Raw genomic sequence first — 288,358 nt, forward strand, 5'->3', positions numbered from 1 at the left:
TAGCCTTGCTACTTACAAATGTAAGGCTCCTTGGGTTGTCTCATATCCTAATAGTTGGGTATAGTAATCAAAAAGTGCTCCCATGCCTAGACCTATGGCATAGAAACACCTATTTGCATGCTCTTCTTCTCTTCATATACCACCTCATGCATCTCATGATACATGTGGGCCAACATACACTAACCCCATCCAAAATACGTTGGTTGCTCCAACATCCTCTATAGCATTTGACCCCAACCACACTCCAATCTATGCTAGCCTTTGTTAGACATCAAAAATTAACATAGGAACACTCCCAAGTACATTTCTAATATGTGTTTATCACCATAGAGCTCAATCAACTCCTCCCAAGGAATGGCTCTACCCATAATGATCTTGTTCTATAAGATGGACCTTAGTGACAATATATCAAGTCTCAACTAAATGTCATACTCTATTTGAGGTCCATGAAATTGGATCTAGAGTATCCTATAGATGTCCTTTGGTATGATGATCATCTCTCCTAATGGAAAATGGGAGGTGTTCATCTCTTAATGAAAATGCTCAAGTATTGTCAACAATCTATGATTCACCTGCAGATCAGGGCTATCACATAGACACGATAAACTAAGAGTGTTAATATCTGCCCACTCAACAACATCTAGGTGCCTAATCAATGCTCCTATGGCTGGGTAATGTGACCTGAAAGAAATGTGTGGAAACACAACTTGAAAACAACATAACCTGATCAGTATCTACCATGTAAAATTCCATACTACTCCTAATGCACCACAACATACTACATACATGCAACAATAATCAACAACGATGTGATATGATGATTAAAAAATCATGTTTTTGATAAACTACTCATGTAAACAATGCCAGAATCTTGTGCAAGCTTTCACATTCTCGCACAAGGATGTAGATTCTTGCGTGAAGGAAGGACTTCCTCGTACGATGAAACACACTGAATAATACAAGAAAATGATGTTATGCGAGAAAAATTTTCATTACAAGTGAAAAAATGACCAAATTTAGGGTCTTTCACGTGAGAGATAGGTACCTCCCATGTGAGGAAACCCTACACCATGTGAGAAAGTGCCCTAGTGGCACTTCCTCGCATGAAGTTTCTTGGTGGCTCATGTAAAAATTTCAATATAAGGGAGGATTTTTTACTACTCATTGGAGGACCATAGTTTGTCGGCTAATTGTGTTGCCTAGAATGCTCGAAATGATGACTCTACACTAGGACCACCATTTTCACCTTAGAGCTCTTTTCTTCCCAAAAGACAAAATGCATAAATAATTTGCAAATGACCTTTTGGGCCCTTATATAGGTTTTGACCTAATTTTTTCAAAGTGCTCTGATTGAAGTGAAAATTACCTCGTTAGCTAATTTGGCTACTCTAACTCATTTTTAGGATCAAATTCAAAATCTGACACACTTAAATAGCTTTAAAATATGCTTTAAAATTTTGGGACTAACGTGATTGAACACTTGTGCAGTTCTATTTGCTGATACTTTGTGACTTTGAGAATATTTTCAATTTATACATCACTTCAACTTTTTCAAAAAAAATTAAAAGTCAACTCTAGTAAACTCTAATCAACCTTGGTCAATTCTAGTCAACCAAACCTTCAAAAGATTTCATATCAATTTCATTCTAATGTGTCATCTTTCAACTTTGCTCCCGAGGGGGCAGGATGATGATTACATCATTCAACATCTTTGAATCTTTAAAATATGACTTCAAATATAAATATAATGTCTTATTTGCTAGGGGTATCTCATCACTTGGGGCATCTTTGTTTGCCCTATTTTGCATCATATGCTATTCATTTGATCAATCTTATAATAGTCCTTGTCATAGTTTTATGGACAAGTGTTGGGGCATTCTAACCCTCACTCTTGAGGATTAAGCCTCATTCTGAGGATAATTCTACCATTCATGATTAAATCTTGTTAACTTTTTTATGGACCAATATTTAGGTGTTCTATCTAGACTCTAGAGAATTAAACTTTGTTCTAGAGATAACTTAAACTCTTGCTTTCAATTGCTATTTAATGGATAGGTGTCAGGGAAATCTAACCTTGACTCCTAAGGATTATGCCTCATTCTGGGGATAATCCAATGAATCATGATTAATCTAATGGATAGGTATTGAGGCAATCTAACCTTGACTCCTAAGAATTGAATCTTGTTCTAGGAACAATTCTGTGAAGTTTGATAATCTTTGTTCTTTCATATCAGTAATTAGGTGTCCATTCTAGATTATCTAAGGCTAAGCTTCATTCTAGAGATAACCTTGAAAATCTTATCAATTGGTCTCAATGTCATCAATCTTAGAACCAATCTCATCTCTTAGTCTATATTTTCAGACTTCTACTTTCTTTGAATCAATGTGTCACTCACACCTTTATTCAAAGAGGGGCAAATGTAATAACCTTAAATTGGCACATTGGTATTTTGAACCAATTTTGATTTATCAATATTACTTAAAGTCCTATTATACTAGGCAATTATGATTTTGATAATCTCTACTCGACCTAAGTGTCAAATGTAGAAAATCATTAATTTGTATTAATCACTTACTTTACTTAATTCCTAGATATTAATTGAATTACCTAAATTAAACCTCTTAGTTGAATTAATTTAATTATATGTCCTAAGTAATTAAATTAAATTAAATCTACCCCTTTAGCTAATACACATAAAGAAGGAATTAAAATACTTTGGTTTAATTAAATATATGTCATGGTTATTAAAACTAATTATTTATCTAATTAGAATATCTAATTATGATCACATGTTTGAATGGATCAATATCCTTTCCTATTTCATCTCACGTGAAAAAGGAATTAATAATATTGGTATTCTAGACCAATATTGATTTATCAATATTACTTAAAGTCCTATTGTACTAGGCAATTATGATTTTGATAATCTCTGCTCGATCTAAGTGCAAATCCAGAAAATCATTAATTTGTATTAATCACTTACTTTACTTAATTCCTACATATTAAGTGAATTAGCTAAATTAAACCTCTTAATTGAATTAATTTAATTATAAGTCCTAAGCACTTTAATTAAATTAAATCTACCCCTTCAGCTAATACACATAAAGAAGGAACTAAAATATTTTGGTTTTATTAAATATATGCCATGGTTATTGAAAATAATTATTTATTTAATTAGAATATCTAATTATGATCACATGTTTGAATGGATCAATATCCTTTCCTATTTCATCTCACATGAAAAAGGAATTAATAATATTGATTAATTCAAAATATATCCTCATAATTGTTGAAACTAACTAATTAATTAATTATAAAATCTAATTATGAGCACATATTTGAATGGATCATTGTTATCTCCTATTTCATCTCCTTCAACTCCATCAAAAATGGAGGACTCAATCTTATCTTCAATCAGGACCGTACACTCAATTTGATCTTGATTTTTGATTAAATTCCAAAATTCTATATAAGAAACCTTCAACCTCTCATTTTCAAGGATGCACATGAATAGTATTGAATTAATGCTAATTTGATTACTCAAGTGCCTTGCATTTGAATTTGCTCTTGCTTACATATGCTCATCATTTAGAATAAAATGCATTCATCTAGTTATTACTTTCAATTGTTATTAGATTAGTTTCAATTTAATTTAGATTAATCTAATATATTTGCATTCAAATATCATAAAAAATATAGAATAGTTTGTATTTGCATTCTTCAAAATCCTTCATTCTAGTTTGGTCTAGTTGTTGATCTCTCTATCCTGAGAATGTATAGCAAAACCCCATCTAGTTAGAAGGCAATAAATTTCTTTTTTTAGTCATACTAAATGGATAATCCCATATTCATTTCAAGATGTTTCTAACATATAATGATCATGTTGAAGTGTGTGTGGATTTAGAGGCCCATAATTAACACTCACAAAAGACATGCCTAAAATCATGTAAAGTTAACATCACCCAAAAAAATTGAAGTTGTTTATATAGGAAAATGAAAGTAATATTACTAAAATTCCACATGTTCTACTAGAAAGAAATCTCACCAAATTTTGCAAGAAAAGCCTTGACACATGGAGAAAGTTTCAGAGATTCAATAACCCCACCCTAAGATAGTCCATCACCATGACGTACATGAGATAATATAATATGAAGAAGACCTCATCCAACATTTATCCTCTAAAGGAGGAGCTATGTTGTAACTAGAAGTTAGGGGACACCTAATTTTAAAGAGTTTTCTCTTGCCATGAATCCCCAAGCTTAATTTCCTGGTGAATTTTCTAAGCAGGCAAATAAAAAGATCACTTAGAAACATCAATTGTGCCAATGATAAATTAGAAATTTCAAAACCAAAAATTAGTTTTAATAGAAATTAATTTGATGGCCATATGATATATCAAATTTTGCATGATTACTAAGGTGGGAAATTATTGTAAAAGAGAGCTTTGAAAACTTTAGTCCCCGGCCTAGAGGATAGGAACTAATAACACCATTTGGATGATGGTTGGAGACATGCATCCCACATATAGCTTCTACATTCTCTAATGGCCCATCTTATATCATTTTTTTTGCATTGCCACCTCTCTCCTCTGCTAGTTGAAAGATTAAGACAATAGTTCCCTAAAACATCCAATAGAATAGTTATAAACAGATAAGCTCATGAACAGCATTCAACATGAAATATTAAAACTAAATTTGGGTTAAACTAAGGGTAGGTTTCATTAGGACAATGCAATTCCACGAACAATCTCAGCATCATGAGAGAATAAGTTTATCCCAGATATGTAAATAATAATTAGATCTAGAAAATCTGTAAATTTGGCCAAAATATGATCCATTTAAGAAGTAAGAATATTTAAGTGAAAGAGAAAAAGTGAGAATATTAGACTAGCAGACTAGACTAGTATGTTTATTCATTAATAGATGTAAAGTTATGAATTGCTAGGTAGAGGTATAGAGTGTACTAGAAACCTATAATAATTGTTATTGTCGATATTGTGATATCTTTTTAGCACCCAATTTTATTGTAATCGCTAAAGACTATTTTCACACTAACTCCAATTATGTTATATATGCATAAGATCAAGAGAATTTCTTTTACAAAAGAATAAAAATATATAGGTAATTTTATAGTTTTTTTAAAATATAACAAGGAAATTTAGAACAAAAAATTAAATAAATGGAAGACATTTTATCAAGTTTTCCCATCTGAAGTTGATGGTTTAGTCTGGTCATGTGCATCAATTCAAACACTTGCATCCTCAATTTTTCAGCCCTAAAAAAAATATTATAAAGCTTGCAGAGAAATGTAATGGAATCTGAGGTAACCTTTGATATCTTATAGATCATGACAATTTCAGAGGAAAACTTAAATACAACATGCTACATTTGACATGCAATGTGCAAAACAAAGATATGGCTAAGATAAAATATTGTTCATTGGAGAAACATAAAAATTTAAATTAAGAAAAAAAAAGTATACTTGATGGTTTCTATCAATGAGTGTTGGCATGGTTAATATGATTGTTGGCATATCATTTAGATTGCTCATAGTAACTAGAAAAGTTATTCTGCACACAATCCATGACAACGATTAAGGACAAAATGAGTTGCATAAATGATCTAGAAATAACATACTTACATATTTCTACCATGGGTAATTACTTGTGGATTCCTTTACACTAATAGTCTTAATTGTACATTAAAGGGCATTGTGGACAAAAGTATGCAGCAAGTGGCTTTAAAATTTGTCCACAAATTACATAGCTAGAGGTGATTTTCTATTATATTTCTAATCTTGAACAATCATTATAAACATAATATATTTCACTCTATTTGTGTAGATGTTTTCTATTGTTAAGCCAATCCAAGATTGAACTCAATTGTAGAGCTAATTCAAGAATACAATTTAACTTAAAGAATCATTACTATAGAATTTTACTTGGAGATGCTTGCCCTAAACTAGGAGGTCACATTTAGAAGACTATTCTAAATGTGGATGCATAACTAATGGATGTGGACTACTAAACAAACACCAACACAACCAAGGCACATGCACAACTAAATAAATGTTACCATGTGCATTATTTGTTGTTGGAAATGTTTTTTTCATCCAAATTTTGTTATATTAAAAAGGAAAAGACCACTGACTAAAATGTCACTAAAATTCACAAAAGAGGAAATTTTAGGTAGAAGTTAATGTAAAGTAATCGTATTTTTTAGAGAATAGGTTAAATTTCTTCTACACGATGTATGAGTAGGAAGTAATAGACAAAGGTGAAGTGAAAACCATAGTCTCCTACCTTAATGACAGGGACTAACAATGGGGAGTGAACAACTTTTAAGATAAATTCAATCATCAAATGTAGTGTCTTGAGAAAAAAGGGAAGATACATTTTTAAGATTCAATATAAAGATGTGTGGTTACTAACTCTCCAATAATATATATATATATATATATATATATTTGTACTATCTACTTATTATTAGAATAGATAATTCAAAGGGCTTCCAGGCATAATTTCACAGGGATGAATCAGATGATATAACGTAGATGCAATTTTAGAAGTGCACAAAATGAAATGAAAAGAGTAAGTGCACATAACCATTTAAATTTATTGAAAGGGAGTCATAAATTAAACTTTTTTTGTCTTCACAACTATCATGGAAAACATACAAAAGGTGTTGCATACTTGTGGGTTCATGCTTTCAAATTGAAAAGTAAACATCCATGTTTGTTGGAAATAAAGTAACCACTTTTCTCACTTCAAAGCTTTGGATAGAATCATTGCTCTTGCCTGGAGTGATAAAATTTAAAAAATACTCATTGCCAAAGTTCCCCTCTTCTTCTTTAAAACTCTCAATACGCAGAGTACTTGCTCCCATCTTTGTCTATTAACTATTCACTAGTTTTGATCATTTGTGTCTATTTTTATTTATTTGATGTGGTCCTCTAGGCATGTGAGGATCATTTGCAAACTTCTCTTCAAATACCTTTCAATCTAATTGTAATGAATTGGTTATAACGTATTATTATAATTGTTCATAGTTGTCTCTTCATAACAAGATGATTTTTTTTTCCTTTTATAAGAATCTTGTTTCTTTATTTCTATAAAATAGTGAGTTTTAGCTTGACTATTATATTTTCAAAATAGGAGGAAATTTTTTTTGGTCAGTTATAGTCAATTTTGATAAAAGCTTTGAACCAAAAAGGCCACAAGTATAAGGGAGCTCATCCCCTTAAAACCAACACCCTCGAACCCGTTAGTATGGAATTCTAGTAGAGACACTGAGCCTGAAGGACATAGAAGACATACACCCAATATCAAACTGGCACAATGTTTATGAGCACTCCAAGACCAATGAGGGTTTGACAATTGGATCAAAGTAAACATTGTTATCTTCCTCTTCTTCTGCAAGGTATAGCGCATTCCTTGGTCAATGATTCCTTCTAACTCTCACGATTGTAATGTTGAAAGATGACTCCTTTTGACTCCCGTCACAAGCATACACTAAGTACAATTCCTATGAGGTTCAAACCAATAATTATGTTGAACAATGAAACCTTTTGGCTCTCATGCCCAACATAGACCTTCTCACTTGATTACACTACTCTTGGTTCAAACATTGAACCTCCCTATTACAAAGGCCTATGAGCTCATGCTCAAAGAGGAGGGATTCTTACTTGAATTTGATTCATTTAATACAAATGATAATTTCCTTTAGTAGAATTTCTTTCTTTCTTTATACTATTAAATTATTACTAATTAAAAGAAGTCATATGTAATAGAATTCAAACAAGTAAAAATGTTTACTTTATAATTAAAGTATAGGTCTCTTAATCTAAATATAGAAAGGGGTAATAATTTAATGACTATTAATATTAAAAAAAGTCTAGTAATTTGTATTTATTTATTTATTTATTAATAAATTAATAATTTTGTCAAATAAAACAAATCAAAATAGTTATTTAAATTTATCTCATGATTATTAATTAGATTACTACTATGATTCCCAAAGTAATAAACTTATTTTTCAATTATACAATTTAAATAATATATTGAATTATCATAAATTCTACATGTAAATGTATGTTAGAACTACTTGAAAATAAGGAGACTTCACTAACCCGCATTGTTTCTCATCAAGATACTTACAATGATTGCTCCTAAGAGAGTTAGAGCCTTAGGGGCACTACACAAGCCACTTCTTATATCAATGGCACCAAACGGGTTCCACACATATTTCAATTAACTTTGCAGCCTCTTCCTTGTCCTGGGAAAAAAGGAAAGCCCGTGCATAGAAAAGAGATGAGATATCTAGGTTTGTTCTTGTGTAGAAGTCCTTAAACATAAATTACTTGCCTAACACTCACTCAGTAAAACTCACAAGTTAATCTTCTTGAATATGAAAAACCTAACCTAAGTGGCATGACATGACTTCACTACTAAAACCCATAGTTTATTTCTTCTTAGTAGTTGATAGATAAAAGTTTGTCTCCATTTTCTCATTAATCCTTGAACCATCTCACTATGGAAAGATGACATATGGAAAAAAATGCAATTTAACTCTTTCCTTTCTCTAGAAAGTTTGCCAATCCCCTACATCATCATAATTGGCACCCACACTAATTGAATTATTCTCACTATCTGTATAGCCTCAATACATGCCAAAGGGAAGGACAACAACTGCCAACTTGCCACTTCACTTCTCCATCATTGCAATGTCCTTTCATTTGTTTGATTAACTTGGTAGTTTTTAATATCGAATAGATTAATATTTGTAAAGTCCTCAACCATCTTTATTTCTCACCAATACTAACACCAATGTTGGTCATTTTGTTTGTCAACCTATTCCCTCCCTTTCAATTATATGACCCAAAAAATCTCTCAAATCCATCTAGCAATCTTCAGATCCTTGTAATGTATTTCTCTAGAGTCCAAGCCTCCATTTTGCCCTTAATTATACCATTGATCATAATTTGTGAGTCGCCAAGTATATATCTACTTTACTTCCATGTTTCTTTGTAATGTTGAGATAAAATATTACTTTACACCTAGAACAAATACATTATTGTCTGCATCCAAAATTTCACAACTAGTCCCACACCGACCTGGGTTGCCTTAAAAAGCCCTATCAAAATGAACTCTAATCCAACCTTATTCCATATTCTTCTCTTGCTCCCTACATTTCCCCTCTAAGGGAAAAGGACTAGCCCTTGGAAGCCCATGAAAGGGCCTAATTTTTTTTATCATTTATCAACATACACATTGAATGATTACGATGTTATTCCAAAATAACAAAAGGGTATTATCTAGGTCATATTCATTTTGTTAATAATAATCAAATCACATCACTCATCCAAACCAAACACAATAAATAGTAACATTAGGATATATTATACCAATAGGTTATTAGCACAAAGAACAATAGTTATTTTAGACTAAGTAATATTTAGAGTCCTACTCATAAAATATATTATCACGCACAATCTTACAATATCTCATCTTCTTGGTTGAGATATATTTTAGACATACATTTCTCAATTTTACTTGGATTATAAGACATAAAATTTAGATCTAAGTACTTAGAATAAATTGTACCTTCAAGATAACCCTAGTGCTCTAATTACATCCCTTAGTACTCTAAATTGCATATTAGGGTTAGATGGGCATTATAGATCCTTATTGTTGTCAAGACAGGGAATGCTAACAAAATAATAAATATTGCAAAAGGAAAAATTACATAACAATGTTACTTATAAAATATTATTCCTTATCAAGAAAAGATGAATCTTGTATGCGCTGGTTGTCACCTCACTCAGTTTCCATATGGCTCCTATAGTCTGATCCTTCCACTTTCAATAGCTACTCTTTGTGTGTCCTCTATCATTGTAGCTCCTCCTATAGATAACATTAAACTATTAAACATCACATACCAAGGAAAAAACTAAGCTTGGAAAAAGTAAATCAACTTTGACTATATAACACTTTTGGTATAGGAGTCAATTGTTAGTGTGTTATAATTATTAACAAGCCAAAACTTACCATTAGGTTATTTCTATTCACTATTCAAAAAATATATCAAATTAAACCTCAATATGATTTCACTAAGGACATGATGAGGTAAAAGAGCTCTTTTGTAAGATTAAGTATTGACAACTTAGCTTTCTATAAATACCATGATGCAACCCTGCATACGTCATCACTACCATGCTCTTTCATTTCCTTAGTGCCCAAACAAGATCATGATTAGTGATTCTTAACATTTTAAAATGAATGTGAAGGGGATATTTGTTGGATAATGTTGTCCTTGATGTCACACAAATGTCATATCAGTCATTAGTCTCAAATTCACCAAGCTCAGACAGTCTGCAATGCAATCTACAGTGCCAACCGAGCTCACTCGGTCATCGAAGGAAATGAGGAAGACAGTGTTAACCAAGCTAACTTGGTCAACAAAGGAAAGGTGAAAGACAGTGATCACCAAGCTCACTCGGTCAACGAAGGAAATGTGGAAGTCAGTGTTAACCGAGCTTCACTCGGTCTCTAAAGGGTAGTTTCCACCAAGCTCACTCGATCATCAAAGGAATCATGGAGAAGTCAGTGTTAACCAAACTTCACTCGGTCTCCAAAGCATAGTTTCCACCGAGCTCACTCGGTTATCTCAAGAAACTCAGTACTTACTGAGTTCTCTCGGCGATTGAAGGATTGTCACAAAGTTCATTGTATTCACCGAGCTTAGTCAGTTAACATAGGAATTATTTTTTTGAACAAAGTTTACCGTGCGGGTCGGCCAGTATAAGGATTTGCAAATTAATTACTTCTAGCCGACTGTTGTAATTGTTTGTTTAGTCAGTGATTCAAGCCGACTTAAATAATCTAAAAGGTATATATGGTCATTCCAGTTATGAAGTGAAAGTGTGATTGTGAAAAAGAAGTTATGAATGCGAATTATAGTATGAAATGATAAGGCGAATGTTGAGCAAAGTCTGATGAAGGATCAGATGTGTTGAAGGAGCTATAAAGTTGTAATTGATCAGTGAGGATCCAGCCAAGCATAACAGAGATCTGTAATCAACAAAGATAAGTTGTACTTTATGTCAGGTCACTTCATTGTTGCTTTCTAACCATTGTAACAGTGAATTCAAAATCTCTTAACAGAGTTGGTTTAACAGGCATTCAATAAATCCTCTAACAAGGTGACAGTTTAGTTGAATTGTTCTAAAGACCTCTAGCAAGGCCACTCCTAACAGGGTGACTAAATCCTTTAACAGGGTCACACCTAACAGTGTGTTTTTGTAACCTTTAACAGGGTTGGCTCCTAACAGGGCTCACTTCAGAAGAGTGAAAAACTGTATCTAGTTACATTGGTAGTTTTTCCCATATTGGGTTTCCACATTAAATCTGGTGTCTCTTGTGTTCTTAATTGCTAAATTGCTTTGTGCATGATAACATATCAGTTCTTAATATTTGTCATTTGCTGCATTATCAAGTTTTGACATTTCATATTAATTAGATTAAGGAGATATTCAGACATCTTAGGGACTGTGAAAGTTTTGGAGTAACTAATTCACCCCCTCCCCCTTTCAGTTACTCTATTCTCATTTCCAACAATTGGTATCAGAGCTTTTGGTGCTTGCAAGAAGAGATTTCAAGGATCTAAGCCAAAGATCAAGATGTCTTACAAAAGAGAAATTCCAAAACTCAACAGAGATAACTTCTCCACATGGTAAGGATTGATGAGACTTCATCTGGCTATTGTTGGTGATACTGGACTAAAATAACTTGAAGAAAAATATGAAGAACCTCCTGGCACATTGTTTGTCAATGACATTGCTGAAAAGAAGACTCACAACAATATGATGATAGACATAGCATCTGCTCTAAGTTATGAAGAATTTGATGACATTAATGATTGCAAAACTGCCTTTGAGATGTGGAACAAGCTAAAAGAGATCTATAGAGGAGATGATAATGTGAGAAGAGCAAAAGCAAAAAGTCTAAGAGGACAATTTGATCAAATGAGGATGAGAGAGGATGAAAACATTGCAAAGTATGTTGAAAGAGTTAAAGCATGTGTGGGTGCAATCAGAGCATCTGGAGGTGATATCAAAGGAGAAACAGTTATAAGAAAAGTTCTTAGAACCTTGCTTCCCCTGTATGCAATCAGAGTTTCTGCAATTCAGGAAAGAAGGTGTGAAGCAAATCATCAAATAAATCTTGAGGCCATAGTCGGAAGACTAACTGCATTTGAACTAGATAACTTTGACAACTATGTTCCAGCCTCCAAGAACATTGAATCAGCATTTCAAGCCAAGCTCTCACTCAACGAGAAAAACAAAAAGGAGAAGGAATCTCAGTCAGAAAGTGAAAATGAATCAAGCCAAAGTTCAGACAGTGACCTCAAAGTGATTGAAGCTCTGCTAGCAAAGAAATATTCTAGAGGCAGAGGAAAATACAAAGGTAAAGTTCCTCTAATCTGTTTTTCTTGTGAAGAAATTGGTCATATTGCAGCAAGGTGTCCAAACAAGAAAAACCATGATGAAAAGAAATGGAATGGCAAGAAAGACTTCAAATCATCCAAGAACAAAGGTAAGAAATCATGCTTCATGGCTGAAAATTCTAAAGATTATGATAATAGTGAGGATGAAATTGTTTATATTGCCGTTAAAGATGATTCTGATAGTGATGAGGAAGATAAAATGACACTTGTTTCTCATATAAGTAAGAATGATACATGGATTATAGACAGTGGTTGCTCACATCATATGACTGGTGATAAAACTAAGTTTGATCAGTTTGAAGACTATGATGTTGGCAGTGTAAGGTTTGGTAATAATGAACCTTGTTTCATAAAAGAAAGAGGAAGAATCTGTCTAACCAAAGAACTTGTATGTAATAATGCCTATTGGGTTGAAGGTCTTAAACATAATTTGCTAAGTGTGGCACAGTTACTCAATACTGGATTCAAGGTGGAATTCATGCATGGAAAGGCAAGACTGTTGAATGAGCAAGGAAAGTTGATAGGATCTGGCACCCAAACTAAAGGTAACTTGTTTTATCTAGAACTTGGTGAATGCTCATGTTTTATTGCTCAAATTGAAGAAAGTTGGTTATGGCATAAAAGGTTGTGTCATGTCAATTTTGATAATATGGTAAAAATAAGAAAATTCAAGAAAGTGAGAGGCATTCTTAACATTAAGAAACCTGAGGTTGGTCTATGCAAGAATTGTTAGATTGGTAAAATGGGAAAGACTAGTTTTAAAAGTAAGAACTATGAGTCTGAAGATATATTAGAAATTGTGCATACTGATTTATGTGGACCCATTGGAATAGAAAGCTATACTGGAGAAAAATTTTTCATTCTTTTTGTTGATGACTACTCAAGAATGATGATTTTCATGTATCTAAGGAATAAATTAGAAGCATTTGAGAAATTCAAATGGTATTTAGCAAGAGTAGAAAAAGAAACAGGAAAAAGACTAAAATGCTTAAGGTCAGATAGAGGTGGTGAATTCATCTCACATGAATTCAACAACTTCTGCATTGAAAAAGGTATTAAAAGACAGGTCTCAGCACCAGGAACTCCTGAACAAAATGGAATAGTTGAAAGAAGAAATAGATCCATCATGGATTGTGCAAGAACCCTGATGATAGAAAAGAAGGTTGCTATCAAATACTGGAAGGAAGCCATCAACACTGCAGTTCATACCTTAAACCGAGTACAGTTGAAGAAGGACTCATTCAAAACTCCCTATGAATTATGGTATGGCTACAAACCCAATGTAAGTTATCTAAAAGTATTTGGAAGCAAATGTTATATTTTGAAAGAATCTAGAAAAGGAAAATTTGATGTAAAAGGTGATGAAGGAATATTTTTAGGATATTCTTGCAAAAGCAAAGCATATAGATGTTTAAATCTATCCACTCACAAAGTTATAGAAAGTGCACAGGTGAAAGTTGATGAGTTTGCAGACAAATCTGAAAAAGAAAGCAAAAAGGCACCGAAAGATTACAAAATATTTGTTTACATTGAACCGGATACTATACCAAGCATACTATTCACTCAAGAATCCTCAACTCCCGAGTCATCAGTAATCGAGTTACAAAAAGTTCAAACCGAGCCACAGCAAAATTTATACATTACCGAGCAAGTATCTACCGAGTCTGAAGCGCTTGAGCTAATTCTTACTGAGCCAAAACAACCGGAACATGAAATTGAAGCACAAGGAGATAGAAATTAAACTCATTCAAGAGGCAAAGAACCTATATTAGCTAAATATGTTAGAAGACATCATGCACCAGATCAGATCATTGGAGACAAGTTTGAAGGAACCTTGACAAGAAACAAGCTGAAAAATACTTGTTTACTTGCTGATTTTGAACCTAGAAGCATTAAAGATGCATTGACAATTGATAGTTGGATTGAGGCAATGAACGAGGAAATAGAACAGATAGAGAAGAACAAGACATGGACTCTTGTACCCAGGCCTAAAAATAAGAATGTAATTGGAACCAAGTGGGTATTCAGAAACAAGTTGACCGAAGATGGTAAGGTATCCAGAAACAAAGCCAGATTGGTATGCAAAGGATACTCTCAAGAAGAAGGCATATATTATGGAGAAACCTTTGCTCCTGTTGCAAGATTGGAAGGAGTCAAAACCTTACTTGCATATGCTGCTCACAAAGGATTTAGAGTTTATCAGATGGATGTCAAGTCAGAATTCCTCAATGGAATACTGGATGAAGAGGTTTACATTGAACAACCTGAAGGTTTTGTTGATCCAAATAAAAAGGACATGGTCTGCAAATTACACAAGGCATTGTATGGCCTGAAACAAGCCCCTAGAGCATGGTATGAAAGATTGCATGACTATCTTATTCAGATTGGTTTTCAAAGAACTAATGATAATAGTAGCTTGTATATAAAGGAAGGACCAGATAATAAGATTGTCTTGGCAGAAATATTTGTAGATGATACTATTTTCACAAGGCATGATGATCTTTGCAAAGAATTTTCAGAACAAATGAACAAGGAATTTGAAATGTCTATGTTTTGTGAAATAAAATTCTTTGTTGGTCTTCAAATTCAACAAAATAAGAATGGCATCTACATCACTCTATCAAAATACATCAAGGAGATATTGAAAAAGTTTGGTATGGAGGATTGTAAACCTATTGAAACTCCTATGTGTACTATATTGAAACTTACCTAAGATGATGAATCCAAAGAGGTAGATCAAACATTGTATAGATCTATGATTGGAAAATTGCAATACGTAGTTCATACCAGGCCAGATATTGCCCTTGCAGTTGGTATTGTTGCAAGATTTTCAGCAAAGCCAAGAGAAACTCACCTGATGGCAATCAAAAGAATAATGAGATATTTGAAAGGAACTAAAGATTATGGATTATGGTACAAATTTGGAGGTAATTTGGATTTGAAAGTGTTTACTGATGCTGATTGGGCAGGAAACCTTGATGACAGAAAAAGCACAAGTGGAGGAGCATTCTTTCTTGGAAAAAGATTGGTTTCTTGGACAAGCAAAAAGCAGAATTGTACATCCCAATCTACAGCAGAGGCAGAGTATGTTGCTGCAGCAGTAAACTGTTCAAATATTGTTTGGTTTAAACAGTTATTGCAAGGAATGAAGATGGAGATCAATGAACCAGTTGTCATGTTCTGTGACAATACTAGTGTAATCAACATATCTAAGAATCTAGTGATGCATTCCAAGACCAAGCATATTGCAATAAAATATCATTTTGTCAGAGAATTGGTGCAAGACAAGGAGATCAGATTGGAATATGTCCATACAAAGGAACAAATTGTTGACATATTCACAAAACCTTTACCTAAGGATGCATTTTTGTATCTCAGAGGTAAGTTAGGGGTCATTCCCCTATCAAAAGTCCACTAAAAATGAGTTCTAGTGATGCATCAACGCATACAAGATTGAAGATCTATCTGTTGATGCAGCTTAATCATAAATTATTGCATATGAATCAGTACTAAAGGTACACTACAATTCACTTAACTTTTGTTGTCTTTGGCATGTGTTGTCAAAGAGGGAGAGATTTACTGTCATATCCTTATGAAATTTGTGAGATTTGAAAAGTTTTCCATGAAGTCCCTTAACAGAGGGAGATTATTGAAAGAGGGAGAAGTCTGTTATCTTGTGTGGACTTGTTTTCAAATTTTCATTCTGTTATGACATGTTGTGTTGCCATCAATGCCAAAGAGGGAGATTGTTGGATAATGTTGTCCTTGATGTCACACAAATGTCATATCAGTCATTAGTCTCAAATTCACCAAGCTCAGACAGTCTGCAATGTAATCTACAGTGCCAACCGAGCTCACTTGGTCATTGAAGGAAATGAGGAAGACAGTGTTAACCGAGCTAACTCGATCAACAAAGGAAAGGTGAAAGACAGTGACCACCGAGCTCACTCGGTCAACGAAGGAAATGTGGAAGTCAGTGTTAACCGAGCTTCACTCGGTCTCTAAAGGGTAGTTTCCACCAAGCTCACTCGATCATCAAAGGAATCATGGAGAAGTCAGTGTTAACCAAACTTCACTCGGTCTCCAAAGCATAGTTTCCACCGAGCTCACTCGGTTATCTCAAGAAACTCAGTACTTACTGAGTTCTCTCGGCGATTGAAGGATTGTCACAAAGTTCACTGTATTCACCGAGCTTAGTCAGTTAACATAGGAATTATTTTTTTGAACAAAGTTTACCGTGCGGGTCGGCCAGTATAAGGATTTGCAAATTAATTACTTCTAGCCGACTGTTGTAATTGTTTGTTTAGTCAGTGATTCAAGCCGACTTAAATAATCTAAAAGGTATATATGGTCATTCCAGTTATGAAGTGAAAGTGTGATTGTGAAAAAGAAGTTATGAATGCGAATTATAGTATGAAATGATAAGGTGAATGTTGAGCAAAGTCTGATGAAGGATCAGATGTGTTGAAGGAGCTATAAAGTTGCAATTGATCAGTGAGGATCCAGCCAAGCATAACAGAGATCTGTAATCAACAAAGATAAGTTGTACTTTATGTCAGGTCACTTCATTGTTGCTTTCTAACCATTGTAACAGTGAATTCAAAATCTCTTAACAGAGTTGGTTTAACAGGCATTCAATAAATCCTCTAACAAGGTGACAGTTTAGTTGAATTGTTCTAAAGACCTCTAGCAAGGCCACTCCTAACAGGGTGACTGAATCCTTTAATAGGGTCACACCTAACAATGTGTTTTTGTAACCTTTAATAGGGTTGGCTCCTAACAGGGCTCACTTTAGAAGAGTGAAAAACTGTATCTAGTTACATTGGTGGTTTTTCCCATATTGGGTTTCCAGATTAAATCTGGTGTCTCTTGTGTTCTTAATTGCTAAATTGCTTTGTGCATGATAACATATCAGTTCTTAATATTTGTCATTTGTTGCATTATCAAGTTTCGACATTTCATATTAATCAGATCAAGGAGATATTCAGACATCTTAGGGACTGTGAAAGTTTTGGAGTAACTGATTCACCCCCTCCCCCTCTCAGTTACTCTATTCTCATTTCCAACAATATTACATTGCATTTATCCTATTCAACATAAATTATGAAAATTTAGACTTGAAGTCACACTATTCTCTAGCTTCCACCAAGATCTGCTCCCCCTCTTATGCCAATAAAATTTTTAGGATATTATCAAATATAGAAATATATTATCAATAAGAGATAATAGTGAGTGCTACAATATAAAATGAGATTAATAGCCAAACTATATTGAGATACAAATTAGAGGTATACAAATAGGTAGAAAGAAGGCAACTAACCTCCAATAAGTATGAAAGAGGAAACAAAAGCAATATGCTATAAGACTTTGTTAACCAATTAGAATCCTCACTTCTAAAATAGGTCAAATAGAATCAACACCTCTCTATGACTCCCAAATGATGATGACTTGTGTGAACAAGTGTCAAATGATCATGGATGACTATTTAGGCTTAATAAGCCTAAGTGTAATAAATTAAATACATGCACTAAAAACTCCTTTAAGCATAAATTAGGATATAAAGATAAAAAAATGGGTCATGGATATTATCCTAGTGAAGTAACTATGGACACCAAAAACTATTATAAATAAAGAAAGACGAAAAAAATGTAGTGTGAAAAAAAATCCTCCAAAAAAATAATTTATGCAAATGCACCATGCAAAGAAAACAACAATGTAGAAGTGACAAAGAATAAGAAGAGAATCGTGGTAATCCCCCAAGGAAACACAATGTATAATATGTTCTATCTATAAAAGAGAAAGTAGGGAAGATTATATTACCTCTACCTAGAATATATGAAGTCATGAGCACCGTGTACTACTAGTAGATAATTGATAGTTGACACTAAAGAGTATCTATGAATGTTCTAAAAACATTCTCCCTTTGAGAAGAAATAATACCATTAATATGTACAAGATAACTTCTCACTTTGAATAGGAATACATATGAAGCATATGAATGTCTTTAAATACTACACATAACCCAAAGAGTGAAATATTGCTAGTGATGCCTTTGAATGATGCTAAGATATATCCAACAAAATACTAATGTGTCATGGATCGTGTATGATGAAATATTTTATAATAGGAATCTTGAATCTATGATCATGTCTAGACTGATGTTAATATGACAATATCAAAGATGCGGATAGTTGAGTTGGATATCACAATTCATGAATATTTGAACTTTTTTTTACAACAGGTGTTGATTTATGCAAGGTAAAAGTAATTCCCAAATATGGAAATGGCGATTCAACTTGATTGAAGTCATCACCAAATAAAGGATGAATATCTTTAATATTATCATCTAGCTACAAGAAGAGATTCTAAAAACATAGATGTCATGCTTAATAGTTATGCATCCCATGTGGTAGATCTTGTATGAAAATAATGAATACCTAATGCAAAGAATACGCGGAGCTCATTAATGAGTAAACAACAGATTCAAATGTAGCAACAAACAATGGTGTCCCACTAGATGGCCATGTGATACTTGATTATGTTTTTATACGAGTCTGAGAATCATGTAAGATAATAACATGATTAAGATGGATTTTTTCTATTTCCTTATATTTTAAAAACTTACACATTCTTTAGTTGTATGCCTATAATTTCCATAATGTCCACATTTTATTTTCCATTTATTAGGAAGATTCTACAAAATACTTGAATGAAAGGGATTATTTGTGAGAGATGTGATCTCTTGAACCAATAAGATAGAAACATATTAAAATTTCTCCCTTAATTATATGGCTCCCTTCCTAATTTGAAACTTATAAGGAGTGCATGCCAACTATTCTAAAGAGACACAAATGGTAATTAATAAATTGAGTGTTAAATTTTGCTCTTTTGAAATTTAAAACTTATTAAAATTTAAAAAAATTATCCTTTCCTAAATTGAATCCTCCTTGAAGAACAATTAAGAGAATGATAGTCAAACGAAGCAATAATTTTATCTATATGTATATTATTTTCATAGTCCAAAAGAAAATTAGAGTATGACAATAGGGTAGAAAAAATTGGAATTAAATAAAGCAAATTTGTACACTAGAAACTATAAATTATATTCAATGGAGCATAGCAAATTTGATACAAAGCGTTGTTAAGGGAGGCTAGTGTATTTACAAGATTTATGCAACCTCTCAAAAATTCTACATATAGTTGTATGCCAAAGAAAATTTGGAATTTTGTACAATAAATGTCCATTTACCAATACTACAGATAAACATTATTCTAGCACCCCGAACTTCCCCACTCCCGCTCACCATAATGTTTATTTGGAGAAGATAGTAACCTCCTTGAGTTGCAAAATATTTTTTAGTTTGACCAATTTGACAATAGATAATGCTTTTGTTAATATGTCAACACCTTTATCTTTTATTCTACAAATTGCCACTCCATTATTCAACTTTCAACTACATCTCGAACAAAATGATAATGCACTTCTATATGCTAAAACATTTCATGACATACAAGATTTTTTAAAACTTAACAGTCCTTTAATTTTCACAAATATTATTGTTGGAGAATCTTGTAGATGGTGTATTTCTTCAAGTAATTGAATAAGCTTGGATGCTTCTTGAGATGCCTTTGATGAACCAATATGTTAGGCCTCTGTAGATCAAAGTGATATCATTGATTTTTTATTGCCAGTCTAATAAATTGGCCCTAATCCAACATGAAAGATGTACCCTCAAGTTGATTTTCTATCATCATTATCACTTGCATAATTAGAATAGAGTAGGTTGTACACAATATTTGTACTAAATGTCAAGACAATAAGTACCCTTATTGTATCTTAATATTCTTTTTGCTTCCTTCAAATTTTCAATGTGTGGATTTTCCATGTAGCTAGATGCAATGCTAACTACATATGTGATGTTTGGTCTAGTGATAGTAAGATACAAATGATTAACAATAAGTTCTGTTTATACATTTTCATCCATACTTTTTTAGTATAGGTAGAACTTAGTTTTAATCCTATTTCAAATGATTTAGTATATTGTGGTCTACAATCACTCCTATTATATGTTTTCAATGTATCAAGAGGACACATTTTTTGAGAAAGCACAATTCTTCCTTCTTCTTGTCATACTTGCATTCCTAAATAATAGTGAATTAACTCTAGATTAGTTATTTCAAAATATTTTTTCAGTTGATCCTTGGTTATTTCAACATTATGTGTGTGATTTATTGTAATAATGAAATCATTCATATACAATAGAATAATACCAAACCTATCATCACTATGTTTTGCATAAACGTATGGATATGTTGTGATTCTTTTGAATCATGTATGTATAAAGTATTCATTTATTCTAGAGTACCATAGTTTTAAGTCTTTCTTAAGACCATATAATGATATTTTTAATCTACACTCGAAGTTTTCATTTCCAACTTTAATAACAAATCGTTGTATGTAAATTTTGACTTTTAAACCATCGTGAAAAAATGCAACTTTTATGTTTATTTGATTTTTTTTTGCAAATAAAGAATTTATTATATGAATGGACATCATTTTAGAATCTAGAGCAAAGATTTCATTATATTCTATGCCTTATATTTTTGAGAAATTCTTAGCCACTAACCCTTCCTTGTGTTTTTCAATAACTCCATTGGATGTAAAATTTTCCTATAGATCCACCTATAATCAACCACATTTTTTCCTTATGGAAATTTTGTTAACTCCCATGTTCTATTTCCCATCAAAAGTTTGTACTCCTCTTGCATGGCTTCTTCCCATTATTCCACTTGTGTTCCTTCTCCTCCATCAGAAAATCTCTTAAATTGATTTTGATTATTAGTATAAGTAGAATTATGTTCTTCAATAAAAATTGGAAAGTAAGATAACATAGGAGGATTACCACTCTTGATATCTTCATCAAGCATACATTTATTTTGATATGAATTTTGTTTGAATTAGGAATGTATAACCTATATCCTTTGGAATCCTCACTATACCCAACCATTATACACTTCTCAATCTTTATTTCATTTTTTTTCCTCATTTCATTAGGAATGTGGTTACATGCATTACAACTGTTGGTCTGATTTTTCACAGTATAGAAAAATTCTGAAAATTTGGGTGAAAAATCATTTAAGTCTTTGAATTAACCAGATTAGGGTTTTCATTCCTCATATTTTTCAATTTTTAGGTTACCCTAGTTGTGCCCTATTTCATGTGTTGTCTTTTCCTTTTAAATTCTCAAGGTTTGTCTGTCGGCTCAACCATTAAAATACCCTAAGTGTGAAAAACCCTAGGTTTCCTTTCAAATTTTTGAAAAGGATTTGTAAAGTGCTTAAAATTCATCCTTTACAATCTTACGGTTTAGGGTTTCACGTAAGAGTGGAATACATTATTCCTTTTGTTTATGTGGTCACGTTTCATAATGTAGCATAACAATGTAAAGGATTTCATGTTCTACAAGGATACACTTTTGTTTTTTGTAGTAGCAGAATGTTTTGTCCAGAGGGTTCCTGATCATACGAATGGTCTTAAAGTGAAGAAGCATAAAGATCTATTGTGCTTTGAAAGATCTTATTACGAAGTTACGAGTAAACAGTTTGAGTGAAGGGGTGGAGAGGTATTGAGTTATGATTTATGCATATATGTTTCAATGGATAGCGTAAGGTCGTAATACCTAGCATGGCGTAAAGGATGTTTTGAAAGAATGCAGGAAAGATTTTACGATTCTACAGGTAAAAGGATTCCATAAGGACGAAGGTAAAGTTCAAACGTGTTTATGTGCATACGCTCCTTGGGCTTGCGAGAAATCATAAAGCTATGTTTTAGCAATGATAGTGTCGAGTGTGACCTGTTGAGTTGTCAGATGGGCCCTGGTACAAGCGAATCTAATGAAGACACGTCATCCATGTCAGATGGGCCTAGCCCGCGTGGCATACAACTTAAGTTCTAAATTATGCATGTGCACAAAATCAATGGCAATGTTATTTTCTCATTTTAAAGATTAGATCTGGGTCATTGATAGGTGGAAAAGGAAGTTTTGTCATTACACCACAAGGTAAGCGTATGAACGAAGAGCTATTTCATCCTTTCATCATGGTTACGAGTTCAATCTCAACGTATAAGCGTAAATTGATAAATAAGGGAAATAAAGGAAAGGGTTTTATGCTTCTACGAGAAGGGGTAAACGTAGGAGTGGGCTATCATTTCAAAAGGCTCTTTGAGCATACGAGGTAAAGGTAACCCGTAAAGGCATAAAGGAGAAATAAAAGAAAGCTAAAAGATATTTCGATGCTACAGGTGAAGCTAAAAGGGTATGATCGGAAGATGAATTTTGAAGTCTTATGGTGTCCCAGGTAATGAAGTGAGTGGAGCTACATAGAAGAAATTTTTAGGGTTTTCGCTGATACATGTACGTATGAGCGTAAAGGGTAAAAAGAAAGTCTTAATTAAGGGTTTTTTAACGCTCATACAAGGAGTGGTTAAATCGTAACAACGAAGGTGTCGGTTGAGAAGGTTTGAGATCTTACGATGTAAAGGGTTGCATAAAGGCATAAAAGGATTTCAGTGTAGTATTTAAAAGGCCTTAACACTCTTACGCTTGGGATGTTTTAAGGCATCACCAGAGGAATGTGATTGCTTGCCAAAGGTGTTTTCGAGGTTACGAAGATTGAAGGTTTGACTCAGTGTAAGAACAAGAGACCATAATTTGAAAGAAAGCAGCCGATGTGTCATGACAGGTAAGCAGGAAAGACAAAATTGCCATAGCCAAGTAAAATAGAGCTTTGGAAGTACAACATAATCAAATTTTGCAGCTGATATACCTTGATGACAACTTGCATGAATGGTTTTAAAGCTCATGCATGCTAAATTTATTTAAAAAGATGGTAGATGCATGATTAAAACATCAAGGGTTCAATCAAATAATAAAATATTTGCCACTTTGAAGAATTCATTTTCTATTCCATTCTGAAACTTATCAATTGCAGAGTTTTGTGTATCTTGTGTAAAGAGTCACGAGCATACTTACGGAGAAAATGGTGGACAAAGAAGTTGAAGAGATGCATGAAGAAGAAGTCAAAGTCGAAGACGAGGGTGACGATGTTGTAGAGGTCACACCTGAAGGAAAAAGGAAAAAAATTGCTGCTAAGACTGAGAAGAAGACAAGGATCAGGAAACCAAATAAGCATGCTGAGGATTGGTTGAAAATTCTCCCAAGATCATTGAATGCAATTTCTACAAATGACCATATTTTTTGAGACCCAGATGTTTTTGTTCGAGATGTTGAATGCCCTAGAGTGACTGGTTATGATCTTTTTATGTACTTTTATCATAATAGAATAGAAAATGTGCTAGTGTGTAACCCATGGAACAAAAACATGGCAAAATTGATATTTCTAGAAGTATTCATTGATGTTGATTTGTTGAAGGCCCTAATAAATTCCTACAATCCAATAACCAGGACATTCAATAGGCATAATGGGAGTTTATTATGCACATTGGACACAACCTCTTTTGTTGAAGCCTTTGGATTAATAGGACAAATGGATGTACCTATTGACATTGCAGATTTGCAGGGAAAGTTTGATAGGAATAAAACCTACTTTGTGAATAATGTTATGCTGCCACATATTCCTTAGAGGGTAAAAAAGGCAGGGTTACTTCCAAAAAAGGTGGGGGATTTTCTACCTTTGAGTAGGTTTAGGAATTATTTCAAAAACACAGTGTATGGGTTGCACAAAGTGATGGGAAGTGATGGCATAGAGGATCGTGTGTATGGTTCTCTTTTTCTAATGGAATGTGATATACAGGACCCTTTCCACCATAAGGAGTATGATTATGTAACCTTCATCATTGACAGTATGCACATGTAGATTTGTGATGCAAAGAAGGGAGAGATGAAAGACCTCAAGTTCCACCATTATTCACTATTGATGCACCTTATCCTATATAACAACATTGGATACATCAGTGGGGACTTCATTGATCAAACTTCTGATGAATTTGGTGAGTTATTTGTGCAACTCTAGACTCGTATTTGGCATAAGGATTTCTATTATTCAAATGCCCTTGTGTTCTTTAATTTGTTTAGTTCTGCTATCATGAGGCAATTAGATCATACTTTCTTTAGGGCACCAAATGTTTTAAAGACTTTGCTTAGGCCCTCATTCTTAGATGAAAAAACCAAATTAGATCATAACTAGGGGAGTATCTTTTTGTTTAAGGAGTGCACTTTAATCAGAGTGTTTGCATGCCCACAACCTCCTCATCTTCTGCTTAAATATTTACCCCCTAGATTGGCCATTATTGAATTCTTCTGGCAATTTTTATTGATGAATAAAGAAATGATCCCTCCCTCTTTGCACAAGCCTACTTTTGTTTGTAGAACCTTTAAAGTAGGAGATTTTGAAATAGGCAAGAATGCATTTGAGGAATTAAGTGAATATTTAGGCCAATACAAATTTGCTACTAGGCCCTATAGGATGTATGGCCTTGACAATTACATTACCAATGAGGTCAAGGCCATTAGGGGATACATTTTGCCTCCAAGAATGCCAATCCGTGTAGAGGACTTGATTGCCAACATAGTAGCAACAGGGGAGGTTGATGAGTTATTGAGGAAATATGAGGAGACAAGGAGAGTAGAGGAGGCTTTGAAGAGGACCAACCCATATTTTAAGGGTTTCCATATAGAGATTCAATATCCTAATAACTTGAGAAGAATGGTGGATAATTTTGACTACATTATGTCACAAATACCGCATGAGCCAAAGGGAGAGGAAGCCATTGTAAATAGAGAATCCCCTGAGCTAGATACACAATTAGAGATTGAGTTAGAAGAGGAGCAACCATCAACTTCAACTTGGGTGCCAAAAGGAAATAAGAGACAAAAGAAAATGCACATCCAAGAAAAGGTGGTAAGCAGAGCCCTACAAGTAATGTCAGGGAGTAGTGAGTATTTTGCTAATATTAGGCAAAATTATTTGCACCAAAGGGCTACAGAAGCAGGGAAGGCCTCTGCTGATCTCCAAGTTGCAGCATCAAGATTGGATGACAGGCTCATTCAATCTGAAAAGTTCATGGAAGACGATGATTTCATTAAATCATCGGAGTTTAAAAGTTTTCTTTATAAAATCAAACAAAATGAGCTCACTTTGAGTCTCATGCCAGGAGAGGATCCAGAGAAGAATAAGGAATTAGTTGAAAAACTATTGGCTTATGATCTTGAGAGTGAAACAATGACCACTGCAAAAGCTAGGGAGTTGGTACATAGGAGTGGTATGATTCTAATACCACATTGGGATATTGAGAGGGCCTTTATTTTGGATCAAATGAGAAGACAAGACAAGGCCATCAGTTATGAAGCCACTAGCAGTGAGGGTTTTAAAAGATGTTCAGGTTTTAATATAGACACAAAAAATCTAGCGGTATGGAGTGTAGCCCCTGACACTAAGAAGCCCAAAATGATGGATATAGAGGAGACTGCGCAGGGCAATATAATTGTGTGGACATTGGAGAGCACTAGTGGGAAAGAGATTTCTAGTTTGGTTAAACACTTTTCTCTCATGAATGAGGAAAAGGTTGATGAAATTGAGGATAAGCTAAATGCAATGTGCAATAAGTGCCTTGACATTAGAAAAATGTATGAAGAAGAACTCAAAATGAGCCATGTACAGAAGTAGAGAATCGAAGAGTTGGAGGAGAAAATTAAAAATCTGGAAACAAAAATAATATCCCTCAAAGAACAACTCAAGATAGTAGCAGAGGCAGAACATGCACATAGGCAAGAGGAAGAAAGAAAGCACACTGTAGAAGCAGAGGCCCAAACAGAAGAAATACCTATAGGGGTGACAGTGCCAGTGCCTGTGGTCAGTTTGGAGTCAAGAATTTCTCAATCTTATAGTGCCACCAAGAAAGATGTTTTGATGAATGTATTAAACCATAGAATAAGAACTTTGAAAAGGATATCTCAAGATGCTTATAATGCATTCACAAATCTATAGTCTGTAGAACAGGTATGTAAGGATGCAATTGGATGGCTTGAGCCAATTTTTCAACAATGGGGGCTATATATGCAATTCTTTGACAGACTGATACCCTTGTTAGCCAAGAAGCCAGATCTCCCAGATAAAGTTATTACTATGAATGAGGGTATAGATAAGGTGAAATATTTATTGCAAATTTTCACAGGGAAGCTGGCAGTAATTCAAAGTAAAATGAAAGTACTAACAAGTGGTTTTTATTCTTTAATTCTTTTTGTTATTAATCCAGATGACAAACTAAAAGATTTCAATGAATGGTCTAGTTCTTTTGATCATATTGTAGACTTGCCATAGGTGGCATCAATCTTCGTGGATGATATTGATGAATGTGCTTTCAATGAACTAATTGATACCTTATTCAAGGTTGAAATTGAAATGAATAGGTTTTCCATATAAGGAAGGGTAATTACTGATGCCAAGTGGTAGAAAAATGTTAGTGAACTAACAACAGTCAGGGAATGTCCACCAAAAGAGAAATATTTGTCTGGGAAGCAATCGCAGAAATCAAAGCTTTACCAACAAGGAGCAATTAGAGAAAAAGACAAAGTTAAAGATTTTATGCTCCAGCTATCATCTGTGATTATTTTTATTGTTTCTTTTTGAGTTAAGGTGTCAGGATATTTTTGTAAAGGGGTAGTATATTCATTGTTGTAAAACGACACCTATTAATCACATTTGCCCTTTGCTTGTTGCAACTCATGCCTATATAAGTGAGTTTTCAAGGCAATGTGAGGGTCCAAATTTTGTATAATTTTGAGTCTTTTGAGAGAATACAATCGGTCCAATAGTGTGTAGTTGTTTTGAGCTTATTTTCCAAATGTACTTTCTGATGATATATTGAAATCTATTGGTCATTGTATTAGTCATCTAAAAGGATAATACAAAAGGGTATTTGCACTATATCTGTGTCATCAATTTCTATCTCCATTTTATGTGTTTATCTACTTTGAAGTCATTTAAATAAGGTTTAAATTGACTGAATGCAATCTGGATGGGTTGTATACCGATTTCATTGTTGCTTTTAATTCAAGGAATTATAGAAATGCTTTAGTAAATTAGTAGGGTTTCTGAATTTATGAAAACGATACTTCATAAGAATGGGAATGGATGATTACAATTGATTAATTCATTTACAAGTTATTTGAATTAGATCTCTCACCAATAGTCAATTTTATGCCCAATGGATAAGGCACTGGTCTCATAAGTTAGAAGTGAACAAGGATGAATTCTACTGTTGCATATCAAACCAATTATAAAATCAAAATAATTTTTCATTCCATTTTGTTCAAAGTTATAAATGCTAGTCAATACTTGTTTATATCTATTCTCTGAGTCTTAGGTAGCTGCTATTTCTAGGAATATTTGTAAATCATAGGAGAATTATGACCAAATCTGCTAATAAGGGATGCATACAAGTTTGAGAACATTAAAGGAAATGAAGTAAATTGCTCATGTGTTAGTGGGTAATAGATGAGAATCAGAATGAAACTAAAAGAATCTTTACACAATAGTTTGCATTAGAATCATCCATAGGTATACCCACCTTGGTTTAGCAGAGCCAAAAGAGTAGGAAACCATCCTTTGTTTTTGTTGAAGTTGGGTCATAGTGGTTCATTCATGTAATTGCTATTAGGAATTGGCTAACCCTTAGATTGTATGAGTATTTTCATTGTGATATTGAGCATTTCGTTGTTCAATAGTTTGAAACACCAACAACACCCAAAAATTCTAAAATCATACGCTGCAAAATCTCTTCCACCCTATGGATCTTCTAGTGTTACATTTAAAATTGTATTAGTAGGTGTTCTATTCAAAATATTTACAACAATGTAAATTGCTTCATCCCAAAATTTGGCTTCCATATTTCTATAGTGAAGCATAAATTTGGTCATTTCTATTATAGTTATATTTTTTCTATTGTAGTTACAAGAGAAACTTTATTTTTTCTTTACACCATTCTCTTTACAAAAATCTTGAAAGGATTTACTCATATGGTCATTCCATCTATCTATTATTGTTTTTAATAAGAAAATAGGTTTTCAAGGGCCCTTGAAACCCTATACAAAGAGATCTTAAAGATAAGATATTAAGCCCATTAGGCAAAACATGACAAAAAAGGATAGAGCCAGCAACTGAACAAAAGCCAACTAAAAAAGGACAACACAATGACCACTAACAAAAAACACAAAAGAAATAGAGAGAAAATGACACCAGATGGGGATCAATAGATTTTATTTAACATCTTTGCAACTTGCTCCTCTAGTTGGTCCATCTTCTCTATAGCATCCTTGATTCAGAAGATATCAGAAGAAGTCACTACAACCAGTTTCTATGTATTTTCTTTGGTCCTCCTCCTAGTCCCTTCCATACTTTAAATAGTACCACCTTGATCCTTAGGAATAGTAACAATGACCTTCTCCTTAGGAGTACTCTCTAGCTTATTGATGAGAATCTTAACATGCTCGTTGGAGAAATTGATAATTCTATAACTTTAATCAACAATGCTTTTCAAAGACTTATCTATGTTATTTACCTTATTGTCTAGCTCCAACCCTTGGCCTCCAACCTGTAGAAGGCAACTATATCAATCAAAGAGCTCAACTATACATTACTATATATAAATAAATAAATATATATATATATATATATATATATATATATATATATATATATATATATATATATATATATATATATATATATATATATATATATATATATATATATATATATATATATATATATATATATATATATATATATATATATATATATATATATTTGCATGCAGGTGATTTTTGGGAGTTGTGGGGTTAAGCTTTCATCAACTTCAACAAGTTGATTATTATGACAAATCAAGTGCTATTAATGTTGCAAAGAATTTGGTACAAAAATAAAGGGCAACACATATAATAATCAAGTATCATTTCTCGAGGGACAAAGTGAATGAGAAGAAAGTCATATTAGACTATGTGACTAACGAAGAGGATATTGTATATATTTTCATGAAGCCTTTGTTGAAGGATTATTTGAGTATCTCTGAGCTAAACTTGGATTCATATCCCCTTCTAGTCAAATTTAAGATGCTTGACGTGACATCAATCTAGTGCAGAATACGAAAATTATTTCTTTGGATTGGTATGTTGGGAACTTCTCCTTAAGGGGAGAAGGTCCTATACGGTTCAATAATGCAAAAATATTTAGTCAACCTTTTGACTCTAATTTAGAGTTGTCATGTCCTTCACCCCTTTTCTATCAATTTCAAAGGAAGTGAGACAATTGTGAAATGTGTGTGTGTGTGTGTGTGTGTGTGTGTGTGTGTGTGTGTGTGTGTGTGTGTGTGTGTGTGTGTGTGTGTGTGTGTGTGTGTGTGTGTGTGTGTGTGTGTGTGTGTGTGTGTGTGTGTGTGTGTGTGCATGCGTGCGTGCGTGCGTGCGTGCGTGCGTGTGTGTGTGTGTGTGTGTGAGACACACACATATCCCTTCTTCCTCTTGTGCTCTTAAAACATGATGTACCACTCTCTATTCATAACTATTATCCTTTGATGAATTCTCTATTTTTCCAGTTGTAGAGTCAACAAAATTATTAGCTCTTACTTATGAATAGTGGTCTTTTGCAATTTCTTTTTGGCCAAAAACAACTTATAATAGTTGTCAAGTGATCCTTAAATTACTCTCACAAAAATTTGAAGTTTGATCTACACAAAGATCATAGTCACAAGACTCTTGTGACTACCTGTCCATATATATCTATACTTATTGGCCAACCTGCCCGTTTGTAAGTCTACTGCTAGACCTAAAACCTTGTGTGCTCCTACCGTATCTTTTTGTTCTTCTCTAATGCATGTCATATTGTATGCAAAATTTATTTTATATTGTCACATAAATTATGACTAGGTTGCATATATTCCACATTTCCCACTTCTTCTACATTCTATAATCTTGACCAGTATGTTAGTGTAGTGGTAGTTTCACTTGCAACACTTTATGACTTCTTGTTAACCAATTGCTAATAAATAACAACACAATATTCTAATTCAATGTTTGAGTTCACTACTCACCACTTTATTGGTTGACATACCTTAGTCCAACTCAAAGAAACACGTTTCAAAAAGTTTTATTGGAGATAATGATGCAGGAGCATCCTAGGCTTGCTTGTAATCCTGGATGCTTGGAGGGATTTTGGTCAAGTGTTGAGGAGCATCTAGTTGGATTTTGGTGGAGTTATTTTTGTATGGTTAGGGATGTGTTGGAGACACATTGGGGAACCTTTCCTTTTGATTGCACAGAGATTGGATGGATTGAGTTGAAGTTTGAACTATTTCTACCTTGTTGTTGTAACTATGTTTTTCTAGTTTTTGGATGCTTGTTGCAGAGTGTATAACTAATTATCCCTAATGAATCAGAGGTTGTGCACTTTAGGGATTGAAAAGGGCCTAGATTAATTCCTTGTGTCAAGAGCTCAAGTCCTAATTCATTATAGGTTGAGAGATATGGAAATTCTCCTAGACAACTTATTATGTATGACTTTCAGGATGAATGCACATTTTTCCTTGGGGAATCAACCTTTGCGCATTTAAGGGGTTATAGAGGGCCTAGATTTCTACCTATAGTTTGAAGCATGAGTTCTAATTCAATTGTATCTAGGAGATATCACAATTTTAGTCAGATATCAATTTCTGGACATTTAAATGCTATTGCAGGCCAACTTGTGGCATTTAATTTATGTATTTGTATTTAATTTGTGTTCTAGGCTAACTTGTGGCTTAGATTGGTATAAATAGGGGTCTTTTGGAGTCTTTTAGTCATTATTGAGTTGGGATGGAATGAAGAATAGATGCAAATTTTTAGAGCTAAAGTTGTGGCTTAGGAACTAGAGAATCTCTTTGTGGACTTGCGGGTACAAGTGTGGATTCTTCTTGGTGTTCTTATCTAGTTGTGTATCTAGACTAGCTGAAATTGGTTGTAAGTTCGATCTTGTAGAATTGATTTTGTAATTTTATATCTATATTTGGCCCTAACCTAGAAGGCCTTACAACTAGGCATATTGCATGTAATTAGTTATATCTATGAATAGAGAGTTGTGATTTGGTATCAGATCTTGCATTATTGTTTCTTGTTGTTGTGTTTCCACTGTGTGGTTATATTGCGGGGGGCTAAGACATTTCCTTTGGGGATTCTCCTACCTTACACTACGTTAGGTGGTATAAGAGTGAAGGTTGTTCCTAAGTGTGTAGATAGATCATCAAAGCTGAGGTAGTTTGCTTCAGGACTTGGGTTGAAGAAGGTTGATCTTGTGGTTGATTGATCTTCTGGATTGGTGGATTTTTTGCTTAGGGTTTGCTAAAATTTTGGAAGATGCCTCCAAGAAGATTTGACCCTAGGGTAATTGATGATCTTAGTGATGTTGTAGAAGAACGGATCTCAAAGAAGATGAGAGCAAAGTTCAAATTTGAGATTGCATTGATGAAGAGTGACGTGATTGCTGAAATTGTAAGTGCTTTAGGTGGTGTACCTAGACATGTGGATACTGAAGGAAGTTATGAGGAAGTTGTTAAAGACTTTGAAGCTATTAGATCTAGTAGTGGTGCTAGAACTAATCATATGGAGAGACCTATGGGAAATAGGGTTGGTCAGTTTGCTCGACCTAGATCTCAGTTGAAGTTGAAGCATAAGATGGAGGTTTCTAATTTTTCAGGTACTTTGAATCCTGAAGACTTGATTGATTGGATTGGTGAATTGTAAGGCTGCTTTGAGCTTGAGGATATTAAGGATCCACTCAGAGTAAGGCCACCACAAACTAAATTAAAGGGACATATTGCTCTTTGGTGGAAAGAACTAAAAAGAGATAGAGAAGAGGAATTTGAGATGAAGATTTCTAGATGGAGATTGATGGTGACCAAACTAAAAGCTAAGTTCATTCTTGTTGATTATGAACTTGAGTTGTTTAAGAGGTTGCAGAATCTAAAGCAGAAGGATATGACTGTGAAAGATTATACAAAGGAGTTCTACAAGTTGACTATTCAATCTGAGCATAGAGAATTGTCAAAAGAGAAGGTAGCTCCATATATTAATGGTTTGAGATTTAATATTTAGGATGAGGTTGGATGTTGAACATTTCTTTAGTTGAGGATGCTTATCAATATGCTTTGAGAGCAGAGGAGAAGCTAAAGAGGAAGGATCAAGGTAGTTCTGAGGGAAGGAGAAGCAGGATAGTTTGGCACAAGCTAAACCAAAAATAAAAGGTGAATCAAAACCTGTTGAACAAAAAAGAAGGATAGGTGGAGGTGGGTTCAAAGGTAATTGTTTCAAGTGTGGTCAAGAAGAGCATAGATCTTTTGAATGTCCAATTGGGAGGACAATTGTTGTTGTGAATGAGGTTGCAGTCCAAGATAGTTAGCCTAAGCAAGGAGAGAGTTTGTTGGCTCAACAAGTACTAATTGGTGAGAGGAAATTGGATTCTTGTCAAAGGACTAGTTTTTTCAGGACTTTTTGTAAGTCTAGTGGCAAAATCTACAAGGTTATTGTGGATGGTGGTAGTATGGATAACCTTGTTGATGAAGAGATGATTTAGAAACTTGGTTTGAAGAGAATGAGACATCCTTATCCTTATAGGATTGGCTAGTTGAAAGGTGAGCATGCTTTAGAAGTGAGGGAGCAATGCCTTATTGATTTCTAGATTGGCCTGTATAAGGATTAGGTGTTGTGTGATATTGCGGATATGAACAGTTGTCATGTGTTACTTGGAAGACCTTGGCAGTATGATTGCAAAGCTGTGCATGATTGTGTTAGGAATGTGTTTACTATTGAGAAAGGTGGTAGGAAGTTTTTCCTAATTCCTTTATAGAATGAAGAGCTTGGTAGGAGGAACCTGAGTATTGGTAGTTGAGTTGAGTTGGTAGATTTTGAGAAGGTTGGGGATCAACATGGAAAGCAGACCTATGGAACACCTATGGTGGATGTGAAGAAGAAGAAGAAAAACAAGGGAAAGAGTGTGGAAGTTGAAGACCTGGAGGATGTGTACGTGAAAAACCAGTTTGGGATTTATGTGTTGAATCCTAGAAGTTGTTCTTCCAGTTACTAGAACATCTTTTCAAACCCAGGGTATCTGATGCAAGAGCATCCTAGGCTTGTCTGCAATCCTACATGTTTGGAGGGATTTTAGTCAAGTGTTGAGTAGCATTGAGCTTGGATTTTGGTGGAGTTATGTTTGCATGGTTAGGGATGTGTTGGAGACATATTAGGGAACCTTTCCTCATGATTGCATAGAGATTGGATGGATTGAGTTGATGTTTGAACTATTTTTACCTTGCTGCTGGAACTGTGTTTTTTTAGTTTCTAGGTGCCTATTGCAGAGCATATAACTAATTATCCTTAATGAATAAGAGGTTGTGCACTTCATGGATTGAAGAGGGCCTATGTTACTTCCTTGTGTCAAGAGCACAAGTTGTAATTCATTATAGGTTGGGAGATATGGCAATTCTCCTAGACAGCCTATTGTGTGTGACTTTAGGGATGGATGCACACTTTTCCTTGGGGAATCAACCTTTGTGCATTTAAGAGGTTGTAGAGGACCTAGATTTCTACCTACAGTTCGAAGCACAATTTATAATTCAATCAGAGCTAGCAAATATTGTGATTTTAGTCGGATATCGATTTTTAGACATTTAATTGTTGTTGCAGGCTAACTTGTGGCATTTAATTTATGTATTTGTATTTAATTTGTGTCCTGGGCCAACTTCCAGCTTAGATTGGTATAAGTAGGGGTCTTGTGGAGTCTTTTAGTCATTATTGAGTTGGGATGGAATGAATAATAGATGTGAATTTGAAGAGCTTTAGTTGCAACTTAGGAACTGAGTATCTCTCGGTGGACCTGTAGGTACAAGTGTGGATTCTTCTTGGTGTTCTTATCTAGTTTGGTATCTGGACTAGCTGATGGTTGTAATTTGGTCTTGTTGGATCTTGTAGAACTAATTTTATAATTTGCTATTTGTATTTGGCCCTAACCCGAAAGGCCTTATAGCTGGGCATATTGCATGTAATCAGTTATATCTATGAATAAAGAGTTGTGATTTGGTATCAGATCTTACATTATTGTTTCTTGTTGTTGTGTTTCCATTGTGTGGTTATATTGTTGGGGGCTAGGATATCTCCTTTGGGGATTCTCCTGCCTTGTGTTGCATCAGATAAGTAATTCATTTAGTTGTGTAACCACTTAACAAAGTTCTTTATTGAAAGAAGTATGAAAAGGCATCGTATGAGCTATGTCATGGAAGAGAACCCACAATGAAATATTTCAAGATTTGTGGAAGCATATGCTACTATAGACACCTAAAAACCTTTAGAAAATAAAGTATTTTTATTTTCTGAAAAATTTCTGATGACATCATCATTAATTAATTAATTTATTTATTTATTTTTATGCCATTTAATCCCTTTATCTTAATTAAAAATATTTAATTAAGGAATCCCTCCCAAAAATGTTTAAACATTATTTCCTTATTTATTAATTATTTAATTAATAAATTGACCAAAAAACCCAAAATAAATAAAAATTTTATTTTTTGCCCAAAACTTGGCCAATTTCCTTAAGACCACTAACCTCTTCCAAAATCTTCTAATCCTTCTTTGATTTTGATTAAAGGCTAATCCCATCATTTCCTACCCCTAATCCCAACTCAAAATATTTAATTAAGATTAAATATTAATCCTCATGTTTATTAAAAAAGTTTTAATAAATATCTCCTCAACCTAAACCCTTGAAATAAATAAAACTTTATTTATTTCCTAAAAATCTAATTTATCCTCATCCTAAGAAGTTCTAGACTCTTCTAGAAAGTCTTCATCCTCATCCTAGGAAATTCTAGACTATTCTAGAAAGTCTTTATCCTCATCCAAAGTCTAGACTCTTCTAGAAGATGTCTTTAAACCTAATCCTAATCCCCTCCTAACCTTGTCACATTCCCTAAACATGGGTTAAGACTTACTAACCCAAGCCAAAGTTAACAAATATCTCCTTCACCCACCCTCATTAAATGCCATCCACTTGCCTATCCCTAAGCTAATCCTAAACCATCCTAATCCATCCTCTAATCATTTGCACAATCCTAAGCAAGCTTAAAACCTTCCTAATCAAGCCCAAGTCGAAATTCCTCTCATCTCCTTCAAAATATCCCAGCCATAAAACTTTATGAAGCCCACTAGGCCATAAATGACTCTTTCAAGCCCTTTTATTGCTCTTACAAGCCATTATGAGGGTCTTTATGAAGATTTTATCCCTTGAGCCTCCTTTGTTGACTCATCCTTCCCCTTTCCTCCATCCTCTCACCCTGTGACATGTGTCACTCCTTGATTGGCTGTAAGGAAGCACAATCCATGTGCTCTCCTCTCATGCAATTTGAGCCCTCTATTAGCTTTTTCTCATCCTTGCATCTTAGCCCTCAATCCCTCAAGCCTCTTGCCTATAAATTAGATCCTTCCCCTTTGCAAAATAACACAATCCATGAAGTAAAGTCATAATGCCATTTTAAGAAGCTATTTTACATCAAAACCATACACTCACACCCAAATTCCAACTCCATTTGAAGCCCTTTTTGAAGCATAAGCTTGAGCATACATCCTATCTATTTAGACAAAGCCACTCAACAAGAGAGCTTCTTATTGAGAGAGCCCATTAATGGCTCATATAGCTCATCTTAGTCTATCTTGAAGTTTATGAATTTTGTTTAGTTTGTAGAAGCTTTATTTAAATTTGGTTTCTATTAGCATACTAACATTGCTCATATACAGCTACAGCTAGAGAGATTGTGACAACCTTAGAAATTTGATAACAGAGATGATGAATGCATATTTTGGGATGTCCTATAAAGTTAAATACATATTGGTGCTATAGTAAGAGATTGAATAAGATTTTTGAAAGTGTGAATGTGAAGGTTAATGATGATTTTCAAATAAATCTCAAGTAACGCCTTGAATATGAATATGATATAGAGGACAAGAGAAAATAAGACACAAAAGAATAAGAAGAGATAAGGAGGGATCTAAGATCCCAAGGTTTGTATAGAGAAATCATTCATAAAATTTAGATTATTACTACTAAGAATAAAGATATCATTGTCAAAATATTTAGGAAAGGAAGGATGATGGGGGGAGGTGAATAAATATCTTCTAAAACTTTATACTTTTTAAAATGTGATTAGCCATTAATAATTTATCCACTTAATAAACATGCACATACATTACTTCAATATTGAAATGAAAGTAAATGTAACTAATCTACTTCAATATATACATTTAAACATAAATTAGATCACCATAACACATGACATAGTGATTTGGTCATGTAGAAACCCTATGTTAAAGGGAAAACTATGGTGGGGATGGTACCCACAAATCCTTCACTATAGCAGTAAGAGGTTGCCTTGTTAGGGCTACAATATTGTGTCACCTTTGTTGACTTACTCTGTTAGGAGTAATACAATCAACTCTTTAAAGATCTACCTTTCTCAAGGATTTTACAACACAATTACAATGTGTATACTCTATTAAGTGATTTACAAATAGACTGTCAAGTCTACCCTATTAAAGGGTTTAACTTCTAAAATGATAAGAAAATAATAGTGAATTTAATCTACATATTTGCAACTTACTTTGTCATTTAGATTCCTTTTGTAGTTCAATGATGTATCACCTTTAGAGACTGATGTGTCAAATCCTTTCTTATGCTACTTAAAAATTTGATTTGTAGTGTAATTACCTTCTCAATCCTATAATGTATCCCTCTCATAATTTCATAATAGTAGTAACAACTTCTTCAGCAACAATATCATAGCAACAACAACATTAAGTTTTTCCTTACAGGTCCTTAAATACATATCTTTTGCCTCTTTCAATCCTTAACCTATTTAGAGTTTAGGAATCATCTAAAATATGTTAGTTTGAAATCAATGATCTAGAATCATCCACAACTCTTCATGTTCTTTATTTTCTTTTATTTCACTGGGCTCCATTTTCTCTAGGAATCATAAAGAATCAAATTACTTTTTGCAATAAATTTGACGAAACACTTTCTTCAATCCATGTAAACACAATTTCTTACTTGGTGGAATTGTTGCACATAGGGTTTTGTGCCTTTCCAAATATTTATGTGCTTCTTGCATAACTCAATGTATAGTCTTCTCATGCTCAATGGTTATGTTGTCACTCGGTATCTTCATGACTCGGTTAAACTTGGATTGCCCAGTGACATTTATGCTCAATGTGTATAGAGTTGGTCAATGTATACTTTTCTGGGATGTAACTACTTCATGCTTATACTTTTATCTTCTCTTAACTTAAGCAATATACATCATTGTTCAATAACAATGTTCACCAACCAATATTTTCTACTTCCATCAACTACCTTTTGACACTAATTACAATGTGAATGTTTCTAGGAGTAACAATCATAACAAGAAGTAGAGAAACACAAGATGTTCAAGTTTTATTATGTTTCATTTTAGGAATTGAACGTAAATTTATGGAAGAGACATGTAATGATAAAAAATTGGTAGGAGATATTAGAGAATAATCTGATCACATAGAGAAGAATCAGACTTATGAACATGTACACATACCAACTGACAAGAATGTGATTGGTATGAAATGAGTTTTCTAAAACAAGCTAGATGAAAATGGAAAGGAAACGAAGAATAAGGTGAGATTAGTCTCCAAGGACTATACTTTAATTGAAGGTATTGACTTTGATGAAACTTATTTACTGATTCCTCTATTGGAGGCCATCTAAATATTCTCAGCATTTTCAACATTTACAAGTTTCAAGGTTTATCAAATGGATATTAAGTCAACATTCTTGTATGGAGAACTACAAGAAGAAGTTTACATTGATCAATCAAAGGGATTTAGGTTTGGAGAGGATCTATACGTTGTGTGTAGATTGAAGAAAGAGTTATACAAAATAAAGCACACACCAAGGGCTTGTCATGGCAGATTAGATAAGTATATGATCGAACAAGGATTTTAGAAGGGATTTATTGATAATAATGTGTATTATAGAATTTCTCTAGATCAAATCTTAATTATTGTGGTTTATGTTGATGACAAAATTTTTAGAGGAAAATATGACTTGTGTGAAATTTTTCTAGAGGAGGATCCTGAATAGTTCGAGATGTCTATGATTCGTGAGTTGAATTTATTCCTTGGATTGCATGTAACTCATAATAGTAAATGAATTTTCATTTTGTAGTCTAAGTATATTGTAGAATTGTTGAAGAAGATTGGTTTGGAGAAATTTAAACTGATATGTACTCCTATTTTTATTGGATGTAAGTTGACTAAGGAATATGATTTTCCAAAAGCTGATGAAAGTAAGTAAAAATCAATGATTGGTGGACTATAATATTTGATTACTATTAGACTAGATATCATCCTTATAATATGCTTAGTAGCAAGATTTCAACAAGAATTGAAAGAGACACATGTTATGGCAGTAACTTAGAGGATTTTTAGATATTTGAGGGGTACAAAAGAGTTTCAACTATGCTAGCTAAAAGGTTTAGATTTTCTGTCAACTAATGTCGATGTTGATTAGGTTTGATGTCTTGATAACCAACCAAGTACTAGTGGCGGAGCTTATTTTATTGGCTCTCAGTTGGTTGGTTAGTCAAGAAAGAAGCAACATTAAATTGGGTACATTTTATTATTCATTAGAAACCCCTAATTATATTAGATGAGAAATTGTTGTTCATTCAAAACTCATTTTTAGACTAATTGAGATATTGTTCAATTAAAACCCTTAATAAGGGTAAATGAAAAACTATTATTCATATTTAACCCCCTTAATCTACCAATTCAAAAGAAATAATAAATTAAAAATTACAGTCCATGACATGGTAAAAGAAGTTATCCTATAATGACAATAGATTAGACTCCAAATTTTGGCATGCAACAACAAATTAACATTGAAAAATTGTATACACAGAAAACACATAATTGTATTACTAGGAAGGTTCATGTCGAGTTTACCAAATGTGGATTAGGAAAATAAAGAGAAACAGTATTCAAAACTTGATTAGCCAACCACAAAAGCCATATTCAAATCCTAAACTTACCAATTAAGACTATCAAAATGAAAAGAAAAATCAATAACAAATTATAAACTAGTTCAAACACTCATTTGATGATGTCTCATTGCTTGTCTTTCTCCCCTAATTTTGATTTGTTCCTCTTTATGTAGACAAGTGTACAAATGTAGCCATAAAGCAAGGATAAATTTGACAACATACAAATGAGGATACTAGAAATTATGCTTACAAAAAATGTGAGAAAATAACTTAATTTATCAACTCCCAAATCAAAATCGATGCATAGAATCAAAGCAAACAAATAGACAAGATTGCACAAAAGGACCAATCAAAGGAATGTGAAAGGATAAGTGGAGAAGTAGGGCTAAAGGTCAATAAGAAAAGCCAAGTAATAAAACCTCCTCACCAATTCCCTCAAAAAATCCCCAATGACATTTAAATATTTCCTAGTTAAATGTGTCAAAAGACATAAATAAATAAGTTTTAGTTATGCCTAGAGGGAATATGTTATGACATAGGGGAATTACTTAATTGATTAATCCTCTAGGCTCAAAACTAAGGACTATGATTAAATAATTGTCAAAAATATTTAACTAAACAAGCAACAAGAGACAAAATGCAGTGAAATGACCAAAAATAGATGACAAGATGACATTAATAAAGAATTGATCCAAACAATAAAAACAATTTGAAATTGACCCCAAAATGACTAATGGCGCAAACAACGACTAGATAGACAAACTAAAAAGCAAAGTCAGAAGCATTTACTATTTTAGATGTTTACAACTCTCAATGACTATTGACACAAAAGAGAGATAATCAACATATAGAACATAGATCGCCAAGACCATACACTATATCTCCCATTTTCATATACCCATAATTGACACACACAAATGATAAAATACATATTGCACTAAACAATAAGAAAATAATCAAGTGCATATTTTATTATCTTGAAATAACTAACTATTCTAGTATAATATTACTCAATTGCTAATATATTGTTATACAAACCAATCAATCATTTAATCAAGAAAGACCCATTTCATAATATATTGTTATACAAACCAATCAATCATTTAATCAAAAAAGACCCATTTTGTAAGTTCTTTTGCTCAAATGTATCAATCTACTTCACATAAATTATAATTGCTTTAGTTTATAAAACTAACTACAAATATAGCTTAAATGTCAATAATTGTCAAACTTGAGGAGGACTAATGATAAAGGGTACCATATTTCCCCCTTCTCACCACAAGCATATTTTTCAAAAAGTTTATAAGCTTGCTAACCGTCCAAAGACATTTAAAGTAAGGAGGTCCCATAGGCATATAATGCTAACCCACCGCACGTATAATTTATAACGTCGATTAAGGTGCCATGGTAGAAGAAAATGCCGCAAAACACAAATTACACCGTTATTCGCAAAGAATAAAGTGACATGGTGGATAAAAATAACTTTGAAGTCATTTGCCAACCCACGTTAAGTCGTACACGTCGATTTCCATTCCAGTTTAAATTAGTAAATAAATAAAATAAAAAATATAGGAAAAAACTAGACCGGCGACAATTTTACTTTCCATTCAGAAGCCACGATATAAAAGGGTTTACGCCATTGCTAAGCCTCGTTCAGACCAGCACGACAGTTTCTGCAAAGCGAAGTAAAAGACATATACGACGTAAGCTCTGCACCAAAGATCTTGCCGACATTTTTCTAATAACTTGTAATAATCTCTCTCGACTTCATGTCCTTTATTGCGGGTTTGTTTTTGGAAAATGTAAGTCATTTTTTCTCACGTTTTACCCGTTGTATGGCTGGAAAACTATCTATGATCAAATTTAGAGATGCTTCTATGTCTATATCTGCAATTATTATTTTGCATTGTTTCCCTGTTTATAATTTGTAGGACCTTATTCATTAGCGGCGTTCCTGCTGAGGTAAATTTTGCGTGAAATGTTCTTCTGTTTTTGTTAAATTTGCATATGGTTTTAGTTAGGGCTTTAATTTTTATGTAAAGCAGTTTTTTATATAATAAACATTACTTGGAGTCATAGTTCGTCGCGGTAAAGTTTTCTATTCTCTTTGCATCAGTTGCAGCTCCCTTTAGGCGAACTTAATGTGAAATGATGTTTTTCCTATTCATCTAAGTTTGTACTGGACGTGTAAATAGAGGTAGGGTTTTTACGCCGAGAGGCGTCTTTAGTCACATTTAGGAGGTGAACAGAGCGTGGTCATAAATTCCAAAGTTTTCGGACCATTCAATATCTATTCTGGCAGGTTTTTGCTTTAAAACTGCGAGAAGTCGTAACATTCCAATACGCATTATTACTTGCGTTCGCTATAACATTTGAAGAAAAATCATACATTTTGCTGCAGCTGACTAAAGGAAGGCGGCTTGTTTCAGATGTTAATACACATTAACAACTGAAAATTTTTTAGGGCTCTTTCATAGCTTTTACAAATGAGTATGGTTTGTCTTTTTTTATTGCAGTACAATTTCGGTGTTTGCTTGGGGTGTTTCTTTGAGCATTTGCTTGTTTTTGTAGGGTTAGGGTACAGAGACTTGTAATCTCCTCTTTTAATTATCAATGCTAGGTGAGGTTTACATAATTGACATTTGATCATCTGGTTTGAGACAAAATTGGTGGCAGTTTGCAAAATAAGCTTAGTCAACTATTACTAAGTTTTGTTTTTTGGACCCATGTCTTCTATTTTTCTTCAGCTTGTTGAGTTGATCTTATGTTTGAGTTGCGTGCTACTATACTTAACATACATCAGAATGAAGATGTCTTCTATTTTTCTTCAGCTTGTTGAGTTGATCTTATGTTTGAGTTGCACATTACTATACTTCACATACATCAGAATGAAGATTATGATATTACAAAATAAGAAAATGCTTCGAGGTGATGGTGTAAGCTCTGTGATGGATCTTGCATATTCAGTAGATACTTTATGTTGAGTTTTTAGTGGATTTCACAGAGTGAGATCTTATTCTCTGTGAAATTCTCGTTAAGTTTTTATTCTTAATTTGCTGTTCTTTTACCAGTGTTTGAGTTGTGATACTGAGTGTGGTTGCTTTTGGATATGAAAATAATTAGTTTGTTTTCTATTAGTTTTTCTATCAGGTAATGCTTTTGATTTTTGTAAGCTGAATTTGTTTAATTATATGCTAGTGGACCTGTATTTGATTCATGTTATTTTGTGTGTGATTGCTTTTGGATTTGCAAATACTTGATTTCTATTCAATTAGTTTTGACATAGTCTTTTCACATGATTGTTGTGTTTTCTTTGAATCCTAGGTGAGAAACATGTCAGGAACTCATGCAATGGAGTTACTGCGGTCCCATTTATTAAGAGTCAGGATCCCAGAAGCTTCTAATCGCATATTCAAAGAAGAATGTTGTGTATCTTTTGACACTCCGGTTAGTTACTTGACTGGCATTGTTTTCATTTTTGTGATTGTTATGTTTCCTTTCTGATTCCTCGCAACGATGCTGAAATAGTAACCGGTTGTCTTTGAGGAGCAGAAGTCAGAGGGTGGACTTTTTGTTGACCTCAGTTCATTTCTTGCATTTGGAAAGGAGGCGGTGCATTGGAATTACAAGAAGACTGGAAATCCAGTTTACTTGCATATCAAGGCAAGAAAAAAACCTGTTAGTGAAGATAGACCCCACAAGAAGCCTACATTACTGGCAATAGGTATGGTGTGCAAAGCTTGTCAATTGGGTACCTGAAAGAAATTACTTCAATTATAGATGAAGGCCTTAACACGCTTTTTAATTTTCCAGCTTTAAGCCTTGCTTCAGTATTCATATTTGACTCATTACTCATCTGTAATTTTTTAATTTCTTGTTCTGGAATTCAGTGCTTGTAACATCACATTAAGCCATTAGTTGAAATTTCCTTTGTACTTATGACAACTTTACTGGTGGAAAATTGCTTTTTTATATTTCAAAACTCAAATAGTTTTCTGATTAAACTTGAAAATGGTGCCATTAGGCATTCCATAAATGGTTTGCACTTCACTTGTGCTGAGGTCGGTTTTGTACCACTACATAACATATAGCGATTGAATACTTGACATGGAATGTCAAACACTCAATCCCTCTCTTGAAAAGTAATAATCATGAAGACATGAGAAAAACTCCAATGTTCCTTACACTTGTGGATACTAACTCAGTTATATCAATTTGATTTGCTGGTAATCACGTAGGTGGCCTTACGTTGTTCATTCAAGGATAACTTGGACTTTTGCTGTGATGGTGATGATGATAGTTTTGTAAAGTATATGAGTGCCAAATGATGTTGATGGTGATGATGATGGAGGGTGCGTCTACCAATGATGCTTCTCCTTTTCTAACATTCTAAGAATGAACTCCAATTACGAAACTACTCGCTGCTCTATTCCTACTCCTATGAATGAAAAAATTAGCAAATGGACGAGGATCGAATATTATGAAAGTTTCTCTACCTCCATAGAGGCAATGATTCAAGGGAAAAGACTAGTTTACCGTGCAAGGCTTCCGAACAAGCAGCTAGGATGCTAGTGGCCTAGTTTATAGATCCCTATGAAGCATCCACTAATATCACCATACAACTATCCATCTACTCTTACTCTTAATAACTTTCTTGAAATGAAATCTACTTTAACAATTTCAATGAAATCTAACTTTAACTATTAGAAGTAGTAACCATTCAATAACACCAAATGTTCTTAATCACCATGCAAGTCACAACAATGATAAAGAGAAGCAATTTTGGTATTATCTTAGCAACAATTTTCTTCAACCCTTTAAAAATGAGAGCAAATGGCCTTATATAGAGGCCAAAATTACAACCAGCGGTAGAGATTAAGAGGCAAAATAAACAATCCAAATTAGATACTAGAAACCCTAATTAGGGTTGCCATCCCATCGGCCAATGAGAAGACACCACCTCATCAATGGACCAATGAAAAAAAAGGAAAAGTGGCAACCAATGAGAAGACACCAAAATGGTAGTCAATCAGAATCAGACACTTATCCTACCCAATAAGAAGGAGAAATTGCCATGTGGGCTCACATCAAATGATCTTCTTATATAATTCTACCCTTTTCTTTCATCTTTTTAGCCAAGGTAGTGAACTTGGCTAGCCTGTTGTTGACTTCCTTCATGGGAGGGCAAAGCGTGTGCTTTCTCTTGAGCTCAGCTGAATTCATCATGTTGCTCGCTGCTTGTAGTGTCTTCTTATGATCCTTCTCATATTCTTTCGCATATCTGATAAAGGCATTGAGGGAGGCAAGGGTACCTAAATGTTTCTTCTTGATGGCAACCTTCCCCAACTCATCAATCTTGATCCAAATTCTGTCTCATTGACGTTCTCCTCTTGTCCACTTGAATTATCCCTTTGGTCTCTAGCCTCAATTATGCTCTCCCTTGACGGTGTTGCATTTCGTCTCTTTGTTGGAGGTTCTTGATGTTCTTTACTTTTCTCAACCTCCAAACTTCTCTTCTTGCTCTTAATTATTCTTTGTTGTTGGCTACTGCCTTCACCTTTCTGTTCGATCGGCTCCACTGGACCTTCTTCCTCCGGTTTCATCTTCTCATAAGTAAGGCGTACCTTTTGACTTTGTAACTGCCTTAACTTCTCATTGTACCACAACTTGGTGTGTAGATCAACTGTCCTCGTAATTGCCTCTAAGGAAGGATCCTGGTGATCATCCCAATCCACTGGACTCAACTTCGTTCCATCCACTGTATCATAATCTCCTCTTAGCACATTTTCATCATCTTCTAGTTGATTGGGAATATCAAGGCCTCTCCGTCTGATTGCCCTCATCATGCTCACTGACAACTTTGAGAAAGCTAGCTTCCTCACATGAAAGTCATCCTGTGCATTGGCCCAAAAATCTTCTATAGTAGGAATATGTTTGAATGTATTTCTGTGAGATGCCTTGATAAGACCATTAGGATCGAATCCTTGTCTTGCTCTATAACATCCTAAATGATACCATTCTAACTCTTTCTCCGCAGCTGTAAAGGCAACAGGATTGGGGCAAGTATCATTGCCTATTTCAAATGAGAAGGTAATCCCTGTCTCACCTTTAAGTTTCATCATTTTGTCATAATGCTCAAGTTGCCTAGCCAACTCCATCAAAACTACCTTGTTGGGTGGGTACCTTGGAAGTCTCTTGGGACAAACTGTACTTCCTGCTACTCTAATATAAGTAAATTACGAAAATTGGATGAACCAACTCCCATACTTTTTAACTTTTGCTTCTGCTTCCGATGAGAGCCTCTTAACAGGTGTCCCTTGTAATATCCTTACCGTCTTCATGGCAAAGGCGTCATAAAACATCTTATAATCTTTGGCGTTGTGCAAATGAAGCTGTGGATAGCACTCATGCGCCAAACATTGCCCTGACCATTGCCAATCACTCCTAAGGCCTTAAGTTCAGCATTTTCATATAGTCTCACAATCAGATAGGACCCCATATAGAATTGCTTTTGCTTTTGTACTGTCCTAAGTTGCAACTCTAAATTTTCGCTTATAATCCTAGCCCAATCAAATTTTCTCTTTTCATTCTCAATTTCATCAATAAAGTACATCTAGTTTTCGAATTGCATACCTTGAGCCACGCCAATGATGCGACTGAGAGGCACAATGAGATTGCCGTACTCTGGTTTGAAATATGACTTGGTGAGCTTTGATGACTTGATGACTTCCTTCTTGCCTTTGTGTAACCAATTTTGCTTTAGATTAATGAAGCAGACCTCCTGATTATCTTGAAATAACTTAGCCGCTTGATCCATCATTACCACTGTTATGCTTTTATACTGGGGAATATTAAATGCTTCTTCGATCACTTGTCCGCTGATGTTGGCTAACACTCTCTTCCCTTTATCGAAAATGATGGACTTGGTAACAATATCAAATCAGGATGCACACTCCATTACCAATTTTGGACAAAGCAAGTTAGGAGGAAAAGTCGCCGCATGTACAATTCTGCTCTTGTAGATCTTCTTTGCCATGGGGGATTGTCCTTCCTTCAATATGTCCTTCAACTGTATCTTGTTCACTGTACCGATATTGGTATCACTTATTCACCTCACTTTCGAGAAGAAGGTGGTCTTAGGCATCATGTCTTCTTTGTCCTTTTTGGCATTCGTTCCCTTTGGGTTCTTGCTTGCACTAACATCTACCATCCTAAACACTTATTTCTGCCCCTTCGTTCTAAATAATATGGGCTACACTTTTCAATCTTCAACCTTCTTTCTATCGATGAAATCTAGCTTATTTCTGCATCTCCAAGTCCTATCTCTACACTTATCAATCTCCAATCTTCAACTTAGGGGTGGAACTACCACTTATTTTTGCCCCTTCGTTACCTTGGGATGGATTACTCTTATATCTCCCAACTTCAATCCTAGGGTAGTCTTAGCTTATTTCTGCCTCCAAATGTCCTATCATGAAATCTATACTTATATCTCCCAACCTTAGCCTATCAATGGAATGATGAAGTGGTGGATGATGAGTGCAAGGAGAAAATAAGGGAAACGGACCAAGTAAGAACAAGGAATAGAATCCACTTTTAAACCAATCTTCACCTCTAAAAATGAGTAGAATTTTTCCTTAAATCTGCTTTTACCAATAACTGGGCCCTCTTCAAATTCGGATCAGGTTTCGAAAATTTCAACTTTCTTTGCAAATAATGATGTCCTAGCAAAAGTTGGAATTTTGACTTCCTTGAAATCGCCCACACATGCCAAAAAAAATCAGACCTTGGACCATATAGCCTCTTCATAAAATAAAATCACCCAACTTTGAAATTCGCTGCCAAGAAAATGGAAAAATCTGCCTTAACAAAATCGCCCTAGCTGGAAAAAATTAGAACTGCTCCAAAAATCGCCCTAGGGCAGAAATTCGCCCAAGCAAGGAGAAGAAAATGCCGCCAAAAAAGGAGAAAATCTGCTCCAAGAAGAAATCACCCACACTGGAAATTGCCTTTAGAAGAAAATCGCTCACCTAAGGAGGAGGAAGAAGGAATCAGGAAATAAGAGGGGGGGAAGCCCCTCTTATACCAAATTTTTTTGCCTCTTTAAGTGGGCCGACTTGCTTGGAGGAAAGCAAAATTAAATTAGCTCCTTTATTAATTGCTTAGATTTAAATGCCATATTAAAATTACTTAGCCCATTTAATTGTCAATTTTGATCAAAATTTGCAAAATAGAAACAAGGTAAGCCTAGGAGGTGTCAAAATTTTCATTTAATAATGTTTTAGCAATTAAAATATCATAAAAATTGAATTTAGCAAGCCAAAATCAATTTTCAATTCCAATTTACCAATTTCATTTAACATTTTAAAAAATCTTCTAGGCAATATTTCAACCAAATTAATGTGATTTTGTAATTTAATTCAATTTTGATTTTGCAATGCAATTTCAATTTTTTAACCAAAATAAATAATTTTTCTGACAGTTAAAATCGATTTTCCAATTTCAATTTCACTATCAAAAAATTTCCTTTTTCACCAAAAAATTCAATATTTTCCAAAACAATTAAATCTAAAATTATTCTAAAAATGTTCAAGTTTATACAATTATTTCAAATTTTCAAAAGTCCGTCCAAGTCCTAAAATTTGCAAATTTATCCTGTCGAATATTGTTCTAACCATCGAAAAATATTGTTTCTGAAATTTGTTTGGCCTAAGGATAAAATTACATGCTCCGGAAAATCAAGTTAACATCGGGTGAAAAAACCAATCACATCAAATCCCCCCTTGGCTTGAAGGCATCCAAGGCGTAAAAATTTGAAATCAAAAACCTTTGGACAACTCCGGAAAATTTGCCAAGGCAACTGAAAAAAGGGGGTCCCCAAATTTTTTTTTGGGGCGATGGTATGAAAACCTCACAACAACTTGTAGGATTCCTGCCTCATTTCTTTGGCCACAATCACAGATTTGGAACCTAGCATGCAGCACATTTGACCCCACAAGTACATCACATTTGACCTCGCAAGTACATCACATTGTCATTCAGATGGCTAAGGGAAACGGTTCTTTTCTTTACCATTCAGTTGAATATTCTAGTGAAAGCATTTAATGAACTTACATAGATCAGCATAGGAGTTTACAAGAAGCATAAGAAAAATAATACACCATTTTTAGAGCAAAGGTTTGTTTAGTTTTTGTGCAGTTAAGCAATTTAAAAACTTTGTATAAAATTCTTGAAGTTTTGCACATCTGGTAAAGTGAAGTTGTGAATCACTCAGAGAGTTGCATGAAGCTGTAACCAATGCCATTTTTACAATTTAGCTCACATGCATGCTCTTTTTGATGCGAGCTTGTGAATAAATGTACATAGCAAATTTATTAGTCCATTTGATATCTTTGTATTTTGAAGGTTGTAAGTGAAATGCCAATGCTTAATTTTACCATAAAGAAATATTCTGTCCAGCTTTTAGAAAAACTAATCCATCTAAGTAGGGGTTAACTCAAGCGATTTTTCTTATAATAACTGACAAATTCTACCAAGAAAACACATATTGAGAAAATATTTTTTTGAATTGAGAAAATATATTGCACCCTACAATCCATTGTTAATATGAATACTATAAGGGTCATAACATGTTATTTATAGCATTTGTAGCTATGTGCTGTTTATTTGCTATTTGCTATTCTGTGTTTTCTCTGACTTCTAGAGATTTCATTTGAGTTTCTGGTTAATGTATCTTTGTTAGGTCTAGAAGGTGGTTTTGACAATCGAGAGCCAGAGTACGAGGAGTCTTACAGTATCGTAATATTGCCCGATTTTGTGATGCTTCCATTTCCATCAGTTGAACTGCCCGAAAAGGTGAAAATGCTGTATGCCATTTAATTTAATGTTTATGTTTGAGAGTCCAAAGTAGAAATGTTTTATGAACATGGAAAGGTGGTTGAGTTACTTGCATTAATTCTTGTGTTCTTAATTTCTCTAAACACGTCAGGTTAGGCTGTCAGTTGATGGTGTATTGGCAGCAACTGGTGCAGAGCGTAAAGAACAGGTGGCAGCTTGGACAGCTGATAAAAAGCAAGTTAGTGGTTATGCCTTGAATTTGCAACAAATTGATAATGGTGTTACAATACCTCCTTCTGGGTGGAAATGTGCAAAATGTGATAAAGTTGACAACTTGTGGTTGAATCTTACGGATGGAATGATTCTCTGTGGGAGACGAAATTGGGATGGAACAGGAGGCAATGATCACGCCGTTCAGCATTATAATGAAACAAAATACCCTCTAGCAGTAAAGCTTGGTACAATCACAGCCGATTTGGAAGCTGCAGGTAATGAATATATACATGTTTAAGACCAGGATTAGTATTTGCAGCTGATTGACATTTTTTTAGTGCCCTGTCTTGTTGTTGTTCATTCATATGAGAGTGATATGCAGTTTAAAGGTTACATGCTTATGGATAGATTGGGAGTATAGTGTACCATAGATTTTGAAGCAGCTTTTGGGGCTTACATCTTTACTGATATAGTTCAGAATCTCTACTGACATGTAGATTAACCAAGCATGCATCCTGTAAGTGGCAGCAGCAATTTATCAACTTCAACAAAAATACATAGAACACAATATGGTTACAGCCACCTGTAGCGTTAGAGGACACTTGATCCACATAGTTAGATCAGTATGGCCTGAACTAAAGAATATTAGTGCCTGGGGAGTATAACAAAGCTGGGTGCAATACAAGCCTTAGGTGATTATGTTAATGTAGAACTTAGTTCTACTACAAGAGAGTATGCCATTATCTTCCCTTAGTCATAAGTGCGTAAAATTATGTCATTTTCAATAATTAGATTATGATCTGATCATTGTGAGTTATTTTCAGGGAAGGCTGCCTGAGGTATTTAAAAAACGGACAACTGATGGCCTGTTGCAGTCTGATTCTTCCTGTCATATAATTTTATTTTAAACTTAATATGGAAGCTGTGCCATATCCAAAACTTCAATTTCATTTGATCCATTGGTACCTGATTGTCAATCTCATTTGCCGTCATCTTGTAAACACACAACTTCAAATATATATGGAACGTGTCCTAACACAACTCCAATTACAATGTCTACACATTGTAATTAACTTGCGCAAATTCCTTAAATTCCTTTAATCTTCTTTTAGCAATTCAAGTCATTAAAGGATCATTAGCATTGGACCCTGCAACCTCTAGCAATCCAATTCATTGAAAGATCATTAGAAACCCTGCATCTTGTATCCAAAATATCTGAGATAAGTATGTAAAATGGAACTTCAAAGAATATCTCATTCACTGCATTCAACCCTAAGAGACACATATAATCATAATAATCTAGCTAAGCACATTTGAAACATCTCAAAAACTCATAACTGACTCTTTATGGACATGTATCCAAATTGCCACATTTAAAAATCAAAACTGTCTGTTCTCTTGGCAGGTGCAAGTTGGTAAAGGATAAATCATCTTACATGTTAAGTAATGTACAATCTGATTGCCCATGGATGCTGAAGATCGTCAGTAGTGTACATCATCATGCACACTACCTTCACTGTCCCATCTTCAGTTATCTTGTGAATTGAAAAGGTTTAACACTGTTAACGACCAATTCAAATTGTAATGCTCTGTTTCAAATTGAGAAACAATTCACCCTTGTCAAATGCACTAAGACTTCTGAATGAACTTGAAAATAGGTTAGATATTCACCCCCAAAACTAATTGAACTCTGGAGGTGGCCATATAATTTTAAACCACCCATCAATGATTGGTGAATTAAAAACCATAAATGTAAAATCCAAATGTAATCCAGTGTCAAGCCCCAGTCAAGTGAAATCAGCTGCCAAATTGTCAAGTATGAATTTGATGGTTGACAATGAGGATTAATTGCAGGTGGCGCAATACAGTTGGCGAAATCTGACATTGCAGGTTACAGTTTTTAAGAAAGAAAATAGCAGTGGAAGGAAATACTGACTTGGTTATACTGTTATACTAATGTGTCTTATTTTTAAACTGGAACCTTCAAATTGGGAAAAATAGTAGCAGTAGAACATTTTATATCTTATGCTTAAGTCTCTAAGTATCCCTTTTGACTCACTCTTCTTAGTAGAAGCGAGTAACAACTGCTGAAGTAATAAGACCTGCTTTGTTTTGAAGTGCGAAAAATTGAAATTCTCTTATGCCACTTGCTACTAGGCTCCGCACTCTTTTCTTTACCTCCAGAGTTGTCAACTGCAGGTTTATTGAGACAATTCTTATGTTTACTGCTTGACCTTTTATACAGTAAACAAGAACGTTGGATTCTCTATTCAACAGCAATTTAAGGCATAAGTATTTACTTTTGATTTCTTCTTAATAACAATTTCATGGAGTGAAAAATGACATTTAACTACACATCGAAATGTACTGCTATATTTTATCAAACCAAAAATTACAGCAATTATGATGTAAGTCCTTTAGTGACGACCGTTTACAATTTGTTTTTTCTTTCTTCAATACTATCAATGGCTATTCCCTTTGATTCTCTTAAATATCACCTTGCAAAGACATTGTGTTAACAGTAAAGACATCTTACAGAAGCCCTTAGTTTTCAACTCAATTGAATAAAAAGTTATAAACACATCAATTGCATTCTATTTCCTTTTCTCTACCATTTTGTGAAAACCCTTGTTAGGAGACCTTTTTCAAATTTATGTGCTAAGTTGTACTTTTAAATCACAGGAAAACTGTTTTCTCTTTGTTTATTGTTAAAATCTTGAATATAAAAATTCTTTGAGGGGGATCGTAAAAAGTCACAAGTATCTCATCGAGGCTTCGACCATGTAGAAGGTCGCTCTTTCTTTAACGGATTAAGATCACACATGATTAATTGAAATCTACAAACACATTCATAAAAAGAGCTTTTGTTGTGTGGGCAGAAAGCCCTTTGGGAATGTAATGACTTGCTGCAGATTTATTCATCGTTTTAGAACACCATTAAATAGGCTCAAAATACTCCTGCAATCAGGAGATACTATTCTTTGTTCAAGGTTAAAAACAACTGCAATCATAGAATTTTGGAGTTGCAATGAAAAACCATTGTTCAGAGATTAAGATGTATACAAACACATCGCAATTTGTTGAATGACTTTCAAAATACCTCAAGGAATTGATAGCTGTCACTTGAACAGAACGGAGATTGTCCTCAAAGAAATAGTTATTTATCCATTTCCCAAATAAATCACATCTTTCGCAGATTAGATCATTTTGAGTATTACCAAAAGTTTCATGAGAAAATTTCTAACCTGTCTTGATCTTTGGTTTGCTTAAGACAAACAAAATGTTACTATCTGTGTGACTGTAAGAAAATGCAAAACAACAATTACCATGCACTTTTGGGGCAACAACGCAAATCTACCATTTCTTCCATGTATTTTTATCATTGTCATAGAGAGTTCTGAAAATTTGAAAATTTGACAATCCAGAAATATCTTTTGAGTGATCCATTGTATCGCGCTCAATTTTAATGTTTTCTCGCTTCTCAAACAACATTCCAATCATTTAAGCCATAACTACAAATCTGTAATAGACATCAAATATTTATATAACCCTCTGGAGTGACATATTGATGAATTTGCTAAATTGAACTTAAATTTTTTGTCTGATATTTATATAATTGTTGTATCATAGAATTTTGGAGTTGTACTTCTGAGATGGATCTCGATAGTTTGGGGCTTCAGTGCACCTCGTAGGATTGCCAGGGGCCACTCTCTATTTATGGCTGTCATCTTCTCCAGCTTTGTGAGTCCATTGACCTGGTGATTCTGAACAACCTCTCATGCTTTCACGGTTCGTAGTTGTTCACTTGCTGACCCCATTGTGTTGGTGCTAGTGTGGTGGACTATGCCCTTGCTTGTGCTTCCTTCATTCCCTTCATCCGCAATTTCATCGTAACTCACCTTCCCTTGATCGACTGTGCTCCCCTTAGCCTCGTGCTTCGCTTAACCCCACATTGCTTGCCCCTCTCACCCATCCCACGTCTGCTTCCGTGAGAGTGATGCTGACCTTTTCCTCATCCATCTTAGACAACTTCTCCCCCTTGGTGGTTTCTGTGTTTCTGACCAGTTCCCCTCCATGTTTGACCTATTGGCCTTGGCGATCTGGGATTTTGCTTTCCTATTCATCCCCCATTACCCCCATCACTGCTCCTTACGCCGTAGCACTTGCCCTATGAACCGGTGGTTCGATGATGACCACAAATCCTTCCATAGCCGCTTGTGCTCTGACTTCTTGTCCCACTCCGATGATTTCACTAGTATGCGTCACTCTTACAATCCTTTTTGTTACTACACGAAATAGTCATTCAATACTTCCTAGTGTCGTTCCCTTTGTGACACAAAATTCCATAACCTGAAGCTCTTTTGGTGCACTTTATTCCCTCGTTGCCCCCCCGACCCTTGATCTCCGCTCCCTCACTATCCATGCCCCCAATCTCTATGACATTCCTGGCCAACCTCTTCTCCACCTCAGCGAACCTCCCAGTTGCCACCTTTTCACCCCGTCTATCATCCGTGTAACCATTAGATTCATGAGCACCAACAGGGCAATTGATGAGGAGGGTTTTTAGGTTGAGCTCCTTAAGCTTGGTATCCCTACCTTGCTTTCCTTTCTTCCTGAGTTCTTCAATAGAACAGTTTAAATTGGTTTTCCTGACTCGTGGTCGAGACACATGATGTATCCGATTCACAAGGCTAGCTTGGCTTCAAACCCAAGCAACTACAAGACTATCATGATTGGGCATACTTTTGCGAAGCTCTATGCTATAGCACAAAACCTTACTCTTTCTAGTGAGCTTGACAGGAGAGCATGTAGAGGTAGAGGGTAGGCTGGCTATTTGGCAGATTACTAGACCATGGAGCATATCTTGAATCTTCGGGCCATCATCGAGGAGGCTTGTCAACGCTCTACAAAAGTCTACTGTTGTTTTGTGGAATTTCATAAGGCCTTTGATATTGTCCTGCGTGTGGCCCTTTTTAGTGTCTGAGAGACATCGGTATTTCAGAGATCCTATTGACAACTATTATGAGATTTTATGAGAGTGTGACTAGTAGATTCAGGACGCTGAAGGGTTTTACAACTCTCATTCAGAGTACTATCCCTCTTTCTCCTGATGGAGCCTAAAATTTTAATCTTCATTTGTGAAATGATATGGGAGATGAATGATGAAATGATGTTGTCAATGTTAGAAAGCTTCATCAGTGTGTGGACAAAATGAGTATTAGAGGCGATTGAAATACATAATAAGATTAGATCAATATATTCACTTTGATACGAAGAAACATAAAACCACTGTATATTCCTTGGATAGAGCCAAGCAATTGTGGACTCACAATGTGCGCTTATAGTTACATGTATCCAAAACGTATAAGGGAGTTACGAATAGGAAGGTCCATATAAATATTACTGTCAAAGAGCCTTTAAGGAATGATAATTAATAGATTCAGAACACATAGGAAGCACAATCTGAATCAACAAAAGAAATTCAAGGTATGTTATGATTTAAATCAGAATGAATTAAAATGTGTTATAAGCAACAAATCAAATACAGAATGGAAATTGCGATTGTTCGATCTGTGATTTCCTTTTGTGATTAGCTGCTCTCATCCCTAGTGTTGGATGCTTTTGAAGTACAAGAATTGATTTGGGTCATGCCCATACATTACTAGTACTGTTCTTACTTGAATTTGAAGGTGCTGGAGATATATAGATTGCCAAGAGTCTTCATGTATAATTTAGAATGAAGTATATTACTATCGAATTTCATTCAGAGGAATCAAAAGAATGAAGGATATTAAATCGAACACGAACATTCGTGAGACCATCTTTAACTCTAGAAACTGTCAGAAATGGAAGCCCAAATACACTAAACAGGTCGAGGCTAGTATGAATGGACACATGCGGAGGAGCAGAAGAATTTTTAACGGGAGGCCCTCAAATATGGAGTCGAATTGTAAACCACATTGTTATCTATATCCTGAGAAAGAGAACGATCAGAACGGGTTCGCATTCGAAGTTAACACTCGTCAATTTGGAGAAATAAAATTTACCCAAAGTATATTTCCTGAAGATTCATTTATATTTATAATCCATGGATTACTTAGGGCCCGTTTGGTTACGGGAATAGGAATAGGGAAATAGCAATAGCTATTTTGGAATAAAAAATGGGGATACGTATTCCTGTTCTCTATTTGGTTCAGCGAATATTTGATGGGGAATTCGCGGACCCCAAAATTTATGTTTTCTAAAATAAATAAAACTAGAATAGGAATACATATTCCAATAACATCTATTTGGGTGGAATTGCAAAACCCCATTTTTGGGCCAAAATTGGAATACGTATTCCTATTTTACTTCGTATTCCAATTCCGATTTGGTGCATCCAAATGAAGAATTCAAAATGTTGAGAATTTACATATGCCTATTCCACTTGTATTCTTGTTGCCAAACGGGCCCTTAAGGTGGCAGTTTGGAATGGTTGGCCCAAATAAGTTACGTTTAATGGGATCTATTCGATTAGTTTGGAAAGGTCATGTCGGTTGGCACTAACCGAGTGACAATATATTTATAAATAAGAGATAAACAACACAATTCAGAGATCTCTCCAATAATTTTTTACATACCATATAAGCACTCGATATATATTATTCTTTTATTTGGTAAAGAAATGAAAACTTGAACTAAGTTTGTGGATACTGAATCGTTGAGTAAAATTTTTAAATGCGACCTTGAGATTGGACTGCAGTGGATGGATCATCATGCCCCCTTTCTAGAGTGGACATCAAAGACGATAGAGTTAGCCTATTAGGGAGTCTCGTAGGCTGGCAGTGGTGTTTAGAGACTCAGTCGGGGTATATAGTGTTTGGGTTTGGAGTTTCAGACAGTAGGAGGGCAGTTGAGAGCAATTCCTTAATTGCAGAAGGAGTTTCCTATATTTTAGGAGGTGGAGATGGGCTATAGTCTTGAGTCTCTACGAGATCATTCTATGGTTTCAGTTTCGAGAGATTCAGAGATGTTCCTATTTTTAGGAGTATCCCTAATTTTGAGGGATGAGACTGTCAGTTATTTTAGATTATTCGGCATCGGTCACAGGAGGTGACGAGTTCAATTTCACCTTGTAGAGGTGTTTTGGCTATCAGTTTGCTGTTTGGGAAATATTTTAATATATTTAAATATTCTCCTAAGTTAGCATTTTAATAATTTAAATAAGGCTAAGTTATAGCCACTTTGGAGTAATAAGGGGTTTTTTGGCCTCATCTGGGTGAATATCCCTTGGTGTAATAGCTTGTTGGAAAGGTCTGAAACTTTTCTAAATATTTCTCTTTTGACTCAGAGCATTTTGGTGAACGGATTTCTTTCTATTGGGAAAAAGGTCATTTTCTGGATACTTGACCACTTTAAAAATGAGAAATATATTATTTTATAACCCAACGCCACATGGGGACACTTTTAGGGTTCGAGCTAAGTTTGGTGGGTTATAAGGAGGTAAAGACAAAGTTTGAAGGCATTATTGACATATTACATCTTGGATTTGTGTTTTGGGCTCTGATTGAGCTTTCAGCATTTGGGACGCCAAACCCACTTGCGTTGCTTGTTTGGGACGTAGCCCCCAAAATAGTGGTCTGGATTCTTGTAGTCAGAAGCATCTTGGAGATTGTGCATTGTTTCTTTTGGGGAATGCAGTACTAAGTCAGAGTTTTAGTTGGGGTTTGGGTATTTTACCTGCGTGTGGGCACTTTGCAGTTGTATGGCCATGCCCGACAACCATCTACTTTTCCACGTATAGCATTTGAGAGCTGGATTCTGGCCGTAGCTTCCTTTTAGGCTCATATTTCACCTTCACGCCTTCAGGTTGGCTTTATTCTTGGTTGTAGTCCTCTGGATATTATTGTAAATCTTCATTTGGTTACATATTAGGTGTATATTCAAAAAAAATCTGCTTGAAGCGACTTTGCTTTAAATGTATTTGGGATACATTCTCAGAACTGGTTCATGTTATTGTACTTCTGTTATTACTTATTGAAAAATCATCAAAAATATAAAACAATCAAACCCTTTTGTAACTTTTGTCTAGCTTTGTAAGAAAATTTTAATAAACAGGGAAAACAAATTTAAAAGTATAAAATTACAGTAGATCAATGGAAGAGATCCATCAAGGATCTTTCATGTAAGGAGTGTCTCCATTGCAATTTTGTTTCTAACATGATTAGTAAGAAATATTTATTTTATTTTATTTGCATGAAGCTTTAGAGTTGAATTATTATATAGTTCCATCCTTTATAATTATTTAAAAAAATTTAAAAATAATTTATATGATAGACAAATGGACATTATCAATTATAGCATTTTAAAATTGAACATCATAGATATTGAGAAATATTTAATTGTTTCCAAATCTATGCCTGGTTTGTCTCCAAACAATAGGAGTTAAAATACACTTGGTGAAGGTTTTGCAAATGGGGTTGCAAGCTTTGGGTTTAACCATGGAGGAAACTTCGTAGTTAAGCGTGCTCAAGCTGGAGTAGTATTGGGATGGGTGACCTCTCGAGAAGTCTCGGTGCTTCACCCCTGTGAACATCACCTAGATCCAATGAGTGCTAAGTGTTCCATTTATTCTCATGAGAGATGGATTCATGTTGAATCACTACTCATGAACCATGGGTCAATGAGTTTGACTCAAAATCACATTGTTAAATCCTTATAGTAATATCACAATTTGACTTGCTGTGGAAATTATCGCCTACTTATTAGTTAAAATACATTCTAGACTATTTTAAAATTGTGTTCGTATATTTGATCTGTCATGTCTTGATTATTAAATTGTTTATAATTGATGTGCGTAGAATTTTATAAAGTTGTAGGTTTTCAACTTATAATAGTGACTCTATCACCTTTTTAATTTCGACATTGGTCTTTATATTACTCTTAATTCATGATCCATACGCTGGCAATTATCTCATATCTTTCCTTTAAATAATTAATATTTGCATTTGTTGCAATAATTCGTAATTATTATTATTTATTTAAAACACTCTTAGATTCATACATTCATTTATTATTCTCAATTCATAATTTGCAAGTTAGAAGCTTTCTATAATTCTTGCCATTTTGGAAGCTTTCATTTTATTCGTATTCTAACCAGTTTTCTATAAGGATCAAGTTTACCCGCCTTGGCCTTGCAAAGCCAAAAGTGCAGGGAACTCGGATTGCATCATTCAGTTCTGTTAAGTTGGCCATAACCGGTTGGATATTCTACCATTGAGTTGGCATGACCCGTAGGATTCCAATCTGCAGTTTTGGTAACCAACACCTCCTATCTTGTTTGGCCTCTATATTGATGAGCTTGAGTCCTTCCTCAAGGACTCCTTGCTCCCCACTAATGGTCGCTACTTGCATCAAGGCTTGATCTCCCTTCTCATGTTTGTTGATGATGTTATTTTTCTGGCCTCCTCCCCCGAGGGCCTCCAGAGGCTTGTTGGCTTAGCTTCCTTTTGTGACCTCCGACAACTTTTCGTTAACTTGAGTAAGACTTGGGTTATGGTCTTCAACTTTTTGAAGACTTCGCACTTACACTTCTATATCCAGGGTTAGGAGATCGAGATTGCCTTTTCTTATGTGTACCTTGTGGTCAAGTTCTGTCAACCTCGCTTCAGTTTGAGATTTTCCATTCTAGTAAAGGGATGGGCTCCCTTGCTATGCTCGAGAGAAATGCTTCAGACATCAGTTTTTGGACACTTCATCCAAGTTGCCCCTCTTGGACTTATTGGTCAGATTGACGGTTCTTTATAAGTCGGTGGTTTGGGGTCCCTCTCTGCTTGACTTCGACTTGGCCTCCATCGAGTGCGACCAGACTCTACTGCTTTGCCATATTATCAGATCTCATTGAGTCACCTCGCACAACATTATTTTGGCTGAGTTCGAGGCCCATCCCTTTAGGTTGGCCGCTATTTTTGATCTGATTTGGTTTATTCACCGTTTCTGTTGCTTTGTAGACTCGATGGATGACCAACATAGATGCTTGTACTTGGCCTATTGTTCCTCTATCACAGTTGTTGAATCGGATCCGTCCTCCCCTGGCCGTTGTTGGTTTGCATTGACTGCCTCCCTCCCTTTTTGTTCTCACTTGATGCTCCCACACACCTCCTCCCCTCTCGACAGGAGTTGAACGAGCTTGTCAAGCTTGACATTTATAGACAATACATCGCAATAACGTGATGCAACCCAATTGGAGGGTTACATCTGAAAATGGCCTATGCTGAGCACTTCCTTGATATTTAAGACAATATTATTGTGCACCCTAGCTACCTATCTTGGCATTGGTGTTATGCCTTACACATCTCCCTTGGGTCCTTTAGAGTTGGTTCCCATCGGCTTCAGATCCAGAGTGACCATCACATTGCTAGAGAGGACTGAACTTGTCATTTGTGCACCATAGCCATGGCTGAGATAGAGATCCATTTCATTTTTCCCTGCTCTGCCTACTACGAGATTAGAGGTAGATTTTATTGCTTATTTAAAGAGTGCACTTCCCTTGGGGCCTTTTTTAGCTACATGGACCAGAGGTGCCTTGCACTATATCTTAGAGAGACTACGCAGTTCTGCAAGCACAATTTACAAATCTTATTCCCCTAGAGAGGCCTCGATTCAGCTCATCACTGATTTATACTCTCCCTCATCTCTAGTTTGGGGGATGAAGCGGCTATCCTCTACCATCACCACCAGTCATTCTAGATCTGTGAGACCTTGTGGTGGTACAGTTGTCAGCGACACCCCCAGTAGTTCTCGGCGGTGGCTTGGGGCCCTTGCTCACCCTAGTCAATACCCTTTGATGCTTTACTTCTTTCGATCGAGGAAGGACCCCTAGTCCTTGTCTTGCCGTGTGGTGGCTACCTGCTTCTTCTTTTGTAGCTTGTTTGCTCTTCTCCTTGCATCGTTTGGTGCTTTTGTAGTTGGCTATCTTTCTTCTTATACGCTTTTAAGTCCCATAGACCCTTGGGTGGTCTTTTGTTGGACATTAATAAATTTATCTTATGTTTCACCAAAACACAAACTATAAAAGATAGGTAACCTCATTATGCATGGATTTGTTCTTGCGGTTGTTCACTGTGCGCGAGTCTTGTTGGCTATCTCAAGTTTTTTGGCCAACATGTTCCTAAGAATTTTGGCTCTCTCCAAAAATATCTCGATAGGGGATGTTTAACAAACTTAAAAAAATAAACATTGTGCGATTCAACGCCTTTGAATCTCTTCCTTTACCATTTCTTAGGTTTGCCTTCATCCTCTTGTTGATGTAGGAGCATCCTAGGGTAGTTAGCAATCTTGCATGTTGGAGGGATTTTAGCTTTGGAGTTGAGGACCTAGCTGCCAAAGGAGTGGTGCTTAGTCGATAGTGGGTGTAGTGTTGGCTGAGGTGCTTAGTCGCTAAAGGTTTTCTTAGCATATACTGTTGCTCGGTGTATACTATGTTGCTCGGCATGTGAGGGACTCGACAATGCTTATAGGAGCCCAGTCATGCTTGGTGGTATTTGCTGATGCTCGACAGTTTGGTTTGCCGAAAGAAGTTCTTGAAGATTTGATCAATTGACTTGGAGCATTTAATGCATGTGGCATGAGCTCGTGACATGGAGCGATCGTGGAGTTTGTGTGGACCTATTTGTGTGTTGGGTATTTGTCCTATGTGTATTTAATGGGTGTTGTAAGCCTTCTAGGCATTTGGTATTTAATATTTGTTGCAGGCCAACATGTGGCTTAAATATGCATTTAATGTAAGGGTTTATTTAATTTGTAACTTGCTAAGCCAACTTGTGGCTTAGTTCGGTTTAAGTAGAGGGTCTTGCGGAGTCTTGAGTCATTGTCATTCAGCATGAAGAAGAAGAGTAATTAAGAGGAGCGAAATTTGAGCAGAGCTAGTAGCTAATTGTTGGTTTGGGAAAACAAGAAGGTTGCTTTGTGGGCTTGCGAGCACAAGTTTAGATTCTTCTTGGGTTTTTCTATCAGATTGTGGATCTAGACTAGCTAGGAGTTGGATCTTGCAGAATTACTATTGTAATTGCTTTGTATTTGGGCGTAACCCGGAAGGCCTCACAGACAAGCGTGTTGGATGAAAATCTTATATGAGAATTGGCTAGGCCAACTCCTTTGGGGATTCCTTTGCCTTGCACTACGTCAGGTGGTATTAGAGCTTAAGTTTTCCTAAGTGTGTAGACAAATAGCTGAAGTTGAGGTAGTTTGCACCAGGACCTAGGGTGAAGATTATCAGAGCCAAGGTTTGATTTGGTTGGAGATTTGTTGCAGAGTGTTTGTGAAGATCTTGGAAGTTGCTTCCGAGAAGATTGGACCTTAGGGCAATTAAAGATCTCTGTGATGTTGCGGAAACCAAGATCTCAGAGAAAGTTAAAGCTGATTTCAAATTTTAGATGGAATTAATGAGGATTGAGATAATGAGGGCTATTATTGGTGTACCGAAGAATGTTGGTATTGAAGATGGTTATAAGGAAGCTCCTGAAGACTTTGAAATTGTTGGATCTAGTGGTGAAGACATAACTGATTGAGTTGAGAGATCTATGGAAGACAGAGCTGGTCCACTGGATAGCTCTAACACTCGATTGAAACTGAAACATAAGATGGATGTGCCTAATTTCTCAGGTACTTTGAATCTTGAAGACCTGATTGATTGGATTGGTGAGATGGAAGACTACTTTGAGTTAGAGGATATTGGAGATCCGCTCACAGTGAGGTTGACACAGACTAAGTTGAAAGGACACGCTACTCTTTGGTGGAAAGAATTACAAAGAGAGAGAAGAAGGCGAAATGAAAATCACTCGTTGAAGATTGATGGTGACAAAATTGAAGGCTAAGTTCATCCCTATTGATTATGAACTTGAGTTGTTTAAGAGGTTGCAAAATCTGAAACAAAAGGATTTGTTTGTGAAAGATTATACAGAGGAGTTCTACAAGTTGACTATTTGGTCTAGGCATAGAGAACTTTCGAAGGAGAAGGTGGCTTGGTACATTAATGGCTTGAGATTCAATATTCAGGATGTGATTGGTAATGAATATTGCTTCGGTTTAAGATGCTTATCAGTATGCTTTGAGGACACAAGAGAAGTTGAAGAGAAGACATCAAGGTAATTCTCAAGGAAAGGAAAAGAAGGAACATTCTGAGAAGGATGAATAGATTGCTGAAGATGAACCAAAACTTGTTGAGCAGAAGAAAAGGACAGGTAGAGGTGCATTTAAGGGTACTTGCTACAGATGTGGTGAAGGTCACAAAGCCTTTGAGTGTTCACATAAGGTTGGTGATAGGAGAATTGCTGTGGTGAATGAAGTTGAAGACTGTGTCGATGAACTGGAGTAGGGAGGAGAGAATTTGTTGGCTCGGTGAGGACTGTTTGGTAAGAAGGCACTGGAACCTTGTCAAATGAGTAATTTGCTTAGGACTCCTTGTAAGTCTACTGGAAAAATCTGCAATGTGATTATGGATGTTGGTAGTACGAATAACCTTGTTGCTGAGGAGATGGTTCAGAAACTTGGTTTGAAGAGAGTGAGACATCCTTGTCCTTATAAGATTGGTTTGGTACAAGATGATCATGCTTTGGAAGTAAGGAAGTAGTGTCTTGTTGATTTTCAGATTTGGTAGTATAAGGATCAAGTGTTATGTGATGTTGTGGACGTGAGTAGTTGTCACATATTGCTTGGTAGACCTTGGCAGTATGATTGCAGGGCTATGCATGATTGTGTCAAGAATTTGATTATTGTTGAGAAAGGTGGCAAGAAGCATTCCCTGATTCCTTTGTAGAATGAAGAACTCAGTAGGAGGAACTTGAGTATTGGTAGCCAAGTTGAGTTGAAGGATTCTGAGAGGGTTAGAGATTAGAGTGGAAAACAAACTTGTGGAGCACCTAAGAAAGATGTAATGAAGTAGAGATGGAACAAGAGAAAGAGTGTACAAGTTGATAACTTGGAGGATATGCATGTAAAGAGCTAGTTTGGGATTTATGTGCTGAATCCCAGAAGATGCTCTTCTAGCTACTAAGAACATCTTTTCGCACTTGGGGTGTGTGATGCAGGAGCATCCTAGGGTAGTTAGCAACCTTGCATGTTGGAGGGATTTTGGCTTTGGAGTTGAGGACTAGATCACCAAAGGAGTGGTGCTCAGTCATTACTAGGTGTAGTGTTGGCCGAGGTGCTCAGTCGCTGAAGGTTTTCTCAACATATAGTATTGCTTGCTGTATACTATGTGGCTCGGCATGTGAGGGACTTGGGAATGCTTATAGGAGCTCAGTCATGCTTGGTGGTCTTTATTGACGCTCGACAATTTGGTCGCTCGACAATTTGGTTTGTCGAACAAAGTTCTTGTAGATTTGATCAATCGACTTGGAGCATTTAATGCATGTGGCGTGAGCTCGTGACGTGGAGTGATCGTAGTAGTTTGTGTGGACCTATTTGGGTGTTGGTTATTTGTCCATTGTGTATTTAATGGGTGTTGTAAGCCTTCAAAGGCATTTGGTATTTTATATCTGTTCCAGGCTGACTGGTGGCTTAAAAACATATTTAATGTAAGGGTTTATTTAATTTATAACTTGCTAGGCTTTCTTGTTTCTTTGTTGCATATAACTAGAGGGTTTTGTGAAGTCTTAAGTCATTGTGATTCAGCATGGAGAAGAAGAGTAGTTAAGAGGAGCGAAGTTTGATAAGAGCTAGTGGCTAAGTGTGGGCTTGGGAAAACAAGAAGGTTGCTTGGTGGGTTGGCGAGCACACGTTTAGATTCTTCTTCGTTTTTTCTATCAGATTGTGGATTTGGACTAGCTAGGAGTTGGATCTTGCGAGATCTTGCAGAATTACTATTGTAATTGCTTTGTATTTGGTGGTAACCCAGAAGGCCTTACAACCGGGCGGTTGGATGAAATCTTATACGAGCATTGGCAAGGTTGTGGATCTTAATCTTTGTGTTACTGTTTATATTCCGCTGTGTGGTTAATTGTGGGGGGCTAGGCCATCTCCTTTGGGGATTCTTTTGCCTTGCACTGCGTCACTTGTAAACACGATTATAGCTATGCCCAATATTATGGATTGTGGAAAACTGCTAATTTTAAGACGAGTACATTTTTTTCAGCATAAAATCTTGCTGATCTGGCTTTATAAAAATTCTATTCACTTAGAAATAACATCAACAATTGTGGCAGTAGTTAACTTAAAGGTAAAGCTGGGTTATGTCATGTTATCTTTTGAATGTTCTACACAGTCATGTTAGTTTTTGTTTGTGTAACACTATTTAGTATATGCATTTATGACTGGCCCAGTAATATTGCATAAGATGTTCTCTTCACTTGTTTACATTTAAATGTAAAACTATTTAGTATTTGCATTTCTACAGGCCTAACATTGTATAAGATTGCTTGTATTTTATATTTCCTGATGTTAGATTTTTAATTGGCTGTATTTTTTGAGCTCATTTGTTTACAATTTAAGCAATCAGTTTCAGGTGATTAACGGCTAACCCGACAATTGCTATTGCTTTAATGTTGTGCAACACAATCAATTTGTCATGCATCAACCAATTGCATCTAGGCATTTGATATTATCTCCACAATTTACAACATATTGTTTTTGTAGAGAGTTCATTTGGCAATCTCAAAAACATTTAAAATGTGTGTACTTAAATGTTCAAGGGAGCACCATTTATTATATAAACAAAACTTACTGTTCTAAAGAACTATTTGTTTGCCATGCAACATGGGCTATTTGTGTTTTAAATGTATGTCCTTATTCGTTCATTTTAGTTATGAAACATTTTGAAATGGTCAGGGATGATTGTTTCAATATTTGACAGCTGCTTTAATGTGATGAACTTCTTAGATGTTTACTCTTACCCTGAGGATGAGGCAGTTGAGGATCCTTTTTTAGCTCAACATTTATCATTTTTCGGTATTGATTTTTCATCCTTGAAAAAGGTAAGTTTCCTTTATTTCACTTTTATATTGACGCTCTCATGGATTAACAGTGTCCAGTTTATGTTGGACATTAGTTGGCAAATTAATGTTTTCTGTATTTGCCTTTAGGGTCGGCCTAGATCCTTGGTTTTTCTGATGCTTGTTAAATATATTATTTTCTTGTATTTTGATTGCATTTTCTTATGGATGGAAGTGTAGTTGCTTCTTGTTTTATGGTAGGGGAAGCTGTCAGGATGTCATTTGATGGTTGAAACAATAAATTTCATTAATGCAAGCATAAACTTTTAAACTAAATAGCGACTACTGGAAAATAATTTTTAAGCTTAAATCTGCTGACCTTTTCCTTCATTATTTGGGCTACTATAATACAGAACCATATAGTAAATACTCTATTTCATTATCAACATCGTACTAACTGTTCAGAAGATGACATTAGCACTTATGAATCTGTTAGCCTTCCTGACTGGATAATCTTAGGTCTTTGGTGTATTTTTTAAATTGCATAAAATTTAAATTAGAAGTGCATTTATAACATCAGAATGCAGGTCGTGATCATCAAATCCATATGCTTTGAAAGTTATTATTCACAAAATGACTTACTGGATGGTTATGTATATGGAGATATTTGACAAATCCATAGTTATATCAAAGATAGATTCAAAATCATCATGTTTTGCTTACCGATTGAAATTTCCCATTGCACTCTTAAAATATTCCTTCAGTTAATTCTTACTTGACTTGTGGAATAAAATAAGGAGCTCAAACTTCTTCAACTCATTCCAGTTCTTTACTGCATATATTACATGTTTGCTAAAGGTACATAAATTTTAAACTAAAATGAAATTCTTCATAATAACAAGTTCTGCTATTAGTTTATAGGATGAAATGGCAAAGGTAATATTTTATGTCACCGCTGTTGCTTGTGGATTGTATAAATTGAATTTAGCCTTTGATGATTTCTAATAGAGAGTTCAAGGAACTAAAATCTTAGAATTAAGAGATTACCATCTAGCTTTCTAAAGGAAGGGAGGATTAACTATATACTGGCATGCAATCTTTTTATTCTGACAGCAGCTTGTTTGATCCAATTATTGAGGTAAATGGTCTGGGTTGGCCCAATCATGAGGGTGTTAGAAAATTCATTATTCATAAAAGAGTGATTAAAAATAGAGACAAAGTCTCCATATAAAGAGAAATGTTGAAGAAAGTTCTAAGAAAGAAATAGAAACGCACTAAATGAACTAAAACAACTAGCAGAGAACTTAAAACTACCTAATATGCCTAAATGATCATTAATATAATAGTAAATACCTTATTACCCTCCCTTAATTGTCATTTTACCAATTACCATGACAGAAAACAAGAATTTCCAAGGCTTTTGATCATGAACTCATAGGAGGCAGAGTCTTCATACTGGTCTGTAGCATGAGCCTACTGCTGAGACTCTTTTTGGTTGGTCTTCTGATCAGCCAACTGCTTTCTGCAAATTTTCTATACATGACCAAGCTTCCCACAATAGTGAGGTGATTTTCTTGGAACCTCCTTCGATGCACACTGTTATTTCTGCTCAGTGGACACGCCTTGTCCTTTTTTCGTGGCTGTTAAGGCCAGTTTCTCACTGATCATGTCACGAGTGCTACCAAACTGCTGTCTCCACCTAGCTTGCTGCAATAACTCATCAAACCTTATGTCAACATTATTGGAGGTTAATGTTCAGCATCTCAATAAAATGTATGTAGGACCGAGACTCAAGTGTAATCACTACCATGTCCTCTTCATTCTTGTGACCAATGGCCTTTAGTTGATCATGTTGTAATATCCTACTCGGATATTCTCCCGAACTTTTACCACAATAATGTTCAGATTATAAGTAGAGAAATTATGCAAAAAGACCAACAATATAACCAGTAAATGCTCATAGAAATTATTCAAAATGTTATTGCATTATAATATTCAGCAATACAATAATAATCAAAGTGTAAAAACAGTGATAACAGTCAGATTGGATAACCAGAAATGAACATGAAATGCAACTGTGAACACCAGCGCAAATTTGCCACAAAAGATGAATCGGGGCTACGTCCAATCCACCAAGAAGAACCTAAGGGTTTGAGTCCTCAGATCCTGAATAGAAGTTGAAGCTTCCTTAATTTCTCGAAGAGAAATCTCAAACCAAATCAATATCCAAGCATGCCGAAAATGAACTCCTCATCCTTCTTTTATGCTCAAAGCGGTGACTCTTCAGTTTCCTTCTCCTATCCTTTTGTCTTTTTCCTTATTGTCACTCACTTTATAGTACTAATTTGACCCATTATTTAGATTTGCATTAAGCTCCCTTAAGCTAGAATTAATATTTTATGCATTTGACTTCAGAATTCCCAATGCCCTTAAAAGGGGATATTACACATTTATTTTCTTGATCTTCATAAGATGCTCCTTCAAAGAAATCTTCTCATCCATCATATGGGAAAACAACATATTCTTCAAAAAGAAAACTCAACTTTTATCCTATGTTTCATGGAGAATTTTTAGGTGCACCCAAATCTTTGTAGCAGACTTTCCAGAATACACTTCTGGATGCATCTCATCCGTGACATATAATTACAGCAACATAACTGCTTCTTCGTTATGTTCATTAAACTTGTCTTGGTCTTTTGCCTGCAGCTGTAGGGTGAGTAGAGGTACCAAGGACAAGAATATAGAGAATCCTTTGCTTCTAGGTATTATAACTCCCAATGTTGAACTGCTGATTGCCCTCCAACATGATCTTGGTCAACGTCCCCATCTCTCCCATTTTCCTTGCACGAAAAGAGAGGCAAACTGAAGTTGTAAAAACACTGATTTTCTGTCAAAAGCTAGTAAAAACTTTCAGTGAAGAGCTTGTCTGAATGCTGAAGATTTGATTTTCAGGTCAAAACCAGTCAAACCTCATGAACAATCCCAAGCCAAATTTGCACTGAGTAAAAATCTTTGTTCTTGAGGAAAAATGGTAAACCTTTTTACACAAATTATGATATTGGAAATCTGGAAGATGGGGTTCACAAACACTCGCAATAAAAAAAACAAAATCCAGCCCTCTGAAGAAATCACAGCCAAAGGGAAAACCGACAACTTGTCTCCAAAATCTGCAAAATGTCAAGAAATTAGACCAGGTCACATGAAATTTCTAAGGCACGACTTCCCTTTAGATAAATTGCAGTAAAAACTGTACAAAAATTGTTGCTTCCTTTGTGGGTAGTAAGACAAATGCAGGCAGCAGAAACAGGACCAGATGCGCAGGTTAGACAATTCTTCACACACAGATGATCAAAATTGTGATCTTAAAACAGAAAAATGCACCCAACTTCACATTAAAATACCTTCCCTAAACCAGCACAGGCTAAAGGAAAACCATGGGCATGGGAAACAACCTATGAACACAAAGGGAAAATGCAACATCTGTAGCTTGAGTGATGCCCAAAATGTGGCCAAAATAAAAGACAGGAAAAAAGCTTTCCTTCGTCCTGCAGGATTACACAAGGCCATCGGAAAATCTACAAAACTAATTCCCTTAAAAGGTCATTTGCATAAAATGCACCAAATAGTTACAAATTTCCTTCTCCTAGCACACAAGAACAGCAAATGGAAGATATAACAGCCAGCTCAAAAACAGAAAAATTCGAAAATGTCACCCAACAAGAGAAATTGCAGCCCAAACCTAGTCGTGAAAAACACAAATGTGGACACACAAAAAGGCAAACAAATCTCTACTAAACTCCTCCGCGGCTTTTTCAAATCGGAAAACCCTCAGGAAGAAATACTTAATTCCTTTGAACAACTTTAAAAGTCCTGTGAAATACGATTTTTCATAAAAATTGTGGAAGATACCATGTTACAAATATTCATTGTTGACAAAAGAGTGATTACAAAATGGAGACAAAGTCTCCTTAGAGAACTAATGAAGAAATTTAGTAAAAATAAAAATAGAAACATATTAAATGAACTAAAACAATAATTGTAGAAATTAGAAACTCTTTAATATAATAATAAGTATTAATGATTATTAATATAATATTAAATACTTTATTAGAGGGACTGTATACTCCGAAGTGGAGAATAGGTTTGAACTTGGAGGAGGGGAAATGTCCTCCCTAAAATTATTTCCAGAACTTTTCACACTTGAATACATCAATCAGATAAAGCATCATTACTGCTGTCCTTGCATAATATTTCGTCCTTGGTTTATTGGGATTGGCTTTTTGTGCCCAGAGTTATTTTGGCTGGGTTATTATGTCTGCATACCCTCCAAAAGAGACTCCACTAGGAAAAATCCTAGGAGAGGAGAAATCCTCACAAAAGGAAAATTCCTCCATCCCCAAAGTGTGCGAAGAAATTCTAGAAAGAGGGAAAAGTAAATGTTGTGGCCAAGGCATGATAACAATCCAAAATCCTCTACTGCCTCCCACCTGCGCCAACGAAAGTGAATTCATCATGCTGAATGATTCTTGTTGAAATATAGCATCAGTCAAAGTGATATACTCATTACATTGAGTATTTGTATTCATGATTTATGTGAACATTGTTTTATGTCTTATATTATTGATAAGAATTATATATATATATATATATAAAACCCATTATATATTATTATATAATAATATATTACATAAATGGTTAATATATTAATATTACATATATGCTTAAAGGTGAGTTATACATATAGTTAATTAAAGATGATTAACTATAGGGATGTCTCTTGGAGATACATGTCTCCTCTTCTCATATTTATATGAGATCCAAATCTGCATTTGGAAATCATCAATTACAATGGCCATGATTATACATTTGCAGAAACGATCTTTGTTACTTTAACAATGTCTATCCATACTTAATCTTATATTAGAGAGATGGCTGTCATTTGGAAAGTACATACCAAATACAAGGGCAATACTACTACATTTGCAGCAGATTTGGAAAACATTAACATGTTATCAGAGCCAAACTGCAAATAAAATAGAAAAGGAAAGCAGTGATTTCTGTTTTTAATTGAAAGAATATTTCTTTGACATTACAGAAAGTGTAATGAAGTAACATTGTAACATCAAGATTTTAAGTCATCTTGAATTTATTAGTGCCGCAAATATTTCCTTGGCAAATCATGGTTCTTATCTGATAGTGGGAAATTACAGAAAGGAAATCATTGTAAAGTTATTCACCCAATATAAATTCTTGAGACTTGTGAATTGAAAGTTTCTTTTATTTATGCTTGGTGGATTTGCGTTGAGGGCACTCATCATCTATAGATCACAATAATAATATTGCTAATGATAAATTAGTCAACCGTAAGATGTCATAATAAGAAGAAAAAACAAATGAAAACAAATTGGCTTCTTAGTATCTTATGCGGATCTTCATATTTGGAGTGTGAGACTCTATCCTTAGCAGAGAAGGAAAAGACACGCATAAGCGATAATGGAATACATTTTTTTTTCTTTGTTCTAGTGTTCTTCTCATGTTCAAATTGCATGCATTCATCGCAATTGAAGATCCTTGAGAATAATAGTGTATGAGGAGGAGTGGCTAGTAGTCATCAGCTTCGGGCACGACTGGGGTGAGACTTGCATGTAGATGGACGAGGTTCTTTTTAGTGTTGCAGGGTCCATCAAGAATTTTGGAGTGATATTTACAAAGGTACTGGACTTCAGTACAGCGTACCTGACTATCAATCACCCATGCTTTGTTTGAAATTTCATTTGATAGAGAGGAATACAAAACACGGTTCTCAGGATCATAAGTATCTTCTTCTCTAATGACATTTGTACAATTTGCCTGTTGTTTGGAATTTTTAGGACAATTAGATCTATAGTGTCCAAATTTTTCATATTTGAAACACTTTATTTGAGATAGATCTTTCTTGGGCTTTCCCTTCTTTTGATTCCCCTTTTTCTTCTTGAAATGCTTCTTCTTGCCCTTATAGGAGTTTGTATTAAGAACGTGAAGTTCTTCATCTTCTACTTTTGGTTTCCCTCCTTTCTTTAGTTTTCTGGATTCCTCTTGAAGACAATCATTCTTGAGTCTATTAAAGTTCGGAAGCTGATCTCTGGCACTTATTCCTTGTGCGAATGTTTCCATGAATCTAACAATCCATCTATAGCCATAAGCGTTAATTCGGTGTCATTGATGATGGTTCCTATGCTTTGATAGTTCATCTCTAATGCTGGCAACTCTTAGGAAATAAGAGTTTATCGATTCTCCTTTCTTTATCTGAATGTGATTCAGTTGCCTTTTTAGTGCAAGAACCCTAGTTGCATTGTTTACTTCATATGCATTTTGTAATGCATTCATCATATCATAGGCAGTTTGATGTTTCGTAAGCATAGGTACGATATCATTTTTAACTCTATCCAAGATGATTTGAATAGCTTTTCTATTTCCATTGCTCTATATGGATTTGTGAGGTTCAACTGGGGGTTGCTTGGATGCTCCATCAATGAATTGTTTTACATTGTTCTCTTCAAGAATAATTAAGATGCTGAATTTCCAGGCTGCAAAGTGTTCTTTCCCATCAAACCTGTCCTCGGGTCTGATTGTATATGCCATTGAAGACAGGAGAAAATTACTAAATATATATAAAGTCTGATGACTGAATTTGTAGAGCCTTGGATTTAATAACTTAGCTCTGATCCCATGTAAAGTTTTGCAAATTCTTTTGTTCTTGAATCAAACTTATAGTTCAGTTTCAAAAGGCAGAGAATGATCCTTTAAATAATATGTATACTCAGATTGTTTGAAGGAGATATCACTAATCTTTAATGCAGGTCCAAACCTCTAAACTCGATATTGAATGAATAACAATATCTTTGAATTTCCAATTCACAGGAAGTAGAATACTTAGAAGAGCAGACTGCTATGTTTGTGTGTCTTATCCTATTTAGAGGGTATGTCCCTCAAGGGACATGATCCTTAAATTTGGCATCAAACATAATTATTCCTAAATTGGCGACTTCAAGAAACTCAGATTAGTATTAACAAACTAACTATTAGTTTAGTCAAATACAAAACAAAAGTATCTATTGGAAATTGCTAGCACCTATAGGAGAGGAATAAATATATATTAATTGCCAATCATTGGATATATTATCCATAAAAGAAGGTACGATTTGTACTGTCAAACTTGTAGGATGATCTAGGTTATATTCTTAACATATCTTTATTCTTAAGGCAAAGCACAAATAAACCTCTTTGAATTATTCGGCTAAAGCTTACTACAATTCTTGATTTTTTACCCCAAATAGAATAAATGAATCATCCAAAATTTCCTAGCAAGAAGAAATTTGTCTTCCACTTTGAAGAAAGTGAGAGAGTTTTCAGTTTGGAAAGAGGGGCTTACCCATTTTGCCTCCTCCAGGATTTGAACTCTTTGCTGCAATGACGTCTCCCAATATCCATTCTTAGTTCCATGAGCTAGAGCGCACACAATTTCACCAGTGAAAAAAGCAGAAGCAAGGCAAATGGTTACATTCTTCTTGCGACAACCGCTATATACAACGGTTTTTCCATGCTACCCTCTCCATTACCAAGCATGGTCGCCTTTGTGCCACTCTTCTCCATGATGTTTTGACCTCCTTCGGCCTTGCCTCTCCATGATTATCTTGCTCCATTTAGATTAGACCTGCACATAGAGGAAAAAGGTTAGGAAATCAAACCCTAAACGATGCCCTCTCCTTAACAGGTATGACACACTCATGAAACCAAAGCCCTGAACACAGAATAATGACATGATGCCATGAGACACAGAGAAAGGGGGAAAGCAAGATCACAAAACAAGGGAGGAAAACAAAACATGGGAAACACACACTGGAAGTCAGGCAAGCCCTACAATTTTGGGCAATACGAGAATGGTGCTCACTTGCAAAGCCTCCTCCAAAAAGTGTATACATACATTTTATGTGTGTGTGTGTGTCTACGAAATTAACAATTGTCTAATAATTACTAATCATAAATCATGAAACAATATTCGTTAATGAATAGACATGTCCCATGAAGGGTGAAGGGACATGTCTCTCCTTTCTCATCCACAATATAAATACAGGGGAGCTCGCTGCCTTCGGAAGACAAAAATCACAGGCAATACTATTACATTTGCAGCGATCACACTTTAACAGAATTAAATATGCAATTTCTTGAATTTTAATAAAGTGTTGTTAGACAAGATAATAACTCTCATAAAAATATTAACACATGAAGTAAATATATACAATTTACAATAAGCTGATGCTAGATTTCAGCACTAAGTCTAATTGCAAATGAAAATACCTGATTTCTCCAACACAATAGAGTGTTTATAACAACAATCAACATTCAAACCCTCACACAATTCACTGGAACACCAAACACAGTAGTTGAATGAATAGGGAAATCAAAGCAATGATCGATTTTATCTTTAAAATCTTAACGCCATTTCTTGATGAGTTGATGACTCACGTCAGCAACAAACTTCCACAACTGAAGAAATGAAGTACGACTGCTAGCCTCTTGAGTCACTGTAGTTACTCTTGGGCAACTATAAACTATATCTGCTGATAGACTTCACAATTTAGAGACTAATCATCACCTAATTTAACACATTGAAGCTCTGTTAAGGCTTGCAACATCCACCTTTCCCAGGGCCTAGCTAACAACTTTCATATCAATGAGCACAATTACTTTTCCATATTCATGAGCATGAGAAGGTAGTAATAACAATTATCTTATATGTTCATGCAAAAGAGATTAACAATTTCAATCAATTTAACTGAAATATCATAACTAACAATTGGAGACATCATCAATAAATCTAAAATAGAGGATTTAAATTTTCCATACCCTAAGTTTTGAAACCGGAATTTGCCTAGGGAAGCATCTGCAAAACCCAGGTTAGACTACCTATACCACACAGGACACAAATAGTTAATGACCAATACCATTTAGGGCATCAAATACCATTGTATCAAAATGACGAATACCATTTACAACATCAAATACCATTGTATCATCCCTTTTCCTATTGCTAATTATGGCAATAACATAATAGTTAAAAGATACGTTCATTTTCTTTATTCACATAAAAGGAGAGTTATTGTTAAAGTTTGTAGCTGCAATAGAGATCTTTATGTCTCGAAATTTGGATGTTATTACCGTTATTGTCATCTTCAGCTGAAAATGACACTTAAGTTTAATTTGTAATATTAAATGTAAATGACTTGTGTCATTCACATGCATTGAGGCATGAATATTCGAAGAGTTATAATTAATTATAAGAGTTTATGAGAATCTCAAGAGACCTTCGGTTATTATGTGAAGAGTCTCTCCTATTGTTATATATTCACATCAAGCAAAGGATATTGTACATTGAACTTTTATGATCAATAAAATGATATTTTTGTTGCGTGGCTGGGTTTTTCCCTTCATTCTAGAAAGGTTTTCCAAGGATATTTCTGGTGTTTATTGTTTTAGTTTTGACTCTTGCTCATTGTTGTTTATCTTCTTTTATTTCTGGGCTGAAAACTTAATAGTTATAACATACATCAAGTAGGCCTATCTCAAGCATATATATATATATATATATCATGTTCAATTTGGAAGATCAACTGAGCTCACTATTTACCAATTATATTGAAGAGGAAAAACTGATTTCATTGAAGGAAGTAACCGATTCAATGATATTAATCAATCTAACATATCTTCAACTTGTAATTTCTAATGTCACCAGAGTAAAATACTGATTACCAGAAGATATTGAATACAGAGCGTATCTCTGTCTTGTGCAACCCTTGGCATTTGGTGGAGAGGAGAAACATTGTCAAGGGCTTAACCTCCCAACCGTGGACCTTTAAAGATCCCCACACAATCTCAATCGGGAAAGACCCTCCCGACCTGAAAATAAACAGGGAATACCATGTCCAGCCAGTGAGCATCCCGATATTTAGAGTATCAACCCACCGCTCGAGTAGACAACAAGATCAAAACATTGGACCTCCATGAGCTAACTTGGTATATGCAATTTTGATTATTCATTTACTCTTGTTTACTGACATTCAATTGTGCTTTCAAGATACTTTGCTCCTCCCCCCCTTTCGTCTTGATCATTTTAGTCCTAATGGGTGTCTCCTAGGAGATCCCTTGAATAAATTCAGTTCTAGTATCAATTTGCATTTCTAAATCCAATTTGTTGTACACAACCTTTATCATGACATCATATGCTGTACTTATCTCAAAGGCATGTTACCAACACCTCTGTATAAGCGAACATAAATTAACAATATGCACAAAAAGTATTTCGGTGTTTTGTAGATATCATATACAATATTTGTAAGTGGCATATGCATAGCGGATCACTTGCAATAATACAATGACAACTTATCATGTTCACATCTATGATATTGTCATACAATCCTTATGCTACAATAAAACAATGGAATAATGAATGCATAACCTGCTGGAAGAGGTGCACTGCCTTGCACGATACCTAGACTGGAGTATGCCAGGCCCCTTAGCAATTGCAAATCTTAGTATTAATGCAATACATAATCACAAATCGACAACATTGTTATGCGATTCTCTCATATACAACTTTAGCAATATAAGTGCAAATCGTAGAAGTGTCTAAACGACATTATGGATACAAGATACTAATATGAACAAAGGAAAATGCACTCGCAATTCTCAATATAGAGCTCTATGCAGATATCAGTTTGAAATCCTTGGTATGATAATGAAATCACAAGTACAAGTTCACTCAGTATGGATACAATTCTCATTGGTGCCTCATTGGCTCCTTGAATACTAATCTCAAAACAATGGCGATATAATCGCAAGAATGAACTTCAATGACCATATGAAGCAAATGTAGATAGAGAAAGACAGTCACAAAAACGACAATAGTGGATATCAAATGCATTTTTTAGTATGAAGGAAAATCGCATAAATATAGAGGGTGCTTGCTGTTTCAAACACATGCTTTCTATAATAATGGAGTTACAAGAAAAAAGCAAAAAAAGTGGCAGTTATAAAGATCAAAGAGCCATCGAACATGTGGCATATCATAAATTAAAATGGTCACCAAAAAGCCGTAAGGCCAGATGAAGGATTAGGAAAAAAATATGGCCACCCAAGGAAATAATAAATAAGACTTGGCCAATGATGAAAGGAATAATATAACAATATTGTATCAATATATATATAACATTATGGTATTTATAAATATCTATATGTGTTATGTACACATATATATGTACATGCGTAAACCCTATTTCTATATTTCTTGACTATACATCAAATATCAAGTATGCGTATACGTCTTAATATATTTTAATTGGTTTTCGCATATACATATATACATGTATGTTCATGTATAGATATTTAAGTATCATGGTGTCGATATGCTAAGACATACCTAAATACCAAGAAGCCCCAACCGAATAATTCAAATGATAAAGGTAATAACTTGTTCATATTTCAATTTATGCTTAGTGATTTCTTCAATTATTAAGTGATATAAAATTTAACGGGTTAGCTCATGGTCGTCCAACACTCTTGCTTGCCTAGCCCTTTACTCGTTGTCATGGTGGTTCAAGGCTCATACCTATTTGCCCAGTGATAGGTGGTGTCCCTGTGCCCCTTTCCTTTTTGAAAATGCTTTCCCACCTTCGACATACTTCTGCAAGGAAAGGAAATTCTCCGTGATTATATCATAATCCTCAACATTATTAAAATTACCATAATAAGTTATTATTCATAACCTTCATAACGGCTAACCAACATTTCACTTCCCAAGATGAATAACAAACTTCCCAAGATTTCAAGATAACAATATAATAGCATCATAACGATTAACTAATATGTCATCTTCATATGAAAATTATAGCAATTAACCATCTTACCATTTCATATAACTAATTTTACTTGTCATCTGACTTCAGGTGAAACCTTGCAGCTATATGGACATTTTTAAATTGAGTCAAAAATTGGGATGTAGCATGGCCTATGATTGAACCCATCTCTCCACTTGCAAAATTCATTGGGTCTCTCATAAATTCAAAGTGCTGAAACTTTAAAAAACATTACAATTCCTCAAGTTGATATACAGAAACCCTTGTTTCATTTTCATAATTCCACGTTCAATTTTGAATACAATGACATGCAAACTAGGGTGTTATGAAGTTAACTTTGCTTTGTGATTTCAGATGGTGCTGCCAACTGTATCAGCTTGATCATGAGCTCTTGTTGCAGACAGTAATGATACTTCTTCCTCAAACTACAGTGTGTGAGATACCTCGAGTTACATGTTTCCCTTGAAGGAGAAATGAGTCTGAAAGCTAGGCAATTTGCCTAAAATGATCACACTTAGGCAACAATGTTACTATTGGAAATCTGCTATCAAAGTGCCCAGCAATGGAAGACACTATATTATGTGTAATCTATTCAGCTCTAGTTAAAATCTATCCGGAAACCCTTGACTTATCATCTTCCAATTTGCAAATACTTGACTCCTGAATGAAGCCAACTATGAAGCAACTTCAGATGATGATTTCACACCTTCAGATTGTTGTTGCAGAGAATCAGTTAAGCCCTGCAGTGCCAAAAAGCTCTGAAAACCTTCAGAAACTCTTGGTCCATCCAAATCTCAATGCCGTCCAAAATTAATTTGAAATGCTTATCACAGCACAAGTTCAATTTCTGTTAGAAATTCTTTTTTATAATATTTCACCAGGAATCTTCACTCACAAATCCATTTAGTGACTTCAATTTCATTTCCTTTTGACACAAAGTTGACTTTATATTATATCATTAATACTGTTTCAATGAGTATTAATTTTCTCGATACCTTCAAATGGCCCCAGTTTATCATAAGGTCAATTTTTAACTTTATAAAATAACTTAAATTATTAAAGATCATTAAAGGGCCAAGGCCATTAAAATATTAATATATCATTAAATACTCATTATTTGATGAGCCGTATGAACCAAAGAGTCAACACCATTTACTACACATCCATTTGCCTTACTAAAAATAGTATGGGTCCATCTTGAACATCACAAACTTACTATGAATAGTAAGTCCCTCCAAATGAAACCATAAGCCTCTAAATATCAATGCCTCAAAACAAATGAAAGGTCTGGTGAGATAAACCCTTACAATGGCCACATGAAGAGCTCCAAAACTCCCAAATTGGACTCTTCGGACAACTCCATTAGCCTACGAGAGTCTGGAAATAGGCTAATCCCGTGAAAGTTGATGCTCACGAAAATGAGGACATTACAATTGTGTCACTGGGGATGTCTCGGGGATGTCCCTCCTGTGAGAATGCTTGTGATTTGGAGGGGACACATCCCTAGGGTACACTGGTTATCATATATATATATATTATATTAATTCATATGTTGAAATTATGTACAATAATTAGATATTAATATATATGATTTTGAAAATCAAAGTTGAAACTATTAAATATATATTAATTTAGCTATAGTTGGAAACTTTGATCAATTAAAAAAAATAGGTCCAAAATATAATAAGGAATTTTCTTTATTAATTTATTAATACACATAGAAGATAGGATTTCTCTAAAATTTCATACAGTCGAAATTGATTAGTCCCCTTTGTCCATCGCCTTTTGCTTGCATTACCAATGTTTTTTTGTCCAAAGAAACCCCTTTTCCTGTGTTAGTTCTTCTAGTTGAAACCCTAAATGTGTAATGGACACCCTAGAATTGCCCAAAAACTAAAACAACTGCTGATAGGAATTTAGTCAAATAATTTGCATCCAACTCTTAATTTCTCCTTTAAATGTTTAAACCCTTTTATGGCTCCGGAAATAAAATGTTTAAACCCTTTTTATGTCTTTGCATAGATTTGAAACCGCATAACATGAACAAGAAGAAATTTATAATAATATGCAAACTGAAGATTGAACTACTGCTGAAATAATATTAATTTTCAACTAATAAAATCAAATACATAGCGGACTTTTCAACTCACTAATTACTCTAACATTATAACATAATTTTTCAGTAATGACTTCCCATCTTGCTATTACAGTAACATGAATAGTGCCGCGCTACAGTGCTACTATAGTAAAATCTGCCTTCAATCAGTCCAAGACCTTCATAAAATCATCCCTTCACAATGGCATAAGCATCGGACAAGAAGCGTGAATGATATGAGCAAACACTCAATCCGCATGTAACTGGAAATGCACCCAATCTGCCTGTTAATGAAGCTGATAGCAATGAATTCCAAAGGCCAAACTGCAAGGGAATGACATCTAGAATGTCACAAGAGAGGATAGACGTGCTTTAATGCCAAGAACAGATCTACAACTCACACATCAATTTTCTTCTCATATTCCACTTGCTGAATGAAGCCACTAACGCTCCCTTTTATTCTTTCTTCAAGAGTTGATTCAACTCACATGAGTAATGTGGGATAAAAGATGTGAAGTATAAAACATATTAAAACAATCACTTATGTCTCTCTTAGGCGACCCTTTTTGATTTGCACACATTGCCATAAAATTTAATATTAAAGTAACACTTTAATATTTTACAACTAAATTAAATATTACTTTAATAATACTTTAGGCATAAAAATATATTAACTATTGGACTTGGAATAGCACGAGTGATAGCTTGTTGGAAAGCTCTCACTGAGTAGTATCAAATTGAATCACCAAAACTAGCTTCCCCTGTGTTTTGCTGACTTACTAAAAATAGTAAGTATGCCTGAGACTAAGTAAATCAACTTCGTTTTGGCCCAAACTAGAGGTGACTAGGCCAAAACACTCTAAGATCCCTTTAAACCCTTCATTAGCCCTCGGGACCATGTAGAACTAGGCTAATGCACACACACTTAGTTGATTGCTAAAGTGGGGACATTATAGTCCGCCCCCCTTGAACTTGCTTGCCCTCAAGCAATCTCAGTCTAGCCTATTGAATAACTTGCTCACTCTCCCATGTAGCATTCTCTGGCAGGTCTTTCCATCTGACCAAATACTCCTTCGCTATCTTGGTTCTGAGTTTCCTCTTTCAGGTGTCCAGAATAGACTCAGGTACTAACACGAGCTTCCCCTCCTCATCCAAAGGGGGTAAATTTGTAGAAGGAATTGAAATATAGTGTGTACCCGACTGCCCTCTAGAAACTCAAGCTCATAGGCGAGTTCTCCCACTCTGTGAATCACCCTGTAGCGACCATAAAATCTAGGCTTCAAGTTCTCAGCTCAGCTCCTCTTGAGCGATGAGTGCCTATAGGTTGTAGCCTCAAATACACCATATCCCCTACCTCGAAACTACACTATACAACTTCTGCTGATTTTGAGCCTGTTGTATGTTCTCCTTGAGTGCTCTTAGAATAACCTGACTATCCTGCAACAATTCTTTGGCTTTGGGCACTCCGCTGTTCCCCAAAACTAAATCCATGAAGTTGGGTGCGTGATACCCATACAGTGCCATAAATGGAGTCATCTTGATGGTAATGTGATATGTGGTATTGTAACAATACTCCCCCATGTATAACCACTTGACCCACGCTCTTTGTTGCGTAGTCACATAGATCTGCAAATAGCCTTCCACCCATTTATTTACTATTTCTGTTTGCCCATCTGTCTGAGGGTGGTAACTCGTACTAGGTGTAAGATGTGTACCATACAACTTGAACAACTCCTGCCAAAAGGCGCTCATGAACTTGCTATCCCTATCACTAATAGGTACTAACATGAGCTTCCCCTCCTCATCCAAAGAGGGTAAATCTGTAAAAGGAACTACACTCTGACCAATGGCTTTCTTAAGCCTTAACACACGAAATATAGTGTGCACCTGACTGCCCTCTAGAAGCTCAAGCTCATAGGCGAGTTTTCCCACTTTGTGAATCACCCTGTTGTGACTATAAAATCTAGGCTTTAGCTTCTTTGCTTAGCTCCTCTTGAGCGATGATTGCCTAGGTGTAGTCTCAAATACAGCATATCCCCTACTTCGAAACTACGCTCTACCCTATGATGATCAGCATACAACTTCTGCTGATTTTGAGCTTGTTGTATGTTCTCCTTGAGTGCTCTTTGGAGAACCTGACTATCCTAAAACAAGTCTTTGGCTTTGGGTACTTGACTGTTCCGCAAAACTAAATCCATTAAGCGGGGTGCGTCATACCCATACAATGCCATATCATTGTTTTTCTTAGGATGACGATAGGGGGTAATCATGATTGGTTTGGCTTCCTCCTCGAGCTCAATAACATGCTCTATTCTCTTGTTAGGAGGAACCCCGTGTGGAATATCGCCAAAAACATTGGCATGCTTATCAAGTGTCTCCTGGATATCCGGTGGATTACTCTTTATTTGAGGCTCCTATGGGGCTGGCATAATGAAAAACTCTACTGCCCACTCTATGTCATTATGCTGAAAAAGTCTCTACATTCTCCTTAGGGAGACTACTCTGCAACTCCCATCGGAAAGTCCTCTGAGTGCAACAGTTCTTCCTTCATGCTGGAATCTCATCTCTAGTTTTGCTAGGTTGAGTGTGAACTCAACTAGTGAGGCCATCCATGTCATGCCAAGGATGACATCATAGTCTCCTATGTCTACCACATAGAACTCATCCTCCAACTCATAGCCATCTCCAAACCTGATGTGAAGATTAGATATCTTCCGATTGCATAATAATTTCTCACCATTAGCTACCATGACTCTAAACCCAACATGCTCCTCAGTCTGTAAACCTCTCATGGCTACTAACCGTGTGGCTATGAAGTTATGTGTAGCCCCAATGTCAATGAGAGAGATCACTTTCTGCCCCTGGATAGTACCCTTGACCCTAAATGTGATCGCCTTTTGAGCCCTTGTTAGTCGTGTCAACGACTTGTTATCCTTAGGAATGATGTTCTCCTCTGGAGTGCTACTCTCATCCGAATTAGAGTGCTGATCCTCCCCCTCTGACAGTGACTCCTCCGCTGAAAAATACTCCATTTGATTTGCCTTAGCTTTGAGAGAGCACTTATGAGATAATTCCCAAGGCTCTCTACAATGAAATCACAACTTCTTCCTCCTCAACTCATTCAGGGTGTCATATCCAACTTCCTATTATCCCCTTTTGGTTGTACATCCTGGTAATAAAGTTTTTTGTCCTTATTCTTATCCTTCTTCGTATGTGAATCCCTAAGCTGAAATCTGATTTTAAAAGAAGAAGGTGCTAAGTCACGAGCCTTCTTAGTGGCCTTCTGTAATGTAGCCGAGTCATGCCCCTTGACCCAACCCCTTAAGGGATCTGAGAGTCCATCCATAAATAGCACTACTAATCTTCTCTCTGAAATATCTATAACCAACACAGCTAACCTTTGAAATAAACTGATGTATGTCTCAACTGATCCTTACTGCTTGAGTTGTGCAACTCTTTAAATTGTAACTCAAGATCTTTGGTATCAAATCTCTCTATGAGTCTCTCAGTGAACTCCTCATAAGTTGTGATCTGATTATGCCCCAAGTTTATCATGCCATGGTGCCACCACTCATGCATTGGGCCATCTAAATGAATAGCCACATACTTGATAGCCTCCTCCTTAGGCATCAGATTCAGTTAGAAGTATCTATCTACCTTTTGCACCCAAGCTCGTGCAGTCATCTTCCCTGAGGCATCATAATAAGGTAAAGAAAGTTTTCCAACTTTCTTTCTCAGCTCAAAGTTTTGATTTCTCCTTTTGCTCAGGGCATGTGTCTTGTCCTGAAGTCCATATAATCTTTGAGGGAAATATCCACCTGAAACTCCAGTCCACTAGCCTCCTAGTCCCTCCTGAATTGACCCTATAACTCGGTAATCTGTGGTTTGTTTACTGGTTGAACCAGATCTCTATGTGGGAAGTGGGTAGAGGTCTCGAGATCGTTGTCCGAGCTAGGCGTGCAACATGTCTAAAGTTATCAGCCTCATTCGCATTGTTGCCATGTTTGTTATTGTTACCATTAATGTTATTCTTAGGACCATTGTTGTTGCCTTGGCCTCCATTATTGTCATTGCCCCTATTTCTATTGTTTGCATCACTTGGATTAATCTTAATGCCCATTTGTCTAGCCATAAGCTGCAACATCATATCCATTCACCTATTTTGCTCCTGTTGCATACATTGCCCCTCCTCTAACGTACAAAGTAACCATCTGAACATTACCTCCTCTTGATTTGGACCGGCATTCCTACCTTCACCTAGTCCTGTATTCCTGTCATCTCAGTCACTCATACTGTTGTCTTGTTCAAAGAATATCTCCTCTGTGTTTGTATGACTTGATTCTATGTTCACCTGCACGGATGAACTAGATTGCTCGCTCTATGAGTTTGAATCTTTGTTGTCTTGTTCTGGTATGACAAACGTTAATGGTCTCTGTCACATGCTCAAACATACATTCTAAACTTGTTTTATTTCTGACTTTAGTGTTTTGACATTTTGTCAAACACTTTTCCCTTTATCCGGTTGTTCCAAATTCCTTGTAAGGCTTCCATAAGATGACGGGACTTAAAGCTTTGATACCACTGTAATGGACACCCTAGAATTGCCCGAAAACTAAACCAACTGCTGATAGGAATTTAGTCAAATGATTTGCATCCAACTTTTAATTTCTCCGTTAAATGTTTTATGGCTATGGAAATAAAATGTTTGTTTGTTTTTATGTCTTTGCATAGATTTGAAACCACATAATATGAACAAGAAGAAATTTATAATGATATGCATACTGAAGATTGAACTACTGCTGAAATAATATTAATTTTCAGCTAATAAAATCAAATACATAGCGGACTTTTCAACTCACTAATTACTCCAGCATTATAGCATAATTTTTCAGTAATGACTTCCCATCTTGCTGCTACAGTAATATGAATAGTGCCGTGCTACAGTAAAATCCGCCTTCAATCATTCCAAGACTCTCATAAACTCATCCCTTCACAATGGCATAAGCATCGGACAAGAAGCGTGAATGATATGAGTGAACACCCAATCCGCATGTAGCTGGAAATGCTCCCAATCTGCCTGTTAATGACGCTGATAGCAGTAAATTCCAAAGGCCAAATCCCAAGGGAATGACGTCTAGAATGTCAGAAGAGAGGATAGATGTCCTCTAATGCCAAGAACAGATCCGCAACTCACACATCAATTTTCTTCTCATGTTCCACTTGTTGAATGAAGCCACTAACGCTTCCTTTTATTCTTTCTCCAAGAGTCGATTCAACTCACATGAGCAATATGGGATAAAAGATGTGCAATATAAAACATATTAAAATAATCACTTATGTCTTGCTTAGGCACCCCTTTTTGATTTGCACACATTGCCATAAAATTCAATATTAAAGTAACACTTTAATATTTTACAACTAAATTAAATGTTACTTTAATAATACTTCAGGCATTAAAATATATTAGCTATTGGACTCCGAATAGCACGAGTGATAGCTCATCGAAAAGCCCTCACTGAGTAGCATCAAATTGAATCACCAAAACTAGCCTCCATTGTGTCTTGTTGACTTACTAAAAATAGTTAAGTATGCCTGAGACTAAGTAAATCAATTCCGTTTTGGCCTAAATTGAAGATGACTAGGCCAAAACACTCTAAGATCCCTTTAAACCCTTTGTTAGCCCTCAGGACCATGTAGAACTAGGCTAACACGCACACACTTGGTCAACTACTAAAGTGGGGACATTACAAAATGCTGATTAATACCCATTGTCTGTCGCCTTTTGCTTGCATTACCAATGTATTTTTGTCCAAAGAAACCTCTTTTCTTGTGTTAGTTCTTCTAGTTGAAACCCTAAATGCACCTGCATTTTCCTTCTGTCTTTCTTCCGACCTATGTTTTCATTCCATCGACAATTTCATGCTCAACTAGTGCATGAATCATAGATTTTTTGACAAAAAATCACCCTGATTTTTAGCAAAAATCGGACCTGAGTTTGTGTGATAATATCGTTATGTCTTCTAACTCGCGATATGTTGTATTTTCAAAATATATCTGCAAGTTTTTCAACTATTATTATATTATTTTTAATTTGCAACTACTCTTTAATATATTAGAAAACTAATAAGAGGTTATGTTTGACAAAAGTTGGTGTGTATGATTATAAAAATATTTAAGAAAATATATTTTTCAAAATGTTCGATAAATTTGTTGAGTTATTGCCTATTTTTTCCTTGGGTTTTTGCCGAGTCCAGAGTATTTGAAGATTTTGAGCCAGCCGAGTTAATGCAACTGTGATATGTACAGATTGAGTTTCTTAATCTTGATTTTGGATGTATTTGTTTGTTGTTTATGACACATTATTTGTTTAACCAATTCATGATTAAATGAATATTTGCAAGTAATTTGAGCTTTTGGATATTTTCTTGCTTTATTCTTCTCTATAAAATTCAAATTGAAAGTGATACGATCATGACTTCAGACGGAGTTAACAACTGCTGAAAGAGAGCTCGATCAGAATACAAACTTTGATTGGAACCGTATTCAAGAAAGTGGCAAAGAATCAGAGGCTCTATTTGGGCCTGGATACACAGGACTAATCAATCTTGGGAACAGGTCTCATTATTTAATTATTTTGATTTGATTGTACCATGCTTTGTGGCTGATATAAGTAAAGTTTTATTTAAAAATCTATATTATCATGCTCATTATTGTTTTTGATTCTATAGCTGCTACTTGGCATCTATCATGCAAACCGTATTTTCTACAAGGGATTTCATGTCACGGTAAGTAATGTTTGTTGTGCAGTATTCTGCCCTTCCCCCAGGTATTGGTTTTAACAAATTTACCACCTTGTTTTACGTAAGCTGCTTAATATTATATATTTGTGATGTTAATTTTTGTATTTATCTTGATTTTGGTCAGCTATTTTAAAAATCAAAACTTGAATGAAGCATTTGAAAGGGCTCCTGCAGATCCAACTGTGGAATTGAACATGCAGCTGTAAGTCACACTTATCATGGCGCTATCGCTAAACACAAGAAATTTTTAGTGATATTTGGAAAGTGAAGTGCAACTATATAGGTTCTTAGAAAATTGAGCATGTGCAATTGATTGATTCTCACGGTTGCATGGCATATGGTTGTGATGCCAAAGCATTTCAAGAGATCAGTTTACTTTCAAACTGGCTCATAGCATACCAAGATCCATTGGAAATGCTCTGCCATGGGCAAGGACATGCTTATGCTTTGATATCAACAGTTTAATAGCAATTGCAATATGGCCATTTTGCATCAATTTATAGTCATGCATTGATCGACAATGTTTCTAAATCACTTTTTATACATCACTTCTTTTGTATTATATATTTGTAGATTTGAGCTCCTGTGATATTTTCTAGCTTGGCAAGGAATATATTTGCTTATTTATGTTGAAAACAAGCTTGCTACTTCTGTCTATGAAATTGAAAACGTGCACTTGTGTGCTCTTTTCTTGCTGATTCATTTGTGAATTGTTTCTTGATGCTCACTTTTATCAGAGTAAAGCTTGGACATGGGTTGTTGTCTGGAAAGTACTCCTCTCCAGTAGAAGAGGTATTTCTTATGATCCTAATCACTTTCTTTTGCTTTCCTGTGGGGGAGTACATCTATTGAGAACATTTTCAAATTTTGATTTGGTTCAATCAGGATAACAACATAGAGATTTCGGAGAACATGACTCCAAAACCAGTAAGTTCTTGCTCTTTCCTTTTGTGAAATCCAAAAGCTGATGAAGTTCTACGCCAAACAGCAATGAAATTCTGTTTGGGTACATATTATACCTGAAGATCCAAAGCTTGCAAGGAGTCAAGTGTAATTGTGAATACAAATCAGTTTTGTATGCATTTTTCTTTCATTGATAGATGACATAAAGAAAAAATTTCAACCACAATAAGTGATGCCATCGTTATCATCTGGAAAGCCTCATTGTATATTGAAATTCTCTTGAAGAGGGCGATGAAACTAGTCTTGCTTTATTATTTAAATGAATTTATCTGCATTAATCTATTTTTTCAAATCTAGTTTTGCTCTATCATTTAAATGAATTTATCTGCATTATTCTATTTATATATTTGTCTGTTTCTTATTCACATTCAAGATACCTTATCTCAAGAGCTCTAGCAGGCAAGTGTATTTGACTGAGTACTACTTACGTCAATATTTTTTCTACCAGCTTCTTACATGAATTAGATAACTGTGAGTCCCTAGAATTAAGCTAGAAAGGGAAGGGCTCATTTTAGAAAACCAATTAGATATATTTGAAATTGCCATGTTGCTCCATACACTATTTAATTTGGATCCGTTTGTGAGCTTGAGAGGGATGTTGTGGAAAGATTCTTCAAAACATGAAATATGACAAAGAATGAAGCATGATAGTTGTAGATTAGTGTACAGAGGTTTCAGATGGTTCTGTGGTGATTTTGATTCCTTGGAGTCAAATGTAGTGAAAAAACTGATAACAAAAAGAAAAATAATTGAATACAAGGAGAATTCTGCAAATTACATGTTTGTGGCACAAGGTGATGGACCATGGTTGTGTAACTGCCAGATGCAAACTGTGGAAACGAAGACCAGATTCAGTCGAGGGTGGCTGCAGAACTGCTGTGGAAGGATTTGCTGTATTTGGCAGATTTGCCTTGTCTAACAATTTTACCAAAGGAGCTGGACAGCTAGATGACAGATAATGAATGATATAATGTTCTTTGGCATTTGGGCTTTTTTTCAGGATGCTCTGTTGTAAGTGTTAAAAAAACTGCAACAGCTCACTGAATAGTGTTAAAAATACTATATCTTGGTTGAGTGAAGAGAGAGTTGTTCTTAGTGAATTATAGAAAATTGCGAGTGTTAGAATTTCGTTTTGCAGGTACTTTACTGGTTGACATATAGCTTGTAATTGTATGAGAGATAGTGGCTAGATAAGCCTGATTTCCTTGTACTTTTGCAGTTTCTTCTGGTATATGATTCTCTAGAATGATCTCATGTTTGTGCATGCTTTCTTGTAATGTGTAAGTTCTTTCATACTCATTACATGTTTTCAGATGTCTCTGTGAGCTAGTAAACATTTCATTTGGTGCACAATTTTTAACTGTTTTCTAAAATTCTAAGCAAATAGAGGATAGAAATAATGCCAGCTGAGCTTTGCGTTGGTGAATAAATAATGGACTGTATAGGAATTGAGGATCAAAATTTGTACTAGAGCAAATGAAGGAACAAAATTTCTAAATTTGGAAGGCTTTTTTAATTTATAGGAAAGCCTGTTTTGTTAGAGAAGACTATGGATTCATGGATGTTCAAGATTGTAGCTGCGATTATATCTGATTTTGCCATACGTTGAAATAAAGATAATGTTGTGTCAACAGCTGGAGAATATATTTATAATGAATATTATTTGGAGAGACGTGTCAAGAGAAGAGTCGTGCATTTGGAAACATGAAGAATTAAAGAGACCTTTGAGTGTAATATGAAGGGTCTCTGAACTATATATATGTGATTGCTTTGTGGGTTATACATAACACATCAAGTGGAAAGCATGTACTTGTGGATTTATTATCAAGAAAAGATATATTTTTCTGGTGTGGCTGGATTTTTGCCTTCAAGCTGAACGGTTATCCCAGGATAAATATCTTATGTTTTTGTACTTATTTTTGGTCTTCTTTGTTGCTGTTTATCATTATTTTTGGGTTTCATCTTAACAATAGAAGCATAATCTAGTGTTCATATGCTACTATTTAAATGTTCAGAACAGATTCCAATTATTTCTTGATGCAAATTGATTGCACTAGTCACTGTAACTTTTGGAAATAAGGTGAAACATTCACTGCTCTTCAACCTTTGAGCATATAAAATGATAAGACCTAGCACGAGTAACTGATGTATATCACTATTCATATGGATTCTTTACATGGAACTAGGCTAGTGATGATCAGCCAGGGATTAGTCTACCTTCATTGACTATGAGAAGCCTATTTAAAGTACCAAATGGTTGTCAAATAGAGTACTGCCATTGACAACTACAATTAATTAGTGCCACAACTACCTACAAGCCAAAAAGTAATTAATACATAGGTGAGTACAATCTCTCTCTCTCTCTCTCTCTCTCTCTCTATATATATATATATATATATATATATATATATATATATATATATATATATATATATATATATATATATATATAATTGGTCATTCTTGGTGACATACTTAGATTGGCTTCACATCAGTTGATTTCAAAAGGGGACCCTCTTCACCTTGCATTTAGTATTAGAAATTGAAAACCACAAGCTCAATAGCCAAGCAAGGAGGCCCATGAGCATATCAGTCTATAGGGGGTTTGAGCCTGGGGAGCAACAAACCAATGAGCTCATTGACCCAATGAGGGCACAAATCACTCTGTAGCTAGAAATAGAAAAGAAAACTTAGTAAGTAAATCCTATCATTAGCACATGTAAACATAGGGCATTGAATGGAGAATGTACTTGCTAGTGACCATACAATTAATGAATTGTGTAGGAGTGTACAAATACGTTGCAATGCCTAAATGTGTACTTGACTCCAAAAATGCTCTGGAGAATGGATTAATGAACCTAGACTATATATGGCTGAAATAGTTTGCCTATGATTGATGATGGTTGATGTCAGATGAACTATGTTGCTTTGAAATTTGAAGTTCCAATGACTATCATGGTGTTTTAGTGGAATCTACATCTTGAAATCCATATTTCTTCCATATGCCATGAAGTTCACTTTACCCCGATTAACTTCCTATTGTTGGGAATTCCCAATAAGCTTTGGTCCAAGCTTGCTGAAAGCAATATCCATGAACTAGTATTCAATTATGAAGGAGGCTATATAACGACAACAAGCTATTATCATTTTATTTGTGAACACATAATTTTGGTCATTTTTCTAAAATTATTGAATGTGGTGAAGCATGATTGTATGGGAAAATACAATGTGAGTAACATGGAGTGCCATTGCAAAGTGCACACAAATTTTTTGTGTATTTATGAACTTTTTCATGTTTTTGAGGTTTCTTCTCTTTTAAAGCACAATGATTATAATTGTAAAGCCATAGAAGCAAATATCTTTCTCAACATATTTTGGAAAACCAAAAAAGTCAAGTTTGTTGGGATAAAATTAGGCTAGGGTTACACTAAGAAAAGCATAGGACATCACATCTTGGGTGGCATGTCCCCTCACCGCCGATGCCATGGACTCCTAGGAGTCCTCTGACCATCTCATGGACATCTAAGATTCTCTCATGGCGTCTAGTTAGAAATAACCAACAACAGAAAAAAGGTGATAAATTTGCGAAATTATTTTGTAACGAAGGATTTGGAGGCCTTATTTATGCTTCATGGTGCCCTTGAATAGCATGAGATGCATTGCCCTCTGAGCCTTGTGGGGCCTCTATCCTTGGATCCCTATAAAGGGAGCCACCACTAGACCTCATTGGGGGATCTACGCCTAGACTGTCACAAGAACTACCGTTTGACCTTGTTGGCGGCTTTGCCACAATCCCCATAAGGGTACCACGACTTGACCTCAAAATTTCATTCACCATTGTTATTGTTGGTGCAATCATTGCCATGCTTTTTATGTTTTATTAGTTTAAAGTTTTCTTAGCATCCCAAAGTTTCAGTTGTACTTATACTTGGTTTGCTTCCAAAGTTTGAGAACTGTTTTATCCATTGTGAATTTTGAAATGTCAATTCACTCATTGTCATGTTTTTGGTATTAACTAGTTGAAACTTCACATTAGTTTACAATTCCTATGCTTATTCTTTAGATGTCTTTTTATAACTGAATTCAAGTGCTTTATATATTTGCTACAGCCCACACAACCTCCCTGTCATCATCTCCACATCATCCACAAATTTAGTCCCTTGTCCCCCCCATCCCTAAAACCTGTGTACTCGTCAGAAAACTCTGTGGAGCTATGGAAAGATCACAGCCCCTGATTTTTTGATCAGAATATGCTGATTCAAGTTTAAAAGAACTGAGATTACTCACCAAAAGGTTCCAATTTCATTGATGGTAAATCTTGCAAAAAAATGGTCAAAAAACTTGCAGAAATGCCTTGTCCTTATAAATTTCATTTCTTATATTTATTTCAGCACTTAATCAGCAGTGTTGGTGGTGATCAAAGATTTATCGGGAGAACTTTTGATAAACTGAAGATGTATGCTTCCATGCATAGCAGAGCCATGCCCTAGGATTTTTAATATGTACCAATGCTTTTACATCAGATGCAAACCAATGCACAGACTTCATTAATTTATTCAGAATTTACAATCTAAAACATTTTTGTGAATTTTTGAGACACTTATGTTTTGTGTTTAATGAGAATGCCTAGTATTATACAAGCACTTGAAAAAAACATCATTATGTGAATCTTTCGTGTGGACAAATTGAGTTTGCTAATGAGAAAAGTCCTAGGACAAGCTAAAATATAAATGAAGAACTGAGGAGATTGTAACCTGAGAATCATTGGATGAAAGAACTAAATGATAGTGCTCAAGATTAGCTATATAAGGCTATGTGCTAACTGTTAAGAACAAGCAAAGGGTAAGTCATAATAAAATGGGAACACCCTCTTTTTGTTTTAGCAAGTTGGAGTCTTTGTCTTAGGTGGTTTTGGTTGGCAACATTTTTCGTAAGCCTCCAATTTTGGGGTGAGTATGAACAATTTTGGCTTGTTGGGAAGCAATTTTTTGCCTAGGGATTGTGCGAGCACTATGGTGCCACTTTGAGGAATTTTCATAGCCTAAGTCCAAGTGGAGAGTAGATTTTTAGTCCTTGAATGTTTGAGAAATGGTATGAAGTTTGTGAGAGAACTAGGTTCTAGGAAAATTTCCAATCTTCAGAATACTCCCTCCTTGGAAAATTTCCTCTCTTCAGAAATCTCGTTGGAAATTTCCCCACCTCATTTCTCCCAAAAATTTGAAGACTCTCCCTTTGGGAAAAATGAAGTACAAACATTGTAGTAGGCCTTTGTTCGGTGGCAACTTAAGCATTGCAATATTAGAACGATGAAGGCAAGAAATTGATAATTTTTTAAAAGGATTTCCTCATGGGGAAATTTCCCATTTCTCTAATGAAATTTTCATTTAAAAAAATTTCCCCACATTAAATCTCCCAAGTTTTGCCATCCTCTAAGGCATTATTAGAAGATTGTTTTATGGAATGAGGGCAACACCATGAACAAGAATAGAGCAAGGCATTGCCAAGGAATGTTCAACTGAGGAAATTTCAAGAACACCAATTCCTTGGGAAATTTCCCTCATGGGGAAATTTTTCATCTTTGGAAAATTCTCTTCAAAAGATCTCCCTCAAGAGGAAATTTCCCATCTTCGGAAATTTCCCTTGTGGGGAAATTTCTCATTGTCTGAAATTTCCCTCCTAGGAAATCTCACATCTTTTGGGATTTTCCCTAGCCAACTATCAACCTTTGTTAATTACCAAAGCCATCCTACCTCTCCTCAAAAAAATAAATTTGAGAGTGATGAAAATTAGAAATAAAAAATAAAAAATAATAATAAATGGTTTTGGATTGTGACGAGATTAAAGTTTTCCTCATACAGCAAGATGGTTGGTCTTAAATTGGGATGAATTTTGTATATTATCAATTTGATTGTATTTTCAGATTTTTTTCACAAGCTTAATGCTTTTCTCCTTTGTTTTGCAAGGTGAATTCAAGAAGGAGAAGCTAGAGGGCAAAGTGTGTTAATGTTAGTGTAGTTTTAGTCGGATAAAACTTAGTGAATATTTATATATATATTTAACTCATTAATATATTAATATATTAGATATATTATTTTATATTATATCATTATATATATACATAAGTTATTACTATTACATTCTTAATCATGATAATTTGCAAATGTTATTGATAATGAGAGTTAAAAGGGACATGTCCCTATGGAGACATGCCTCTTAACATCATATCCATATGCATCGAGAAGGTGACTTGTAATACATAAAATTGTTATTACAAGTTACATTAAATTCAAAACCTGGGATTTTAACAAGTTGATGATGAAGGCCTCAAAACTTCAAGCAAATATAATAAGGAGATGGTTCAATCTCGAGGACTCAAGTGAGAAGGAAGAATTCATGGTCAAGTTATCAACCCATAAACTCAAGTTGACATCAAGAGAAAATTCTGTAAAGCACAGAGGATCCAACTACATGAGAACATATTCAAGGAAAATTAAGAAATATCAAGTTCATGGGTTCATGAGGATACAAGTGATTCAAGTCAATTCCATGAGGAAATTCCAAAGGATGATGAGGTGGCAATTGTTTGCCTCCTCCAATTAGAAAATTTCAATTTCAAGCACTGTCAATCAAATCATGCCAAGCGTCCTATTTTCTCATTAGCTATTAAAATTAATGTAATTTTCTTATTGGCTCGTAAATTGGTGCCTTCATGTAATTGGTTGTGAATTTGGCTACCCTAATTAGGGTTTATGTTAAGAAATCTCAGGCCTTGATCTTGGCCCTTCATTGTAATGGAACTACTATAAAAGGCCAAGGCCTTTCTCATTTGTAATTCATATATTTTTAATTTAGACATTAGATGAGATGCGATTAGATTAGAGCTAGGAGGAAAGATTAGAGAGCTAGAGTAGGACAGCTAAGGGAGAGACTTGATAAAGTTGTTGCTATAATGCGTCAAAGTAATCGATAATTCATTGTTGGTTCTTCACTGTGAATTAGTTGTTATTGTTTCAGAGTGTTGCATGATTTCCCCAATCTTTCACTTGGAGTAGATTTCTTTTCATGTGGAAATAGTTTAGTTGAATAGAAGTTATTGTGGATGTTTTCTTTTTTGACTCGAACAAATCCAGGCTACTAGTCTCTTGCCAATGGTAAGGGTGCCTTGCCAGGTAAGCCGATGAAAACACTTAACTTCAGTTGATGTTCTATCTTTGGTTTGCATCTAGATGATGGGATTGGACAAAGGATATTGATGTAAAAATCATTTGTGTATTCCTTAGAAGCTTGCACTAGGTTGGTGGAGCTGTTGGTGAGATTACATCTAGTAGAGTCCAAGTCCATCCATGATTCCTTGCTTTCCTAGTCAGAGTTAGAAGTAGAAATAGAAGTCATAAGTTTAAGTTGGAGTGGGAAAATCGGAAAATCAAACTACATTTTCATTACACATTGCAAAGCCAAATCGTTAGAAGTGTAAGAGTTGATATCCATTCAATGAATAGTATAAGTCCCTTTGTGATAACTAGCATATCATATCATAAAACTGAGTGAAGTTCACGAATAAGAAGGAACCTTGAAGTCATTTCATGATCTTACTTTGCAAGCTTAGCATGAGAGATGACCTTATATCAAGAGAGGATTGAATGTTCAGTGTTTCTCCTTGAAACATTAAGTATTTTTTTTTGTATGTTGTAGTGGAATGAAACTCACATCAACAATATTGAGAGTTGATGGGCTATATTAGAGATAGTGGTTAGTTTGGTTGTAATCATGTTGAATGAACACAAGGACTATTGCTCAATACATAACTTAAGCTCAATCGTTACAAGCTACATGAAGTAAAGTAAAAAATTTCTACTGACTTTCGAGAACCTTCTAAAATAATAGCCAAAACATGTTGGAGAAAGCTTGAGTTACTAGCTGAAAAAATGGTGGCAACTGGAAGCATAAGATAACAATGGTTCTGACAAGACTTGTGTGGTAGTGCTTAGTGTAGATGTGGTGATACTAATGTTCCTACTGCTATTGATGCACTGATCCATTCTAATTGGCTTGTAACATGGATGGGTGGCTAATTTTTGGCTAAATTAGCGAAAGTATTTAAGCCATTGTGCTAGTAGAGTTGTCATTCTTTCTCAGAGGAACTTCATGAGGAGCGCACGATGATACTGAGAGGGGTGTGGAGGGGGGGAGGTGAATTAGTATTATAACAACATTTCCAATTTAAAACCTTTATCCAAACACTAACTTCAAATAGTGAAATGAACAATTATGCACATGAACACAATGACCCAATGCGGGAGAAAACTACGACAAACAAATGCCTTTATATAAACTCGTTCTTTTACAATATTCTTTAGGCTCCAACCCCTACGTTTATGAATGCTTTTATATAAACTTGTTCTTTTACAATATTTTGTAGGCTCAAGCCTACTAGAGGCTCCAACACCTACGTTTATGAGGACTGACTCACTGGAAGCTCCAACTCCCAAACTTCGCAAGCACCAACCTATTGGAAGCACCAACCCCCACCAATGTCTTCGTGAGCACCAACCCACTACACACAAATTTCTTTTCCACCCCTTTATTGTTGCTTACTCAACGGATGGCAGACATTTCCCTAGCCTCTTCAAACAGTTCTTCTAGGACTGTACTTGTGCATACTTCTTTTTATCAACCATATTCTTCTCTTTAAATCTGTACACATTACGCTCTTATTTGTTGCTTCTTATTTTATCAAGTATATTTATATCTATTTTGTTTTATTTCTTTTCTCAAATTGTTCATTCAGAGTCTCTCAAATTAAAATATATCAGATATAAATTTACACATATGTAATTTTTATATTCTGCAACTCTTAGCATTTCTTCACCCTTATATCATTTTTATTATTTTTATTCTGTTTTATTGATTATCTTTTCATCTTCTTATTTTTGCACATTCATATGCTGTTTTTCTTCTGCATTCTTTCTTTTTCAATCATCCCTCTTCTCTTGTATTTAATTTCTTTAATCGAAGGAATATGCATATAGGCATTTATTGAAAAGGATGTACCTTTATAAATGACTCTCCTTTTATCAATCGCACCTCTTGGTTTGTTTGATACTGAGTAAGCTAGACTAATTTTCTTAAACTAGTTGCACCTTCCCATTTGTTTATTGTAATCATGGCTTTGATTATGAATTATACTTTTCTTTATGCTGCCTTTTTTCTTTATGCTATCAATAATATGGATACCGAAGAACTTATTTTCTCTGTCAACACTATGCAAAGGGTAGTGTGTGTATGTGTGTGTGTGTGTGTGTGTGTGTGTAGTCTTATCCCTGCTGTTGCTGTAGAAAACTTCAGTTATAAAGCCCAACTAGATACAATGATGGTAATACTTATTTCTTGTTTTTACTGTCACCATTCCAAATGCTCTACTCATCTCATGATGTGATTCTCTTTTTGCCATTTATATATTTCCATAGTAACACGGGGACGCGTCCCCCCCCTTTTTGCTCGACGTCTCGGAGACTTCAACGCACCGGAGACTTGGGGACTCCGTCTCCCCGTCCCCAGCGGTGCCACTAGATTCCACCACCTCCACCGAGGATGGGGGACATCCTGCTATTCACTATTTGCAAATTCTACTATTTATGTTTAATGTTCGATGTTCCAATTCAATGCAATGTTTCAAGTATTCACTCTTTTACATCTTTACATCCTATATTGCAATACATATTTTCATAACTAACATTTTTAAATACCATATGCATAGATATATACACCGCTCTTGTCCCCTGCCGCCGTCCCCCCGCCGTCCCCCCGCCGTCCCCAAATTAAGGTCCCTCTGTCCCCCCGTCCCGGAAACTTGTCCCCTCGTTTCGCCGTCCCCCCATCCCCCAGGGTGGTGTAACTATGTAATAAATAATATTTCTGCATTTCCACATATCATAATCGCTGCATATATTGTGGGTGCACATGGAGAAGGCAAAATAAATTTATTCCATCGTCGTGAAGTCCTGTTCAAACATAATCACCATTTATTCAGTGCTGGGCATATTCATTATTTCCATTGACATCAATATGCCCTCTCCAACAATTCCTCCCTATACAATACTCATCGCTGTATATGGTGCATCATCTTCCTTATTACGTGGCTGTTATTTTTACCTCAACTTTATACATTACCATCTTTATTTCTGTATACTCATCAATTACTTATCTTTTAACTTTATACCAATAACGTCACTGTCATATTATGCAGTTACTTTGACATAATCTTTCCTTTCTGTTGACATTGATGAAGGTTTTACTATCAACTTGTCCTTTCTTTGTAAAGTCCTTTGACATCAATGGCAATATGTGCATCAATCTCCCCCATTGTCATTGATGGCTATACTTTATCTTTTCTTCTGGCTCCCCCCTTTCTACATCTTCCCCCTTTGACATCAATGGAAAAGGGATAACCATCAAAACTAGTCATCAAATGCTCCCCTTGTGAAGGCTCTCTCATACTGCGCTGAGAAAGATTCTTCAATGTTCGTGCATGGTTTATTGCTGCCATTACTCTATCTTCCTTTGTGAAGGTTTGTCTTTCAAACTTTGACATTGATGCAATCAACTTTCACTTTTCTTAATGTAATCTTTGAGACATCAATTTGTTTTGAATTATCTTATTTATTTATCCAAGGTTCTAATGAAGGCCCTTATATGTATCTCCCCCTGAACTCATGCTTCCTCTCAACTAGGAGGTGTATGAAATACAAGTTGCACTTGCACTATTTTTCTTTTTCTCCATTAGTTATCTTCTTTTGCCAAACATTTCTAGTTCTTCCCTTTGGATTACTCTTCCTTGAAGTCCACAAGGTTTCATTATTTTCTTTGTCTTTGCCAAGTTTCTTTCTCCATACAAACATAGGTTCTTTTGTTTGATCCTTTGTATAGTTTCTTGTGTACCCTTCGTGTGATTTCACGTTTCCATATATGCAATACTACGCTAAGTGCCCATAGTGATTTCTAGTTCTCCATCCATGAAAGCTTTCATTTTGTGTCTTGTATTCTTTCGCTCTATGGCCAAAGTAATTGCATGAGTAATAATGTCCGTAGAAGTCATGTGGAAGTCTAGTTTTTCTGTTCTTGAGGAGGACAAGCTTTTTTTGATTCTATCGTTCTTTTCTTTTGAAGTTGTGCTTTGTTTTTGTTGAACTTGATCTTGGTTGCTATCACCATCTCTGGTAGGGTTTATCAAAACTTCAACATATCTTTCAAGTTCTTCCTCTTTTGACTAGTATTCAATTTGACAGTGATTTTGTCTAAATCACTTTTCAACATGATGACCTCTTCCTCTAATTTCGCATAATGCACTTTATTAGCATTTACCTTCCTCATCATCTCATCCTGAGCTTGTTTAGCTTCTTCTAGTTCTTCTTTCAAAATTTCAATTACTTTGCTTGATTCTTTTTGGGCTTGATGTAATTCTTGAATTTGTGTTTTCAATTTTGCTTTCTTCTTTTTAAGCTTTCCATTTTCTTTGTAAGCATTATGAAGTTCTTCCATGATATCAACATAATCTTCCTCATTGTAGGCCTCTTCTTCATCTTCTGTACATGTAGTAGATCCTTCTTTGAGTTTTCCATTATCTAAGATTTCTTTAATATCTGATTCATCATCTGCTTCTTCTACCATTTCTTTTCCATCAATTATAAGATCATCCTAGTTCGTCGCATCATCACTTTTTACTGCCATGTGTATTCTAAGTGTTGTGATGTCCCGTAATACAAAGGATCAAAACTGTACGGATATAACTTGTTGGAGGTCTGTATGAATGGTTTAGTAGAAGCTGTACAATATGAATGTGCCTATGTTACAGCTGTACGCTATACAGTGCAAGGAGGGGGCCGTACGTTATTTAGAGTTTGGCCATACGGTGGATAATGGAGACCGTACGGTGTGGTTAGGGATGATTGGCTAGCTGTACAAATGGGGAAGGGAAGCTGTATGATATGCAAAGGCAGGTCGTATGGTGTTGGGAGAATGACCGTAGGTGTTGTGTGAAGTCCGTATAGTGGGAAGAGTGAACTGGTGGGCCGTACGGTGCAGAGACAATCACACAAAGTGTAATAGGGAGTTAGGTGGAAGGTATGGTGAAGGCAATGGTGGTGAATGGAATATGAAGGGAGGTGTACAAAGAATGTCAGAATTGATAATTACTTACAGTCTGCCAAATGAGATATACAACAATCATTGCGAAACATCCCACTTATCAAATCTAGGATATAATTGCAAATAATAGTAGTGCTTCAATTTGCCAAAGCTGAGCCAAACGATACAAACATAATAGAGTGAGGGTTGAATACCACTGAAACCGCACAAGCCATATAGGGAAGATCTTTTACTTCCAAAATTGCGAGGAAAATCCAGAACTCCAATAGGAATTCACAGTACAAAGAAATAATCCAAAATGCATACCTAACAATAACCTGCATGTCATGCTTAAATACCTGATGGGAAAATCTTCTGAGGGTGAACAAAGATAGCCGATGGACACACCTACCTACGAAAATAATTAAAATAAAAATGGGTTCGAGATATATTAAATCAATTAGCCTATTAACAAGGTTTAATTAAATACATTTATTTTATTACAAGGAAATTACAATCCTCTTCCCAAAATTTGCTTGTCCTCAAGCAAATGCAAATCTAGTTGTAGGAAACCTTTTCTAATCAGTTTCTTCAGTTTTGAGTCAGGTACGAAGTAGATCTTACTGCCGAAGTAAATGATGTCATCAATGACTTTGTATCTTTCATCGCATACATAGCCATCCATCAACTGACATGCAAAATTGTTCTTGGAGTACTCGACTAATAGATGGGCTTGCCAATTATGCAAGGAATGGGGTAAGGTGTCAAGTGTCATGTTTTTACTTGTAGCATTTGGGATCAAATCATGTTTAAAAATGACCTCCATCTTCTTGATTGTGACTTCCCTTGATCCTTTATTTTATATTCCTCTTAGTAACACCTTCTTGCCATTCGTCTTGAATGAAAAGTCCATCCTTTCGAAATTTTGGGTGTACTGGTCAATAGTTTCCAACCATTGGATGCCCAATATGATATCAATATCAACCAAATCTATCACAAAGAAATCATCTGTCATGGTATAGTTTCCCATGGAAATTTGTAGCTGTGGGATCACATGAGTGCAAGGTAATGAGGTTCCTCCTGCACCCTTAACCTCCAATCCTTCATGCTCAACTGCGCGCAAGCCTTTACTAGTGACCAAAGATGAATTGATGAAATTGAGTGCGGTGCCACTAGCAATAATGATTGGGACTCGTTTTCCATGAAGTGTGCCACGAACACTAAAGATACCACCTCTAGGCACTGTAGTGAGGGTAGCAATGGAACGCCCTTTTTGTATTAGGGCATTTATTCTCTCCTGCTGGGTAATTTCTTCATCAGTCGCTGCTAGTATTTGTCCTTCGTCGTCATTAGGAATCACCTCAATGTAATGAATCTTTCCCTTCCCAAGGCAACAATGACTAGGTCTCCATGGGTCTTTGCATGTGAAACAGATCTTTTTCCTTCAGAGCTCTTGCCGAGAATCTTCATCAAATTGAGGTTTTTTCTGAATTGGCTCCTTGTCTTTGTCTTCTTGTTGGGATGGTGTTGGTGTGGCTGTGTGAGTTTCTGAGGAAGATGCGGCCATGTCACGCACCTTCATAATAGCTTCGTTGAGTGCACACAGGTTGAACCCTTTGATCTAGCCCCTCAAAGGCTCTCTCAACCCATCCATGAATGACACAATTCGACGTCTTTTCGAGATGTCTTTGACTAATACTTATAGGCTTTGGAACTTAGTGATGTAGTTGTCTACCATACCCATTTGCTTTAGCTGAGCTAGATCTTTGAAGTTTAGCTCAGGATCCTTCCCATCGAAATTGTCAATGAGTCTCTCAGTGAACTCAACATAAGATTTTACTTGGTTGTGATCGAGAGTGACCAATCGCTGATGCCACCATTCTTGCACCACTCCTTCCAGATGGAATGCTGCAAATTTGATTGCTTCAACTTAGGGCATCGGGTTGAGTTGGAAATAGGTGTTTGCCTTTAGAACCCATGCTTGTGCAGTGATGGCTCCAGATCCATCAAGTGGTGATAAGTTTACCTTTCCGATCTTTCTCCTAAGATCATCATTAAAATAACTACAATTTCCTTGGCTTGAATATCTCATTCTTAGATTAACACAATCTCTGTAAGATATATCATCTTTTATATTCAAATTCCTCCAATCTTCCCAAAGTTTTTCTTGCATTTCCTCAAAAGTGGGTTCTCTTTCTTTGCATGGTGCTTCCCTCCTTGGAAGGAAGATGGTTATTGAGGGTTTAAAGTTCGTCCTTCCTGAAACAGAATCGTCGCTATGCCCCTTTTGTTCTCTTGTTGTCTTTCCCTTGGTCAATTTTTGTAGAGTTTCCTGCATAAGCCTTTGGGTTTCATTGATTTGCATTTGGTCTCTGCTTAGCTCTCTTAAAAGATTCATGAGTTCTGTCATAGGATCCTGATGATCTGCCATTCTACCAATAACGTTATTTCACCTTCTCCTTCGAGTATAAACTTGCATTCACTTCCATAGGCGAGTAGGATCAAAAGTGCTGATACCACTATGATGTCCCGTACTACAAAGGATCAAAATTGTACTAATATAACTTGCTAGAGGTCCATACGAATGTCTTAACATAAGCTGTACGGTATGAATGTGCCTATGTTACAGGTGTACGGTATATAGTGCTTGGAGGGGGCTGTACATTATTTAGGGTTTGGCCGTACAATGGATAATGGAGATCGTACGATATGTAGGAATGCAGACTGTACGGTGTGGTGAGGGATGACTGGCCGATCGTACGGATGGGGAAGGGATGCCGTACAGTACGCAAAGGCAGGTCATACGATGTTGGGAGAATGATTGTAGGTGTTGTGTGAAGTCCGTACAGTGGGAAGAGTGAATTGGTGGGCTGTATGGTGCAGAGACAATCCCATAGAGTGTAACAGGGAGTTAGGTGGAAAGTATGTTGAAGGCAATGGTGATGAACGAAATATGAAGGGAGGTGTACAAAGAACGTCAGAATTGATAATTACTTACAGTTTGCCAAATGAGATATGCAACAATTATTAAACACACACAAAACATCCCACTCATTATCAAATCTAGGATATAATTACAAATAATAGTAGCACTTCGATTTGCTAGATTCGAGCCAAACAATACAGACGGGATAGGGTTAGGGTTGAATCCCACCGAAACCGCACGAGCCAAATAGGGAAGATCTTTCACTTCTGAAATGGTGAAGAAATCCATAACTCCAACAGGAATTCGCAGTACAAAGAAATAATCCAAAATGCATACCTAACAACTACCTACATGCTGTGCTTAAATACCCAACGGGAAAAGCTTCCGAGGGTGAACAAAGATAGCTGACGACCACACCTACCTACGAAAACAATAAAAATAAAAATGGGTCCGAGATATATTAAATCAGTTGGCCCATTAACAAGGTCTAATTAAATACATTTATTTTATGATGGGGACATTACAAGTGCCATCTCATGAGATATGTTAGCTTTCATATTCTCGCATGCACTCAATTCTATAATGTCGATGCAATCATCACTATATACAAAGTTGATTTCTTTTCCAAGTAATTCACTATCCATTATCACATCTCTAGTGATTGGTGCATTGTTAATAGTTTTCTTTGTATTTCCTTTCCTCTTATTTCCTTTCGTTTTTCCCATATGTGCTCAATAGATCTATCTTCAAGCTATTTGGCTTTATAGAAGGAATTGACTCTGATAACAATTGAAGAACACACAAGTATACTGTCCTTTCCTCTTATTTCCTTTTGTTTTTCCCATATATGCTCAATAGATCTATCTTCAAGCTATTTGGCTTTATAGAAGGAATTGACTCTGATAACAATTGAAGAACACACAATTATACTGAGAGGGAGGGTGAATCAATATAATAACAACTTTTCCAATATAAAACTTTAATCCAAACAATAACTTCAAATAGTGAAATAAACATTATGCACATAAACACAGTGACACAATGTTTTATGTTGAAATCCAATACGGGAGAAAACCATGACAAATAAATGCTTTTATATAAATTTGTTCTTTTACAATATTTTGTAGGCTCCAACCCCTACGTTTAGGTTCCTTTTGTGAATATATATCAGATATAAATCTACACATATATGTATTTTTCTATTCTGCATCTCTTCTAATATTTTTTCACCCTTATATCATTTTTATTATTATTTATTCTACTTTATTGATATTCTTATACACATTCATATGCTGTTTTTCTTCTGTACTCCTTATTTTAAAATGATCCCTCTTATATTGTATTTCATTTCTTCAATCAAAGGCATATGTATATGCTGATTTATTGAAAAGGACAGACCTTTACAAATGACTCCCCTTCTATCAAAAGCACCTCGTGGTTTTTTTGATATTGAATAAGCTAGATTAATTTTCTTAAACTAATCGTACCTTCCCATTTTTTATTGTAATCATGGCTTTGATTATGAATTATACTTTTGTTAACAGCGCCTTTATTTTTTATTTTTTTAATGCTATCAATAATATGGATATCGAAGAACTTATTTTCTCTGTCAACGCTGTGCAAAGGATTCTGTGTGTGTGTGTGCGCGCGCGTGCGTGCGTGCATATAGCCTCATCTCTGCGGTCGCTGTATAGAACTTCAGTTATAAAGCCCAACTGGATACAATGATGGTAATGCTTATTTCTTGTTTTTACTGCCACCTTTTCCAATACTCTACTTGTCTCGTGACGTGATTGTCTTTTTGCAATTTATGTATTTCTGTGTTTCCGTATATATCATTATCGCTGCATATATTGTGGGTGCACGCGGAGAAGACAAATAATTTATTCCATCATCGTGAAGTCCTGTTTAACCATAATTACCATTTATTCAGTGCTGGGCCTATTTATAATTTCCATTGACATTGAAGTGCGCTTTCCGGCAATTTCTTTGTATACAATACTCATTGCTATATATGGTGTATCATCTTCCTTATTACATGGCTGTTATTTTTCCCTCGACTTTATACATCACCATCTTTATTTCTTTATACTCATCAATTACTTATCTTTCAACTTTATACGAATAATGTCACTGTCATATTATGCGGTTACTTTGACATCATCTTTCATTTCCTTTGACATTGATGAAGGTTATGCTATCAACTTGTCCTTACTTTGTGAAGTCCTTTGACATAAATGACAATATGTCCATCACTTCACTGCTACATTTTGTTGGGAAATATTTCCCCATTGCTTTCTCTTGAATCTTCGTCTGTTATTTAACAGGAAAGTAGAGGCAATGTAAACATGATGAAATTTTTGTGTTGATATGATTGATCCTACATTGACCAATTTTCTGTGGTGAACTTAAGATGATTTGTTTTACTTCAACTTATATCTGCGGTAGCCATTTTATGATTTTGGTTGTGGAACCTTAATATGTATTATGCAAGTAAATAGATTTAAACTCAAAATTGATTTGGTGAGTTGCAATGCACACTTATTTCATTATTATCTTTGGAGCCTGAGAATGAGTTGCGTGCTGTTTTAGACTTGTTTGGTATCTGTGAGATAGTGTAGGAATTAGAATTACACAGATTATATGTCAAGTGATTGGGTGAGATAGTGTAGGAAGTAGAATTACACTGATCATATGCTAAGTAATTGGGTTGTATAGATTGGTTTATTTTATTGATAGATTACCATTTTGATTGCTTTGCAATTAACCTTTCCTTATGTTGAAATTGCTTCATTTGCAGAGGCAAGAAGGCATAGCACCTCGCATGTTTAAGACACTAATAGGTACTGGACACCCAGAGTTTTCAAGCACCAGGCAACAGGTATTTTAGTTTTTAAAGATTTAAATGTGAAATGAAATTCATTTTCTTGTTGAACATATAAATTGTGTATATGAAATTGTGAAATAAAATTCATTTTTGTGTTAAACGTATAAATTGTGTATGATAAAATTCATTTTTGTGTTAAACATATAATTTGTGTATATGAAATTGGAAGATATCTCATGTTGATTACAGTCAAGGTTCTCTTTCTTGGCTTGTAAGTTAAGAAACACGAATTATATGGAGTCTGAATGATTAAATGATAGATCAGAGTGTGTACAAAGAATGAAACTGTACCTTGTGTTGTAATCATTTTCGTGTGCAGGAAGAAATGGATGAGAAATGGCTAGAATTTTCATTGTTACTGTCCTTGATGTTTGGTGGACATTCTACATGTTTATTTTGTTCTTCTATTTTTTTTTCATGCTCATATGGCTACATACCCTTTTTAACTTTTATTTTCAATATAGTAACAATTATTAAAAGATAGATTCTATGTAGGGCTAGAAAATGTGTCCATATATGCTCAAGGGTCTATCTGTCAAGTCCTCTAATTAAGTAATTGACTGTTGCCACTGATACACTCAATTATGCTTGCTGTGATACAAATTAACATTTGTCAATTTTTGTGTTATGTACACCGGAAACTGTACCCTTATTACTAAGTTGCTCAAGAACTGAAAATTTATTTGTCTCTGTGCATTCATGGATTACTGTGTAAGATCCTCTGGTCTATTAATTGGCTATTGCTTTATATATTTTAACATCTGGTTGCTAACTGTTTCCTTATCAATCACCATGCAACCATTTTCCCCCTAGCATAGGGGGGAAAGTTTTGAACTTGGCTCCTAGAGGATAGTATTTTAAACATGCAACTCTGCATGTCTTTGCATAATCAAATAATTATCCTCTTAAGTAAATTGGTGAAGAGAGTTTGTATGAATTAAATACATAATCATCGTCAAAATTAGGGGATATGATTAGTAAATCATTGGATATAACATTCGAATTTCTTTGACAAATGTGTCTGAGTAAAACATAGATAACTTCTTGGTGTAATATCCTATTGGATATTTTATCAGAACTTTCTCACAAACGATTTTCAGAATATAGAAGATAACTTTATCCAGAAAAAAACCAGCAAATGCTCATACAAATTACCCAAGAAAAATTATTGCATAATAAATCAGCATTACAATGACAAACATCAAATATCCAATCTTAATACAGTAACAATAGTCAGATTGGAGAACTATGAAATGCATTTGAACTTCCAATGTGAACTCTGATATGAATTCACCACAACTGATGTTGAACTGGGTTTGTGTCCGATTCACCACGAGAAGCTTGAAGAGGTTGCGTCCTCAGGCTCTGAAAACTGAAAGCTAAAGCTTCCACTTTCTCAAAGAGAAATCTGAAAACAATCTCCAAAATACAAGCATGCTGAAAATGAACTGCCTTATTTCCTTTAATGCAGAAAGATGCGACTCTTCAACTTCCTTCTTGTCTTATTTCTCCTTTCACCTTTTTGCCCACTTTATAATATTAAATCAACCTTTTTATAAAGTTACATTATGCTCTCATAAGCCAATTTTAATATTACATGAGATTGCTTGCCCTCAAGCAATCATGAGTCCGCAAACCAATATCAGGATCTCATATTCATCTGCTAGCATTTGTATGACCCATATTGGTAACTTTGAAGTTAGGATATGTCATGTCGTGTTACTAAAAACAAGAATACAACCCATCTACCACTATGATCCCCGGATCCCATATCAACTTGAGAAATACTACTGCACTAGCTTGTTGTGTTACTTTGAACACAATTATGTCAAGTCTTAGATAGGGAAGCAACTCATCACAATCCACATAGTGCAAAGCGTCCATCTTGTTAACTCCTGGGTCCTGAATCAGCCTGTCTACATGATCTTAGGTATCGAAATAGATATCCATTGAACCAACCTTCTGAATCAACCAACTCAAGTAGATGCCAAACACATCCCCCAACTCATCAGGTCTCGCGCGACCATAACTTGGATCAGCGTCAAGAGTGTCAACAAGGTCATTACTGTGCCTCTGAACTGGAAAGGTAAACATCTGATATGGAATATCCCTTGAGTAAAAATGACTCCACAGATCTATATACAACTCAAGGGTAATCATTGATAATTGAAGATCACATATAGATAAAATCACCAGCTAGTGAATAAATAGCTGGAATCTCATGAAGATGCAGTGATAAATCTCTGGATAAACTATAGAAACCATCAGTTTACATCAAGGACAATTGTGAATTTTCAGCATAACCATAAGTATCATCACTCAAATCAACATCTCCATGAATGAAATGATCACCATCATACTTAGTTTTAGAAGTAGAATCACTCGGTTCATCTTTATCCGAATGATAATGTGAAGGTGTATAGCTGCTGGTATAAAAATCAGAATTCTCATAGTTCACTTCTTGCAGGTCCTTAAGGTCCTCTTTGGCATAATGTGTTTCATATGGATAAGTTGAAGTAACAATACTGTTTTGACCCTCACTCGGGTATGGTTCCTTTCTACCATTTGTATGATTTCCTTGGCTTTCGAATTAAGACCATCTTCCAAGGGAGTAGCTGTCATAGGAACCTGATTTTCAGCTTGATATAAGGTATAGTGTGTCATGCTCAATTTAAGGCAAAGCTCATCTACCTCCTTTCTTGATAGCCATATCTCCCTCTTTGAGCAACTTTAAGTAATTTGATTTCATTTTTTCCAATGCCCTCTTAAAAGTGCGAAGGTATGTACTATTAAATTCGTTCATTATTCCTTCTCCCTTTCAACACTTTTAACTTCGCATAGGGTTTCTTCAATGTTTTTATGGGTGTTATCAAAATGTACCAAGACTACAATGACTATTATCCGATATTTTTATCTTGTCCTCCAAATTATGACAGATAATTTCTATTTGGTCCTTCAAATCAACCCCCATAGTAACTTCATCTTTCTCTAGCTCTTGAACTCTAGACCAGGTGTCCGCTTCGTTGGATGAATTTTCATTTTCAAAATTGTTCTCTGTCTCAAAAAATATTGTCTCTTCAACTTTTATATTGTGGTTTTCAAATAGTTAATCCTCATGGGGAGATTAATTTTCTTTGTTGGAAGTATCTTGTAGATAGACATTCTCATAAAGGTCTTGTCAATAACCACTTCGAATTCACCAAATAAGATGCTAGCATAATCCTTATCATTGTCTATGGCTGGTTCATCTCACGTGTATCATCATGTTGAAGCTGGACTTTGGAGTTGTCAATTTCCTCAATGCTGATCTGCACTTCTTGGGCTGACTCATCGTCCTTGTTGAGTTTTTAAACAATAGGTGAGATCTCATGTTTACCTTTCCAAATGGCTAGTAAATCATATTGTACTTGCTTACATGTATCATCATCCTCGTCTACTATTAATGACCTGATTCTTTTATTGATCTCATAATATCTAGATGATGCCTCCTAAATTTTTTTCAAGAGACATTGAAACAATTGTCGAATCATCTCTTCACAACCAAGGTCCAACACGGGAATGCAAAATCAGGTTTTTGCCATTAGTTGTAGAATCTTTAGCTTCTTACCACAAGTAGGGTCTTTGCCATCATGTAACACACATAGGCTGTCCACAATCAGCTGAAATTCCCTTCTTAATATGTTGTCATTGTAAGGTGTAACTGCTGCTGTGACGCTAAGACATGCATCAACTATCAATCTCACATCTCTCGGATGCTTCATCAACTTGTGTTGCACTAAGGCAACCATTGAGGGCTGCAAAGATAAATTCAACACCCTCCAGTCAAGCTGGTATATCTTGGTTAAACACGAATCCAATTTTTCCAGTTTTGTAAAGACACCCTCCATACATTGCATAGACTCCAATTGCCATCCTATGATGTATGACCCCTTCCCAATTTCGGTTTCTTTCCGCAGGTCTCCTAGCTGATCACCACTGAAGGTGTTATTGAATTCCCTTCAGAACACTATATTTTTCAGATTTTCCATTGTTTTGTTTTGTTGTCATCAAGTCTGATGTATCTATGGTTTCCCTGTTTTTACCAAAAATATACTCTCTATTATTCTGTTAAATCTGGACGATTTATGTACTTACTTCTGAGCCACAATTTCTAATGATAAAAAAGACTTACAATATGCTCTTTGTGATATTCCCTCCAAAGTTTGTCGTTTTAATTCAATTAAGAATGTCTGACATTGCATTAAATGCTTGGTGCGCAAGGCCTGGTTTCGGATTTTCTGAGTTTATTTTTTCTCTCTCTTTAAAACTTTGCAGTGTCTGAGCATTTACATGTGACCAACCACTGCTGCAAATCTGGCTAACCAATGTAATAACCCTTGCATGTACACTGATTTGTCTCAAAGAGACAACATACCTTGAGGGCTGAATTGAATTGCCTTCTTTTGTATGACAAGGCATGCCACTCTTTTCTAAATTATGCTTGATCTTTACTTGACATCTGTATACCAACAACGATTAGGTAGGCAAATGCCTCATATTAATTGCAGCGGCAGCTTTTAATATTTAAGCTGGTAATGATTTCCGTAACTTATTCATTCAATGTAAAATGTTATAATATTAAAGTCCTTCTGATAGCCTATATTTTCACTGTGCTAAAAATGCTGAAAATATATGGTGAAAATGTTATGAAGAGTTTTATGCAACTAGGGTTTCTCATATATTGTTGTCAAGTTTTCTAAAAAAACCTTAACCTAGCAGGTTTGTGCCCTAATCCATTTCGAAATTTTGCCTTAACCTAGGATCATACAAATGTTCTAAGACTTCTGTCTCGTGCTTAACCATTGAAAAGTTTCTTATTCCATGATTGGGTTTGTTTTAGCCCTAGGTTTTGTGTCTAGTGGGAGATCGCAATCAATTTTCAAACTTTCCTTGTCTCTTTACGATCTCACGATCAAAGTCATTAGCGTGGAGTCGTAAGTCTTAGATTTTCAATCTCTCGATGTTACGGTAAGGGGGTTTAGCGCATGTTCGTAAGTGGCAATTCATGGGTCTCCCAATATCACAATATTTAACACAAGTGTAAAGGCGTAGAAGTATTTTACATAGGTTCCGCTCTTACGCTCATGTTGAGAGCATAGCATCGTAAGTGTTTTTCATGAAGATCAGTAGGTGTTACGATCTTACAATGAAAGGAGCAATGTAAAAGCGTAAATTCTTTTCTATGGAGTCCTGACCATACGCATAGATCAGAAGCGGGAGATCTTAAAGTGTAGAGTTTCAAGTCATATGATGTTTATGATCTTATGATGTGGGGCCTAGCGCATAAGTGTAGCAGAATTGAGCACATGTTAATAAAGTCTTATGGGAATATGAAAAGTGACAGATTGTAAGATCGTAAGGTGAGATATAAAGACTCCCGTAGCTAGGAAATAAGGCGAAGCGTAAGTTCGGAAGATGAAATAGGAAGGGTCCCGATGCCATGATAAAGAGTGAAGCTATGATCAGGAGACTAAAGTTAAGCTAAAGTTAGGGCCTTCGGGGTTACAGTAAACAATAAGGGTAACTTATAGCGTATGGTCGGAGGGTTAAGATAGAAGTTAGTAGAAAAGCTTCCGGGGTTACAAAGGGTTTGAATTTCAAATAAAAGGCGTAAGATTGCAAGCCCTAAATATGACATGAAAAATCTTTTTGCTTTCTCTAAATCGGAAAAGGACAGAAAGGTTTCGACCAATAAGGTTTTAAAAATACGATAAAATACTAAGTTGGATAATTAAGTCGACACTCCATGAGGTGATAGAATTACTGAGAATTAAAGCTCGTGCATGTAGGAAACCAATGCAACAAAGAAGTTGATGAAGTACGTAGAGCATAAAAGACACTTTCCAGGCTGAAACAAAGTACCATTTACAAAGCACGAAGAATTTGAGAAGTTACAGAACTTTCAGATCTTATTTGCAGACAAGATGTCAGAAAAGGAGGTAGAAGAGATTCAAGCTAAAGACATGGAAGTTGCAGAAACATCAGCCTCAAAAGGAGGAAAAACTTGACAGAGAAGGCCGAATAAATATGCAGATGAATGGATAAAGCTATTTCCAAAGTCGTGAAATGCCATCTTTTCAAATGATAGTGATTTCAGAGACTTGTACGCATTTTGCAGAGATGCAATTTGTCCTAGTGTCAATGGATACGAGTTATTTAGATATTTTTACAACAACAGGTTTGAGAAGATCCCCATCTGCAACCCATAGAGAAGAAATATGGCAAAGCTACTATTCCTAGAGGTATATGTGGATGTTGATTTGATGAAAGCCCTAATAAAATCATACCATCCAACAACCAAATCATTCCATAGACACAACCAGAGTATTCTGTGTATACTGGATTGTGCTTCGTTCATTGGGGCTTTTGGACTGGAAGGTCAGCTGAGTGTCCCAATTGATATAGATGAGCTTCAAGGAAAGTTCGAAAGAAATGTAGGTTCTTACACTAGAAGAGTGATGATACATCATATCCCTATGGACCTCTAAAGGGTTGGAGATGGGTTGAAGAATTACTTTCAGAAAACTGTGTATGGTGTCCACAAGCTATTGGGAAGTTATGGTTTTGATATGATGTTTGGGTCAATATATATTATAGCTTTGGATGTGTAAGATGCCTTCCATAACGTGGAGTATGATAATGTGGGTTACATCAATGAGAAGATGCAAGGACAGATTGAATTATCACAGAGAGGAGAATTGCTGAATTTGAAATTCCACCATTATTTATTGTTGATGCATCTTATCTTGTACAAAAATGTGGGATACATCAATCCAAATTTCATTGATCAGACATCTGATGAGAATGGAGAGCTGCTAGTACAACTATGGACATAGGTATGGGATAGATACTACCATTACTTTGATTCTGTTTCCTTTTTCAATACTTTCAGTGCAGTGATAATGAAAATGTTAGACCACAATTTCTTTAGGGCCCCTGAAATTCTGAAAAGTTTATTAAGAACATCCCTCTTGCTTGAACATAAGTGATTAAATCACAATTGGGGTGACATCTTCTTGTTCCAAACTTTTTCTCTTATGAGAGTTTATGCATGTCCCCAACCACCTCATGTATTGCCAAAGTATATCCCTCCTAGGCTTGCAATCATCGAATTTCTATGGTAGCTGATAATGGTAGATAGGGAGTACATAGGGCCAAAATTGCACAAGGGCACCTTTTTATGTAGATGTTTCAGGATAGGAGACTTTTCAATTGGGAAAGAATCTCTAGATCAACTTCATGCATTCCTTAGGCATTATAATTTATCTACTGCCCCATATAGAATCTATGATCTAGAAAATTTCATGAGAAATACCTTGAAAGAGATAAGAGGTTATGTGTTGCCTAGTACTAGGGAATTGCCCCTTGAGGATTTAATTACAAACATTGTAGCTAAAGGGGAAGCCACAAAAAGATTAAGAAAATATGCTGACATCCTGAGGGTGGAGAACAAATAAAAGAGGACGTGCCCAAATTTCAAGGGTTTTTACTTAGATGCCCCATACCCCTATAGGCTAAAGGAGATGGTTGATAATTATGATGATATCATGGCATAAATGCTTGAGGAGCCAGTAGGTGAAGAAGGGAGGGTAAACCCTGAGTCCCTTAAGCTTGATGTAGTTTTGGAAGTTGAAGAGGAGGAGCTGACAGCAGTGGCATGGGTAGCCAAGGGTAACAAAAGGCAAAGAGTGGTCCAAGTACCTGATAAGGTGAAATAGAGGACACTATAACTGGTGCCCGGTAAGAGTCAATATTTTGCTGATTTAAGGTAAAATTATTTGCAGGAGAGAGTAATAGCAGCAGAGAATTCTCCGATTGACTTACAGCTGATAGTAGCCAGGTTGAATGATAGGATCATCCAAGCAGAAAAATTCATTGAAGATGATGAATTTTTGAAATTTGTTGAGTTTAAAAGTTTCTTTTACAAAGTGAGTTGGTCCTGAAACTCAAGCTAGGTGAATCTGAGGAGAAGATTCAAGAACTTGTAGATAAATTGTAGGCATATGATCCTGAAAGTGAGAAAATGACTCCTACAGAGGCTAGAGACCTTGTATAAAGGAGTGGAATGCTCTAAGTGCCTGGTTGGGATCTTGAGCAAGCATTCATGCTGGATCAGATCAAAAGACAAGATAATGCAATTTCATGTGAGGCATTTGGTGTTGATGGTTTTCAAAGAGGGTCAGGATTCAACATAGAGTCTAAGTTCTTGGCAATGTGGAGCATGGCACCTGAAACAAACAAGCCAAAGCTAATGGACATTCAAAGCATTGCTCAAGGCAATATGATAGTATGGACTATGCATAACACTTTTGGTACATAAGTCTCTATGGACCTGAAACATTTTTCATTCATGAACGAGGCTAAGGTTGAAGAAATTGAGACCAGGCTAGCCAAGACTTTCCATGATTACATTGACATTAGAAAATTGTATGAAGAGCTCAAAAAGAGATATGTCTATGGGTAGAGAATCAATGAGTTAGAGTTAAAGGCTAAGGAGCAAGAAGCTGAAGTGACATTTTTAAAGGATCAGCTCAAGGCAACATAGTATAAGTCAGGAGTGAGGAACCAACAAAGACTACCCAGGGGACAACAACTTAGACTACAGAACAAGTACAGATTGATCCTGAGCCTAAGGGGATGAGTATTGATGTTGAGGCTCCACAGCAATGTGGTGAAATAAGAACAAATGTTTTAGAAGGTATGACAGGCCACAGGATAGACACTTTGAAGAAGATCTCTCAACAAGCACATAACCTTTTCATTTCTCTGCAAAGTGCTGAGCATATATGCAATGAAGCACTATTATGGCTGTCACCTATTTTTAACCAATGGGGGCCATATATTCAGTTTTTTGAAAGATCAATTTTGTTAATGATAAAGAAGCTCGATCAGCGTGATAAGATTTTTTATGGTAAAGGAAGGTTTGGAGATAGTAAAAGAGTTAATTGATTTCTTTACTGGTAAGTTGCAAATTGTGCAAAGTAAAATGAAGATTTTGATAGGGGGAATTGATTCTTACATCCCACCAATTTTGAATGTTGACAATAAGTTAAAAGACTGGCAGGAATGGTCAAATTCTTTTAACTCGATATTAGCTTTAGGAGGAGTAACAACTACTTTTGATGGTGATACAAATAATGTTGCTTTCAATGATTTGATTGATTCTCTCTTCAAAGTAGAAATTGATATGAACTGGTTTGTAACCGAGTCAAGAGCCATACCAGATGCCAAGTGGAATAAGGCAGTTAGTGATTTGGATGAATTTAGAGGCATTGAATGGCCAACAAAAAGGGAGATTTATGTGTGGAATGCAGTTGGAGTAATTAAGGCTTTGCTCATGGGACGCAGTTAGAAGTCAGACTGACAGGCATATAAGAGGACAAAATAGAGGAAGGACAAGTCATCATAACAGGTTATCTTACTTTTGCATGTGTTTGCCATGGATACACTTGCGAAGAAAACAAGGACTGTACTTGAAGATCTCTTGCCAGCTGTCAATTTTGAAACTGTTTCCCCGCTTCTATCTAAGTACAAAGAATGTTTGTGAAAAATAAAATATCTGAGTTGTCTTTGTATTTTTGTTTTTGAAATCAAATTTTGACTAGTGTCCTCCGATTTGAAGCTTGCTGCAATCCTTGTCTATAAAAGGATTTTGAAGATGTGGAGTGAGGGTCCCATTTTTGTTTTATTTTAATGATAATGCTATTTCGCGGTCGGTTCAAATTCTTATGTTAATTTCATGTTGTTTCAACTTTGTATTTTGAGAATATAGTTGATCATTGAATGACAAATTATGAATTATATTCTGAGTTTTGTATCAGATATGCGTATTGTTTTCAAGAAGATTAATACAAAAGGATATTTCTGAATACCTGTGTCTTTAAATTCTGTCTCCATTTTCATATATTTGTCACTTTGAGATTGAATGAACAAAGTTCATTTAGTTTAGTGCATCTTGGATGAGTTGCATATCAATTCATTGTTTCTTTTAATTCAAGTAATTAAGTAAATGCTTCTATGAATTGATAGTGTTTCTAAATGTATGGAAGGGATATAATAAGAATGGGATTTGAGGTTACCAACTGATATATTTAATTGCAAGTCAATTGAATAGATCAAGATTTACTGATACGACTCTGTGTAACAATGGATAAGGCGATGGTCATCGATTGAGATACAAATTGAGACAGTAATTTAGTTGCATAATTCATATTTAAATCAAATCAATTATCTAAAGTCTGTGAGAATAGATTACATGTTGGTCATTCACTTATTGTAATAGCTTTTGAGTTTATAGTTGGCTGCTGTAAGTCAATAGTTAATTTCAATTTCAAGAAGATTAAGAGACCAAATCTGCTCAAAAGGGATGTGTGATGTGAAAATATGAAGAAATGATGAAATCCCTAGGTAAACCCGCCTTGGTTAGTAGAGCCTAAAGTGTAGGAAGCACTCTTGCTTTGTTAGTTGGTCCAGATCTAAATGGGCTCTGTTGAAAATGGGAAGTAGTTAATCCTTGGGTATACCTCTCTTTTGTATTTTGATGCTGTTTTAGATCTTTGGTTTTAAAACGCCAACACCTTCTACAGTAATGTCTGAGGGAAAACGTTAATCACCTCAATCATATATCAGAATTATATATTCCTTAAGTTGGGAAAAATTCTTATCTAGGCATATTAAAAGGAACCACTGATTGGTCTGGCAAAGCCAGAGCACCATATGCATAGCACGATAACCTCTCTAAATTTAATCTCTAATTTCTTCAGAGAAACCCCCCTTACAATTTCTGAGACCAAGAGATATTACAATGCTTTTTACTCTTTAGCAGTTCTTTGATTATTAAGTCCATATGCCAATCTTCGTGCTGTGCCCAGTCATGAACACGTCAATTAGAGACTCCAAGAAATGTTACGCCAACTGTAAAAGATTTCCTTGTCTAAAGACACATGAGGGTGGACATTTCCTACCAATTGTCTTATCGTGCCAGTTAAACAACTGTATTCAATCTAGCGGCACCAAGAAATCAAGAACAAAGACTTTTCAAGAATTTTCAATACCATAAATGGATGCCAATTGGATGTCTAAACTAATTTTCCTTAAGTCTGAATGTGTACCAAGGAATCTTGGTCAAGATATCATGAGTTGGATTGGTTGTTTTAGTTAATCCAACACACAAACATCCAATGTTCATAGAATACACTTGCTTTTCCATTTGTCAAGACTTTTACGTTTCACCTAAGGATGCCTATTGATTGTGATGCAATACTGTCTAGGGTTGTAGTGTAATGACATCCACGTCTTCTCAAGGAATGCAGGGAGGTCTGGCTTTTGGCAGACACTCAATTACAAAACTAACACCTGTCTTTTCCAGAAAGTTAATATTATTTCAGCAATAACGACAAAGTTTTGTTGCTTTACTTGCTTTCAATATGATGAAGGTGTTTCACTGCGAGCCATTACAATAAGGAATGGTAGCCATATTAAAAAATGACCACATGACCATCTTTTTGTTAGAAACAATTCTTCAATTGTATGTTGTCATTGATGTTACACAAATGTCAGTATTAACCGAGCAATGTAAAGTTTGCAATATTAACCTTGTATAGCTTAGTATTAACTGAGTAGTGAAGAAGTTTGCAGTATTAACCTTGCAAATTTTAGTATTAACCGAGCAGTGAAGAAGTTTGCAGTATTACACTTGCAAATCTTAGTATTGACCGAGTAGTCGGTTAAAGAAGATTTTTTCAGTACTAACTAAGCAGTTGGTTAATAAAGGAAATCTTGCTAGCAGTATTGACTAAGTGGTCAGGCATCAAAGGAGAGTGTTGACCAAGCGTTCAATCCTAGTATTAACCGAGTGACCACAGAATGGATTTGTCAAATATTTATTGATTGAGGCTGACAATTTGGATGTTTATTATTGTTTTGAAAGGGTTTTTAAGCCAACTTGTTCTAGCTTATGATTAATAAGAAAGGTCAAGTTGTGAGGATAATAAGAAGTAAAATATAAAATAAGATGGATATGTAAGCAAAGGGAAAGGCAGAGCATGAAAGTGTGGAAGATAAGCTACAAAGAACATCTGATTAGAAAGGATCCAAAGGTCAAGCTAGAACAAAGATCTGAATCCGCAAAGGAAGTTGCTTCATCAAGCAGGTCAAATTCTTGTTACTTTCTAACTGTTGTAGAAGAAAAGAAATCTCTTAACAGAGTTGAGTTAACAATCATTTTGTAAATCCTCTAACTATTACGAGGTAATTGGTAAATACTTGCTTGTTAATAACAGAGACCTAAAGGTCAATTTATAATGTACCAGGCAGATGACTGCACATGATCTGCGGGTCTTTTAGCCATGAAGGCGTAAAAGGCAGATTTCGCCTGCTCAGTGTGCTTTACATTGTTTGCTTTGGGTTGCGAACTTGATTGCTTAGACTGGGCAGCTAAGCGTTTCCGACATGCAACCTTCATGTGACCATACTTGTGGCAATAGTTGCATTGAATGTTCTTCTTTTTGGTACCATCGGATGCTGGAGCAGAAGACTTCTGCTGAGATGGTTGCTGAAACTTGCCCTTATCCTTTTGAAAGGATTTCGTAGCAAAGGCTTGCTCAGTGGAGGTGGAACTGGAGCTGCTACCGAACTGTTGTTTCCACCGATCTTGCTGAAGTAGCAGGGTGCAGAGATCAGTGAACTTTAGATCAACACCAGTAGATGTGATGTTGAGAGTCTCGATAAAATGCTCATAGGAATTTGGTAAACTCCGAAGAGTGATTACCACAATATCCTCTTCCTCCATCTTGCGACCGATGGCAAGTAATTGATCACGGATTTCCTGAATCCGATTCAGGTGTGCCTGGAGCGAGGTGCGCTCATCCATGACAATAGAAAACAGAGTGTTTTTCAGAAAGAAGGCTCTGCTCTTGTCGGAAGTCTCATGAAGACCTTTGAGATGTGTCCAGATTTCGGCCGCTGTCTTGCCAGATGGAATCTGAGAAAGCTGGTCATCAGCTACGGAGAGTTTGAGAAGCATTATTGCCTCTTGATTGTTCAGATCCCATGTATCTTGATCAAGACCCGGAGAAGTCGGGCGTTGCTTAACACCCAGAACAAGTTGATCGGTGTTTCGATATTCGAAGATTGCAATGATGCGCTGCTTCCAGGTTCCATAATTGCGACCATTGAATTTGGAATTATGCTCGAGTAGAATATTTGTTAGAGATGCCATGGCACGTTTTTCAATGAAAAACTGTGAAAATCTGTGAAGGGACGTTCTTCGAGGCAAAAATATGGAAGACCCAGAAGAATCAGAGAATGACCCAAAAGAGAGCTTAAAAAACTTAGAAGGAATCTACTGTCATTTTCTGAATCCGCTGGCTCAAAAATCGAGGCACAAAAATCGAAGCACCCAAAAATAACGGACGACAACCCAGTTGAGCTCTCGAAAAACCCACCAAAAATTTGCAAACAAAATATTTTTTTGACCCCAAAAATTAGGGTTTTGAAAAAAACAGCCCTAGCTGAAAAAAGCTTGAAAAAACTTAAGATTTCTTGATAAAAAATGGTCGAATCTGCTTCCCAGAGCACGATGACAGACTGAGACGGCTAAGAGCATGAAGATTTGATACAGAAACATGCAGATTTTCACCCCAAAAACGCGAGTTTGCTAGTCGCGCGGCTGTTAGAAACGATCTCAAGAAAAAAGGTCTTAGTCAAAGATTTGAACCAAAACTGTCAATTCCACGTCTTTGGTAGGAAGTACAAACCCTTGCAACTACAACATGAGCCTCCAAATCGCGCGGGTGCAGGCTGAAGATGCGAAAATGGAGTGTAAAAAAAAGGCGATTTGCAGAGGATGTTAGGCAAAAGAAATCGCGATTTTCAGATACCAGCTGAGAATGGTACAAAACGACCACGATTTTCATGCAATTTGTAGACCTGAGTTCAGAATTTCTCTAGACAGAAAAACCCAGGCGGGTTTTTGGAGAAAATAGCTGAAATAATTTTGGAAAAATTTAAACAAATAATTTCAAGAAGAAATTATAAATTTTAACAAAAAAATTTAAGCATTTAGCTCTGATACCATATTACGAGGTAATTGGTAAATACTTGCTTGTTAATAATAGAGACCGAAAGGTCAATTTATACAAAAGAATGAGACGATGTTTCCTTAGGAAACGATCGTAAAGAATAGAAACATTCTATTCCAGAGAAAGCAAAAAACGAAAGCAAACTAAAGCTAAAGATATTTACAAGATAACCATTAACTAATAATAGACGTCTTATCTATTATTGTAATACTTACAAGGTAACATTTCAAGATTGAAGTGTTTGAAGACCTCTAACTAGGCCACTCCTAATAGGGTGATCTAAATCCTCTAACAAGGTCATACTTAACAGTATGTTTTGTAACCTTTAACAGGCTTGGCTCCTAACAGGGCTTAGTTTAGAAGAGTGAAATTATTGTGACTAGTTGCATGGTGGTTTTCCGAAATTGGGTTTCCATGTTAAATCTTGGTGTCATCCGTGTTCATGTTATTTGCTTTATGCTTTCAGTTTCTGCAACTAAGTTACTAAAGGATAAAATAGATAAATTATCTTAAGATTGCTTTGTTAACCGAGTATTAGTAATATTCGAATGTTAACCAAGCTAGTTAGTATGGCATGCTCAGTGAAAGTTTGAATTGACATCTAAGGGACAAGGAATTGTTTTTATGGTAACTGATTCACCCCTCCCCTCTCAGTTACACTGTAACATTTCCAACACTTTTGTCATCTACTGTTTATATTTGTAGCCAACGATTCCTCTAGATTGCCTCTCTAGTGGGAGATCTCATCAGCAATTGTTCCTCAATGGATGGCTCGAGCTAGACATTGAATTTGTTCTCCAAAACAATTACCTTTTTGATTTCAATAATTAATCACCTGCTAAACTTTCAGCCAATAACAAGCCCTAATATATTTAAAGTGCATAGTTAAATATTTAATTGAACCCAACCATCATATACAATAAAATGAATTAATTTCTTTTGAACCATATAATATAAATATGGAGTAATAATTTATAAGTCAAGCATAGGCATTGACCCATGTAATATTATTTGCCAAAATGATAGTTTCAACCCTTCGGTATGCAAAGAAAATTAATATATTAAAACAACCCCGAAAATTTTCTTGTATAGTGAGCCCTAATGGAATATATAAATTTCCACAAGTCCCATATAAATCCTTAATCCCAGCTTTACACAACCCAGTTATATTTGTGGCACAAAAAGGAGGGCATGACAGTTTTCTAATAGTTTTCTAATTCCATAACTTACAAACACATAATCCGATATGTGCCACATATTTGAGATGTAAACATAGCTATAGTCTATGCAATTGTATCAATAGTTGCATATTCAACTCCATACTCTCAATTCTGTCAAATGCCTATATATAAATACTGCAAACCCACAAGTGAATGTAAAGTCCCGTGTGAATAGATGCTGCTCGTAGACCCTATGGAAAATATGCTCAACAACAACAGCTTGTAGTATTAGATAAGATAAGATGAATTTATTAATGTAAAACAAGAAGACCACTAAAGGGTCAAAGAAATTGAAAGCATGCAACAAGGCAACTGGCGGCAACAAGAGCACCAAACGATGACTAGAAAAGGAATAGACAACAAAAGTAAAAGACCCAATGAAGAAAGACTAGAGGATCTTCCTAGGCGGGAAAAAGTGCAGCATTGAAGGATAAGGTCCAGGGGGTGAGCCTTGGACTGTCCTAAAATACCCTTGGAGGTGGAGTGCCGTTGTTGAGTGAACTTGTTGCAAGGTTTCACAAGCTTGGCATGATTGGAAGTAGGAGGATTGAGTGGCGGCTTCATACCTCGAGTAGGAGACATTGGTGAGAAAAAGGAAGTAATAAGTTGATCAAAAGTTTGCCTCGAAGGGAATACATCATGCAAGGTGTGATCCCAAAGTTGCATGGCCTCTTGAAGGTATAGAGCATGACATTCCTAATTGATGTATCCAAACAAAGATGAAAGAGATCTGGACTCTTTGCACAGGCAATGGAACCTCTCCTTGACCTTATAATAGGCGGGACACTGGAAGATAAAGTGAGTTTGATTCTTGACCTCAACCAAGGCACAAAGGTGAGAAACCCGGTTGGCTCTATTAATCTAGTGGTTTGTTTGGAGTTGGAGTGAGTGGGAATCGACTTTGAGGGAACCTAAGGAGATGCGGAGATCATGGCTCCAGCGTTGTGACAAGTGGAAAGTGTACACAAAGAGCCCATCTTGAATATCCATAAAGTGCCTAGTATTAAAGGCCATCCTTGGGTGGAGACCACCCAAAGGGTTGCTCCAAGTCGTGATAATATACTATGTGTAGAGGTCAAGTCTGATATGTCCATTCAACTCTTGCTGTGAGGGAAGGAGGTGAGTGGGAGTATCCATAGAGAACTGGAAGGGAGGGAAATGATTAATCTTGATCCCGATCAAGCTCATCTAGGCAAAAGCCTGGATGTACCAACATCGGGTTCTGCCATTAGGGTCGTAACTAGCAACCGTTGTAGAAGACCAATAGGCTAAGTAAGAGTATTTAGTGACACGCATCAACAGATCGTAAAATCGCGAAGATGATGAAGGAATCAGACTAGGTCAAAGATGGCTTTGAGCATGAAGGAATGAGCACTGAATATGATCGAAATGACATTGTGAGGAGTAGACTGATGACATTTGATGATGTGTTGAAGGAGAAGGATTTGGACCTTCTCAATAGAGGTCTAGTTGATGTTTAGGAGAGAGGGTCCTCACACAACATAATCGTAGAGCACGGTCAGTTTGACCAAGAGTCCAGTAGGGACAACTTGGGTGTAGTGTCCTTAAAGTGAAGTTTGAAGCACTGTCTCTCCAGCATGGCCAGGCAGCCTAAACCCTTGTTGACTTTGGGCTACATGGTAGGTCTCAGATTGAAGCTGGGTCCAGAGAGCTTGACCCTAAGATAAGTGTAAGAGGATGTAATTTTGGTCTCACGACTCAGTAAATAGAAGTGAAGATGAGAGGCCTTTAGGCAATTGAGGATTATCGCCCAAGTCTTATACATGTTCACAACTAATTATCTCAAGTCATAGAAGGAGGCCAAACCATCAAGAAGCTATTGATGACCCTCTCGAGAGGAGGCCAAAAGAACCACATCATCGATAAATAGGAGAATGGAGATCAGGACCCGGTCTAAATAACAATTGTCAACAGGGAGTGAGGAATCTCAAAGGAAAGCCCTCGAGCTTGTCATTATATATGCTAAATAAGGTGGGAGAGAGAGGGCAACACTGCTTCACCCCTATGGTACTTTGAATTGGGTCGGAGAACCCATGGGAAGTCTTGAATCAACTCACCATAGTCTTGTGTAATCTCATAATAGTCTCCAAGAGAGTTGCAAAAATCCCAATTTCTCCAAGTTAAAAAAGAGCCACATGGGGAACAAAGTCAAAAGCTTTGCAAAAGTCTACAAAGTAGCTGTAGACTTTCGTCGAGTGGTGCCGAGCCTCCTCAATGATAGTCTATAGTGTCAAAATATGGCCCATAGTCTAAAAATCAATGTGGAAGTAGACTCGACCCTGCACACGACAACATCGTCTGTCGAGCTCTCTAGATAAATAGTGTTCAACACTGTAGCATAGAGGTTGACAAAAGTGTGCTTAATCATGATAGTTTTGTAATTGTTGTTGTCTGACACCGATCAGACCTTATGAATAGGATAGATACTATGCCTCAACCAAGAATCAAAAAAACCAATGCAAACCACTATTAAAAAGCACAAAGAGGAAGGAGCCCGAAACCATATAGCTAAGTTTGAAAAATTTCCAATTTTCAATTTTTTCTAGCTTCCGCAATGAGACCCCTAGGTTGTTTCAGCTGTGCCACCTATGACTTCGTGAGATCCTCATCAAGATAAATCTTAGTAGGAAGAGAGAAAAGCTTCCTCTTTGCTATAAGAATCCGGAGTCTCTTAGACAACAAAAGAAACTTGAGGAAAAGAGTGCTGTCAAGTCCAACCCAAACCCTATCATGTGTGATATCCGAGTTGCCTAATTGGTCGCTGAGGAAGGAATATCCAGCTAGAATGTTGTCCTCGCATTCTCAAGTTGAATTCCCGGGCGCACCTAACATGCTCATCAACCAACATCTCCCGAACAATCGATTCAACACTAGAAGGGGGTACAACGTTGGTATTGTTACAAATGGAGGCCAACGATTAAATCTGCTGTTTTGTTTCCGTAATTAGGGAGATTTGCTTGTCAACAAGTTTGGCCTACTTATCCTTGATGATACCAAATTCCCCAAACTATTCAATGATGGTGTTAATATGTGTTTTAATACCCATTGTTTCATTGGTAAAAGTTGAGAATTCATGAATAAGCACGGTGTTGGAGGTGACATGCTGTTGCAGACCATATAGGGCCCCAAAAAGGGGTTGAGCAATGTACTGTAAGATTTGATTTTGGGCCTCTAGTTTAATCATCATAACTGTGAGCCGTTGGTATGTTCAGGACAAAGTATGGAATGAGATTGAGGAGCATTCACAATGAACAACACTCGCGATGACAGAGTAGGGACGACAAAAGAGGTGACCACAGTCAGACCCTGAGCAACAAACACACATAGACAAAAGCCAACATATCAACAAAGGAGACCCGAAAGAGATAAAAGACGTTTGGAATCACCAACAGAAACTACCATACTGTTTAACAAACAAACTGCAAAAATAGATGACTGCAAAGCCAAAACCTGTGGGGGTACAACCAACCACAAAACACCAAAACACCATCCAAGCAAACACACAATAGAGAGAAGGAAAAAGACGAAGGGTATGTCGAAGAGCCCACTTGGAGCCAAGAAAGAAACCACTAGAAAGGTAGAGGGTTTGGTGACAGAAGAAAATTGCGGGAGCACAACCAACAAACGAATCGGACGAAACACAACCCGATGATACAACAAAAAGAAATGAAGAGAAAGACAACTGATCACATAGCCACAGGAAGGCAGGAACTATAGGAAAGCAACGATCACAACGATAACATGTGTAGGATAAAAAGATTGATCTCAAGGAAGCAAATTTAATATCACACACATCTTAACAGAAGCAACACAGGGCCACATAGAGAGAACACCACACTTAACCCGATGGAAGAAACACAAGTGGGAGAGTGAACAAATAGTACATAAAACAAAACCACGATCAAGAACAACATGCTTGTCGAAGCAAAGAAGGGCAAAACAATGCCACAACACTTTGCGCTGAATAGAACTGTTGATGCCAGAGACTTAGCTCACATGATGGCCACGCGAGCAAGGTTGGAGAGAGGCCGCATGCAACAAGGAAAGGGTGGAGGTCATTGTGGGAGTTAACTCCATTCAATGATGTGTGTGTCCCCATGCTTAGTACTCCTGAAGTTATTCCAAAATTTGATTAGAAACTAACCTTCCTCACTAGACTTGCAAAATACGATAAAGATATGTAGTATTTTTATCCACATACAACCACCGTAACTTGTTGTATGGAATATGCTATAAAAACTCTAATTTTTTTTTATTTTTTTTTGCACATACTCCATATGATGGCAAGATCGATGCTCTAATACCACTGTAATATCCTACTGGATATTCTAGCCAAACTTTCTCACAAACAATTTTCAGAAAATAGCAGATAAATTTATCCAAATAAAAACTAGGAAATACACAAACAAATGCTCACACAAATTGCTCAGGTTAGAGAACAAACATCCAATCTTAATATAGTAACAAAAGTCAGATTGGAGAACATAAAATGCACTTGGACTTCCAATGTGAACTCTGATATGAATTCACCATAGCTGATGTTGCATTGGGTTTGTGTCTAATTCACCTCGAGAAACCTGAAGGGGTTGCGTCCTTAGGTTCGGAAAATTGAAAGCCAAAGCTTACACTTTCTTAAAGAGAAACCTGAAAACAATCTCCAAAACCTGCTTGGAACCCTCTAAAATCAATGGCCTTTGATGCCAAGGCATTTCAGATTTCTTACTTGGTTTTGTGTTGGGATAAAGTCCATCGAAGAAGAAGTGACCATGATAAGTTTGACTAGTTATGGATGGTCCCATATCAGATTTTTGAAATTTGGGGAGATCGTGCATTTAAGTTGAAGATTTTGATAAGGGTGGACATTCAATTGCTCGTGAATATATAGTTCCTCAAGCATTACTTCCAAATGTAGGTTTTCTTCAAGGCCTATTTTGTGCATGGTTAGATTAGGTTTCCTTCTTGGGGTTTTGGTTTTCTGTCTCTCTTGTTTTGCTTTTGGTGTCTTCTCTTGATTTTCCCCTTTTTTGCTTTGGTTTTCCTTCGCCTTGGGGTTTCATAGGTTAGGTGTTAGTTTTACTTGAACTTGTTTCCTCAAGTGGTTTTGCTTTGGTTTCATTCATGAAGATCCTTGAAGCCTAGGTTGATTTTTCTAATGTTTATATACATGCTTGACTCATAAGTTTAATCATCAGTTGTGTTTCTACACTTGAATGTTGAGATTACTATACTTTCCATGCCTAATCAATTGCTCCGAGTCATTTGATTCCTTTGGAGAGCTTACAGCTTGTGAAATTCCTAAACTGTTGCTTCAACACCATTGTAATTCCCAAACCCACAGTGACCATTGTTGCTTATAGGCCAACGAAATAGAAATATCAAAAGAAAGAAAAAGGGAAAAGAAAAGAAAAAGATCAAGTAATTGGCTTTTGGAATATACAAACATCTCTATAGGTGTGCAAAATAATTATTTGTCGAAAGTAGAGTAATCTTCGTAGGAATTACAACGACAACCTTATCGGGGGCTATGGACGCTTGACTTGTAGTAAGACAATGTCCAAGATACTTTTGAAGTTTAGAAATTATTATAGCTTGCCTTGACTAATCTCTTGAATCCTAATGATCTTATGAGATGGAAATTAATGTACTACACACTTAGGTAATAGTAGACAAAGATGTTATGGAAATTAATGTACTACACACTTATGTAATAGCAGACAAAGATGTTTTAATCCAATATATCATTCTTCTCCCCATTAATTTTTTTTTCCATTTCACTGTGTTATAAAAAGGATTGAGCAAAGTTTCTGAGTTCAGTTTGGATTTTTATACTAGAATTTTTTTAAACATTTCACTCGGGGAGTCGCTAGATGTTGTGACCATTTCACACATCACCCCATAGAAAGTGGGGACCCCTTACATTTTTGCGTACTTGGTCATTTGCTTTTGTGTACGTGATACTTTTGATCGAGTTTCTTGAAGTCCCTTGTGTTTTGAATGAGCATTCAGTGATTTATATTGTCTGGAAAGGAAATACCATCTACCTTTGGTTATGGAAAGGAATTTTTTGTGAAAAATAATGAATTTGGTAAAGTTTGATAAGAGAATTGATCTTTTAAAGGGAATGTTGGTGAAAATTAGAGTGCTTTGATGAATTTCCTATTTTTGGAAATTTCTATTTTTTTTGTAAGTTTCGTTGTGTCTCCACCTGGCTTAATTTTGAGTTTGGAGCAACTTAATATTTTTAGCAATCTCTATTTTTAGTAAGTTCAACAATGCCCCAGATAGGTCTAGTTTGGAAGGTTTATATTGAGCAACTGGTGAGCATAGGCAGAGGAATGAGCAAAAAAGTATCTAGTGCTAAATCTAGAAGAATGAACAAACAAGGCTGCCAATTCAATTTTACGATGTTTGAGAACATCCTTGAAAATGTCCAAAGGAGGAAGGGGCATGAAAAATATTGAAATTTTACATGTGGGCAAAATCTTGATTCCATTCCTTCAAAAACTCAAAGTGGAAACATGAAAAACATGAGAAATGGGCTAAGGAGTGAAAAACCCCAAGTATATGTCCAAAGAAGCAGGTGGAGGATTCCAATTTGCAAAGGAGTTTATTCAAACTTAAAAAATCCTTCCCCAAGGCTAATGTGCACCCAAGGGCATGGATTCACCATGTCCAAGGAATTTTGCATCGCAAGGAAATTTCTTCACCTCATCTAATATGCATAGATGTTGGAGAAAGACAGAAGCAACCAAAATGGCTAAAGCTTTGATCAAAAGTACATGGAGGAATACAAAAATGTTTTAAGAAATTTCCCTTCCCAAGCCTCCAAAGTGCTAATTCCAAGGATACAAGGAATTTCTCCAAAACACAAAATTCTTCCCCATGCTAAAGTGCATCCATGGGTGCTAGTTCTCTATAGGCAAGGGATTCCTCCAACATGCAAAATCCTTCACTATGTTTAAAGAGCATTCGAGAGTGCTAATGGTCTATGAGCATGTATTTTCCAAAATCACCAAAATTCTTTCACCTTGTCTAACTGGCACTTAAGGGTATGGATTTTCCATAGGCGAGGAATTTCTCAAGGCTTCAAAAATTTGCCTTCCTATCTTATATGCGCTCAAGAGCATCATGTTGGCAATATGGCTAAGTAGGGTAAGTTGGAATAGTGTAAGTGTTGTCATTTATGACAACATATACTTTGTGAAAAGAAAATACTGTGTACATATGAAGATTCCACAGTTCAACATGGAATATTGTCTAAGTATCAATTAGCTATCCAATAGAACAGGGACAGTTTTGATGTGTTCGAATGAAAGAGATATTATTGGCACGCATGCAGTTGGGTACGGATAGTATAGGGTGTCAGGATGAGGTATGTAAGTGCCCAAGTCAGTACAAACATTACAAAATAAGTTATGAATGAAATACTAGTAAAGGCAGCATACAAGTAAAACAAAGTATAACATAAAAGTGTGTATTACGGGTTAAGGAATTATTTTGTTTACGAAATAATTACTTGACTAATTAGGGACAAAATCCTAGATGTTAACCCTAAGAGAGCAAGAATTAGTTTTGCATTTTGCCAAGCGTGTGAATGGTTGAAGGCCGACTAGGCAGTTTTGTAAAATATAAAGTTATAAAGAAAAGATGATGATATGTGAAGTTATGTGTAAGATATAAGTGATATGCGAAATTATGTGAAAGCAATATGTATGATATGTGAACTATATGTGATGCGAATTCTAATGTATGATTGGAGGCATGCAAAGAGCAGCAAAGGAAAGACCATATATTGAAGGTATGGGCATTGTAAAGAGGTTCTGTCTCTTTTGTATAAAAGAACTACATTATATATTGCATGTTTGGGCAGTGGGCTCATCTTGCATACATTTTGTAATTGTACATAACAGCTCCTAACAGGGTTGAGGCTTTTAACAGGGCCTAGTCCTCTAACACAGACCGAGATACTATATGTATGTAATAGACTCCTAACAGGGTCAACATCCTTAACCAAATACTTTGTTTAGTGGATCATTTTGTGGGTACCATTGCCATCAGGGTTTTCCCTTGGCTAGAGTTTCCCTAGTTAACAAAATATGGTGTTATGAGTTTGCTTATTGTATGGTTATTTTTACTGTCCATCATTGTTAGTTTAATTTCATATGCATGTTATAAAGTAATTAACAATATCTAGTTTTGGGCAAAAGTTTGTAGAATACTGATTCACCTCCCCGCCCCCCTCAGTATTCCCTATCTCTAAGACATCAATCCAAGATGGGCAACAAATTTTGTTTCAAATTTAAAATCCTCTTATCTATCAAATGTGGGCCCAATCGAGGAGTTGTAAAGCATGGGTAATAGTTGGCTAAGTGTTGAAAATCCAAGGTTAAGATTGCTAAGAGATGTTAGAAATATTTTGATTTTCCTAAGTATGGAAATTTCACACCCCTATCTCAAGTACACCCAAGGTTGATATTGTAAAACATAGGAAATATTAAAATTTGACTAAATGTGAAAACCCAATTCCATTACTAGTGTACATCCATGTTACCTTGACTTATGACATGATGGGAGATCCAAAGCCACCATCATGGATGAATGGCCAAAGAGAAGATTAGATGAGCTAGGTGAAAGACCACAAGGAGGACACAGATTAAAGGTAGCACCATCATCACCCATTAGGTCCTCAAGTGTACACAAATTTGATATTTATATAGGAGAAATGATTGAAACCAACAAAAGATGGTCACAAGATCAAATAACTCTACTAGAATATGATAGGTAAAGTACTTTCCACGAAATTATCCAATCGAGGAATGATGAACAGGGATCTCTTGCAAAAAAAATCTCTAGTTTCAAGAATCACTCGAGACTTGAAAAGTTGGTTTAGCTAGAGATTCCCATCCTAGAGGAGTGAACCGAAGATACAATGCCATAGTAGGTATAGATACAAATGTAAGATTAGCACTCGACCACTCTATACTGGTTAAAAAAGAGCATGAAAAAGGATCTTGATGAAAGCACAACTTGAGATACGAAAGGAACACAACATGAAAGGAAGCTACTATTATCTCAAATGAGAAACTATTACATTCATTACAATCTGAACAAGCCCAACCATATTCCCTATGGGCTACAATATTATTAGATTTTGGAGAAAAACCCTTTTCACAGTACCTTCTCCCAAAACTCCCAAAGAGTTGCCTTTTCACTACTAAGATGGGCCCTAAGTAGCCTATTTTAGGTCTGGAGCCAAGAATGAAATTTACATTATGAAATTTGGTAGTCAGGCACCAAAATGAAGGATTTGGAATTCAAAGCATAAGTAGGTGAGTAAACAAAAATGTGGTCTAACTTTGAGGAAGCATAACTTTTGATACGGGACTCCGATTGATGAACAATTTACACCATTGGAAATCTATTTGAGTGCTCTACAACACTGTGCACAACCTATTACTACCCCCATTTTTTGGGGTTGTACAAATCTATTTAGTGCTTCAAATTTGACTCTGTAAAATTTTCAAGAGGTCTTTAAAAACTTAAAACTATAATAACTTTCAAACGGTGAAACATTTTGACTAGTTTTATATTCTAGAGTGCTTAAAATTCCAATTATCACCTTCCCCTAAACTCACACCCTCCAATTCTTTATAAATATGGTCCTATAAAATAGCTCATTTTTCGTACATTTTTAATGTCAGCCTGAACTTTGGAAAACTGACCTAGAAAAGGAGCAGTGGAAATTTGAGAGTTGTAATCTTCAATGTGCCCAAATAGGTATCAAAAATGTAAATACATCAAACATAAACTATCACTAGACATTTTTAGGTGATGCAAGATTGCCCTAACATCGTTGGATGTTCTTGCATCAGATCCCAAGAGAGAAAATGATCTTGCACTAGTCACAAGAATTTCTAAGCTGAATTAACAAATCAACAAAAAAAGGCAAGGCAAAGAAACTCTTCAAGGTCACCAGGGATGAGTCAGGATCCAGAACTATGCATTTAGTATTGTCAAAAGTTGACAAGGTGAAAGATTACTCTAGAAGAGTATGGCTTAACAAACAATGTTAGACAAGAAGATCAACAATTTGTTCCCCTTGCGAGTTTTGCAAAGGAATTAATGGATGACATTAGAGATATATGAAAGATCAACCTTATCAAAAAAGGATGGGTGAAGATCATTCATATTGTAGCACATAATTTGTGTCATGTCCCCAAATTTTAATTTTAATTTTTTAAAATTAAATTAATTAATTAATTGGTCCCAGAATTTAAATAATATAAGGACCTTTAATTAGTTACTTTATTTAATTAATATGGGCCCCAACTTAATATTTGTATTTGTGGTTCCGATTGATTTAATATATCTTGGACCTATTTTTATTCTAGTTTCCATTGGTATGTGTTGCTGTCGGCTATCTTTGTACAGCCTCGGAAAGGTTTTCCCCGACGAGTATTTAAGTATAGCTTGTACGTAGTCGTAGACATTCAAGTTGGATTATACTTGTACTACGAATTCCTGTTGGAGTTGTCTATTGTTCGCTGTTTCAGAAGTGAAAGACCTTCACTATTTGGTTTGTCCTGTTTCAGTGGGATTCAACCCTCACCCTATTCCATCGCCTGTAATACTTTGCTCGTATCTGGCAAGTTGGAGCACCATTATATTGTGAATTGAAGGAATCACTGTTATTAATTTATTCTACTCTTTTGTGTTGGGCAAATTCAATCTCTTGCAATGATTTGTGTTTGTTGGGGCATTGAATATGTTAACACAGCATCCGTACATTCAATTTGAATACCTCCCCACACTCATTGTACGGCTTCCACTCGGTAGCAAACTTCATTCTATACGACTCTTCATACACGACCTTCCATTTCCCCTCCGTGAGTCATCTACACCATCAACTCCTTGTAGTTTGCATTCCTTACATCGTACAACCACTAGGTGGGGTCCGTACGACCACTCCCATTCATCCTACCGTACAACTATCAAGCATACCGTATGACCTTGCTTTCATGTACGACATCTACCCTCACTCTCATTGTACGACCATCAAGGAAACTGTATGGCTTGGGTAGCAACTATTTGTGGTCACCGTATGGTGCCAGTATTACTCTCCTACCTTACATCCATTGCCGTACACATGTTGCAAACTGCATAGTATTGTTTTCCAACTAGCATCCAGAGGTCGAGACCATAACGACTTTCCAATAGACCGCACGCCATTATTCTCTCGACGGTTTTTCCATACAGAGGGGAATTGGGTCATTACAATGGTATCAGAGCAGAAACCTTTCAGGAGCATCTTCGAAACTTTCGAGAACATTACTGAAACCGTTCAAAACATTATAGTGGTATTAGAGCAAAAACCGTTCAGGAGCATCTCCAAAACTTTCAGAACCATTACTGAAACTGTTCGGAAAATTATAGTGGTATCAGAGTTGGTGATCTTGCCAGCCTGCTGGGATGATTGAGAGATTTTGGTACTTGGATCATCCTATGGCCCCAAACAGTGATGGAGAGTGGTGGTGAAGGCACTACAAAGGATTGGTAGAGAGCTTAGTGAGGGTGTTGATCTTCCAATATATATATTGGGAGTTTATTTGTGTCACGTGAACCAATTACCTTCAAGATTTATACAGAGAATCCTCTCGCCGATTAAGGAGGCCTTAAGTCAACATAGGCTTTTGAGACACCATGACAAGTAAAAGATTGGCAGTTGCAGCATGTCTGAGTGAGGTTTTGAGTATTTCGGCTCCTAAAGCACCGTATGATGATAACACCCTGATAGAGATATTGCAATTGAGAGTCGACAGCTTTCAAAGTCTTAATGACTTTAGTAGTGACCCTTTCAGTAGGAGATCTATAATATTGGAGAATTGTGCAAATGTCAAAGTAAGTAACCTTCTCTTAGATCTTGAATTGCAAAATTTGGTCCATGATATGTTTCATCACTTCTTGGTCACCATCAAGGAAGATCATGATACTAAGATTTCAATTGCTATGGAGAGTCTTATGATTTCGTGCATTGAAGAGATGGATGAAATATCCCAACCCATCACATCAATGTTATGGGCTGTTCGTAATCTAGAATGTATTCCGTCTATAGCAGCATATAGATTGGTCAGTAATGTTTTCAAGCATTGTGATGAAAAACTAATATCTCATTTGCACAAGTGGGAGAATGAAGGCATGATTATAGGGTTGCTCCAGGAGGATTTGCTAAATCTTTCTACTACACTAACATGGGGAGAACACCAAACAAATGAAGAAGTTGCTTGCATGGATCTTGTGAAGACATGGACAGATCAAGTTGTGCCCATCACTGAAGTTGTGCTCGAGGCTATGTCTGTCACGAAGGTTGTGTTTGTTGTCGAGGTTGTGTGTTTGTCATTGAAGCAATGTCCATCATCGTGGTCTTGCTCATTGCTGAGGCTGTATGTCCGTCACCGATGTCGAGTCTATATATGTTGTCGAGTTTGTGTCTGTTATCGTTGTGTGTATCACCATCATGTCTATCACCAATGTCAAGTTCGTGCTTGTCAAGTTAGTGTCCATCATTGACGTCGAGTCCATCGTCGAGTTAGTGTCCGTCACCGTTGTCCTATCTGTCACCATCGTCTCCATCACGAATGTTGAGTTTGTGTCTGTTACGTCGTGTCCATCACTGATGCCCACTTCGTGCCCCTTGTCGAGTTCGTATCCATCATCGTCATGTCCCTCGTCAAGTTTGTATCTGTCACCGTCTTGTCCGTTAGCGACACTGAGTCTGTGTTCATCGTCGAGTTTGTGCTCGTCACCATTGTTGTGTCTGTTGTTGTCATCGTCGCCATATCCGTCATCTTCATTGTGTCCATTGTCATCACTACAGCCATGTCTATTGCCAAGTCCATCATGTTTGTCATTGTCGTTGTGTCTATCAACTTCGTTGTGTTCGACACCGACGTCAAGTCTGTATCCATTGTCAAGGGTGTATCTGTTGCTGTAGTTGTATCCATTGATGACGTCATGGTTGTCTTTGTCATCATTGTGTGTCCATCATTGTGGCTGCATCGGTCGCAATAGCTACTTTTGTTGCCATTGAGGCATTGCTCTCTGTCTAGGCTCTATCCATCATCAAAGCTTCAATCGAGGTTCTGCGTGCCATTGCGGTTTTATTTGCAGCTAAAATTTTGTTTGCCATTGAGGTACTCTTTGTTGAGGTTTTTTTTGCCAAGGTTCCCTTTACTGAGGCTCCCATCATCGTGGCACCCTTTACCGAAGCTCATGTCGTTGAGGTCCTCACAGTCGAGCCCCCCTTCGTTGACATTCTCACCACTGAAGCTCTCTTCATCAAGGTTTCATATGTCAGGAATATAATAGTGATCGTTGTGGTTGTGTCAGTGGGTAAGTTTGTGCTAGCATCAACGTATGTGTGCATGACCATACCCAAAGAGATTTTTGAACATAATGACATGAAAGATTTCATCAATTTCTGTCATTGGGATCCTGGTGAAGGCTACGACAATGTTTATATCAGAGTGGCATAGTGGATGCTTAATGATAGTTGGGTGCAAGGGAAGTTTGATGACAATTCACTCATTTTGCCTGGGTGTTTGATTTGGGACCCTGGAGCTGTTGGTGTTTCGTCAGATGACGGATTATTTGAGGGCAAGCTATCTTTGGGCAGCAAGGATTTGTCATGTCCCCAAATTTTAATTTATTTTTTTAATTAAATTACTTAATTAATTGGTCCTAGAATTTAAATAATATAAGGACCTTTAATTAGTTACTTTATTTAATTAATATGGGGCCCAACTTAATATTTGTATTTGTGGTTCCGATTGATTTAATATATCTCAGAACTATTTTTATTTTAGTTTCAGTTGGTATGTGTTGCTGTCGGCTATATTTGTACACCCTTCGAAAGGTTTTCCTTGACGAGTATTTAAGCACAACTTGTAGGTAGTCGTAGACATGCAAATTGGATTATACTTCTTGTACTATGAATTCCTGGTGGAGTACTCCGTTGTTCGCCATTTCAAAAGTGAAAGACCTTTCCTATTTCGTTTGTTTGGTTTGCGTGGGATTCAACCCTCACCCTATTTTGTCGCCTGTAATACTTTGCTCGGATCTGGCAAGTTGGAGCACCATTATATTGCAAATTGAAGGAATCACTGTGATTAGTTTATTTTTCTTTTTTGTGTTGGGAAAATTCAATCTCTTGAACAATTTGTGTTTCTGGCATTGAATCTGTTAACACACCATCCTTACATTCAATTTGAACACCTCCCCACTCTCCATACGACTTCCACTTGGTAGCAAACTTCATTCTGTATAGCTCTTCATACACCGTACGACCCTTTGTACGACCTTCCATTTCCCTTCCTGAGTCATCTACACCATCAGCTCCTTGTAGTTTGCATTCCTTACACCGTATGACCACTAGGTGGGGTTCGTACAACCTCTCCCATTCATCCTACCGTACAACCTTTCTTTCATGTACGACATCTCCCCTCACTCTCACTATACGACCATCAAGTACACCGTACGGCTTGGGTAGCAACTATTTGTGGTCACCGTATGGTGCTAGTATCACTCTCTTGCTGTACACATATTGCAGACTGCACAGTATTGTTATCCAACTAGCATCTGGAGGTCAAGACCATAACAACTTTCTAGTAGATTGTATGCCATTTTTCTCTCAACGGTTTTCACATACGAAGGGGGACCGGGTCATTATAGTGGTATCAGAGCAGAAACCTTTTGGGAGCATCTCCTAAACTTTTGAGAACATTACCAAAACCGTTTGGAACATTACAGTGGTATCAGAGCAGAAACCGTTTGGGAGCATCTCCGAAACTTTTAGGAACATTACCGAAACTATTTGGAACATTATAATTTGTTGAGGATGACTTAGATGCATGGAAGAAATCTAGCTATGCTTGCAAGGATATAGTGTGTGGATCAAGCATATGGGAAGATACTCATTTCTATCAGAACGAGACTATTGCACACCTTGAGGCTTTTATGGAGATTACCAAGTAGGCACTAATAGATTGTGAGGTGATAAGAGAGAATGAGGCTTATGATGTCTGTTGATGGTATGGTGTAGCGGTCATAGGGAAGGAGTAGTCAACTCGATTAGTGAAGATGATCGAGAACATCTAGGAAGGAATCCTGTAATAACCCTGTATGGTTATAGCTAAACCAAGCATCAATTTCTTTCACATTTCAATGGTTTGACATTTGGTCAAACACTTGGCAAGCAGCCCAATTACCATTGAATATATGATGTCTTAAATTTTCAAACACAATATCAGGATGTATAGGAAACTAATCACAAATTTTATTAATTTTGGCCTTATAAGTTTTGCATAAATAAATACCAAACACCAATAAACAATTCTGAAATGATTCACACCAGCCTCTGAATTCATTCAGCAACAAACCACATAGCAATATAATGAAAAGGGAATTTAATTGTTGGCTGATTATAAATCAGAATTTGAAGCCAGCCTGTTTACTTCCAAACTATGCAATATTAATTGAATTTTACAAATTAAGAACTTGGTCTTTGCCGTAGAATGTAATTGCAAAGTCAAATTGAAAGCCGCCTGGTCCAATTTCAATTTGGCGTTCACAATCTCCCCTTACAAATGCTGCCCAAAACAAACTCCAATCTGCAGACTAAACCCTTGTCCAGCAACAGAGAGATTATAATATTCAATTGTATAAATGCTCCTCAGCCATAGTTAATACAGAAAGAGGAGACGATAGTAAAACTCAAAAGTCCACAATACCTCAGCTGTGGATTCTTAGAATTAAATCTACAATACTTTGGTTGTAGATCCCAAACCTGTATACTTCAACAAGGGCACAAACTTCAGACTTACAAATGTCACAAAGAGAACAAGAGCAAAATAAGATAATCAAATAATTGGATGCTTTACTCATCAAATGGGCTCATATTTGTAATCTTCAAATGACACAAAGTTCCTCAAATGAACTTCACTTAAGAAGCTTCCCATACACAACATTAAAATATAATAAATTACCATTATAATCTGATTTATTAATTGCTTTTGGCTCCAGAAATGACCTTTTCCACCTTAACTTAAAATTCTGACACGTAAGGCCATTGTTTCTTGTTCCCATGATTTAAAACTTTTCGTCCTAGTTCCAATGAGCTATGATACCGAGGTGACCAACCAACAAACTATCAAAAATAGCAACCTCAACGTATTTATATGAATAATAATTATAATTCACCCGTCTTGCAAAAACAACTGAAGGGGCATCAAAATCAAAATCTGACAGCACCAAAGTGATCCTGATGATGAAAGATGACGAATGAACCTGATGGGGTGAGTTACTATAAATAGATGCTCCCTCCAAAATTCTTGGAGCTCAAACTGGAAGCCTGGAACAAAAACTAAGAGCATCCTCCAACTCCTCTAACTCAACTGAGCTCATCGGAACCAATAGATTGACTTACTATAAATAGTAAGTCACTCAAATAGAGCCAAAACACACCCTAGGCTATTGTAAAGCCTATAACCACACAACTGAGACCCTCAAATCCCACTGTCAGCTCACGAGGGTTGTGATAGTGAACTGACTTGGTCGACTGCAAGAACGTGCTTAAAATGGGGACATTACAAATCCTTAATGCAGTTGAAGTACTATTTGCAAAGAGTTTGACAAATGAAGAAATAATAGTAGATGGCTTGAAAAACAAATTGGGACAATTCTTTGGCATTAATTCCTTTAGGATTTAATGCAAGAAAGGATGCAGTCAATCTCGATACCTATGAAACCAAGAAGGGTTGTGACCTTTGCAAACCAGCCATAGTCTCTTCTAGAAGAGGCAAAAGCAACAATAAACTCTGAGGAACAAAGGGTGAGGAAGGGATACACATGTCTCCCCTCCCTAGAATAGACAAAGCCCCGAAGACAACGAAGACACCAAATTAGATCAACAATGGCCTCAAGTTTGAAGGGGTAGGCCCTCAACACTAGAAGAATGATATGATTTGGATTCAACTACTTGCACCTGATGATGTGACAAAAGAGAAGAACTTGAACCCTCTTGCAAAAATCTAGTCTGACTCTAAAAGCAAGGACTCCCAAAAATTGAGCCATAAAGGACAATAGGCCTAATGAGAGTGTCGATGAGGGTAATCTTGGACGTGGTGTCCTAAAAGTGATGTCAGAAAAATTGTCTCTCAAGAAGTGGCAAAGAACCATAGCCTTTATTGGTATGTGATTGAAGAGTTGGCCATATGTTTAAATGAGGGTCGGAGAACTTGACCTCCAAGTAGGTGCAGGATGAAGTGATATCCACCTGTGCTCCCTTGAAGAAGTGGAGGTGAGAGGTCTCGAGTCCATTGATGATCATAATCTTGATTTTCCTAAGATTCATTAGGAGTTGTCTCTGATTTGAGAACATGGCAAGACCATCTAATTGCTGTTGAAAACCCTCAGGAGAGGAGGCCAAGAGGACCACGTCATTCACAAAGAGCAAAATAGATATCAGAACATGGTGAGGGAGGCATCACTCCCGTGCAAAATGCTCTTGGGGAAAGTCTCTAACTCATCAATGTAGATCCCAAAAAGTGTGGGACAAAGGGGACAACCCTGCACAACTCCGATAGTACTTGTGATAAAGTCAAATCTACACAGAATAAATAGTGGGAGAAAGGTGATATCCTTGCTTGACCCTAGGTGAACTTCAACAAGTGTGAAAAGGATATAACTAATATGTAGTTAAACACAAAATGACACAAGTGTCAGTGTGGATGAGCTAGAAATAGTTATGTTTGTATTCTCCTCATTTAATCAAAGGAGCAAAGCATAATCTACTCCAAGGAAAAGAGAACTAAATGTTTAGTGGAAGTTTGGCCTTATTATGGGTCAATTTGGCCCACTCTCCAAGTAGTGTGTGTCCCATTCATTGGTCCACATGGACCCCCACTTTGTGATTGAGAATCTCTCCTTGGTTGCAACCTAGTTATAGATGAGGTGGCAAAATGTTGGTCCTTGATTTTGTTTTGGTCTTAGGCCATACATTGTAATTTGAAAACTATAAAAGGGGTTCACCCCTTCATTTGTAACAAAGTAAACTTTGGAGATTGTTGCAATAAGGTGTTAGAATAAAAGAGTATTGTTGAAGTTTGGCGATTAATTCTGTTATTTAGGGAGTTTGCATGGCTTCTTGTTTCATAATATATTAGATTTGAACATGCTTAGCACAACCTTTGAAAATTGCAACTCCTCCATGTAGTTGACTCATTGAAGCAAAGTGTGATAGATCTCACCCAAACAATCATTAGCTCTCAAGTTCTTAGGTTTAGAATAGGATCTATATACCTTATCTCATTTACTTTCAACATATTTCATCCCAAATCATTCAAATAGCTCCTAAAATTGGTATTGTCGATGACTCGATATCATCTTGAAAGAACTTATGGGATTACTAGTGAACAAGAAGCTAGACAAGCTCATATACATCACAAAGTTGCATACCTTTGAGTTACCTATGTAGTCTATGCAATCTTAATATGAGGCATCTTTGTTCAAGAGAGGATAGTGTCTGTTGGCTTTATTTTGTATTGTTGTGGGCATAAAACACTCATCAACAATAAGACATTAATATGCATGGGAAACAAATGACATTGTCTTTTTGTAAGGAATCTTTGGCCTTTGTCAATAAATCTTTTGGATCCTTTTACAAGACTTGAAATTTTGTTCATCATATTATTTCTATTTTCTCACCTAAGCAATCTTTATCTTTCAAGTTCTTAGGTTTAGAATAAAATCTCTCAACCTTATCTCATTTACTTTCAACATTTTTCATCCCAAATCATTCAAATAGCTCCCGAAATCAGTATTGTTGAAGGCATCTTGAAATAAGTTATGGGATCGCCATCACATAGCAAGCCAGACAAGCTCATGTCCATCACAAAGTCGCATACCTTGGAGTTACCTATGTAATCTATGCACTTGGTGTGTGAGCTCTTGTCCTGCTGGGTTCCAAGCATGTCTGATGCTAGGGATTACTCATCACAAGGTCCGCATTTGACCTATCAGTGGCTTTGTGGTAGGATTTCCAAGTTGGAGGTGGATAACTTGTAATTAAAACAACAAGTTATCACGCTAACTGATACTATTTCAGAGCTCAAGAATACTACAAGCTCTAACTCGTCTTTGCTTCAAGGCTTTTCTGATTCTTTCACCTCTGAGACGGCAACTCTGCAATCCAACATTCAGTCCATTATCGCTCAACTTGAGGGGTTGGATAGCATCAAATAGGAACAATCAGTTATAGCAGCAAAGCACTCTTCTCTTATCTCTAAAATTGAATAGAAAATTAAGTCCTGGGCCTCTTTTTGCAATAACATTGTCACTACACCTCTTGCTTCTTTTGACAAGATAGTTCAAGGGAAGACTGAAGATGAGCGTTGAGGCAGGTTTGTGAGCTCAATCTTCGGGTTCGTGGACTCCCTCCTACATTTGATCCTCTCTCTGCTGGACGCTCCTTCCTTTGCAATCAGCTTGGTCTCTACAATATTACCTTGGATAAGTGTTGGGTTGGTCATGGAGATGTCCTGTTTATCCGGTTTCTCACACTTGTAGATATGCTCTGGGCTCTCAGAGCTAAGAGGAAGTTATTTTCTCTTCCTTCTAAGATCTTCCTAGATGAAGATCTCATGAAGGCTCAGGTTGCAGAACTGAAATAGGCTCGTGGAGTTGTGGTAGAGGCTAGACGGGTTGGTAAATGGGCATTTATTAAAAATCTCAAAGTAGATATTCGAGATTCCCTCCCTAGTGGCTGGGAAGAGAGATAGGTCTCTAAGACCAAATGATGGTCCTGCCAGTAGTCGGATAAGAGGGAGACCCCCACTTGCTCCCTTCTTGTTAATTGATGGAATGATAATGGCTCGTTATGGTCATTACTCGGTCTTTTGTGTGATGTTGTATGGTTCGTGGATATACTTGTCATTATCGAGATTCACGAGAGTCCTACACGTCCTCTTCCAGGGTTTACAGGTTATCAATGGTTATTTGTCTGTAGAGAGAAAGTTCATGCTTCTGGCGAGGTCCGTGGATCTGGTGGCATGGTCTGCTTGGTTAGAGATGATAGTTTCAGCCGTACTTATAGTGTCCATTTTGATACATTTGATAGGTTTCTGTGGGTCCACATTAATCACAAGAGTCATCGTCAAAAAGTCTTCTTTATTGCTGTTTGTCATTTCTCACCTACTTCATCCCACTATGCTATACATGGTATTGAGGACGAGGACCCTTTTATTGACCTTAGCAAGAGCGTTTCTTAGTTTGTCGCTTTGGGAGACATCATGATACTTGGGGATTTCAATGCGAGGACTAGGGAGCTCCAAACTCTGCTTGATGACCATAGCTTGGATTTTGCCTGCACCATCGAGATTGATCTGACTACTTTGGGGCTTCAACGTACTTTTTGATGATGCTTTTGGACCGATTTCTAGTTATGGCTGCCATCTTCAGCAGCTTTGTGAGTCATTTGGATTGGTGATTTATAACGGTCTTCCTTGCTTTCCTGGATCAGAGATCTTCACTTGGTGGCCTCATTGTGGTGGTGCTAGTTTGGTTGTTTTTGCCCTCATCTCTACCTGCTTCATCCCTCTCATCGACAATTGCTCTCCTTAGTATACATACTCGCATCTCTTCTGCTTTTCCTTCTCATCAGTTACCTCACCCCTCTTTAGCTACTATTCGTTCACCCATCCGCTTTCGTTTCCTCAATGGTGATGGTGAGATCTTTTCCTCTCATCTTTCGAGACTCCTAAATCCTACATGCTTTTCTAGCTCTTGTGAGGTCTCCTCCATGTTTGACTTGATTGTGACAGCTATTTGGAAGTCCACCATCCTTTCCATACCTCACCGCCCTTCGCTTCCCCTCCGCACTAAACGCTGCAATACTCGCCCTATGAACCAATGGTTCGATGGTGACTGCAAAGCCTTTCATCGCTCAGTACGTTATGCTTTTGAGGCCCACTCCCCTAACTTTACTCACCTTCGCTCATCCTATCTTCATTTACTTCGCCATAAGAAACGATCCTTTGTCGCTTTCCAATGCAAATCTCTTTGCTCCACGCTGATCCACAACCCCGAACTTTTTTGGCGCACTCGTTTTCCCCGCTGTTCCCCTCCACCCTCCACCGTTGACTTTTGCTGCCTTACCACTATTCACCCCATTCTGCCTCCTTTCGGCCACTTATTCACCCCCTCATACATTTACGAGGTCATCAGGTCCATGAGATGTAGCAGAGCTGTAGATGAGGAGGGGTTTCACGTTGACAATTGGCTAATGAAGATATGTAATTGTTGTCATTATGGCAACACATGATGCACATGCTTGTGGAAAACCTCAGAAATAAAGATACTTAGTTTTTGGTACCCAGAAAATTATCTAAGTATGAAATTGGTTTATAGCAGTGTATTGTTTTGTATGTAACTTGTTACTAATGTCATATTATGATTAGCGAAGTTAGATGGAGACAGTATACATGTTGATGATGATGTGTATAACCTTGGACATCAATACAAACTGTACAGAAAAGAGCTATTCACATTTTACCAGTGACACAAAACAGCCGAATTTAAGGTAAAGGAATTATTTTGTTTACAAAATAACTACTTGACCAATTTGGGACGACTTCCTAGATGTTTACTCTAAGTTGGAAAAGTATATTATGGTCTTAGCTGACCTAGTAGCAATTTGTGAAAAGGCATGGTATTTATGCAAAGCACATCTTGTGAAAAGAAGTGTACAATTCTGTTGTGATAAGTGATATGCAAACTTTTGTGAAGTGATATATGCGAAGCTTTTGAGAACTTGATTTTGTGATCCGAGATCGAGTTGTGATTAGAGATCAACTGAGAAAGAAGTTACAACACCTATATACCAGAGGACTAATTACTTATTTGGGCAGTGAACTCTTCTTGCATCTATTGTACTACTACTCCTAACACGGTTGAAATCCTTTAATAGAGACTCAAAGTCTCCTAATAGGGACTCTCTATATTGAATTTGCTCATTGACTCCTAACAGGTTCCATCCTCAAACAAAGAACATATATATTAGAATATTATCTAGTGGGTATCATCCCCATAGGGGTTTTCCCTTGGCCAGGGTTAACTTTAGTTAACAAAATATGGTGTTATGAGTTATTTTTGTGCATGATTACTATTACTGTTCAACATTACTTGTTTGCTTTCTTATGTGTGGTTCAAAGTAATAAATAATATCTAGTTGGCGACTAAAGTTTGTAAATTATTGATTCACCCCCCCTCAGTAATTCCTAATTTTAACAATTGGAATTTGAGCACAGTTACTCAGAAGAGGCTTAATGAATTGAGTAAGATCCCTATGCATATGAAACAATTGATGAAGAACCTTGAAGAGGCACTTAAACGAATTGATCTCCTTATTGAAGAAAGAGATAAGCTGAAAGATAGACAATTGAAGGACAAGATTGAACATCTCAAATCCAAGCCAGAATTTACTGAATTTGAAACTAGTGATGATGATTATTCAAAACTAAAGACATAATACAAGATCTTGAAGCATGAATTGAAGATTAGCAATCTAAAGTTGACCTTGAAGAATGATCCTAGCAAAATTGAATCTGATTTGAAGACTGAAAATATAGATCTTAGAGCGAGTCTAGCGAAGAAAACATTTGAGTTTGAAACATTGAAAGGAAATCATGAAGAACATAAGTATAACACTATTATGAAAGGTGAACTAACTCAATGCAAGCAACAACTTGAAAAGCTTGATGATTCAGTGTCAATACAGAGACCTACTTATGATAAGACTGGTCTTGGTTATTTATTTAACATGTCTGCAAAGAAACTTGAAAGTAAATTAGATCCGAAAGAGAAAGATAAATCTGATGATAAGATTGAACCCAGTCAATCTTTTGATAAACCTAAAGAAGTTGGACAAGACAAGGGAGTTGAGATATTGGATGAACCAAAGCAAGCTGAATCTCCTAAGGAAACCAAGTATGAATTTAGAGGTAAGTGTTTTTCATGTAATAAAATAGGTCATATGAAAAGAGATTGTATAAATAAGTCATTTAATCATGTTATAGATTTTTATTCCTCATAATTGTCATGGTATGGGTCATAAAACAATTGATTGTAGGAAACCTAAATATGATAATGATAGAAGGAATAGTAGAATGTTTGCAAATACTAACCTTGCAAATAGGAGAAGATCTAATGAAAGGACATTGAAAGAAGGAAGACCCCTTATGAAGAAAGAAGGCAAATCGTGTGTTATAAGTGTAACAACTTTGGACACATAGCTCGGAATTTTCATGCACCTATTGGACAACAAAATCCTAGAAGCAGAACCCCAGTATGTCAGTTATGCAACAAATTCGGACATACAACAAGGTATTTTAGAATGGAGAGAAACTTCGGAGTTAGAAGGAACAATGGAAGAAACTTCAGAAACAGAAGGAACGATGGAAGAAACGTTGGAAACGATAAAAGGAACCATGATAAGAACTCATGAACTAGTAAAGATAATGAAGATCAAAGAAATGTAGTTAGTGAACTTCAAGAAGAACTTAATGAGGCATTTGTGAATGGATTGAATATTTCTGAAGAAAAGTTAGATGATGCAGAGACAGGAAGATTGAAGTCAATAATTGAGTTTGATTCAACCAAGATGAATTAAGCATGTTCATAGCACCAGAATTTGAAACTTCATTTAGATCTCGAACTAGAGGTAGTGAAGTTGGGAAAAGGTGTATCGAGATAAGTTTAGACTGCAACTAAGCTTGTTTGCAATTTAGAGCTTATCGGAATTTGTTACGAAGGAATTAAGAGTTATTGTTATGACAAAGAAAGTTAATTCTATAGCAGAAGATGAAAACTATGCTTGTACAGAGAATTTTGTGGAGCAAAGTTACTCGGAGCATTTTCATGATGCAAGGAAGCTATGGTAAACCTCGGGTAGCATTTGAAGATCGAACAAAGATCTCGAGTAGATATTTGATTTCAGAATGTAATTGACAACTTTTTCATGTTTGCAAAGTACGTATTTAATGCAAGTTTGAATTGAATTAATAAAATGGAGTACATACTTGATTACCACTTCATTGCGATCACATCAGAAGCATAGAGCACTAAGAAGCGACTTGACAAGGTGATTTCAAACTAAACCCTATTTCAGAAAGAGGTATTTTGTTGTTTCTCCGCATAATTTCTTTGATAAAGCTTATATTTGATAAAATCATGGATATGTCAGTACATAATGTTGAGAATGAGGAGAGACCAAAATTAAAGGTTGTTTCCGTGAAACCTGTAGAAGGAACTTCAACATTATCAATTACTCCGAATAACTTAGTGTATTTGGAAGATGTAGGAAGTTATCTTAATAGCAAGTTTGAAACTATTGGGAGCGAGTATATGAACAAAGATATGGAAGTTGTCTTTAACCATGAAATGTTAGTTAAGCCTGGATTTGAACATTTGAAAGATTTAGACCTATTCAAATACCATTTCTACCGTGAATTGGACACCGAAGAATGGACATAGATTATACTAAGTAGAATTCATGATGGAAAATTGTGGAAGACAATGTAGTTGACATTTCAGGCGACCTTACTAATGAGGTACCCAGTTTTAGCGAACAAAGCAGTGTACCTATAGGTGAGAAACTAGTTAAGAAGAAGGTTGAGAACTACACTAAGGCAGTTTATAATGGGAAGGCCATGGCGATCAACACCATTAAACAAGATGATGTAAGATTCCTAAGCAGAATCATTGCCTATTCTATTTGTGCAAGTTCTAAGATTGATGAATTATCAACAGGATTCATCTATACAGCTTATAAGATTTATGTTGAGAAAGAACAAGTTAACCTAAGTGAAATTCTGAGAGTGCAACTCCTTGAAAACTTAGAGAAAATCAAGAGGACCAAGAATGGTGTGTTTAGATTTTAGTCATTAATCAATCATATATTCTTTCATGTACTTAAGAGAATTCCATACTTATCAGTCGCAAAGATTATGAGTAGCGAGAGATGTACAATGGAAAAGGTTACAAATGTATGTAGAAGACATCTAGCAGACAAAATTTTGGATAGTGGAAATTTGATCATGAAAACATTTTAGAATGGGATGAAACAAAGATTCATAATTGCACCTGCAACTGTAGAAAGATTCAAAAATGATATGTGTTATGGTTCATACAGATTTAACTCATAGTCAAGCAATAAAACCTTGGGAAACATTGCTTTATCCCTTAGGTTGAGTTACGTGATGATGTAGCAATTGGATATATTGATCTTTTGTTGAAATCCGAAAAAGGACCCAATTGAGAACAAATTTTGGACATATGAAGAGATTACCCAATTGGCTTATCAAGCATCTTTAGAGAAAGCATCTCACAAAAAGATTGAGACAATAATGAAGAAAGCTCTAATTGAGGTTGATGTGACAAAAGTTGCTACCCAAACATTTTAGAGAGAGGATTAATTATATTAATTCCGGAAAGAGAGAGATTAGTTCTCAGCTAAACCAAACTTTTTCTCTCCCTGTGCTTTTCTCTCTCCCTGTACTCCAACTTCTAGAGAGAAGTTCGGGGTTTGGGTTTGAGTTTGCCTTCTCATTCAACTTTTTCTCTCTCCCTGTACTACCTCTCTCTACGTACTCTAACTTTTAGAAAGAAGTTTGGGGTTTGAGTTTGAGTTTTCCCTCTCCCATTCACAATCTTCTCTCTCCATGTACTAAAGTACTCTCTCTCCACGTACTCAAACTCTTTGCCCTAATCCTAACCCGAACAATTCCAACCCAAACTCAACTTTAAAACAATTGCTGGCTGGAAGTGAATTTCAAAGATGTTTGGAGTAGTAACCGGTGCGCTGTTTCAGTGGAGGCCGGTTTGAAAGCAAGCCCGAGTTACAGGAACACAATTTATGTTTTCAAAAGGCACCAACTTTCGATAGGCTACCTCAAAAATCCATGTTGCTTAGCCGTTCCACGCAAGTTGAGGCATATGAATAGTTTAATTAAATATACTCAAGTTCATAAAAGCCCCAGGCAAGAAGCTTGGGGCAGAATTTGTGCTGCCATATTTGGATCCTTCCAATAATGGTGATGCATTGCTAAGGGGTGCATATTTTGCCTCTGATTCTTAATGACACAGGAGTTCAATTTGCAAATATAAAAAGGATTCCTCAGCAATTTGAGTATTTTGTAGAGTACCAAAAGAAGGTGGCACAGATCGTTGGAAGTGATGAAGTGGGCAGACTTCTTGAGGAGGGTCTTGTTTCCATAATTCTTGGAGGAAATGACTATGTTAACAATATTATTTGCTTCCAGATTCTTTGGGATCATTACAGTATACATTATCAGATTACACGGAGCTCATAGTCTCTTAATATGAGAAATATCTAAGGAGATGACACGAGTTGGGAGCAAGGAGGGCGCTAGTGACATCAACAATGCCATTTTGGGGTGCTCTTGCAGTCAGGTTTGTCACCAAAGAAAATCGGTGAAGATATAACAAAGGAAACGATGAGAGATTGGAAAGGATTAGGAGTTATTGTCAAACTTACTGTCCAAATCGTTAGGTGAAAGTTGTAGTGGTTTCGAGAGCTGCAGCTCTAGTCATCAAGGCGTTGAAAGAGCTTGAATGGGATAAGAAAAAGACCAAAAACATCAAGCATAGTGAGAACATCTCACTCGATGATGTTATAGACATTGCAAAGGGAATGAGGCCGGGGGCCAGACGAATCTTATTGTCATAATAAGCGCAACATGGCTGCAAAAATAATGAAATGGAGAAAATCAAATAATAGTTTTGCAAGCTCTTCTTCATCTATTCGGCAACCAAGCAAAAGGAGGCAAATTCACCAACAAAGAAGGAATGTATATTTTTAAAGGATGCCTATAATTTGTTTGACAAAATGAGCAGCCCAAATGCTAACAAAAACACTCCCAAGCTGCCACACATTGAAAGATGGAGTTGGAAATGTGCAAGACACCTGAGCTGTTTGACATAATATCTGTTTCTAGTGATTAGCGCAACCAAAATAAAGTGTTTGGACTGTCATACTAGTAGCCCGTCTTCCTACAACCCACAACATCCAAAAGGGGAATAATATATCAAAGAAAACAAAGCATGTGAATTGTTCGACAATTTTATCTTCCATCTCAGCTTTCATTGAAGATCACAAGAATAGTATTGATGGAGCATTTGACATGGCTTATGAACTATTTGGCGAGATGTTGTGTACCTCAAGAAATTTCGCTATAAAAATGGATTGGATAACTAATCTATACCATAATGAAGCCTGTTTATCATTGCATCAACACTGGCTTTGTTCTAACTGATAAGGGATTGAAAAATGTCTTGTGAATACTCTAGAGAAATGTTGGATCCTTCAAGTGAAATAGAGATTTTGATAAAGATTCACAATTGCCTGAAGAAAATAGAACACGGAGTTTGATACAAAGCAAAGTGATTATTGACTTCACATTCGAGCCAGGACAGTACTTGATAAGTGACACTATGAGGTATAAATTTCAAGGTAAAGAGCCTCCTGCGATATTAAAAAGCATGCTTCCCGAAATATCAGACACAAAGATGGGACATATACAAGTTGCAGACTTCTGGAAAATGATAAGCAGAGAAGATAAATCACCCTTGGCACATCGAACATTGGAAAGTGGTCTAGCCCATGCAGGGGGACACCCACTTGTAGTACAATGTGTGGAATTGGTTTTAGAATGTTTCAAGGAATATGATCAGAATTCCAAGGACATCAAGACTGCAGGAGGTAATATTGTGGCAAGGCTAGATCTAGTATCTATATCCATCACGTTCAGATTGCCAGTAAGAGAGGAATTCACAGAAATCTCTAAAGAAGGTGCCCAAGGATATTTCCATCAGAATAAGAAAACATGTTTGAATGTCATTGCTAGGAGTTGGCTTGATCAACCCAGACGAGGACAGTCACAGTTGCCAAGAGTGTGACGCAGGAATATCTTTAATGAAGACATTTTTGATATGATAATTCTTCTCAATAGAGTGGTGGGAAATCAGACGGTTGAGGATTTTCAGGATTGGATGTTTTTGTATATTAATACCATCACCATTGGAAAACAATTTATAGATTGGGGAGAAATGATTATTGATGCCCTTCATCATCAGTTAATAGGCTTCAATGCAACTCAAGGGTTTTACATGTCCTCGTACCTAATGTACGCAATTGCTAGTATGAAATCATGGCCCGGTCTAAATCCTTATGGGGAGTATAGCTTAATGACGCAAATTTATAATTATTACCCTCAGTTGCAATTAAAACAGAGCAATGCACACTTCCGAAGGGTGAATGATGCTTTTTCTATGCTCACTGCCAAGGAGCTACAGGGAGATATAGGACTTAGAATTTCTCCTGAAGCAGCCAGTCTCATTAGTATTTATGGTAGCTTCTTCATACAGTACCCTCGATTCACTTAAATATGCATCGGAGGTTTTCAAGATTGTCCTCTCATGTTGCCTCGCTTCGTAGATGATAGGTTGGTACGTTTAGAAGTTTGTAGGCAAATTGGCCAGGTAAGCAAAAGTGCAGGAACAAAAGATCAATTCCTTTCCCAATTGGTATTGGACACTATAGTTGTCTTTCCTCTTCAGATGCTCAAAATATCAAGAGATCCATGGTGAATATAACTTTACACTCTTTCCACGGTCGTTTCCCATTTGATGGCAGCGGGTATGTTAAAAATAACTTGGCACTTGGACCCGGCTATCCCCATTTCCCTACAATGGAAGATTATTGGGCGAACTGTGAAAATGACTTTGAAGTGAGAAAAAGGGACTGGATGAGATTCACAGTACAACAAATTATTGATTACAAAATGGGATGGGATGTGACAGGCATAACAAAAGATGGTTCAGATTTGATTGATCCTTTCTTCTTTGAGCGGATACAATTAGTAGAATTGCCATATATTAATTGGTCTTTGCCGGAATTGAAACACTTGAAAGAAAGGACCTTCTTTGTGATTCAACGAATTGAAAACTGGTTAAAGAATAAAGTCAAAGAAGTCACCGCTACTAAATCAACAGGAAGAGGCAGTGCAAAGAATAATATTAATTCTCAAGAAGGTACATCAGTTTCAGTCATCATGTCTTCTATCTCTACTTCTTTGGGCTCTTTACATAGCACACAAGGGGGAGCTGATGGTGAAGATTCGGATAAAAGAGTTAATCTAGTTTCAGCATGTGAACTTAATGCAGTTATCGGGAAGAAGAGATCGAAACCCAAGGAAAAGACTTTAAAACCAATTCAACAGATGATAGATAAAGCTCCCGAAATGAACACTTTACCATCGTTTGTAGATGAGATGATTCAATCCATAGCATCTCCTGCACACTCATTGTCTCCTGAAAGCACAGAAGCAATCCAAGAGGAGACAGTTGTAGAAAATGTGCATAACTTGGATTTATCATCTACAGTCTTACAGGGTCCTTCAGTAACCAGCCCATCTGCTAGTATTTCAACATCTTGGTTAGAACAAAGGTTAGAGAGAAAGAAGAAAAGCATGATTCAATTAGAAGCACCAAATCTGGATGTCGTAGCCGATTTAATGCATAAAGGTGCAAAGATAAAGAACACTAGAATGGATTCCAGATTGGCAGTGAACCCTACCTCAGGTAACTTATCTGTTGAAATTGCACAACCAGTCATAGAGAAGGACATAAATGAGGCAAATGAGTCTGATTTTAGCATCACTAAAGTGGATCTAGGCCGGACTACCCGTGAGGGAAGAGAACACAATTTCCAAGTGTCAGCTGCTGTCCTAATGGAACAATCAAGGAGAGATAAGCAAGCTAAGAATCAACTCAAGTATCAAGTTTGAACACTTTCTTCATGCATCCGATTGATGGTCGGTGATTCCTTCCCAGATCCTAGCTCATCTATAGAAGTCACAGGAGATCCCAAGATGTTTGATGAAGAACCCATTCAAGACATATGAGAATGTAATCTTATGGCAAGATGGTGAAAGCATGGGTAAAAAGCATGAAAGAACGAGCATCAAGCTTATTTTAGGATGTTAAGGTTGCATTTGCCAAAGCAGATCATATACAAGAAAGCATTCAAAAAGAGCTGACAACTCTCAAGGAACAACAAACATTTTGGAGAGAAACTGATGCTAATTTAGTAGAGATTAAAGGAATGGACAGCAATATAGTCAATTCACTAAAGTTAATCAGCACTGGAGAAGAAGAGCAAATTGATATATGGCTAGAAAATATCAGATGGAAGAACAATAGCATGATTCAACTATCGGGTGAAGGAGAGCAATTCTTGAACTCCTACAAGTTACTGAAAAAGAAAGCTTTGGGGGATATACCGATGAGTGTAGAAGGTATTCCTATTAGTGAACACACTCAAAATCTAGACATATCTTCCATTTTGGAATACATAGAGGCAAAAATCAGCACCGAACTTGGCACAAAACAAAGTTTAGATGCTAGCATTATGACAAGATTGAGCAGTCTCTCAGCGGCATTGGACTCCTGTACTCAAAACTTGCCAGGTAAAGTCATAGAGTTGGATGAAGTTAGAAAGAGACATGAGCTATGCAAGCTGAAGATGCAGAGTTTAATCATCATTAAAAACAAAACTTTGGCTTAGGTCATCAAATCATTTAGAGCGTACAAGGCAAACTTGACTCAATTGCTCACAGCACCTACAGATCAAAGAGCAAGTTTAGGAAATATCAATGATCGTAGTTAAAAGTTAGAAGTGCATTTTTCTAAAGTTGTCTTAGGATTTTATTTATGTATTTTGTAAAAAAGGTCAACTTTAGATTTAACCTTGGTTTTGGTCAATGTCTTAACATTTTTTAACTGTAGTTAAGCATTAAAAGTTAGAGTTGGTTACGGACTATCTTCGAAGTAGTCCAAACACAACTTTTTGAGTAGTTACAAACCCAAAAGGTTAGTTATTCTAGAATAGCTATAAATTCCTTAAAATCAATGTAATAAGGGACTTTTGGACTTGGAGACAGGGAACATTTATGCTCTGATAACAAGCAATTTTGGGAAAGTGTGTACAATTGTTGTTCTTGTAATCAGTTATTTCTTACTTTCTTGGTGCAAAGAAATAAAGGAAGTACATTTGGCATTCTCTTTCTAATGAATCTGAATTGTTGAAGTGTTGATTCATCATATGAGTATTTTCATGATATGGTGTGAGTATTCGTGAATTGTTGAATTAGCAATGTGTCAGTGATAGTTCTCAAGCGTAGTTCTTGATTGCTTTCATTAATAGTTTACATTGTTTGTATGGAAACATTGAAGTCGTATGGTGCATGCGCTCTTAGTGGTTTCCTTTTTATTTTCTAAGTTTAATCCATCTTTATTGAAAAATCAAAAATTTCATCTTACGAGGGAGCTGCCCCTCTAAGTGCGGAGGAAGGCCAGATATCAAAGGCCTATCCAACTGTTGTGAATGATTTGCCACATACACTTCGTTGGGCAATTTCTACAGCGACAAATCTGTTTACCAACAAAAGTGAGTCACAGGCAGTAAGACAGACAATTAAACAAGGAATAATGTATATGCAACCACTATTAGTTGGGCAACCATTTGGTGTTTCTATTGCAATAATACCTTCAGAATAGAGCATTCCATATGCTATAGTATCAGCCGAACAACCAAGTGAGCCAAACAGAAAATTTGAGAGATTAGTCGAAGCTGTAACTACCAGAACTAAAATAGTCAAGCAACAAGCTACTGGATTAGGAAAAAGATAGAAGTCATTATTGACAATTGTGGAATCCAGCGAAGAAGAAGAAGAAGAACAGGAAGTAAAATAGGCAAAAAAAGTTACTATTTCAAAACAGACAGCAGGAAAAGCAAGGCAACCTTGGAAGCTGAAGATTGAGAAGATCAACTCAACCATTGCAAAAGAAGGGAACATTGTTTAGATGAACAAATTCTATGATTGATATAATGGTATTGAGAAAGATTAGATTGCTAACAATTTGAAACTTAAGAATATTGAAGGCACAATAAATCAGAAAGTCTATGACAAACTTATAGAGAAGAAAACACCAACTTGGGACGAGGATATGCAACTTCAGAAGTCTATGGTAAGTAATATATGCAAAACAGATGATGAGGAAGAAATTAAGAATTTGAACAGGCTGGCACCCTTCTTGAGGAACAAGACAAGACCATTTCTGTTTATGGTGGGTGAGAAGGATATAATGAGTGAAACAACTATAGCTATTAGTCAGATGATGACAAAGTCAAAGGCAACACCTACATCAGCACCTAAAACTTCGAAATTGTCAGTAAGTGGTGACACTATGCAGATTGACTAGACCAATGTTACTATTAACATTGATGACACTAACCCTTTTGAAAGTTTCAATCAACTTGACTCTTAGGCCGAGGTGATTCAAGATTAGTTGAAACAAATTGAAGAGGAAAAGAGGCAATTAGAGGCAGAAAAGAGAAAGATCGAAGAAGCCAAGTAGAAATAGCTTGAAGAAGAAATGAAAAAACAGTAGAGGAAGAAAAGAAGAGAAGAGTAGAGGAAGAAAAGAAGAAAAGAGTAGAGGAGGAAGAAAAGAAAGAGAAGGAAAGAAAAGAAAAGGAAGAGAAAGAGAAAGAAGAGAGAAGAACTAATGAGGTAGTAGAGAAGATGAAATTAAACCATCTAGTTCATTTACTCCACTTTCGCTTGCTAGCCTAACAAGTGATGATGATGATCAAATTGACTTGATCTCATCTCTGACAAAATTGATTGAGAAGAATAGAAAAGTAAAGAGCTTACAAAGAACCTTAATGGAGGTAATTGACAGATTACACAATACTCTGGCAGTCAAGCATAGAGAGGAAGATCTTGAACAGAAGGCACAAGTAGTGTTAAAGTCTTTTAATGAGGAATTTACAAATTTCTTGAATGTTGCAGAATCCAAGGCCCAGATTTCTAATGATGCTAATCTATTTAGCACCATTTGTCAGAATATCAAGGAACTTTGGAGATGTCAACAAGATGAAAAGGTATTGTACACTAAGTGTACTTTATCTCATAAGTTGACCAAGGATTTTGATAGTAAGATTGAAGTAAAGCTAAGCGAGCTAGAAGCTCTATCAAGCCAGATACAACAACCTTCCAACAAAGTTGATGACTTAGTAGGATAAGTGGTCAGTATTCACAGTGATATCAGGAAACTGGAACTTGAGAAAGAACAAATTTTGAAGAGATTATTAGAATTCAGAGAGTCTATTGCTCTGAGGATAACAACTATTGAGAGACACTTGGAGGAATGTGTCAAAGCCAAGGACATCTATTCAAATTTCTTATACTTTGATCTCAATGCAGTTGAGATTGCATCATATGCCCTATGTGTAGTTCTCACTTCTGCAGAAACAGCCACGGATACATGGGTAAAAGGTTTAAACAGTCTCAAGGCAAATTTTGACGATTGCATGAAGATGTTATCAGCTTAAGGCAGATGAACATAGTTTTTGACAATTTTTGAAATTCCGACCGTTGTCGTTGATGTGAAAGGGGGAGAAGATGTATAAGAAAATTAAGGTAAGTTATCAAATGATATCGAAAGGGGGAGCATGTGTAAGTTGTAAAAGATGATTGATATATTGATATTATAATGTTTTGGACAACTTTTTGATACTTAGCTAATTTTCCCTATTTTTTTGCCATCAATGCCAAAGGGGGAGATTTTTGACAATTGGCTAGTGAAGATATGTAATTGTTGTCATTTATGGCAACACATGATGTACATGCTTGTAGAAAATCTTGGAAAAAAAGATACTTAGCTTTTGGTACCCATAAATTTATCTAAGTATGAAATTGGTTTACAATAGTGTATTGTTTTGTATGTAACTTGTTACTAATGTCATATTATGATTAGTGAAGTTAGATGGAGACAGTATACATGTTGATGATGATGTGTATAACCTCAAACATCAGTACAGACTGTACGGAAAAGAGATATTCGTGTTTTACCAGTGAAACAAAACAACGAAATTTAAGGTAAAGGAATTATTTTGTTTACAAAATAATTACTTGACCAATTAGGGCTGACATCTTAGATGTTTACTCTAAGTTGGAGAAGTATATTCTGGTCTTTAGTTGACCTAGCAACAATTTGTGAAAAGGCATGGTATTTATGCGAAGGACACCTTGCAAAAAGAAGTGTGCAATTGTATTGTGATAAGTGATATGTGAACTTTTGTGAAGTGATATATGCAAAGTTTTTGAAAACTTGATTTTGTGGTCCGAGATCGAGCTGTGATTAGAGATCAGTTGAGAAAGAAGTTACAACACTTATATACCAAAGGACTAATTACTTGTTTGGGCAGTGAGCTCTTCTTGTATCTACTGCACTACAACTCCTAATAGGGTTTGAATCTCCTAACAGGGATTCAAATTCTCCTAACATGGACTTTCTATACTGAATTTGCTCATTGACTCCTAATAGGGTCCATCCTCTAACAAGGAACACATATATCAGTATATTCTCTAGTGGGTATGATCCCCATCGGGGTTTTCCCTTGGCTAGGTTTTCCCCAGTTAACAAAATATGGTGTTATGAGTTATCTTTGTGTATGGTTATTGGTACTGTTCAACATTACTTGTTTACTTTCTTATGTATGGTTCAAAGTAATAAATAATAACCAATTGGTGACTAAAGTTTGTAAATTACTTATTCAACCTCCCTCTCGATAATTCCTATTTCTAACATTTCAGGCTGAACTCTTCAAGTTTGGTGCCTCGGTTCTAGTCCCCTATCTCTCTGTACTATTTAATAGAGTGATATGTACCGTGTTCCCGACTTCTTGGTCTAGGAATCTGGTTTACCCTATTCGCAAGACCAGTCCTGTCTCTGATCCTAGGAACTACAAAACCGTTATGATTGTATCTAGTGAGCTTGATAGGAAAGGTTGTAGAGGTAGAGGGCAGGTTGGTTTTCGAACCGAGTATTAGACTATGGACCATAATTTAACTTTACAGGCTATTATTGAGGAGGCTAGACATAGATCAGAGAAGGTTTATTGTTGCTTTGTGGACTTCCGCAAGGTTTGTGATTCTGTTCCCAGGATGACTCTTTTTGAAAGGCTTCGGGAGATGGGGATTTCAGAGATGCTTCTTACTACTATTATGAGACTTTATGAGGCAGTGGTGGGTAGATTCAAGACCCCAGAGGGTTTCTCTGATCCGATTCATAGCACCATTAGGGTCAAGCAGGGCTGTCCTCTCTCCCCTACTTTATTTGGTTTATATATTGATGAGCTTGAGGACTTCTTTTCAAAGTCATTGCTCTTGGGTGATGGTTGTTACTTACACCAGGTCCTAATCTCCATTCTTCTTTTTGCGGATGATGTGGTTCTTGGTTTTTCCCCAGAGAGTTTACAGAGGTTGCTAGATGGGTTGGCTTCTTTTTGTGATCAGCGTCAGCTTGTGGTTATCTTGGGTAAGACTCAGATTATGATCTTTAATTGCTTGAAGACTTCTCATCTTCACTTCTTTTTTCAGTGCTAGGAGATTGAGATCATTTCCTCTTACATGTATCTGGGTGATAAGTTTTCTGGGCCTTGCTTCAGTATGAGATCGATGATTCAGTCCAGAGTTAATAAGGGTATGGGTTCTTTTGCCATGCTTGAGAAACAATGTTTTAGACACCACTTTCAAGATACCTCATCCAAACTATCCCTCTTGGACTCCCTTATTCGACTGACGGTTCTTTATGGCTTTGTGGTTTGGAGCTTGTCTCTTCTTGGTTCTAATTGGGCATTGATTGAACGGGTTCAAACTTTGCTCTTACGACGCATCATCAGATGCCATAGGTTCACTCCTCATAGTATCATTCTTGCTGAGTTTGGCGCGCATCCCTTCAATGTTGTAGCTACATTTGATTTGGTTTGGTTTCTTCATCGTCTACGAGGTTTTATAGATTCGGTTGGTGAGCGGGAATGATATTCCTAGTTGGCATATTGTTTTTCTGTTGATATTGTGAGTTCTGATATGTGTTATTGAGCTCATTGTTGGTATGCCGAGGCTTCTTCTCTGTTGAGATCGATTGGGATTGATATTGACCGCCTCCCCCATTACCAGTTCTCGTTGAATTCCCTTGATCACCTCCTCCTCTATCGGCAGGAGCTGAATGAACATGTGAGACTAGATATTTATAGACAGTATATCATTACTACGTAGACTAGCCTGCTTAGTGGGTTACGTCCAAGGATGATCTTTTATGCAGAGCACTTTTTGGAGATCTGTGATGGGATTATTGTTCTTCTTAGTTACTTATCTCGGCGGTGTTCTCATGCCCTTCGTATCTCCCTAGGATCCTTTAGGGTTGGTTCTCACCATCTTCAGGCTTAGATTGACCATCATATTGACAGTGGAGAGCGGATTTGTAAGTTGTGTACTTTATAGGTTGAGACTGAGATTCACTTTATTTTCTGTTGCCCTATCTATTATGAGATCAGAGGGAGATTTTACTGCTTGTTTCAAGATTGTTCTTCTCTTTCAGATTTCTTTAGCTACTGTGATCAGAGATGTCTCACACTTTATCTTCAGGAGGCTACCTTGCTTCGAGATAGTACTTTACAGTCACTACTTCCTCACCGGAATTCATCTACTCAGCTCATTACTGCCTTTTTCACACCCTTATCTCCTTTACGTGGTGTGAAGAGGTCATCTAGTTCTACCAAATCTTGTGGTCACTCCAGATCTGTCAGACCCTGGACATAGTCTTCCACGAGATCGCAAAAGCAGACTAGAGGTTCTATACATCTGCAGTCCTCTCCTTCTATTGCTGACTTCTTTTTGCCTAGAAATGATTCCTAGTCCTTGTTGCTGCCGCTCTTTGTATCTTTGTTTTTCCTCTTGTTTTTGTTGCTCGCTTTTCTCGGACACTGTCTGGTGGTCTTGTTGTTGTCATGTATCTTGCTGTAATCTTTCAATCCCATAGATCTTTTGGTGGTCTTTTGTTGGACATTAACATATTTATCTTATTTTATTTTTTCTTAAACACCCATCAACAATAAGACATTCAATATGTGAAGGAAGCAAATGGTATTGTCTTTCTGTAAGGAATCTTTGGTTTTTGTCAATAAATCTTATGAATCCTTTCACAAGACTTGAAATTTTGTTCATCATATTATCAGTATTTGGTTGTGCTCCATGGGGACACGCCGCTTGTGATTTTGGGGTTTTATATGTCCTAAGGATGAATTTTTGCCGTCTCTTTTTTGCCAAATTCAGAATCGTTGCCGAAATGGCCAAATTTTTTTGTAGGAAACTTGGGGATGGCCAGCAGTATTGGGGACACTTTTCTGTCCTCCTTCCGTCCTTGATACTGTTGGCTGTCCCCTTTATTCTAGCTGGGTAGGTAATGTCAAATGACTCCCAAAAATCACTTTTAAAATCTTTTTGCCGTCCGTGCAGGCCCCATGTCGTCTTAAAGACAATAAAAAATGCAAACCCTATTAGGTCCATTAAAACACTAAAACACTAACTCTTCTACTCATTTTTAGATTTGCCATACTTGCTAAGAGGAAGGAAAAAACATAGAGCAACAACAGCAGTGAGGAAATAGTAGCATTTAGTATTTACTATTTTAGTTGGACTTCTCTTTATGTCATTTTGATTTCATGCATGATATTCGGAGCGTTCGGGCATTTTGATTTTTGTTGTATGTATGAAGCATTGTTTTAATGGAAGTACTCAGTATTTCTCATTTGATAGTTTCCCATGTATTGGTCTTCCAAAATGTCTACGGTGAATGGTTTATCAATGTTATGATGTGCATATTTCAATATGGCTCTTTATATAAAAAATCCACTATATTTTTAATTGTTGTCTTTTGAGGTCCCGTCCTCTAAATTTTGGCTTTGACCTGTATCCATACCGAAAACACATCCCTGTCCTGGAAACATCGTGGAGCATAGCTATTTGGCATATTTAAGTGTGGTGTCCGCTTTCTAAAGAAAATTAATAATATATAATAACTAATAATAATAAAATAAATAAATAAATAAATAATAAGTTAACTGCATATGATGTGTAATATATACGTTGGTGACAGAGAAGTGATTGCATCAGCAAGTGATTTTAAAATAACACCCAGAATTTAGAGAAGGTTTTGCATTGATAAGCAGAACTTAGTACTGGAAGCAGCAAGACGAAAATAAAACCAGCAAAAGACAACCACAAAAGGACAAAAAATGAGAGATACAAATATAAAAAGGTACAATTTGATTATGAGTTAATTCTTTTAAGAAGTGCGATTCAGATTTGAAGCCATATAAGACAAGTAAATGAATAAAAACAAAAAAATAAACAGCAATTATAAGCATTGTCTAAGATGAACAAATAGATTATAGTTAACTTTATCTAGGAAAGAATACAATTTCAAGAATTACTATTAGTCGGGTTGGCGTAGACGTGTTTCTTCCATCTTAAGGGAAGAGTAATAAAAGTCTCACGGAATCAACTCTGAAAGTCAAGGATGATACAGCAGAAAAAATATTGAATAAGGAAGATATCCCCCATAGCCAGCCATTAATCAGATCACCAGCAGAGAAAAAATATTAAATAAAAAAATAATCAGATCAATATAAATCAAACATACACGGAGGATCGAAATAAAAGAAGTAATCATACAGACAGCAAGGAGAATAAGAGTGGAAAGACAATCAGGGCTGTAAATGTAATTTAACTTATGATCAGACTGTTATGGTTATGGCTTATTTTCAGATTTGATGGATATTAATCTATATATGCTTTGCTTGCAGGTGATAATCAAGATATAATGAAAATGAATAAACTCAATTCTAAAACTGAATGCAAGGTCTGAATATTATTAGTATATTACTGAACTGCAGTCCCGATCTGGAGAGATGTATATCATTTATTGATTTTGATGATTATGATTTCTTGAATTGGTTCATATTTATATCCATACCAATAGTCAAGACATGGACGGACATGTCTATTCTTGCATGAAAAGACACGATGGTATAATTAACAAATCATTAAGGACCTGATCCTTAATTGGGTGTAATTATGTAATAATCTGAACCTGAGCAGCAATAGAATGAACTGATCAGATTCAATGCTGAAGGTATGCAGTGACAATAATCCTAACCCAGCTTTTTAACCTCTCCACGATACGGCAATGGCAGCATGTATAATATGAATACTCGGAGGGATAATTCAGAAATAACAGAACACACCAAACGCATTAAACCACGTATTCTACTCCTCCATGTTACTATCCACTAGTGGGCTTGTGATGACAATCGTTTGGAAATTTCATATAATCATATTAGAAGTCTGAATCAATATGAATGCATATTGATGTAAACGAGATACAAGATAAAATAGACGAGGGAAACCTGATGTTGACGTTATTGGGCTGGCCTTCTAAGCAACCACGGTTGTGTTGTGCATGTGCCAAAGAGTTCTTGATTGCTGTGGAAGATCCGACTGCTGGAGTAGCTTGCTGGCATACACTACAGCTGCTATGAGCTCTTAAAGATCCGTTGCTAGACTCCACCAATACTCCTGCAACCTGCTACTGGAGTCTGTCACACCTGTGATCTATGGTATTACCCGCGGCATGTGAATGTCCCAACGTGACAGTAGAACACCCTTCTCACGCGCACTTGATACATTCAACTCCCTCTTTTCTGTGAGAAAGAATGGGTACCGAACACCTCTGAACACTACACCACTGTCTGGCGCTGATACGTCTGATGGCTCACATTGGCATTAAACCCTCACAACTATGCTGTTAATTGCTGAAACTATACTGTAGGTCAATCATGCGGACACCAGCTATTATCTGAAACTTACAACTTCTTCTACTTGTTAAGCGATCTTACTTCTGGGAGTGGATCCAATTAGCAATGATGTATCACAATGCAACTCCACATCTGAATATGAATAAAGTCTCCAATGAGATGTTGGGGCTACGTCCAACTTCTAAATTGCCTCAAGAGGTTTCGTCCTCGAGAGCAAATAGTCACATTTAAGCAACCTCTGTTATTTTTTGAACGATATTATATTTCATGGTAAAAATCCCAAGAAGGCCTATTGCTTTTATAACCTCGATATGAGGGAGAACACAAACAACTAAGCAATGTGGGATAAAAACCATTTTTCGTCTTTTAGCCACTTAAGTTACTTTTGTGATAAAATGACTTTAAGTCATAAATAACTTTATAAAATAAAGTGACTTTACTATAGAAAAGCTCCTCGAACTTTAATATTTCCCCAAACGATACCAAATAAATTCCCCTGACTAGCTGGCATCCTCTAGATCAATGTCGTTAGCCTATGTGGATGGAAAGATAGACCAACAAGGCGCCAGAAAGGCCTAGCGCGGAGAAGGGGACATTACAAATTAGGTTATTAAACAAATTTCTTTATTGATAAGTAGGAGATAATTTCCACAACAATTCAAATTGTGATATCGCTATCAGGATTTAACTGTGTGATTTTTGAGTCAAACTCATTGACCCATATTTCATGAGTAGTGATTCAACATGAATCCATCTCTCATGAGAATAAATGGAACACTTAGCACTCACTGAATCTAGGTGATGCTCACAGGAGTGAAGCACTGGGACTTCCCAGGAGGTCACCTATCCCAGTACTACTCCAGCAATAGATCATTTGCAATTTCTTATCTGTACAAGGCAATAGATCATTTGCTCGACCTAATGCATGATTGACATTATATCAAGAACATAATGCTCGATCCAAGAGAACTATAATCTGATTGTTCAGATTTCCATACTTGGTTTGATAATGATAAAATCAGTTTAATACCAGGATGATTCGGGCAAGGTAAAATTAATGTCTATACATATGCGTGTGTATACATGTATATCAGTTCACATGGTGAACTGGTATACATACATGCACACACATGTTCATATAGTTGCCATGCTGGTAATTCTGACCTGCACTATCATATCTTAACAAGGCCAATATAAGCCAACACAGATAAAGGATCAGAATATAAGTGGAAGAGATACAAATAGCATTCGTCTGAGAAGATAAATGACATTTCGTATTTTCCTGTGATATCTGGTGCGAGTACCTGAGGTACAGCCATGGTATGATAATTATTATTGCTCATCAATAAATAGTAAATACATGTAGACTAATACCTTCAATTGCTTTTAACAGACATCCATCTAGGATAGAATGCATCACAGATCAATATTTAGATAATGTTTATTTGTTGACGTATGGACACATACAAACTGTAATAACCCCAACTGGGCTCCAACTGATATGCTGATGTAAATAAGAGATGTATTTTGTGTTTTTTCTGATTTTTTGTGCTTTTTGGAATATATGTTTTTTTGGTTTTCTAGAATTTGAACAATAATATGCAATACTGGAAATAAACAAACATATACTGAAAGCTGCTTCAAATGAAGTAATTCCAATAATTCAAATGTTTATTTGGGAAATACAGTGACACATTCAAATCTACATATAAATTGGAACCTGGAAATGGACTGTAGCAGCAGATGAAATTAATGTTGAACCCCAGAGTTAACTTTCAGCACATAGAAGATGTATGCAAGCCTTCCAGCATGAAATACAATCCGAGAAACAATATGTAGCTTCTGCCAATATGATCGCAGGTCTCCAGTAGTAAGCCACTGGCCTAATTACAGATCGCAGGCCCTGGACATTGCTTATTTCCCAGCCCTGAATGCAGCCGCAGACCTTTATGCATACGCAATTCCCTGATCTTAAAGTGACAGGTCCAAATATTGATCACAGCCCCTAATTGGTAAACGACCGCACTCAGATAATTCACACAGCCTCTCAATTCACAGGTGTGATTCCAAGAAATGGAAAATTGCTGCTGAATATGGAATGGCAGTCAACAAATTCCGAATCAACCTCCTTAATTGGGACTTAGGTTTCAGACTCTGGCAATTAGTCTCCTCTCCAATTCAAACAATAATCTTCAGCAAACACTCTTTTTAGACAAAGTTAGAACAGTAAGGAGGAATGGCAAATTATTATTGTTTTACCTCAATAACAATTTGCAAAGCAAACTCATAATCATTCTCAGAACTCCAAACTCTCTGACAGATACCAAGATAATAATAATTATTGCCTTACAGCAACAGTAAGAACAATAGGAAGAAAAAACAAACTCTCAGAAATTCACAATACCTCAGCTGTGGAAGAATGATCAACTTCAAACCCTTATACTTCAGCAAGGGCACATGAACCAACCTCAGGAAACGTCAAAAAGACGAAAAACAAAATAATTAAACAAATAATCGAATGCTTATCTCATCAAATGGGCTCATATATATAATCTTCAAATGGCACGAGTTTCCCAAATGAACTCCACTTAAGAAGCTTTCTCAACACAACATTAAAATATAATAAAGCACTATTATAATATAATTTATTTATTGCTTTTGGCTCCCAAAAATGACCTTTTCCATCATAACATAATATTTTGATACACAAGGCCACTATTTCTTGTGCCCACGATTTAAAACTTTTCAACCTGATTCCAACGAGCTTTGATACTGAGGTAACCAACATACACTACAAACAAAAATAACAACCTCAACATATATAGATGAATAATAGCAATAATTCACCCCTCTTGCGAAAACATCTGAAGAAGCATCATAATCAAAATCTTACAACACTAGAGTGATCCTGATGAAGAAAGATGATTAATGAACTTGATAAAGTGATTTACTATAAATAGACATTCCCTGCAAGATTCTTGGAGCCCAAACTAGAAGCCTGAAATAAAAACTGAGAGCATCACTCAACATTTCTAACTCAATTGCGCTCATTAGAACCAATAGTTGACCTACTATAAATAGTAAGTCTCTCAAACAGAGCCAAATCACACCATAGGCTGTTGGAAAGCCTATAACCCCACAATTGAGACCCTCGAATCCCATTGTTAGCTCACGAGGGTTGCGATGGTGAATTGACCAAGCCAATTGCAAGAACTTGTAAAAAATGGGGACATTACAGTCCTCCCTCCCTGAGATTGCTTGTCCTCAAGGAAATCTGGCAACACAGTGGACTCCAACCTCCACTTGGATCCCAAACAAAGAGATCCGTGGCCACCCTGTCAACACTTAACCAACTGCATACTATCAACACTTAACCAACTAGTAGGTGTCGTACTAAATACGAGTACGTGTGCAACAATGGACACCTGTTGGGGAAAACTCACGCTTCTTCCCTGTTACCTTGATGTAGGCCTTCAAAAGGTGGAAACCATATAGCTGGCTACCCTGCCAGCCGGATTTGACAGTCTTACCGCCAATCTCTATTGATTAAGCTTTAAGTTTTTCCATACTCTCCCTCAAGGCATTTATTTTCTCACTAGTTTCCACATTGCTCCGAAAATTCCCAGAACTACTAGGCCTATTGTATCTATCCATAACTAGAAAATGCTAGAGTGCTGATCACTTCAAATACAACAGCAGATCTGAACTAATAAATATTTTCCTACCCCACAAGATGGCAGGAAGCTTCTGTGATACCACTGTAATAACCCAAACTAGTCTCCAACTGATATGCTGATGGAAATAAGACATGTATTTTGTGTTTTTTCTGATTTTTTTGTGCTTTTTGGAAAATATGTTTTTTTGGATTTTGAGGATTTGAACAATAATATGCAATACTGGAAAAAAACAAACATATATTGAAAGCTGGTTCAAATGAAGTAATTCCAATAATTGAAATGTTTATTTGGGAAATACAATAACACGTTCAAATCTATATATACATTGGAACCTGGAAGTTGACTATAGCAGCAAATGAAATTAACGTTGGACCCCAGAATTAAATCTCAGCACATACAAGATGTATGCAATCCTTCCAGCATGAAATACGATCCAAGGAAGAGTATGTAGGTCCTGCCAATATGATCCCAGGTTTCCAGGTAATAAGCCACTGGCCTAATTACAGATTGCAGGCCCTGGACATTGCTTATTTCTTAGCCCTGAATGCAGCCGCAGTATGCATACACAATTCCCTGATCTTAAAGTGACAGGTCCAAATATTGATCGCAACCCTTGATTGGTAAACGCTTGCCCTCAAATAATTCACACAGCCTCTCAATTTGCAGGCGTGATTCCAAGAAATGGAAAATTGCTGCTGAATATGGAATGACAGCCAATAGATTCCCAATCGACCTCCTTAATTGGGACGTAGGTTTCAGACTTTGGCAATTAATCTCCTCTCCAATTAATACAATAATCTTCAGCAAACACTCTCCTTAGAAAAAGTTGGAACAATAAGGAGGAATGGCAAATTGTTTTACCTCAATAACAATTTGCAAAGCAAACTCAAAATTATTCTTAGAACTCCAAACGTCAGACATATATTAACATAATAATAATTAATGCCTTCCAGCAACAATAATAACAATGGGAAGATGAAACAAATTCTCAAAATCCACAATACCTCACCTATGGAAGAACAATCAACTTCAAACCCTTATACTTCAGCAGGGGCACAAGAACCAACCCCAGGAAACGTCACAGAAACGACAATCAAAATAATCAAACAAATAATTGGATGCTTTCCTGGTCGAATGGGCTCATATTTATAATCTCCAAATGGCACAAGTTTCCCAAACGAACTCCACTTAAAAAGCTTCCTCAACACAACATTAAAATATAATAAAGTGCCATTATAATATATTTTATTAATTGCTTTGAGCTCCCCAAAATGACCTTTTCCATCATAACATAATATTTTGACACACAAGGCCACTATTTCTTTTGCCTACGATTTAAATTTTTTCAACCCAGCTCCAATGAGCTATGATACTGAGGTGACCAACATACAACATCAACAAAAATAACAACCTCAGCATATTTAGATGAATAATAATAATAATTCACTTGTCGTGCGAAAAACACTGAAGAAGCATTAGAATCGAAATTTGACAACACTAGAGTGATCCTGGGGAAGAAAGACAATCAATGAACTTGACTGGGTGCTTTACTATAAATAGATGCTCCCTCCATCATTCTTGGACCCCAAACTAGAAGTGAAATGTCCCCTTTTTGATTTTATATGATATTTAAAGCCTCTAATAAGATTTTAAAATCAAACAACCAATATTTCAAAAGATCAACCAATTTCTCAATAAAACCCAAATCGGGTATGCTCGAAATAGTGCCAAAAACTTCATAGCTTCATATATTATTAATAAATCTGAAAGTAGACATTTTTATAGAAATTTCACTAGCATAACGGCCTACAAAATGATATTCCCAGATTTGTATAGAGTTTACACAACAGCTCCCAAATGGAGGACAAAAACAATGCTCACCGGGCTCCCGAAAACAACACAAAATAGCCTAGAAAACACCACAAAACACTAATAATCCATCACAAAAGTATAACCATGACTGGATACATATATTGAGCTCTATTTTAACATCTAAATGTTTGCAATACAACAACAAACCAAACTAATATGAAATACTCAATCGGAAACACCAAACTCTTACAAGTAACACACTCGAAAATCCACAAATTTGCACTGTTCAGCACAAGGGAAAACTCTGCATGAGTTTGCACATGAAATGGCCTCAAACTCTTGTTCTTAGCGTTCCTGAAAACCTGCAAACTCCCGTCCTTGGGTCTCCTTCTCCACAGGTTTGGCAGCCTCTGAAGAATAACAAAGCAATGAGCAAAAATCAAGTTCTAGAATGAGCCCGAAATGCCTCCAAAACCCTTTAAAAGAGGGCATAACCCTAACTCACGACCAAGAGGGGTCAATAATACATATTTTAATAATAACTTTCATTTATTAATCCATTGGTTTCCAAAGATTAGCCCCTTTTCCTGAAACTTCACTTTTTTGAGCTTGCCAGCCTTAGCAAAAGTTATTATTTTTAATTATTTGAAAAGGGGACATGACAAAAAGCTTGAAATAAAAACTGAGAGTATCATTCAACTCCTCTAGCTCAATTGAGCTTATTGGAACCAGCAGTTGACTTCCTATAAATAGTAGAACACACCTTAGGTTGTTGGAAAGCCTAACCTCACAATTGATACCCTCAAATCCCACTATCAGCTCACAAGAGTTGCGATGGTGAACTGAATAAGCCAATTGCAGTGACCTGCTAAAAATGGGGACATTACACAAAATGCATAAGTCTGATATACATTAACTGTACGTAGATTTTGACTAGGCTTTGTACATTTTATATGCAATTGTGAAATATATAACTTAGGCAGGTACTATGTGTATTTATATTCTCAACTGCATTAGATTGATACCTCACAAGAAAGATAAGGCTTGTGGTATAATGAACCATGCTCCATCATACAAAGGCAAGGAATAGGGCATGTGGTGGAATGGACATGGGTTACATCATACAAAGGCAAGGGATAAGGCCTGCAATTGAATGGGCGTGGGTTGCATCGTACAAAGACACTATTTGTGAACGATAATCCATTGGATGTTAGATGCCATATGTGAATTTGGTTCATAAGCATTAGATATTGTTCTCTAATCTCAAGGTTTGGATCACATATCTTTTGTTATATCAGTTTAGAATGCTTAAGGTAGATTATATTACACTAACAATATAGTTAGTCATATATATGTGTTTGCTCCTTATTTGGTGATTGCAGGGCCTAAATCAGGATTACCTTGTGAAAAGGCATTTTTACTGATGATCTTTGTCTTACATTTCTTATATTAATGAAATTTGTGATTCTAAAGCAAAACTTAGGGCAATCCCAGAAAGGGAACTTTATATAAGCAGTTGAAGATTATTACTATTTATTGAACTATTGATGTTATCAAAGGGATCTTGTATGGTAAAAATCCCTTAAAAATTAAGTTACTAGATTCTCTCCAGCAACTCTTAAACTCTGGTCCTTGCCAAATTCTCTCCAAATTTGCCTACAGTGCCGCAAATTTGCTGCAGTTCTGTCATATTCACCCGGGTAGAATTTGGAGCAAATTCTTAAGAATATGCTGTCCAACTGTTGAACCGGATTTGGTCGCAACACATTTATTGTACTTCTAAATGTGTTTTTTTTTGCCTAATTTGATCTATTTGATCCTCCCTGCCCTATAAGTGACCACTAAAAAGGCCGAAAAAGATGATTTATGTCATTTATGCATTTGTGAATGAAAATGAAAAGTTGCATTAGAGGAAATCAAAATTGACGATTATAAAGGAATTTCTTTAAGAAAGCAATTGTATCTTTGAATCCAGGGCTTAAAATTTGAATCTCAACTTTTGATCTAGCCGAGTTGGAAATCCTCTAACCAATGCAAAATAAATATTCAGATAACTGCACGTATCCTTTGATGATTCCTTTCATTATCATATTATCCACTTGATATGACAATATGTCCCATGCATGTGACCAAGCAAGTGTATCATGTTGTGTGTATGGCTAAATGATGCAATTAATATCCTATCGAACTGAAACATAGATATGGTGGTGTATTTTGCTATCTTGGTTCACTATTAGCAGAGTGGTGTATGGACTTGTTTATTATTTGCATGCACACACACACACATTTTAGAAAACATGTGTTTTTGGAAGGACGAACCCAAAATGAATCTGAACCCAACCCAAAGAAAAATTGGACGAATTTGAACCCAAATCTTGAACCCACATCCGTACCGGAATCTGAACCAGCGACTTGGCTTAAAAATCTACTCCTACACAAGAATTCCAATGCCCCAACCATTATCCGACTTCTATTGTCTATCCATAAGAGTTTCAGATTGTTCTTAATCAAGAGCTCTGAGCATTACATATTCCAATCACAGACTTCATCTGTGTTTAGTAATTGGGAATTAAATTGTAAAATCTTTGCAATTATCCGAATGAGAATGGAATATTCATTATTGAAATGTGATATCTTTTAAGTACACAGAAGGATATCATGATTTTGAACTTGTACATATCTAACAAACAACTAGTAGGTTGGGGCATTAATGATTATTGAACCTTATGATACAGCTACTATTTCTCTGGATATTTATATTTTTTTGACATACAGCATGGGTGTGGTCATTCAAATTGTTTAGTTCGTATGTATGATAGTTTGATCAGTTCAAGGTTATCCCAGGAGTTGGAGGCACAATATTTGTGTGTACGATGAACTTGTGGAGGGTTAGTAGCAATGACAATGTACAACTGAATTAACCAGGTTCACAAGGGTAGTCTTGTTGTAATCTTTGTATTGAAGTTTTAAGTTAATGGCATATTAATAGAGTGGATGGTGACTCAATGCACGAGTAACATTGATTCCCACACATGATTTAGGCCCTGTTAGCTTGTGGCAATGCTTTAATGTGTGGCTCCTTATGGTTAATGCTGTTGTGTCACATGGTAATATATTTAGAATTATAAACATTCATGATGTTGATATTCTGTGTGGATTTTGAGACATTTTTAGACTTGGGATATCTTTTCCCTTAGTATGTGATGTCTGTGAATAGGCATTTATGATGTTGATATTCTGTATGGAATGTGAGATACTTCTAGCCTTGGGATGAGCTAAGTTACCATTGTAAATTGTGTGAATAAGTGCCCCTACCATCTGTGAAATATAGTTGTAAGAACATTTTGAATTACTTCAGCATGATGAGATATTATGGGAAAGATGCCAATCGATGATTTTGCCTTTTGATTTCTCATACATGAAATTGGGGGTGCTAGTTTTATGGAATTGCACTTACATGTGAAGGGTACACTTAGCTCATTTCTTCTGAAATGTTTCGTTGATAATTGGCGGACAGGATGCTATGGAGTTCTTTCTACACCTGCTTGACAAAGTTGAGCGGAACAGTGCAGGAAACTCTCAATTGGATCCTTCTCGATGTTTTAAATTTTTTGTTGAGGACCGAATTTTGTGCACGTCTGGGAAAGTTTCATATAATAGAAGAATTGACAATATTCTTTCTCTGAACATCCCATTAGATGCGGCAACTAATAAGGGTAAGAATTTTAAGTGATTAGACATGTATTAGTAACCTTTAGGGATATTGTTGGATTATAGGATATGTGTCAACAGTTTATAGTGATCTGGGATGTATGACGTTTCAGAAGAGGTAGTGGCATTTCAGAAGAAGAAAGCAGAAACAGAGTTAGCTGGAGAAAAATTGTAAGCTTTTCATCACAGTAACAGAAGTATCTCTAGTGATTTGTCATTTATGGAGAACAACTGTCTCGTGATTGTGTTGGGTTGTTCTATGCTAGACACATAATGATTAATGCATTTATTTATATTTTTCAACAGAAAAGACGAAGAAATTGTTCGCCCAAGGGTACCCTTGTCAGCATGCCTAGAGAGTTTTGCAGCACCTGAGGAGATCCATGGATTTTATAGCACTGCATTGAAATCTAAGACAACAGCAATTAAGTAGGCCTCTATGTTGGGTAGACAAAAATATCAATATTTAATCTATAGATATGCTCCAAACATCAACAATTTTGTGAGCTGGTCTAGTCTTTTGTACTGTCGCTGATTTACAAATCATTTGCAGAACTGCTAGATTAGCAACCTTTCCTGATTACTTGGTTCTACATATGCGCAAGTTTGTCATGGAAGCTGGTTGGGTACCCAAAAAACTTGGTATCAATCTTAACCGAAATTCTTTTCTAGTGGTCTTGTTTGTTAGTTTTACCTTTGCTTTCAAAAAACTTTTTTTTCGTAGGAAGGAGTTTTCCACAGTCCATTAAGATAACAATAAAAGCTTTTGGATTCAACTGCGTATGTTTTTTGGGTCAACACATTTCTTCATCCTGATGATGGATCTTTGGGTGTGATCCAAAATGTATTGATGCAAAAATGTAGACTGTTGAATCCAAAAGCTTGTACTGTTTTCTTGTTTTTAGTCCAGATCCATGCTGTCAGATTTTTGATGGTGTTGCTTGTCTTTATTTTATTTTGTATTCTCTCCTTGAACTAACATATTGTTTCATTTTCTATTCTTTTGTTGGCAGATGTCTTTATTGATGTCCCTGAGACAATAGATATTAATCATTTGCGCAGCAAAGGTCTACAACCTGGAGAAGAGTTGCTACCGGAAAATGGTAAACGCATGTGCACAATTCCAACTAGATATATTTGAAGAACCATGTGTTTGGTTTTCTTCAACATTTTAGTGTGCTTCATTAAATAATTCTCTTGCAATGTCTTTTTTCTGTGGAGTGATATTTTTTCAAATTCCAGATGACAGTGAGGATTCAAGGCAGAGAGGGCCTTCAGCTGATGAAGCTATTGTATCACAGCTTGCAAGCATGGGCTTTCCTCGTCTTCATTGTGAGAAAGCAGCTATCAACACCTTGAATACAGGAGTGGAGGAAGCAATGAATTGGTTGCTATCACACATGGAAGATTCAGGTTCTCAAACTTCATGTTATTTAACTGCGATTTTTTTTTCTGCATTCAATTGTTCCCTCCACTAGACATTTCCATATAAATTTCTCATAAACTAGAAATCTCTTTGAGAAATATGATATATCATTTCATGAACCATTTGCAAATGCCTAAATTTCTTAATATTTGATTTCCACAATGTTTCGAGGTAGATATTGATGCTCCTATCTTGGCTGGGTTGCAAAACACTCCAGCGCCTGTTAATGAAGAAAGTCTAAACACACTCGTTTCATTTGGATTCGACATGGATGTTGCCCGAAAAGCATTGAAAGCATCGGTAAGTTTCTTCCTCTTGATATTGCTTGTCAAATAGCTGTATGAATATCAAATATACATTATGTATCCATGTTAGGAAGTAGCTATGTGACTTTACTAAGATGTTGTATGGTAATTTTTGACATTTAGACTGAATACATGGAATTTGTTTTTCTTGTTATTCTTTGTTTATGAATTGATTACCCATGTGACAATTTTGTTGAGGAGATTCTTCTGGCTGATGTTTTTGGTAATTCAGGGTGGTGATATCGAGAGAGCAACTGAGTGGATATTTACACAGCCAGCAGGTGCAACTGAAATGGACATTAGCTCAAGTGGTGCCGCTTCTTCATCTGAGCAGGCATTACCTGATGGAGAAGGAAGTAAGTTCACTATTATGCTTTTATTTCTTTACTTTTTAGGAGATAATGACTCAAATGTTTGTTGTGTGTAAATAATTTGATTTTACATTTTACTTACTTGAGTTCATATAAGAGGTCCCTACAAAGTTCCACTAGAATTAGCTATTTTGTAACTCTTTATCATTCACTAAAATTTTTGCAAGTATTGTGATTCATAGAATCAGCCATGTGTATAATTTTGTGTTATAATAGCTATGTCCATATTTTGGATACTTGGATATGCTACAATTTTTAGTTAACTGTATTTGTGCTAGAGGCATTTTTAAATCCAAAACAGGTTATATTTGGATCAAATTCAGCTAGGCATCGGTAGAGATCAAAGGTGGGGCACATAGTAGGTGTACATGTCACTTGCCAGTAGTAAAAAGAGAATTGAGCACAACTTCACAGAAATCCTGGTCACAAACCAGTGCATGAAATATTTATTATTAAGCTAAGACAGCTGAACAAGACCTGGAGAATAAAAAATAAATATAAAAGGACAAGAATAGAATAGGGTAGAAGATTTTAAATGCCCATGAGGCCAAAGGCAGCCTATAGGATTGTGACATTAAAAGATCTAAATTTTCCAACATATAAAACAACCTAGTCATTTTTTCCTTCTGCAATGCCTGATCTTCTGCCATCTATCTTTATGATGAGTTCTTTTGTTTTCTCAATCTTCTTTTTAATCTAATTGTAATCCACGGCTAAAATATTCTCATATCTATCTCATATCTCACCATATGCTTTCCATGCCAAAATAAAGTACCTCTCTGTTTCAACATCCTAGGTTGTGCAAAAGGTATGTATATTTTCTCCCATTCTTCATTTGCTTGCTTCTGAGTGCCTATTTCACATTGAAGTCAATGTGAGTTATTATACAGTTGGACCAAGAACAACCTAACAAATAAGTAAAGGCACTTTAATAGGTCCCAATGAGTCATGCTTCTGCCATGATGCATCTACACTGTACCCATAAGAGAGTAAAATAATAAAATATGTCTGTGTATTGATAAACAGAAAATGATCTTTTTAATAAGAATTCTCCATTTTTAATTTTTCTAAACCTATCACAACATAATCGAGGTCTTTCCCTAATCGGGCCATTGGCAATTTGTGAGGTTATCAGACCACTTAATAGATTGGTTTCCAAATGCCATGTAAGGAAAATGCATGAAGTCAAATGGTAAGAGGTGGTGATTACCTCGGAAGAGAGACAATATTTTGGTGGAAGAGTGAGGGAGATGCCTATTCATCTTCCTTGATGGATATTCAAGGAGGAGCTTTATTTGGCAGAAGGATAGAAGAAGAGAGAATTCAGAAGAGAACTGATAGGAGGAAAAAACAGCAGACCTGTGCATTAATAACTATTTGGTATGCAATAGCGATAATGCTATTATGCATCTATATTCCTTAATATATCTTCTACCAAGTTGTTAATAAAATTTATGTTTCTTTAATTAATAAATAAATTTATCTAATATTTACTCCCACAAGCAAGCATACAGGAAAGGGAGGAAATATATTAGGGAGAGCCAGTAGACTGGTTCCCTCAAATTAAGTAGGTCACCCCATTGTCTTGGATTTTACTTCCATTTGTGAGCCAAGGGGCGAGTTGTCTTATTTGGATGCTCTGCATTCTTGGGCTTAGTTGTGCTGAACTGTTTTCTCAATAAACCTGGTTCCCTAAAGTTGGCCATCCCAAGCGATGGAATTGTCTTAGTTGGATATTCCCGCCATTTGTGGGCCAAGAGATGTGCTGCCTTAGTTGGATGCTGTATGCTCTTGGGCTTAATTGGGACGAACAGTCTATGGCCACACTTTGTGTGTTTTCCTCTCCAAACCCTACTAAGATTGACTATGGGAAATGGACCTATGAATGACTTGGTTCCTAAAGTTCAAAAGCTATACATTATTTATCTAAGTAGGTTAAGACGATTATTTGTTATTGGATCCCTAAACCTAATAGAAATAATTGATCTTATATATATTTTTTCAAATATAATGTAATGTGATTGCAGAATACTGTAAAGTTTCTGCAAATTCTATGACCGAATATAGACTAGATTCCACCTTCTTCCTCTCCTTGTGGCTTGCTGAAAATAACTTCAGAGTATTGCCTTCAATTGAATTAGAAATATAATTCAAAATTCTGTCTTTTAATTCTGCAAATTGTATGTGGGCAGTATTGACTAAGGAGCAGACTATTTGTGTTCTTGTATACTCTTAGACTTCAACCTTACCCTCTATAAATATTGAAGTCAAGGGACATGTCCTTAGAAAGGACATGTCTCTTCCAAAGTTTATTTTGCTTAACCTCTAGAAGTCGGCAACTTTCATGACTTAAGTAAGTTTAAACACAAACATAAACAAAGGAGTTTAAGTAAGTTTTAAACTAATGCACAAGGATTGGCGCTGATATCTTAAGGAGAACAAAACAAAAACGTAGTTCAATATTTATCATGCCATATCAGATCAGATCAATTTGTTATCAGATCAGTATGTTTACAAGTTACAGAATTAACACTCCCTCTTAACTTGATAATCATACTGAGAGATATCATATCTAGCAACATCAATAAAGATGAACAAGCAAGAATTGATACTCTATATCTATCAGAATCTTCTTAGCATGTGGTATCATAGAACACATGATAAAATGTTATATTTCTTAACCTGTAATATGACAAATCACTGCTACTAGCGATAACAGTATTGCAAAGAATACAATGTACAGGATAAATTTGAAGAGTAATATAAGTTCTTCATTTATTCAAGTTGTGATTCATAGATACTAGTATTCCTATATCACAACATGATCTTGAGTTTAAAATCTATTAGAATACAGGATAAACCCTGGAGAATAATAAAATTCTTCCTTTGTCCAAATTGTGACTTATAGACATAGCAATGCCTACATCACAATATGATCTTGAACTCATCTAGATCTTACAATAGAGCTCTATGTTTAGCACATTATCTAAGAGATCGTCATCTCTCGTAATGTCTTTTATACAAGTGTTCATTATCTCAGAGATCGTTACCTCTTAAATAATGAATACAAATGGTGGAGCCCATAATAGTTAATAGCCTAACAAATAAAATTATTTTATTAATAATTTAAAGAATACAAATGGATTACAATTCAACCATACCAAGTTTTTTCCTGAAGTGGTCTATCTTCACTCTAGATAGAGGTTTGGTGTGTATGTTTGCTGTCTGATTTGCAGTGCAAATGTATTCTAATTTTACAGAATTCTTGTCTACCATATCTCTTACATAATGGTAAGGAATTTAAATATGCTTGGACCTGTCATGAAAAACTAGATTCACCGAAAGCTTGATGGAATTCTGATTATCACAATGAATAATTGTAGGATTCATAGCTTGCCCAAATAATCCCACAAGTAACTTCCTTAGCCAAATTGCAATGTATTTGGCTTCGATGGAGCTTTAAGCTACTGAAGATTGCTTTCTGCATATCCAAGATATCATTGCTGATCCTAAATTGAAACATCCTGAAGTATTTTTTTTGTCTTTAACACTCCACCCCAATCTAAGTCGGTGAATCCATGCAAATCTAACTCAACTTGCTCATATTTGAGTCCAAAATTAAGAGTGCCTTGTAAGTATCTCATAATTTGTTTAACTGCAACTAGGTGAATCTCCTTTGGCTCACACATAAACCGGCTTAAGGCATTAACAACATATCAAATATCAGGTCTTGTATTTATTAAGTACATAAGGGACCCAATCATTTGTCTGTAGAGAGTAGAATCTATGGAAGGTGATTCTGCTGCTGCTTTTTTAAGTTTATGTAGATTAGTCTCCATTGGAGAAGACATAGACTTGCAATTCCACATTCCAAATCTCTTCAAAATATCTGATGTATACTTTCCTTGATTAAGTATGATACTGTCAGAATTCTGCCATACCTCTAGTCCTAGGAAGTAATGGAGTCCCAAGTCTTTCATCTCAAATTCTCTAATTAGATCTTTCTTGCATTTATCTATAAGATGATCATCACCTGTATTTAGTAAATCATCAACATATAGTATCAGAATTACCATATCATCTTTATCTCTTTTATAATATAAATTTGGATCGGCTTCATTCTTGGAAAATCCTAAGCCGGTGGGATACTTATCAATTCTTTCATACCAAGCCCTTGAAGCCTGTTTAAGCCCATAGAGAGCTTTCTTAAACCTGCAAGTAAAAATGATAGGATCATGAGTTTCAAATCCTTCAAGTTGCTCCATATATACTTCTTCTGCAATCTTTCCATCTAGGAATGTTGTTTTTATATCCATCTGATGTACTTTCCATCCCTTTGATGCTGCAATTGCTAGGACTGCTCTTACAGAGGTATATTTGGCGATAGGAGCAAAAGTTTCTTCATAATCAATCCCTTTTTTCTGATAGAATCCTTTGGCTACAAATCTAACTTTATATTTCTCAATGCTACCGTCAGCAACATGCTTTATTTTAAACATCCACTTGGAAGAAACAACAAATTTTCCTTTAGGTCTTGGAACAATTTCCCGAACATCATTCTTGATAATAGATTGGTATTCTTCTATTATAGCTTCTTTCCAGGCTATTTGTTTAATAGCATTTGAAGGATTGGTTGGTTCTATTTTGGACAAATCATTAATTTATGCTTTATAACTTGAAAATCTTTTAGGTCTTTTGCTTTCTCTGATTGTTCCAGAAGGTGCAACAAAGTCTTGTGCTTCTTCGATTGTTTGATGGCCCAAAGTGGTTTTTTCTTTGAATTTTGAGTTTCTCCAAGATTTAGGTTTTGAATTTTATCTTCAATTTGTTTTATGTTCTCTCTCTGAGACTCAAACTCACTATTTCTTTCAGAACTAGGTAAAGGAGAAGGTTCTTTATAACTTGGGGGTCTTTTGAATGTTAGATCTTCTTCAAAAATTACATCCCTACTAAGTTCAATACTTTTTTGTCTAGGCATGAAAATCCTATATGCCTTAGATGTTTCACTATACCCTACAAAAATACCTTTCCTCCTAGAGGGTTCTAACTTGGTTCTCTTTTCTTTTGGAAGATGGATATATACAGGACATCCAAAAATCCTAAGATGACTTATATTGGGTTTAACCTTAGCAAAGACTTCTTCAGAAGTTTTAGCTCTAGGGTAAGAGTGAGGGCTTCGATTTTGAATATAGATAGCAGTTCAAGAGGCTTCTGCCCAAAAATAATATTCTAGATTTTGATCAAATATCATAGCACTAGCAACTTCTATAATTGTTCTATTCTTTCTTTCTATTACCCTGTTTTGTTCTGGATTATAAGGAATAGTGTACTCCCTCTTAATTCATGTTTCTTTACAAAACCTTTTAAACAAATTTGAAGTGTATTCCTCTCTGTTATCAGTTCTAAGAGTTTTAATTTTATGTCCTAATAAGTTTTTTGTTAAAGTTTTGAATTCTTTAAATCTCTTTAGGATTTCTTCTGATTCTTTCCATTTTAAGAAGTAAATCCATGTTTTCCTAGAGAAGTCATCTATGAACTAAATATAGTTCCAGAATCCTCCAAGAGAAAGAACAAACATAGGTCAACATAAATCTGAATGAGTTAATTCCAAAACATTATTTGTTTTTCTAGTGCTATCACGAAATGAACTTTTGGTATTCTTACCCAGAGTGCACCCTTTGAATATGCTTGAGTGATCTTTATTTAGTTTAGGTAGACCAGTAACCATCTTCTCCATAGTTGACAAAGTTTTGAAAATTAGACGCCCTAATCTTTTGTGTCATTTCATTTATGTCTGCAACTTCATGAATTAAGGCTTGAATAGGTCGACTAGATTCAGAATTTAATTCATACAAATATCCTTTTCTCTGACCAATCAACTTCACTTTCTTAATAGAGGAGTTCTTTGCCCAGGTTATTACCCTACCGTCCACGAAAGCAATGTTATGCCCATCATCTTCAAGTGTTGTAATTGAGATTATATTTCGTTTTATTTTGGGTACGTAGAGTACACCTTTGAGAAGAAGAGAATTTCCTGATTTTAGTTTCAAGGTGCAGTTTCCAATTCCTTCGACGAAGTGTGCTGAATTATCACCAATAGTAACTTCTCCATTAACCTTTTCTGATATAGAGTCTAGTGCTTCTTTGTATCCTATTATATGTCTAGAAGACCCACTATCAATTACCCATGCTTTACTTGAGATTTTATTTGATAGTGATGAATACAACAATACACGATTTTCAAGATCATAGGTATCTTCTTCCCTAGTAACATTTATACAGTTTGCTTGTTGTTTAGAATTTTCAGGACAATTAGATCTGTAGTGTCCAAATTTTTCACATTTGAAACACTTTATTTGGGATAGATCTTTCTTGGGTTTGCCATTCTTTTGATTTTCTTTTTTCTTCTTGAAATGCTTCTTCTTGCCCTTATAGGAGTTTGTATTAAGAACATGAAGTTCTTCATCTTCTGTTTTCAGTTTCCCTCCTATAATTTTTGGATTCTTCTTGAAGACAATTCCCCCTAAGTTTGTTGAAGTCAAGAAGTTTATCTCTGGCACTTATTCCTTGTGCAAAAGTTTCCCATGAATCTGATAATCCATCTATAGCCATTAGCATTAATTCTGTGTCACTAATAATCAGTGTTACCCCGACGTGGGGGTGCGGCGGTGCGGGGGGACGTCGGGACGAGTTCCGGGCGCAGGAAAAAAATAGCCTCAATTTAGGGACGGCAGGGGTGCGGCGGCGAGGGAGCGAAGGGGGGGTTCAGGGGAGGGGGGGATGAGAGGGAGTGGGGGGAGGGGGTTGCATAGTATACATATAATATTATTAATATATATGATTGAAAATGCTAATTATGAAATGATACTTCAATATATTATATAACAATGTAACATTAACATATCAAATATAGTTGACTACAATGAATAGAGAAAATTAAAATGTGATTCACAAACCATAAGTTCAAACTAGAAACTTGAAATTTCATAACCATTACTATTACTAATGACCATTTGACAAATTAACTTAGTTCAAGATGCAAGATTCAAAATTCATTGTTCAAATATGATTTTATGAATATCATATATCATAAAGATGCTCATGATGACAATGAGCTGAATAGCATGAAACAGTGAAATAATAATAATGTATCATAGCCATATCAAAGTGAGTATAATCAACAAAATGACAAAATGCCAATAATGAGAATGGATGATTCTCAAGTGCTCTCTAATCATCCCCTATGCCAAAGTCCTCATCACTGGAACTACTAGACTCCTCCTGGGTAAGATCCTGATCCTCTAAAGGAACACCAACTAGCCCTACATTGGCTTCTGCATCGGCATCCTCATCAATCTGAGCTGGATCCTCTGGCTCTACATCCCATCGTGCTGCAGGGCTCTCCTTGTACTCGCGTGTCTTGCGATCTTTGAGCCACAAGTGACCATGTACAGCAACCAGCGTCTCCGCTCTCTTAGAGGTAAGTCTATTCCTCTTAACAGAGTGAATGAAGCTATAGGTGGACCATTTCTTCTCTGCAGCTGAGGAGCTAGATACTTGAGATAACAAAGTTGAAAGTTACAATTTACAAGTTACAAACAAATGTTCATACAATTTGTAAGAAATGATAAATGGTAAATTGATGATTAATAATTATTGAATCAATGAATCATAAATTAAAATCAGCAAGGTAAAACTCTTCAAGTTAAGATTGTAAAGGGCTGGAATTAGTTATTAGTATTACAAACCTAAGAAAGCAGTCGAATGGCTAGTGAGGTGATCTTTAACTTTTGTGACCCATGACATATCCACCACAAAATGAGATTCTTTTGTGCCATGGTTTTGAGATTCACCTTTGCAATATCCGAGTATCCTACAAGTTACAAGTTTTAAAGTTTACAACATAATATTAAAATTATAAATAACTTAAATAAAGTTATAAGTAACAATTAATTATTAAAAGAACTTATAATTATAAAGAGTTTAGAGCACTGAATCAAGATTTAAGGATTATTTGAAAGACTAGCAAATTCGGACCACTCGGTGCAGATCTCACTAGCAGTCTCAGTATCATACATTTTGGCAATGCATTGAAAGAATCCATTCTTCACCTCATCATCCCGAAGTGGTGTGACTCTACCAGGCCTAGGTATGTACCACTTCGGGTTCAATGCATAGGCAGCCATGTGCAAAGGAGTGTTCAACTTCTCCCACCTGCGGTGAATGATAGGCTCAATGTGCTCTATATAGAATGCTAGAGTGGGGTCTCTCTCACGCACAACAACCCTCATCTGCCCAAGCATGGAATCAATGCACTCATAAACCTCTCCAAGGCTAGGTGAATCTGCATCTCCATATCTGATCACCTGAAACACTGGAGTAATGATGGAGACTATGTATTTTGCATCACTCCAAAATTGATCACTCTTCACTGTCTCCTTTACCCTCTTCCCCTGCTCTATTTTGGACTTAGGGCATCGATTCCATTATTGTGTCATAACCATGAGTTGCAATGGCTCTTGCAACTCAATCATTCTCTCCAAGAGAATATAATATGATGCATACCTGGTCTCAACTGGTTTCAGGAATTGCTTCTTTGCGAAGCTCCTGAAAAGTGCATGTGATGTATGGTGATTGCAGATAAACATCTGCACCTCTCTCCCATCATTAACCACCTTTCTAATCCACTCTATTTTCCCCATGTCTTTGAGTGCATTGTTCATGGCATGCGCACAACATGGAGTCCACCAAATATGCCTATAAGCTGCCTCAACAAGCCTCCCTGCAGCTTTGCACACATGTGCTGCATTTGTCACAGCTTGGACCACATTTTGTGGTCCAACCTCCTCAATGGCTTCCCTAAGCACATGAAACTGAAAATCAGCATCTTTACGATGCTCTGAACAATCAACTGCCTTCAAAAAATATGGGCTCTCCGTGCATGTAACCATAATGTTGATGAGTGGACGATGACTAATGTCTGTCCACCCATCCATGATAATGCTGCAACCTGAGTCCATCCAACATGCTTTCATTTGCTCCATCAAGATCCCAACCTTGTCATAGGCTCTATCCAACACTGTAGTCCTCAGCTTGTGGTCACTTGGTGGCACATATGATGGCTCTCCCTCATTCAATGCCATGGTCATCATCCTCACAAAATAGGGAGATCGAGCCACATGTGTAGAGATGCCATTGGCAAAGAAGAAATCACTAACAACATCATCTAACCGGTCCCTTGCATGCATGTTAAATAAATGAGCAATGGGGTTACTATCAGTACCACTTGTAGTTGCTTTTCGTTTCCCCCTATTGCTGTCCCCAGCTGAACTGTGTGTAGGTGAGGAGAATGATGGTGTAGGTGACATAGTCCCTGCTCTCTGATGCAAGATACGAGTAGATGTATCTCGCTGCCCCTGTAACTGCTGTATATGTTGTACCTGTTGCCTAGCAGACAAAGATCTAGGCACTGGAACAACACTATCATCAGGAATGCCCCATAGTTTATTTACTTCAATTCTGTATCTGACATTCTGAGGATTTGATAAGAACATGCATGGGTTCACACCACAGCCACTCCAAAAAAGGTGTGAATTAACTCTTGTAATACTGCCAAACCATTCTGCTCCACATATATTGCACTTCCATTTGCGTGTGCCACCCCCTGAAGGTGTAGGGCGTGTAATTTTTGTAGCAAACTGTTTAAGAGGGGACTTTGGGTCATAAGGACCCCTAGCATACTTCTTCAAAATCTCTGAAGGGCAATCAGTAGAAGGCACCCTTGGTGCAACATAAGGAGGCTCTTCCGCAGGCTCAGATTGACCACCTACATCAGCCCCATGTTCACTTCCTTCAGGCTCATAATCAGATGCACTTGGCTCATTAATTTCCATGTCTTCTGCACTTTCGCTGGATCTAGAAGCCATTTATAAAATTGCATTTCACAAAATGAAAGTAAAATTATAAAAATGATCATGATACATTTCAGCCCAAGTAAAAATAATTTAAAACTTAAAACTTTACTATTTAATTTTAGCATTTACTATTTAAAAATTTAAAGTATTAAAAAATGAAACTAAATAGTAAAATACTAAAAGAAAATATTAAATAAAAATACGGCAATATGGCATATGCTGAAACATTTTACTAAGTAAGTTACTCTCAAGTTTCAAGTTTCATTTTTGATTCTTGAATCTTGTTGATAGTTGAATCTTCTTAGTTCTATGATTTTTTATTTTATTATTTATATTAATTTTTAGTTTTTTTCATTGTTCTTAAAATAAAAATATGGCAATATGGCATATGCTGAAACATATTTTACTAAATACGTTTCAACATATGCCATATTGCCATATTTTTATTTTAAGAACAATGAAAAAAACTAAAAATTAATATAAATAATAAAATAAAAAATCATAGAACTAAGAAGATTCAACTATCAACAAGATTCAAGAATGAAACTTGAAACTTGAAAGTAACTTAGTAAAACTAAATACTAAATACTAAATACTAAATTTAAAAATTATAAATTGATTTTTAAAACCAAAAAAACTAAGTAAAATAAAAAAAACCCTACCTTGAAGGCTCGAACTTGAGGAGAGACTTGCCAAATCAAGCTTTCTTGCTCCTCTTGCTCCTCATGATTTTGCAATCCCTTGCAAAACCACCCACTAATCTCTCACAAGCTCCTCCAAACACTCTTTCTCACTTAGCTCCTTGCTGCTCCAAAATGGTGAAATGAAATGATGAAATGAATAAGAGATCTATTGTCTTATTAAGCCTTCAAATAGACTACATGGGACCCACACCAAATTAGGGTTAGCATACTTCAAAAACAAAAACAAAAAAAAAAGCAAAAAGTATTGTTTTGTTTTTAAAAATTGGGCGTCTTCTCGACGCACCCTGCGCGCACCCGGGAAGCACCCCGCGAGCACCCGTGGCGCACCCGCGCACTCGGGAAGCACCCAAGCACCCGGTGCTCGACCGGTGCGGCGGCGAAAAAGCTGCGGGCGGGGGTGCTTGGGTGCGTGATGCACCCGCACCGGGTGCGTACGCGCACTGGGTGCGCAAGGCTTTTGACCCGGGTGCGCGCACCCGGGTTACAGTGCTAATAATGGTTCCTATACTTCACAGTTCATCTCTAATGTTGACAACTCTCATGAAGTAAGAATTCATTGATTCTCCTTTCTTTATTTGTATGTGATTTAATTGCCTTTTTAGTGCGAGAACTCTAGTTGCATTGTTGACTTCATATGCATTTACTAATGCATTCATCATATCAAATTTTGTTTGATGTTTTGTAAGCATGGGTACGATATCATTTTTTACACCATCTAATATGATTTGAATGGCTTTCCTATTTCCTTTGCTCCAGATAGATTTATGAGGTTCAATTGGAGGTTGTTTGGATGCTTTATCAACAAATTGTTTTACTTCATTTTCTTCAAGAATCATCATGATTCTGAATTTCCAGGCATCAAAGTGTTCTTTCCCATCAAACCTGTCCTTGGGTCTGATTGTGTATGCCATTGAAGATAGGAGATAGTTGCTAGATATATATAAAGTCTGATTACTGAATTTTGCAAAGCCTAGGTTTGACTACTAGAGCTCTGATACCATGTAAAGTTTCTGCAAATTCTATGACCGAATATAGACTAGATTCGACCTTCTTCCTCTCCTTGTGACTTGCTGAAAATAACTTCAGAGTATTGCCTTCAATTGAATTAGAAATATAATTCAGAATTCTGTCTTTTAATTCTGCAAATCGTATGTGGGCAGTATTGACTAAGGAGCAGACTATTTGTGTTCTTGTATACTCTTAGACTTCAACCTTACCCTCTATAAATTGAAATCAAGGGACATGTCCTTAGAAAGGACATGTCTCTTCCAAAGTTTATTTTGCTTGACCTCTAGAAGTCGGCAACTTTCCATTACTTAAGTAAGTTTAAACACAAACATAAACAAAGGAGTTTAAGTAAGTTTTAAACTAATACACAAGGATTGGCGCCGATATCTTAAGGAGAACAAAGCAAAGACTTAGTTCAATATTTATCATGCCATATCAGATCAGTATGTTTACAAGTTACAGAATTAACAAATATAAACCAGGATTAATCTTGATAAAGACATTTTATTGGTAAAGATATAATACTTTATTACATTTCTTTTAATTGAACTTGTGATTTTAGGGCAAGATTTAGGATAATCCCAAAAGGGAAATCACATATTGGTTTTTTGAGCTGTAAGCCCAAAATCCCGAAGGTTTAGTAATGAAGTTAGGAACATAACCACAAACATGTCCTCAGTCTGGGCAACTAAGGACCAATTATTAAGGTGGATAAGACCTCCTTCACTTCTTGGATCAGAAAGACCAGGGGTAGGGTTCACTAAGTCGTTAGGGTGATGATAAACAGATTAAACAGGGTTCCCTGAGTTGTTAGGGTGATGATAAACAGATTAAACTCTTTAAGCAAACTACCCAGAGCACAGTGTATTGCATTATATCCCAATTTTGGTGTCACAATATACGTGTGCTAGTGTGAACATATAAGGATAAACATCTTATTGACAGATATCCTGCCAAATAAGTGTCTGAAAGTAATTAACAGATATCTTGCCACAGGAATTGATAAACTAAACAACATATACTAGAAATACAACTGCACATTCAAGGAGACATTCAATTAAGGCTGATTTTGTCATCAGTCATTCAGACTACGGTGGTTACACATCTTTTACATATTCTGTATACACCCAGATTGTTACAATTTCAGAATAACTGCCCAAAATAGAAATAGAAACCTTACGACATCCTTTGAATGCTCTCTCAGTTGGCCCTGCTGCTGTTCTCTCCACTGTCCTATATATCTCTATTACGAATTTCTTTCTATTTTGTTATCCTTGTGCTGGGCATCAAGAGGAGTTAGAACATAGAAATGTCAAGAATCTCAGACCTTTGCAAGTTGATCATGTCTGGCATTGATGGTTTGTTAAGTTTGAGAGCAGTGTAGTTGAAAATTGCTTGCATAATCACCAATTTGGAGGATGAATCTGACCAGATTGTGCCAGCAATTAATTGATGCAGTATTGGTGTTCCTTTTGTCACGGAGAGTCTTGACACAAATCCTTCTGCAGCCTTGAAAAATCCTGATCAGGTGGTTGGGGAACTAGCTGAGAATTTATGGTGCATGTTGAGTTGGAGAACACATTATCAGGCAAAAAGATCAACAAAATTTTCTCTTCAAAATGATCTGCAGTTCTTGGGGGTCGGTCATTGGGCATAGACCATACATTTTGCCTGCAAACAAAATGATGACAACCAGATACACTGGAAATTCCATATTTTGCTAAATTTTAGGATATTTGCAGTAAGGAAAACTTGACTAAGCTATGGTGGAGGACATTTCTGGGTCATAATGTTGGGATTAGCCCAGAAATTAATGATAAACAACAATAATAAAAATAACTAAAACAAATACAGGAGACAAAAAATTATCCTGGAAAAACCCTTTTAGAATTGAAGGGAAAAACCCAGCCATACAACAAAATACTATTTTATTGATCATAAATATGTTCAAGTGTACAATTTCTTTCACTTGATGTGATTTATATAACAGGAGAGACTCTTCACATTACAACCGGGAGTTTCCCAAAATATTACTCTTTATTTACAAATACAACTCTATATTTCCATGCCTCAATGCATGTTGAATGACATGTCTTAAATCTTTTCAGCTGAAGTTGACCACCATAACAGTATTAACGTCAACGTCCATACTTCTATTGCAGCTACAATCTCCAACCATAGAAGATCTCCATGATCAATTATAAAAAATGCACCATAAGTAAGAGTAAGGTGGATAACATTCTGTAGCAAAAAATTAAAAGGGCCAAGACACAAAATATTTGAGGTGCCAACAGTCCCACAGCGTAGTTTGATGTATATCATATTGCAGGTCATCTTGTCTCAATTTTAATGTTAAATTTGGCTATATTTGCAATAGATATGTGTAAAGGTATGTTAAATCTTGTTATGTATGTGCTAGAGATGCATACTTATATGGAGCTTGGTACTTTATATTTGGACATTTTTTGTTTTGTCCAAGGTTGCATTATTTTTTCCCTAGAGGCATCTATGTGAATGTATCAAGAGTTCTTTGTTAAAGTGCTGTTCAAAACTTCGAGTGTCAGTGACTGATCTACACTTTGTGCATATATTCTGGTTGAGATTATTTGTGAGGTTATTTTAAAGAAATTTTAACTCTTAATATTTAACGGCAACTATGCTAGACATATTTTTAGGGATCATAAAAATAGATTTCTGAATTTCTTTCAGTAAGAAATGATCCAGGATGTTAGGTGGGCATTTGCCTCTTTTTTAAGCTACTCTAATATACCCCATTTGAAGTCTGAATAGATTGCACGTGAGAATTGAGGGATACCCATTTCTTGTAGATTGTACTGAATAAATATTCTATGTAAATTGTACTGGTGTTGAATACTTTAATACTCAAATATCATGTTGTCTCTTTAATACTAAAATATCATGTTGCCTCTTATGTAAATCCCACTGGTGTTGAATACTTTAATAGTGAAATATCATGTTGTCTCTTATGTGAATCCCACTGGTGTTGAATACTGAAATATCATGTTGTCACTTATGCTGGAACAGAATACAGGCTTATGGGATTTGTAAGCCACATTGGCACTTCTACTCAATGCGGACACTATGTTGCTCACGTATTTAAAGAGGGAAGGTGGGTGATTTTTAATGACTGTAAAGTTGCTGTTTCCACTGACCCTCCAAAGGATATGGGATATCTGTATTTCTTTGAGCGAACCAATTGAACGTGGAACATCTGTTGTTGAGAATGATTTTACGGCTGACAATTCATGTTACTTCGGGGAATTTTGAGGGATTATCTTTCAAGAATTTGGGAGCAGTCGCGGTATACCCTACAAATGGTGGATAAAAAATGTTTAGATTCTTTGTGACAACAATGTCTGATATTGGAGGCGACATTTGTGACGTTGAGTTGGCAATCCAAGTCTTGAAAACCTTCTTGAAATTTCGGAATTTTATAATTGGAAAAATAATTTGACAGTATACCACATTTCCTTGTTAAATTTCACAACTTTTTTGCGAATGAGGAGATAAAACTATGCAGCCAAATTATCAGATGAAAAATTAGTTATGCTTATTAGGTCTCTTTCGCTTGTAGATTTCAATATTGTTGTAAAAATTCAGTTTAATTGTCAGGTGTGACAAGCTAAGTTTATGGAAGAATTAAATTCCATAAATGAGAACTGAAAGTTAATTAATTTCAACAAAAATATGATTAAAACACGACAAGTTATACTCGGATTGCTTATGAAATCACATTTGGGCAATACAATGATTTCTCGTCTGTATAGTTCGAAAAAATCCTCTGCGTGAACACCTAGGAATTAAAATTTGTTGTCTACTGGTGGCTTTCATCAGAGAAGGCAAATAAAAATCAGCTACGAAACAGAATTCAAGTTGATGGAAATACATATTTAGCCGATAATTGGATCGTTCGTATAGTATATAAACTAAATTATTTTTTAATGTGGAAGTTTGGATTGTATTGGATTTGGTACTCGTTGCAATTGTTAACAATTGTATCTACTTTGTTTTGGTTTATTTTGTTATTGGAAAATGGCCTTGTTAGAATGATTGTTACCTTGGCACGGGGAAGGGAATACGAACTTGGTCACACTAAATGCGTGCTGATTTCCATTCACAACCACCTCTTGTGCCAACATTTATTCAGTTGGTCTCTTTTATTTAATTATATTTTTCTTAGCCAAAGGCATTGTACGTATTTTGAAGGGCAACAAACATATTATCACAAAATGAAAGACGAAACAAGCAGGCCACATATTACAACAATGTATAATTTTTTTTATCACAAGGCAATAATTTTATTGGAGCAATAGTACATGTCAATACACAAATAAATGGGACAGGCTAATCTTTAGACAAAATGCACTAAAGACAAAATAGAGTCATTTTTATTTTTTCAGATTTACCAAAACATAGTGATTTTTTTCCAATTTATTTGTTGTTTTGAACTACAAACTATGCAGATCATGAAGATCAAATGCTGAAAATTATGAAAAAATCTATGATGTTTTCGATTTTTTGAAAATTGGTCAACCCTACAGTTTGTAGGAAGGATAGCCGCATCCCAAATAAATGCGTTGACAAAAGATACATGAATGTCATATGCCAAAGACATTAACGACCATGCAACCAACAACTTCTATCAGACTTAAGACTGTTGTATAAGATTTATGAATTAAATCAAAACTAAAAATAACTGTTACATGGTTTTAATCTAATTAATAAAGGCCGGGGCTATATGTATCAAAAGTCAAAACAATTTTCATGTTTAATAAAATAACAATTAATCTTGGCTTCGGCTTCTTACCGATAAAAAAAAAGTCTTAACAATTTTTTTTTTGTTTTTTTTTTCAGATTTCCAAAAAATACATTGATTTTTTCTATTTTTTCTGCTGTTTTCAATTATAAAACATGCAGATTATGAAGAAGAAATGTTGAAAATTTCAAAAAAATTCGTTTTGTTTTTTAATTTTTAATTTTTGGCACAAAGGTGCATTTTGTCTGGAGGATGCGTTTGTCCATTAATAAATGTTATCAAATTGTGCTACATATCCATTTTCCACCAAAGACATTCATGTAGACTGTCGCTGCTCGATGGAAGCTTTTCCAATGTATTGTTTAAATTGAAGTATTTCAATGACGTTGACAAGACCAAATTGTCCAAGGGAATACAAAATCACAACCTTCAAAAATCTAAAGGATCGTTTTCATGTCAGACTACTTGCTATGGATTTTGACAATCAAATTAGTAGTTCGATTGATCTCATCTTCCCTAAATGAATTATGCATGTTGTGGGCCTTCAAAATGATTTTGCATTGAGTCCCAATGTCATCATACATGTGCACTTAATGGTAAAGTGCAATTCAGTCTCAATTGCTCTCGACTCGTAGAACTTACAAATCTTGTCTTCCTCACTCCTCTTTGGGTCTTTTCCATCTACTTGTCTGAAATTTCAAATGATGGGAATCCATTCTCAATTTCACCTTAAGAAATTGAACCCTTGTACCCTTTGGGAATTTTAGGAGTTAAAAATCAAAGCATTGTTCTTATTTCATGGAAGAAAGATGCAACACCAAACTCTTTTGGACTGAGGTTGTGTATTAATATTATACATTATGAAGACATTTTCAAAAAGCCATTAAAACCATGGAGCTTTTTAAATTGAAATTGAATTAGCAAAACAAATAGGGGAAGCATTTTTTTTAATTAGAAGCATGAATTTGAATGTGACATTAAATAATTTTAACATTGTACAATTTGAAATCAAATACTTGGTGAAGAATATGAGCTTGATTGTTTGTGTAACAATTTAGATGTGTGCGTTCTCATTTACTTGATTTTAGCTACAACAAACGCTACTAAGTAGAACATTGCCCTACCCATCCCAATCGAGTTTAACTAGTAAGCTACATTGGAGAGTAAATGTATAGTGATGGGGTCAAAATCATGGGATTAGGTGAGGAGTAAGTGTCGCTTTTTGATAGGGGCAATCATATGATGAATGTGGCATTTTTGATAGTGACGATCATATAATGAAACAAGAGGAGGAACATGGTCCATCTAATACTTCAAGGGTCCATCCTTAATCCCAAGTGCTTATATAGACACAAGAAGACATTCCTTAGTAGAAAACCTTTCCAGATTAGTAGACTCCAACCTTCATCCATAAGGCATCAATGATTAAGTGCACCTCAATCTGAATTGCTCCTAAATTGTAGAACATACAAATCCTTTCTTCCCACTCCTCTTTGGGCCTTTTCAATCTACTCAATCTCATTTGAGATGATGAGAATTCATTCTCAATATCACCAAAGAAATTGAACCCCTGTATGCTTTGTGAATTTCATGAGTTAAAAACCAAAAATTGTTCTGATTTCATAGAAGAAGGGTGCAACACCAGGCTCTTTTGGACAGAGGTTGTGTATTGAATTTATACATTATGAAGACATTTTTGAAAAGCTATTAAAACCAACTATGGAGCTTTTTTTTCATGAAATTGAATTAGCAAAATGAATAGAGGAACCAACTTTTCTTTATGAGACACATGAATATGAATGTGACCTTACATAAATTGAACAATGTACTATTTGAAATCATATATATTGATGAAGAATAAGAGCTTGGTTGGTCATGTGTAATAATTTGGATGTTTGTGTTCCAATTGCTTTATTTTAGCTACAACAAATACCACTAAGTAGATCATTTCCCCATCCATCCCAACCAAGTTTAACTAGTAAGCTATATTGGAGAACAATCCAATAGTGATGGGGTCAAAATCTTGGGATTAGGTGAGGAGTAAGTGTGTGCTTTTTTTAAATAGGAGAAATCATTTATTGAAACAAGAGGAGCACAATACATCCTAAACTTCATCGATGGTCCATCTTCAATCCCAAATGCTCATATAGATACAAGAAAATTCTCCTTGGTAGAAAGCCTTTTAAGATTTAGTAGACTCCAACCTTCATCTGTAGGGCATTAATGATAAAGTTTCATCCAATCTTAATTGTTCTCAACTCATGGAACTTGCAAATCCTTTCTTCCCACTCCTCTTTGGGTCTTTTCCATCTACTGATCTCTCATCTGAGATGAACATAATTTGTTCTCAATTTCACCTAAGAGATCAAACTCTTTTATGTTGTCTTCATTAGTTAAAAACCAAAACATTTTTCTTATTTCATGGAAGAACAATGCAACAAAAAACTCCATTAGACCGAGGTTGTGTATTGATATTATACATTATAAAGACATTTTCAAGAAGCTATTAAAACCAACTATAGAGATTTTTTCAATTGAAATTGAACTAGCAAAACAAATAGAGGAACCGACCTTTTTTTATCAAAAACATAAATATGAATGTGAACTCGCGTAATTTTAACATTTTACAAGTTGAAATCAAATACTTGGGGAAGAATAAGAGCTTTGTTGGCCACGTGTAACAATTAGGATTTTGACATTCCCATTTACTTGATTGTAGCTACAACAAATACCATTAAGTAAAGCATTTCCCCACTCACCCCAACCAAGTTTAACTAGTAAGCTATAGCGGAGAACAATCTTATAGTGACGGGGTTAAAATGTTGGGATTAGATGAGAGTAAGTGTGGATTTTTAATAGGGTCAAACATATAATTAAACAATTAAGAAGAGGAACATAGTCCATCTTATAGTTCATCGAGGGTCCATCCTCAATGCCAAATGCTCATATAAACACAAGAAAATTTTCCTTAGTAGAAAATCTTTCTAGATTAGTAGACTCCAAACTTAATGCCCAGGGCATCAATGGGATGTTTTTCCATCGAGGAGGTTGTAGCATCAAACATATACCTCGTGACCTTGATGATATATTTAATCAACCTCCTTACAACATGGGTAGCGAGCACCTGATATCAAACACCTTCATGCTAGAGGTGGTTGCTCGCCAACCCTACGATCAACTCTAATATTTGTTAGCTACATGATCTAGGTAATAACTAACTCAACTATTTTACCATCATATTTAGGATAATCCATAGCAATCTTTCACCTTCACAATATACGTGCATTTTATCTATTCCATATGCATTGACAGTGTAATACCCCTCTTATAATTTACTTTTCAATATTTGTGCTAGAATTTTTTGAACCACATTTCATGTTTGTGTTGGTTATTTTTATGAGGATTGCATATAAGTTATGATGTTATTTATGTTTATGGATTACTTACCCTATACTTGCATATGTATAGTTGGCGCATATGTTTTACCTTTTGATTGATGTGTTTGATATGGTTGAGGGACATTGTCGTAGCCACTTGCAAGATCTACATGATGTATTCATTCCTTCCATTGCTTTTGTGTGTGTGTGTGTGTGTGTGTGTGTGTGTGTGTGTGTGTGTGTGTGCGCGCGCGCGCGCGCGCGTGCATTGTCCTTTATGTAGATTGTAGGTATTAGACATTGACTTCCTTGAACTACCAAAATGAGCATGTCCTATTGCAAAATCTCAATGGTAAGAGGGGAGATGATATACAAACTCAATCCCATCCCAAGCCATTATTGTCCTGAAATACATACAAGTATATGAATGACTATCTATCTGATTTTCAAGGCGATGTGAATTTTTGAATCTAGTCTTGAACATGATAGTATTTTTGAGTTATTTTCATGTGGTTCAATCGTGCCAGTTTTGTTGTATGTTTACTTCCTGAAATATATTTTTAAAGATTAATTATGATACAAGAACAATTAAATCTTATGAATAATAATTAAGTATGAAGAATTAATCAAATACCTTAATTTAATTAAAAGTCTAGTTTTAGAATTAAAAGATTTAATGAATTATTAAAGCAAAAATCCAATTAAATTGCACATTCAATTTGGTACCATTATAATTTAAGTTAAACGTTTAGTGATTTAAGTGGTTATTAGTTGAGTTGCATATTTTAAATTAATTAGAATTAATTAACACATCTTAAAAATTGCTTTATTATAAATTAGAGCTTAATTTAAAGAAAAAAAAAGAAATTATTATTTTTTCTTTTTGTCTAATTGAGTCTCTTATTTAAAAAAAATCTATTTACTCTTCCATATTAGAGGGTTTTGGGTTATTATTTCATTACGTTTACCAGGTTTTAGGGCTTGTTTGAATTTAGGGAGTTAATTTTTTTTGTTCAAATATTTTAAATTTAAAAAATATTTTGAAATTGTTCTCTATGATATCAAATCAATTTTGGTGGATTGAGGTAGGTTTTGGAAATCCCTCTTTTGTATTTTTCTTTTGAAAAGATTTTTTATATTATATTGGTCAGATTGTTGAAAGTTTTTTGTTTTCTAGTAGTTGAGGGTTTGTATTTGAAAGACTTTTTAGATTTAATACTTATTTATGTGAATAATTATTAAACCCTAGATCTTGAGTTGATAGTATATTTCTTCGTAGAAGATTTAAATTTAAAAAATATAATAGTAAAATAAAATAAAATAATGTATTTATATATTATTATGTATATGAGCATACACATATTAATTTACATATGAGCATAAATTTCTAATAGAACTAAAATAAAATTGGAAACAATACATATCTAGAAAAAATATATTTAATCATGAATTAGAAAATAAAAGTAAATTTAGATTTATATGTATTTGGACATTTGAAATCTATTTTTATTTTTATGTTTTTTATAAGAAAGAGGTTGAAGCCATTGATTAAAATAATAAAATATTACAACCCAACTTGAGAGGCACTCAGAGGAGGGAATGGGGTAGAAGTCATTCAGTTTTGCCTATTATTTTTGTGTTTGTATGCATGAGTGAGTGAGTGAGTGAGTGTGTGTGTGTGTGTGTGTGTGTGTGTGTGTGTGTGTGTGTGAGAGAGAGAGAGAGAGAGAGAGAGAGAGAGAGAGAGAGAGAGAGAGAGAGAGAGAGAGAGAGAGAGAGAGAGAGAGTCTGACTGAATTTTCTTCCCACATTCTATTGCTCATTCAAAATCTCTTCATCCTATTCAGTCTTGAAATAACACAGCCAAACCACCAAATAACTCCTGGTCTACTTTGTTAATTTTTTATTTCGTAATATAATAAAGCCACAAATATGGATTTGTCATTTTAAAACCATATAGCTTAAAAGGAGATAAGAGGACTAAGAACTATCATTAACGAAACAAAGAAGAGGTACACAAAATACATATGAACATAAGAAGCATTTGTTTATTTAAAAATTGAATTCAAAGTACACGGGCCAGATAAAAAGTATATCAATAGGCATAAAAGAAGGGGATTGAGATTCTTCCTCCTTTGAGATCCCTTCGTCATCTGCTGCTGAGGTATCCAAACATCATTACCAAAATGAATTGTCATTTTAGCAAAGTTCTCACTCACATTAATAGCATATTCGTCAACATATTTATCCCTTTAATGATATCCTGTCTTCATTAATATATATATATATATATATATATATATATATATATATATATATATATATATATATATATATATATATATATATATATATATATATATATATATATATATATATATATATATATATATATATTATCGACCTTAGCTTATTAAAAGATTGATTCCCTGATTAGTTAACTTGTTTTCCCTCTTATTCCCTTCATGCTATATATGGTTGATTAAAAGTTTGTCAAAATAATTACAAAGCACGAGGGCTTTGGAAAATTGGGCATCTAATCTCTAGTTAGTGAGGGAGCCTTTCCTGAGGGCATTAATTATGGATGATGCCACCTTCTATTTCTAGTTTCTTGATATCCAACTCCTTACAAAGATCCAAACCCTCTACTAAAGCAAAATTTCCTGACCAATTGTTGGTAGCTTCCCCAATTGTTTTGGCCATATATGGAATCTCTATCCCTTCATCATTGTGAATGTTGTATCTTATTCCAACCTTACCAAGGTTCCCCCTAGATGCTCTATCGAAATTGAGCTCATACCATCCTCTCTTAGGATCCTTCCAAACACATTCTTGCCTATTTATGCTACTACGAAGGTCCCGCTTCCCCAGGAAGGGTGGGATTTTCAATCTAATCCACCTACCACACATTTTCTCATTCCAATAAGAGATGTTTTCTCCTTTGGGGATCATATACATTAATCAATTGTTTGTTAATTCAATGATTTAGGCTTCTATTTTATTGACAAGATGATCAACCTCCATCTTCTTGTCTTGAAATATTCTTCTATCTCTCTCCTTCCATAGTTCCAAAAGAACTGTGGAAGGAGAGGATATCCAAAGGTTCTTGTAAATACTATTTGGTTTCAGCAAGGGCTAAGCTGAAAGCAAACTTATGATGGAGTTAGGGAAGGCTGAACTCCACCCTAACTTAGAACACAACCACCACCAGCAGTGGTTTGAGAAATGACAATTAAGAAAAAGGTGATCCATTGATTTCTCTTCTAATTCACAAAGGGGATGCCTACTAGGACCCTGGTAGTCCATTTTCCTAAACATATATGTTGTGATGTGGAGCCTAATTAGACTTGGAGGTTAATTTGGTGTGGTTACCCCCCATATTTTACTATGGGGGTTTGGGGGAAACATCTCCAAGCTCTAGGAGTCAAGGGACAATGCCCCTTGTGGGTTCCTAGGGAGGCACCCTAGGAAGTGTCAAGCAGCAACGCCCCTTGTGAGGTCCTAGAGGTGGTAGCCGTCAAAGCTAAAAATGAATTTAATATTGTAAAAGGCACCAAGAGTTATAGTTTTTCTATTGGTGAAGTTATTCTAGCCCTAATTTTGTAAGTGATGAAATCTTGTGTAAAAAGGCTTAGGGTTAGGGAATTTATAATGTATGATGAGATTGTAGCTTCTTGCGATGATGTTGTATATTATAATTAGGTTGTAATAATTGGATAATAAGAGTATTGGACTTGCTAGATTGGGTGAACCACGTTAAATATTTGTGTCTTGTGTTCTCTTTTGTAATGCCCCGCCTGGAGATCCTTGGAAACAAGGATGAAATACATGCCAAGAATTTTTTTTTTTAAAGTATGAATGCACATGACAACATCATACAAGGATCACAATGATCACAATAGAAAACTTCACCACAATCCCGACAACCAACGAATCTCCAAATGCCACAACCAAACTAACACACACAAACAAAGCCAACAATGACAAATGCACAAGCTGAGGGCTCAAGAAATGACCACTCAACAACAAAACACCAAGCTAGGGTAAAATGCAAAAACCTAAAATTTGTCCAAGCCTGAAATCCTGAAGTCCTAAAAATTGGCTAAGTATGGATTTCTGAAGCCCTGAAATTTCCTAGAATCTTTATCTTATCTCGGAGAGGTCTGAAACCTATCTGAAAAGGTTCATCGCATGTATTAAAATATATCTTAAGTATAAGGAATTTTCAACTTATACTTAAACGATATATTTTAAACCCCTAGGAAATCTGTTTTCAACAAGGAAGGTGTAAAAAGAAAAAGGGTGTCCAAAACCAACTTTTGAACTTTCATCCGACAAGCCTAGATAGCCCCTGTTTCTCGGGTGAGAAAGAAAATTGGTCTCGAGTTTCGTGTGAGATCTTTCACTGTTGTGCGCGAGAAAGTGTGCAGCTTCGTGCGAGGACTCCTGAGCATTGCACGAGGGCTTTCACTCTCGTGCGAGGATTCCCTGTGCACCGCGTGAGGATTTACATTCTCACGTGAGGAAGTGTATTCTCTCGCGCGAGGAAATACATTTTGGCACAAGGAACTACCTTTCCACGCGAGAAAACAAATCAGCATGACAACAAAATGCAAACAAAAAGCTTAAAAACAAGGAAACCTCCACACTGGGGAGTACCAGATCCACGAAAATCGAGGAATGAACACTCGAGAGCAACAACAGAAAGGAAAGAGGAACATCTATCCATCTAAACCATAACAGTGAGGAATATACTGAAATAAACATCACAGTAAACAGAAATACCAGAAGAAACTAAACAACCAAATTAAGTGCGCGGTTCCTCCCAACCGTTAATAGCATCATAAGACCATTGTGGGTCTTAGCCATCCCCCGCGAGTAACATCCCAAGACACCGGAAAAATTGTTGGTATTGTCGTAATAGGGACATCACTACTAAACATGCTACCAACAAAAGCATAAGAAAATCTAACATGCTAGTAGAAAAGCATAAGATAATCCTATAGGAGATAACATCACCTATCACATGCTAAATAATAATAAGCAACAAATATGCTAATACAACAATTCACAGCATCTAATCATATGCTAAACATCATAATAAGGGAATGCGTCAAATAAAATAACATCATCTAAACATGATATACAAGCATCCCATTCAAAGCATAAATCACATGAAAGCATACTTCAAAACTCGAAGTACCAAGTGAAAACATCCAACAACGGTCACACTAGGACAAAAGATCATCTCTGTACACCAGTCCCTAGCAATGGTGAAGGTAGCTATGCCTCCCAACCACATGGCACCCGTAGGTCCACACCCGCCATGCTGATGGAGATAAAGATCCAACCACAAACACATAAAAACAACATCCAAGGCTAGCACTCATGCCAGATAGTATGATGGCTATAACCAAGAACCTAAGACAATGCAGTATAGGTCCTAGTTAGACACTCAAAAGGCTACTAAGTAGGGGCTAACATCATGGAGAGTCACTTGGCATCGACAAGCCGAAGCTCGGATTGTGTGTTTCAACTCCTCAACGGAGGGCCTTGCACACACATTTTATTATCTTAAGTTTTATTACCAGTCACACATTTTATTTAGTTATCACTTATTTAAAACTTCCTATCCTCCACCAACTCTATGGGACTAAGGTCACCAGGCTGCGAGGTAGAAGCCCCCTCCATATGCTACCCTACCCTACCCATGCTCATCCTATGAAAAGTGCCCACGGGCATGCATACTCCCATCCCAACCCCAATGATCAAAACTTCCAGAAAAGACATGGAAGGTCGAGACCTGCAAGTCCTCTGACAAACGTATGTGCACGTACTCGTGTGTGGCCCACCACCATCACGAAGATCATAACACAAGGAAAGGACGAGAACACAATGCAAAGAAAACACCCAACTGAAAGCAACAAGGGAAGGATGGATTTTACACAAATCCCAAAGCCAATAAAATCATACATCATGAAATCACTCAACCGGCCTCAATTCGAGAGTATGGATTCTACACGAATCCCAATGATGTAACAAGACCAAAAGTCACGAACTCACTCCACCGGCCTTAATTCGAGAGTATGGATTCTACACAAATCCTAGCGTTCACGAAATAAAAGCAAAGGTCTAAAAGAAACAATAACACAAGTATAAAATCACTCAACCGAACACAATGTCGGGAGTACGGATGCAACACGCATCCTAATGCAACATAAAAGTGCAGAAGTGGTCTGACTGATATCCAAACGGATCAACCAAGTCCACGACTCACATTGTGTTGAGAAAATTGGGCGGCACACAAAACGAGGTAAAAATCCAAAAATTTAGAAAACTTCAAAATTAAAACCCATTTGGCCTTTGGGTTCAAAAACCCCAAAAATCCAAAAATAAAAGGAATCAGACACTATATGCAAACACGGCCAGCATAATGGTCCAAAACCCCAAACCCTCATCCCGAAAAAATAGGGAAATGTTCATACCCGCCCAACCGGGTAGAACTAACATACAAAAATGGAGGGGAACACTAGTTCTTAGCCTCCAAACAAACGGCTACCAAAAACAGAAGCAGAAACAATAAAACAGGAAAGCCCTACCTCACAGCCAAAAGGGCAAAATGAGAATCTAAACCAAAAAATAAAATGTCCCCAGAAGTGGCTGAAAATCACAGCAATCCAAAGATTCCCCGAGCTAGATCCAACGAGCTCAACCTCATGACGATCTCACACCCATAGCTCCTACAAGGAACAAAATAGTAAATCCTCATGAAGAGGATTTTGGGTTTTACTCTCCAACTTTCCAATTCAAAAGTGAGAAGTGAGGAATTAAATTCCTTTTTGGATATTTATTCACTTTTTGAGTGAAAAATTGATTAGGGCAAATAACCAACCAACCTAGTTAAAACCCAAATCGACCCAAACGAAAATAGGCTATTCCTATAAATAGGAATTCATCCATGGCAAAGCTGCCAAAAATAAAATAAAACAATTAAAAAGCCCAAAAACCCAAAAACATAGGAATCTCCTTAACCACTTTCATGACAATGCGAAACACTAAATGCACAGACATGCTCATTGGTCTAATCACATAATGCAAATGAGTTCGGATTTAATAATCACCGAAAGGTTTAAATTAAACATTTAATTAAGGATACGTCGACCATATAAGAGCGACATTGGTAAAATATGAAAGGCTGAATCACTAACTCCATGTGCCACTGCCAGGGATATAAATCTTGCACACTAAACAACACGATCAAGTGCAATTGCATTTAATAACATAGCCGAAGCAATAAATGTATTAAATCACCTAATTTAACCATTTATTTAATTATATTAAAATAATCTATTTACATCAGTCATGTTCGCATAAAGCATAACAACGCAGGAATGAAGTAAATAACCATAGCATTAACCAAATATCATCATAAAACACACTGTCATCTCGAAATGGCATTGTCATGCAAAATGATCAACTGAACAACATGGTAGTCTAAAATCTATGATACTAAAATCAAAGTATAACATTTGACCCTCGGGTCACCTCAAAAGTAAAACATCACATAAGTAACATATATCTCTCAGATCAAAATATGACAAGGTAATTGTCCACAACACATAACTAAATAATCCAACATGAACAATCCATATCTAATTACTTAAGCATTTAATAATGATTGATTAAACAACATTAAAAAGGCACTTAAAACACATAAGAAAACACAATCATAAACATGACTAATCACTACTACAGGAACCTAGTCTAGTATAGCATGGTAAAAAGTACACAGTGCAATCTTTGTACACATCTCAAGGTAATCACAGAACAACCTCATGATACCAAATCGATCCTGGTAACCACCAGCACAAACCTCAGTGAACCATAAATCACATCATAATCTCATAGACCAGTCAAAAGCATAAACAAAGCAACTGATATAGAAACAGAAATCCAAACACCTCGACGGTGTAGACCACTCAAGGTCACAATCATGATCCCATCACAAAAAAAGATGAACAAGGTTGCATCCATCGGGACAACTTACAAAAGTCAAATGGGAGAGGCACTGCATCTTTTGTGCGATTTATTAGTTTATGATATTGGTTATATTTGCATGTAATTATTATTTATGTCTCATTAATCCTAACACTATCTAGTGTCAAGGCTTTATTGTAGAGAAAAATCTAGGTAAAAAGTCCTACCTTGGGGAGGAAAAATTTATCCCAACAAATATTAGGAGGAAGAAGACTCTTCAAGAACCCTAGAGAAGATTTTATAAGTTTATAACCCCTCATATAACTATAAACACTGCTCTTGCATCCATCCCAAATAAGGGAATCTTTACCTCCCTGAAATGAAGTTTTCCTAGAGGATAACGCATTCTTCAAAAATTCCTTCTCACTTAAAGGAATGTCCTCCTCATCCAAGCTTTTCCAATGTCATTTAAGTCTTCCTTGTTCAAAAACCATGTAATCCTTAACTCTAGAACTCTACTTGGACTCTAAATGACCATTGGAATCTATTTTAAATTTTAAGATTTATAAATTTAAATTATTAAAATGTAATTATTTATTTATTTTCAGATTTATAAATATATAAAATAAGAAAATTTTTAAAATTTATTTTCAAGTTTCTAAAATATATAAGTAAAGTTTTTAAATTAAATTAAATTAATTTTTTTGACCAAAATATAATTAAATATAATTAAATTAAATTAAATTAAGTTAGATTTTTTAAAGAGGCCGAAGCCAATATTAGCTATTATTATTTGATGTGATTAATTATAATTATATGTTAAATTTGAACAATTTCGAACCTAAGACCTCCCAGAAAAGAGGCTCACAATTTTGCCGTTGTGTTATAGGTTGTTATCTATTAAGTTAAATTATTTTATAATGTTATTCTATAAGTTTTAAAATTAAAGTTTTATTTAATTAATAATTATTAAAATTTAGATCAAAAAATTGAAAATGGGAGTCAAAAAGGAGGAAAAGAAGGCCAAAATGAAGGTAATGTGTAGCTAGATCAAATATAAAAAACATGAAACATTAAGAATGCAAACGTGGGGCCTAATTGAGTTTATAATTATAGGTGCTCACTGTTAGATAACTAAGAGGGGGATGAATCAGTTATCTCTTGTTATCCTACATGCTTCTAAAACAATTCAATACCAATTCACACTTCATATACTTTCATATCAATAGCTCAATAAGCACATTCCAATAACTCAAATCAAACTTTTACTTCAAACTGTTAACTTACTATTCCTTACTACAAAATTATTTACCACTTTATACCGATTGTAGCATCAAACATAAATTATGAAAATAATCTTGCAACACATAATCATTCACACATGTAACACTGATATATTAACGTGGAAACCCTTTAAAGGGAAAAATCACCCAGGAATTGGCAACCCAAATAATTTCACTATTCAGAAGTGAGCTCTTTTAGGAGCCAACTTTGTTAAAGGTTATATGCTTATTTTTAGTGTGACTTGGTTAGAGGATTTTAACCAAAGATCGTCTAGACCTTATCAATCCTTGACATTTCTAAAGAGTAGCCTGCTTTAAAGGACTTACAAACATCACTAGTCAATGTTACCACATAGACTTGTTAGGTCCACTCAATTAAGAGATTTATCTGCTACAATTGTTAGAAAATAACAATGAGTTGATCTGTTAGGTTTAGCACTACCTTTCTTGTTTAGATCTCCACTTTTCTCTTCCTTGGTTGTTTCACAAACTCACTCAATCACTTAGCACTTCCTCTTTCTTGATCTTCACAATGCAACTCATTCAATTCACCTTGACCTTCTTCCTTCTTCAACAACTTGAACAATATCAACAATAATCAACACTCATCAATATTAATCAACAACCAAAAACAATCTCATTCATCTCCTTAAATAGTAAAATTTTGCCTTCGAGAAACTTCCATATTTTTCTTCTTAAACATCATCATAGATCTTCATGTTGGTTCAAGTTCAATGAAGCTTGTTGCTTAGTTGATACTAGCCCACCTCAAAGTTTGTGCACACTCTAAAAATAGTAAATATTCTTCATTAGATCATCATTGAGTTATTCAACCATTGATTTCATAAAAAAAGCCATCTTTGTTCTTTAGACTTCTTGAAAATTCTTAATTTTCATCATTTGTCAGCCTTAGATTAACTCTTTTGTCAACTTGTTCTTCTTTTTCATACTTAGTGAACACTATAACTTTACTTGGGCAATACTACACTCGATTAACACTAAGATTACTTAGTTGACACTAGACATTACCACTACTTTGCTAGGTGTTCGATTACAATTGTAGTAACTTAGGCAATTATATACCTTCATTTACCTTGCAGTTTACTTAGTGTAACTTGAATAGCTTAGTAAAACTTGCAGTTTCCATAACTTGAACATACTTCATGTAATATAATCAAACCACCATTATACTGTTAGGTTCTAACTCTTTCAAGTGTCCATTGAATACCATTTACTTATCAATATTCTCACTCATCATCATACTTTCTTCAAATCCTCTTCATCAATCAAATGATATGACACTCTTAAATTAGCATAATTTCTAACTAACTAAGGCTTGACATCAAAGATGACATAACATTTGATATGAATCTTTCACGTACAATCACAAAATTATCAATTCATGCTAACAATATCCCTCTTTGACATTAATAGAAACACATAACATAAGATTTTACATTACAAAACATTACACATATGATAATAAAATATATGCATTGTCAACAATACAAATTTTTAGATCTCTAAATTCATTCAGGTTCTATGTAGTAGATTTCATCATTAGGTTCACTTGATTTGTAACTTCAACATATTCATTTTGAAAAATTCTCTCCCTTTGGGTGTATTCCTCTGTTCAACATCACCTTTATATCATCCTCTTTGGTTGTTCTCTTCAGAAAACTCTTCTCTTCATAGATTCTCTCGGCCTTAGCCAATTCTCCCATTTTTAGTTCTTTTCTCCTCCTTTAATTATTCTCTCTCTTTATTGGTTTCCTTTCTTTACTTTCTCTTCCTTTATAGATTCTCTCTCCCTTGATAGAAATACCAAAGGTAACTATAAGTTCCAATTAAAAAATTATAAAACCTTGTAGTAATACCTTGTACCTTTCATGTACTTATTTTGTTAGTTTCATTATAGTCACTTTTGACAACTTAGGAACTACTCCTAAAGTATGAACTCTTGCCTCAACTCGACAAAGATATATAGATAAAATCTATGAATGGATGCAACGTGCATCTTTACTTAGTGAGTCTTGGATAGGGGAAGGACCCCTAACTTACCCCTTAGATAATCAAAAGAATCCTTAGGAAATGGATTGGTAAATATATCAGCTATTTGTTTCTTAGATTTCACATATTGAAGCTTGTTGTTTAACAAATTGTCCCTCTTGCTAACTTGGCTTTACCTTGACTCTAGAAGCCTAGAATGTGAGGAAACAAAATGATGTCACGAACAAATGGGTCAGTGTATGTGTTATATCACTACCCTCTAAATTATAAGGTATAACTCCCTTGCATGGAAGATATGCAATGAATTGTGTCTTTAATAGATCATTGGGATGGGGGTACACTCTTAGTCTAAGAGCACAATAGGATAAAGAAGGATGCTCATAAATACAAACACCCCAGGAAAAAATAGATTTGGGCAACCTATAACACCTAGTGGAATGGATATCACAAGTTACCTTAAAGCCCTTCTAATTCTACTCCTACTCTAATCTAAATGAAAATTAATCCTATTGAAATGCAATCTAGGGAGAGAGTAGAGATGTATATGAAAGATGAAATAGAATCCACCTTGACTGATAACCCTACATTAAAATGGAATTTAGTAAGATATCACTAGCTTCAAATACATCTATCCTATAATCCCATAGAAACTATTCTAAGATGCAAGGTTAGCTTAGCTAAAGGAGCCAATGAAAGGAACCTAGGCATGCTAGTCCTAAATAGAATCAAAACATCACAATACCTAACTGCAAACATCATACATATCCTTTATTCCATCTAACTCTTTGATTCTCACTCAACATCTGGAAATATAGGGGGAAAAGTTGGACAAAATTGTCCATAATTTATATTAACATAGAAAATTACATATCTAGGACCCCTCTTAGTGTTCTTGGCCAGTTATAGATTCATCAGTTCTATTAATAGAGCACATGAATTGCTCAAAAATCCAACAGTCATTGATTACAATTCCATGTGTCAAATAAGGAAAACAAAAAAGATTAGAAATACTCCAAATGGTTCATATTGTTCTCTAATTTGTTGGCTCCAAATTCATATAATTTGAATCTCAATGATCACAATAGGTTTAAATCTCCACCACCGATCTCCTATCAATAATCATGATCAAAACCTAATAATCCTCTTTATTTCTCCCTTATCGCTTCTTCGCAACTTTCTTTCATTTGATATCTTTACTCGATGCAATGATGTGATCCAACAATAATGATTTCATTTCATAGTTTTGCAGCCTAAAATGTTTTGAATTCTTTTTAGCCTACGATCTTGCAATTCCTCTTATTCACCACTTCACAGCTTGACATGTCTTCATTTTACTAACCGCTGCGACTTAGTGACAATTTTGCACTAAAATGATCGCGCCTTCACAACTTGAAACAAATCTAATGTATTCTAACTTGTGACCTTGTGATGACCATTTGAGGTTAACTACTATCACTTTCGCTAGGTCACAACTTAAAATGTATTGAATGTTTCTTAGCTGGCGACCTTGCGAAAATTGTTCACCTTAAATGTTATTTTTATTCACATTGTCAAAATCCTAACCTCAGGTTAACTTAAACTACTAGTGTCGATTCGAACCTTAGCTTTTGTTGCATTGTAGCCTTAACCATAGGTTACTCTTAACCCTCTGTAATGATGCAATCATTCTATTTTCGCTCTGTCACTACCTTAACTCCATTTTTCTTCTAACCACTCATGACCATGCGATTATTCATTTTCTCTTGTTTGTCATGTTAACAAAGGTTGACTTGAAATTCCTATGACTCTATGAACACAAGCTTTTTTCTCTGTCGTGTCACTAACCTCAAATCATATTTAACCCTCTGCAACCCTACGAATAATAGTTTTTGCTACTTTGGCATGTCAACTTTGGGTTACCTTAAATCACCGGTGAACATGCGACAATCATTGATCTTTATGATCTAACGACTGGGAAGATACATCTCTAAGGACCATTGTAATTCCAGCTTAAAATGCCATCCATCAATCTAGTTTTCATCTGACAATCTGGATTTAGTATCTAAGCCATTTGACTTGTCAACTTTACTACATAGACATGTGAATTAAATATAAGCCATTGATTTAATTTTAAAGAAATTCACACCACCTTTGATTGGATTTTTTCATCATTTTTGAGGATTTATCTGCTTCTCTTGCATTTGATTCAACTTCTCTAGTTTCCATGATGTTCTTGTTGATTTGCACCTTGGTCTTGAGCTTTGATCCAAATGTTTTTAGTCAGTATCTATTGTGATCTTCAGATGTATCATGCCTTTAATGAAATACTTGATCATAAATTTAGGGTTTTTGAACAACTTTCTACTCATCTAGGAAATGCATAAACTTACTTTCCCTTCCCTAATTACCTAATATGAATGGATGCATTATATTTCTTTTGAATTCCTACCTAGGTGTACACAAAGGAATAGATGAGAAGAGTTTTCCCTTAAAGGAAATCTAGAGATAAACATGACATCACATTGACTCAATCCTAATCCTAGAAGTTTGAAAAATATAGGGGATTGAAATCATGGCAACAAAGCTTCAATTGGTTCTCCTTCAATTGTTCCCTCAAGTAGTGATACTTGATAGATATATGCTTGGTTTTGCAAGCAACACATGATTTTTGGATATGTTTGTTGCACTAGTATTATCACAATAGATAGTGATAGGCTCAAAACTTCTTCTTGCATTTCTTCCAATAGTTTATTAATCTAATAAATATTAGAACAATTAATTGTAGCAACAACATACTCATCTTCAATCCTAGATTGTGATATGAAAATTTATTTCTTGCTCAATAATGTACCTTAGTCTTTCTCCTAAGAATAAAATTCCACCACTTGTGCTTTTTCTATGATCAACATTTCCTGGCCAATCAACATCCATATAAACTCTCAGTTCATAATAACCATCTTTTTTGTACCATAATCCATAGTCTTTAGTTCATTTAAGATATCTAAATACCCTTTTAACAACATTCATATGTGTTTCTTTAGGATTAGTGAAAAACCTTGCAACAATTCCAGTTGTATGTGCAATATCTGGTCTACTACGCACATCATATTGTAGCTTACCAATCATTTATTTTTATAGTGTCTCATTTACTTCATCAATACAATCCTCCTTATATAATTTTCATAGTCACCGTAGGTGTATCAATTGATTTAGACTCATCCATACAAAAAGTCTTCAAAATATCCTAAACATACTTGGATTGAGTCACATAAATACCACATTTTTTTTGATGAACTTGAAATCCAATGAATTATTTAATCTCACCAAACAAAGACATTTAAAATTCCTTATTCATTTGATCTACAAATGACTTGCAAAACAAATTATTTCCATCAAATATAATGTCATCTACAAATATTTTAGCAATCAATACCATATTTTCAACTTCACTCTTCAAGTACAAATTACTATTTTTAGTAGTTCTCACAAATCCAATCTTAATAAAATAAGAATATAGCCTTTCATACCATTCTCTCAAGATTTTTTTTTAGTCCATACAACTTTTTATTTGATTTGCAAACTATGTTCCTTTGATCAGGTTCAAAAAATTCTTTTGGTTATTATATATACACTTCTTTGTCAAGTACTCGATTTAGAAATGTATAATTAACATTGATTTGATATACCTTAAAATTCTTGTGTGTTCCATATGCCAAAAAAGTTTCAACTCCTTGCAATCTAGCAACAAGTGCAAAAGTCTCACCATAATCAATTCCTTCTTCTTTGGCATAACCTTTACAAACTAATCTGGCCTTATTCCTCACAACTTTATCATTCTCATTTAGTTTGTTTCTAAAAATCCATTTGGTTCCAATTACATTCTTGTTAGAAGGTCCCAGTACTAGAGTCCATGTATTAATTTTCTCAATCTGATCAATCTCTTCGTTCATAGCATTTATCCAATCTTCATTTCCAAGTGTAGCTTTCATAGTTCTTGGTTCAAATTTAGCAATTAAACATGTACTATCCTTCAACTTACTTTGTGCCATGACTCCAACGCTCTTGTCTCCAATGATTTATTCAAATGAATGGTTCCTCCCTACATATTTTGCTAAAATAGGTTCAATTCTTTGATTTCTAGCATTATCTATAGCTAGTTGGGGCTCAACATCTAGCTTGGATCTTTTTGACTATGGCTCGGATAAAATATGTTGATGATTGGTAGCACTTTTTTTTTCGTTGGTAGATCTATGTTGTATCTTGGGTATTGTATCAAGTGTATCCTCATAGATATAGGAAAACTTTTTGTAATCATCAAATTCCTTTTTGCTTTTGTCATCGACATTTTCTGCAAACTCATCAATTCTCACATTTGCACTCTTCATCACTATGTTAGTAGTTTTTTTCAAACATTTATAGGCTTTACTCTTGGAATAAGAACCAAGGAAAATACCTTCATTACCTTTAGAAATAAATTTCCCATTCCTTATATCTTTATGAATGTAACATCTACTCCCAAATATCTTGAAATAACCTACATTAGGTGTATAACCATACCAGAGTTCATAAGGTGTCTTATTTGTTCCTTTCTTTAGTTGAACTCAATTAAGAGTATAGACTATAGTGCTTATGGCTTCTCTCCAAAATATTTGAGACATTCCTTTTTTAATCAATAGTGCCCTTGCACAATCAATAATAGATATATTTCTTCTTTCAACAATCCCACTCTATTGTGCTATTGTCGAAAAAATAACTATCTTTTGATTCTATTCTTAGGACAAAAGTTAGTAAATTTAAGAGACATAAACTCACCACCTATATTAGATGTTAGGCATTTTAAATGTTTACCAGTTTCTTTTTCAACCCTATCTTTATACCATTTGAATATATTAAAAGCATGTGACTTTACCTTTATGAACATGACAATCATCATCCTACAATAATCATCAACAAATAGTATGAAATATTTGCACCATAATAACTTCCCATTCTCATTAGTCTACACAAATCAATATGTACTAGTTTTAGAATATCTTTAGAAATATGGATCTTTCTTGAAAAACTTGACTTGGTCATCTTATCGAGTTGACATTGTTTGCACATTGCATTCTTCGGTTTATGTAGATTTAGTAAGCCTCTAACTTTTTTCTTTCTACTAACCTTGACTATGTTCTCAACATTTAGATAACATAACATCTTATGTCACAACTAAAAGTCTTCAACTTTTTCAAACAAACATGTATCAATTGTAGGATCTAGGTAGAATAGATTACTTCTTGTTTCCTCAGTAGTGTTGATCAGATTTCCATCATCATCATCATCATAAATCTTCACTTTCTTATTTTGAAATTAAAGTTTGTGACCTGTATTATTCATCTGAGAAACACTAAAAAGATTATACTTTAGTCCCTACACTCAATATGCATAATCACATATGATTTTATCATTTAACATTGACGAGCCTTTACCTTTCATAAGACATGGAAGATCATTCCCTAGTTTAACAGTTCCACCATCATATTCTTCAAGTTTATCAAATTTACTAATATCACTAGTTATGTGATGTGAACATCCACTATCAATAATCCATGTATCATTCTTACTAACATGTGAAATAAGATCTTTTCCTTCCTCATACCTTTATTCATTAGGTTCTTCTTTCACAACAACATACACCACTTCAACTCCTGCATCTTTCTCATTTTTAGTGTCTGACTCGGTGTGCTCTTCCTCAACAATGTAGTATGGTTCTTTCCTTTGTCTTTTTAGTCCTTATAATTCTTGTTCTTTCTATATAATTTCTCCTTCTTGCTGCTCTTATCATTTCTATATTTTTTAGGACATCTAACATAAAAGTGACCAACTTCATTATACTTAAAACATATCAAAGATAATTTACATTTACCTCTGAGTAGTCTCCTTGCAAGCAATTATTGAATCTCATGTATGTCATCTTCTAATTCTAACTCGCTTTCATCCTTTCTACTTCTTTCCTTCTTTAAATTTCCAAGGGTTAATGTAGTATTGAAAGCATTCCCAAGTGTAGGCATACTATTATTATAATTACTTAATTCAAATGCAATCAACTAACCAACTAAACTATCAAGAGTAAGTATTTACCAGGCATAACTTTGACCTCTAGAATTGTAGATATCTTTATAGAATAGATAGGTGAGAGAGTTCTAATAACTTTACTTACAAATTTTGTATCACAGATGACTCCTCCAACAACTTTTATTGCACTCAAAAATTCCTTGATTTAGTTTACATATTGTGCAACATTTTCACCTTCTTTCATTCTCATCTCATCATATCCACCTATCAGACTTTCTGATTTAGCCCTCCATACATTCTCATCTCCACCATCTACAAGTTCCAAATTATCCCACATGTATTTAGCATTAGTACAATTTTTGATATAATCATATTCTAAATCATTCAAGGCAAATGCAATCTCAATCATCAAGTTGTTGTGTTATGTCTTATGGTTCATTTCATCCATTATCATAGGACCAACATGAGAAATATATGCACTGTCTAACTAATATAGAGCATTGTCTCCAACTCCAGATAAGTGTAGCCTCATTCTATTCTTCCATGAGGATAAATTCTCCTTGTTTAGCTTTGGCACCTCTCTCTTATACATTTTCAAATCTTTACCTTAAGTACCTTTAAATTTTTTCCTTCAAGCACTTGATTCTTATACCAATTTTTAGATAAATGAGGGAGGAGGGTGGTGCAGGGCACCAAGAAAAATTTGCATAGATATAGGTTAAATAATGTAATCTTGAAGGAATTTTAGAGTCAAGACCACATGTAAGGTCAAATGAATCCTTGGTGTCATTATAAGCCAGGATGTCATTTGAACCAAAGGTCATTTTTGGTCAATCTAGGTTATTTTAGGAGGGAATAAGGAATTTTTAGTTCCCTAGGAGGTTTCAAGCACCTTAGTAGTCATTTGACATGATTTAGAAGCATAGATGGGCAATTGGGACAAAATTTTTCAAAAGACCAAAAAATTGCAAAAATGTAAGAAGAGTTGCTAATTGCAAAAAGTTGCTAAACAACAATTTTTGCAAAATAAGTTGTCAAACTATAAAGGAGTTGAAAAATCCTCAAAAACATTCAAAAAGTGGTTGTAACCATTGGAGGACATCTATTTAAGGTTTCCACAAGAGGAGAAACCCATTGCACAGACAAGTGAATAGCAAACACTGAATAAAACTTAGAATTTCTACCTTTTTCTCTATTGTTTCAATTCTATATGGCTTGTAGGATTGGTAAGAGTGAAAGTTTGGTATGGTTGGATAGAGGATTGAATTATTGTTCCATTTCATTTGGTTTTAAGTTTTTATCTTATATACAACAAAAGTTATATAAGTTTTTGTAAAGATTGGTTAGATTTAAACTAAATCTGAGGGTTTATTCAAGATGGCCTCCTAACTTGCAATTCCACTGTGGGATTTCAATGCTACTTTTGGGAATGAAAGTTAGAAGAGGGTACTTCAAGATGGCAGAGATTTAGAACTATAGGTGTAGGTTTCCTATTTTTACCAACAAGCTGTAGACAGAACATTGCCATATGTCTAGTCTAGATTTGAAGAAGAAAGAAGGTTCAGGATTCCAAATTGATTGATTTGAACTAGATGAAGGGTGTAGGAGGATTAATTAGATGTGAAGAAGAGGTACAAGGGGTGGAGTTAGGTATTTGAACCCATTTTCTCACACTTTCTTTGTAACCCAACCTAATCAGGCCAATTAGGTCCATGACTCAAAGTGGGTGTAAGTTGGTGCTAGAACAAAGTCAAAGTTTGATCTTTTGGAATATCTAAGAGGTGGTTAAAGGGTGTCTAAATAGGTGAAAAGATAGTGTGGTCCTTTTCAAATTTTGGGAGTTTGAATAGGAAAGCTATAATTAACCCTATTAGGAATGCTGGTAACAATTGCACAAATCAGTTGTTGGGTGTTGGAGAACTTCAAAGTTGGAAGTTTCTTGATGGATTAGGTCCATGGAAACCTTTTCTATTAGGAGGGTTGAGTTCTAAACTCATTTAGGAGGAGTTTTCCTTTTTAGGCCTATTGGAGAAAGGGAGTCGCTAAGAGTTGTGATTGATCTAAGTTGGTCGAGAGCCCTAGATTTGAGGGTTGGGCTTGTAGAGTGAAGTCCACTTGTAGGGTAGAGTATACATTTGTTAGAAGCCCTTTGATCAGTCTGCAACCTTTAAGGAAAGTTAAGGTTCTGTTTGGAAATTGGAAGTGCATTTGGTGCTTTTGGCTGCAAGCTCTGCATCAAGTGGTATTAGAGCCACTAAGAGCTTGATTGGAGAGGAAAGATGTTAGAGAATGAGGAAGGAGAGAGGGAGATACCTCTGGAATCACAAATGTGGAATTGCTCAAATTGGTCAAAGAAAAAATGGCAGAGAGTAGGGTAGTAAGAGAAGAGAATAGAACCATGAAGAGGGAATTGGATAGATTGAAAGGCAAGGTGGAAAGAGGAGTCCTAAAAGACTCTGAAGAGGAAGAAGAAAGGAATAAGGAAGAAGACCATTGGGAGGATAGACAAACCATGTCTACAGATCAGAGGCAATGTTAGAAGCGTTGGAAAGAGTGGGAAGGAAGGACCAAAGGTCAGAGCTTCTTGTGTTCAGTGGAAAACTAGATCCAGAGGAGTGTATGGACTAGATTGAGGTACTTGATAACTTCTTTGAGTGTGATAACACACCTGAAAGCCAAAGAGTGAAGGTGGAAAAATAAAAAATGAAAGGATCTACCCTTAGTTGGTGGAACTTCCTGCAGAATGAAAGGAAGGATTAAGGGAAGGAACCCTTGGAAACATGGAGGAGGATGAAGTTAGAAATCAAAAGAAAATTTGTGCCAAAGGACTATGAGGTCCTGATACACCAAAGGTTGCAAAGTCTTAGACAAAAGGACTTGGACATGGGGGCCTATATAAAGGAGTTTCATAAAATCACTCTAAGGGTCAAGATTCCTGAGAATCAAAAACAAAAATTAGCAAGGTACATGAATGGACACAAGTACTCCATCAAGGATGAGTTGATATTGTTCAACCCCAAATTAGTATATCAATGTTATCAGATGGCCCTCAAGATTGAGGACAAACAAAAAAGGAAGAGTGACTCTCAAGCAAGAGGAAGAGGAGGAAATACTAGAGGTGGAGGAAGATTTAGAGGTAGGGGTTCATCCAATAAGTCTCAAGGGGAGATGAGTAACCAAGAGAAGATAGAAGGAGATAAAAATCCTAGAGGAGGATTTAGAGGCATGAGACCTAATGGGAGAGGAAGGTTTGGAGGAATAACTCTAGGGGTATTCACTGGAAGGTGTTTTACCTACAATCAAACATGGCATAGATCCTTTAGATGTCTTGAGAAGATGGGAGGCAATAATCAAGGAGATAGAAGAATCCACTTGGCTCAAGAAGAGGATGCACAAAGTGACCAAGGAGGAAGAGGCAATGCTGATCTAGAGAGAGGGGAATCTTTAATGTTCAATAGAACCTTACTAAAGAGAGTTGCAGAGTAGGAACCTCCCCAAAGGAAGATGTTATTCAAGACCTTATGTAAGGTAAAAGGTAAAGTGTGTAAGGTAATCGTTGATTCTAGTTCAACTGATAATAAGGCATTAGTAGGAATGGTATATAAGATTGGATTGAAGAGGTCACCTCATCCTAACCCTTACGAAGTTTCATGGTTAAGAAAGGAGCAACAAGTTGTGGTTAATGAACAAGTTAATGTTGAATTTCAAATTAGGGAGTACAAGGACAAAATTGTTTGTGATGTTGCAGAGATGGATGCTTGTCACTTGTTTTTAAGTAGACCATGGTAGTATGATGTCAATTCCAAACATGATGGGAGGAACAATGTCTACATCATCACCAAAAATGGGAAGGAGTACGCTATAAGGCTATTGCCAGAGGATAGGAAGGAGAACCAACATGCATCTAGTGTGATGATGGTTGGAGAAAAGGAGTTTTTGAATTCCCTTAAGGTGAAGAACACACCATGCTTTGCCATTATAGTAAAGCCAAAACAAGAAGAAAAAAAGGAGGAAGGCAGATCAGGAATAAGGAATGTGGAACCAAGGAAGTGAGGCAACTTTTGGACAGATACAAGGAAGTTATTTTAGACCTTGCTACTGATACTTTTCCACCATTTAGAGAGGTAAGCCATTGTATTGACTTTATTCTAGGTTCTACATTGCCTAATAGGCTTGAATATAGGTTGACACCAGAACAAAATAAGGATTAGATCTATGAGATTTCCACAATCCATGAATATGAGTTCTAGTTTTTGGATTTGATTGTGTGTAGTTTTTTACCATCAAAATTTTGGATCATACTACATGATCCATCATTAGGATGTCAGAGAACATGAAGAACAAAAAATGATGAATTAGTAAGGGATGTTGAGGAATTGCTTGCAAAAGGGTTTATAAGAAGGAATATTAGCTCTTGTATAGTCCTTGTTTTGTTGGCACCTAAAAAGGAGGGTACATGGAGGTTGTGTATAGACTCAAGAGCCATAAACAAGATAGCCATCAAATATAGGTTCCCAATGCCTAGGATGGAGGATTTGATGGATCACCTAGGAGGAGAAAAGTACTATTCCAAGATTAACTTGAAGAGTGGGTACCTCCAAATCAGAATAAGAGAAGGAGATGAATGGAAAACTACCTTCAAAACTAATGAGGAACTTTATGAATGGATGGTGATGCCCTTTGGCCTTTCTAATGCCCCAAGTACATTCATGAGACTCATGAATGAAGTTTTGGAATCTTTCATCAATCATTTTTTTTTTTGTTTATCTTAATGACATATTGATTTTTAGTAAATCTAGAGAAGAACATCTGACACACTTGGAATTAGTTTTGAAGAAACTCAAGGAGAAGGAATTGAAGATAAACTTGGATAAGTGTGTCTTCATGAAAGAAGAGTTGGCATTCCTAGGTTTTGTCATATCCAAGGGTAACCTCAAGATGGATCTAGAAAAGGTGGAAGCAATCCTCAATTGGTCTACACCAAGGAATGCAAGTGAGGTAAAATGATTTCATGGTTTGGCAAGCTTTTATAGGAAAGTTGTTAAAGGTTTCAGTGATGTGTGTGTCCCTATGATTGATACAATCAAGGGTGGAAAGAAATGTCAATTTGCATGGAATGAGGCTGCTGATTAGTCCTTTGAGTACTTGAAGAAGAAGATTGTAGAGGCACCCATCCTTGATCTACCCGATTTTAAGAAGGTATTTACCATTGAGTGTGATGTAAGTAATAGGACCATAGGAGGAATCCTAAGTCAAGAAGGTAAACCAATAGCCTTCTTTAGTGAAAAGTTAAATGAGGGAAAGCAAAGATACTCTACATATGATTTGGAATTGTATGCAATGGTTCAATCATTAGGAAAATGGAGGCATTACTTGTTACCCAAGGAATTTGTGGTTTACACTAGCAATCATGCTTTGAGATTTTTGAATAGGCAGGAGAAACTAAACCATAGGAATGTTAAATGGATGGAGTACATCCAAGCATACAACTTCACCATTAAACACAAAAAAGGGGTTGCTAACGAAGTAGAAGATGCCCTTAGTAGGAGGAATCTGACCATCCAAGAAGTGAGATTGGAAATTGTGGGAATCCATTCCATGAAAGAAATGTATGAAGGAGATGAAGACTTTGCTAAAGAATACCATGTATGTAAGGAGATGAATGATAAATATCACACTAAGTTTGCAAATTTTATCTTGTAAGAAGGACTTCTCTTCAAAGGCAGTCAACTATGTATCCCTAGAGGATCCATGAGGGAGAATATAATAAAAGAGAAGCATTGTGGAGGATGAAGAGGGCACTTTGGCTTGGATAAGACATTGGAGTTGGTCAAGAGATTCTATTTTTGGTCTAAAATTCAGACAGAGGTAAGGAAGTTTGTAGCGAAGTGTATGGTTTTCCAAACAACCAAGGGAACAACCTCAAATGTAGGGCTATACACATCATTACCCATTCCTAGCAAACCTTGGGAGTCCATTAGTATGGATTTTGTGCTTGGACTTCCAAGAACTATACAAGGCTATGATAGTATATATGTTGCAGTGGATAGATTTTCCAAAATGGCCCATTTCCTTCTTGCAAAACAAGTCATGATGCTTTACATATTGCAAGGTTATTCTTCAAAGAAATTGTAAGGCTTCATGGACTACCTTTGTCTATAGTGTCTGATAGAGACCCAAAATTTTTAGGACTTTTTTGGAGAACCTTGTGGAAAAGAATGGGAACCAACTTGTCTTACTCTTCTGCATATCATCCACAATCAGATGGCCAGATAGAGGTTATAAATAGGTCCCTAGGAAACCTATTGAGGTTTTTAACAAAAGACCATGGAGTCACATGGGACTTAGTCTTGGCATAGGTAGAATTTCCCTATAATGACTTAGTAAATAGAAGTACTAGTCATAGTCCCTTTCAGATTGTTTATGGGACTCATCCTAGAGGAGTGATGGAGTTAAGAGATGTCAACACCTTGGAGAGAAAGAGTGCACAGGTAGAGGACTTTGCTGAAGTTATGAAGGAGATTTATCAAGTGGTTAAGAGAAGATTGCAAAAGACAATAAAAAATATAAGGAGAGAGTAGATAAAACAAGGAGAGATCTTCAATACAAGGTGGGAGACATGTTGATGGTACATTTGAAAGAAGAGAGGTTGCCTAGAGGCAAATATACCAAATTAATGATGAAGAAAATGGGACCATTTAGAATTTTGTAAAAATGTGGAACAAATGCCTATAAAGTGGAACTACTCCCTAATATTGGCTTATCTAATATTTTAAATGTCTTTGACCTCTATCCCTATAAGGGATCTGCTATTTGTGATGCAGGTGCAATTCATGAAGCAGAGGTGCCTGCAAGACTTCCTAAGAAGTCACCACTAGAAGTGGAGAGTCTCTTGGACACCAAGATAATGAAGGAAACTAGGAGGAAGACCTATTATCAGTACCTTATAAAATGGAAACATAAGCCTATGGAAGATGCAACTTGGGTGACTGAAAAGGATCTCAACAAAATGGGGCTCAAAGTGGACGACTTGCCAACTCAAGAGACTTGAGTTTTCTGGCCAAAGGAGTATGGTGTAGGGCACCAAGAAAAATTTTCATAGATATAGGTTAAATGATGTAATCTTGAAGGACTTTTAGAGTCAAGACCACATGTAAGGTCAAATGAATCCTTGGTGTCATTATAAGCCAGGATGTCATTTGAACCAAAGGTAATTTTTGGTCAATGTAGGTTGTTTTAGGAGGGAATAAGTAATTTGTAGTTCCCTATGAGGTTTTAGGAACCTTAGCAATCATTTGAAATGATTTAGAAGCATAGATGGGCAATTGGGACAAAAATAGTCAAAAGATCAAAAAATTGCAAAAAAGTAAGAAAAGTTGCTAATTGTGAAAAGTTGCTAAACAACAATTTTTGCAAAATAAGTTGTCAAACTATAAGGGAGTTGTAAGGTCCTCAAAAACATTCAAAAATTGGTTGTGACCATTGGAAAACATCTATTTAAGGTTTCCACAAGGGGAGAAACCCATTGTACGGACGAGTGGACATCAAACACTAAATAAAACTCAGAATTTCTACCTTTTTCTTTGTTGTTTCAATTCTATATGGATTGTACAGATTGGTAGGAGTGAAATTTTGGTATGGTTGGATAGAGGATTGAATTATTGTTCCATTGCATTTGGTTTGAATTTTTTATCTTATATACAACAAAAGTTATATCAAGTTTTGTAAAGGTTGGTTAGATTTACCCTAAATCTGAGGGTTTCTTCAAGATGGCCTCCTAACTTGCAATTACACTATGGGATTTCAATGCCAATTTGGGGAATAAAATTTAGGAGAGGGTAATTCAAGATTGTAGAGATTCAGAACTATAGGTGTAGGTTTCCTATTTTTACCAGCAAGCCGTAGACTAAACATTGCCATATGTCTAGTCTAGATTTGAAGAAGAAAGAAGGTTCAGGCTTCCAAAATGATTGATTTGACCTAGGTGAAGGGTGTATGAGGATTAATTGGATTTGAAGAAGAGTTCTAAGGGATGGATTTAGGTCTGTGAACTCATTTTCTCACACGTTCTTTGTAACCCAGCCTAATCTGGCCAATTAGGTCTGTGACTCAAAGTGGGTGGAAGTTGGCACTGGAATAGAGTCAAAATTTGATCTTTTGGAATATATAAGAGGTGGTTAAAGGGTTTCTAAAGATGTGAAAAGATAGTGTGGCCCTTTTCAAAGTTTGGGAGTTTGACCAGGAAAACTAGAATTAGCCCTATTAGGAATGCTGGTAACAATTGCAAAAATCAGATGTTGGGTGTTGGAGAACTTCAAAGTTAGAATTTTCTTGATGAATTAGGTCCATAGAAACATTTTATATTAGGAGAGTTGAGTTCTAAACTCATTTAGGAGGAGTTTTCCTTTTTAGCCCTATTGGAGAAAGGGAGTCCCTAGGAGTCGTGATTGATCTAAGTTGATTGAGAGCCATAGATTTGAGGGTTGGACTTGTAGAGTGGAGTCCACTTGTAGGGTAGAGTATACCTTTTTTTAGAAGCCCTTTGATCAGTTTTCAACCTTTAAGGAAAGTTAAGGTACTGTTTGGAAATTGGAAGTGCATTTGGTGCTTTTGGCTGCAAGCTTTGCATCACGGGGGGGGGGGGGGCAGGTTGGTTGAATCAGTTATGTCCAGTCATCCTACAAGCCTCTAAAACAATTCATTACCAATTCATACTTCAGATACTTTAATATCTTCATAACCATCTTCCAAAAGCTTGGTAACCACATTCCAATAACTAAAATCAAACTTTTATTTCAAGATGTTAACTTACTATTCCATACTATTCCGACTATTAGAATTATTTACCATTTTATATGGAGTTGTAACATCAAACATAAAAAAAAAAAAAAAAACTTGCAATACATAATCATTGACTTATTTGACATAGATATTTTAGTTTGGAAACCCTTTAAAGGGAAAAAACCACCTAGGAATCGACAACCCAAATAATATCCCTCTTTTGAAGTGAGATCTCTTAGGAGCCAACCTTGTTAAAGGTTACATGTGCATTTTTCATGTGAATTGGTTAGAGGATTTAACCAAATATCATCTAGACCTTATCACTCCTTGATATTTATAAAGAGTGGTCTTCTCTAAGGACTTAAAAATGTCTCTAATTGATGTTACCATACATGATTTCATAGACTTCTTAGGTCCACACTATTAAATTTTTTTTTTTGTATAGTGGTGAGAAAGTAATAGTGAATTGATTTGTTAGGTTTAGCATTTACTTGCTTGTTGAGATCTCTTCTCTTCTCTTCCTTGGGTGATCCACACACTCACTCAATCACTTAGCACTTCCTCTTTCTTGATCTTCATAGTATAACTTGATTGGTTCACCTTGTCCTTTTTCCTTCTTCAAAAACTTGAATAATATCAATGATAATCAATACTTGTCAACATTAATCAACCTACCAAAAATAGTCTAATTCATCTCCTTAAATGGTAAATTTCTTCCTTCCAAAAATGTCCATATTTTGTCGCTTAAACATGATTGTAGATCTTCATGTTGGTTTAGGTTCAATGAATCTGGTCACTTGGTTGATACTAGTACACCTCAAAGTTTTTGCACACTCTAAGAATAGTAAATCTTCTCCATTAGATTATCATTGAGTTATTTCAGTCATTGATCTCATAAAACAAATTTTCCTTATCCTTTATACTTCTCAAACATTATTAATTTTCATCATTTTTTGGCCTTAGATTTACTCTTTTGTCAACTTGTTTTTCCTTTTCATACTTAGTGAACACTACAAATTTACTTGGGCAACACTATGTCTAGTTAACACTAAGATTACTCAGTTATCACTAGATATTAACATTACTTTTCTAGGTGCTCAGTTACAACTATAGTAAATAGGGAAATATTGTATTTCTCTATTTACATTGTATTTTACTTAGTGTAACTTGACTAGCTCGGTGCAACTTGCAACTTGTTAGAAATAATAGTCCACTAAGATAACTGAGAGGGGTGGGGGGGTCAATCAATTATCCATTTAAAAAATTTATCAACCTTAATTAATCTTAACCATTCAATCAAAGTAAGCAACAACCATAACAAGATGCACATACACAATTACACTAGATTTGTTAAGTAGGAAAACCCTTGATCAAAGGGAAAACCCAATGGGAATGATGCCCACAAAGATATACTGATATATATATTCCTTGTTAGAGGATGGACCTTGTTAGGAGTCTATAAACACATTTAGTACATAAGAGTCCCTATTAGGAGACTGTTAGGAGATTCCAACCCTGTTAGGAGTTGTAGAAGGTAGATGGACCCACTATCCAAATAGCTTTTGGGGCAAGACCACTGAACTTCACTATCCAATTGATATCTCAGCTATTCCTTGTAGAATAATTGTTTGTACTATGCTTTAACCTCTTTCTTGTGTCTTGAAAACTTGACTAATCATTGTTAGACCTTGTAGACTAGGTCACAAACCTCAAATCCAAATATCAAACCTTGGATCTCACAATAAAAACTTGGCAACAAAGTTTTCTCCAAATTCACTCTGCTCTACTTATCCTCACATATCAAATTGTTTCTCTTCTTTTTCACTATTCATGCTTATAGAAATTGTTCATACATTCATACATAACAAAGGAAAATGTCCTTCCTTTATACTAAATCCATAAAAAAATTCGCTGAGTCAGCTATTACACATTCTCAATTATTTATTATAGGACCTTATTATGAACATGTTATACTTAATGATAACATTAACATATCACCTTGTAACTTGAGTAAATTTTTGTACGTGTAATATCATGATGAGTGATCTTAGCCATATAATCTCCAACTTGTCTTCTACACAAATTGAACCTTTCTTCTTAGAATAACAACTTTGCTAAGAGATATAACAATTTTTAGGTTAATAACTTGTATAACTTTTTATGTGCTGACATCCCTTAACTTGTATAACTTCTTTGAAGCTTAATATCTTATGCTTTTGAGGTTAACTACATATACTAGACACTTAGTAGCACCTCCCTTTAACCTTTCTTAGTGAAAATGCTCAACAATCTATCTATACCAACTTGATCTTTATTGTTGTTCTTTTGTTAGATACCACAAAAAAATACTATATTGACATCAATGAAAAAATAAATCATGAATGTAGTATATCATCATGATAATGATCTAATAATATCTCTATAATACTCCCTCATAGAAGTATCATCAACATTCATGCTTCCAACAATCCCCTCTTTCGCATTGATGGTAACATAGATGAAAAACATCTAGTTCCAAGAATACCAATAGTTAAAGACTATTATCCTTTCTTTTCAAATCCTCTTCATCAATCATTCCCCACCATTGATATATCTCAATGTACTCTATATAAAACTATTTTTCATGCTGTAATCTCTCCCCCATTGACATTAATGTCAAAGGTTTCAATAACCATATATCACTGTAACAATTTTCTCTTACTTGCTCAGGTCTCTAAAGACACTATTCAAAACAACATCCTTCAAGAGTCCTAGATCACTCTATCCATCACATATACTTCCCCATATAGGAAGCATCAACATTAAATCTAGACAAATAATAGTGCTTTGTAACACTGGACTGATGCACTCTTACATCTTCTACTCTGATGTAGGTAGGGGTATAACCCCTAGCATACCTCACAAATACTCAAAAATTTCTTTGGGAAGAGGCTTGGTGAAAATATATGCAATCTACTCTTTGGTGCTTACATACTCCAATCTGATTTCCTTTTCCACAACTTTCTCTCTCAACATGTGATATTTGATAGAAATGTGCTTAGTCTTAGAATGCAACACTAGATTCTTAGACATGTTCACTATGCTTGTGTTATCACAATGTATGATAACAAGTTCACTAAATTCTATCCTTATATCCTTCAACATCTGCTTCATCCAAACAACTTGATTATAGTCATGGTTTTCTGAAACATATTTTGCCTCTACTGTACTCTGTGAGGTACAATCCTACTTTTTTTCTTAACCAAGAAACCACTCTTTCTCCAAGAAAGAAAGCTCCACTACTTGTGCTCTTTCTATCATCCATACTGCTTGCCCAATCAACATTAGTATAAGCATAAAAAGTTAAATCATTAGATCTGTCATACCATAATCCAAACTTTGGTGTTCCCTTTAGATATCTAAATATCCTTTTAACTATAGCATAATGTGCTTCTCTAGGATCATCTTGAAATCTTTCAAGAATTCCAATTGCATTTTCTATATCCAATCTTGTGTGAGTTAGATATTGCAATCCTCCAATCATAGATTTGTACATCTTCTACTCAATAGTAGATGCCTTATGCTTTATAGATAACTTGTGCCCTGTTACAATAGGTGTTCCAATTGGTTTACATGTTTCCAAACCAAACATTTCCAATAGATCTTTCAAATACTTAGTCTAAGAAATAAAGATTCATTCTTTATCCTACACAATATATAATCCTAGGAAGTATTTCACCTCTCCTATCATGCTCATTTCAAATTGCTTCTTCATTTATTTTGCAAACTTGTCACTTTCATTATCATCTCCTCCAAACATGATACCAACAAAAAATATTACCAAAATCATCAATCCATTATCTATTTCTTTCTAGTATAGATTACTTCCTACCATACCTTTGCTAAATCCAAGTTTTGTCAAATGTTTTTCCAACCTTGCATACCAAGTTTTGGGTGCTTGTTTTAAGCCATACAATGATTTCTTCAATTTGCATACCATGTCCTTATCATATGTTAAAGAAAAACCTTTAGGCTGTTCTATGTATACCTCTTCTTCAAGTTCTCCATTCAAAAATACTGATTTTACATCCATCTGATACACTTTGGATTTCTTATGTGCTGCATAGGCTAAGAATAACCTTACTGCTTCAATTCTTGCCATAGGAGCATAGGTTTCATCATAGTCTATTCCTTCTTGGGGTGAGTAACCTTTAGACACCAATCTATGTTTGTTCCTTACAACTTCACCTTGTTCATTCATCTTATTCCTGAATACCCATTTTTTTCCTATCACATTCTTATTTTCTAGTCTGGGAACCAATTCTAATGTCTCATTCTTTAGTATCTGATCCAATTCTTCTTTCAAATCTAGCTGTCAATAATCATCTATACATTCCTCATCTGAATTCTTTGGTTCGACTTGAGATATCATACATAGTTCTTCATAAATCCTACTTCTTGTCATCACACCTTTCTCTGTGTTGCCAATAATATTCTTTGGTGGATGATTCTTTGTCATATTCTTACTAGAAATAGGAGTTGTTATCTCAACTCTTAGCTCTGTTCTAAGTTCCAAAATTTGTTCCTATGTTAGCTCTCCTTCATTCTACAAATCATTGTTAGTCTCAAAGAATACTTTATCATTCCTTGTTTTAATAACAACAACATTCTTATCATCAAAATTGTAGTCAACTATTCTTTCTTGTATCCTAAATTTCTCATCAAATCTTACATTTCCACTTTCAACAATAGTCTTAGTTCTCAAATTATAATATTAATAAGCTCTACTTTTCAATGGATAACCAAGAAACATGCCTTCATCACTTCTAGCATCAAATTTACCAACATCATCATCTCTTTTGATATAACATTTGCTGCCAAAAATTCTAAAATGCTTAACTATAGGTGAGTGACCAAACCATAGTTCATAAGGAGTCTTGTTTGTGTCTTTCCTAACTTGCATTCTATTCGTAGTATAGACTATTATATTTACAACTTGTCTCCAAAACATCTTAGATACATCATTCTCAACTAACATAGCTCTTGCTGCTTTTGTTACTAACTTGTTTCTTCTTTCTACAATGTCATTTTGTTTAGGAGTTCTAAGAGCTGAAAACTATCTTTTGATTCCATTAGCTTCACAAAACATATTAAACTCATTTGAAGTAAACTCTTCTCATCTATATGATCTTAAACATTTATTCTTTATACCTGATTCATTCTCAAATCTATTCTTGAATATCTTGAATTTATCAAATGCCTTAGATTTTTCTTTAAGAAATGCAATCCACATCATTCTAGAAAAGTTATCAACAATAATCATGAATTAAGTTTCACCATAGAATCCTTTAGTCTTCATAGGACCACTAAGATCTGTGTGTACAATCTCCAAATTTTTTATAGTAGTAAACTTCTTGCTAGGAAAAGAAGTTTTGGTATGCTTTGCCAATACACACTCATTGCAAATAGTGTTAGTAGGTTTTACAATATTAGGAAAATTAGTAACTGCAAACATACTACTAGTTTTCACAGTGCTATCAAATTTTATATGACAAAATATCTTATGCCATAACCAACTGTCATCTATCTTTGCAACCAAACATATCATTTTAGTGGGATTCAGTTGGAATACATTACATCAATTACCTTCCATCTTTGTCTCTGACCATGCATGTATTCTCTATGAATTGTAACTAATAACCTTTATCCACTAGTTGTCCAACACTCAAAAGATTGTGTTTGAAATTATCAACAAAATATACATCCTTAGTGTTAAACTTACCATCAAGAGTTATAGATCCAATAACTTTCACATGGCAAGCTGTATTGTTTGCAACTCTGACAATGCCTTCATCATAACTTTTGAAGTCAATAAACTTGTTCATATCACTAGTCATATGATGTAAAAAACCACTATCAATTATCCAATTAGATTTTTTTTCAACCTATGATACCAAAACCATTTTCTTTGGACTTTTTGCTTTAATAGCTACAAATCATATTTCATCATCACTAGCACTTACTACTTGTTCATCAAAATCATCTTCTTCATTTGCATACAAACATCTATTTCTTCTAGGTTTGATCTTTCCTTTATACTTTTTATCTTTTTTAGGACACTTAGATGCATAATGACCAAACTCATTACAAGTCCAACATTTAAAGATTTTCTTACCATCTTTTTCTCTTCTTACTAGAAGGGCTACTCCTTCTATCTTTTTGTCCTCATCAAATCTGCTACTACTAGCAAAATCTCCTCTAGCACTTGTGCTCCCTGATAAACTAGGTTGAATGTTTAGGGCACTAGAAGCTATCTCTATTCTAGAAAATTCTCTAGACTATGTAAGCTCATTCTCAACTTCTTCTAATCTCCCAAGTAGTGTTTCCTTTGTGAAATCTTTGGTACAAGAGATCAACAATTGTATCATTTGAACTGCTTGCTTAAATGGTGGCATTAAGCTCTTCAATATCTTCCAAATCACCTCACCATCTTCCTTGGTTCCTCCTTGAGATCTAATACCTATAGTAATTTATGATATTTAGCTATATATGTTCTTATAGATTCATCTTCCATCATTTTAGCATCTTGAAATGCACAAATCCATCTTTGTAGCCTCAATTTATTAGAATGTTCATCACCTTCAAAACTATTTTCCAAAACTTTCCAAAGGAAGTGCAGACAATAGTGCTTCTCTAGCTCTCATGTCGCAAATGAAAAATTCTCTCTCATCCTCAGTACAAGTTTCCAGTGCACTCCCAACAATAATTTTTTTTTTTGATTTTGTTAAGACCCAATATCCTAGACCCATACACAAAATATGTATCTTCATCTTTTCCTTCTAGCTATCTAGCTGTCATAATTTGTTCCATCAAAATTTGGACCATCCTTTTTGAATATGTTCACCATGGATCTCCCAAAGTTGTTCAACTTTATCTTCAAGGACTTGAGGCTTTGATACAAATTATTAGAAATAATAGTCCACCAAGATAACTAAGAGGGGGAGGGGGGAGCTGAATCAATTATCCAATTAAAACATTTATTAACCTTAATTAATATTAACCATTCAATCAAAGTAAACAAAAACCATAACAAGATGCACATAACCAATCACATCATATTTGTTAACTAAAGAAACCCTTGATTAGAGGGAAAACCCTGGTGGGAATATGCCCACAAATATATATATATATATTCCTTGTTAGAAGATGGACCTTATTAGGAGTCTATAAACAAATTCAGTGCATAAGAGTCCCTGTTAGGAGACTTTGAATCCCTATTAGGAGATTCTAACCTTGTTAGGAGTTGTAGAAGGAAGAAGGACCCACTATCCAAAAAAATTCTGGGGCAAGACCACTGAACTTCATTATCCAACTGATCTCTCAACTATTCCTTGTAGAATAATTATTTGTACTATGCTTTAATGTCTTTCCTCTATCCTATTGACTAGACCAATCACTGCTAGACCTTGTAGAACAAGTCACAAACCTTGGATCCAAATATCAAACCTCAGATCTCACAATAAAACCTTGGAAATGAAGTTTTCTCCAACTTTGCTTTGCTCTGCTTATCCTCACATGTCAACTTGTTTATCTTCTATTCTGCTCTATCCTTCTTGTAGTCATTCATACATTCATACATAATAAAGAAAAATTTCCTTCTTTTATACCAAATCCATAAAAAAATTCCTTGAGTTGACTATTACACCTTCTTAATGAATTATTATAAGACCTCATTAAGAATATGTTATACTTAATGATAACATTAATCATAGTGATAACATTAATCTAACTTGAGTAACTTTCCATATGTGTAATAACATGATGAGTGAGCTTAGCCATGTCATCTCCATATGTGTAATAACATGATGAGTGCGCTTAGCCATGTCATCTCCAACATGTCTTCTACACATCTTATACCTTGCTTCTCAAATTAACAACTCTAGTAAGAGATATAACAAGTTTACCAGAACATGCTTCTATAAACTCTACCTTAGAACAAACTTCGCAAAAACTTTCATAACTTTTTCTAGACTTAATATCTTATGGTGCCAAGGTTAGCTACATATACTAGACACTTATTAGTATCTCCCTTTAACCTCACTTAGTGAAAATGCTCAATGATCTGTCCATACCAACTTGATCTTTACTGCTATTCTTCTGTCAGATATCACATAAATTGCTATGTTGACATCAATGACAAATACAATAATGAATGTAACATATAATCATGATAATGATCTAATCACGTTTCTACAATACTCCCCTATAGAAGTATCATCAACATTTATGCTTCCAACAAAACTTTCATAACTTGAATATGCTTCATGTAAAATAATCAAACCACCATTGTATTGTCAAGGTCTAACTCATTCAAGTGATCATTGAATACCATATACTTATCAACATTCTCAGTCATCATAATACTTTCTTCAAATCCTCTTCATCAATTAAATGATGACATTTTATTGAATTAACATAATGTGTATCCTATAGACTTGACATCAATGATAACATAACAACTGATATGACTCTTGCACATATAATTAGAACATTATGAATTGGAGATAACACTTACAGATTAGGATAGTGCATATATATATATATATATATATATATATATATATATATATATATATATATATATATATATATATATATATATAGAAAATGTTGAAACCACTATATAAAAAGGCATTTTATAGTATATTTTGACACATATTTTGACAAAGGATTGTTTCAAACTCAAAATAAACTATACTTTCATGCATATAGATCTTTTCAGATACTCTAAAGCGAATTCATTTTTTTACATCCTTAGTTCATCAACCTTTCCACAATTATACCAATACATGATTTCAAACATATAGATATTACTTTCCTTTCTCAACTTGATTGATAATAAATTTTTCTTTCTTTTGGAGTAGCTAAAATGTTTACATTTATCAAGTTCCATGTGAATTTTTTTTGTTTGCTAGGGACATTTTAGGAGTTGTGAGTTAATGTTGAATATATTATTGTGGAACATCATAACTCAACTAAATAATTTTATCTTTTGTTTTTCTTTCTTTATATATTTTCATTGTTTGTTTTTGTGTTTTTTAATTTAATATTTCTTGTAGAGAAAGATATGTAATGTTTGAAAAAGGCCTCACCTTGAAAAAATAACTTTATTATACTTTTACTTATTTAAGATCATATATATAACCTAATTTGAAGTTTATATTTATTATAATTCACAACTTTAGGTAAGGGAGAAATGTGAGTGAATTTTATTTTTTATAAGAAAGAAACACACAATAGTGCATAATTATAAAATACCCAAAGTTTTATTTTATCATGATACTGCATATAAAAAATATCATTAAATTTATAATTTATTTAACATATTTTATATAGTAATGATAGATACCAATTGAGATAGCAAGAACTAGTTATGAGAACCATTGTACTATGGATGGTTGTATACTTGACTCAGGCTTTGAGATTCTTATTGTTGATCCAATGTGTTTGGCTAAGATAATCTTGTGATTTAGTGACTATTCTTGTATCATGCTTTTATATTGGCATTGTGAGATGCACCTAGTACAATTGATTCTTGTGTCCATTATGAGATTGCTATTGTGGTTATGGTTTTTATTTTCCTTGTTTGGATTTTGATGTGATTTGATGGTATTAGTGAGGTTTGTGCCAATGGCTACAAGATTTTGATTGCATTACAATGTTATTCTATGAGTACCCATGAGATGTGATGTAGTGGTTGCACTATATGATGCATTTGATTACTATACTTTATTTTAGTTACTGAAGTATTAATGATGATTTATCTATTAGATTATGTTGTTATTATTATTTGTATCATTATATGCATGATGATTCTTTGAGATAATATGTCATGATGATAATTATGGATATCATATTATTGTCCATTATATGTGGTTAGTATTCCAATTATTTACCTTCAATGATTATACTCATATGTTATGAAATTCTTTATTTAAATACAATGTTTTTTCAATGATATGTTGTTTACTATCATATCACACAATTACTATGCATTATGCCCTTTGTGTCGGTGTGAAGTGAGATGAAGTCACAATCACTCATTTATGAGATATAAATAATGTATTATTCCTTTTTATGTTGATCCCTAAGCCATATTTCTTATTAGTGGCCAACACTTAGTCATTTTCTAGGCAGTGTTTGTTAGTCATCACTGTGATCAAGCCACCTAATGAAGGATGAATCATATGGGCTTGTTTATACTTTCATTACATGTTGAGAAAGTCAAAGGTTGTCGAGCACACCAATGTAGACAAAGTCACAATATATTTTGAGTAACAAATAAGGAAGTTGAGCAAAGAAATAGTTTATGTCAAGTGAGTCAACATCTTCCAAGCTTATAGAAGCTAAGGGACAACATGAATGTTAGTTATGACCGAGTGTCATTATATTCAATTACCAAGTAAATGAGTTTCAACATATGTGTTTGTAATAGTATAGACACTTATGTAAATCATTTTAGTTGACTTCTTTATGATATTTATGGATTGTAGAGACAACTAAGGAGCTAACTACACATTTCATTAGAGGAAACCAATCCCTAGGAAGGTATAGTAACAATTCAAAAAATTAGGAATAAGTGGCAAAAGGGTAAGTTTTGGATCATTGTTTATGATCTAGAAACTTCCTCATTTGTTAATTTAAGAAGGGACCAAGCCCTAAATCATTGTGTGTGTGAAGGATGATGATGTATGCATGTGAAGGATAAGAAAATAGAAAAGGAATGCTAAGTTTGATGATCAAAGAGAAATATTAGATGGAGCAACCTAGCAGTGAAGGGAAGAATAGAACAACTATGATAAGGAGATCAACTTGGACAAGGAAAGAATAGATACATAATCTGGCATCAAGTGTTAACCAAAGGATTAGGTACTGAGACATTATAATCAATATATCAGGACAAATATCTTAACATAACAATTTTAATAGACCTAGTTAAATATCTTAACAAAGTGCTTACTTCATTATGAGTTTTAAATCCTTTAATCAAGGTCAACTTAACAATCTTGTAAAGTTCTTAATAGGGAAGACCCCTTATAGGGTAGATCATTAGAAGTGATCAACATTGTATCTCTAATAGGTGAACTTTATTCCTGTAGTAGTGAAGATTTTTGGGTGTCATCCCCACCCCAATTTTACCTTTACCTTGGAGGGTTCATGGGTAACCAAATCTTTGTGTTATGTGTTTCATTTTACTTTTCATGTTGATGGATGAGATGCATAGTTATATCTATTTCAGTTTTATATTTTATGATTACATGGTGTATGATCTAAGAAACAGGATGTATTAGGAGTGAATGCAGTCAATTTGTTATTTAGTTTCAAGGAGTTAAATTTTTTATAGATCCTAATTCACACCCCCCTCTTTGTATCATTCTTTCCAATAAGACTTCTAACAATTGTATCAGAGAAAACTTCTCTTAAAAGAAGTCTAACAACTTGAAGTTCAAATCTTGGAGATGGAGGCTTATAAATTGGGAAAGACTATAGAGAATTAGATGATTGAAATCCATACCATAATAGAAAAACTTAATGTAGCAAGAGAGGAGCTAAAGAAATCCTTAAGGAAAAGGAAGGATATGGCCATTCAGAAAACTGATACACTTTATCTAGAAGTGGTTACTAAAGGAATGTTTGACAATGGAAATTCTAATGAAAGTGATGCATCAATAGCACACCTATTGGAGAAGAATAAAATTTTGAATGAAGAAGTCACATGTTTGAAGAGAGAACATGAAATCAAATCGTATGATGTGCAAAAGCTTACAAACACTCAATTGGACATGATGAATCAATTGTTACTTCTAAATCAAGAGCCGAGAAAAAAAGAATTGGAGATTACAAATTTGAGATCAAAAAGTGACCAGTTGAGGAATGAGTTAAGATTTGAGAAGGAATTACTAGAAAATATAAATAAACCTAATAAAGCTATAAGATAATTTAAAGAACTAATGAGATCACCAAGGTCATCTAGTGACACCTCTAGTCTAGGACATATTAAGAACTCCTCATTCTACACTCAAATTGTGCACTTCTCTAAAGTTTTCTATCCAAGATATCCCATGAATTGGAATACTTGAAAGTCAACTTAGAGCTCCCTATCCATGGAGTACAAAGGTGTGTTGAAATTGTACATATGAAAAGCTCTCAATTGAGCCTTAGATACAACCCTTGGTAGTAAACTATGCAATTGGAGATTCCTTAGACAAGAACAAGAATGTAAATGTCTAAAGGAGTTATCAAGCATGCAATGCAAGAATGAACTATGCTAATATGGAGTGCAAGAATACAACTAAACTAAGCAAGATGAGCATATTACAACCATTTTACTTAAACAACTATTGCAAAAGAAAGTAGACTATTTACAAATGATTGTAAACTAGTATGAGGATGATAATGAGAAAATTAGACAAGAAGCAAGAAGTTCTCCACAAAGCTCTAAGGAAACCTGTCAAGAAACCTGCAACATAACATTAGCTTAAAATTGGGTTCCTTAGAGAGGAGGAGAGCTCTCTCTTTTAAAGGTAAATAAATAGTTGGGATTAAGATCAAGATCAAGAAATGGATAATAACGGGTGGGGATTGACTTTTGGCATGATCCATGTGCAAGATCAAGTCAACTAGTGAAAAGGAGTTGACTTTTCATGTGAGACAAAAGCCATTTCTTTTAATTTGTAAATAGGAAAAAGATTTTATGTGTGCACATTGAGTGGGTTAGAAGAATGATGTCTTTTTTTTAATTAAAAGGGGACATGTTATTTTAATAAAAAATGGACTTAGGATATTATAGTCAAACTATATGTTAAATCATTTTTTTTTATAGCAATTTGGCCTAGGCAAATGATTAAATAATTTAGCCAAAATGATGAGAAGGGGGCTAATGGTCTCAATGAACATTTTTAGGTGATTACATTTTCCCCTCTTTGACTAATGTATGATTGATTTGAGAACACATGATGTCAAAGAATATAGAAGCCAAGTAGGAAACAATAGATAGAGAGATTCAATTCTAAAGAACAAAATGTAGAATGAGGTAGCAAGTCCTAAATGTGTAGCTTGGTGTCAACTATACTGAACACTAGGAGAGAGAACTAGTATCAAGACTCAAGAAGAGTACTAACAACAAAATAAGAAGATAGATCAAGAGAAAATGAAAGAATCAAGCATATGTAGAATTGATCTCAACATCGAGTGCTTTCCTAAGAAATAGATAGTTGTAGCAAGAAAGCAATGATAGAGTATTTTTGCCCCCTCTGGATCAAAATTTAAATGAGGTAAAAAGAATGCAAAAATGAGCCAGGTGTGAGAAAATTGAGATATGGAAAATTCCATGATGAAAAATAAGTGATTAGAACCAAAGAGTGACCATAAAGAAGTGATAGAATGCCCCAGCTTAACTAGAGTTGACCAAGAAGAATAAAGTATGCAAATTAGGTCAAATGAAGTAGAAAGATAATTTAGAAGAAAAATATGTGAATTGAATGAGTACAAAGTGTAGAAATGATGAAGATATAGAGAAATGTAGATGCCCCAATGAAGATTCAAAGCTTAGACCTTAAAAGGTCAACTAACTACATAGAAAGTGGAATTTTTAAAATGAGATTCTAACTATAAAGGTGAACTTAGATTTCAATTTTGATACCAAAAAAAAATTCAGGATGTTGAAATTAGCCAAGGGTGCAATTTTTTGCAGAATTTCAAGGAGTTTGAAAAATGTGTCAAAATGAGGTTTAAGGACTATATAAGGGTTCCAAGGGTCATTTTAAATTCATTTTTCTTTTGTGATTTTGGAGAGCTCTTGACTAATTTTGAGAGAGAACAATGACTTTTGCTAGAATTTTGACCCATAGACACCAGTTTGACTGCATCTAGTTGTACCACTGGCCACCTGAGTATGATGCCCCAGTGAGTCTTTGAAAATTTCCTACTTTTTGAGCTATTTAACATGTTTTAATGTATTTTTCAATTTTTTGCAAATTACTATGCAATACTATAAAAGTATTGCATGACTATACTGAGAAGTATTGCACGATACTTCTACACAAATTGTATCACACTATTCAAAAAGTTCCATTGTATCAGGCATACCTAACTATCACCCATAATGGTGCAAACTATCATATGATAGGAAAGTATCACTCAGTAGTTGTAAGTATCGTGTAATACTTAGTTAGAACAAAGTATCACCTGCATATTGGGAAAAGTATTGTCTAGTTATTTGTTAAATATTTTTTCATGTGTAGGAAAATATTTTGAGTGTGAGCTTATTGTTTTATATTGTTTTTATTGTTTTACAATGTCACATGATCATTCAAGACTGATACTAATGCTTTTGTTGTTTTCCTAACTCGACTATGTAGATTCTTTTTCTAGCATTGGGGATTAGAGCCCCCAAGGTGGTGGGGTTGCACGTGGTCCATCATCTAGATTAGCTAAGTATGCCCCATATTTGGGCTAACCATGGTTTGTTGATAGCCTTAGCTGAGAAGTGGCATAGTGAGCATAAAACCTTTCATTTTCCCACTAGTGAGGTCAACATTACTCTCAAGGATGTGTATCACATCCTTCACATGCCTTGTTACAGTGATTTGGTGAGTATGATTCATTTGTTTTCTTTGAGTTTCTGATTTCCATATAAGGTATGCTAATGTGAATGTATGTATGTCAAAGGTTTATTACAGTCATACCCTAATAGTGGGGAGATTAGGTATACAAGATTGATTTGAGGATGTCACCATCCTAGGTAGACACCTCAACTACGAGAGACTTATAGATGAGTATGGAGACCAATAGCCACTACCCTACTTGGTTTGCTCATTGGGTTCCTAGGCTCTTATTATAGACATGAGCTAGAAGGGCTTCTCACTAGGATGGGGTAGACTTGTTTTGGATTTTATTGGGTGACCCTAGAGGATGGCATGAGGACCAACCATACTTGTTGATATGTACCATGAGTTACATGAGATTGTCTACCATAAGGGTAAGATGTGGGCATGCAATGTAGTGTTTGCCCATATATGGGCATGGGAGCACATTGTAGTGATTTTACCATGGGTGCATTCGTGAGAGCGCAACCACCCTTATATTTATAGATACATAGGATTGATGCTTCAAAGCCACATTGGGGATGTAATGTACTATTGATTTTTTTTTGATGAGATTACCTCTTTTTCCTGGCAGCCATATTGAGAGTGTGCCAGATGGTCAGTTGCATGGGAGTTAGAGTAAATATGATACAGTTAGCTAATGATAGGGAGACACTCAGATACAATAGAGTGGTTTGTAGTTAGCTACATATGGTGACAAAATTCCTAGAGATAGGGGATACAACATATCTATATGAGTTGCAAAGATATCCCTTCCCCAGGTTCATAGTTCTCGATGCATTACTTGTAGTAGAAAGATAGGGATGAGATGGTGGGGATAATGGTGGAGATAGAGCTAGAGGCAAGAGTTAGACAGAGGTTGGGGGCAGTTTTGGAGGACCAGATGAGAGATAGATGTGGTTTTGATCTATGAGGGAGGAGAGGGAGGAGGATGAGGATGAGGAGGAGGAGAAGTCATAGGAGGAACATCTGTTAAGGAAAAGGAAGGTAGAGTGAGCAGAGCCATGATAGGAGCAACCTATTGGGGGTGGAGGAGAGGATCCTAGAGATGCTCATATACAAGAACTAGAGCGGGAGGTGCAGGGGTTGAGGAAAACCATAGCAGTCTAAGACCAAAAATTGGTAGATATACGAGAAAAGGTTGCAAGGAAAGAGCAGGTGCTAAGGGAGGATATAGTAGATTCTTAGTAGGACGTGGAGTGAGAGGGAGCAAGGGAAATCTACTATCATGGTGTATACATTGTTTTAGTTCCTATGTGTTGGTGATACCTATATACTCAGAGAGAGTTGGCAGATCAGATCAACCACCATTGAGGGCACCAACAACTCCTCCTCAGACACAACCTACTCATTAGGGGGGAGCTAGTCTTAGGTCTAGGAATAGGTCTAGGCTGATGTCCTTGTGTCATTTTGTTGTATCATATGTATTTTTGAGATATTTGTCAAGATTTTGGATCCCATATTGTATATGTATTTTGATACAATTTGGTATATATGAGATATTGGATTTGATGGATGTATTTGTTCTTGTCTCATTTTTATGCTTACTTTTACGTTCATGTTTATATGCTTATGGATCTCATTCATGGATAATTTTATCTCTCATGTATATGATGTGGACTCATGTTTTGAAAATGTGATACTTGGATAGATTAGATGTGATGATTAGATTAACTCCTTATGATGACATGTATAGAAGAACCAAGAAAGTGGACATGGATGATTAGAGAATGAAAGACATGGTTAAAAGGAAAGTGAGAAGAGATGAATGCAATTAGTTGACATGTCCATGAAAAGATGAAGGAATATCTCTCCCCATATGAAGAGTGCAAGACTTAGCTAGAACGAGCCTATAATGCAAGCTAGCATGCAAAATAGTTTACTTGCAAGGGATGCGAAACATTTAGACTCTAATTTCATCAATTTCACACTATTAGGGATGTCAAAAGATTATAAAATCATCACTAGTATAAGTATGAGGATCTTAATATTATCTATGTTAGAAAGAAATATGGGAATCTAAACTAAGAATCAAAGACATGTAGGTCAAGATGACTAATGCAATTAGATTCTCTAAGTTTAATATAGCAAGATTACACCTGTATCAAGGCATGAGTGCTAGGATAACTCTAGAGTGAGGTCTTGTGAAAATAGACAATGTCTAAATCACCAAGTAGGACAAGCACAAAGGCTCTCAACACCTTAAACTAACAAAATATACCTACAAGAAGAAAACAAGTAAAACATGTGCCATGCACCTAGTCTTCTAGTCTATGAAATCCTTGGAAGACTATTAGGGAGGGAACACCCAAAAAATAAATTGTCATAGACAACACACAAAGAAGATAATGTTGGAATTAAAAGTGGGAAGATTTACTTCTAAGAGTGGGGGTGAATCAAAAGTAACTAATTTTACAAATTTTCAAATCCTTTTAATTGAAACCATTTTACATGCATCTAATTTAAATAACAAGCATGAAAGTAAAGATATGCATGAAAACATATAACACATAAATTTGGTAACCTAGAAACCCTCGAAAATGAGAAGGTAAAACTGGGGTGGGGATGACACCCACAAAATATCACTGCAAGAATGTGTAACTATTCAAGGTTACAATGTTTGACCACCTCCAACGGTCTACCTTGTGAAAAGCCTATCCTGTTAAAGATTTACACCCTATAAAAAGTGACTTGGTTAAAGGATTTCACTACCCTACTAAAAGTAGGCCTGGTTAAAGGGCTTTTGTACATTAACTTGGAATTCCACCTTATTAGTGGATTTACAAATGTCTATTCAAATAACCTAAGTCCATAGTATTTCTATATCTAATACAATTGCTAGAGAGTATTAGAAAGTCTTTGATTTGATAACTTTGCAATCTTCAATTGCTAATTCCAAATCCATTTTCTGCTTTGACTAATCTAATCCTTGGTTGATCTAATATGTCACTCTGTGAGGTTTTGATACTCTATTCTTCAATAAATGGATTCTCCTATGCTTCTCTATTCTTCATTAAGTCTTTTAAACTCCCCTCTAAATTTTTCTATAGTTCACCCATACACTTCTCACTCACACATGCATACAATGGTGTTTTGTCCTCTTTTTAAAGATTTAGAAGGCTAAGTGTTAGGTATGAATCTACAATCAACATTAAATCTTCATTTCTTTCTCATTTCTTTCACTTTTCCTATTGGTTGCATTCGTTCTCCATTTTTCTTATTGGTTGCATGCTGATTGCATAGGAAATGTGAAAGATTAATTCCTATCTTCAAGATCCTTCAAGATTCATCCTATGTTGGCTCCAAAATGGTTTATATCTGAGTTTGTGAAGGCACAAACTCATATGCTAATTCTGTGTTACTTGGCACATATTAGTTGCCGATTCTCAACACATATAGGAAAATTGGCTCACTCAGCTCCTATAGTAATTCTGTTTCACTCGACATTTATAGTGACTCAACATCCATACTTTGCTTGGCACCTGAAGTTCACTTGACACCTATTGAATTTTTTGGCTTGACATACATTGTAGCTCAACTTCTATATAATACTTAGCATTGTCTTGAGAATTTGGTTAAGTGTGTTGACACTCAAATGTCAAAACCAATCTAAGACCAACAATCTACCCCTTTGACATGAGTGGCAAAAACACTTAAGTAGTCATTATAAATCTGATCTTTATGAGTATACTACATTTTTTTTTTGACATATGTACAAGACTTCAAAAACTTATTCAAAATTTTGTATACCTCAAAACCGTGTAACTCCCCCTAAGCTAATGTGCCATTTCCATTCCTATAACCAAAATTCTTGTGCTAAATGTGTCTCATGCTGATATATCTGATACTCTTTTCCTTATCTACCTCTGTTTCTATATCTATGTATCCTATTTTTGCTTCCTATACTTTGTATCTATTCCCTGTCACATCTTCTTGTAGTTTTGCATCCTTTTGGATTTATTACTTCCTCAAATGTGAATTTGCATATCTCCCCATTAATATATTTCTCCCACTTTTTTTATTTACACACTATATTCAAAACATTATATCTCCCCCTTTTTGACACTTATGTCAAAGGGTTCTAAGGATAAATAGAATATTTTGCCAAAAATATTTTATTTACCTCCATAATCATCTTGAGAGAAGCATCCCAATTATCTAAAGCTATCTCTAATGACTTGTGTTGAATTGTTGTCTTTGTTGTAAGATGAACAAGGCCTCCTAAAGTAGAAATATTATAATCATTCTTTAGAACATTTTTTGCATAGGCCTACTCCTTATGGAGTACTTCCAAATGTGGGGTAATGGAAGATTGGATTTACATCAATTTGGCCTTGGTATTGGCGTCTTCAGCTATCAATACAACTAATTCTTTTTTTGTGTGAAGCATCGCTGCAAAATGCTTCTCACTTTGAGCTAGATCTTTGGGTAGCTACATGCTGAAAATCTTTAGATTTTGTTCCAAGCTCGGTATCCTTTCGCTTGTTTCCTATGTTAAATATGATGAATCACACAAGTTGGTGTACAATGAGAATACATTCTCAAGTACTTTCTTCACTTTTTCAATCTTCTTCACCAATTCAACTTGTGAAAGTGCTATTTCACTTGATATTTTCTCATTAAATTTCATCTTAAACTTCTTTTTTGACCATTCTAATAGTTTAAAATTAGTTTCTAGGTCCTCATTCTTTACCTGGTCCACAATATTGGAGAATCGCTCCATGATGGGCTAGGTTTCATTAAGTACTTGCAAGTTGAATGCATCAAGAAATATATCCTTGATATCCACCAATGCTTGCTTTTTCCTATACTCATTTCTAAGTACCTCTTATTTCTTCCTCCTTTCTAGTGCCTCTTGCACTTCATTATCTAGTATAGATTCATGGTTCTTGAGTCACAACTAGGTATGACTATTTATTCATCAAGTGTAGGATCTCCATAATGAAGTACCCTTGCAACCTTGGTAGAGCTTGAACCTAGTGCTGAAATCTGTAATGGTATTGCATTAGTGATCAGCTTCTTATTAGGAGTCCCTGAGGTAGGCAAGTTTACCAACATTTGTGCTGTAGGAACATCTTGTCCTATTTGTTCCTTTATTGGCTCCTCGGTAGTTTTTGTAACTGTATCATCAACCTTAGCAATTTTATCTTGTTTTTCTTGCTCTTTGGGTTGATCTGTTGTAGTTGTGGGAGGTTGTGTAGATTGGTCTTGTGTGCTTTTCTTCTCCCTTGTTATCTCTACTACAACTTTCTACAACTCATCAACACTCACCAAAATTGGATTCGTACAAAGTTGTGCCTGAAATGTAGATTGGTGAAGGATCCTCTTGAGATCCTCTATAGTTAAAGGATTGATACATTCTAAGCTAAAGTGTTAGGAACATCCTGCATAGTTATTGTATCTACAGGTGTTGTATGTGGAGGTTTTGGTGGTGGTAGTTGGGTGTCTTGGACACTCTATTCTTCCTTCTATTCCTCAATTGTTGCCTCTTCACCATGTGTCTTCTCCACTGTCTCTTTCTCTTCTACCTCATCTCTTTCTTTTTGTCCTTCATCTTTTTCTTTCTCATTCACTTCTTCTTCTCCATCATTTCTACCCTCAAATGGGTCTTCCTACCCTTCTTTCATAGTTGTTAGTCCCTAGATTAATTTCCATATTTGTGTGGACTCTTGAACAACATCTTCAATTTGATTCTATATAATATTGAAAGCTCTATATTTGGGTGCAGATTTTCTCCCATGCTTCTTATTAGCCTTTTTTGTTTGACCTTTAGTAAGGTCTAGCATTACATGAGCCAATGTTGATTCCCTTATTTCTTTCTCCATCTTAAGACAATAATGCCATTTATTCTCAACTAATGAACTTAGCTCCTTAGGCATTGAGTTATCTAGTTTAAGTGGGGTGGTCTTGAACTTAGCCATCAGAGTGTAGATGTACTCTTCCACTATGTTCTATTGTTCTTTTGACAACTTATTGAAGTCAATGGTCTTTAGACTAGTTAAATCAACATTATCTCTAATATTATTACAAATATTTTCCAATTTAGATGTGGTAGAACAACTTACCAATCTAAATTTATCTTCATCAGACTCTATCCTTTCTTCGTCTGATTCTAGAGGTGCAACATACTTTCTTCTTTCCTTCTTCTCTGTAGGTCCTTCTTATTTTGTTTCCTTCTATTTTTCTTCCTCTTTAGCCCCTTGAGTTGTAGTCCTAGTGTCAGCTCTTGTAGTTGGCTTGGTTGGGCTTGGCTTTATAGGTTTCTTCTTTCCTTTGGGCTATGTAGGTGGCTATTTTTGAGCTTTTCCTTTCTTTGGCTCAGCCTTTAGTGCTTCTTTCTCAACACCTTCCTCCTTATCTGCATCTTCTCCCATACTTTGGGTTAAAGCAAGTGGCCCCTATTCTTGTTCTTCTTCATCACCCTCAACATCTCCACATTATTCTTCTACTTCTTCTACAGTGCCTTCGCCAAATTTAGCTTTTAGCTTCTTAACAAGCTTAAGTGGAGGAAATCTTCATCTCCATATCCACTTTTAATCTCACCACATCATAAGTTCCAAAATGTGGTGCATCCTTGTCTATCTCCTCTACAAGTAGTGCAGTTATTGCTGCAATGCTTCATCTATGTTTATTTCATATGCAAGAGGTCTTAGCCATCTCACTCTTGGTATGGAAGCTTGTATGTATGTATAGTCTATATCTACTAGAAAACATACATCATTAAAATATTTCTCTACTAAGGAAACTAGAATTATGAGCGTTTGCTTCATTGTCTTCTTAAAGTCCTCAAAATAACTAGTCATCAAGGTCTCAAAATTAGCTCCCATCTGCTCTATGTATTCATTGACTTGAGCTATGATTGACCTATCATTTCTCCATGCAACTTTTCCCAAATAAGGAAATTAATTCTAAACATAAAAGAAAATACACATCGAAATGGCACCAAATTCGCATTGGGCTCCCTTGGTTCTCTTGATAGCTGCTAGAGTTTCATTAATCTATTGCAGTTGCAATTTTGCAAGATCATATGTGTGATCCTTCTTCACCAAACAATGTAGGGCACACTATTGAGTCTACTAGATTGATAGAATTTGTGAGCAATGATCCTAATAGCAAAGTTAACTAGAGGGTCTTGGATAGTGCCAATTGTCATCCCTCTCTTATTCTACTTAGCACTTGTATTTTTCTCAATTGCCTCCATAGAATCATTGCTAAGGGTCTTCGGCTGATCTAGGGTTGGGTACCCTATCACTCTATGTACAATTCTCTTTGTGGTTTTTATGGGGCCATCCTTTAGCCATAAACTTCCATCATACATTTTGCTCAATATTAGCCTAATCCATTCAGTCTTGAACACTATAGGAAATTCTAGGGCACACGTTAAACCCTTTCTCTCAATAATCTTGTATTCTTCATTCAACACTCCATTTTCACACAATTTCTCATATGCCTCCCTCATTTCCATGTCACCTATAGCTCCAACTTTGCAATTATAACATTTCCTTACATATTGAACCATTACAACTTTAGGGGGTATGATGGATAGGGCTCCAACTGGATCATTCTTGTATGCAACCTCTTGGATTGGATGAAAATTGAGTTGTTTGACCTCTTTGGACATTCCTTCTCCTAAGTTTTTCTAGAGCTAGAAGAAATTTTGCACAATCTAGGGTTTTAATACGAAGAAAACACAAAACTGCATAGCTCGACACAGTCGTAAATACCTTGAAATTGATGGAATTATGCTAGAGTTCTATTGAAATCTGCTTATACACTAGATTCTCTACTTTGGATTCACTCTGCACTCTTTCACATCTTTTCTCTTCATTCGTGGTGAAGAAAAATGATTGAAAATATGATAATATGCCCTATTTTCATTGCATTTAATGCTTAGTGCATTTACAACTATCCACTCAGCTTCTAAAGGATTCTACATTACTCGACTTCCATTGTCTTTTCACCACTTAGCTTCTATAGGTGTATTACTTACTCGGCTTCAATTAAGATTTCTTCTACACTCACCTTCCTCTACCAGGTTGGCTCCTACTGATTTGACAATCAACTCAACATGTGCTAGATTTTTACTCGGCATGTGAGGACAACTCAACAACACTTGCAAACTCTTGAAATTTTAACTTTGCATCTTTGTTCTTTCCTATCTTCTCTTTTTAGTTCTTTCTTGTTTAGGAAATGATGTATGATAAAACTTTGTAAATCAGTCCCTTGTGCCTTCTCTTACTTAGTTTGATGATGTGTGACCACTTGACCTATTAGGTGAAGTGATCCCTTCATTTGATGTGCTACTCCCATCTTTTTTCTTCCATGTCTTGATCATTTATCCTTTTATGTGTTTAACATCTACCTTCTCTTTACCTTTTTCGTTCTTTGAATTGGGTGCCTTTGACTTTGTTGGGAAATTCCTATTGATATGACTAGTCTTCAAGCAACTAAAACATGTGGTTTGGCTCAACCATATATTTTAGTTTCCTTTAAAATGTGTCCTTATGTAGTTTTTAGGAATGTGTCCATATTCCTGATAGTAATGACAACTATACCTGGTGTTGTAGTCCCAATTTTAGTGATGACCATGGTTACCTTCCCTTACTACTTGATTTGATGTCCACATAGTCTTTGATCTGCACTCAAAATCTCTATGTCCATACTTCTTGCAATTATAGCAGTGACCTACAAATCTTGGTGTTCTGATAGTCCTAGTCCTACAATCGTGTGCTTGATGTCCTTGCTTTTCACACTTATGACAATGACTTGCATTCTTAGGCTTGTCATGTTAATGGGCATTTTTGCTCCTGCATACATTAGAGGTATGTCCCTTTTTACCACAGATATGACAAGTAGGTTTAGTGTTCTTACCTTTGTTACTCCTTTCTTCTATAGTTTTGGATGACTCTCCTTCTTTAGTGTTGGTGTAACCAAGTCCTAAAGTATCATTGCTTGCCTTTGGTGATTTTATTAGTTGCTCAAAATACTTGATGGCCTTATTGGGTTTGTTGAAGCTCTTTGCAATCTCCTTTTCTCTTTTCAAGTCATTTTGTAGTTGTTCATTTTGAATTTTTAGTGTAGAGATCTTAATGTCCTTGACATTTAGCTCATGATGTGCATTCATCATTTGACTTAGGGTGTCTAGCTGCATGTTTGAAATTCTTGCTAACTCAATTGGCTTTTCTTTTAGTCTGTTGGCAAGGTTTCTCTTTTCTTCTTCTAGCATAGCCTTGTCTTCAATGGTTCTTTTCCTTTGTTTAGTCACTTCACAAAGCATCATGGCTTTTGATTCTTGTTCAAGCTTGAGTATCCTAATTTCTTCTACTTGAGCTCTATTCTCCACCAGTTTTGCTATTGTTGCATCAAAATCTTTAGAGTCTCCATTTGAAAAAAAATTGAGGTCTCAGTCTCCTTGTACTATGTGTCATTTTCAGCTATGGCAATCTCTCTTCTTCTTTTTAAGGATTTTCTCAGTTCTTCTCAAGCTTCTTCCAAGACATGTAAAGCAAGTTGTATGTCAATTTCCTAATTCTCTATGATATTCCCAAGTTTGTAGACTTTCATTTCTAGATCTTTTCTCCAAGCTGTAAGGATCCTTCTTGTGATAACTTGGCTCTAATACCAATTGTTGGAATTAACAAGTGGGAAGATTTACTTCTAATAGGAGAGGGGAGCGGGGGGGGGGGGGGGGGGGGGGGGGGAGGGGTCAATTAGAAGTAACTAATTTTACACCTTTTCAAATCCTTTTAACTAAAACCATTTTACATGCATCTAATTTAAATAATAAACATGAAAGTAAAGACACACATAAAAATAGATAACAAACAAATTTGGTAACCCAAAAACCCTCCAAAATGAGAAGGTAAAATTGGGGTGGGGATGACAGCCACAAAATATCACTACAAAAATGTGTAACTATTCAAGGTTACAATGTTTGACCACTTCCACTGGTTTTCCCTGTGAAAGGCCTATCTTGTTAAAGACTTTACACCCTGTAAAAAGTGACTTAGTTAAAGGATTTCACTACCCTGCTAAAAGTAGGCTTGATTAAAGGACTTTTGTACATTCAATTGGAATCCCACTCTGTTAATGGATTTAAAAATGGTTATTAAACCAACCTAAGTCCATAGGGTTTCTATATCTAATACAATTGCTAGAGAGTATTAGAAAGTCTTTGATCTGATAACTTTGCAATCTTCAATTGTTGATTCTAGATCCTTGATCTGCTCTGACTAATTTGATTCTTGCTTGATCTAATATGTCACTCTGTGAGGTTTTGATTCTCTATTCTTCAATAACTAGATTCTTCTATGCTACTCTATTCTTCATTAAGTCTTTTAAACTCCCCTCTAAATTTCACTATAGTTCACCCATCCACTTCTCACTCACACACACATATAATGGTGTTTCATCCTGTTTTCAAAGATTTCAAAGGCTTAGGTTAGGTATGAATCTACAATCAATATTAAATCTTCATTTCCTACTCATTTCTTGCACTTTTCCTATTGGTTGCATGCCTTCTCCATTTTTCTTATTGGTTACATGCTAATTGCATAGTTAATGTGAAAGATTCGATCTTATCGTCAAGATCCTTCGAGATTCATCCTATGTCAGCTCAAAAAATGGTTTACATTTGAGTTTGTGAAGGCACAAACTCATATGTTGATTCTATGTTACTCAACACATATTAGTTGTTGACGCTCGACAGATAGGAAAGTTGGCTCACTCAGCTCCTATAGTAATTCTGTTTCACTTGACATCTATAGTGACTTGACATCTATACTTTTCTTAGCACTTGAACTTTTCTTGGCACCTAAAGATTGCTTGGCACCTAAAGTTCACTTGGCACCTATTGAATTTTCTAGCTCAGCATACATTGTAGCCCAACTTCAGTATTATACTCAGTGTTGTTTTGAGAATTTTTTTATGTGTGTTGACACTCAAATGTCAAAACCAATTTGAGACCAACATATAAAGTTTAGCATATCTCAGCAAGTTTAAAGTTTATGTGCATACATGTGTGAAAGTCACATGGCCATTTCTTCAAGACTTAAGTCTGATAGTGAGGAACATCATAACATCCTAAAATGTAGGTAAAGTATCCAAGAAGTGTTAAGAACATTCGATGTCAAGGGGAGAAGTGTTAAGAAACACTATTTTTCATGAGTTTCCAACAAAACCCTAATGCACAAGAAAACCCTCATAAGCTAAGCAGTGATATCTTTGAGACGAGGAAAAGAGACAATTCCAAGGTAGGAAATGTGTTGTGAAATGAATGAGTGTGAAGTAAGATTGATAGACATAGTTGTGAGGGTCTCAAGTAGCGCCTATTTCTAGGTTTTCACCACTTGGTAGATTTTTTCATGATGTAGGAGCACCCTGGGTTGCACTGCTATTTTGCATGTTTTCTATTTTCCTTTCTTCTGAGTTGCAATGTCTTGCATTACTAAGCTTGCAGTGGTTGCTGAGCATTTAGTGGATGCTAAGCATTTAGTTGAGGTTGAGTTCTTAGTTGCTACTGAGTGATCCTTTGGTTGCTGAGTTCTTCATGGTTCTCAAGTTCTCTTTGGATGTCAAGCTCATGTGGTTGCCAAGTGATCGTTCAAATGCTAAGTGCTAATGTTTTGTGAAGTCTTCATTTGCCAAGTAGTCTGTGTCTTATTCCAGTTTGGGCTGACCTCTCTCACATTTAATTTTGGTATAGGTAGTTAATATTTGATGTAAGCTGACTTATGGCTGTTCATGAATTTAATGTATGGTTTATTTTTGTAATAGGCTGACCTGTGACTGCAAAAGTATTTAAGGGGGTCTAGGATTAAGTTTTAGGGGGAACTTAGAAGAGGAAAGAGTAGAATGTGAAGTAGGATCATCGAGGATTGTAATTGAATTATTATATGACTGTAACCTAGAAGGCCTTATAACTAGGCATGTATGCTGATTATTCAATGAATCAGTAAAAATGTTTTTTTCTTCCTCCTCCTTTGGTTATTGTTCTTTGTGTTGTGTTTCTACTGTGTTAACTCTTGTAGGGTGGTTTGGATAGTTGGGTGTGCTATTGGCCCCAATTATCTTCCTTCTTTGCACCAAGTGGTATCAATGCTTGAGGTTTGTCCTTGTGGTGATTGGATCATGTAGAACCCTAAGTGAATTTAGTTGTAGGGTTGCAGATCTATGAAATCAACCTATAACTTGTAGAGGGTTACAATCTTGCAGAAACCAAATTTATAAAGATGGTTCATGACAAAGGAAATGCTGATAATGTAATATTGGATACATTGAGACAGATTGTAGCCATATTAGATGCTGTGGATATAGCCTAGAGGAGAGGAGCACATCTTGATGATGTAAGTGATGATGAAGTAGTAGCACCAGACCCTAATCCAAAACCTAAAGAAGATCAAGATGAAGCAAGGTTGTTTAGAGTCTTATCTAGGGAAAATTCAAAGCTTGTTGTCAAAGTTGTTCCTTATGATGGAAAATTGGACACCAATGTTGTGTTGGATTGGACCTCTAAAATGGAAAAGTTCTTTAAGTACAAAAACACTCCTAATAATAGGAAGTGAAGATTACAATTATTAGGTTGAAAGGACATGCCTCACTATGGTGGGAGCATTTGCAAACTGATAGACAAAGGAGAGGAAAGGACAAGATCAAAAATTGAGTGAAGATGGTGAACAAAGTGAAGAAAAAATTCCTTCTTACTGATTACCAAGTTAGTGTTGGCGCTCAAAATTATAGCCCGAATTTTGAGCAATTTTGAGAAATTGAGCCCTATAAAAGATTTTTTGATGCACATGTAACCAGCTGTCAAGTTGAGGCCTAAGAGGTGTTCAATGCTTCTAGAACCTTCCATTCAACCTATCTAAGTGTTCCATAAAGTTAAATTGACATTCCGAACTGTTTCGTGAAGTCTCGTTTCAAGGATATTTCAAATCTGCATTTTCACCTGTGTCAAACAACGATAGGAGGCCTTGTTTGGATTTGAATATCTCACACCCAAAAATGTGTCATGACTCACCACTTTGGGAATGTCTAGTGTCCATACCTAAAAACCTATCTTTCAAATTTTGAGTTGTTTTGAGTCCATTTGATTAGGTTTTTAATCCCTCAAATTTGGTTAGTTACTGTTTCATGCTTTTGCAAAATATTCAAAATTCTGGGAAGCCCTATTTGACATGCTATAAATTTGACCTAGTTGTTTGAAATGCTAAAATTCCTTTTTTGTTATATTGTAGACATCAGAGACTTGTTATGTTTCAAGTTTCAGCTCATGAAGAATCCGTTTGATCAATTTTCAAACGCAATTCCAAATGCAATATCTATTTTTTTACTAGTGTCAGCATTTGCAGATTTGTCAGGACCCCTGTTTGTGATGTCACAATTCCTAATCTGTGATAGGTGAGATCAAATGGATTGTACCACTATGTTCACCTCTGAAAATACTCCAAGTGTGTCAATTTTCAAGTCATGACAAATCCATTTGCACATTTTTCTAGGTCAATTCCATTTGCAAAAATTGCTTTTTTGACATTGTTTCTAGTCTGCAAATCCAAGTAGCCTACTTTGACTACTTTCCATTTGTGCCTAGTTATTTGTTATGAGTCCAAATTGTAGATCCATAATTTCCTCATGACAGAGAACCAACGCTCCAATTTTCATTTTCCCAAGCATCCATTTGCCCAATTTTCAAGGCCAAATCTGAACCCATTTTATTACTTTCTAACTTGTTTTCTTGCAGGCAATTTTGAGAGGTTAACTTTGATAGTGAATTATTTTTTGACCTCGAATTCATCATGAGATGAGATTCGACAAAGTTCAAGAGTGCAAAAGAGAGAATCGGTTGTTTTGATTCCAGAGTCCGATCAGATGGTTGGATTAGTTTTTTAAGGCTAGTCAACATACCTCCTGACGTGAAATTGACACATTGCAAGAAAGAGTAAAAATGAGGTTTTAATGATGGTTCAGTGATCGAACTTGATTCTAATCAGTTTGGGATGATCAATATATCAATTTGAAGGTTCATATGTTTGAAAACAATTTTTTTTTAAAGCCAGACCTGCTTTGGAGCTCAGCTAAATGATATCAGACTGATATGGTGTTTAGAGATCTATGAGGATACTGTGATATGAGGGTATTGCCCTTTTCTTTGGTAACAGGAGCTATGCTTTGAAGCTTGTGAACTTTTGGGTAGTGTGGCACCTACTTTCAGTCAGAATGATAAGCAACTGATATCACAAGATTCAAAGAATAATACTTACAATTACAAGTGTACTTCCCCTATTCAGATTTGTCCTCTTATTTTGTGCACCAAATGGGTAAATAGATACAAGAATGGAGACACACCAAATACTGCTGGCAGAGCTTACAAACAAGGGAAGATAGGAAAACCAAGACCCAAGATTCAGTAGCAGATTCAGGATCATGTTAGAGAATTGTGCAATCTAATACCAAATGCAATTAAATGCAACATAGATACTTTGCTTGAACGAATTATAAAATACAGAATTATCAATATGGACTATTTAGACAAGTTATACTTGATGGGTTTCAACATGAACATCTAGACTATTGACTAAACTTTGGTAATCCTTGGGAGATTGAGCATGTTCATATAAGATATCCAATGAAGTTTTATGGGAAAATGGAGGAGGAAGTTCACAAAGGTTGAACCTTTGGAGAAGGCTCCTGTAGAGCTCTTGGGAAACCTTCTACCCCGTAATTTACAAATTATATATGATATAATTTTCTTCTTCTTAGAGGATAGCAAGGACCCTTCACCTAGTGAGGGAGTAGTCGACAGAGACTAAAAGAAGGTAGATCATGCCAGTTTGTATAAAAGCCATACACACCCTCATCAAGAGAAAAATTCATGCCATAGGCAAAGAAGATGCCTCACACATGGCACGAAGTAAAAGGAGACACCCCACGAGCATAAAGACTCAACACACAGCAAAAAAGGAAACCCATTAGCGCTAAGGGCAGGGGTAACATTCATTCCAAAGAGAACTAAGGAGCCTCGTAGTAAAAGGACCAAGAGTAGAAGACAGGTCAAACATGCCAAAGATAAGAGAACAAGGGGTTGCAATTAAGAGAAAGCCACAATTTTTTCTTAAAAAAGATATCCACACCTAAGTAGGAAAATACATAGTGGTAGCCACAAGGGAGGTGCCAGAATAGGAAAAAATAGAGCAAAAGGAGATACAAAGTTTAAGCAGGGGAATTGCAATTTTGCAAGGTTCTCCATGCATAAGTCAAAGGCATGGGAAAAATATGTGAAGCATTAGGTGCACCAACAGAGTCTGCTTTGTTGAACCTTGGATTGTAAATGAATGGAGATTTTGTGGTAGAGCACAGAGAATCAAAAGTAATATAAGTTTCAACCTTTCAATTTTGCAAAGAAAACAATGACTATCATGGTAGAACTTCCCAAGGGAAAATGTTGAGCCTATTGTAAAGGTGCCTCTGAAATTGTCTTGAAAATGTGAAAAAATGTTGTGAATGTGAATGGCTAGGGTCATACAATGGATCAAGCTTTTTATGAACATGGTTTTGCATCTGAAGCTCTTTGAACTCTCTATTTTGTTTTCATTGATTTAGAAGAAGAGTTTTTGATCTAGAGAAGGAGATTCCAAAAAATGGTTGCAGCTGTGTTGCTATTGCTGGCATCAAAGATCGAGCTCGTCTCGGTGTTAAGGAAGCTGTTCAATTCTGTAGAAATGTTGGTATCATAGTGTAGATGGTTACTAGGGACTAATAAAGTAATATCCCACATTGCATATGCTAGGGTATTTTTGATGTTTAAATAATATTGCACAAGACTATTAAGATGTCTTAAGGACATTGGCTTTTATAAGCCAGTGAAGATGCAATGCCTCTGTTGTGGGGCCTGTGGCTTCTAGTTAGAGGTGACGTGCACATGGAGGATAGGTGGTGCAAAATGTAGGCCTAATTTTTAATGAAAACTAAAACAAGCTGACATGGAACCAAAAATGAAGATCGCACGAGACGATGACACGTGTCTAGATCATGTGGCTAGTGCACGCCTGTAAAAATAAGTTGCGGGGAAGATATGCAATGTGGGAATGTGCCTGGACACCACATGGCAGTGGGCTTGGGATGCCTTTCAAGGTGGTAAAAAGGTTGGGGCTATGGGTGAGTATGTGGCACCTTGTGGGGTAGGTATGTGGCATAGGTCGGCCAATTAGGGGCTACCATGTGGCAGCCTAGGTGGTGCTTAGTGGGCCCAATAAGGAAGAAGGAAAAAATCTGATGAATACAAAAAATAAATTTTAATTATTTTTGCAAAAAAGGGATGTGTATAGGTTTTTAAATTGTTAAAAGGTATTTTCTAATGTTTAGACATTAGAATGCTTTAATTTTTTTGAAATTTTAGATTACAAATAATTGCAAACCTAGACACTTGTACCAGGGGGACTTTTTTAAATCAAGATTATGAAGGTTTCTAGTAGGCAAAATATACGCTCCAATATACCATCGAAACTAGAACGAGCTAAATTTTTTGAATATGGAGTTATTTTTTGAACAGAATGCCACTGGTTCAAGCTATAGGAGGTTTTTTCTTAGGTTCCTATCTTGCAACTGAATTTAGGTATCAAAGTTTAGTTGTGATTTCTAGCAAGGTAATGACTTAATTATGCATAAAAGACAAGAAAAATGCAAGTGGGGTCATTTTTAAGTCAGTTAAATGGAGTTTATTAGCATTCTTGATGCAAATAAGATATAAAGGATTTCATCATTCAGCAAGAGATATTTTGCAAATTAGTTACAGGATAATGATGAAACAAAATCAAATCAAAATGGTAGAGAGAAGAGAGAGGTGATTCAGTTGCTGGAGATGGAATTCTAAGCAGACACCTGTCATTTTGAAATCAGATCCGAGATTTCTTTCTTGTCTATATCTTTCTTTCTCTGATCCCTTGTAGGGGTTCTAGTTCTTTGGAGAAAATTTGGCACATTACTGTGAGACCATATTTTGGTTCTAGTTATGATGTATTCCCAATACCGAGACACCATATTTTTCAGCAAAATTCTCTTATGTGAACAACATTAGGAGTGTTAATACAGATAGTTCAAATCTGTTAGGTATTTCCATGTTTTCATTTTTCATGCATATGACTGTATAATTTCAAGGAAATTAATACAAAGAACAATAGATTCATTAGTTTCATTTTGATTCTCATCTCCTCTTATTAGTGATCTTCAATGTTTTATGATCTTTGAACAAAGAGCTTAGGTTGTAGTTGCAGTCCCTTAAGGCTGTATGTTATTTCATTGTTGCTGATGACTCAAGAAGTTATGTAAATGTTTCATGGAATTAACAGGGTTGCAAGTTTATTGATGGGGATATCATGTAAGAATGAGGTTCAGATTGAGCACAAATGTCTATTTACAAGGTAAATAGATAGATCATATATCTTAATATATAAATAAGTATCAGATATCCACATGTATGCACTTGATTCATAGATTTGCCCAATGGATTGGGCACTGATAAGTTGCAGGATCATTAAAGTCTTACTGCTACATATCTGAGGGTTTGTTGAATTCAACATTATTAATGAAACATGTTTTACCCTTTCATGTTGAAGGACCTAAATGTAATACCCTCACTCAGCTTCTGAGATTCATAGATCTACATTTAGCTACTGTAGATTGATGCTATTTCATGAGTTATTAGGACAAATAAGGGTAAAATCTGCTTAATAGATTCAAGGATATGTTTTTGCACTAGGTCAATATCATTTGAATTTGAGGTCTACTCACTTAGGTTTAGCAGAGCCTGAAGTAGAAGAAGGGTCATGCCTTATATTTGGCCTATTGTCAGAAATGGCATATTGAAAATGGCAGTTAGCTGCCCCTAGATATGTCAATTTCTTAGTGGGATAATTGAAAACCCTCCAACATTTTCAAACACCAACAAGATGGCAACTCTACTGGGGATTGTATTGAATCTGTATGACAGAAAAACCTTGAGAATTTGAAGAAGATTCAATACAATAGGAAGGATATGCTACAAGAACAGGATTGTGTGAGGTGTTTACCATTTCTTTATTGATGTTTTATGTTCCCCAGTCAAGCTTTATTCATGGACAACAGTGTGTTGTGAAACTGGATGTAAACTGTGTTCTATGATTGTTATAAGTATATCTTCAATCAATTTAGTCTTTACAAGTGCTGTTGAGAAAGTTTAGAGTCAAGAATTGATTCATAAAGTGTATTTTCTTTTTAAGATGATAATGATCTGCAAGTTTCTCCTACATTGAAGGTTTGGTTTAGATTTTTCAAGTAACAAATTATGTTTTATTTCTCACATGAGTGAGTGGCGACTCTGAAATCTCTGTACCAGTTGTTCCTAGTTGATTTCTTTACAAAGTTTTGAAGGACTTTTAGTTGTGAGGGAAGATCTGAAGTTTTGATAGTCTCTTGGAAAGAAATTTTAAATTCTTGATAAAATTTTAAGTGCTATTTGCAATTTGTTGTTATAAGAAATTGAAGTGTAAAAAGTGAATCACAGAAGTGATTATTTTATTCCTCTTGCAAAGAGGTGGCGGCTCTACAAAGTTTGATCAGTGGTGTAAAGGATTTTTAGTCTTGCACCTGTGCCAAATCAGCAGATTGAATTTTAGCATCAACACTTGAGGTATTTTGGTTTTCATGTTTTCTTTTTATGGAAGTCAAAAGTTGTTAAAAATGGATGCCTCCATCTAGTGGTTACAACACTAAGAAAATAGAGGTAGAGTTTTAAAAGTTTATAAGATGGATTTTGAGTCTAGGTCTAAAACTGATGTGCTGACTCTTGAAAGTGTTCGTGCAAATATTGCTAGATTGAAAAGAAAGATTCATGATAAGACTGTCTTAATGTTAAGAAGTACAATTGGTGATATTAAGGGTCTTAGTGGATTTTAAATTTATATGAAGTTCAAATTAGTAGTTATGAATCTTGATGAGTTTTTTAGACTTGAGTCTTCATGGCTAGTGGTACTCTTATAAATTTTTATGCCAAATTCAGTTGATTGGCTAGCTAAGATAAGATTAGATAAGATGTGTGAAATCCAAGATTTTATCATGGAAGTTGAAAGTGCTTTGAAGATTAATGAGTCTAATGTTAACGAATGTAATGAATCCGTTGAAGATGATATGGAAAATGAAGAGTCTCAGTTTTATGAATCAGAGAATAGTAATCAGTAGGCTGATAGTATGCATAATGTTGATTCATATTTTTATGATGATGATTATCAAGAAGAAGAAATATGTGACAGTAGTAGTAGTCCTTCTTCTAGTGATGAAAGTAAATGTTCTAACATACCAGTTGTTGAGGTATTGTCTAAAGAAGAAGATCTATGGGATAATCAGAATTCTAATTTTTCAAAATATATTACTAATGAGTCTGCTATTACAAATGCACCAAGCCATCTAGATAATGATCTCAGCCAAGGAGAAGAAACTAGTCATGAAATCTTGTTAAGCGTTGATGAGATTTTTGACTTGTTGGCTCATGATTTTGAAAGGTATGCTAACCAATCTAAGGATGCTTGTGTTTTGACATGTTATGAAAATTCATGTGGTGAAGTCATTTCCCCTAAATTTGATGTTGAAGGAGATATAGTTTTAGAATATGCTCTATCAAGTTTGGGAGGTGCATGTGATGGTAATCCGTACATCAATACACATGACGACTTCTATGTTGAAAATAAAGATGTAGAGATAAGGTCTATTGCTGATTCATGTTTTTTTCATTTTCATGAAGATGAGATACATTTAGATAGCTCATATGAAAAGAAAAGTTATACTAGTGAAATGGTTTATCCTAGTGAGTTGTTTGAGGAAATTTTTTATACGGATCAACATATTATTAGAAGAAAATTTCATGATGACTCTTGTGATTTAGTATCTAATTGAAGACAATATACCGTATGTTCAATCTGATTTATGGAGTACTAATATTGCAAATGAGGAGAAATCAGATTTTATATTTTCTTCATATCTGGATGCACAAGCTGAGTTACAATTTGATCCATGTAACTCGTTGAATGAAGTAGAATACCAAGATTTTTTGTTTTTGGTTAAAGGAATCCATGGTTCAGTCAGTGATGATTAGTTTCAGTTTGATGACAGTTGTCATGATCACGCTGAATCATTTTTTCATAGTGAGAAAGATGAGGAAAGTATGTCTGACTTTTATACGCACTGTGAAGATCATGATAGTTTTGTTTTGCCTAATGAGCTGATTGTAAATGTTGATATGTTTGGTGAAACAAAGAAGGATGAGAATTTTAGTTTAACTCAATAAGATGTAAATGAAAATTAGGTGTACGATAGAGGTAAGGAGTTCTAAAACTTTTCGGTCGCCCTGAGCCATTGCTTGTACATAGTAGTGTAGTTTCTTGTTTTCAATAAAGCTGTTTGAGAGAGTTTTTACTGTTAGATGTGTGCTTTGCTTCTCCCAAAGATCTAAAATCTTGCCATGCCTACAAGGGGCATGCATCCCTAGATAGAGCCACTATTGGCGCTCAAAATTGGAGCCAAAATTTTGAGCAATTTTGAGAAATTGAGCCCTATAAAAGATTTTTTGATGCACATGTACCCAGCTGTCAAGTTGAGGCCTAATAGGTGTTCAATGCTTCTAGCACCTTCCATTCAGCCTATCTAAGTGTTCCATAAAGTTAAACTGACATTCTTAGCTGTTTCGTGAAGTCTCGTTTCAAGGATATTTCAAATCTGCATTTTCACCTATGTCAAACAGCGACAAGAGGCCTTGTTTGCATTTGAATATCTCGCACCCAAAAATGTGTCATGACTCACCACTTTGGGAATGTCTAGTGTCCATACTTAAAAACTTATGTTTCAAATTTTGAGTCATTTTGAGTCCATTTGATTAGGTTTTGAATCCCTCAAAGTTGGTTAGTTACTATTTCATGCTTTTGCAAAATATTTAAAATTCTGGGAAGCCCTGTTTGATGTGCTATAACTTTGACCTAGTTGTTGAAAATGCTAAAATTCCTTTTGCGTTGTATTGTAGATGTTAGAGAATTATTATGTTTCAAGTTTCAGCTTATGACGAATCCGTTTGATTAGTTTTCAAATGCAATTCCAAACACAATTTCTATCTTTTTACTAGTGTCAACATTTGCAGATTTGTCAAGACCCTTGTTCGTGATGTCATAATTACTAATCTGTGATAGTTGAGATCAAATGGATTGTACCACTATGTTCACCTCTGAAAATAATCCAAGTGTGTCAATTTTCAAGTCATGATGAATCCATTTGCACATTTTTCCAGGTCAATTCCATTTACAAAAATTGCTTTTCTGACATTGTTTCCAATCTGCAAATCCAAGTAGCCTACTTCTAATACTTTCCATTTGCACCCAGTTATTTTTCATGAGTCCAAATCGTAGATCCACAATGTCCTCATGACAGAGAACCAACGCCCTAGTTTTCATTTTCCTAAGTGTCCATTTGCCTAGTTTTCAAGGCCAAATCTAAACCCATTTTATTACTTTCTAACTTGTTTTCTTGCAGGCAGTTTTGAGAGGTCAACTTTGACAATGAATATTTTTTGACCCCAAATTCATCATGAGACAAGATTCAACAAGGTGCAAGAGTGCAGAAGAGAGAATAAATGTGTTTGATTCTAGAGTCTGGTCAGATGTTTGGATCAGTTTTTAAGGCCAATCAATAGAACTCCTCACACGAAATTGACACATTGCAATAAAGGGTAAAAATGAGGTTTTAATGATGGTTTAGTGATCGAACTTGATTCTAATCAGTTCGAGATGATCAATAGATCAATTTGAAGGTTTAGTTGTCTGAAAATAATTTTTTTTTTAGCCAGACCCACTTTGGGGCCCAGCAAAATGATATCAAATTGATATGGTGTTTAGAGATCTATGAGGATACTATGATATGAGGGTATTGACCTTTTCTTTGGTAACAAGAGCTATGCTTTGAAGCTTGTGAACTTTTGGGTAGTGTGGTGCCTACTTTCAGTTGGAATGATAAGTAGTTGGTATCACAAGATTCAAAGAATAATACTTACAATTACAAGTGTACTTCCCCTATTCAGATTTGTCCTCTTGTTTTGTGCACCAAATGGGTAAATAGATACAAGCATGAAGACACACCAAATATTACTGGCAGAGCTTGCAAACAAGGGAAGAAAGGCAAACCAAGACTCAAGATTCGGTAGCAGATCTTGGATCGTGTTAGAGAATTGTGTGATCTAATACCAAATGCAATTAAGTAAAGCATAGATACTTTACTTGAACAGATTATAAAATACATAATTATCAATATGGACTATTTAGACAAGCTATACTTGATGGGTTTCAACATGAACATCCAGACTATTGGCTGAACTTTGGTAATCCTTGAGAGATTGAGCGTGTTCATATAAGATATCCAGTGAGTTAGAAGAAGGGTCATGCATTATAGTTGGCCTGTTGTTAGAAATGGCATGTTGAAAATGGGAGTTAGCTGCCCCTAGATTTGTTAGTTTCTTAGTGGGATAATTGAAAACCCTCCAGCGTTTTCAAACACCAACAGTTAGCTTGTTGAGAAAGATGGAAAATTTGAGGCAATGAGACATGAGTGTAAAAGTGTATACTAAGGAATTCTACAAGTTGGAGATTAGATCTGGACATGTGGATGATGATTTTGAGAAAATTTTAAGGTACATAAATGGACTGAGATCTGGAATTTAAGATGAAATAAGTTTTGTGAAATTGGAAAGTGTGGAAGAAGCATACCAATAGGCCTTGAAATCTAAGGAGATCTTGACAAACAAGCATGAACAAAGACAAAGAGGTACATGTGGTAGATTTGAGAGAGGTAGAGGTAGATATTATGGTGAAGGTGGTAGATCTGACAATAATATGCAAGATAAAGACAAATCTAAATGAAATGATGATTACAAAGGAAATATTGAGTGGAAGGGTCGTGATTCTTACCGAGGTGTTACTAGTTCTTACCAAGGAAGAGGTAATTCTTATTCTAGAGGTGGTTTTCATCTTAATTGTTTAAGATGTGGTAAAGAGGGACATAGATCTTTTGAATGTAGATCCTCTAAAAGTAGGCAAGGTAATATAAATTCTATGATTTAAGTAGATGATGAAGGTTCACCAAGTGCACCTAAGGCTGGAGAAAATATGATGGTGAGAAGTGTAGACACCTAAAATCCTTTAGAAAATAAAGTATTTTTATTTTCTGAAAAATCTCTGATGACATCATCATTAATTAATTAATTAATTATTTATTTAATTAATTTATTTTTATGCCATTAAATCCATTTATCTTAATTAAAAATATTTAATTAAGGAATCCCTCTCAAAAATGTTTAAATCTTATATAAACATTATTTCCTTATTTATTAATTATTTAATTAATAAATTGACCAAAAATCTCAAAATAAATAATTTATTTATTTTTTGCCCAAAACTTGGCCAATTTTCTTAACATTAACCTCTTTTAAAATCTTCTAATCCTTCTTTAATTTATATTAAAGGCTAATCCCATCATTTCCTACCCCTAATCCCAATTCAAAATATTTAATTAAGATTAAATATTAATCCTCATGTTTATTAAAAATATTTTAATAAATATCTCCTCAACGCAAACCCTTGAAATAAATAAAACTTTATTTATTTCCTAAAAATCTTATTTATCCTCATCCTAGGAAATTCTAGACTCTTCTAGAAAGTCCTCATCCTCATCCAAAGCCTAGACTCTTCTAAAAGATGTCAATCCTTATCTTTGACCCTAATCCTAATCCCCCCTCTAACCTTGTCACAATCCCTAAACATGGGTTAAGACTTGCTAACCCAAGCCAAAGCTAACAAATATCTCCTCCTTCACCCACCCTCATTAAATGCCATCCACTTGCCCATCTCTAACAAGCCTAATCTAATGTTAACCCAAGCATAATCCAAGCCTTAATCATTTGCACATTCCTAAGTTAAGCTTAAGACTTTCTTAATCCAACCCAAGTCAAATATCTCAACTCTCTCACAAATATCCTAACCATAAAACTTTATGAAGCCCACAAAGCTATAAATGACTCTTACAAGCCCATTCATTGCTCTCACAAGCCATTATGAGGGTCTTTATGAGCTTTGAGCCTCTTTTGTTGACCCCTCAACCCCTCTTGCTCTAACCAATGACCCTGTGACATGTGTCACTCCTTGATTGGCTGTAAGAAAGCACAATCTATGTGCTCTCCTCTCATTCAATCTAAACCTTCCATAAGCTTTCTCCCATCCTTGCATCCTAGCCCTTGATCCCTCAAGCCCTTTGCCTATTTAAGGAATCCTCTCCCAAACCATTTTAACACAATCTAGAAAGTAAAGCCATAATGCCATTTTGAGAAGCCATTTTTTACATCAAATCCATTCACCAAAATCTATCAAAAATCCTCCATTGAAGCCCATTTGAGCATTTGAGTATAGATACATAATCAAGTCATCTTAGCTATTAGACACACCTCTACGTCAAGTGATCATCCTCATTGAGAGAGCCTATCCATGGCTCATATTCTCATTTGAGGACTTCACTTTGTCTCTCATGAAGTTATGTTAAATTAGTATGCAAATAATTTTTGATTGTTTTAATTTAGTGTTTCTAGAATACTAAAGTAGCATATACATTTTGGCACGCCCGGTGGGACCCCGCATGGGTCATCTTCATTAGCTTTTTTAGTCAAGTTTTGTATGTCATTTGCTGATTTTGGCTAATTTTTCTTGTTTATGTGATTGGTAGGATTGTATAAATTGGTTTTGTAGGTCCACATGAGCATGAAGAAGACAAAGGAACTCATAGTCTATCTCATAGTGTTTGCAAATTTTTCAAGCTTATAGGTGGATGAAGCACTTGGAATTCTTCTTCCTCTTCTTGTCTATATTCTTCTTCTATTCTGTCTACTTCTTCTTCTTCTTCTTCTTGAGGGATCTTGGCCTTTTTTTTTTTTTTAAGGAAGCAAAATCATACACACTTTTTTTTAAGTGCTTAAAATGAACCCCCAAATCATACTTAAATCCATTAAAAACTAAAAATTTGCAAAAAAAAAAAATCTTTTAACAAGTGAAACTATACCAATCCAATCATTTGCATCCTTGCAACATCAAGGTTTTAGATGCATTGATGCAAAGTTAGGAACACTTCATTTTTGAAAATTTAAAAAGAACTTCAAGTTTCCACTTCAAAAGGTTCAAAATCAACACTAAGTGCACACTAAAATCTAAATCAAACTCAAAGCATTAATCAAGAATAAAATGAACCTCATTTGCAAATATTTTAAAGTTCTTTTAAAAATCTCATGAAAACTAAGAGTCCTACATGGTTGCCAAAATTGTCCTAAAAAGATTTGTTATTTGTTCCAAAAAAATGTCTTGTTGCAAAATCTTGAATGTTTCTTAGGTTTTTCATGCATCAAAACAATCTAGGAATATCATTTTTGGGCTTAAAACATGCAAACTAGAACACAAAATCTTGAATGAAAACCAAAGTCCAAAAAGTCATTTTCACTTTTGAGTCCAAAAAAATCTTGAATGATCTAAGGTTAAAACAAAGCACTTTAAAGTTCTTAAAACAACACACAAAATCTCAATCTTGAATGCTCAAAGAAAAAAATTTGAATGTTTAATCACTTGTCTTTGAATGCATGTTGCTAAAATCACTCTTGAGTGCCATGGATTAAAATCAAGTTTTTTTTTTTTTTGTATGAATGCATGATTAAAACAACAAATCCAATCTTGAATGCAAAAGGTCAATTAGTCATTACAATATCTCACACTTCATCTTTTAGGGCATAAAAATAATCTACATTTTAGAAACTTTTTAAGTTATAAAAATAAATAAAGACACTTTGAGTGAATTTGTTGTTGGACTCACCCTCTTTAATCGCCCATCATTCTAACCATTGGTTGCAATATTAGCACCATATATGGGGATGGGTCTACCTAAGAAGGTGTTAAGTGCTCCAAAAAAATCAAATTCCACTCACTTATGTTTTTATTGGTTTTTCTAAGATAGAAAATTTCTTGAATGCATGTTAGTCTCGCTAACACTTCATTTGAGCATAAAAAATGAACAAATCTTGACGTGGAGGGCCTCCGAGCATGTGATTGAAATAAAGCTTTACACACATCTTTTTTTTGGGCTTAAAACAAACTCACACTCAATCTTGAATGCCTTAAAGAAAATCAATCGATACTTGATGTGTTGGGCCTCCGGGTGCCCGAGTTTACTTTTTGTTGACCCTAAATCTTCTTAGTTTATTCATTCTTCAATTGCTTCTCTTTTGTTGGCACATTTTAAATCGGAATTGAACCTTTGCATCTTAAATCACATGTGTTTTCAAAAGGTCTAGATCAGAAAACTTAAAGCGTCAATTGGAAAAGAACTCTGTCTTTTAGCCCAAGATCATCCAAGTCTTCTCTCCCCTTGTCGTCTTTTGAGGCCATCTTGGGTGCATAAGATTAGGATCCAAAATATTATCTTAACTTTTAGGAGGCCTTCTTGGGGATTTCATCACCCCTTGGGATGAGCTCAACTCCAGCATTTCAGTGAAGTATAAAGATCGGGAGGTGAATCCAAAGACACCTCTCTTGGGATCAAAATTCTATCACTTGGGCTAAGCCTCAAGAAACTTTATACCCTTGAGAAGTGAAAGAGGAGAAGTGGGTTACCACTCCTCTTGGCTGTGTGACATTGTTTTGGTTTCATCTATGGATTTGGGCCTCCCGTACCTTGGGTATATTGAGGACTCCCTAGCTAAACCAACTGTCAGCCTTGTAGACAACCATCTAGGATGTTAATGTGTTTGAAGTGACTAATCAAAACATTTGTAGAATATAGACACTCCTTGGCACACGTATCACATTCTGAGAATCAAAAAATTCTATCTAGTTGTTCCTATCTATTGCTTGATCTTTTACTTATTGAATGAATGTTTGCCAAACTTGGTCAATCCTAGCTTAGGGAACACTTAACGTAGTCACTGCCTGTTTTAGAAGTTGAACAAGTTGAAGCAAAACAACCACGATCTCTCAAAGCCAAATAGATTCAAGAATTTATGTCAGAACAACCCAAACCCAAACAGAAGTTTCACAAAGCCAAATTCAAGCCCTCTCAGGCATACCAAGAAATTTCAGCCAAGAGAAAGGAAGTACCACCAAGCCCTCAAACTACCAAACTCCACAAAGTAGAAGACAAAGCAACCGACGAAACCTGTCAGGACACTTGGTTAGATCGCACTATCAGATTTAGCAAGCATCCAGGAGTTAACCCTGCTTATGTCTTACCAACTAGGCATGATTTCTATGATTAGGCCCCCTTGTTTTTCCACATCTTCTTGCATAAGTTTCACTTTATAGTCATCTTTGTAGGAAAGCTGGCCATTCTAGGTTATCCCTTTAAATCATTTTAGCTCATCCATCTCATCTAGGTCTTTGCCTTAGAATCAAACCAATCCCCTCAAACCTAACTAGCATCCCAAAAAGCCTAATTTTCATATACAAGCCTTCAAAATTGTTGTCACTTTGCCAAAGGTTTTCCATTCCTACCATTTTGCAAATCCACTAGCATCACCGAGGTTATCCCTCTGATAGAGCTTTGTCTAGGGTAATCTAGCTTTGTCACTTGTTATCCCTCATCACCTTGAGCCAAAGGTTGGGATCCACAAGTGGTCAATATTGTATTTTTCCTAAAGGATCATCAGTCTATCCTTAAAGTTGACACAATCACCACCAAGCTTGCACATATGAAAGCATACCTTTCATGCTTTGGCAACATATCTTTGAAGTTAGAATCCCCAACCCAATCCTCCTTAGGTTGGTCATATAGCTTTGCCTCAACCTAGGAAATCATTTGCATAGAAAAGCCTTCCCCCTTTGCATCCATCAGCATTGTTGCATCTCATCCCTGGGAACATTTTCATGCCACCCGTCACTCGCTTAGGCAAGAAGAAGAAAGAAATAATGGAACCCTATCATTTGGATCAAACAACATCGCTCCCCTTGAGCACTCAACCATCCTTCAGCCCAGAGAACACTATACCATCACCTACTGACATTGAAGCTTTCATGAATCAACCAGGAAATGCAATATTGGTGAACACCATTATAGACAAGAACAAAGAAACAATCATGGCTAACTTTCAAAGGGACAATATAGGAGCCTTCGAATTTGGAAGACCTCCTCCCTTATCAGATCCATCTCACCCATTGTTTGGACAACTACCACTCCCAATAGGCTCTTATGATTTAGATTATCCTCAATATGTGCCAAAAGAAGATCCTCAAGCCAATCCTTATGATCCAACAAACCCAAACATACCAGCCTCCACTCAAGTTGAAATCTCCCTTTTTGCAAGCCAATCCAGCCACCACCACTCCACCATTGGTCCATACCACTCCATCCCAAAACCCCTTCACCCAAAACACCTCATCATTCACTCCCTTCACTATTGTTGTTGCTACTCTCCAACCCAGCCTTCAAAATCCACCCATCTCCCAAATCAGTGCTAGTATCTTTGGCCAACCTCAGCAATATACAACCGGGATGCCACCTTTGGGGCCAAGTAATCAACCTTTCATCGCCCCCAGCTTGTTTACCTCAGCTCAGAGCACAATTCCATCATTTCCACTAGGTCCTTGGAGCTCAGTGCCATTAGCCACAAATCCACAAGCTACTGCCCTCACTCCACAAAGCTATCAAACCCCACAAGCTACTACCAATGTTCTGCCAAGCTCTCAAGTGAGCCAAGCTCTTGCCACCACTCTACCAAGCTTTCAAATCCAGCCACCAAGCTATCAAACCCCATCAGTTCCATTTCCAAGCTTTCAATTCCCACCACCTCCACCACCAACTAATCCATTACCTCCTATTACTAACTATTTTTCTATGCCACTTCTAGGAAGAAATCCACCACCACCAACCACTAATTACTTGGCCTCTTTTGCCATGCAGATACCTTCCCAAATGGGGGCACAACCCACATATATTGGTCAAACTCCTCAAATCCAAAGTCAAGTTCCACAAGCTCCCTGACCCTTTACCCAAGCTTCACAACCATCTTATACCTTACCTCCACAAAGAAATCAATTTATCCCACAGCTAGCTTATGTTCCTCAATCCCAACCTCAAATCCAATATCAACAGCAAGCCTCACAACACATGTAGCAATATGTGCCACCTCCACCTCAGCAACCCATCATCCACCATTTAGTTGCCCAAGCCATGTACAATCCCTACTAGCCCATACCTCAAAGCCATCCATATTCCATTGCCCCATCTAGCACATACCTACCTCAGGGCACTAATACATTGGGAGTACCCCAACCATCACCCATTAATTCAGAATGGGAAGCCATGAAGACAACTTTGAAGAACATCCAGGAGGGAAATGATCCAAAAACCTTCAAGTTCGAGAATGTTTGTCCTTACCCATTTGATAGAGCCATTACCATGACACCATTTCCCAAACACTTTGAGATACCCAAGTTTGACAAATTCAGAGGAAAAGGAGACCCTGTCACACATATCAAAGAATTTTACATCCATTGCCAAGAAGTGGCATACGGTGATGTCTTCCTCTTGCATCTCTTTCCCAAAAGCTTGGTCGGACTAGCTCTTGAATGGTTTTATAGAATCCCATATGGCACAACTAAAAACTTTGCTGAATTATCTGAGGCATTTGTAGCCCAATATGCCCATCTTGTCGAAATAGAACTATCAGTAGTTGATCTTGTCCACACTAAGCAAAAAGGTGGAGAAAAAATTCTCGAATATCTACAAAGATGGCAAACCCTTACCACCCGCATATCTTGCACCTTGCCAGAGTGCCATTTGGTGAAAATGTTTACTGATAATGCCCATCCTAGCTTGGCTCACCACATGACCATGAACTATTTGTAGACCTATACAGATATCAAAGAGAAAGGAATGATCCTTGAGAAAGGACTCATTAAAGATGGTGTGGTCAAGATTTACAAAGAAGCCAACCAAAATCAAACACATTCAAACGACAAGTCTAGGTATTGGAACAAAAACAAGCACGTTGCAACAGATGGGGTCACTGACACCAGACATGTGAATATTGTTGGTCCTTCCCAAAATCAGTCCAACCCACCTTATCAACCAAAAAATCAAAAAGATATCAACAACCAACAACAGAATCAACAAAGCTTTCAAAGCCACAATCCAAAGGCCAACTTTAGAGGGTCTAACAATCAAGCTAATGCCATCAATGTAGTTGTAGGACCAAAGCCCAAGTTCTAACCTACACCTCAAAAATGTACACCCCTTGGTGAGCCATTGGATGTAATTTTTCAGAAATTAGTCAAGGAAAACCTCATCAAATTTCCTCCTACCTAGCAAATCAACCCAGGCCAATCCAAAGCTACATGGTATAGAGACAATGAGTATTGCAAGTTTCATAGGGTGAAAGGGCACACCACCCTCAAATGCATGAAGCTAAAAGATTATGTGTAGGACCTCATTGATCAGAAAGAAATCATAGTTGGAGCACAAACCTCTCCCAATGCAGGCTTGCAGATCTATCAAAATGCTTTTTCTCCTCACAACAACCAAAATCTTGGAAAAGCACCCATCCAAACCAATAACAACAACACCAACAACTACCAGCCAAACCAACAACATGGGAAGAAAAATGACCGCACTTCATCCTACATAGACTATGGTAGCCTCATAGGTTGTATATCTGAGAAAGAGCCTTCTGTCAATGTTATCAATATCCAAGGCCCAAACAATGAGTGTGCAGTCACCACTCGAAGAGCGCAATTGAACATCATAGCCCCATCAGTCCCATCAGCACTATCAACCCCAGCAACATCATCAGCTCCATCAAAAAGCCAGTACAATATCTTGGAACACCTTGGGAACATGCCAGCCTAAATCTCCATTTTAGACCTTCTTCGCACTAGTCCTATGTACAAAGACATCCTTGATAGTGCTCTCATAGAATCTCGTGTCCCTTTGGATATCAATGCAACTAATTTTCATAATCTTGTTGGACACCTTTCATCCTCATGTGCCTTATCATTCAAGCCCACTGACATACCCGTGGTCGAGCTAGATCACACCCTTCCACTTTGCATAGCCATTATGGTATCCAATTTTGTCGTAAAAAGAGTAATGATAGATAATGAATCAGCCTTGAATATTTTCACCCTAAAATTCATAAAACAAGCTGGGTATACTAAGTTAGATATTATCAATGAGGTTATCACCATTAAAGCCTATGATAATCTACAAATTTGGCATCATAAGAGTTGGTTACAAATTTGCAATTGTAGAGTCTGAAGCATCCTAAACCCTATCATGTTTCATGGATCAAAGATGAGCATAAGATATCGATGAGTGAACAATGCCTTGTAAAGTTCAAGATTGGACATTACTTGGATGAGGTTTTGTGTGATATTATGCCTATGGATTTTTGTCATATTTTGTTAGGTAGACCTTGGCAATATGATAGATATGTTATACATTATGGAAGATTGAACCAATATACTCTTTGAGTGAATGGGAAGAAGCAAATATTGCTACCTTTGATTTAAATTCTAGATGAGGTTAATAATACTACTATAAAAATTTGCATGGCTAAAGGGAAACTATTTGAAAAGGAAATGAAAAAGAATCAATTTTATTTTTTTATAATTCTAAGCAAACTGAGTTGTGTCAATAGTAACCGAGTACTAGAAAATAATGTTAATCGAGTGGCAGTCAGTGGTGATTGAGTGGTAGATGGTAGTATTGATTGAGTACCAAAAGAAATTATAGAATTGTTAAATGAGTATAAAATTATTGATGCTAAGGATATTCTTGATGGTTTACCACCAGTGAGAAGCATAAGTCATTGTATGGACCTAATTCCTAGAGCTAGTTTGCTGAATAAAGCACAATATAGATTGACACCTATAAAGAATGAAGAACTTAATAGACAAGTACATGAGTTGTTGGAGAAATATTTGATTAGAGAAAACTTGAGTCCATGTGTTGTACCTATTGTTTTATCACCTAAGAAGAATGGAGAATGGAGGATGTGTACTGATTCTAAAGCTATTAACAAGATCATAGTGAAATATAGATAAGAGTTTTGAGACTTTGAAACAAAAGGTTGCTAAGTTACCTATATTGGCTTTACCTAATTTTAATAAGGCCTTTTAAGTTGAATGTGATGCTAGTGGTGTGTAATAGAAGCTGTACTAAGTCAAGAAGGTAAACCTATTGCTTCTTTTAGTGAAAAGTTGAATGATGCTAAAAGGAAGTATTCTGTGTATGATCAAGAGTTTTATGCTATTTTTCAAGCCTTGAAAAAGTGTAGACATTATTTTATTGCTAAGGATTTTGTGTTGTATATTGATCATAAAGCTTTACAATACTTGGAAAGTCAACATAAATTGAATCAAAGACATATAAACTGGGTTGAGCACTTGCAAAGTTTCACATTGGTTGAGTATTGTAGAGTTGTTGATGCATTGAGCATAAGATGTTCTTTATTGACTGAGATGAAAGTTGAAGTTTTGATGAAATGAAAGAGTTGTATGATACTGAACCTAATTTTTCTAAGGTGTGGAGAGAGTGTAGAGCACCAAATCTAATAGATCACATAAGTAAGTATCATGAATATTTCATTCAAGAAGGTATGCTATTTAAAGGTATTCAGTTATGTATCCCTAGAAGTTCTATAAGAGTTAATTTGATTAAGGAAAATCATAGTGGTGGATTGGCTGGACATTTTGGAATTGATAAGACATTGAATTTTTTGAAAGAGAAGTATTATTGGCCACAAATTTATAAGGATGTTTAGAAATTTGTGAAGAGTTGTGTAGTTTGTCAAGTTACAAAAGGAGTAAGTTAGAATACTGGTTTCTATACACCTATTGTTGTTCTTGAGAAACCTTGGCATGACATCAATATGGATTTTGTTCTTGGATTGGCTAAAATAGTAAAGGGGTATGATTCTATATTTGTTGTTGTGAATAGATTTTCTAAGATGAATCATTTCATACCTTGTAAGAAGACATCAGATGCAGAGCATGTTACTAAAATTTTCTTCAAAGAGATTGTGAGATGGCATGGATTACCAAGAAGTATTATTTCTGACAAAGATAGTAAGTTTGTTGGTTATTTTTGGAAGACTTTGAGCAAGAAGATGGGTATTGAGTTGAAGTTTAGCTCTACTTTCCATCCACAGACATATGGATAGATAGAGGTTGTGAATAGAAGCTTTGGTAATTTGCTGATATGTTCAGTGGGAGATAAACCAAGTAATTGGAAAGTAGTGTTAGCACAAGCTGAGTTTGCATAAAATAATTTTGTGAATAGGAATACAAGGAAACCACCTTTTAAGATTGTTACTAGAATGCAGCTTAGAGGAGTATCAAATTTGAAGAATGTTGCTGGTGAAGAAAAGAGAAGTGCTACAGGGGAAGCATTTTCTAATTTTATGAAGTCTTTGCATAAGGAAGTGAAGTTGAGGATGGAACAAAGTAATTAGAAGCATAAAGAGAATGCTGATAAGTCTAGAAGACATCATAATTTTCAAGTTGATCATGAGATGATGGTTCATTTAAAGAAAGGAAGATTTCCTATTGGAACATATAGTAAACTAAAGATGAAGAAGTTTAGACCCTATAAGATGTTTAAGAAGTTTGATAGTGGAAATTTTTATTAATTCAATGGATATATCTCCTAAATTCAATGTTATTAATTTATATAAGTATCATGAGTTAGATGATGAAGTTGTTGTATGAAGAAGTAGAACATATATTGGATCAGAGAGTCAGAAGAGGAAAAGAGGAAAATATTACTATGAATATTTGGTAAAGTGGAAGAATAGACCTATTGAAGATGCTTCATGGATTTCTCAATCTGAGTTAGATTCAGCTTAGGTTGTGACATCTCAATGATTTAGGAGAATCATTTCTTCCAACCCTAATTGTTTGATGTAGAAGCATCCTAGGTTGCATTGCTATCCTGCATATTTTCTATTTTCCCTTCTTTTGAGTTGCAATGTCTTGCATTTCCAAGCTTGCAGTGGTTGCTGAGAATTTAGTGGATGTTGAACATTTTCTTTGGATGTTGAGCATTTAGTTGAGGCTGAGTTCTTAGTTGTTGTTGAGTGATCCTTTGGTTGCCAAGTTCTCTGTGGTTGCTAAGTTCTCCATGGTTGTTGAGTTCTCTTTGGATGCTGAGATTGTGTGGTTGCCAAGTGATCATTCAGATACAAAGTGCTAGTGTTTTGTGAAGCCTTCATTTGCTGAGTAGTCTATGTCTGGTTCTAGTTTGGGCCAACCTTTCTTACATCTAATTTTGGTATAGGTAGTTAATATTTGATGTGAGCTAACTTGTGAATGTGCATGAATTTAATTTAAGGTTTAGTTTCAGATAGGCTAACCTATGGCTACACAAGTATTTAAGGAGGTATAGGATTAAGTTTTAGGGGAAACTTAGAAGAGGAAAGAGTACAATGTGAAGTAGGATCATTGAAGATTGTAATTGAAATATTACATGGCCATAACCTAGAAGACCTTACAATTGGACATGTATGTTGATTATTGGATGAATCAATAAAAGTTTTTTACACTTTCTCCTCCTTTGGTTATTATTCTTTGTGTTGTGTTTCCACTATGTTATTTCTTGCGGGGTGGTTTTGATAGCTAGGTGTGCCTTTGGCCCTAGTTATCTTCCATTTCTAAATCTTTTTCAATTTTTTTGATTTTTTTTGATTTTTTTGGTGATACATCAATGGATCTATTGCTAGGTTTTCACTAAGATGATCATTTTTTTAAGATATTTTCTTATTTTCTAGGATTTTTTCAGGACCATAAGATATATACAGAAAGTTGAGACCATAGGGCCTTAGGCATAGAACAATTTTAGATATAGAATATTGATAGGTTCAACAAGTTATTTCCCTTTAGGTGTAGAGAACTATTAGGATTAACCATAGATAGAAATAACAATTATATGCAAATATAAATAATATCAAAAAATAATAAATTGCACAGAAGAGGACACAAGACACCAAGATTTAACATGGTTCACCCAAACCCTGGGCCATGCCCACCAAACAACAAGTCTAATATTATTATGATTCAGTGGTTATAACCTAATTATGATCCATAATCCCTTACAACTCAATACCACCACAAGAAGTAATTATTGCATCACACATAATGAAAATCCCTAATCCTGATCTCTTTTATACAAATATTTTTGCCAGTTTAAGGTTATAATTAATTACATGTCAGCCCAAAATTCTCAATAAAATAGGACCTAATTTTTTTTAAAAAAAATTATGAAGTATGTACAATACTCCCTTGACCAGTTTCCACAAATTAACAATCTCCCACTTTGGGACTGATTAAGCTCCACACTAAAAAACAATCTCCCACTTAGAGACTGATCCTAGCAATATCACTACCACATGGGGCTCCCATTAGATCAAACCACCTTGGACTTGACTATTCTTTTATTCTGTTTAGTCTAGAAGACCAACCAAAGTTTAAGAGGAGTTCAACTTCTCCCTTATCACTACCTCTGTAAACATATCTACTGGATTATCATCTATATGTATCTTGTCTAGCTTTAACTATCCATCATCCAAAACTGACCAAATGAAATTGGTACCACAACTATATGTGTTTTGTAATTGAATACAGAGCATAATTCTTCATGAGATGAATGGCACTTTGACTATTTGTAAGTAGATAATTATCCCTCTAAGTGTGTCCCAATTCTTCTAGGAATAAATGAAGCCATATTATCTCCTTGGCTACCTATGTAGTAGCAACATACTCTACTTCTATAGTCAATAAAACATTAACCTTCTACAAATGAGAAACCCAGCTCATGGTTGCCCCACCAATAGTAAATACACAACTTGTAGTACTCCATCTAGTATCAATATCCCTTGCCAAATCTAAGTCAAAATATCCTTATAAATCAGTAGTAGAGCCCCCAAGATATAAACACTTACTAAATTTTCCTCTTAAATATCTGAGAATGCATTTAACTACACTCTAATGCTCAAGCCCTAGATAACTCATATACCTACTAACTACTTCCACTGGATGTGCAATATCTAGCCTTGTACATACCAAAACATACATCTAGCTTCCTATATCTAAAGCATAAGGTACCTTGGACATCTTATCCTCCTATTCTTAGGTCTTTGGACACATCTCCTTAGTCAACTTCAAATGAATAGGTAAAGGTGTGCTAATAGCTTTAACATTCTCCATAGAGAAACATTACAACATCTTCACATATAATTAGCCTAAGATAATGTTAGTTTCTTGTTCTTCCTATCTTTTCAAATCTTCATACCAAAGATTTTTTTTGCTTCCCCAAAATCCTTCATATCAAATGAATGTAATAGTTGTTCTTTTAACCCCTTAATGTGATCCATGTTAGACCCAACTATAAGCATATTATCAACATACAAACATAAAATAATGTAGCTGTCATCATTCAACCTCTCAAAATAAACATAATGATCTGAATGACACTTACTATATCCATTCATGCATAAAACTATCAAATTTTAGATACCATTTCCAAGGTGCTTGCTTCAAGCCATATAAACTTTTCTTCAATTTGTACATTAATTTCTCCTTACCTTTGACCTCAAATCCCTATAGATGTGCCATATATATCTCTTCATCCAAATCACCATGAAGGAAGGTTGTTTTAACATCAAACTACTCCAAATGAAAATCTTCAATAGCCACAATACTTAAAACAATATAAATAGAAGTCATTTTAACAAAAAGAGAGAATATCTCATCAAAATCAATGCCCTTTTTCTATACAAATCCTTTTACCACTAAATGTTTTCTTACCTCCATCTTCTTCTTACAACATGTAAACCCATTTATTCTATAAAGATCATTTACCTGTAGACAACTTGCATAAATCTCAAGTCTTATTTTTCAGCAAGGAGTCCATTTCATCTACCATTGTAGACTCCTACTAAATCTTAGAATCCACCTGCATAGCTTTATCATAACATGCAGGTTCACCAACACATGTTAGTAAAATAGAGTATAAAAAAGGAGAAAATATTTTTGGAAGTATACCTAGCTTTTTTGACCATCTAACATTCTCTAGTGTGTGTGGTATTTTTTGTTGTAGATCATGAGGAATTTATAGAATATCATCTAGCACTATATAATCATCTTCTTTCTTCTCATGTTACTACAATAGATCTTTGTACAACACTTTCTCATTGAATATGACATCCCTACTTCTTACAATTTTATGATTTATAAAATCTCAAAGCCTATAACCAAATTCATCAATGCCATATCCAAAAAAAAATACATTTCTTGGAATTAGCTTCCAATTTGGTTCATTTTTTAGAATCTATATCAACAAATGCTTCACAACTAAAGGTTTTGAGAAAAGAATAACTCACCTTCTTACCAGTCCATGCTTCCTCTAGAATACCACAACCCAAAGGAGTAGAAGGACCTCTATTAATCAAATATAAAATAGTATTGATATCCTCCACCCACATATTTAAGGGCAACCCTACATGCAATCTCATGCTCCTTGCATGCTCCATTATAGTCCTGTTCATATGTTTAGCCACTCCATTTTCCTGTGGAGTCCTTGGAATAGTTTTCTATCTATGAATACCATTAGTGGAGCAATAATCATCAAATTCATGACTACAATACTCACCACCATTATCAAATCTAAGACATTTTAATTTCTTACCAGTCTCATTTTCAACCAAGCATTTCCATTTCTTAAAAGTTTGAAATACATCAGATTGTTGTCTAAGGAAATAAATCCATAATTTTCTAGTTTCATCATCAACAAATGTAACATAATAATGAGAGACACCAAGGGAAGATACTTGAGTTGATTCCCATGCATTTGTATGCATAAGATCTAATCTCTCAATTTTCTTTTCCTTCTCACTCTTCACAAAACTCACTCTTTTTTATTTTCCATGCACACAAATTTCACAAAAATATATATTAACACATTTTGGACTTTGAAATAGTTTATTTGAATGAAGAATTTGGATACCTTTCTCACTCATGTGCCTAATTTTGTTTTTCCATAGCGTTGTATATACATCTTCAACAACTGTTTGTTCTCCTTGCTCAACTGCATCAACTATTGCTGAACATTCATTTTTTTCTAAAACAATTAAAGTAGAAGGAACAATATGACCTATACAAAGATATAAGGTGCCTACTTTCACACATTTCTTTACTACAAGGGGAATTTTTGAAACCTTCTAATTTTTATCATTAAAAGTAACTACATAAACCTCATCACCAAGTTGCCCTACTAAAATTAAATTCCTCCTTAGCCTTGGAGCATGTCTTACCTCATGTAGTATCTAATGATTCCCATTATGCAACTTAATCTTTACTTTTCCCTTTCCAACAATTTGATCAGGTTCATTATCCACTAAATAAAAAAGCCTAAAATCTCCTTGGACATAATCAATAAAATAACCTCTATGAGGTGTAGCATGAAATGAAGTACCAGAATCTAAAATCCATGAATCATGAACACTTTCTAAAGAAAGAAGAAAAACATCCTCTTTAGATTTGTTACCACATTTGCCTCCTTGTTCACTTCTGGTTTATCTCCTTCATTGTTCTTTCAAGTCCAACAATCTTTCTTCTTATGCCCTAGTTTACCACAATGCCAAAAATCTCTTAGTCCTCTAGATTGAGACCTCTTTCCCTTTGGCTTTCCTCTTGATTTCCCATTATTTACATAATTTTTTCCTCTCTTAGTCATTTTGTCTTTTATTTGTGCATTTAAAACACTTCCTGATGTAGATCCACCTGAGATTTTTCTATGAGTTTCTTCACTCAAAATAACACCAATCACGTCATCATATTTTAGGGTGTTAGATCTAGAAACATAATTACTCATAGCCATTACCAAGTCATTCCAACTTTTAGGCAAAGAAAAATAAATCAAGAGAACCCTAATTTCTTCATCAAAATTAATACCAATAGAAGATAAGTGACTAGCTATAGTTTTGAACTTATTTAAATGATCTACAATAGATCCACCTTCTGCCATCTTCATATTAAATAAATGCTTTATGAAAATTACCTTATTTGAAGCAGAGGGCTTTTCATACAATTTTGCTAGGGTTTCCATCAACTCTTCTATTATCTTCACTTTTGTAATGGTAAATGTCACCTATGGTGCTAGGCATAACTGAATGCTTCCAAGTGCCTTTCTATCTAAACTCTCTCAGTCCTCATTTGTCATAGTTCCTTGTTTCTTTTTTTTTTCCTTCCAATGACTTCCATATGTACTTCTGATAAAGATAGTCCTCTATTTGCATTTTCCATAACTAAAAGTTTTGCTCATTAAACTTCTCCACCTTCATCTTACCCTTGTCTATCATCGCTCCCACTCAACCATGAGACCTCCACTCAATAGTGAGACTTTCCTATAGAGAATAACTAATAAAAAACTAGGCTATGATACCACCTATTAGGATTAACCACAAATAAAAATACCAATTACATGCAAATATAGAAAATATCAAAAAATAATAAATTACACAGAAGAGAACACAAGACACCAAGATTAAACGTGGTTCACCCAAACTCTAGGCTATGTCCACCAAAAAACAAGTCCAATATTATTACAATCTAGTGATTACAACTGAATTATGATCTATAGTCAAGCATTGAGATATTCTAACAAGTGAATCAAAGTAAATATCTTAACATAGTGGTTTTAACTGACCTATTTAAATCTCCTAAGAATGTTTTTACTTAGTTGTAAGTTTAGATCCTTTAATTAAGGTAGATTAAACATGTCATGTAATCTCTTAGTAGGGAAAACCCCTCACAAGGTAGAGTGCCATAAGTGAACACATATTGTAGTGTTAATAGGCACACTTTATTTCTATAGTATTGAAGATTTGTAGGTGTCATCTCCACCCCAATTTTACCTTCATTTTGGAGGGTTTTTGGGTAGCCAAATCTTGTGTGTTATGTGTTGACATTTAATTTCATTTTTATGAATGTGATGCATACTTAGATCTATTTTATCATTACAGTTTATGGTTATATGGTTTATGATAAAGACATGAGATAGGTTAAATGTGAATGCATTTGATTTGCTATTTGTTTCAAGAAGTTAAAAGTTTTGTAGATCTTGATTCACTCCCCTCTTAGTATCCTACTTTCCCAATAGACTTTAAACAATTGTATAAGATTTTTGTTCTCTTATACGAAGTCTAACAACTTGAGATTTAAGATCTTGGAAATGGAGGCTTATAAGTTGGGAAAGATAATTGAGAATCAAAATCTTGACATCTAGATCATGCTATAGTAGCTTGAAGCAACAAGAGAAGAGTTAAAGGTGTTAGGATTAACCTTAGATAGAAATAAAAATTACATGCAAATATAAACAATGAAAAAAAAGATTGCATAGAAGAGAACACAAGACACCAAGATTTAATGTGGTTCACCCAAATCCTAGGCTATGTCCAACAAACAATAAGTCCAATATTATTATGATCCAATGATTATGACCTAATTACACTATGTAATTCCTTACAACTCAATTCTGCTACAAGAAGCAATTATTATATCACACACAATGAAAATTCCTAACCCTAAGCTCTTTTATGCAAGTATTTTTTCCACTTTAGGGTTATAATTAATTACAACATGTCGACCCAATATTCTTGATAAAATAAGGCCCAAAATATTTTCTTGAGGTGATGCCTTGAACCCCAAAGAATTATGAAGTATGTACAATACTTCCCTAATTAGTTAGAGAAAACTACCAACAATTGATATGCATCAGATCCAAATGTTGCTGTGAGGATGTAAGGACCCAACTAGTTAGGCTCAAATTTCCCTTTGTGTTCCTTGTTTTTTTGATTCTTAAAGTTCTCTTGAAGAACAAGTTCACCTACTTAGAACACATGAGTATGGATCTTTTTATTGTAGGTAGTAGACATCCTTTTTTGATAAGCTCTCATGTGATCAAAAGAAGCCTTATAGTGCTCATTGAGGGTTTCTAGCTCATGTATCCTCATAGCCTTATGGACTCCATTAGTTATTAACTCATGTAAAGAGACCCATAGTGAGTGAATCTCATCTTTTAAAGGTTGGACAACCTCAAAACCATAGGCTAGTGATAAAGGTGTAGCTCATGTAGGGGTACGTATATTAGTCTTGTAAGCCCAAAGTGCCAGATTGTTTTGTAGGTGCCAATCTTTGCTTGATTTGTGGATTGTTCTATGTAGGATCTTGATTAGTGTCTTGTTAGAGGCCTTAGCTTGGTCATTCCCTTGAGGATAGTAGATTGAGAACTAGTTTTGTTTGATCTTGTATTTCTTACAAATTTGCTTAAGGCCCTTATTTTTGAATTGTCCTCCATTATCAGTAAAAATGGAAGATGGGGTACCATAGTGACATATAATATGGTTGAGAATAAACAAGGAAACATGTTTTCCTATAAAAAAATATGAAGGTACAAATTCAACCCATTTTGTAAAGTATTTAGTCACTGTAATAATGAATTTGTGCTCACTAGATGAGCTTGGATGAATCTTTCCCACCAAATCAAAGACCTAGTACTTAAAAGACCAATATGCGATAGAAGGGATGAGCTCAAGCCCAAGAGCATGAATTAGGTTACTATTTAGCTAATATTTCTTGTAATATTTATCGTATTTGGCTATGTCAACCTACATACTTAACCAATAATATCCTTCCCTAAGTAGTTTTAGAAAGTTCAAAGCCATTAGAATATGCCCCACAAATGCCATAATGGACTTTGACCAATGCCTTTTCAAACTCTTATAGTTCTAGACACCTAAGAAGCATTCCACCTAGACCCTTCCTATACAAATCACTAGAGACAAGGGTATAGTGGGAGGAATTTTAGAGAAGATGGAATTTTTGATTACACATGAGATCTTCATGAATTATCTGGTAAAGCATGTAGGAGAAAATGGTGGAATAGTGAGAGAAATCATGAGCAATAATAGTACAGATCTCATGATTGTCAAATGAGTCATATGTGGGGTAATGTAATTCTTCCACCATGAACTCAAAATGAAATTCATGTTCTTGTAACTAAAGAATAGATGCTAGAGTGGTCATAGCATTTGTAGCCTTAATTTTTGGCTTAGGAATTTGTTGGAATGCCACAAATGTGAAGTAGTTCCATAGGGCATCAATCATTTTCTTATATGGTACACGCTTGTCATCTTTGGTCTGATAATCATTATTAACTTGGTTAATAAGAAGTTGAAAGCCTCCATAGATGTGAAACTCTGTGATCTTCCATTCTAAAGCCATTTTTGACAAGCTAAAACCATAGACATAAATAACAATTACATGCAAATATAAACAATATCAGAAAAATATTGAATCACACAGAAGAGAACACAAGAAACCAAGATTTAACATGGTTCACCTAAACCTTGGGCTACATCCACCAAACAAAAAGTCTAATATTATTAAAATCTAGTGATTACAAACTAATTACAATCCACAATCCTTTATAGATCAATACTACCACAAGAAGTAATTTTTGCATCACCCACAATGAAACAATCCCTAACCCTAAGCCCTTTTATAAAAATATTTTTTATACTTTAGGTTTAAAATTAGTTACAACATTTCATCCATAAAATGTCAATATAGTAACCCCACTAAGAAATTATGGAGTATGTACAATACTTCTCTAATTAGTCACAACAATCTAATAATCTCCCACTTGGGGACTAATAAGGCTACACACTAAACAACAATCTCCCACTTGGAGATTGATCCTGTAGCTATACCACTACTCCATGAGGCTCCCACTAGATCAAACCATGCTAGAATCTACTATTCTTTTATTCTTATTTAGTATAAAAGACCTACTAAAGTTAAAGAGAAATTCAACTTCTCCCTTTTTACTACCTTTGTAAACATATCTGTTGGATTTTCATCTATAGGTATCTTGTCCATCTTTAACTATCTACCATTCAAAATTGACCGAATGAAATGTACCATAATTGTATGTGTTTTGTCTTTCAAATGTGGATCATAATTCTTTGCAAGATGAATGATGCTCTATCTATTTTTTAAATAAAAATATGCCTCTAAGGGTGTCCCAATTCTTCCAAGAAGAACTAAATCCATATCATCTCCTTGGTTGCCTCTATAGTAGCAACATACTCTACCTTTGTAGTGGATAAAGTGTTCACCTTTTGTAATCTAGAAATTCAGCTCACTACTGCCTCACCAACAATAAATAAATAACCTATAGTACTCTACTTGGTATCAATATCCCTTGCCAAATTTGAGTCAACATATCCCTATAAATCAATAGTAGAGCCCCCAAAATGTAGACACTTACTGGATGTACCTCTCAAATATCTCAGAATCCATTTGATTGCATTCCAATGCTCAATACTTGGATGAATCATATACCTACTAATGACTCCCATTGCATGGGAAATATTTGGCCTTGTACATACCATAGCATACATCAAGCTTCCTAAAACTGAAGCATAAGGTACCTTGCACATCTTATCCTCCTCTTCTTGTGTCTTGAGACACATCTTAGTCAACTTCAAATGACTAGGTAAAGGTGTGCTAACAACTTTAGCATTCTCCATAGAGAAATGTTGCAACACCTTCACAATATTATTAGCCTAAGATAATGTCAATTTCTTGTTCTTCCTATCTCTACAAATCTTCATACCAAGGATTTTTTTTTTTTCCTTCAAATCCTTCATATCAAATGCATGTGCTAACTAGTGTTTCATCCCCTTAATGTGGTCCATGTTAGAACTAGCTACAAGCATATCATCAACATATAAACATAAAATAATGTAGTTGTCATCATTCAACCTCTTAAAGTAAACACAATTATTTGAATAACACCTACTATATCCATGCTCATGCATAAAACTGTCAAATTTCAGATATGATTGCTGAGGTGCTTGCTTCAAGCCATATAAACTTTTCTTCAATATGTACATTAAGTTCTCCTTACCCTTGATCTCAAATCCCTGTGGCTGTTCCATACATATCTCTTCATCCAAATCATCATAAAGGAAGGCTATTTTAACATCAAGCTACTCCAAATGTAAATCTTTAGTAGCCACAATAATTACAATAATGCAAATAGAAGTCATTTTAATAACAAGAGAATATCTCATCAAATTCAATGCCCTTTTTCTATAAAAATCCTTTATCACTAACTTGGATTTAAATATTTTATTATCTCCATCCTCTTCTTTCAACCTATAAACCCATTTATTCTATTAAGCCCTTTTACCTACAAGCATCTTGCATAAATCTCAAGTCTTATTTTTCAACAAAGAGTCCATTGCGTCTTTCATTATAGACTCCCATTGAATCTTAGTATCCACCTGCATAGCTTCATCATAACATTTAGGTTCACCAACATCAGTAAGTAAAATAGAGTACAAAGAAGGAGAAAATATTTCTAGAGGTCTACTTAGCCTTGTTGACCATCTAACATTCATTGGGGTGTGTGGTATTTGTTGTTGCGGTTATTGCACATCATGAGGAATTGATAGAATATCATGTTTTGGAGTATCATCCAACACTACATTATCATCTTCTTTCTTCTCATGTTACTGCAAAAGATCTTTGTACAACACTTTCTCATTGAATATGACATCCTTGCTTCTTAAAATTTGTAATATCTCACTCTGATGATAAAATATTATATTTAATAATTGAATCAAATGTTTATTAAATATTAAATTTTATAATATATTAGATTAAATACATTATATTATATATTAAATATGTTAACTACAACTAATAATAATTAAAGGTTTTCTTACAAGCAATTAGTACAAAAATAATCTATTTTACATACACTCCCATAATATCTTGTACTATTCTTGACATTCACCTATATATATGAACTCTTAATATATGAAACAAAAAAAAGCTAAATAATTAATAACTATACCAAATAAACCCAACTAATGATACATCCTATGATATGACATGACAGATCAAACAAGTATCTCATACTATAAGTAAGGCATAAAAAATGGTCTAATACTATCAACCTACATCCTATGAAATATACTCCATGTAGACTCATAAAGGTGACATGAATCAAATCCCTTTGGATGGGAAAATCTTATACAATCAACCCAATTTTTTTTTTCAATTGGTCGATATCTAAAAGAAACAATAAGCGAAGAGATAAACTAAGGGAATATATTAAGAAGAACAAATCATATTGATCTGACCCAACAATATGTTCAAGTAAGGTGAATTGCACTTCCATGTGACATTTTAAGGGGTAAGCATTTAATGTTTACTTTATTAATCAATACACTAATGGGTGTTAAAGAGCTATATAATGAAAAAATACACTATGGGTGATACATATGAACAATGAACTTGTTATCGATTAAATGTGACCACATATATAAGACTATGGGAATACCATTGAAGTACTTAGGATAGTAATGAGTGAAGACTATAAAGTCAATGGACCATGTCACATGCCTTGATAAATTACTAATACATTGTATGGGAATCAACACATATCCCTTGCCATCTATGCATAAATACACATCACCTCTAGACTGTACCCACCATGAAACTCTACATTCTACACAAAGATACAAAGAGGAAAGATGTAGGGAGCATACATAATCCCATCTTGGTCATCGGGAAGATACACTTGGAAAAGAAGGAAGGAGGTATGAACCATGTCATAGGCAAGGCTCGTGAATATATGAATTGTTTATGTTCAAAAGACAATTCAAAATATCAAACCTTTGCATGAGAGACATACTAGCCATAATGCACAAAGAGACAATTAAATGATGTGGGTCCCTGACCCCACAAAGGTGAGTCGATGGTATGCAAAATTTCCATCAATTCCAATATTGAATAAGGTAAGTATGTATATCATATGTTTAGTTAGGATTAATAGTAATGTTAAGAATGGTTAGTTATGTAAATTATTATTTAGTTGTAATTAGAATATAAAGAATATTTAATTATATTTAGTGTGTGGAAATGGTACTATTACTAGTATGTAGTAATAGTAATTTAGCTATAATGTGAGAAGTCTTAAGAATCATAATCAAGATTTATAAAAAAGATCATATACATATATAAAAATTAAGATTAAGTTGAGTTTATTAAGATGTTAGGCATTTCTAACATGTATAAGGTTATGGTTATTGAATAAAATCAATTATATTTTATAAGCATTTCCATTATTAAAATATAAATAATTCTATGTATATAGATATATTAGTGGTAAGAAATTATTTGTATGGAAAAATAGTGGAAATTAAATAATAATGTATTAATCTATTAGGAGAATTATAAGACTCGAAGCATGGAGATAGAAAGGTATAAACATTTTGAACTGAACACCATAGCCGAGAATTCTTCGTGTTGCTAGAATATTATGACGTTATCAAACATATGCATATGTCATTCATCTTGGATAGAGGATGCCCATCCAAGAAGAATCTTAAGGGGTGTGCCCTTGGGATGACGATGAAGCAGCTATGAGTTATGAAGCCAGATGTAGAGATGTCCTTAAGATTGGGGTTAACTTAGAGGTTAGAATAATGTAGTTAATTTTATTATTATTGTGATTCTAACATTTATTTTGTAGGTAGTACTTGTCCCTAACTAACCCTATTAGTGGGGACATTACACAATTTTATGATTTTCAAAATCCCAAAGCCTATAACCAAATTCATCTTTGCCATATCCAAAAAATACACATTTCTTTGACTTAGTTTCCAACTTGGTTCTATTTTCAAAATCTATATGAGCAAATGCTTCACAATTGAAGGTTTTGAGAAAAGAATAACACACCTTCTTACCAATCCATGCTTCCTCTAGAATACCACAATCCAAAGGAGTAGAGGGACCTCTATTAATCAAATATAAAATAGTATTGACAACCTCCACCCACATGTTTAAGGGAAACCCTGGATGAAATCTCATGCTTCTTGTACGCTACATTATAGTCTTGTTCATGCATTTAGGCACTTCATTTTCTTGTGGAGTCCTTGGAAATTTTTTCTATCTATGAATACCATTAGTGGAGCAATAATCTTCAAATCATGATTGTAATACTCACACCCATTATCAGATATGAGACATTTTAACTTCTACCAATCTCATTTTGAACCAAGCATTTCTATTTTTTAAAAGATTAAAATACATCAAATTTTTGTCTAAGGGAATAAATCCATACTTTTCTAGTTGCATCATCAATAAATATAACATAATAATGAGAGATACTGAGGGAAGATACCTAAGCTAGTCTCCATACATCTGTATGCAGAAGCTCTAATTTCTCACTTTTATTTTCCTTCCTAGTATTCACAAAACTCACTCTTTTTTGTTTTCCATACACAAATTTCATAGAAATCCATATTAACACATTTTAGACCTGGTGAAAATTTCTTTGAATGAAGTACTTTCACACCTTTCTCACGCATGTGCTTGATTCTATTGTGCAACAACACTATGTCAAAATCTATAGCAACTATTTGTCCTACCTGCTCAATTACAACAATTGTTCATGAACATTCATTTTTCTTTGAAACAATCAAAGTAGAAGGAATAGTATGACTTGTACAAAGATATAAGGTGCCTACTTTCACACCTTTTTCTACTACAAGGGAACCTTTTCAAACCTTGCATTTTTTATCATTAAAAGTAACTACACAACCCTCATTACCAAGTTTGCTTGCTGAAATTAAATTCCTACTTAGCCTTGGAACATGTCTTACCTCATGTAATAAAAAATTATTCCCATTCTACATCTTAATCTTAATTTTTTTTCCTTACAGAAATCTGACAGGGTTCATTAACACCCAAATAAACCAGCCTAAAATCCCCTTAGACATAATCAATGAAATAACCTCTATGAAGTGTAGTATGAAATGAAGCACTAGAATCCAAAACCCATTAATCATCAATGCTTTCTAAAGATAGAAGTAAAGAATCATATTTGGATTTGTTACTTATTGCATTTTCCTCCTTGTTCCCTTCTAGTTTATCTCCTTTATTTTTCTTTCAAGTCCAACAATCTTTCTTCTTATGCCTTGGTTTCCAATAATACCAATAGTCATTTGGTCCTCTTGATTGAGACCTCTTCTCCTTTGATTTTCATCTTGATTTACCATAATTTTTTGAATTATTTCCTCTAACAGTTGTTCTACTTCTACTTTATGTGTTCAAAGCACTTCTTGATGTAGATCCACCTGAGGTTTTCCTACAAGTTTCCTCACTCAAAATAACACCAATCACATCATCATATTTTTGGGTATTAGATCTAGAAATAGAATTACTCACAACCTTTACCAAGCCATTCCAGCTTTAAGGCAAAGAACATAAAATCAAGAGAACCCTAATTTCTTCATCAAAATTAGTACCCACAGAAGATAACTAAATAATAGTAGTATTAAACTCATTTAAATGATCTACAATAGATCCAACTTCTTCCATTTTCATATTAAATAAACACTTCATGATAAATACCTTAGTTAAAGTGGAGGGCTTTTCATACAATTTTGCTAGGGTTTCCATCAACTCCTTCATCATCTTTGCTTTTGTCATGTTGAAATGTCACTAATGGTGCCAAGAATAATTGAATGCTTCCAAATGCATTTCTATCTAAAATCTCCCAGTCCTCATTTGTCATAGTTCTCTAGTTCTTTGTTTTTCCTTCTAATGACTTCGATAAATCCTTCTAATAAAGATAGTCCTCCATTTGCATCTTCCATAACTAAAAGTTCTACCCATTAAACTTGTCAACCCTTAGCTTACCCTCATCTGCCATCGCTACCAATCACCTGTGAGACTCCCACTCAACTATGAGACTTTCCTATATAGGATAACTAAAAAAAACAACCTTTCTTTGATACCACTTGACAGTATAAAATCATGGATAGAAATAACAGTTACATGAAAATATAAACAATATCAAAAAAATATTGAATCACATAGAAGAGAACACAAGACACCAAGATCTAACATGGTTCACCCAAACCCTAGGCTACACCCACCATATAAAAAGTCCAATATTATTATGATCCAATGATTATAATGTGATTACAATTTGTAATCCCTTACAACTCAATACCACCACAAGAAGCAATTTTCATATCATCCAAAATGAAACAATCCCTAATTTTAAGCCCTTTTGTACAAGTACTTTTACTACTTTAGGGTTAACATTAGTTACAACATATTGGCCATAAAATGTTAATATAGTAGCCCGAGCCCTACCAAGGAATTATGGAGTATGTGCAATACTTCCCTCATCAATCACCACAATCTAACAACATTGATCCCATTAGTTAAGGCCTCATGCTCTCCTATATTGTTGGTGCATGGAAACAAGAGTTTGTAGGACTTAGGGATTGTATACCCATGAGGGGTGACAAACAAGATTTTTTCACTAGCTCCATTTTTGGTGTGAGAGTTGTTGAAGAACATCTTCCATGATCTTTCAGTAACATACATGATGGAAGCATAAGTGAATTCAATCTATATAGGAGCAATATCTTGTAATGGAAAATTAGAAAGTTGATCAACTATGGCTTGCCCCTTAATGGATTTGCATTCAACACACTAAATGTAAAATTTAGAAAGAGTCATTATCCATTTATCAAGATGTCTAGTAAGTGCAACTTTACATAGAAAATATTTGAGGGGATTAATCTTTGCAATAAGATGCACTGTATGGGAAAGCATGTAATGTCTAATCTTTTGGGATGCAAATACCACTACAAGAAAATATTTTTCAAATTTTCTATAATTCACTTCATAAGCCACCAAAGTAGAACTAATGTAGTAAATAGAATGATATTTTCCATTCTCATCACTTTGTGCCATCAATGCTCCTAGAGATGATTCTATAGCTAAGATGTATAAGATCATAGGTTTCCCTAGTATGGGTGGCATCAATATTGGAGCTTTAGCCAAAGAGCCTTTGATTTGATCTAATATTTCCTAACATTCCTCATTTTAGACATAGGTGGAGCCTTTGTACAAGTTCTTATTAAAGGATTGTGCTTGATAAACTAGCTAAGATATAAACCTCCTAATGGATTGAAGACATCCCTGAAGACTTCTTAATCAATTGATATTCCTAGAAGGCATTTCAATGATAGCTTGCACCTTTTCTAGATTAACTTCAATGCCTTATGCAAATATTATATAGCCTAGAAATTTTCCTAATGTGACACCAAAGAAACACTTTTTGGGATTTAACCTAAGCTGAAATTGTTCCATGTGGTCCAATATGACACTCAAGTTATCAAGATGTGTATCTCTTTTTTGAGATTTTTCCAATGTGTCATCAACAAAGCTTCCATATTTTTATGCATCATGTCATGGAAGATAGTGGTCATGGCCCTTTGGTAAATGACTCCTATATTATTTAACCCAAAGGGCATAATGTTCCAAGATAAAATACCCCATGCACATATAAAGGCCATTTTTTCCTGATCCCCAAGGGTAATTTTGATTTGATTGTATCCTAAGAAGCTATCCATTAAAGAATACATTTCATAACCCACCATCATATCCATTATATATCTATGTTGGGAAATAGAAAAATCATCTAGAGGGAATGATTTGTTCAGGTCTCTGAAATTGGTGCACACACAAATGGACTTGTCATGTTTGGACATATGTACATTGTTGGAGATCCACTTTGCATAATCAATAACTTGGATGAAGTTTTCACTTAAGAGCTCTTCTAGTTCTTCTTTAACAAAGAGAGCAACATGTGGATGCATTTTTCTCAACTTATGCTTAAAATTTTTTGGCACCGGAGAAATAGAAAAATGATGTATGATTAGATCAGTGTCAAGGCTAGGCATATCTAAATAGGTCCATGCAAAGTTGAGCTTTTCTTCGTGGAATAATCTACTAAATTTCTTCTTTTCCCCAAATAATAATGATTGGTCCACATGAATGATTTTGTGGGACTCTTCTATAGACAAATTAATAAGCTATGTAGGCTCAATGAGAGTCAAAGATCTATCCTAAAAATAGCTTGGTAGACTACCAAGTACCTCATCCTCAGGTGCCTCAAAGATATTTTCACCCTTGGATATGTTATTATTTTTACTTTTTTGGGGTTCAAACACTGCCACAAAGTTGTTTTTTCCATTTGAACACTTATTTTTTGTTTTTTCTATTTATTTTGTGAATAAGGTATGTGATATATATTTCTATCATGTTAACCAAAAGTTTTCTGGTGGAGGATATCATAGGTTCAATGACATTGAGGTAGCAAGTGATCTCATAGTCATTCTAAAAAGATGAAAGTTTTGGTCTTGGTGTTGAGTAGACCACTCTATTAGATTAGGGAAGATTAATGAGAGGGAAGTAGAGGCTTCAAGGTTGTTGATATGGAAGGAGTAATCTTGGTTGACATGAGAGGTCAAGCCTATAGTGAAAGCCTCAAAGGAATCCAAATAGGAATAAACCTAGAGAGACCAACATGATCCATAGAGCATATTGCAAACCAAACTCATCAGACCCTAGACTAGACTCTTTGACTACATTTGGATGGGTAGCATAGGCAAGGATGACATTCAATCTCAATTTACAAGAAGCATTTGAAAGGGATTCCCATTCATATTCACTAGAATTTGTACTCTAGTTCTAGGCTATCAAGCAAGAAATGTTTTCTGTTATCCTTCCTCTATTAGGATCTTCATGATTAGATTGATCTAATTTGTTTTTTCTAGAGGTTGAAGCCTCAACATCATTAGAGGTAATCACTGGTTCTTCTTTGCAAAGGAGAGAAGTAGGAGGCAACATATTTTCTTCATGTAGAACAATAGTAGCATAGGGTGGATCATCATCCTCTGATTCACTAAACATGGGAGTCCTTCTATTTGACCTTGGTAATTAATTCTCTAGCCTAAAACCTAGGCAACCAACATCATTATTTTTTGTGATTCTTAGTATGACTTAAGGGTTATACAAGAGCTTTCTTATCATGAGTTAAGGATCCTTGGCCATGATAGCCCATATTCTTCAAAAATTTGTAGCCCTTTCCATAACACGTAGGAAAAATAAGAGTGGTGACTGTAACCTCGACATCTTATTCCTCCCTATAGATCTAATATCTTATAGCTTTCTCTTCCTTTTTTTCTTCTAAGGGAATAGAGGACTGAACAAAGGTTCTAGAAATGGTCATAGAAGAAGCCAAGGGCTTTAGTTTCTTAGAAGGTTTTCTATAATATCTAGGAGAAACTAACAAGGAAATAATAGAGTCCAGAGTGTACTCACCCATACCAAGGCTCATCATTTTCATTTTTTTTTGCACTCCTTGAGGGATGGTTTGAGCTCATGAGAAGAGTGATTTTGGGGGACTAACATTTTAGTAGTAGAAAATATGTTGATAGACATTGAATTGTCCCCTAGAATAACTATCTCAGTACTATTGAAAGGGAACTTTATGCACTAATGGTATGTGGAAGGTAATTCTTGTATGTCATGGATATAAGATCTTCCTAGAAATAGATTATATACCAATGGGATGTATAAAAATTGAAAGACCACATCTTTTTCAATAATACCCACATAGATTGGTAGCACAATAAGGCCTTTAGAAGGTCATTCAACCTCATCATAGGCTTTTATGGTGATCTTCCACCTAGGGTCGATAGAAAATTCACACATGCCTAGCTATTGAATAAAATTAAAGGAGATGATGTTTAACCCAACACCATTGTCTATCAAGACTCAATGAATGAAAGTACAAAAGGTTTGGACTTTGATGTGTAGGATGAGGTTGTGGGGATGATTGAGTGACTTGTTATCTTCTTTATAGAATGTGAGGTAGTGAGGTGAGGAGATATGATTCACCATAGCTTGGAATCACTCAAAATTAATATTTTTGGTAACATTAGCCATGGGTAAAGATTTTTTGATAATTTCCTTGTACAAAGGAGATAGTTCTGACAACTCAAAGATTGAAATTTGTGTAGGGTTTCTTTGTAGCTTATTGACAAGATCATAGCTAGATATAGCTAGGGTAGCCACTTGTTTGGATGAGGAAGCATTCTTGGGATCATTGGAAACTTTGAGGACAACCTTGGATTGTCCCCTAGTGACAATGTTTAGTATCTCACCATGCGAAGATGAAGGTTTCACTACCCTAAGAAATACCTTAGGCCTAGTGTCCCTATGATTTTGTTGAGCATCATGTTATGATTTTATTGAGCATCATGTATTCTTAGGACTACCTTAGGTCTTTCATCATTTATTTCATAGTTGGGTTCCTTTTTGAATTTAGGACCCACTATGCAAATATGTTCAATAGCTTCTAGCATGTTTATGACATTGTTAGCACTAGTGTAGGTGTAGTAGATCTTTGAATCATGATTTTTCTTATGAATGTGGGACTATTTTGTTAGAATATATAGTCCATTGATATAATTGAGAAGGGGGGGTGAATAAATTATAAAACTATTATCACAATCATTCACTTTAAACAATCTTAACTATATGAGTAATATTAACTAAAACCATAACAAGATACTCACACATAATTAACACCAGATATGTTAACTAAGGAAACCTTTAATTAGAGGGAAAACCCTAGTGGGGATGGTACCCACAAGATGATGTACTAATATAAATATTCCTTGTTAGAGGATAGACCTTATTAGGAGTCTATTACAACATTTTGTACATATGAATCATTGTTAGGAGACTTTAAATCCTTGTTAGGAGCTATGCCAACCCTATTATGAGTTGTGGAAGATAGCTAGACCCACTACCCAAATAGGTTTAACGTTAAGATCAAAGAATCCACTATCCAAATGATCTCTGTATTATTCCTTGAAGAATAATAGAACTAAAATGTACTTCCTGTATATGTGAAAATGTGGCCTATGCTAACACACACACTTCAACACGGTCCTTATTTGCGGATTCATCTCAGAATGAACATTGGATTGTTCATCCAAAAATTAGCCTGCAAGGCAACCTGTTGCCTTCTATCTAAAGGGATTTTGCCTGTTAATATCCTTAGAATCAAGGTGCAGGCAACCAGACCCTCTAAGAACGAAGGATTTGACAATGGAATTAAGCTAAGAATGAGTATGCAGATTAATCTAAAATGAAAGATGCAATGTAATCTAAGAACAAATAAAGCAAACTAGATTAAGCATATGCATGATTAAACTAAGAATGAGAATGTATGCAAGAAATGTAAGTAAATATGAGCATGAATTTCAACAGCAATTCGATAGAAAATCAATTCATCCTCTCTGAAATGAAGAGAGGAGGGTCTCTTAAATAGACTTCCCTGGAATCCATCAATGGTTGAGATCAATTCAGATGAATGGTCGGGATTGAAGATGAAGTTTAGTCATAAAGGGAGATTCCCAAATCAAAGGGAGTTAACAGATTTAATTTGAGTGAAATAAGGAGTTAACTATTTTAGTTTGAGTAGAAAAAGGAGTTAACTGATTTAACTCATTTTTGATTAATAGTGAACTGGAAATTTCCCTTTTTGAACTGAAGAGAGATTTTGTTGAGATATTTAATTTAATAAAATGGGATATGCTCTCATAATTACTTTTTCTATTTAATTAAATAATCTTTAATTAATTAGAGACACTTTTGTTTAATTAAATAACTCCATTTAATTAATTAGGAATGGCTTCCCATTTAATTAAATAACTTTGTTTAATTAATTAAAAGTAAGGACTCCATTTAATTAAATAATTTCTTTTAATTAATTAGAAATACCTTTCCCATTTAATTAAATGTTTACATTTAATTAATCAAGATAGGCGTATTTATTAAATTAAATAAATTTAATTCCATAGTACATTAGCCTTAGGATATAATTTAATTTAATTAAAGTATAAATACTTAATAGTGAAATTATAATTAAATCAAGTAGGTTTAATGTGACTAATATGAGTACGTGCTATAGGAATTAAATAAGAAATATGATGAATGTAGATTAGAGTTTTTCTGCATCTGACAATTAAGTCAAGTAGTGAATAGCAGAATGAGAATTGTCTATTAGAATAGGACTTTAAAATTGTCAAAAATAGACCAGAATTGGTATAATGGCAATGAGCCAATTTTGGGGTATTACACTTCCTTCCTTTCTCTCTATCTTGTCAACTAGACTTATGCTTCTTTAGAACTTGTAACCAAATCTCATACTACACATCCAATGATCCCTTATATCACTTACATGCATTTAAGATCAAAGAACCCACTATCCAAATGATCTCCGTATTATTCCTTGAAGAATAATAGAACTAAAATGTACTTCCTTCCTTTCTCTCTATCCTATCAACTAGACTTCATCTTCTTTAGAACTTGTAACCAAATCTCATACTACACATCCAATGATCCCTTAGATCACTTACATGCATTTAGTAAGCATTCTGCTCCTTTTTACACTATGCACTAATACTTTCCACTTGATCCTCTAATCCAAGTTCACATCACAAGAAAGGAAAACAAATTTCCTTTATACCATATCTTCATAATAATTCCTTGAGTTGCCCTTGAGGATTTCCCAATTAATTAAAATAAAATAATCAATTAATTCATAATTACAATAACACTATTAGCTCACAGTCTATTCAAAACTTCACATGTGTGAAATCATCTCTTGCACACATGTTGGCATCACCATACAATTGATCTCTATCACTATGTAACTGCACATCTCTTTATTACATCTCAGATGAAAGATATTGATAGATCATTAGAACTCTGTTTTTCAATAGTTTTTTTTGCACTGCTTCTAGTAAATCAAGTGTAAACTCCATACACCATTGACTCACACTTAGTCCTCTTAACCATGTCATCAAGGAAACCTCATGAACATGGCCTCCACTACATATACTAGGATTACTAACTACTATTCTTCCAATCTTAATAGAATTACTACTATGTTGACATCAATGAAAAATATAGTCATGAATGCAATATATCAATACTCTTCAATGCTTAGGATACTCCCCCAATGTAGTATCATCAACATTCAT

At 35.4% G+C, this 288,358-nt stretch overlaps 1 protein-coding gene across 3 annotated transcripts; it reads left to right on the top strand.

The window, feature by feature from the left end:
* The first annotated feature begins 41,261 nt into the window (after positions 1-41,261).
* Positions 41,262-187,129, top strand: UBP14 (ubiquitin-specific protease 14). 3 transcript variants are annotated; one of them, XM_089787971.1, is made up of 21 exons: positions 41,262-41,412; positions 42,935-43,057; positions 43,163-43,334; positions 49,353-49,465; positions 49,599-49,935; positions 65,516-65,610; positions 86,036-86,169; positions 86,283-86,339; positions 86,479-86,556; positions 87,092-87,146; positions 87,240-87,281; positions 105,167-105,247; positions 169,474-169,672; positions 169,781-169,838; positions 169,974-170,096; positions 170,221-170,309; positions 170,681-170,770; positions 170,910-171,080; positions 171,269-171,393; positions 171,631-171,754; positions 186,441-187,129. In XM_089787971.1, exons 1-21 carry the CDS (start codon positions 41,380-41,382, stop codon positions 186,614-186,616), a joined length of 2,475 nt encoding a protein of 824 aa, XP_089644097.1. In that variant the 5' UTR covers positions 41,262-41,379; the 3' UTR covers positions 186,617-187,129. The 3 variants fall into 3 exon arrangements, with proteins under 3 accessions (XP_089644097.1, XP_089644105.1, XP_089644114.1); XM_089787979.1 differs by having other exon boundaries at positions 41,262-41,358; XM_089787988.1 differs by having other exon boundaries at positions 41,262-41,313.
* Positions 187,130-288,358: the final 101,229 nt, after the last annotated feature.

This window comes from Cupressus sempervirens, chromosome 1 (genome assembly GCF_028749045.1).
Source record: "Cupressus sempervirens isolate cs-2001-9-10 chromosome 1, ASM2874904v1, whole genome shotgun sequence".
NCBI lineage: Eukaryota > Viridiplantae > Streptophyta > Pinopsida > Cupressales > Cupressaceae > Cupressus > Cupressus sempervirens.

Excerpts from the sequence above, each read along its gene's own strand:
- UBP14 (XM_089787971.1), top strand. The coding sequence starts at position 41,380 with ATGTCCTTTATTGCGGGTTTGTTTTTGGAAAAT. Across the intron at positions 41,413-42,934 it reads CGGGTTTGTTTTTGGAAAAT|GTGAGAAACATGTCAGGAAC; the intron begins GTAAGTCATTTT and ends TTTGAATCCTAG. Across the intron at positions 86,340-86,478 it reads ACAAGGGATTTCATGTCACG|CTATTTTAAAAATCAAAACT; the intron begins GTAAGTAATGTT and ends GATTTTGGTCAG.